This window comes from Salvia splendens, chromosome 15 (assembly GCF_004379255.2).
Source record: "Salvia splendens isolate huo1 chromosome 15, SspV2, whole genome shotgun sequence".
Classification (NCBI taxonomy): Eukaryota; Viridiplantae; Streptophyta; class Magnoliopsida; order Lamiales; family Lamiaceae; genus Salvia; species Salvia splendens.
Genome location: NC_056046.1, coordinates 6,027,599 through 6,269,391, shown reverse-complemented (window position 1 = coordinate 6,269,391; position 241,793 = coordinate 6,027,599). Strand labels below are relative to the sequence as shown.

The following is a 241,793-nucleotide window of genomic DNA, read 5'->3' as shown; positions in this document are numbered from 1 at the left end:
AATTATTCATCATGTGGGATACTGGGATGCAATAGCTTATGCAACATTTTTAACACGTGCTATAATTTAGGAAATTGCATGCGTTATAAATGATCCTATAAATGGCGGCTGCGGTCCCGCCGTTTATTTATACTTGTATGACTTCTTCTGTACTTTCCTTGGACCACTATTCTGCATTCTAATTTCTTTCTTTATTAGATTTGCTGAAAAGTAAAACTCCTAGTAGTTTGCTGAAAATAATATTAATAAATATACTACTAGTACTATATGTATTTTAATAAATAATTAAAATAACATCATCCCATTATAGTAGAAGACGTTTCGTTTCGGCATGGAATTTAAGAAAGTAAGTTAAAAGTGAGTTAAATGAAATAAGAATAAAGTAGGAAAGGTTGAAAGGATAAAAAATATAGAGATGAAGAGAAAATATAGAATAATAAAGTAAGAGAGCAGTAATAAATTATTTTTTGCAAAAAAAAAAGGCTCAGTAGGACAATTCAAAGAAGAATACGATGCAACTACATAGGGAAATAAGGGTATTAAATACTAGAATCCCAAAAATTTTCAAAAAAATATAACAAGCACGTGAATTTAAAATTTTGGTACTACTAGATTGCTTTGAGAGAGTAGAATCCTTCCTACCAAACAAATAAACCCTTAGGATTTGATCGACACTAAATATGTAGGATTACGACCAATGTTGAAAACATTGAGGTCAAAAAATTAATTGAACCCAACAGAAAATAGACCAACCTCTAGAATTTGGCCTGATAAAGACATTGTATCTCATTTAAAAATACAAATATAGACAACATTATCCAACTGGGTAGCGTCATTATCCAACTGGGTAGCGTCGAATCTACCAAATTCTAACAACGAAGCCATGCAATAAGGCAGTAGGATGATAATGGACAAAGGAGTTCACATATATATACACCTATGGAATCTGGAATATTTAGATATACGTCTTCATGAAGTCGTCCAGATTCATACCCACGCCAAAGTAACTCCAGATAATAGAACATTCTATCTGCAAAACGGATATAGACATATAGTATCACACTCAACGAGCAGCAGCAAGATGCACCTTCTTACAGTTCCGAACGCAGTCCCGATACCGAAGAATCACTGCTAAAGATCTTCAAGCTTGGTGAAGTGCTTTCGGATTCCTCAACTATTCTTGAAAAGATGAGGCGTGCTATGTTCTCAGCTGCAACGGCGCTTGTTTCCATGGTGCTAGCTGCATTCTCAAACGCGTTGACATAGTATAGATGTTTACCATCTAAAATGAAGGGAGCGTAGGTCTCTGGAGTATGGAAATGAGGATAAGCAGCCCAGTCGATTCTGACCGTCTCCACTCTCACACTGTAATTCAAAGCGCAACACCAACATTTAGGAAATAAGAAAAACACACGCAACGTAAGTGTGATGTTTAATGATGGAGAAACCTAAGTTAGTTCATGACGATTTTATGCCATTGTTACATGCTCCAAGATATTCGTCAATTGACATTCTCTGTTCTATTTGACATACACAGGTGCTGATATAGTAAACAATGTGATCAAACTTAGTGGGGTGAAGTAACTTTGGGACTTAGTTCACAAGAGAAATCATTAAATGGCTCCTGCAACCGTTTTCACGAATGATCCTACCACAACGAACCCATTATTATATCTCTACAACATTCGAGCATAAAAAAATGAAAGAGAAAAGGTGAAGGCCCAACTAAGTGATAGTAAGTTTAAGATTCTACCATCTGAAGATTAGAAAAATGTTTGTATTATCATTTCATTCAGGATCTATACCTTGTTCTATTTCAACAATCAAGTTAATCAGATTCATCATCTAAGTGATCACAACCTAATGCTGTTTTCAAATGTTAGGGATCAGATAATTGGAATCTACCCTCTACTTCACAGCTATGACCTTGCTTTCAGAAGTTTGGCATATTGATTCGTACGATACAGTAGAACAAATCAGTAAATCTATTTTCTATACTTAAATAGTTCCCATAAGTTAATTATGTTGATTCAAAAAGAATTTTATTAATGACTTCTGCGTGATTAATAAAGTTATACTATATGGCAACAAATTACATGTTTTTATGACAAGACAGACACTTAAAGCTACATCAAATTATCAAATAAAAATATTCTACTATGTTTAATACAAATGTATTATTAGAAGAATTAAAATTAGAATTTATAAAGCTTTTAGAAGAACTTCAAGGATAAGGGTTAATAAATTAATTAAACAGACTGTTGAAATATAGCCAATCAATTAAATTGTATATCATGACAAGAGTCAACTAATTACCTAAAAAAGAAAGGCAATTCAATTATTTAAATCAGACACCTTTGAAAGCCCTTGGCAGAGCTGGCGTGGATCTTAAAGAAGACAGCACGCTTCTGGTATTGCATAGTAACAAATTAAATCGGATGCCTTTTGATTTATGAGCAATTAGAAGTTACCTGAACATCTTATCCAGTAAGGCATCTGCCATTGCTTAAGAACGCTTATGCATGTAAATGGTAAATCACGTCACCAGACTCAATGGTACCAATCAGTTCTGGGATATCGGATACCAGGTCTAGCCCGAAATATGCCTGATCAGAGCAAATCATCAATCTAGAAATATGGTTTACGTCTTTAACACAAATTTAGGACTTGAAGATGGCATATAAGATATACTCACAAGATTTAAGAGGCCCCTAACAAAAGTTGAATGAGTGTGCTGTAATTTTCTTGGAGGTATTGATATTGCTGGATTAAAAAGAATATTCACTTCATCCAAAGGCGTGGCCACCACTGTGACTTGACAGTTGTAACTCTTTCCTTTTGTAGAGTTCAGCTGATAAGCATCTCCAAGGTAATAGACAGATTCTATTTCTTCATTAAGGTGCAACTCAACACCCGAACGGTTGATTAATCCAGCAGCCATCTGCCAGCCCTCCTTCAACGGCCCATAAACCACCACCAGATCCAGCCAATGAAACTCCACCAGCAAGCCCACTGATGTTCACACTTTGCCCATAATTTATTCTGGTGATCACCTGCAAAAAAAAAAGAGAGGGTTTTGCATTTAGTTGAAAACATACCATAAAATACTTTTGGATCTCTCTCTCTCTCTTAGCTGCATGAAGCATTGCAGGTTTTATGGTATGTGGTGACATTCTATGAAGATATGTGATCATTTTATGGCAGTGTGGCAGCATATGATTATATCAGATGTGCTAGATAACATAAACTAAAAGCTGAGGTAGAGCAACCAAATTATAAGTTAGCACACTAGAGACATACTCCCTCCGTTCCATCACAAACAGTGTTAGGGGCGTAGGGTACTCCGGGGTGATTCTATAAAATCTGGGGCGCGGCCGAGAGACCCACGTATCGGGCGGCCGATACTTAAAAATAGAATTAGTACCTATGCATTATTTTTAATATATATTTTATATAGATATATAGGTGTTTGCTGTTTCTTATACTAATTTGTAGTGCATTCAACTGAGTTTTTGTATAAATTTCTTAGAAGCATAAGTGTATAAGTATAACAGTATGTGCCTTCAGGCCTTAAGTAAGAGAGAAATACCTGTACGAAATTTCCTAGAAGCATAATAGTATAAATAAATACTTATATTATACCTATAAATAAACAGTAGTACACTATATAATATTATCAGTAGGCACCTATAAGAAGAGAGATGTCTTTACTAAATGCTTTCTTTAAGAGAGAGAAACAGAGAGATGACTTATTTTATTTATTTAATAGACCTAAAAAGCTGCAACGCTGCCACTAATTGTTTTCTTCAAGACACCTAAAAACTGTGCTTAAATTATAACGTTAAAATATGAGTAACCCCTTCATCTTCCTCATCCCTTCTTCCCTCTTTATTAAACACGCCGGAATTCTGAGCATGAAACAGCCAACGCCCCACCGTCGCCCCGCGTGCACTTCAGTCACCCCAACCGCCCCGGTCTCGCCCCAGCCCGCCCCATAAATATCATTCGGCCCAGGGTGGCTGGGGCGACTACAGCCTCGCCCTGACCAACCCACACCCCAAGCGCGCCCCGAACGCGATTTTCACAACAATGCCACAAATGATCAATTTTCTTTTTTAACTAAAAACAAAACTTCAACCCTCTCTTACATTATTCACTCTCTTACTGTATTCACTATTTCTTATTTTATTCTCTCTTTATCTTTCTTACCTTTTCCTCTCTCATAGAGTACTTTACTCTATCTACTTTAACTCCTATGTCCAAAAGAAGTTCATCACTTATAGTGGGACGGAGGGAGTATTAATAATAAAACAAAAGCCTATATACACAAGGGCAGGAGCGGATCACAAGCATTTCAAAGTCCGAATGAGCGAATTAGTTGTTCATCATTTGTCTACAACTGACAGAAAGAAAACTATTTTCAGCAAAAAGAAGAAGCTGGAAATTAGTACTGTACTTACAGTCACAAGCTCTTCAACAAGTATAGGAGATAATCCAACTTCCTCCAATTTCTCTCCTAAAGTGATTGTTGTCAGATTGAATAGTCCAGCCCATTTCAGCATCGCTTCGACGCTCTCAAACACTGATCGAGATTCTAAACCATCATAATACCTCAAAAATTTATTGACTGACCTACAAGCCATAATACCATACATCTTTATATCAAACTAAAACATAAAATAACGATAGAGCAGCACAACAGCAGCATATTCTGGAGGCACAATAGCAAACAACATGATGGAACATCATCATGCAGATGAGATATTATCGTATTAGGGGGCATCTACTTTTGAGGATTAACCTGGATAGATAAAATAGTCCATTGTTTACTAATATAGTCTGGAATTTTGTGATATCTGCCCTTTCTATCATTTTAGCTAATTTGTCTTTCATGGGAAGGTTGGGATTGGAGAAAATCCAAAAACTAGGATAGAATTTTTTAATCATGAATAATAAATGCCCCTAAGAATTTGCATAGTTCCATGTTCCAGAACATAAATTATGTTATAAAGGCCCATATAATCCTAATTTCACCGGAGCACTGTCCATATTTCAAAGGATGAATAGATGCAGCTACAAACAGTATGATTCCTCTGGTCCATTTAAATATTGCTAATTCAGGTTAATATGAACTTTAATCCTATCATCCAACAATATATACGTAGATAAAACTCCAAAAAAGATGAACAGAAGCACGCAATATGAACTAGGTACCTCGATGAAGCTATTCATCCGGAAGAGCGAAACGACGCCGTACCTCAACGCCATGATGATCGAATTAGCAATCGAGACAAGGCGTTGGACAATTGGCAGCTTGGAGTTGCAATTGAGCGTCTTGTAGACGAACTCATGGCCGTTCCATATGCCGAGGGAGAGGGAATCGTCGGAGTGGCTAGGCACCTCGGGTGGTAGGCCGAGAAGCAGGGTGTAATTCCAGGCGTAGTAGTTTTTAGGGTGGATGATGGATCCAAGTCTCGCCGGCGATGGTGACGGTTGCCAGCCGGCCCCCGACGACGCCATGGCGCTCGAAGAGTGTGATCTGGGAGATGGCGTCGGGCGGGGAGTAGTGGCGGCGGAGGAAATGGGCGACGGAGGCCGATGATGCAGACGGTGTGGGAGTGGGCGAGAGGGATTGTGAGAGAAGGATGGTGCAGAGTAGGGAGGGCTGTGATTTGGGGATTCATCAGTGCAATTATTTGTTTGGTTGTTTAGCTCCGCGGTTGTTAATGCCTAAGCTGTTGAAGGTTTTACACTTTTACTACAAAGTACAAACAGTAGCTAAACCATAGTCGACTAATTCTAATTTACTTATTTTGACAATATTTGAATACTACTCCGTATATTATATTATCACTATAATTTTTAAATTAACTACACACAATTCAATTAGGCCGAACCGAATATCTAAGAGCATCTCCAATGGTCGGCGTCACCACCGGAGCGCCGATTTTTCGCCCACGCCGGTTTGACGCCGAACCATTGGAACCGGCGTGGGCGAAATCGGCGTCAAAATCGGCGTCGCCATGCCGATTCCCGCGCTGACGCCGGTTCCCACGCCGATCCTCACGGGCGCCATTGTGGCTCCCGGATCGGCGCCAAACCGGCGTCGGATTTAAATATTTTTTTTTTTTTTCGCAAAACACAATATATACGCGCGTTGAACCTCATTTTCATTCGCACCACTTGTTTTAACGAGTACTCTCTCTCTACCTTACTTTCTGTACAAGATCAATAACGAGCAATGGAGAACAACTACGAAGGTACTCCAGTTAATCCCGGGGGATGGTCTCAGACTCCCCCGGCTCCCGGTGTAGGGTCTCAGACGCCCCCGACTCCCGGGGCAGGGTCCCATACTTCCCCGGCTCCTGGGGGAGGTGGTTGGCCTCCAATGAGCGGGTACTACAACGTGTACCCGTGGCAGCAGATGATTCCGGGGTGGGCACCCGGCATGCAGCCCCCTATGCAGATGATGCCGGGGTGGGCACCCGGCATGCAGCCACCGGCGCAGCAGATGATGCCACCGGCGCAACATATGATTCCACAGTCGCAGGCGACGCACGGGGGGGACAACGCCTATCGGCCGACTTTTGATTTTTCCACCGGTTCTTCGCACACATCGACCCCAACGGATGCACAGTATTCGGAGACCTTCTCCTTAGCGGACTTGGGTTTTGATATTAACGACGTTTCTGAAACTCTCATTCAAAGCCAGGGAGTAGGGCGGGGTAAGAAGAAGGGCAAGGCGAAGAAGGTCGGCGAGTCGTCGCAGCCCCGCGCCGAAATCCGGGGCCGGAGGAAGTGGACGGACGCGGAGAACGTTGCGGTTGCCAAGGCGTGGGTGAGTGTTTGCGACGATCCTCTCGTTTCAAACAACCAGAGGATCGTCAACTTGTGGGCGAAGATAGCTGCAGCCTACAGGGCATTTTGCCCTGAAGGGAGACCGTGCACCGGGGAGGAGGTCCGGAAGTGCTGGGACCGAATCAGGGCTGGCGTCTCTCGATTTTCGGGTTTGTACGCCAACGCCCTCCGCATGCAGACCAGTGGCCAAACAGAGGAAGACTGCAGGAGGATTGCGGAAAGAGCCTACCCCGATCCGGATAAGAAGTACTATGAGTTCACCTACTGGAACTGCTACGTTGTGCTCAACGAGTCGGAGAAATTCCGGGCAGGCGTCGACGCTGGCTGGCCGAAGAGGCAGAGACTGAACTATACCGGAGATTATAGCGGCAGCAGCGGTGGTTCGTCAGACCTCCCCGAGACGGCCCAGGAGGTCCCGACTCCTCGGTCGTTCGGTCGCCGACCTCGCCCGGTTGGGCAAAGGCGGGCGCAGCAGGTTGCGAGGGGGGGCACACCGAGTTCCCAGGATGTCCATTCGGCATCCCCCCTCGGCAGGTCTACCGAGGAGCTCAAATTCTTCGCGCGCCAACAAACGCGCGCTCAAATGGTGAAGACCTTAGCCGACTTCCAAGCGGCGGTGGACCCCGAGGTGAAGGATTTTCTTCGCGTATTGCTCCAGAGCCAGCGTGAAGAACTGGAGGCGATGAGGAGGGACACCGGCGGGAATAGCCGCGGCGTAGGTGGCGACGGAGGCGGCGGCGACGGCAGTGAAGAAGCGTTGGGCGACGACGGAGACGAGGACGGCGGCGATGAGTGATTTTGTTTTACTTTTTTAAATTAATGTACTTTTTACTTTTTGTAATTTTTTTAAATTGTTGTACTTTTTTTAAAAAGTAATGTACTTTTTAAATTTTAATATTATTATTCGAATTTTCCGTATTTGTCTCGTAAATTAAATTATGTATGTTGATACAATTGTAAATTAAATTATATAATTGTTATTAGTGATGTGGATAGGTAGTGTGAAGGCTATTTGATGGCTATTTGATGTCCAGTTGATGTGGCAAGCTGATGTGGCAGGAGAATTGTAGTGCTGATGATGTGGCAGTGTGAAGGCTATTTGACGGCTATTTGACGTCCGTCAGCATTGGAGATGCTCTAATGGCTCCCAATAAGAAATCTAAAGCGAAGGGCGGCGTCACCGCCGGCCCGCCTCAGCCCGCTGCCGAATATCCGGCGTGTCTACGGTCTATACCGCCCTCTTCCGTTGCTATCTCTGTCCATGCGAAGCCCGGGTCTAGACTTGCCACCATCACAGGTACGAACCATAATTCTCTCCTTGTGTTTTACTCACTTTTTATTCTCATTTTTTATTTGTTTTTTGGAGGGGGGAGTTCAATTCAATTAATTAATCCATCATGATCACTTCTGAGCTTCTGATTCGTTACTGCGTTTTGAATTTTGATTTGATGAAAACCTTAGATATGAACGACGATGCGGTAGGAGTCCAGATTGATGCTCCCGCTAAAGACGGCGAAGCTAATGCGGCTCTTCTCGATTACATTAGCTCTGTAATTCTCTTTTCCCGTTTTAGAATTTCTAGTATATTCATTAATCAAATTAATTTTTTTCCAGTTCGCGATTTGATTTAGTTAGGTTTTCTGACTGAACTAAATATGTCGCATTTTATTGAACTTAGAGCTTGGTATATAGGATAGGAGGTTGCTATCTATCAGTCTATTTGAAAATAGCACTTTCATATAGCTTCTCGTTCATTTCTGCCGCGAAAAAGTAACATAGCCGCCATAATAAGAGCGGGCAAAGCAGCTAGAGAACTAGCTTTCCTGTGTTCTCCAACTTGGTATGGATGAGAGGAGTATATACCTTTGATCATAGGGATCAATTGAGAAACAAAGTGTGCATAGCTAGTTCTCTATTGCTTGTGCGGATTAAAGGACTATATAACTTCGATCATAGGGATCAATTGAGAAACAAAGAGTGGTTAGCTAGTGTTATTGCATGGTGCATGTTATTAGTATTGTAAACTTCGTCTATGATTGATGACCATACTATAAGATTGCTGCTTTTTGATGATTCAGCAGGAGTGAGTAGTATGATACCAGATTTTGTTACTCAAAGGATGTTCACGTATAGATTAAGTTTATCTATCACGTCAATCTACCTAGTGCTTTGTTACTTTCTGTAATTCAATGTGAACCTTGAAATCTTCAGGTTCATCTTTCCTTTCCATTTTCTTTGTCTTTCTTTTCTTCTCCAGATCACTTCAGATTTTTGCTTTTTTTTGGGGAAATGTTGATATAAACAACACTAGTCAAAGCCCCAAATGTATATGAGCTGAAATTCTGAATTGCTGTTTTGATATACAAATAAAGATGATGCCACTTCTTTCTTGAAGCTTAGTGTTTACTTTTCTTTTGGACATAAAGCCGTGTTTTTTTGGACATTACTTATAATTCCACCATCTTGTAAGCAGGTTATTGGGGTGAAAAAAAGGCAAGTTTCATTAGGTTCTGGCTCGAAGTCGAGGGATAAGATAGTGATAGTGGAGGAGGTAACTTTGCAGACTGTATTTGACGCCCTAAATAGAGCTCTAATGAGCCAGTGATGTACTTTGCAGACGGTTTTGTATGACATATGAGGCACGGCTCAATGAGTTACTGTATTTCTGTCAAACTTAATAAATAAGGCTCTGGGTTTTTTCTTTTTTTGTTCTAGACCACGATTGTCATTCCTCGAGGGTACTGGACTTTTTTTTGTTCCGGCTTTGGGAGAGACGCATGACCCTCATGCGTCACCTTTTAATAAAACGCATGACGATTATGCGTCTTTGTGCAAATCACTCGGTCGGGTGTTTTGCCACTGCAATCTCACAATTCGAAAAAAATGAGAGACGCATGTCCCTCATGCATCTCTCACAAAGACGCATAATCATCATGCGTTTCATTAAAAAGGAGACGCATGAGGGTCATGCATCTCTCCCAAAGCCGGAACAAAAAAAAATCCAGTACACTAGAGGAATGACAATTGTGTTCTAGAACAAAAAAAGAAAAAACCCATAAGGCTCTTTGCTCTATCCAGTTATCTCTGTGTACAGAATCATAAAATAAAGTAGTAGTAAACGCTACTATTCTCCCCATGATTAAGTTAGTAGTAATTAAGCAGAATGGGGGGCAATATATTGTATTTAGTCATCAAGCCTTGTCAACCCTTGAATCTTTATTGGTAGCAAAATCAGATCAAATCAATAGTTTGGTAATTTATACCAAGTATGCAAAATCATAATTTAGCTAAAGTTATGAATTTACTGGCAAATACTAAGAAATAGGAGATAGGAAATGTAGGTGACTAGTATAGTGCTCAAGAAACTAGTGTTCAAATTTTCAATAGTTATAGGTAGTCTGGAATAGCACGCAATGTGTAGTGCTCAAAATTCAAAAATAAAATAATTAATGGCATGACATGAACGATAGGAAAGAGAGTTCGAAATAGAGGATCCGGCCAAATACCATTATTATGACAAAAGCTAAACAATAGTTGAAAACTTGAAAGACCAACATTAGGTAAAGAAGAATAACAGAGTAAAATTCAATATCTGCATCTGAGCATAGACAATGGGTAAGCAACTACTGTAGTTAACTAAGCAGAGACAAGAAGAAGCTGGAAGCTGTTTCAGATGTCAAGCCAATAATCTTGTGGAGATGGAACTTAAGCCCATCGTTTCCAGCTTCTCTTTGCTCTTTCTCTATCTCTTCCGCAGACTTCATCAATGTCTCCTGGCAGTACCCTTTGATCTCAACCACCTCCAGCGTGTCTATTTCTCCCACCGCCGCCGGAATCTCTTGCAAATGCTGGCAGTCATCCAAAACCAACCACCGCAGCCTCGGGAAATGATCGCTGCTCTCAACCTTCCACTCTCTCAGATCATACACTGTCTTGAGCACCAGCACTCTGAGCAGCTGGAACTCCCCCCCTCTCGTCTCCCACACCTCGCCGTCAAAGGCGCCAAACAACAGCTTCAGGTTTTGAAGGTTTTGCAGTCTTCCAATCACTGAGATCTTCTCCCATGGCAAGTACAATCCGGACAGAGTGAGCTCCTTCACATTCAAGGGAAGGCTAATATCCGCGATTGTGTTGATGAAGCTGCCTTCCAACTGTAGCAACTCGAGCTGAGTAAAGAAGCTGAAATCAGGATAACGGAGCTTCCCCGTCTCTTCCTTCATAAGCAGAAAGCACTTGCATTTGAGTTCCCGGAGATTAGGCGAACATTTCAGCATGTTTTCATCGTTTAGGTCCCGGATGGTAACCTTGGAGAGGAACTCAAGGTTATTGGGTTGGGAGCTGCTTTCTTCGCCGAAATATACTTGGGTGTTTACATTGATGTATCTCAACCTCTTCATTCTGGCCATTGCTGAGGGTATGCATACCAAGTAGAATTGAGACATCACTTGGAGAAATTCTAGGTTGACAAGGCTGCTAAGAAAGGCTAGTGTGAGTGCCTCTAGTTGTGGTGACGACGAACCATATCCTATTGCCAAGCATCTCAGGTTATATAGATGTTTGATTTCATTCAAGCTCTCATAAGAGACTAGTCCCTGTAAAAGGAGGACTCTCAGTAGTTTCATGTTGAGGAAACCGGATGTTGGGAAACAGCCGAGAATCGAGCGGACATGCAGCCCAAACAGAGGTGATCTTGGAGACCTTGCAAAATCACGGATGCACAGGCGCTGGTGCTTCTTGTTTATGGAGTAGTTTCTGTTAGAAGACAGAAGAAAACAAGAATCAATCCTGTGCTTGCAGAATATAAAAATTGAGTTAAAGAGGGTTACTTGTCCACCAATGTATGTAAGTTTTCTTCCTCGCATCTTTTCAAGCAGAACTCGTGCAATAGATCATGAACAGCACAATCTTTAACTCCACCATCTAATCTACTTCTTGCAACAGTTACAAGGCTCCTATCAATCAGCTCCATTAAGTATTTTTCTGCTACACTCTCTGGCCTCCTTGTCTCTTCTTTGCGTATGAAACCTTCAGCAATCCAAAGCCTCAACAGCTCCATGACAAGGATTTGCTCGCCTTGTGGAAACACTCCAAAATAAAGAAAGCATGGCTTCAGGTGATCTGCTAGATTAGCATAACTAAGTTCCACAATTTGCATCACATTGTCTCCACCAACATGCATATATTTTGCTAAATTTTCTTCCACTTTTCTCCATGTACTCTCTTGCTTGTTCACACTAGAAAGAATACCAGCTACAACAACAACTGCAAGTGGCAGCCCTCGACACTTTCTTGCGATTCTCTTCGCTGTCTTTTTCAGATTTGGAGGGAAAGGTTGGTCTTGGAACACCTTCTTCCTTAGTAGTTTCCAGCAATGTTTATTTGACATAAGGGGAAGCTCACATATTATGCTGTCAGGTGGAGCCACTTTCCTGTTCCTGCTTGTCAACAATATTCGGCTCCCGTTTTTGTTATCCGGGAAGCATGCTTGTAAATCATCCCATACCTCCGAACCCCACACATCATCCATCACAATTAGGTATCTTCTTTTATATAAAATTTGGTGAATCACTACTTTTAAGCTCTCTTCGCCGGTATTGAGCATGTCTTCCTTCTCCAACACCACTTTTAAATTAACAAGAATGTCAATCAACAGATTTTTCATTTGGTATTTTTGGGAAACTACACACCAGGAGCATACATCAAACTTATGCATAAAAGAGGGATGATGATACATTTTCTTGGCTAAAGTTGTCTTACCAACACCAGGCATCCCGCATATGGCTATGATTTGCAAATTCTCCGATCCACCATCGAGATACTGTAGAATTTCCAATTCCTTGTCCTCAAAGCCAACCACATCTTCAACATTACCACTGCTCTTGTTTTGTATCGATAGTTGTTCAAATTTTGAGGTAATGATGTCAAGACTCTTTTCACTTCCTTGGATCCCTGACTCGATAGACTTAATTTTGTGGATGACATGAGATAGGTTGATGGAGAAATACCTGCAAGAAGCATCTCCAACCAAGAAAGAGTTGATTAAATACTCTGCTTCATAGGCCACATCTCTAAGTCGGATCACATATTCGTCTATCTCCGGAAGTCGAGAAGCCTTGATCAAAGAGTTGGAAATGCTTAGCTCCTGTTGCAGCATTTTGACTTGATCCTTGACATGAGCATTCACATCATCCTCCCTGCTCAATAGATCTTCGAGATCATCAAGTAAACAATTGACGATAAAGAGAGAATCCCCAGCAGGTGTCTTTGGAGTTGCATTCGGTTCAGTAATAGCTTGCTCGATGATTTTGGATTTCAAGTCATCCATGCATTGTAGAAGAGCTCCTAAGCTCTCTTTAACATCTTTGGATATTGAATCAGTTGAGAAAATGATGAGATGAACCAAAGTCCCAGCTTTATTTGCCACATTCTCGAATTCTGTCAAGAAGAGATGATGAATTTGTTGATCATGGCCAAGAACAGCGAGAAGAAATGTCATCAGCTTTTGAAGAGAGTTGATTCTATCCTCAATTGGATTCACAGAACCAGGTCTGTTATGCAGCAAGCGCAGAAGCATATCCATGAAGGCTGCGATTATTCCTTTTTTATCAACAGAACCCTCATCGAACAAGTGGTGTTTCTGTGGCACGACGAAGACTTGCTGAAGCTCGCGTGTGAGAAACTCCACCATGTGGTCGTATTCAGTGCTTTCAGGCATGAGGTTAGATAATTCAGGGTTGAGTAGCTTGGCCCCGCTCAGCAGGTCGGAATCGGAGGTGAGGTTTAGTTTTAAGACATAACCGTGAACTACAGAGAGATGAAACTGAGACCACCTAAATTCGAATAGATCTCTCTTTTTGGTCTTTCTCATCTTCCTCCAATTATCTAAATGTTCAAACATTTCTGAGAGTGTTTGTCGAGAGGAAGAGTCCATATTCCTTAGAATGAAGATGTGCTTTGCAGCTGCTGCAATTTGGAGACTGCTACTCAACTTGTAACCAAATAAGAGGTGTGAAAATTGTGATCATCGAAGGTTGACTTCAACTTATTAAATATAATTAAATTAGCAATTATTTTAAGTAGACCTTGTTTCATGCCAGTTTATTTAAGAATTTTAACAACTCAGCATTCACATCGAAGGTGCTAACTTTACGCCCGTTGATACCTATGCATTGGAAGCTTCGACTTGGACCAATGAAGTTGGTCCGTGAACGAATAAATGGTGTAGCAAACTTGATGGAGACACGACACTGGAAATATGGATAGGTCTTTGTATTCTTATTCACAGTGCAGACGCGAGGGGTGGCATCGCGTTTGCACTGGATCGACGCACCTTCAATTTAATGGCTCCGTCAAATTTTGGCAAAAAAACAGTGTTCTTGACCATTTGTTTATAGTGAAAAATGGACTTTAGTCTAATACGATTTCAAGCAGCGATTGCCAAAACAGATATTTTACTGCGTCGGACCAGATCAGAGGCCGGTTCGACTGGACCAATCTAGTGTAACAAAGTTCAAGTACGTATACAAGCTAATACTGTACGAACGATCACACAAGAATCTCAACAAAGAATACTATTACAATTCCTAAAGTAAATACGCTTCTTTCATTTTTACAAAAACGATCAATCACCCATGCAAAAGTGCATCTTCATCTGGCAAAATCACGGCCAACAGAGAGTACTTCACTCGCAGCGATATTTTACCCTTTTCAACAACAAGCCTGGCACCCGACACCACCCAGTACCCAGGCGTGTCCTGAGGTCCCCTCATCATCTCCATCGTGTCAACAAACTTGAGAAGTTTAGCGGTTTGTGTAGACATTGGAGGGCCATCGGGGTATAGAGCTGAATTGATGTTAACATCCGATGGCTTCGGTGCAGCTTTCTGTGCACTGGAGAAGTGGCTGCTAATTAAAGTTGATATAATTCCCGACTTTTGAGCCAGTACAGGGGAGCCATCCCACTCTGGTTTCTTCACCACTGTTGCGCTGCTAACTCTGGAGAAGTGGAGGCGTAGGAATAGGACGTTTCTCAAGCCGGATTCCTTCACTTCAAATTCTGCTCCAGTCACTATGGCAAGGTCGTCGTCTGACTCCACGGGTGCACTGCATACATGTGAGAAACTTTTCCACTGGACCTTCTCGTAATACCTGCGATCCACAGAGTTACTATTCCTTCCACCCGACTCATTATGAAGTTGGAAGCTTTTTGGCAAGGATGAGAGGTGTTGCAAATGGATTGCTAAGCAATTACTTCTTTTTCCTTCTAAATAGAGTCGCAACCCGGTTACTGGTTTATTTCCCACATCCACCTATTCAGAATAATTTAGAGGCAGAATATTAGCAATTAACGTTAACTTTATTGACATTGATCAGAAAAGGACAAGGAAAAGGAAAATGATAAGATATATGAACAATCAGCTCCTATGCAATCAATTATATATCACTTGAGCTTAGTTGTATTGACTGTTATGCAACAATATAAGACAAAGACTTCAGTTCTAAAAAAATCTTAGAATATGTTCGTTGTGTGAACTCTGGTTGAACAGCAGTATCTTATTCAGTGATTGATTCCTCAAAGTAAAACAAATCTTTTTAAGACATCGAGCAGGGACAGGACTTAGAGCATCCACAATGGCGGATGTCCCGGCGGACGTCGGACCGGCGTGCCGGACGTCCGCCATTAGGCAGCATGCATACGGATACGGATGTCCGCTGCGGACACCAGAGTTCCGCGGCTTTCCGGGACGTCCGTCGGGACGTCCGCCATTGTGTTGACACGGCGGACGTCCTGATTTTTTTTATTGTTTTTTGTGGATGTCCGTCGGGATGTCCTTGGGGATGTCCGCCATTATGTAGTGGGATGTCCTTATGACGTGGCAGTGCAGTGGGATGTCCTTATGACGTGGCAGTGCAGTGGGATGTCCTTATGACGTGGCAGGAGGTGTTTTTGGGAAGTCCGTCGGGATGTCCGCCGGGACATCCGTCCCATTGTGAATGCCCTTATAGCAAGTGAAATAACAAACTCGACACCTAAATCTGTTTTCGAGGGGAGTGATTTTATCTGTAACTACATGCATGATCGGCAGATTGTACCCACATAGATAATTAGAGTGTTTCATAGTCTTTACCTCATCAGTGTTGACATAAAGCTTGGGACCCATCAAACTGAATTGCAAAGAAGCAGCGCCGTGCTGCTTTCTATCAGGGCCAAGGGGTACATCACCAAATACAGGTGCCCATTGCCTTGGGAGCTGGAATTCCAAGAACTGATATAATTCTTCAATAGGTGGCTTGTCTGCAGACAGTAAAAACTTTCTAATAAGATGGCGAAAAGATGCTACAGAGATAGAGAGATTGAGTTTTTATGATGGCAGCTATATTATTACGTCATGATAGCAGATTTCAATCACAACAATGAATACTATAGCGATACTATACTAATAATAGCTGAGTTGAGACATATTTATTTATAGTACTAAAATTGTTCTCTGGAGCATCAGATATTTTGAAAATAAATTCATGACATACCCCTAAAGGTGCCATTTTATGTTTGCATAGTTGGAGGAAAAATGGTATCTAGAAGTACATTATTGAAAATAGAGACACATTACCAAGAGTAAATTGGTTTTTATTTTTTGAAGCGAACATGAGCAATTGATCTACTGCAATGGAACTTTTGCTTACATCGCAAGTATAGATTGATAGCATGACCAAGGAATCCACTCCCATCAATTCCACTCAAGAGTGATGCAATTGGAATAAAAGACATAGATATCACTTCAGGCTCAAGCTGAACCGTCTGACACCACTTGTTATGAGGCATATTTCTTTCACTGCTTCCACCTCTCCTTCTCCAGAAAAAAGTTATTTCCTGGAATTATCACAATAAATATGAACATATGTAAACACGTGTCAAGTTAATATTTTTATCTTAGAAACAGTACATAAAGGTAGTGTCATAGAGTAGTAGAAAAGTCCCCTTTCAAGAACCTCTGTACTAATCTACCATTCATCAATTTATATTGCGAAAAGCCGGAAAAAATTACCTCTTGGTTAGACTGGAAACTTGGTGTACTGGGATCCAAGAATGCAATTCCTCTTTCATTAGTCTCACGCTGATAATAAATAAATAAAAGTATTAAAACATCACAGCAATCTTGTGCTTCAGGATATAATGTTACATAAGATTTAGGGGTGGGAGCATAGCTAGGAACTGAAAATGAAGCCCTGGCATGGTCATGTCTTCATGTTGCCACCCTCATATATACCTTGGTGAACTGTAATTGCTCATACATAGCTTGCAAGACTAACCACACACCTTTTGGTGTTACCACCCACCTCCCCACACCCGCCCCCCATAAAAAATCCCACAATAACCAAAGCAACCTAGCTTCCTTTGACAGCAACCTTATGAGTTTAGAAGTAGATTGCCATCTCAAAAGTTAGACAATCATTCGTAATATGGACTAGGTTCAGGCTTGAATATTTTATGACAACTGTGAGTTCTGATTTGTAGTTAATGAAGGAGGCCATAAATGCAATCAACAGAACATACCATTTCCCTGCCATAAGCTTTCTCAGGATTCACACTAGATTCTCCACTAGCATCAGCAAACCTCTTGTCTGCCACATCCTTCAATCTTTTCTGTACGTCAGCAGGTTGAAGAGGCGATGAGTATTGCTGCTTCAAATATACAACATCCTTCCCCCCCATCTTCACACCAACAATGATATGGGTCCCGAACTTCTCAATGAACCTGTGTATGCCATTAATTATTATTAAGATCTATAACTTCCTACGTAGTAGTATGCAGTTAAAAAAGGATTGAGATGGGTGCCCACAAACCATCGTTCATTAAGCGATAACCAGAAAAGAATATGTGGCATTAAAAAAATGAAAACAGTGCGGAATCACAATCTTCTGATCCTTAGTGATCAAATTCTTATTTCAGATGAGCAAGCTACGGTTTTCCAGAGAAAAGATAATGAAGTGTTAAGAGGATAGATACGATCAGTCACCCAAAGTTCAGCGAGTTAACTCAAATCATGCGGTGAAGTACAATAAAAAAAATTAGACCAGAAAGCAATCAAATTACAGAAAAGCAGGAGCAGTTAAGTAGAGTGAGTATGAACATTCCAGAAAAAGTAAACAATGCTCCTTGCTCACCTTGCTAGAGCAGCAGGATCCCAAGACGATGGCACTGCTTGTTTAACATGATCTCGGAGTGCTACTTGGGTCTTTTCTAATGCAATGCTATAGAGGCTAATAAACACCCCATCAAATGCAAGAGATTTCGTGAAGGCAGCATCTTTCTGCCAACAACCAGTGAACTCAAAGGCCGCATTGAAATGGCCGGTCGGAATTTTACCTGAAAGTGATAATTCCTGGTTGAACTGTTCCGACATCTAGAAAACAGCAAGGAAAATTCGTTACCACTTTACTCATAATCCATCCACTTCTCCTCCCTACTAATCCCCCAATTCACTACATTACAATTGATAACCCTAAACATTGAACCACACCAAATCACATATTCACAACTGCACAAACACAATCCAGCTTTCTGACATACACAAATGATCAAATTTCAACATTCGAAGAAGCACATGATCACAATTACCTGCTGGAACGAAAAAACATCGGGGCTGAATCGCACACGGTCGCCCTTATCACAATTGATCGACTTAGGCACATTCTGCACCAAGGTGCCGCCGGGGATGGCGATGTCTCTGACCTGACCGTCGTCGATGGCGATCAGCCGCTGCTGCTTCTTACAGTACTTCAATCGGAGGTCTAGAGTCAAGTCGTATCCCAAGCCAATACACTGCACCGCCTCCTCCGCCGCCGCCCGCAGCCTCGTTGCTATTTCCTTCCTATTACTGCTGCTGCTGCTCCCACCTCCGCCATTACTAGCCATGGTGGCACAACCAATTCCTGAAAATGGTGATCGGAAGCAGAATTATGGAGGAATTGGGAAAGTCGTCGGTGTGTGAATTGAATTGGTGTGGGCGTTGAAAGAAATGAGAAGATGAATTGGAGACTAGTAGATTTTTTAATTGAGGAATAATTGGGGGTATCAAAGTGGTGAGATGGTTTGGAGCTTCTTCATTTATTAATTTATTTATACTTTAAAATATGATTGGGCAGATGATCAGCGACTGTTCGCAGGAACGCGGCGGCTGTTGGAAGTCAAAATCAGCCTGCTTCTCTCAAATTCTAATTTCTATATTACTAAAATATTTAAAATTTTTAATGAAAAAATCATTTTAGAGTTAATAATTCAAGGGAATGTCCATTTTATAAAATGATCCTTTATTGGTTTTAATTCTTTTAGACAATGTTTCGAACAACAGTCACAGATCGTTTTCCGAAACAAAATTTGGCGATTTTATTTGAAATTCAAGAGATTCTTGAAAAATAATTTCATCTCCAAAGCTAGATATACTATACTACTTTCTGTATTCTATTTAAGACATTTCTTTTATACATGGAATATAAGAAAATATTCATATGTCCGATACTGGTAGATAGATCCTTAATAATAGGACTTTGTCCATTTGTTGTCTTAAAATTAAAGGTGCTACTATTAAATTTGACAGTGAAGGCAATTTTGACTCAATTAGTAAATTAAAATATTATCAATTAAACACTATATTAAGGTTTTTTTCTGAACATATAAAAGTTTTATGCTTTTGTCCTAAAGATATACTAATATTTTTCAATTTTGGTTCACAATATTATGAATATGTTTAATTGGCTCTGTGCGCTACATGTGCACGTGGTGTGCGACCCGCCAGTTTTCCCATCCTAGCTAACTATAACGTCCCGCTACCCCCACAATGCGGCACGTTGTTGATGCTTAAGAAAGATACATTGACATTCTAATTTGTGTGAAAATGTTATGTTGGTGAAGAATTGCAAGCTATTTAAAAGCAAAATAGGCTACTGACTTAGGAGCTAGTCCAAACAACATTAAATTTTAGTTCTAGTTTGCTAATATTCTTTATTTTTTACTCCCTTCATCTGCCAAAATCTGACACGTTTTGCCGTTTTGGGTTGATCAACATTTAAAAACACATTTACTTTATTTTCGCTTTGTAGTAAGTGGACCTCATACTAATTTACTCCCTCCATTTCACAGTAGTATCGGCATTTCTTCCGATATTGAGATTAAGAAATATGTGTGTAATGTATTGAATAAAAAGATAATAGAATAGAAGAGATGAAAAAGTAGAGAGAATAAAATAAGAGAGAGAGAAAAGTAAGAGTGAGAAAATGTATTATTTTTTGCTAAAAAGAGAAATGATTCAACTACTATGAAACATCTAAAATGGAAAAATAACTTTACTGCTACGAAAAGAAGGAAGTATTAATAAAATATATCCCGTTAGTAAGAATATTAGGCTTGTAAGATACAACAAAAAAATTGGGCTGTTAATAGCCCGTACAAACTCATAAAAGGAATTCTTGAAAGAAAAATAGTATGGCCCATCTATAAAATTTTATTTATTTAAATAGGCCCATTTTAATTATGCTGTTCAATTAAAAACTCTTGTGTATTTCTTATAAGATGTAAATAAGCTACTTTATCTGAATTTGGGTTGAACGATATGGTCCAATAACTTCTTAATTCAACCGGGCTCGTAATAACTTCATTTAGTCACATACCTCTAATATTTAAGGCATAAAAAATAAATACTTGGATCGATTTTTTTCATAAACTTTAGTAAATATTTTTGTTGGGATTAGCATATGTTTCAAGTTTACTGTAAATTTCAAGTAATTTTGTAACAAGATTCGTTTGATTGAGACATATTTTATCGTTCATGTCAAGATTGGAGATTTTGACGTAATAATCATCGATTATTTTTTAGGAATGGGAACGAATTTTATACTAAACATAGTAAAAATAAAATAATGGATGAGAGAAACATCATATGGCTAAAAAATGTAAAACTTTGAATTAGTTGCCACACTCTATAAAATATACAGCAAGCATGGGAATTGTATCATTGTTTTATTCAATAACCAGTACTCCCTACTATTTGATTAATATTTTAGTCAAAGCTAATAAATCCCATTAATTGAATGAAGAAATATTGTTAGGATCCCTACAAAAATAATTATGGTCTATCCTACTTACATAATTAAATATACACACTTAATTTTTTATCTTCTTCTTTTATCCAAGCCCACCATTACACATTCCTTTCAAATTTCAAATATATGTTCTTAATCTTTTTTTTAACTATTAGTTTTGTTTTCTTCTTAACCATGCAGTCATTGTACATCCCACAAATTTCAAATATTTGTCGTAATTTTTTAAAATTCAATTTTGAAAATTGAAAACTATGCCTTAATTCCGGGATGGGTCCTCATAATTCAACAGATCGGAACACATTTAATGAAAATACGTGATAGTAATAGTTTCCAATTGAATTATTTATTCTTGTTCAATATCAAAATTTAAATTCCAGTGAGAAACGTGAAACAATGTGGTACTACTATTTATTATACACTATTAAATGTGACACCTACAAGCCTAAATATTTTACCAGACCATTAATTTCTGAAAATAACGTGTACGTATCTTGAAAAGAAAATTATGTGTCTGGTACCAGCTACCATACATATCTATAATTATGTGTTATATAAAGTTTTGGTTTTATAGTTATACGTGACAAGAATTCCCCAATTTTGACTTAAATTTTGTTTTATACGTAGCATAGTTTTAACAATGATATCTTGATATCATTTTTCAGTGTATAGTAAAATAGAAACATTCAATTTTTCAACATAAGATGTCCGTAATTTCTCAAACAGAATTACTATCAACACTTTGTATCGAAAATTTTGTGAATTTTTATAAATTTTAATCCTAATCTTTTTGTTATGAAAACTTACTATACAATTATTGTAATATTCACACCACATGAATAATATAGATAAAAAAGAGTGTTATGCTTTGTACTTGAAAATTTATTTGTCAAATCTAAAACAAACTATCCATTTGACATATTAAAGTAGTCCACTTAATTATTTACAATGCTCCAAATGTAGACTCGGCCTAATTATTCGGTAACCTACTTCTAACCTTGACACATTTACACATAGTACTATCGTTTTTTTCAATATCAGTCATGAATGCCATTTGCTGAGGATTCACCTAAAAACACTTAATTTACTTGAATGTGTTGAACATTTCTAGTTGTTAATAATATTTGAGTTTTTGTACTAACTCATTAACTATTTCATGACTAATGTGGTAATACAAGTTTCATTTTCTTTTGTAAATTAACCAGATTCATATGACCCCCCCAAAAAAAACTAGCTAAAAAGTTTTATGTCTTTGCTACCATTTTGGAGTAGTAGAAAACAGCGGTATCGCTTGCATATAACATAATGCAAAAAACACGAAAAAAATAGACAAATCTTATAGATTTAATGATTCAAATTTGGATGTTTGAATTTGAGTGGACAGTAAATAGTGATCAATACATTGTATAATACATTTTCTGATACACCACTACAAACTTGACATGTGGATCTCATGTTTTGGAAAGAAAAGCTATTATACAATGTAATAGATGATCCGTTCTGTAAAAGCAATAACAATAATAAGACAATAACGATTAACAACTTGTCAAAGCAATAAACTGAACGTACAAAATGAAATTAAAGATTTGAAAATGATTTATGAGCAAACCCCAAATATTATTAGTATAAAATTAGATGTGAAGTACTCCATCCGTCCCCGATTAAGAGTCACACTTTGACTAGGCACGAGTTTTAAGAAATGCAAAGAAAAATTGGTTGAAAAAGTTAGTGTAATGTGGAACCCATTTTTTTATATTGGTTTTATAATAAAATGTGAGTGAAGTGAGTTAGTGGAATGTGCGACCTACTTACCATTTATGGTAAAAATGAAGTGTGATTCTTAATTGGGGACAGACCGAAATGGAAAAGTGTGACTATTAATTGGGGACGGAGGGAGTAATACGTTTTCCTTATGTTTCGTGACTTTATTCACGAGTTAATAAACGCTCGAAGAGTCACAACTTAATAAAAGTTTGTTTGAACTAATTATTTAGTGAAGCACTTCGTATATAGCTCATGAAATGAGATAATTTTGTACAGTTAATTAATAAGATGAGCGGTTAGTCTCTGGTAAGGAGTATTTTATAATGAAGAATATATCACTAATAAAAAATTAAATAAATGTTGACAATGTGAGTATATACAGATATGATAAAAAAAAGAAGCCATATAGATATGAAAATATTTAGTAAAAATATCATCACATTACATCCTGAACTATTTCCATTTTCACAAAATTGTGTTATGGATAACTACCACATAATTATCGCGGTCACATTTGATGTATTTAATCGACCATAATTTGTTTTAAATTACAAATCTGCCATTCAATCAATTTAATTGATTTATGAATTTTCTTAATAATCGTAATACACAAATCAAATCTGACTCAACTCAGTAATATTAAACCGCGTGTATGCTTTTAACAAACTCATAGGGTCAAAAAATAATTTAATTGAAATCAATTCAAGATCTCTGACAAACAAAGCATTCGTATAAACTAAAGTAACATAATTTTTTATTGCATAAAAGACGACATGATAATCAACTTTCACAAAAACTTTTCCCAATACCTTATTGATTTTAAGATTATTATGATGATCATTACTCATTCCAACATGTAAAATTAGTCCTAAGAGCTCATGCCTCGGATACTTTTTAGTGATGAAAGCAATTTACATTAATTACAGTGTTCAATATAAGTTACCATAATAATAATAATGGACTACATGTAATAGGATTATAGGATATGTAAATAAATTTAAATATTAAAGTGATTTAGTATAATAAGATAGTTACTACTCTATAAATAAAATCGAATCATATTTTTTTATAGACGTTCAAAAAGAAAAGAAATGTCATGAAAAGTGAGAAAATACAAAGCCCATAATCCGCAGCTTGTCTCATTCATCAGCTGCGATGCGTAGCAATGCCTCCTCCATAAATCCCAAATCCCAAATCTAAGGAAAAAATAGTTAAATATGAATCCATGATTGAGATACAAGGATAGGAACTTCAATCAATCGCAGTCACAAATTTACAGATTTTTAATTATTGCTAGAATTTTTCATTTTTGGGTGAATTTAATAAAGAAGAAGAAGAAGAAATGGAAATAAATTTAACCACGCGGCACTGTTGTTACCTCGTAAACGTGGAACCAAAATTCAAAACTCTTCGCTTCTTCTCTCTCTGTTAGCAGCGGCAGCACTTTCTCCTTCACTCAATCCATCTTTCTCCTCTTTACACCTGATTTGAAATCTTTTTTTTATAGCTGTGGATCAGTGATTTTAGGCGGGAAATCTGATAAAGTCATGATTGAATCGTCGCCGCCGGCGCCGTCTTCGTCGGCGGAATCGAGCTTCCGGGAGTTGGATGAAGTCTTTTTGCAGGTCATCCATTGCATCTCAAAACTCGTTCATTGCTGTTATTTGATTCTTCGGAATTGTTCAATTTGATGGGAAGTTTAATAAGTGATTGTTGGATTGGTGCAGACTCAAACACGGATATGGCTGGGGGAGCTTCTGCATACGAGATTGGATGAGGATTTGGCTCTCCCTGATTTGCTTCAAGATGGAGAAATACTGTTAGTCCTAGTGTTTTAATATTGAAATTGGGAGGATTCATTGTTGTTTTTGCTTACTAGTTCACTGTATTCGTTGGCTGTTGGGGATCTTGATTGTTGGTGTTTGGGTTCTGATTATCTTTCTAAATTTTATCTGCTTCCTGATGTTTGTTTAAGTGAGTTTAAAATCTGAATCGATCTTCCCATGTATTTGGATCCCAAAAGGTTGACATGGATGTTAACATATTTGTATATATATACCGTTATTAAGTGCTAACTTTGTAACTGAACTTTTAATGCATTAGTCCAGGATTCAGTTTATTTATGATAAAAATAAGATGTGATTTTGAATTAAATGTTCATATCTATTGTCCTTGTTTAACTTAATGGATTTCATGATCAATTGGGTTAAGGAATCTATGCGCTTTATTTGAATCAGATGTTCCTCTGTTTCTCAATGTGCTTGATTGGTTCTTGAATCAGTGTGCTCTATTGCAATAGAAATGTACTGCTGTTGTTGAAAATAAGAATTTTTGGTTTCCTAAACTCAGTGGAATTTAGCCTGAGAAGCATTTGTATTGCATTTGCTAATAAGCCCTTGAGTACATTCTCCTTTATCTCTGGGAAACATTTCTATAATTCATTGATAATATTTTTCTGTCCCTTCAGGTTTCAAGTTTCTAGAGTAGTGTGGGACTTTTTGATGACCAAATGTATGGAGCTCAGGCATTTGAAACATAAATATGGTCCATTTGCTTCTAAGAAGAGCAGTGGGAGGTACAGGCCTTACTCCAATGTTGATTTCTTTCTAAAGGTAATGCATCATTTCTGGGTGTGCCCTTATTAAATTTTACACTGTTATGCTTTCACTTTATTTTCAGATATTTAGATGCGAATGCTATTGACATATGTGTTTCATGCCTCTTGTGACTGCCCTTGTCTGTGATGGTTTGTTAGTACCTTCCATCTAACTATTTTTCTTTCAGGTATGCAAAATTCTGGGATTGAATGGCATCGACCTTTTTTCACCAACTGATGTTGTGGAGAAAAGAAATATTCGAAAAGTATGCATTTGTATAAGAGCCCTTTCAAAAAAAGCAAGGTCTAAGCAACTAAGTGTAAGATATCTCTTATTACAATACAGTTCCTGTTATTTTCTGTGATTTCAGCAACACAGACTCTTCCAAAGCGTTACAGTCAGGCTCTTATTTTTGCTATTTTCTTTCAATCAGGTCCCAGACTTCGACATGGTTACTCACTCAGTAACCATGCCAACTGATATGGTAGGGGTGATAAGAAGGAGCTTAGAGTCACCACAGTGCACCTTTTCGAGTTCATCCAGTTATGGTTCACATAAGGGCTCAATTACGAAGCTGAAAAAGGTAAGCAATTACTTATTCTTCTAAATATAAGTGACAATTAGTTGTTATAGCCAAAATTTGTGATAGATGCTACCAGAAAGTTGCTGATTGATGTTTTCTTGACTTTATATAGAGCAACTTATTTTCACCGGACATCAGAGATGGTGATTCAAGTAGCTCAGATGAGTCAGATGAAGCAGAAAGCCGATACATGGGTGAAAATTCCTTTTCATCTCCAACCAATTTTGATGATGCCAATGGAGTGAATTCCTACCTAGAAGATTCACATGAAAATAGCTATGTATCTGGACAATATAGGACGAAAAATTTGGTGGAATCAGATGTCAAATGCAAATCTGACATCGACAAAGATATTTCTTGTTGCAGTGTTTCTAAGAAGATATCATATGATGGTAGTTCAAATGTAAATGGTGAAGAGAGACAAACCTACAACAATGGTAATGCGGATGTTTCAAGTGTGAACTTGACCCCTGAGAATGACGATCCTTACATGGGAGATTCTTCATGCATTGAGGTGGGAGAAAATAATTACATTGCCAATTATTTGGCATTTTCAGATTTAATGGTTCATGCAAATGATAGTAACTCTGTTGTTGGTGATGGAGAGAACAATATGTTTGATTTTTTTCTAAATGTCGAACCCCAAGGAGCTACTACGGGTGAGAGGAGTTTCCACAATGGATCACAAAGAGTGTATTCTGATGATGAAGATATGGAGGTTTCTTCCACAACTAGTATGACCTCTGTGTTGGGCCGGTTGCTCAACTTGGAGTTTGACAATCAATATGATGTGGAAGATTCATTGAGTTCGAATGTTAAATCTTCTGCATCCAAGGAACTTGAGTCTAGGAAACTCTATAAAGATGCACCTGTATTATCGGAAGAAGTCGAATCGCCCATTTCGGAGCACTCAAAAGATGACAACGCTGCTGAGAATAATGTCCTTAGGGATGTGATCATTGCAAATGAGGATACCGAGAGACCTCTTTTTGGTGAAGATAATAATAAAGAGACTAACGGGGCTATCATCCTTGGTTCAGATGAAGATACAGTAGAGCATGGAGGATCGGTCTGTTTAGAATTCTCAAACAAGAGTAAACTAGTTGAGGACATAGCTTTTCAATCTATAAACATCCAAGATGCTCCACCTCAGATTGTTTCTGGTGACACCAACACACATAGCTCTGTACTTGAAACTGTTTCAGCCCGTGTCCAAGTTGATGACAGGAACACAGCACAGGACTCGAGTGCCCAAAATAATATTTCTCCAACTGATGAAAACGGTGATCAGGTGATTATTTTCTACTACAAATTATCATGCAACAGATTATGTATTGAAAAATATTTAAGCCGCCTGCAATATTTAATCATTTTTCTTATCTCAGGGCAAAAGAGAAAAGGTTGAAAGTGATTCTCAACGGCCTCCGACGAAGCATAAGGGAAACCCATTGCTGAAAACAGTTGTGAAAGGCACAGCAGTTGCTGGTGTCATATTTCTCTTGCTACACATCAGGTATGGATGTTATGATATGTTGCTACACATCAGGTGTGGTCTCAATCTCAAATCTCTTATTGATGTAAAATGCCTTGCACTGCAGAAAAACCAATGCGAACAGTGCACAAGAACGTCGACAGAATCCTCAGACGCTGAAGCATAACGGACAGAAGCCCTCATCCGGGAAGCAACAAACAAGAAGTGTAGGGAAAGGGGTATATCCAACAGAGAAGCTCAAGCTATGAAATTAGCGTACATAAAGGCATGGTATTATCCGAGAAACTGAGGAAATGTAACGGCTAGATGGACGTGGGAGATTGCCCGAGAACATTGCTGCATGGCTTCTGCCATATCCGATTTTGATACAGAGATATAGGTCTAAGTTAAACAAACTCTTTATTTATGAATTTATTTTATTGATTATATAAAAAATTTATGTCACATTTCATTCCTTTTGTGCTTGATAGTATTAGAACCGAGATAAGCATCCCTTTACAACCTTATAAGTGGGGAGAGAGAATAGTCTAATTAAAGCTAGCTAACTTGATCAGTTATTTATCTTGCAACACAGTTGGTAAAAGTGTGAAATGAGACCATGATCAATTTACAATTTTCATCTTTTTATTCTTGTTTATAAAAGAATAGTACGACATGAAAGAACTTAAAATACTTCTATGAAATCATCTACTACCAAGTTATAAGGAGTAGTTCACTACATAAATCATCATACTATACACTGCTCTTTTCGTTCGAGGAAGTTGCTGTACAGACCTCGTTGTTACAAATCGGGCAAATCTGCGAAAATAAACAAATTAGTAGAAGCCTTATGGATAAATGAGTGAGATACATAAATTATCACATGATTATAGATTAACTTTTTATTTAGAGATTAAGGTATTCCCAATTTGTGTTACCTTGTTAATTTGAAGCCATTTGGATATACATTCACTGTGGTAGAGATGATCACACTGTAGGCTAACTAGATTCTCTCCCACTTCATACTCCACTTGACATATTACGCACCTATATATAATTTAGTTTGTGAATTTCAATGAATTGATGAATAATATTTGTGGAAATTATTAGGAAAGTGGGATTTATTACCTGTCAATAATTAAATTGGAGGTAGAGTTGCATGTAAGTGGACGTAAATATTTAGTAATTTCATCTTCTGATAATCCTTTGTTCTCTACTCCCACCATCTCTCCAAGGGCAATCAGCTCCTGCTTTCATTCAAATAAATTCCATTTATTATAGTAGTAGTAGTAGTAAATATTTATCAAATACAGCAGAAAAAATGCAATAACTAACACTTGATGAAATAGAAAAGAAAATGAATAAAGAAAAAAAAAAGAATAAAGAGAAGAGAGAAAGAGAGATAATTTGCCCTGTGCTTGTACCTCATAAGATAATTGGTCAGGATCAACATCATCTTCTTCAATTTCCTGATCAAAATACAATAAATTTTAGAAAATACTATAAAAATTGTTTAAAATAAAAACCAATTTTAGTCAGCTTTATTAAGGCACCAAAGCTTCTCTTGCAATAGGTCATTGGTTTAAAGTTTCCATTTTTATTTAGACATTATTTGTTGATCTAGGTTTAGTTATTGGTTAGGGACATGCTCTATTACTAGCTAAATTGCTCATTCTTTGTAATACTACTATATTGATCAATTGTACAATCAAATTAATGAGTCAAATATAAATAAGCTCGAGTTATGCTTTCTTACTGGACCTTCCTGTTTAATTTTGTCAAATGCCTGATAATTAATTTCTTAGTAATTAAAACTAGAGGTTTGTAGTTATACATACCCCATCTGAATAATAACTATCATCCTCCCAGTAATCTACTCCAGCTGCAATATAATACAAGAAAAATAAAATTAATTCTCATCAATAAATAGCTAGAGTTTAAATATGTATACCAAAAATCTAGTGCGAGTACTCATATAAACTTACAATTTATGGAGCCATATAAAAAATCATCATCGCTATATTCAAACTCTTCACCAGAGCTAGAAGAACACGTCTCGGCGGCTTCTTCATCGCCCGCGCTTTCTATAGTTTCCAGCACTGCCGGGAAAACTCTTCCCTAATTAAAAAATAAATAAATTAAACAACATTATTCTGCCCCATTGCATCGTAGTATTAAACTATGGAACTCATGCATTGCCCTATAATTATTAATTATTGCATGTAAAAAAAGTGAATGAAATTGGAAAATTATAAACCTCTTCAAGTTGATCCAATGTAGTTCTCTTGGTTCTTTTCCTTCTTTCCTCGTCCATCACGCTGTTGAAGAAATTAAACCTGTGATTATTGTGGTGTAATTAAAGAGAATATAAAAGAATACAGAAAGTGAGACATAAATTTAAGTATATATATAATGTGTATAAATTTGTTGAGTGCAAGCAAAGTTTGTGATGAGCGAGAAAGCAATCCATTAACCATTTCTTCCCATTCTTGTTTTCCAGATTCCGATATTACTTTCTCTGCTATTAATTGTTTGCCGTGTTTGAACTGCATTGCGGATTTAATTTATACACAAAAAACATAGATACTACAAAATATTCGATATCATTTGAGAATATTATTTTAGTACTACATAGTTTTAGTAATTTGTAGATTTATTAAGATTAAATCTTATTATACTCGACGTTAGATGAGGAGGCAACCCCCTATCGATGTATAGTAGCAATATGCATATAGTAATAGAATATTCAATAGTGTATAGATTGGATAAAAATATGGACATTTAGCCATTTTTTGCTAAAATATGGAGTAGACAATTACATAATTTTTTAAAAATTCTCTTCAATTTTTCGAAAAGCTAGAGCATAGATCTTCTTAGTTTTATGTAATTAAAAAATATAAAACGAGCAGAAATAATGTATGCATATTTATTAGTATTTCTTTGGAAAAAGAAAATGAACGCCGTTGCCGGGGATCGAACCCGGGTCACCCGCGTGACAGGCGGGAATACTTACCACTATACTACAACGACTTGATGTTCTCTTAGAAAGGTATAGTATTATTTATTTAACATTATTGCATTTATATTTAGGGTGAATTGGACATTAAAGTCACCTATTGTTAGTGAATTTTAAATTTTCTTATAATTTTAAAAATTGGTGTTTAACTAAATACATAAAGTTTCGCATATTCTGAAATTTTCTACTATTAATTTAAATTTCAGCCAAATCAAGATTGATAATTGATATGATGATATAAGAAAATTGACAGTGTGGGCCGTGTGGCATAAGCGTAGATGATAGATAGAAACATGAGGAGAAAAAATATTTTGTTTTTGTTTCTTTGTTAATTTGATAGCGACACATAATAGAGCAAAATAAGAGGTGAAGGGGTGATTTGAAAATAATAAAAAATATACTCTATGTTTACTATTCAAATATGAGAATAAATGAATAATGCCATTTGTTAAGTTTGTATGCATAATTGGTTTTGTGTATGTCGCTACGTGGTACACATTGACATCGCATAAAATGTAAAGATTGAGGCGTCCCAACAAAAAGAATGTTTTTCAAACTCATAATTGATCTTTTTCAGACTTTTCTTTGTATTAGCACTACTACTGTAGTTGAAAAAGTGGGTTTAAGTGGTGATGAATCCGCGAATTATTGATGATGATAAATGCTCGTAAAAATAAATTACGACACAAAGAATTTACGTGGTTCGATTTACTGAAGTAAATCTACGTCCACGGGAAGAAGGGAGGGCAAGATTGTATTGCTTGATCTGGGATTACAGCTTACAACACAGACTTGCTATATGCTATTTTATCTCTAGAGAGCTTAACCCTTTTCTATCTGATCTAAGTTCTATTTATACATTGAACTAAGGTCGTGGTTTGCAGCCCCACTAACAAGATCGTGGGTGAGCAATAACTGCTCAATAACTGCTTCGTACCACTAAATAGATCGTGGGTATAGCGGAGGTCGTGGAGGCCTTTCATGAGTCCACTAACTCCTAGTTCGGTCGAATGCCGAGACCGAACTGCTGGACTTTACCGATCAGCTCTTGCCGATCTGAGAGGAGAGCTTGACTGGTCGGCTTTTACCGAGCTGTAGGCTGAGTCCGAACTCTTTGGTCGTGCCGAACTCTTTGGTGCCGAACAGATACTCTTTCTTGGGCTCTGGGCTGATGGGCCGTCACTGTTATTGGGCTTGCCATTAGGGTTTAGTTCGTACCCCATCACTACCCCCCCCGAAAAGCGAAGTGAATCACTTCGGCGAAGCGAGTCACTTCGGCATTCTGGAAAAGGGTACGGGGGAGGCTGACATCAGGGGACGTGCCTTGCGCGTGCCTGCATTAAATGCGACAGTAAAATCCGGCCGTTGAATCCTGAAAAGGTGGGATTCGAAACGGCGCAACGATCTCGAAATCTTTCCCGTATCTAATAAATATGCTTTTTCTTCCTCATTTGAACACCTTTGCTGTTGCGTCTTCTATACTCTCTCTTTCTCGAGAAATTTTCTTCCGCTTTCAAGAGCTTCTTCAGACTTTCTTCACCTTCAAAAAGTAAGAAAAATGTCTTCTTCTTCTTCGGAGTCGGGTAGCGGTAGGAAAGGGGATAAGGGGTCTTCTGGCCGGAAAGAGTCCGGGGAGAAGACCGTAGAGTATTTCCATAGTATTTTGAGTAAGGATACTGTGATATCCCTACCCGAAAAATACTTTTTTCCTGGGGGGAAGGCGGTGGTACCTGACGGTGATCATAGGGCTGACTCCCCGCCGGAGGGGTACGCCACCGTGTACGAGGCCTGCTTAGAATGCGGGCTTCGTTTCCCCCTCCCTTCTGCCTTTATAGATTTACTAGATTTTTTTCAGCTTCCTTTAGGCCAAGTGACTCCGAACTCTTGGAGGCACTTGTCGGCCTTCGCTGCCGAACTCCGTGGGTTAGGAAGGGATTTGTCTTTGAAGGCGATCCTTAAATTCTTTCAATTTAAGAGGAAGGGGTCTTGGTTTTACTTGATCCCTTTACAGCCCTTTAGAGCCTTTTGTAAAACGAAGTGGCCGAAGTGGCAAAATCGCTTCTTCTACTATGATAGGACTGCGGCTCCTAGTTTTCCCTGGAGAGGGCCGGAGTCCGTTATCCGTCACCCTCGGCCTGAACCGTTGGACGCGCTCGATGGCGAGCTCAACAAGATTCCCATAGTTAGGAAACAATACACGGAGTCTGAGCTCGTCAAGGGCGACGTCGTGTTCGACATCTCGTCTTCGGACGAAGAGGCCGAGGGTGAGGATTTCTCTTTATCTTTATGCTCTACTGCTTTAACGAAGAAAATCTGACTTTGCTTTCTTGCTTTTTGGCAGTGTACATGCTGAGTAAGGCTAGCCGCAAATCTTCGGAGTCCAAGGAGCCGGAGAGGCCGAAAACCACCAGCTCGGCGTCTGATGCCGAGAGGACTCCGAAAAGGCAAAAAACCTCTTCGGATCCGAAGAAGCCGGAGTCGACTTCGGCAAGTAGGAAGGGGAAGGCCCAGAAGCCCCCGAGAGCGCCAGAGAAAGACGTGGTCTTGGCGCCTCCTTCGGAACATATCTGTGAGCCGTTTTTATGGCCCACGGACTTCGCCGAGGTGAATTCTCTTCTTGATTTTCTGGCCTTGCTTTTTTCCTGTATTTTTTGTGGCCCCTTTGTTGACTTTTTTCTTTATTCATTTTCAGAGGAACGATATGCTCTCCAAGCTCGTCGCCGTCGAACTCTCCAAAGCGTCCAATGACTATGCCGAGATGCAGAGGAAGTTGGCGGCTGCTTGTCATCGGGCCGAACAGGCTGAGGCTAACTTTGAGAAGGCCAGAGCTGCTAGGATTTCGGCCCAGGATGAAGCTCAGTTTACCAAAAACCAGCTCGTCATCCAGCGAGAGCAGACGAAGCGGAGCGATGCTGCTGCCGTGGTTGCCCAAGGGGAGGCTCTCCGTGTTTACACGGAGAAACTCTTTTTGAGCAGCCAGTTCTCGGCCTTTGTCGGTAGCCTGGTAAGGCTAATTGCCGATAAGGGCGAGCAGGGGGCCGACGTCGTGCTGCCTCTGTACAGCCGAGAAATAGCAGCTCGGCTTCAGAATCTGCCGCTCCTTGAGGAGCTCGCTTCATCTTCGGTCCTGCTTTCTGCAGACCGAGTCCGGAGTTGCCGAGCTGATCGGGACGAGAACCTGGAGGCTATCTTTGCCTCCGTGGGACCCGTTTCACCCGCTTCGACTTACAACGGAGAGGGTGAGGCCGAGCCGCCGGAGCTGGAGGCCGAAGTCGAGCGGGCCGGGCATCCGGAGAAGGAGGCCGATCAGGAGGCGGAGGCGAGGCCGGCAGGAGGCGAGGCGGAGGCTGAGGTAGTTCAGGAGAAAGAAGCTGAACCAGACCAAGGAGCCGGAGACGAAGCTGGCGGAGTATGATTTCGTCTCCCTTCTCTTAGTCTAGTTTCTTCCTTGTAAAATGGCCTTGAAGCCCTCCTAGTGTAAAAAATTTTCCTTGTGAATGAAAAAATTCTCTACACTTGTCTTCGTATAGCTTTTCGTACTCGCCTTTATTCCTGTTGTATTTTACTATCTGCTCGGTACAGCTGCCGAACTAATATAGCTGCTTTGTACTCAAGGAGATGGAGATACTTCACTGGAAACGGCTGTACTCTTCGGCTTTAGACGAAGCTGAGAAAAGAGCTATAACCGATCAGACGAAGAATGACGAGCTTCTGGCTCGTTTAGTGAAGCTGGAGGCCGATAATAAGGACTTAGAGTCCGATAAGAAGGATCTGGAGGCCGAGCTGAATACGACCGTTGCTGAGAGGACTGCGTACGAGGATTACATCCGTGTGCGCGGGGGATTGACCATATCAGATGTTCAGAGTCGAGTTGACGAACTGTGGGAGGAATATCATGTACTCCGGAGGAACAATGCGCTGGAGAGCTCGGCTTGCCAACAAGTTGTGAAATCATTACGGCGCTGGGCTTCTCGGTACGACATTGTTCTTTCTCGGCGCCCCTCCATAGAAAGATTCCTTCGGCATGTCGTGCCAACAGATGCTCGCACTCCAGATCAAGCCTCTGGTTCCCTTGTTCAAAATCATACTTCCAGTCAACAACGAACTCCGGAACAGCCGGAAACGTCAAGACGAGAACGGGCTCAGGAGCAACCGGAATCGTCAAGACACGGACGGACTGAAATTCGCCGAGGAGTTGTGACTATGAGCGAGCAAGATCAGCAGATGATTATTGCAGAGACTCTTCATCGCCGAGGTGTTAGGACTTCTCGGGCTCGGGGAAGAGGCGTTGGGTCGAGGATAGCATCTCGTCGACCTGCTTATTCTTCATCTGCTCGGAACAACCGAACTCGGCTTCCAGAGGATTTTGCAGATAGGTGGCTTAACTTCAGCAACCCTGGACAGTAGAATAGTCCTTTGTAATAGCGTAACGCCATTTTGTAGGGTAGCTGAGTTGTATGCCGAACAAGATTTGAAAAATGAAATTTTGTTTTCGCTTCTAACACTGTATTTACAGCTTAGCGAAAAAATTTCATCGTACTTGTCCTCGGTCTTATGTAGTAAACTTCTTTGACCGGACTTGGTCCTTGGTCTTATGAAGTAAACTTCTTTGACCGGACTCGTCTTTGGTCTGATGAAATAAACATCTTTGACCGGACTCGTCTTTGGTCTGATGAAATAAACATCTTTGACCGGACTCGTCTTTGGTCTGATGAAATAAACATCTTTGACCGGACTCGTCTTTGGTCTGATGAAATAAACATCTTTGACCGGACTCGTCTTTGGTCTGATGAAATAAACATCTTTGACCGGACTCGTCTTTGGTCTGATGAAATAAACATCTTTGACCGGACTCGTCTTTGGTCTGATGAAATAAACATCTTTGACCAGACTTGGTTTGTGTTCTAATTTGGCGATTTTTGTCGCTGGGATCGAACTTTCCCTTGTCCTAATTCGGCGAGTTTTATCGCGTGGATCGGACTTTCCCAGTTAACCGAAGTGGTCTTATGCAGTAAACCTCTTTGACCAGACATGGTCGTCCCCGGTCTTATGAGGTAAACTTTTTTGACCGAACTTGGTCGTCCTAATTCGGCGAGGTTTATCGCGTGGATCGGACTTTCCCTTATGGCAGTTCGTTTCAGACGAAGTGCTTGTTAAGCTGAATTGCGGTCTTGTATCCTCCTTGGAAGCTTGGACTCACAATCGTTGGCTTATTGCAGTTCGTTTCAGACGGACTGCTTGTTAAGCTGACTTGTGGTCTTATATCCTCCTTAGAAGCTTGGACTCACAATAGTCTTTAATAATCGATCTAAAAAGGGGATCAGTCTTTAAAGAACGATATACCTTGGTACCATTTGTAAGAGACGACAAGCACATAGAGACAAAACACATAGAGAAAAAATGAAAAAGACGAAAGAAAAAACTTTAAACTTTTTATAAAACGACAAGTAAAAAGTACAAGTAAAAACAAACAAATAAAAACATGTACCCCTATGACCGAACTAGACACAAGACAGACTGACCGGACTTTGTCTCTTACAAGTGGAACTTCTTGAGGTTGGAGACGTGCCATGTTCGGGGTACTTGTTCTCCTGACATGTGAGTCAATTTATAAGACCCTTTGCCGAGGACTTCTGACACCCGATACGGACCCTCCCATGTGGGTTCGAGTTTGCCCAGCTTTTCTGCTCGGCTTACTTCGTTGTTTCTCAAGACGAGATCTCCCACTTGAAATTGAAGCTTTTTCACCCTTTGGTTATAATACCGGGCTACTTGCTCCTTATACTTGGCTGCTTTTATGCACGCCAATTCTCTTCTTTCTTCGGCGAGATCTAGTTCGGCTCTCAGTCCGTCGTCATTCATTTCTGAGGAGAAATTTAGAGTTCGGGGACTGGGTACGCCGATCTCCACCGGAATTACGGCTTCAGTGCCGTACACCAGACTATACGGGGTTTCACCGTTGGAGGTTTTGGGTGTAGTTCGGTAGGACCACAGGACTTGAGGGAGATTTTCTACCCATTGTCCTTTGGCTTGTTCTAACCGAGCTTTTAACCCTTTCACCAGAATCCGGTTCGTTACTTCCGTTTGTCCGTTTGCTTGGGGATGGGAGACCGAAGTGAACCGCTGTTGAATGTTCAGCTCTTGGCACCAATTCTTGAACGTCTTGTCGGTGAACTGAGTCCCATTATCCGAGATGAGGATGTGGGGTATGCCAAATCGGCACACTATGTTCTTCCAGACGAAGTCCAATGCCTTTGAGCTCGTTATCGTAGCTAATGGTTCAGCCTCCACCCACTTCGTGAAGTAGTCCACGGCAACGATAAGGAATTTCATTTGCCGAGGAGCTTGTGGAAGTGGTCCCACTATGTCTATGCCCCATTGCATGAAAGGCCAAGGGCTTTGCATAGTGTATAGATCGGTCTGCGGCATCCTTGGGACATTTGCATGAATTTGGCACTTCGTACACTTCTTGACGAGCTGCACTGCCTCTTGTACCATGGTTGGCCAATAATATCCCCATCTCAGAACTTTCTTAGCTAAAGCTCTGGCTCCGATGTGGCTACCGCACGATCCTTCATGAACTTCTCTGAGGATGTAGTCCGTCTCTTCTGGTCCTACGCACCGCAATAATGGCTGGAGGTAAGACTTTCTAAAGAGGACTCCTTCATGAAGTTCGTACCGAAGTGCTCGGCACGTGATCTTCCGAGCTTCTCTCTTATCCTCGGGCAATTGTCCTTGATCCAGATACTGCAAGATCGGCGTCATCCAGTTCGGCGAGCTAGATACTGAATGTACCTCGGCTTCATCAATGCTTCGATGCATTAATTCTTCCGCCTTTGAGCTCGGATCTGAGGCCAACTTACTTAAGGTATCTGCTCGGCTATTTTCCGCTCTGGGAATGCGGATTATCCGAAAATAGGAGAAACTTCGGCTGATGCTTTGCGCTTTGTCCAAATACTTCTTCATTCTCTCGTCACGAGCTTCACTTGTACCCAACATGTGATTTACTATGACTTGTGAATCACAATGGACTTTGAGAGATTTGACGAGCAGACTTTGCGCTAACTGGAGTCCGGCCAGGAGGGCTTCGTACTCGGCTTCATTATTAGTAGTGGGGAATAGGAACCGAAGTGAGTAGGTTACCTCGTGTCCGTCGGGAGCGATAAGTAAAATACCAGCTCCACTTCCCATCTTGTTTGAAGCTCCATCTACGAATCCGCTCCAGCAGTCCGGCGGCTCTACTTCGGATTCCAAGGGCTGTGCTAGTTCGGCATTGGCAGAATCCTTCTGTTCGGCAATAACAGGAATTGCTTGATCGAACTTTGCTTCTGCAAGAAAATCTGCCAAGGCTTGTCCCTTGATGGCTTTCCGAGGTAGATATTCAATTGTGTGCTCTCCCAACTCTATAGCCCACTTGGCGATTCTGCCTGATGCTTCTGGTTTGGTCAACACTTGCCGAAGTGGCAGATCAGTTAAGACGCATACCTTGTGAGCATAGAAGTATGGCCGCAGTCTCCTTGCTGCATTTACTAATGCCAGAGCAATTTTTTCCAGAGGTTGATACCTTGTTTCTGGACCTCTTAATGCTCGGCTTGTAAAGTAGATGGGAAGCTGCTTTAGGCCTTCTTCTCGTACAAGCACCGCGCTGATGGTTTGATCCGATGCCGCTAAGTATAAGAATATTACTTCGGCTTCGGTTGGAGCAGAGAGAATAGGAAGCTCGGCTAGGTAACTTTTGAGCTCGTCAAAGGCCTTTTTCTGCTCGGCTCCCCACTCGAACTTTGGTGCCTTTTTCAACACCTTGAAGAACGGCAGTTGCTTTTCGGCTGCTTGGGAAAGGAATCGATTCAGTGCGGCTAGACATCCGGTTAGCCTTTGCACGTCATGTATGGACTTCGGCATTGCCATGTTCTGAACGATTTGAACTTTTGAGGGGTTTGCCTTGAGTCCGTCCTTTGAAACCCAACAACCCAGAAACTTTCCCGAATCTACCAAAAAGGTACACTTTTGGGGATTAAGTTTGAGGTTGGCTTTCTTGAGCACGTTGAGAGTGGACTTGAGGTTGTGCTCGTACTCCGAGGTGCTTTTGCTTTTGACGACTATATCGTCAACATACACTTCGACCTCCTTTCCAATCAGGTGCCGAAAAAGCTTGTCTACCATCCTTTGATAAGTGGCTCCGGCATTCTTTAAACCGAATGGCATCTTTTTATAAGCGAAAATGCCGAAATCAGTAATGAAGGCCGTTTTTGAAGCGTCAATCTCATCCATTAAAACTTGATGGTATCCTTTGTACAGATCAAGAAAACAAAAAATTTCAAAGCCTACCAAAGCTTCTACTTTTTTATCTATGTTCGGAAGGGGATAGCAATCTTTGGGACAGTGCTTATTTAGATCGGTGAAATCTATGCACATCCGCCATCCTCCTTCCTTTTTCTTGATCATGACAGGATTGGCCACCCACGAAGGATACTTCACTTCGAATAACACATCCGCCTTCAATAATTGACGGACTTCGTCATGGATGACTTGACTTCGTTCTGCCGCAAAGAGTCTTTGCTTCTGTTTTATCGGCCGGACTGAAGGATCAATATTTAACCGATGAGTGATTACCTCGGGGGGCACTCCGGTCATGTCCAACGGAGACCATGCAAAGACGTCTTTATACTCCTTGAGGAGCTGGATGGTTTTTTCCCGAAGTAGGGGCGTTCCCGCGAAGCCGATCTTAACCGTTCTGGATGGATCGTCTTCGTACAGCTGAACTGTCATCGAGTTCGGCTCCGGTATGACTTCGGTCATCGCCTCTGACTCCGGCTGCTGTGATTGCTATGCTTGGTGGTGCCGATCTGACTGCTCGGCACTTCTAAGCGCAATTTGCAGACATTCCTTTGCTCTCTTTTGGTCACCTCGGATGACCGCTATCCCTCCTTTAGTAGGGATCTTGATGGTGAGGTGATAGGTAGAGCAAACGGCCCGAACTGTGTTGAGCCAGTCTCTTCCCAGGATGACGTTGTACGGGGACCGAGCTTTCACCACGAAAAACTCAATCATCGTACTGGAGCTAGTAGGCACTTTCCCCACCGTGATCGGAAGGCTGATAATACCTTCAGGGCGGGTGTCCTCCTGAGTGAAGCTCTTCAGGGGAAGCGGAGCCGGACTGAGCCGAGCTGGGTCCACTTCTAGTTTGTCGAAGCACTCTTTAAAAAGAATGCTAACCGACGCTCCTGTATCCACAAACACCCTGTGGATCAGTTTGTTTGCCACTCCGGCTTGGATGACAATGGCGTCTTGGTGAGGAGAGATGGCCGGGACGGGATCAGCAGCCGAGAACGTAATCACTTCGTCCTGCTTCAGCCTTTTATGCGTTGGCTCCTCTCGATTGGAGCCTCTGCGTTCTGACTTTAGGGACGACTTGGTCTTCCCGGCAGGGAGCGCGTCAATAGTCTGGATTACTCCATCATATTGCGGCTCGTCATCGTCTTCGGGATCCGGCTGCCTTTTCGGATCCTGAGGGGCGCAGTTCGCACCACTCTGCTTTTTATTCTTCTTTGGCTGCTTACTTCGGTATTTTTTCAATGTCCCTGCCTTCACAAGAACATCGATACCTGCAGCCAAGTTTCTGCACTCCTCAGTATCGTGACCGTGGTCTTGATGGTAGGAGCAGTAGTTATCCTGTGGTCGGCGCGCGGCTGATTTCGTCATCCGCTTTGGCTTTTCGAATAGGTCAGAGTGCAGTTCGAAAATTTCCGCTCTCGGCTTGTTCAGCGGTACGAACTGAGCGGGCGGCTTCTCGGGATTGAGACGAGGTCCCAATCTGTCTTGCACCGGAGCCCTTTGAATTCTTTCAAATGGAGTCCGGCGAGGATGCCCCTGATCGCTATGATCGGGCTTCCTTCTGTCTCCTCGGGACGATGAGCTGTCTAACGACCGTTTGCGACGGTCTGCCTCATCGGCCCGGGAGTACTGGTCCGCAATGTCCCACATTTCCTGAGCTGTCTGCGGACCGCACTCAACGAGCTTCCTGTAGAGAGCTCCGGGCAGGATTCCATTTTGGAATGCCGAGATGACAAGCAGATCGTTGAGATCGTCTACTTGCAGGCATTCCTTGTGGAATCTTGTCATAAAGTCGCTAATTTTTTCGTCGCGACCTTGACGAATGGAAAGCAGCTGAGCCGAAGTGATTCGGGCTTCCGCTTTCTGAAAGAACCTCCTGTGGAAGGCATCCATTAGATCTCGGTAAGATCTGATGCTGCCCTGGGGGAGGCTATCGAACCACCTTCTCGCGTTCCCGATGAGCAGCTCGGGAAACAGCTTGCACATGTGGACCTCGTTGAGACCCTGGTTCGCCATGTTATATTGATAGCGCCCCAAGAAATCGTGAGGGTCCACGAGCCCGTCGTAAGTCATCGACGGAGTTCGGTAGTTCTGTGGTAGGGGAGTTCGGGTGATGTCGTCCGAGAACGGAGTCTTCAGTGCTCCGTACACGGCGAATCCGATATCTCGTCGGTATGGAGGAGATTGAGTTCTCCTGTGATTCCGGTACCGAGGAGGAACAGGAATATGTCGGGGTTGAGGATTCTTTCTCCTGGGAGATGCGACACTACTGCGGTAGTGACTTTCTTGTGCAGAGGGAGAAGGAGAATCCGTCGTTTTCGTCTCCGGCTGCTTTTGGCTTTTTCGCAGGAAGGTTAAGAATTCCTCCTGCTTTTCAGCCAAAAACTGCTTGACAGCCTCATTCAAATCGGGCTGCTGGGAAGACTCAGTGGGACGATTTTTGGAGCGGCTTGTTCCTTCGCCATGAGAACTGGTGGTGGATTTATCCCTAGGCTGTTTTCCCGACCTATGGGATGGATTGGCTTCCTCCTGGTTCTCACGGGCTGGAATACGGGTATTCTGCGATCTGGTATGCATTTTTTGGGTGGAAAAAATGGATCAAAAATTCGCTTTATCACAAATTTTGTTCTCTGCTTCCCACAGACGGCGCCAGTGATGAATCCGCGAATTATTGATGATGATAAATGCTCGTAAAAATAAATTACGACACAAAGAATTTACGTGGTTCGATTTACTGAAGTAAATCTACGTCCACGGGAAGAAGGGAGGGCAAGATTGTATTGCTTGATCTGGGATTACAGCTTACAACACAGACTTGCTATATGCTATTTTATCTCTAGAGAGCTTAACCCTTTTCTATCTGATCTAAGTTCTATTTATACATTGAACTAAGGTCGTGGTTTGCAGCCCCACTAACAAGATCGTGGGTGAGCAATAACTGCTCAATAACTGCTTCGTACCACTAAATAGATCGTGGGTATAGCGGAGGTCGTGGAGGCCTTTCATGAGTCCACTAACTCCTAGTTCGGTCGAATGCCGAGACCGAACTGCTGGACTTTACCGATCAGCTCTTGCCGATCTGAGAGGAGAGCTTGACTGGTCGGCTTTTACCGAGCTGTAGGCTGAGTCCGAACTCTTTGGTCGTGCCGAACTCTTTGGTGCCGAACAGATACTCTTTCTTGGGCTCTGGGCTGATGGGCCGTCACTGTTATTGGGCTTGCCATTAGGGTTTAGTTCGTACCCCATCAAGTGGAAAATGGCAGTAAACCATCGGTTGCAATGTTCCTAATTTTAAATATAATCGACCTTGAAAACTAATTACATTAGGGGAACAGAACAATTAATGAATCGTATTATATACAATGTCAAGTTTTACAAGCTACCTATTTTGATGATTTCAACAAACACATTTGTAACCTGCTTTCTTTGATAATAACCTAATCACCTTTTCCCAAGCAATGAATCGAGAAGAGCAGCTTCTTCTTCCTGCAGATATGAGAATGGAAACATAGTAAGGTTTAATAACAAGATTCAATCAGTAAGATTTCATACATACCACTAAAGCATTGAATTCCGTCTCCTCGTCTATGGCGCTAATAATAGCAGGATCAGAGTTCCTGTTTATGCAAAGGCAGGCCCCGGTCGTGACTCAAAATTTTGAAAACATAAAGGAATGCACAGAAAGCAAACATAACAATGTGATAGTAATTTTTTTAACTTCGTAACATTCACATCGAAAATTTTGGCAGCCAGATTTCAAACCACAATAAGCAAGATGTAACTATTACTTACGTCATCAGCTATTTGTAGTACACCACCTTTGTCCTGCAACAATAAAGAGACATAGAAAGTTGCTTGTAAGTAGATGTCACTATATTTAAATCAAACTTACGTCAGTACATAGACTTCAGTTGAAAGAACTAAATACTTTACCTTCACTGCAACAAACAGAAGTGGGTCGGAAGGTGTATAAATCATATAGTGAGAACCATCCTGCATGAAGAAGAATATATAGAAGAATTATTCAAGGATGGTAATATTTTTAAGAACAGAGTTATTTGTAAATCTCCCAGTGCAGTGTTTCTATTTTAGTGTCCATTGAAATCATTCTTTGCTTCTTTGACTTTTTAACGTTCCTAGTTTCTCCTTCCTTGTAACTGTTAGGATAAAAGAGAATGTCTTCCCAATCATCAATTATGATATCAGTTAGGCTCTGTTTATAAAGACAGATTTAGGCCTGATCTTATTTTGGATACCAAAGATAACATTTGTTAAGATTTACACATCCTGTAGTCTTCAGATGGTGACTCGCAAAAGAATCTTTCACCCATGAAAACCTTAATACTTTTTGAAAGATATGGTTATGTTATAAATGTTTAACTGTAGCATGATCAATGTCGTACCAGATGGAAACATGCAATCTCAACGCCTTCAGTTGGTAAACCGTCCACATCTTCACCATTGTCTGCATAAAACCCAAAGTTTCTCAAATTCAAGTTAATGTTTCATCACACATGGTGAGAAGTTAACTATAAAAAAAAACTTATCATTTTTATATCCTAGTGAATTCATTTCATAACCAAGTTCTAAAATAGCACAAAATTACAAGCATTAGAAATAACTGGAAAATTCAACTGTTTTGTGGTGAAATTAAGATGAACAAAGTATTACAGCTAGACACGGATCAACTGAAGTTTCATAAAAAAGATGTACCTATATGAAATTCAAATATGTCTTCTTCTGTGTAGCAAAAACCGCCTCGTGCTGTATAACAGAATCTGATGCAGCAGATAAGTCATAGCATAGAAACAGTTAGCTAAAGATAGAATATCTCATAGTATGCAACTATGCATATGCACCATAGTCATAATATATTACTCCCTCCGCCCCACAAGAATATGCCATCTTTTCCTTTTAGTCCGTCCCACAAGAATATGCACTTTCTAATTTTGGAAAGTCTCTTCTCTCTAATGAGGTGAGACCCATTCTCTACTAACAATACTTTACTTATTTTTTCTCTCTACATCTCTCTTACTTTACCAATTTTACATTAAAACCCGTGCCGTCCCCAAAGTGCATATTCTTTGGGTACGGAGGGAGTAATATGTATCAGAATATAACAACTGTTAGTCATAGTCATAGTCGTAAGTAGTATGTAACAAAGAGAAATTAGAAACTAAAACTGTACTGAAAAAATGACTTTATGTACATCTTACCCACTGTGTACAAGATGCATATGTATTTTGGCAAGGGCATAAGCGGCGGTGGGGAGGATAGCCTCAACTTCTTCATCACTAACCTATAGAGCACATGAGTTGAAAGATATCAATATGACATGACAAATAAAACAAGACAAATGAGGGATTCCATTGATAGATTGGAAAATACTATTATACCATGATACCACAAAATAGTACTCCCTCCGTCCCATAATAGATGGCAGACTTGGGGAATGGCACGAGATTTTAGGAGAAGTTGTTTTGTGTGTTAAGTGGAGAGAGAGAATAATATATTTATATTAATGTGAGAGAGAACTTTTTCCAAAAAAGGAAATGTGACATCTTTTATGGGACAAACTAAAAAGGAAAGTGTGACATCTATTATGGGACGGAGGGAGTAGTACATTTTCGAATTCTTAGGTGCAAGAAAGTTCTAAAGCTACTATGTTGCAATCTAAATCCCCGGCAGATAGATATCTCATCAACTGTACTGCCAATTTTAAGTGAAAAGTTATTCTAGACCAAGAGGTACTTCAGAGGCAGTGACCAGTTTTGGTTTTTTATATGTTTGCTTACAGGAATGGACACATAGCTGCTCTGATTCAAATATATTCATCTGATCTCTCTCCACAATTTCACCCAACTCTCTCGTTTTCAAGCTTTATAAACATGTTGGAAAAATTGATCTTTGCAGTGTTTCCACTATCGCCTATCGAAAGAATCAGTGCCCTCTACTAATGCAGGATTGAAGTTGCACAGTGGCGTCAGGAAACAACCACAGAATTTATGCATGACTAACAGCTGAATTAGGGTTTATTCATCCAAAATTAAGGTTTCGTAACCCAAAAATTGGGGTTCAGTAATCCACATTTAGGGATTAGCAGTTATATGACAAAACTTCGTGAAAAAATAGCTAAGACATTTCTTTTTAAAGTTAGTGCCGCTCTAAACATAACATAGATAGGTCACAAATGAAAATTACATTTAGCTTAGTGCCTTAGTAAATGAATGCAGAAAGCCAGAAACAAAGGAATCTCAGTGAGTTGATGACTTACAGCAGACCACCCTTCAACATTGACACTCTTCAAAATCTGAACAGGCCTGCAAAGAGTTCAACAATTTATTTTATAAGGGTGAAGCAGATCACACAACAGCACACACAGCATGACTTACGTATCAACTGGGCATAGTAGCATGCATTCATCTCCTCGTGAATTTCTAAATACTCTCCGTATAACACACTCCAGGGGGAAGTTATTGGTAGAATCAACCTGTCAATGATTTCTTAGTTGTTAAAATCATAAAAGAATAGATAATGAAAATGACACAACTTCCTCAGAGGTTAACATAAAGCACACAGAGAATGCATAAGTAACAAGGAAAAGGGCTTCAGCAATCTTAATTAGAAAGAACTACCTACTCATTTGCACCTACTCAACAACCACATTCCGATATGCACTTTGTTTAAACCAATACCATATAGTAGTAGAGTTTTGAATAACATATTAAAATGAGCATTTGCCCAAACGAAAAACAGGGTAGTCCAGTTTTGATTGACCATAGGCAGGTCATACATTCTGAAACTATTCACAAACTAAGCTGACTCGCACATTGACAAAAGAATGAAAATCTTAATTAAATTCACAGCAAATAAACAATAACAGAAGAAACTGAAATTTGAAATTAAATCTTACGATAGTAGCGATGCGTTTGTTGGAAGCCATTAGAACTCTCCCTTGCTCATCCAACACAAATCCGGCCGGCGGATTCGGCAGAGGCAGCGCCGAGTACGGCGACTGAGCTGATTCTGACGGTGACTCCATCACCTCCACTCCACCGCCACTCTTCTCAATCTCAAAGTCATCTCCAACTACCTTCTTACTACCACTCTTGCTACTCGGTTTCCTTTTCTTCTTTGTCGTTGTTGTTGGCGGCGCACCGCCGCTCTTCTGCTGCTTCGCCGCTGCGTAGCAACGTAGCAAACCGTATCTGCTACGGAAATTGGCGGTTGTTGTGCTAAATTGGGGGAAAAAGACGGAGAGCTGGGGAAAACTGGAGGAAACTCTCAACGTATTTGGAGAAATGGTAGCGAAGGCGGGGAATTTGGGGATGGAGAAGTTCATTGTTTCACGTGAGAGGTTTGTGCGTCAGTTACACAGTACTAATTGGAGTCCAGATTTTTATCCTCTGCTCTCATTTCATCTTTTAATTATTCATTTTCAGGTCCTTTGTAATTTGAATAATTATATTTTGGTGTCAACGATAATCAGATCAAATGCCAAAAGGCCCAAAGCATTTTCCTATCTTCATTTCAGTGTCTTTGTTTAATTTAGATCTGTTGTATTCTTTGTTCATGAACAATTCTTAAACTAAATAGTACTATTAATTAAGAATATGCCCATGCTATAAATAAAATTTATGTTCGATATCTTCAGTGTGAGAATTTGACAACTCAAATTGGAGTAGGCCAACTCAAATTGGAGTATTGCTGTATTGGTATGATGTTAATTGATGGATTTATTCCTTTTATTTCATATCTGCATTGGATCATCTCGTTAGCCTATGAAAAAATTACTAGTGTAGGCAATCAACTTGAGTTATCATGATTATTAAGATTAATTTTTTTGATAAAATTTGAACAAATTATAATTAATTTTTATTTTTAAAATGGCAAATTATATTGATTTTAATATTTTTCTTTATTAATTCATGGTGAATAATTACGAAATATTGTGTGTTTCAATTTATTAACACAATATGTACAATCTATACATGCAAACATAAAGACCTGAGTAAAAGTTTCTTAAAAAATGTCGTGTAAAGTAGTTGAATGTTTTATCTATATAGTAGTATTATTTTTTGTTCGTCATATCATAACATAATTTTGACAATTTGCCATATTTTTAAATTGAATAAATTATGGGCAACGGACCAAAAATAAATTACGCCTGGGAGGCGATACCGGTAATTTCCGAAAGTTTGGGGAGCTAAGTGAAATATGATTGAGATTTAAGGGTCAAAGTAAGGTTCAGCACAACCCCAATCTTCACTACCAAAATCTCCTTAGTCCAATTCCATGCGATTTCTCCAAGGAGTTGTTTGATTTACTCAAGAAATTAGAGCAATAAGCCATGGGAAGGCATCTCTCCACCTTTCTGCTGCTTCTCCTCTTCGCAAATTCAGTTTTTTCATGGAAAAAGGACGAGTTCAGAAACTGCAATCAAACCCCATTCTGCAAGCGTGCCCGCACCCGGAAACCGGGCTCCTGCTCCTTGATCGCATCCGATGTCTCGATCTCCGACGGCGATCTAGTCGCCAAGCTCATCGCCAAGCAGTCTAGTCAAGACGTTTCCGAGGATCAACAGAGGCCCACAAAACCCTTGGTTCTCACAATTTCAGCGTATCAGGATGGCGTGATGCGGATGAAGATTGACGAGGACCAAAGCCTTTCCCCCCGCAAGAAGAGATTCGAGGTACCCGATGTGATTGAGCCCGGGTTCTATATTAAGAAGCTATGGCTGCAGAGGTTGAAGGAGGATAAGGACGGGAATGGTCCGATATCTGTCGTTTATCTCTCGGAAGAGTATGAAGCTGTGATTAGGCACGATCCCTTTGAGGTTTTTGTGAGGGAGAGTGGCGAGAATGGGAAAAAGGTGCTTTCTTTGAACTCACACGGGTTGTTTGATTTCGAACAGTTGAGGGAGAAAGAGGAGGGTGAGGAATGGGGGGAGAATTTTAGGAGCCATACTGATAAGAGGCCTTATGGATCGCAGAGTATTAGCTTTGATGTGTCGTTTTATGAGGCTGATTTTGTGTATGGGATTCCTGAACATGCCACTAGTTTAGCCTTAAACCCTACTAGAGGGCCTGGGATTGAATTCTCTGAGCCATATAGGCTGTTTAATCTCGATGTTTTTGAATACGTGCATGATTCGCCTTTTGGGCTCTATGGAAGCATTCCTTTCATGATATCACATGGTAAGTCGAGAGGTAGTTCAGGTTTCTTCTGGCTCAATGCTGCTGAGATGCAGATTGATGTTTTGGGGACTGGATGGAATGATGAGAACTCATCGGTGTTAATGCTGCCTTCTGATCAGAAGAGGGTTGATACATTGTGGATGAGTGAGGCTGGTGTGGTGGATGCGTTCTTCTTTGTTGGTCCATGGCCTAAAGATGTCGTTAGGCAGTATACTAGTGTGACAGGAGCACCGGCAATGCCTCAGTTGTTTGCCACTGCCTACCATCAGTGTAGATGGAACTACAGGGATGAGGAGGATGTTTTCAATGTTGATGCCAAGTTTGACGAGCATGACATTCCCTATGATGTTTTGTGGCTTGATATTGAACACACAGATGGAAAGAAGTATTTTACATGGGATAGGATGCTATTCCCTAATCCAGAAGAGATGCAGAAGAAGCTAGCTGGTAAAGGTAGGCGTATGGTAACTATTGTGGATCCTCACATCAAGAGGGACGACTCGTATTATATACATAAGGAGGCATCTGAGAAGGGATATTATGTAAGGGACTCGACTGGGAAGGATTTTGATGGATGGTGCTGGCCTGGCTCCTCTTCTTACCTGGATATGTTGAATCCAGAGATCAGGTCCTGGTGGGCTGAAAAATTCTCATACGAGAATTATGTTGGCTCAACTCCTTCGCTATACATCTGGAATGACATGAATGAACCTTCTGTCTTCAATGGTCCAGAGGTAAGCTTTATTTCTTTCTCAATCCCTTACTCTTGCAGATTTTACTATTGGTTTCCTTTGTGTTTAATCTATTTGATATATTGGCTAACTTGTCAAATGATTTTGGTCTATTCAATTCTTAAAATTCATACAAGTTTGTTGCTAAATTCACACATGTTTGAAGTATTGGAGAACCGCTTGTAGTGCTAATGCATTTTTGGTGTTCAGAACCTATTTGCTTGCTGCTTATTAACTTCTAGATTTAAAGCACACTTACAAGATGTATTGTTGAGTAGGAGGGGGAGGGAAAGTGGATTTGATTTTAGTCTACCTAGTTGCTTCCTTGACTGAAAGAAGTAACACTGTCTTCTAAGTTAATCCACACCATTTTTGGGATTTTAACCATTACTAATTTGGCATTTTCACTGACACATAATTGAAGGAAAATGAATTTCATCGGCTGCATATGAAATTTATTTACTTTGTGCTTTTGAGTAACAGTCCTCTATTACTTGGTGGTATTCTACCTACATTCTCACTGAACCCTCCTATATCCCACTTTACTGCTCATATTTCTTTTTCGGTCATCTCAAAGTGAGCTATCTTTTCTTGAATGAGAATTATGAGATATATTTGCCAAAAGTATTCTTTTAGATATTGATGTGGTGCCAAATACTATCAGTGACAACTGACAATATTTGAAGCATAAAATGGCTGAAAGATAAGATTACGTACAAGTAACATTTTCAGCTGTCATCCAGAAAAATACATAAGGCATCCTGTTAAATAAATAAATGTAGCAGTTTTGGCTGAAAGATAAGATTACGTACAAGTAACATTTTCAGCTGTCATCCAGAAAAATACATAAGGCATCCTGTTAAATAAATAAATGTAGCAGTTTTTGCCATTCGAGCTCGAACTGGTTTTTGCATTGTCAAATCACTTTTTTCCTGCCTACATTCTTGGTCCAAAGTGGTTAACATCATTTTGCTAAGACTATTGAATCTGAGTTCAAAGTCAGAAGTTAGAACAACTTAACATTTGTCAAATATCCTCATTTCATCCATGAATTCTTTTCAGAAACTAATAAACTGATTGACCATCATACGCAGTTCTAGGTTATTCATTTTGTTATGTTAATATTTAATGATCTCCATTTCATGCATTCATATTGATATTACAAGACCAAGTTCTGATAACACATTTTTAGTGAGTGGCTGGCTTACACCTGAGAAGCTAACTTCCAGCATTCAAGATTCGCGCTGCAATAATTGAAAGTTCCCAAAGCTGTAAAGAAATATCAATAATATAAAAAACTATTTTTCATAAAGGAGCATGTTCGGGTGCATCTGCCCTGACTAAATCCTAGATGTGATTAATAAACTTGTTAGAGCACTGATTAGGGATCAATAATCAAGATACACCCTAGTTTTTATGGTCCCTAAATTGGAACTTTCAGACTTCCAAGTCCCCCAGTGACATGAAAGCTTTGTTTTTCATCAGGTTACAATGCCCAGAGATGCATTGCATTACGGAGATGCGGAGCACAGGGAGTTGCATAATGCCTATGGTTACTACTTTCACATGGCTACAGCAAATGGGCTTGTTAAGCGTAGTGATGGAAAAGACAGACCTTTTGTTTTGTCAAGAGCCTTTTTCCCTGGAAGTCAAAGATACGGCGCAGTTTGGACAGGGGATAACACAGCTGACTGGGATCAGTTGCGGGTTTCAGTTCCGATGCTTTTGACTCTGGGTCTTACTGGAATCTCATTCTCTGGTTAGTAAATATCCCCATTACCACAACTTTTAGTGCTTGAACTCTTACTTCGCCACTGATTATGCGTGCTTCACAGGTGCTGACGTCGGAGGATTTTTTGGTAATCCTGATACTGAATTGTTGGTTCGTTGGTATCAGCTGGGTGCCTATTATCCCTTCTTCAGAGCACATGCTCATCACGACACAAAAAGACGCGAGCCTTGGCTATTTGGGTAAGATCCTGCTTTACCTGCAAACTAGTTTCTGCTTGAAACATAAATTGTAACAGTCTTTGGCACATCACATGTGCTGACTCTAAAGTAGTGTTTGATTAGAAACTTGTAAATAATTGATAATTTTGTCATGTTAGTTTGTGTTAAAATGTTGCATCTACAATTGTACAACCTGTGGAATATTCTTTCTATGCTTCTCTGAGTTACTTCAGTGAATATGATGGTTTCAGGGAACGAAATACCGAAATCATTAAGGAATCCATACGCGTACGCTACATGTTGCTCCCATACTACTACACATTGTTTAGACAGGCAAATGTCAGTGGTGTTCCTGTTATCCGCCCTCTTTGGATGGAATTTCCCTCCGATGAGAAGACGTTCAGCAACGATGAGGCTTTTATGGTTGGAAACAGTATATTGGTGCAAGGAATATTCACTGAGGTCACATTCTTACAAGACCATTCAACCTCTTACCCTTGTACTGCTGTTCTCTTGCTCCGGTATCAGTATTCGTATTCTATGCTCTTAATGTGTTTGGAAATTTTCTGCAGCGAGCCAAGCACGTTGATGTGTATCTTCCTGGGGACGAGCTGTGGTATGATATGAAAACTGGAGCTGCTTACAAGGGAGGAGTAACTCATAAGCTGGAAGCTTTAGAAGAGAGCATACCCTCTTTCCAGCGGGCTGGTACTATCATTCCAAGAAAAGACAGAACCCGTCGAAGCTCCACACAAATGGAGAATGATCCTTACACTCTGGTATGTCTTCGAATTCAGTTACACAAACATACTATATGAACTTGCATGATTCCGAATTTGCCCTCAAATAGAGTCCAATAAGTTTCTCCAATGGAAGATTATGTTTGAGGTTTCACTGCAAGATTCTGGATATTTTCACTCCCAACGTTAATCACGCGTGAGCGGGCCATCTCGCTCTATCGAGTGAAAGTTCTAAAAATAGAGTCTTTGTTGCTTCATTCCCTTCCCGAAACTAAATGGTTTCTGATATGTGTGGATGGCAGGTCATCGCGCTCAATAGTTCCAAAGCTGCTGAAGGAGAGCTTTATGTTGACGACGGGAAGAGCTTCGAGTTCCAGCAAGGCGCCTACATACACCTTCGTTTCACATTTTCAAACGGGAAGCTTACTTCTACAAATATGGCCTCTGCTACAGCTGGCAGCCGCAAATTTGCCTCGCGCTGCACCATCGAAAGAATCATAGTCGTAGGTCTGTCTCCCGACCCCAAAACCGCACTTGTTGAGCCAGGGAACCATAAGGCAGACGTCGAACGCGGCCCGCTCCTGCTTCGAGGAGGGCCTGCCCGGTCGTCCGTCCTAACTATCCGCAAGCCTAATGTGAACATTGCAGATGATTGGACGATTGCAATTTTGTAAACAGCTGCATAGAGGATCATGCAGTTGATTCGATATTAGAACTATAGATTTATTAACAGTTTCTTTTTTCTTTTATCTTCACGGATTCATAACCAATATAAATGCAAAATTTATGTTAAATTGAAACATTTCTTTGAATGAAACAAATCTAATATACTTAATGAAAGACATGATAGCTTATTAGCCAACTATTAATGGCTCTTATAAGTTATCATCACTAATTAATCAAGATAATATAAACTAGTGCTCTATATACCAATATGATTGTTTTACACAAAAGAAATAGCGCAATAACCTTAGGCCTTAGCCATTCAGTGGATCTTTTTCTGCTGCTGCTCATGATTGATTGCTAACTTTATGTATTTCTGCATATGAATGACAAAGTTAAATAATAAGTAATGAAAATACTAATAGTAGTAGTAAACATTTAACAATGAGCATTACCTTTTATTTTGTAATTATTTAATTAGTTATGTTTCATGTGAAGAGGCACCTAGTGTGGACGAGGATGATGATGCTTAATTGCTTATAAGTTGCTAGCATGCTTTTATTGGCCGACTTCTCCAAAAAAAATGCTTACCACAATATAGACTTTATTAATTGAAACAAACATAAAATGTGGGCGAAATTGGTCCTACATTTTGGTATATTTAGATGCAGCACGATGTAACAAGGACTATGGTTTCTATGTTTCACAATCTCAGGATTATTTGAAAATATTCAAGTGTTCTAAAATAATACTAATATTTACCAAATAATAATGAAGATGTCCCTTTATTATTATTTTCTACCTCTAAAAAAAAGAGGTCAAATGCATGCACTAGCTACCTGATAAAAATTGTGCTGGTGAACTGCAAGTATTTGAAGCAAATGGGAGCAATATTTACTTATGAAATTTGCCTACATGAGCATGATTTAATTTTAAAAATGTTGGTGTAAGTGTTTTGATGTAGTATTGAGTCATATTACACGTACGAGAGTACTATAAACTTGGTATTAATTTAACAAGATATATATATATAATCTAATTAAGTTGAAATTAGAGTAGTTGAGGTGCAAGCAAGCCTATGTCCCTGGACCAACATGAAGGAGCCACCATTGATAGTGGGATTCTAATTTGACTTTGTACTTGATTTTGTGTGGTGATGCATTGTCATTCTCAAATCTCATTCACTCTTTGGACCTAATTTAAATTCCATGTGGAATAGTTGAGCACATTCAAACTGAATGCATGTTAACCTCTAATCAGCCAACTTACAACCATCAACAATTGGTTACATCATGCAATATGTAACCCATTGTCCCATCCCAACCCATCAGAATCAAACCGGACCCTCTCCTAACTATACATGCAAATGGACGAATCAACCAATCCAACTTTTATTTTTATACTACTACATTAATAATATCAAAGATCATTTTTACATTAGTAGAATCAAAACAATCAATACCAATGTGAACTAATGAAAGCCTAGTTCACGTAAAATATAGTACTACTACTGTATATCATATCATTTCTCCATATATATAAAATACACAAGAATAATATAGCTAGAACATAAAAACTTAAGATCATACATATATATAATTATAGTACTCCATTATTTAGTTTTATTTTATAAACTAGACCCCTTTAATTTTATAATACTATGTAAAATATTGATCTAACCTAACTTTATTCTCCACTTGGTATTATACACTATAGAAGCATAGCTCACTAACATGTATCCATAGAAAACGTTATGATTTCAGTAAATAAAATTTATTTCTTCCCCTTTAGTTATGCAAATGAATTGCTTATATCGGCACACTCCAAAAACAGTTCAAATGAACTTAATAATGCTGATTTTCAAGAATTTCTATTTCTATGTGTTTAATAGTAAATCAATGTAGTGTTCTAAAGACTAAATTAAAGTAGTATTTGGCGCCAAGTCATTAATATTCCTGACCAATAACAATCCATTTTCCGGATTCTTGTTAGAGTCTAAATAAATAATGGAAATAATTGCACCACTAATTCCAAATCAACTTTGGTCCATCAATAATGCTAATCCCTTTTAATTATTACTATCAAATTTGTTCCTCTTGTTGACTGAACCTAATTTTTCTCCCCAAAGATTGCACTATAACACATTATTAATCAAGAAAACAAAACAGGAAGCATCAATTCCATCTCTGCATTGATGGCAGGAAAGCATACACGTTAGAATGATGTACAAAAGCAACCTTTTCTCCCAAGATATAATTAGATATTGATGTTATTATATGCACAAGAATTGATACCTACCTTATTTTAAATCACTAATTACCAAAAAATTTCCTCTATATAAGCTTGCACTACCACATCACAGAGAGTGTGCAGCAGTTGCTTTCCCATCATATTTTGTCAAATAAATTCCCTCTTTGTATATAGTTTTTGTTCTTCTCTTTGAGGAAGCTAGAGGACTTCCCAACAATAATCAAGGTAACAACACACACATAATTGAACATTTATCATTTGTTGCTAAAAATATTGAGTATTTTTTGGTGATTTTATTCAAGATGGGAGAGAGAACTGCCACCAACAACCACCACCAGCACCACCACAACGCCCAAGTGTTCGACGTCTCAGTCAATATGGCCCCACATTGCGGCTCCAAAGCTGTGGATGACGACGGCCGCCCCCAGAGAACTGGTACCTTCGCGTCCCTAACTATTTCCACACTATCAATTATATTACTAAGGCCTATAAATTTTGTTTAGGGAGTGTTTGGACAGCAAGTGCACACATTATAACCGCGGTGATTGGATCTGGAGTTTTGTCGTTGGCATGGGCGATAGGCCAGCTGGGATGGATCGCTGGACCGACTGTGATGCTGCTATTCTCCTTCGTCATCTACTACACCTCCACTCTCCTAGCTGACTGCTATCGCTCTGGAGATCCTTTGTTCGGGAAGAGAAACTATACTTACATGGATGCGGTTCGATCCAACCTTGGTATGTATATCAAATTTTTAACACTAATAAGTTATCACAAGAAGAAATTATTTTGCTAATGTAGTGGTTTCTTGATTTATGATAGGTGGATCTAAGGTGAAATTGTGTGGGATGATTCAATATATGAATATCTTTGGAGTAGCTGTTGGGTACACAATTGCCTCCTCCATAAGCATGATGTGAGTACACTTCATTCATGCATGCTAAGGGGCCGTTTGGTTGGGGAGATAGAAGAGTTATCTACCCTAGCAAACAGACCTTATTTATTCAAATTTTGTGTGGGAATGATGATTAATTTGGATGATGTGAACAGGGCTATCAAAAGATCAAACTGTTTCCACAAGAGTGATGGGAAGGATCCATGTCACATGTCTAGCAATCCATACATGATAGCCTTTGGTGTTACACAGATATTTTTTTCTCAGATTCCAGATTTCGATCAGATATGGTGGCTCTCGATCGTCGCCGCCGTTATGTCCTTCACTTACTCGTCTATCGGCCTAGGCCTCGGCATTGCTCAGACTGCAGGTAACTAATTCCTCTGTCCACGAAAAATAGTCCCTTTTTTTTCATTTTAGGTTGTCCACCAAAATTAGTCTATTTTTCCATTTTAGTCTGTTTACAAAAATTAGTCCAATTTTATTTTTTTATATAGTATATCATTTTATTTACAACTTATATCATTATGACCCGCTACTGAGCAGCTAACGGAGCCCTAAAGGGCAGCCTGACCGGAATAAGCATCGGAGCCGTGACTGAAACCCAAAAGATATGGAGGAGTTTCCAAGCGCTCGGCGACATCGCCTTCGCCTACTCGTTCTCGATCATCCTCATCGAAATCCAAGACACGGTGAAGTCCCCTCCGTCGGAGTCGAAAACAATGAAAAAAGCCAGCCTCATCAGCACCGCTGTCACCACCGTCTTCTACATGCTGTGCGGCTGCATGGGCTACGCCGCCTTCGGCGACCTCGCACCCGGCAACCTCCTCACCGGCTTTGGCTTCTACAACCCCTTTTGGCTCCTCGACATCGCCAACGCCGCCATCGTCATCCACCTCGTCGGCGCCTACCAGGTCTATTGCCAGCCCCTCTTCGCCTTCGTCGAGAAATATGCCGCCGCCAAATGGCCCGACAGCGCCTTCGTCAACCGGGACATCAATATCAAGGGTTTCAACGTCAACATGTTCAGGTATATTCCCTTCGTCCTATAAAAATATTTTTTTTATTATTAGTAGGATGGAGAAAATATTTTATATATTATAATATTTTTATATTTTGTAGGACCTTTTTAGTCTTTAAAACTAATTTTCTGCGTGCGCCCCTGGTTATGCAGGTTGGTGTGGAGGAGCGTGTTTGTAATGATCACGACGCTGATTTCGATGCTGCTGCCATTTTTCAATGATGTGGTGGGGATTCTAGGGGCGTTCGGGTTTTGGCCGCTGACGGTTTATTTCCCGGTGGAGATGTACATTGCGCAGAAGAAGATAAGGCGGTGGAGCACGAGGTGGGTGTGTCTGCAGATGCTGAGCTTCGCGTGCCTCGTTATATCAGTTGCTGCAGCGGCTGGGTCGGTGGCCGGAGTTGTGCTTGATCTCAAGGTTTATAGACCATTCAAGACTAGCTATTGAGAGGCAGAGTTTTGTTTTGTACATCAGATTAATTGGTGGCTGGTGTTGATTAGCTATTGTTGTGTTTAATTTGCTATGTTAATTGTCATGTGCTATCTTTTTTTTTAGCCTTGTGAATGTAAAGAAGGCATCATGTAATTTTAGTTCACTGCAATCCAGTTAATGTTGGAATGTCTGGAAGATGTTGTGTTCAATAAAAATTGGTATGTTAATTGTAACTTTTTCTTCGATTTATCATCACCGGCGGGAAATAATTATTTAACCTTTACTTGAAATAAAACTAGTACTCCTAAATTATAAGAGCATCTCCAGTGGGCGGATGTCCCACTAGGACATCCGCTAGGACTTCCCAAAAACACCTCATGTCACGTCACTAGGACTTCCCATTCCACTGCCTAGGAATGTCAATCGGGCCAACCCGTTCGGGTTCGGGCCAACTCGTTCGGGTTGTCGGGCCATTCGGGTACGGGCTATTCGGGTTATAATTTTTTCGGGTTATAAAAGTTCGACCCTAACCCTAATCCTTAGGGTTTCGGGCTAACCCACCGGGTTATTCGGGCCAATGAGTATTTTTAATTCTTTTAATATTTTCAAAAAAATAATACGTATTTTAAATTTTCTTTAATTATATACATATTTTTAATTAATCATTCAACAATGAAATACATATTTTTAATTTTCTTTAATATTTTTAAAAGAGATTAAGTTATTTAAATTTAAATAACTTATTTATTACATAATTATTTACAAAATATCTATCAATAGTATGTTTATGTTTATGTATTTAAAACATAAATCAATACTTTGTTTCAAAATTCAAACATAAATCAATTCGTAGAAAATTAAATAAAATTTTCATAACGTGAGAGGTGCATCGTAGATGTAACAAAAATATTTTGAATTGTTAAAGAGTGAATTATCAAGATGCTAGCTAATTGGAGTAACTCTAAGTTTTCTTGAATTATGATTGGTCAAATTTAATTTATTCCAGCTGTAACTAAGTCAAATAATAATTTATCTTTGTTTTAAGAATCATCAAAGTACGCATAATTCAATGACGAAGCGGCGTCAAAACACTTTGCACTATTATATTGGAAATATACTAAAAGAAAGCTTTTATATACGAGTATTTATGAATCCATGAACCACATGGTGATTTTTTTCGTGATCTTATATAGTCAGTTGACGTATTTGGATTTTGCATAGTTTTAGAGGGTTGTCTTGGATGATTTTGATTATATTTCTAAATTTTGGTATGTTTACATGTTTGTTGAGAAATGATAGAAAATTGATTAGAAAATGTACACAAAATAAGTGGATGTGCAGCAGCCTTGTTTGAGTCAATGTTTCTCGCGATTTTGAAGTCTTATAAACCTCTAATACATATCATTCTCTTCGTCTTCGAAAGAGCTTCGCGTGGATATATTGCACGCCTCAATCGGAGCTTTGTAGAGAAAGTTATGACCGGTACAAAAACTGCGCGTGGTGCAGAAGCCTTCAACCCGACGGGCCGACCCGTAACCCGAACGGGTCAGCCCGCCTAACCCGACAACCCGAACGGGTCAGCCCGAATGGCCCGATTTTAAATTCGGGCTGCGAAATTACAGCCCTAACCCTATATTTTTAACGGGTTATTCGGGCCGGCCCGCGGGTTCGGGTTATATTGACATCCCTGCCACTGCCACGTCACTAGGACATCTCCTTCACAATCCGCCCTTCCCATCGCCCTTCCCACTATGACTTCTCGCAATAAAAAAATCACAAATTCGCAAATAAAGCAATTTACGTTTACGGAAATAAAATTTCAACACGAATACGAACGGGAAAAATTAACAACTTCATTTAAAAAAAACTTACATGATTTGAAAAAAAATTTACATAGTAATAAAACAAAAAAAAGTACTAACATCAACGTCAACCCTTCCGCGTCCAAACCTCTTCGATAATATCGTTCTGAAGTCGAACATGGGCATCTGTTTGCCGCATGTCGGCAAATGCACGCATCCGCTCGACCTCTCCATGAGGTACCCCCCATATTCACATTCGCGGTGGCCACGCCGTGACTTGGACCTGCACCCGTATCATCTTCATTGGTCTACTGAGTCAGTTCCGCAGCTTCATTTTCGACAATCATGTTGTGCATTATGATACATGCGTACATGACATCGCCGATGTTGGGAATATACCACTGCCGTGCAAGACCCTTGACTACCGCCCATCGACTCTGTAGCACACCAAATGCCTGCTCCACATCCTTGCGCGCTGCTTCCTGACGGCTCGCAAAGTATGACTTCTTTTGTCCGAGCGGATGCTTGATTGTCTTCACAAAGACGAGCCAGTTTGGGTATATCCCATCTGCCAAATAGTATCCCATATTGTGCTGGTTGCCGTTGGCGACGAAACTGATGGCGGGACCAACGCCATTGCACTGAGCATTGAACAGGGGCGACGACTGGAGAACGTTGATGTCGTTGTTCGACCCGACGACTCCAAAATAAGAATGCCATATCCACAGCCGGTAGTCAGCTACAGCTTCAAGGATCATCGTGGGATGCTTGGCTTTGAAGCCAGTAGTGTACATCCCCTTCCAAGCGGCGGGACAGTTCTTCCATTCCCAATGCATACAATCTATGCTGCCCAACCTCCCACGGAACCCGTGCACCGACCCATGCATATCTATCAGACTCTGGCAGTCTTCGGGGCTCGAACTCCGAAGATACCGCTCACCGAATATCGCTCTCACGCCCGCGCAAAAATTCTGTAGACACTCGACGGCTGTCGACTCGCCAATGTGGAGGTACTCGTCGAACATGTCGGCCGCGCCTCCGTACGCCAGTTGTCTGATTACGACAGTGCACTTCTGTAAGGGCGTGAGTCCGGGTTTGCTAGCTGCATCCTCCCTGATCCTAAAATACAGGTATCTTCTCTCTAAAGCACCCACGATATGCATAAACAGCGGACGATGCATCCTAAAACGTCGCCGGAATAAGGCATCCCCAAAACGCGGCTGCGGAGCGAAGTAGTCCTGATACAACCGAATATGTGCAGCAATGTGGTCACGGGGTATTATAGTTCGACGACGGATCGGCCGATGTACCGCCGCCTGCTGCCGCCGCTGCTCCCTCTGGTGTAGCAGCCTATCTATCGCACCTTCCACAACGACCTCCAATTCATCCTCGCTATCACTGTCACTAGCCATTGTAGATATACTTGAAAATAGAGATGTAGAGAGAGAAACTTGTTAACACAAGTGGTGCGAATGAAATGAAGTTCAACGAGCCGTATATATAGAGTTTTAAACAAAATAATAATATACCGGACGTCCGACCCACGCCACAATGGCGGACGTCCGCCCGCCCGTCCCCCGCACGTCCGAGGACATCCGACGTCCTTATGGGACGTCCGTATCCGAGTTGAAACGCCACAATGGCGGACGTCCCGGTCGCCCGTCGCGGATGTCCGACCGGACGTCCGCCATTGGAGATGCTCTAACTTGGGAAATAATTATGTAACCTTTATTATAATAGGCTAGACCTTATTAAGAAGTAATGTAATTCCAGTGTGTACAAAATATGAGTTGGACATAGTGTATTAAATAGTAGGTGGAACTCATAATTTTAGTTATTTTGATATATTAATTTATAGTACTCCATGATATATCTAATCTCAGTGGTGGATGGATAAGACATTATACCTACCAATTAGCAACACATTTAATATGTCTTGGCCTTTCAACCAAGCACTCTTTAATTTGTCAAACCAATTATGCGTATAATATAGAATTATAGACTTTGATTGACATATTAATATGTCGATCAGACAAATAGCCTTTTAATATGCATTATATGTCGAACTGTAATTTATTTTTCCTTTTAAGAATTCCTTCATCATTTAGGCATTGTTAGTACATACTGCTACTATGTACTTAATAAATAAACACAAGATGCTTTCTCAGTCTTGATTTATGTGGGCACTATAGAGTAAGTACTATAGATTTATTCTAATTTAATACTAATATAAAATATAAGGACAATGTGTACATGTACAATAAAATTACTTTCTTAAAAGAGATTGGTCATTGGTCCATAAAACTCAAACATGTTCATTTTACTATTGTAAGAAGACAAAAATATTTAGGTCACACATCACATGGGTGATTCATGATTGCGTACGTTCTCAGGCATTAATATAGGCGCGACCTCGCCTCATGAATTTATCAACTTTTCATTTACACTTTTTAGATGAATTATTCATTTATATTTATTCTACTAGTATATTAATCCAACCACCATCTGAAAAGTCTCAAGAATCAAGATTGTAGAATTAATATGACACTGATGTTCTAGAATTGAAATCTGAGATATATTCTATTATATTCTATACTATTCAGATCAAATTTAATAAACAATGCAAGATAGATTTTCTCTATTAAATAGAATTATTTTTATTCTTTTCCCACAAATTTTCTCTCAGGTAGTAGTGAAAAAAAACAATGAGGAGATAAATGTGTCAATTGTGGCGGGTCCAAATATTCACGGACGGAACCAGAACTTAAAATGAGTCGGTACTGAAATTTTACAACAAATATGGCAGGACGCGTGATGCTCCTAGAATCTCCAGTAGCGGCTTGCCTTCACTAATACTCCCTCATTCTAATAGTAGTGAATGCATTTCGTCCGGCACGATGATTAAGAAAAAAAATGTATATTAAATAAAATAATAATAAAGTAGGAAAGATTGAAAAGTAAGAGTTAGAAAATATGTTATCTTTAACTAAAAAAATGACTTTATGAGAGGGAAAAACAAAGTAAAAGTGATAAAAATATGTAATGAAATAGACAAAAAAATTAATAAATAAATTGATATGTAAATTTTTTGAATAATACGAGTAGTAATTGATTCTTAAAACATTTTTAAAAAATAGAAGAACAAGATGGTAATCACAATAAATAAGAAATGAAATAATCAACTACTCCTAATCACACAAAACAAAAAGAGTGAATTACAAAAATGGTCTCTGGACTATGAGTTTATCTCGCCCATAATCCCTGGACTTTAAAAATATCGCCAGACATCCTTGGACTAAGGGTTTATCTCGAAAATAGTCTTTTTTCACTATTTTTGGTCGAAAATACCCTTTTGGGGGGTTTGGGCAATTTAGTTTTTTTACACTTTTAACATTTTAAACTTGATATTATTTCAGTTATGTACTAAATCTGATATTATTTCAAAATTATCATTCTTCTTCACTTTTGTCATCCTTCACTTTGTTTCTCTATTTCAATATTAGATTTAATTTTTTAAAATTAATTTTTAAATTTCAATTTTTAAAAATCAATAAAATTTTTAAAACACTATAAATAATGATTAAAACTATTAATTTTTATTATTTAATATAATATTCAGCTGAATTGAAGAATTACAGAAAAATAAGAGCTATTCTATTTAGCCTTCGTTCGGTTGTTATAATTGCTTGTGATTGAATATTATGAAGTTGACTAAATATTTGTTCCTACTAAAAATTTTATATAGGAGTATTTTTGTTGAAATTTTCTAGTAAATTTTGATTGTTTTCAAATTAATAAACGAAAAATTATATTAGTCTTACATTAGATGCATATTTATTTTAGAATAAATCGTGTTATATGATCTATTTATAATTAAAGCTATTAAATATTGATTAAAACTAAGGTGTTGTCATACCTTATTGATTAAATATTAGACACTATCAAATATTGATTATGACTATTAATTTTTGTTATTTAATAATTTTTATAATTAAAAAAATTTATTCATATTTAAAAATTGAAATTTAAAATTTAATTTTGTAAAATTAAATCTAATATTGAAATAAAGAAACAAAGTGAAGGATGACAAAAGGGAAGAAGAATGATAATTTTGAAATAATATCAGATTTAGTAAATAACTGAAATAATATCAGATTTAAAATGTTAAAAGTGTAAAAAACCAAATTGCCCAAACTCTCCAAAACCTCTCAAAAGGGTATTTTCGACCGAAAACAGTGAAAAAGACCATTTTCGAGATAAACCCTTAGTACAAGGATGTCTAACGATATTTTTAAAGTCCATGGACTATGGACGAGATAAACCCATAGTCCAGGGACCATTTTTGTAGTTCACTCAAACAAAAAAGGGATATAAACGAGTGTTATGTTCCCTAGGTCGTAATTATACTCCTCCTCTATTCCTTTTTTCCCCTTTCTTTCGTCTGCATCTTCTTTCTCCAGTCCATCTCTTTTTATAATCAAAATCCAAAAACAGTATAGGTGAATTAAGGAAGACGCCTGGCCAAGCCCCCGCTGAAGCAGCGGCTTGGCATATGCTATCTCCGTCCCTGCAAATATTTACTAATGTACTACTAAAATTTTACTGTATTTTTTTAAGATGCAAAAAGAAAGCGTTTCTAAATTAATGATAAATTACTTAATCATTTTTTTTCCTCTAATTTTAGTCGAAACACGAATAATAAGGACACTCACGTGAGAGAAATTTTTTCTCCTCGTGTGAGCATCTGCAATAAAAAAAATTATCTAAAATCTAAAATAAAACTAAAATATACCGTTAGCTTAGTTAATATTTTCACCCACACGCTTATAAAAGTCGATATAGCCAGTATGAGTAGAGTAATTACAGTGCACAGTAAATAATTAAATATACATGCATGAAATTCCCAGCTAGCCAGCAGCAGCACATGCTCTCCATCACTATCACTATAAATACGCTGAGCCCCTCTTTTGCCCCTCACCGCCCCTTCTCAAAACTTGATAACTAGATACTTCTAAAATATCTCTCATTTTCACTCTCTCTTCAATTTCCTTAAATTATTTCCTCAAAAACACCAAACCAGAGACACAGAGCGAGAGAGGTGGCCATGGCGGACCAGGGGAAAATTCAGAGCACCAACACTAGTAGTACTGAAGCAGTTACCGGTCCGATTCGGAGAGTGATCGTCATATCTGCCGGCGCCAGCCACTCCGTCGCTCTGCTCTGTAAATTCTAAATTTCCTTGCTATAATTGTGCCTACACTGTATCTACTATGTGTTTCTACGCTTGTCAATGCCTTTGAATCTCGACGAATGTACGATTTTTTTTTCATTTAGTGTTTTGTGTGTCTTTGATGCTGAAAACTGTAGGTTTTCCAAATTTTACTGTGTGAAAATTGGCGGTGCAGTTTTTTAGGAATTTTTGCATGGACTAGAATGCTCCACGTCTAGTTTGAAAACATTTTCTCAATAATAATTGAAGAAGTTAAGTCAACTATTTTTTGTCACTATTAACAATAGTATTTTCGATTTCTATTTGATTTTTTTTTGTTTTTTCATATATATCGGCTGTTTGGTAGGACTTGCAAAAAAAGTGTAGTGTTGTTGACTCAAGTATCGAGTTAATCGTCGGAATTACTTTGCCATTGCAGTTGATTTTGGTTGAGCTTTTCGTGGTAAATCTGACAAGACATTGCAAATAACATTTGGCGATAGAAAATTTGGTTTAAAATACAATGCATGAACATGAAAATTTTTTAAAAATGAATTTACAACCAAATCTGTGTTAAGAATGTTATATTTTATTTTAGCTTGATATCTACTTACAACATGATTCCCTACTTCCTAATGTTGTTAACTTATTCTGTTTCTTCGTATAGTTAGTGTTAGGCAGCAGTTGGCTACGAGCAATTGCATTTGTTGACGTATAACCTGGGGTTTATGGAAGATATTTTAGTCATATTCTAAAGCTCAAATCAGCCTTGTTCGTTGATATTTTGTTTGGTTAAATATTCTTGAAATCTTTATTACAACTTCAAACTTTTCCCATAATTGAGGGTAGCGTTGAATATGAATCATACTATGCAGCTGGGAATGTTGTTTGCTCTTGGGGAAGGGGAGAAGACGGGCAATTAGGCCATGGAGATGCTGAAGATCGGTTCTCTCCTACACAGTTAAGTGTATTGGATGATCAAGAAATAGTTTCTGTTACTTGTGGAGCTGATCATACAACTGCGTACTCCAAATCACAAGTTCAAGTATACAGCTGGGGATGGTAAGTTTCTGGATGGCTAATGTTCATTGTATTATATAGTATTATTATTTAACCTTGTGATATTAAACTTCTGTATCTATATATCCCAAGCAGAATTTTTTTTTCAACTGTCATTTATATTAGTACCTCAGTGTTACTCCTTGTTTCCGTGGCCGCCATTTCAGCCTTAGACCCATTGTTTAGTAATTCATTGGATTTGATGGGCTAATATGTGAGCCAAGTTCTTATGTTTGCTTGGTATTTCAAACATTTTGTAGGGGTGATTTTGGGAGGTTAGGCCATGGAAATTCTAGTGACTTGTTTTCTCCTCAACCAATCAAAGCTTTACAAGGCCTGCAGATAAAGCAAATTGCTTGTGGAGACAGCCATTGTTTGGCAGTGACTATGGAAGGCGAAGTCCAAAGGTTGGTCATGTTTCCCTTTTTCTCGTAAGTTAGCAAGTAACCTGGTGTAACTTGAAAGGTGCATTGCAAATAGCCAATCAACTCCAGGATAGGTTGTTATGTATCCTATGCATATCCGGATACATATAGTCTGATTCTGACATTGCCAAGACGGCTAGAAAGACATGAAGCTGAGTACTCCCCTGAGATCTTTGTTCAGATGGGCATAGAAAGCTCTTGTCTGCTGACATTTGATGTAGATGTTTTGTCCAACTTTGTTAACCTAGTAATGTTTCCCTTGGCTTCCGCTTTGGTATTTTTTGAGTTCTCCTATTAAAATATAAAAACAGCCCCGGTACTCAGCTGCATATTTATTTTCAAGTTCTTGCTCATTGGTAGGTAAAGCAGCCACTACAAAAAAATATCTTGATATGCCCTCACATGGAACCATTTTGTTCTTCATTTCTTTTTCTTACTCTACTAATTTCTTTTCTGATTATGCACAGTATAATTACTTAGTCCTGAAAGTCATTTTTATGAAAATCTGACAATCTTAACTTACATCTGTTCAAATGAAGTTGGGGACGGAATCAAAATGGTCAACTAGGACTTGGTACCACTGAGGATTCTCTTGTACCCCGAAAGATTGAAGCTTTCGAGGTATGTACTATGAAGTTTATCAATACACATCGATATCTATTTTCTTTCTGCTTGATATGGATAATACTCTATGAATGTTTAGTTTCAAGACAAAAATAATAGGCATGCTCTGTGAATCTGTTAAAACATGTCTGTGTATTCTTCTTTTTTAAAATGCTTTTCCCTGTATTTTACATCGTGCAATCACAAGCCAATAAAAACGATTGCATCGTCTAGTATACTAGAATATACTAACGGTAACTAATGCCATAACATTATTTTACTACCTAAACCCTACTAGAATATACTAACGGTAACTAATGCCATAACATTATTTTACTACCTAAAAACTAGATGAGTTTATCTTTATAAGCACTTTGACAATTCATCTTGAGATGTCTTTAAGACGCCTGTATGTTTTGTAGGGGATATTAGTCAAAATGGTAGCCGCTGGTGCTGAACATACAGCTGCTGTAACAGAAGGCGGTGAACTTTACGGTTGGGGCTGGGGTAGATATGGTAATTTAGGTTTAGGTGATCGAGATGACCGCCTACTTCCAGCAAAAGTTGCAACTGTTGAGGTAAGCCCAAATTCATTGCACATTGGAAAATTATCTTGGTAGTCCTGTCTTAAACAGTAATATTCAAAATAAATGTTCTGTATGCTAAAGATGCACAGTAGTCAATAAATTTAACTGAAAGGCTACCTAAGTAGTCTTAAAGAATCAGTTTTGGTAGTAATTTAGATGTCTAAGTTTCTGTATCACAAAATTCTAGCCATAATCTTCATATTTTGTAGTATGATTTTAAGTTAAGTACATTATATTAATGAAATTAGGATTATCACAAGTTAAGATTGCAAAAAGCTTGTTTTAGAAGATGATTTTCTTATCAATGTGAATGAGCCTTGTGTTTGTAAAATAAATCCTACCTGGCTGGACGTTATAAGAGAATGTTCAAACACATTACTTTACTTTTAACCTAACTGCAAACCGATTCACACTGAGTGTACGAGAGAGAGGATGTTCTAGGGGTTTCATGTGTTATATTCATCATTAATCCCTGGATGTTCTTCGTTCCACTCTAATTCCACTAAATCATAATTAAAGAAATTGTCACAGCTGGAATGAAAATGATGTATGCATTTAGTTTCTTTAACTTTTCGTTGTACCTTTGTACTGCTGATAATCGTTGTTGCAGGGAGAAACAATGGTCCTGGTAGCTTGTGGATGGCGACATACAATATCTATTTCCTCCTCAGGGAGTTTGTTCACATATGGATGGAGCAAATATGGCCAGCTTGGGCATGGGGATTTTGAGGACCATCTAATCCCTCATAAGCTGGAAGTTTTACGTGATCATCATATATCTCAAGTAATTGTTGCTTCTCATACAGAGATGTCTATGTTTCTTTACCTATCAATAAGTAGAAAACTCATGTCCCCCTAAATCTTTCATTCTTTTACAATAAAACTGAGCTATTTTGGAAGTCTTTTGCAACTCAATTTTTCTGCTTGGATATTTTAATATATCATTTATACTAATAGAATGTCGTTGTGATTGCTGCAGATTTCAGGTGGTTGGAGACATACAATGGCTGCGACAACTGATGGAAAACTATATGGCTGGGGCTGGAATAAGGTCTATTACAAACTTCTTTCCACATAATTTATCACAATCATGAAATTTGACTAGTCTGCGTGTTTTACCATTGTGCTTCTCATATTATATTTACGCTTTGCCCGTTTTTTAAAGATTTATCATATCATTTTGAAGTAGTTTGTATGTTATGCCTCTTATGGTTAGTACAACTGATCTGTATGTCAACTGAATCAGTTTGGACAAGTTGGTGTTGGCAACAATACAGATCATTGCTCCCCTGTGCAAGTCAATTTTCCACTTAATCAGGTGCCTTTTTTTTCTCTCTCCTTACTGGTGAACTAACATTAATAGGCAACACTAGTCTAATTTTGCATGGTTCTTTCACCCTTTGGTTACAATGATTAGGGGTGGCTCTAGTTTGCTAATTCTCTTTCCTTTTGATTTGTTTTTTCGAATTGGGTTTTTGCATGCAGAAAGTAGTGAATATCTCATGTGGGTGGAGGCATACCCTTGCTGTGACAGACAGACAAAATGTCTTCTCATGGGGAAGGGGTACCAACGGCCAGCTAGGGCATGGCGACGCTGTTGACAGGTAGCATTTTACTGACTAACTCCTTTCAGAAGAAATTGAACCTTTCGTTCAACTATTCTCCTCTGTCAGTGTCAACCACAAAACATAAGTGAAGACGTATTTCACGTGTATGTCTATGATAAAAAAATATGTTAGTGTTTGGACTGTTGATAATCTGAAATGCTGTTGTAGAAATGTTCCAAAGATCATAGAGGCATTAAGCATGGATGGATCAAGCGGACAGCATATAGAGGCCTCCAAAGTTGACGTCTCATCAGGTTCTTCGTTGTGTCTACCTGCTCTTTTCAACGTTGTGTCTACCTGCTCTTTTTCTCACACTGTATCTGGGTTTCCATGGCCAGAAAAAAGTTGGGTGTCTCCGACTCAGAGATATGCAGTCGTTCCAAATGAGAATGTATGTCGCGCATTTCTGCTACTTCTAAATTCATCGGTAGCAAATATTACTCCTATATTTGTGCAGTTGTGCTTAAGCCGAAACAATCAGCAAAAATGAAAACTACTAATGGTACCGGCTTTTGCGCAGGCTCAAGAACCGTCGATCGGCAACAGAAACGACGCGAGTGTCCCTGAGAGCGACGTAAAAAGGATGAGGATTTGAGTGGTTGTGCAACATCTATGTATGTATTGATGCCTTGGTTTCAAGGTTTAAAATCAATACTGTGTTGTATAAGCACAACTGTTTGGTCGTGTATTGGTTAAAATCAAAGATAAACATCGCAGTTGGATTAGAATGAGGGAAACTAACATTTGCAGCATTGAAGTTTCTACCTGTTTATTTTGGCATTTTGAGCACTAAGCTTGACTTCTTTTTGTCATTTGCAACTTAATATTCTTAGTAAGGTTAAAATAGTACTAATAGACTCTATTTTAATTTTGTAACGGTACTTTTTGGTGTTTGCTATCTCAACTTGAATATTTATTTATGATTATTAGCTCATGAGTCGCTAATTGAATGTGATTTGTTGCCAATACAATGCGTGCACGGTTTGCCTTAAGATATCTTAATAAAGTCAATCATGATTTTTGTGATGGCTATTTTTCTTCTTTCATTTTATGTTTTCTTGTTAGGCTTGATTTAAAGAGTTAGAGAGAAATTAAAGAATGACACTGACCCAATTTCTGATTAACCTATTGAAAATGAAGAATCTTGATAATAATAAGTTTTCTAAGAGTACAAATTAAAGTTTCGCCTCTCAAGAAGAGTATGATTAAATTGTATAAGCAAAATCCAATAATGTTGATATCACAAAAGATGAATTTTCCTACCAACCCTTAATTTCAGTATAATATATGTGTTATTTTGTTTCATAATATACTATCACGGTTAAAATGACTCGAATATCATGATTTCAAATGCTAATAAAAAAAATATTTGAATAGTTCGAATCGAATAATTGTCGAATATAAATGTCAAAATTTATCGTATTTCATAGTAGTATTACTTAATCTCAAGGGCGGAGCTAGGAACATAAATGGAAGGGGGTAATATTATATATAAGGAAATTTTGAGAATTCAAGATGGGGCAAATATAGAGAAATTTAGAAAATTTTGCAGAAAATAAAATACTAGAAGTATAAGTACATCAATATAATTGAGGAGGGGCATTTGCCCTACCTAGTAATATATTGGCTTTGTCTTTGCTTAATCCCTCGTCTCAAATTACTTAAATCGTATTTTATTTTAAATTATCCCAAATTTATGAGTCATTTAATTATATGACAAAAAAAACATTTAATCATTTACTCTATTATATGTTATACTTACTCTTTACTTATTTTATTTGCTCTTTTATTTTACTTTATATTAAGATTCAATCCGTGAAAAATAACTTTCTTAAATTTTGTACTCCCTCGTCCCACAAGAACATGTATTTTTTCCTTTTTAGTCTGTCCCATAAGAATATGTAATTTCTAATTTTGGAAAGTTTTTTCCCTCTAATGAGGTGAGATCCATTCTTCATTAACAATATTTTAATTACTTTTTCTCTCTACCTTTCTCTTACTTTACCAAAGTGTATATTGTTTGAGGATATTAAAAAAGCACATCAAATAATGAAGTACTATTTGATTACCATTAAATAGTTGGGTGTGGCTTGTGAAAGAGGAGAGGGTGAATGACTTAAAGTCTGAAATGTTAGTTTTAAAATTTTATAAAAGTCCACTTTTTTTAAAAGAATCTCCCATTATACATAAATATTTGCATTTTCCTTATGTAAAATTGTCAATTACTCCCTATACAACAATGACATATCTTTCATATAGATGGAGATATTTAATTATCTTTTCTTTTTATATTCTTATTTTTAGGTCGTTCGTGATTTGTATAAAGGCGCGTGTACGGTTGCCCCGCGTGTTGGGTCAAAGTAAAAGTCAATGACGACTATCATGGGACCCACCACTTTTATTTTGTGCAATTATTCATACATGTATGATGTGACAATAATCATTCTAGATGCAGTTTTAATCCATTTAATCTAATCCTGCTGCTTAGGGACAAAAGGTGATTCGCTCACCCCAGGCGCCCCCATAACCCGGCCCGACATCGCTATGGAGGGGTTCAAACACGGTACCTCAGCGGCCCATTAGGTGGGAGGAACTTACACTGGTAACCAGCACACAAGGAGCCACCACAGTGGTGAAACTCCCACACTGCGGCTGCCAGCATTCGATCCTGTCTGCTTAGGGACAATCTACCACCCAGGAACCAACTGAGTTCTAATCCTGCTAGATATATGTCTCGGGATTTTATTTGAAGAAAGTGAGATGTATATAGTGAACTAATTATTATCTTGTGCCAAAGAATTTGAGTTGGTTTTAGGAATAAACGTCGTATGTATTCCGTCACTATGAGTTAAGTATTTAACAGCAGTAATTCTCTACAGTTCCATCATGCAGCCCTTATTTTGGATATATAGTTTAAGTTTATTTATGTAAGAAATTGACGTAATAATGTTGGAAAGAGGAGAATATATGTGACTTAAGAAAATAGATTACAATCAGAGTTTATTGAGATAGAAAGAAATCAAGTTAAATTAATCAAAGATAATCGAATCATTGGATATATAGTTTATTTATGTAAGAAATTGACATAATAATGTTGGAAAGAAGAGAATATATGTGATTTAAAAAAATAATCAAGCTTACAATCAGAGTTTATTGAGATAGAAAGAAATCAATTTAAATTAATAAAAAATAATCGAATCATAAATAATTATTTACTTTCCTTCTTAATGCACAATTGATCTCTATATAAAGCAGTGGCGGATCTAGGGGGGAGGAGGTCCGTGCGACTATTTTCCCCTTATCGGGATGTAAAATTACCATGTCCGCCCCCTCCGTTTGCCTCCGGCGTCGCCCCGAACAACGAAAAGAATAGCCATGTCTGCACTAAATCAAACTAATACTATATATTCCGCCCCCTCCGATTCTGGATCCTGGATCCGTCACTATAAAGAGTTGGATGCGTTAGAGTTGATTAACGAAGAGAAAATACAATTAGAGTTTATTAACGAAGAGAAAATACAATGTAGTTATTAAGATACTTTCAGTCTTTTATTTTCTGTATTAGTTTTTTTATTTTTTATTTTGCAATTCTATTTTCCATCAGGGTATTGCAAAGTGGACTCTTTGACACGAGTCAAATTTGTCAATAATGAAAAGTGAAGCACTCCTAGATATGAGTAAAAACTGTCTCCCGAAAACTAACAAGCTCCTTGATATGAACCTAAACTATCAATGGATTTGCGGAAGCTCCTTGATATGAGCCTAAACTATCAACGGAATTGCAAAATTTCCTTGAAATGAGCCTAAGCTTTCAAGAAAGATTGAAGAAGCTCCATGATACGAGCATAAACTATCAATGAAAATTGAAGAACTCCTAAATATGAGTATAAACTATTTATCAAACTGAAGATCGTTATGAGTTAGATATCAAAAGAATTAATATTCAACTTGAGAGGGAGAATGATGAGATGAAGAAAATAGGAGTGATTGAAGGAAATAATCAAAGCTACAATTAGAGTCTTTTTCAATAAAGAAATAAATTATTTTGATCCATCAAAGATCGTGTCATAAATAGATTGTTTAATTTTCTCTTGTTAATGTAATGTGTTGGACGTATTAGAGTTGATTAACAAGAATAGAATCTTTAATCTGTATGGTTCTCCAAGTTTTTATTTTCTATATTTGCCTTTTATTTTTTGTATTCTTATTATATTTAATTAAATCTAATTTGGTCAAGTTTATTCATCCCCTCTTCTTTTGTTGAACTAAAAATTACTACTCTGTCTCCTAATAAAAGTCATATATTGTCATTTTGATCTCTCACACAATAAGAGTTATCTTTCATTTTTACCATAAATGGTAAGTAGGTATTGCATTCTAATAACCTATTTCACTCACATTTTATTACTATAAAACTAACATGTATAAGTGGGACTCATAGTCCACTAACTTATTTTATTCACTTTTCTTTACATTACTTAGGCCATCCACAACGCTGTTCCTATACCGTTCCTAAACCGTTCCTTAAACCACTATTTGAGGGCCCCACTGTACTTTTTTACTCCATTCCTTAACTAAGGAACGGAACCTGCAACCCTCGTTCCTTAACCGTTCCTTAACCGTTCCTTAAATTACTATTCATTCAATTTCATTTTTTTTTAATTTCAACTCAATTCAATTAAAAAAACAAACACATTTTATTAAAAAACACACAACATTAAAACAAAGTTACAACTTAAACTTAAAAAAATAAAAAGCACACAATTAAAATCATAAAAAAATAAAAGTACACAATTTTAATAATTTCATCCGCCAAAGTTTGCCCAAATGTGCTCAATTAGATCATGTTGGAGTTGGGTGTGGGCGCTAGAGTCGCGTGTCCTTGCACGAATAGATAACCGTTCTTGTATAGACGGATGCGCTCCACTTCGAGGCGGACTACTTGCGGTTGAGCTTCCGGGGGATTCGGGGTCGAACCAATTTCCCGCCTCGGGTCCTTCGTCTTGGACAATCATGTTGTGCAAGATTATGCACGTATACATGATGTCGACCATGTTCTCCATGAACCACGTACGAGCCGGGGCTTTGATGATGTTGAAGCGCGCTTGGAGAACCCCGAACGCCCTCTCCACATCCTTGCGAGCAGCCTCCTGCTTCTGCGCAAAAAGAGCCTGCTTTGGGTTCGCAGACCCACTGCACGTCTTCACGAAGGTAGGCCACTTCGGGTAGATGCCATCGGCGAGATAGTACCCCATTTTATAAAGCCGATTGTTGGCGACGAAGTTGATGGCCGGCGCTTTACCATCCAAAACTTCGGTCAAGAGGTCGGACTGGTTGAGCACGTTTACGTCGTTGTTCGACCCGGGGACCCCGAAGTACGCGTGCCAGATCCAAAGGCGGTAGTCGGCAACGGCCTCGAGTATAACGGTTGGGTGGGTACCTTTGTGGCCGCTCGTGTAGGACCCCTTCCACGCCACCGGGCAATTCTTCCATTGCCAGTGCATGCAATCGACGCTGCCGAGCATCCCTGGGAATCCGTGCACTGTTTCGTGAAGGTCGAGAAGGAACTGACAATCGGCCGTGCTTGGCCTCCGGAGAAATTCGTCGGTGAAGGCTGCCCGGATGCCTTTGCAGAATTTGAGCAAGCACATTCGCCCAGTGCTATCTCCGATGTGGAGGTATTCGTCGAACATGTCGGCCGTTTGTCCAGTCGCAAGCTGGCGGATTGCTGCAGTACATTTCTGCAGCGTCGTGTGGCTGGGACGTCCGACCGCGTCGAACCCTTCCTGGAAGAACTCTTCCCGGGCTGCCAAAGTATTCGCGATGTGGAGAAATAACGGTTTCCCCATGCGGAAACGGCGACGGAAGTACGTATCTCCCCAAACCGGGTTATCGCAGAAGTAGTCGCGTACTAACCTTGCGGCGGCTTCCTCCCGGTTACGATGGATGTACGTACGGGAGCGACGTTGGGGCGGAGCGGCTTCTTCCGCCTCCCGTCGTCGATCTTCTTCAAGTGATTGTTCCAATATTTGACGCATTTGTTCATAAGGATCCATTAGTTTGATTAAATTTGGGAGAAGGAAAATAGAGTTGATTTGAGATGAAAATTGGGGTGGAAATAGAGAGAAATAGATGTGTGTTTGTGATTGAAATGAGTATGAAATAGGAGTATTTATAGAGTAAATAAATAAATTAAAAAAAAAACGGCTATAAAATTAACGGTCTCATTACCGTTAATAAAAAAAAAATTTTTTTTTTATTAAATTCGAATTTTTTTTTAAAAAAAATGAATTATTGCGTCATCGGGACGAAGCCCACTCGCGGGGCAGCGAGTGGGCTTCACGCGTCGAATGGGAGTCCGCCACGTCGCCTCGGCGCGTGGCGGAACGTTTCGTTCCGCGTTCCGGAGGAACGAAACGCGGCACGGCATGGGAACGGTGGCGGCACGGAATGGCGACGGAACGCACGCTGCAACGCGTGCCGCCGCGAAACCGTTCCTCCGGAACGGCATAGGAACGGCGACGGCACCGCGTTGCGGATGCTCTTAAAACTTATATTCATCAAATGTGACTTTTATTGTGAACGAATGTAGTACATTTCAGGAAAAAAAAAGAACAAAAAGTTATGCGCTCACTGACAATGACTAATGATAATAAAAGACTAATTTAATCTTCGTTTTTTTCAAACCACCTAAGATAATAAGTTGATAATAATCTAAATATTCGGAGTAGATTATGCTCAGTTCTCGATAGTATTTGAAGCTCAAATTTTTAAAAAGGCTTGACTTATAATTAGGGATATCTATCACCTATTTATACGAATTTCTCTTTCGATATATCTTGAGGGATTGTTAATTAACTAGCTTAAAAATAAGATTTAATACTACAAAAATACTTCAACTTTAAATCCTCTTTGTTTAAAACTATAAAGATCAAATCACTAATTTCGACTCGGATGGACATTTTTAATTATCATTGGAGCCATTCTTTTTTGCTTTTCTCTTTCTTGCAAAATTATCAAAATGTATTGATACTAAAGGTGAATTGTGGTGCACAAATCCCTCCAATCAAATTGAAGCACTAAAAATGATTTTCTATATTTACCAATTAAGTTAATATAAACAAAAACACAACCTTCTCGAACAATTTCGTCCGTGCCCTTGCTAATTGTAAATTATAGTACTTCTATTTGTGATTATAATATAGCAAAATATTTGTCAAATTAAAAAGATTCAGTGACTACTGATAATGATTAATTTTGAATGGTTTTAGACCCTAATTTCACGTAGTGGGGCACAATTATGTATGTGTATCTCAAAACATAATCTTTTATTGAAATTAGAAGAATGGGTTGTTGAGTCAAATGTCAACAGAATAAAAATCTATTCACATGTAACCATAAAACAAGTGTGTGTGATAAACGTACATAAAACTAAATGAATATAATTTGATTTTTAAGTTTTTTATATTTAAAATTGAATCATATGTACTAATTAATTTAGAACGAATTAATATACTACTCTTTTTGTGCAATAATTTGAAGAAACAACCTTTGGAAGTTGAATATACACAGATGAAAAAATAACTTTTCAGTCTGTCTACTATTCTAGATGATCATCTACAAATGATATTTCTTAATATATAATACCAACAATTTAATAAATAAATAATAGTACTATAATTAATAAGATCGATGTAATTTGAATTAAAATCTATAGGAAATTAATATTCGATCCTTTCCTTCATAGTCAAGTCGTTTTTTCATTTCGAGAAGTTTCTTTATAGTTGAGTGACAGAGTCATTTTCATATATGATAGTAATTCACTTTTCTTTCCTACTTCGTTCTTTCTCTTACTTTATTCTCATTACTTTGTTTCTCTCTCTTACTTTATATACTTTATTACCTATCAACTTAACATACTCCCTCCTTATCCCCAATATGCGTCCCACTTTGATCGGAGGTTTTAAGAAATGTAGTACAGTAATAAACAGTGGGTTGAAAAAATTAGTGGATTGCGGATACTACTTTTATATATTAGTTTTATAATAAAATGTGAGTGAACATGAGTTACTCGAATATAAGGTCTATTACCAACATATGTAAAAATGAAGTGGGACATTTAATATGAGACGAACTAAAATAGAAAACGAGGACATATAATGGGGGACTGAGGGAGTACTAAACATTCATTTCTTAAACTATGTGCTAGAAAGAAGTGCATCAGCTCTAAATGAACGAAGTGAATAAAAATTCACCCACGATCGATTGAACTACTATGCTCAGAGAATCGACCAACCAACATAGAAACCCACCCGAAAATTGACTCGAGTCATGGTGCGCCAACAACCACAGTGTGTTGGGGTCGCGGAGTGAAAAAAAATACTACTATGTCCCTAAAAAAATACTACTCCTATAAGTTTTCTTTTGCCATTCAGGTTCGGCTAAAAAAAATTAATCTACTTTTTATCTTTAGAAACATATTCACCACACATTATACTACTACTAATTAGGTAGGTCACTCCTACTAACATCACTTCAATTCTCTTTTTCTTCCATACTTTACTAGTTTAACACCTTCCTTCCCACTAAATTTGAAACATTTAATGTTATTTTGTAAATTAAATAAAGATAGAATAAAATAAAAGATATAAGTAAAGATAATGTTATTTCCATTTTAAGAAAATATATAGTTTTAATCGAAAAGTAAATCGTTTTAATAAAGATAGAAGAAGAATTAAATTCCATTTCATCCTTAAAACAACAAGATTATGTTATTGCTCGGGCATAGACGGAGATAACCTTATCTCGTACTACTAGTAATAAGACCTAATAGAAAGAAATGGGTAGACAAAATGGCTTATTAAGGCATTTCCTCTCTCAATCAAAGGGACCCTCCCTACCCTACTGTAAACAAGCAATCCGTACGCGCACTCACGCAGTGTAGTGCAGTGCAATATACTAAATTACTTGTGATAAAAAGGTGGAATTGAAGAAACTGGTCTTACTTCCCTTCCATATACCACCCCAAAGGAAACAGAAACAAGAAGAAGAAGAAGAAAAAAAAAAGGAAACTCCAATGGAACCCGAAACTTCGCAGTAAGTCGATCAAAAATTCGAGAAACCAGAATTTTCCACTCCACACACAATTTGACTTTGAATTATCTACTCGATTAATCAATCATTTCTTCTTCTTATTATTATTATTATTTCCAGATTCGAGTCCAGCGAGATGCTGGCGACGTATCTGGCGTCCACGCCTCTGCTCGAGGACTCGTGGCGCCTCTGCAGCCGCGCCAACGCTGAGGCGCCGCAGAGCTTCCTCGTCCACTGCGCCGGCAAGGTCGGATACCTGGCGTTTTCCGGCGTGCAGCTGGTGGATTGCACGGAGGAATCGTGCAGGAAGCTGGTGGAGGTCGAGGTTTACGCTAAGGGACTGTTTGGTGGATTTTGCGCTGGCGGAGATGCCGATCGGGAGCCGATTATGGTGCATGGTGGCCTTCTCCAGCTCTTCATGATGTTTTTGAACACTCAGAATTTCCTTAGCAAGGTAGCTTTTCAGTTTTCTCTTTCTGAATTCATGCTTTTGTTTTGGGTAAATTGAATTTCCAGTGCAATTTGATGAGATCTGATTAAAGGTGAGGAAATTTGACAATTTCCGTATTGTTCTGTTTTGATTTGTGGATTGGATTTTACTCCATTTCAACTTGAAAATGCGATATGCTAACTGATTTTGATTTTTTACTGCAAAATTGTGTAATTGTGATTGTTTGCTACACTTTCTTTTTCATCTCATTTTAAAATTTCTGACTATCAGAAGCATGAAATTCGATCGTAAAGATTGATCACAAAAACCTTATCTCAGGAAAGCGGGTAGTAAATGGTAAAACGTCGTCGTTTGTCAAAGAAATCAACAAGTTTGTCAAAGTAATAAGAAAGATCTTTTTCAACTTTTCACTTTACCTTACTCCGCTTCACACGTTTTCTGTTAAACTCTTGTTTTATTGTTTTCTATTTTACTTAGCTTCTGTTCCATTTTCAATTTCGTCATTTTTATAACTATATTCTTTATGATAGTTATTTCAGAAAGTGAAAGGTGTAATTATATATATGTGTCTTGACCTAAACCTTTATTGATTATTCTGTAGTATATGCCACACATAGATATATAAGCACACTAAAATATTAATTTCACATTTATCCTACTTTTGCAATGTATTCAATGAATCTGTCCCATCAGTGTCCCTAGCTAGTAGTATGAACCTTCATTAAATATTTTCTTTTCAATAGAACTTGCTCAATTTGTGAAAATACTTTGTTTTCGAAATGAGTTTTGATATTTTGCTGAATTAAGTTTGATTAATAAGATGTTTTTTTAGTGTAGTATACAATCAAGCAACGGCAACCTTCCAATGGTGATAATATATTATATAGATGTCATGCATTACATATGCTATGTGTGTCAGCAGCCTCAAAAGTAGGTTGTTTTTTCTTTATTTATAAAATTAATGTGATTGCGATCACTTCTTAAGCTTTGTCTGGCGTAAATGCAGATGGCCCACCAAGAATGATGTGGTTGAAATAGGAATGAAACTCGATGGCTAAGGGGTACTCTAATATCAAGATTAGTTATTTTATTAAGAAGAAGAAACAACTAAAAAGTCTTGAATGTCTTTTTCACAAGCACATATATTTGTGAACAGGATCAAGACGTGTGTGAACACAATTGTTGAATTCATACTTCACATCATGCACATGGAGTTATGGACCCCCAAACATGCTAAAGCCTTTTTCTATATTGACTCTCTTCTTTTGGCTATGATAATGGTTGAAGGGTCTTGATTTATTTCATCAATTTTGAGCAATTCTACCAAAGTAGATTATGGAAAAACTATATCTTATTGCATGGATACTGTCTCTAGAATCAAGAACATCAGTTTAATATCTGACATATAAAAGTAACTACTTATACAAACGATTAAAAAATATATCACGAATCACCCTAGATTATAAGTAAATTAATACTGATTTATCTCAGTTTTATTTTTTCACTTACATGGAATCAATCTTGATCGCTAAAGTATGCTTTTATTTACTTCTAATTTTATAGTAAAGATGAATTGTTATGATGCAGATTGATGAACTACTACTGAAAGGATGCAAATCAATTGTTTGCACTGGTCATTCACTAGGAGGAGCCCTTGCATCCCTTTCAGCCCTTTGGCTCCTCTCCACTGTTCAGACAAACTCACCTTCCATTCAAGTGTTGTGCATCACATTTGGTTCACCGATGCTCGGAAACGAATCATTCTCTCAAGCAATCCTCCAAGAGCGATGGTGTGGCAACTTCTGCCACGTTGTGGGCCAGCATGACATCGTACCACGAATGCTCTTTGCTCCAGCGACTCCGATCATGAAGGAGCTCGTCATTCTGTTCCATTTCTGGCAGTTATCAATGGCTTCGCCGTGTCTTGGGCAGCTTGCGTCCCAGTTGTCCTATGAGGACATAGTTGAGGTGTTCAGGTTGGTGCTGACTTGTGCTGAGAAGAGATGTGGAGAAGCCAAAGACCAAGAAGGAAGCGTGTTCTGGCCGTTTGGAGGCTACTTGTTCTGTACTGATAATGGCGCGGTTTGCTTGGATAACAGAGTAGCTATTGTCAAGTTGCTATACTTGACGATGTCGAAGGGCTCTGCTGTGTCCTATATAGAGGATCATCTCAAATACGAGAGCTACGTTGGACGAATTTGTCTGCACTATCTACGGAGAAGGAGCTTGACAGATGTCTCATTTTCTGAGTCGAGCAGTGAAGCTGGGATTGCATTTGCGTTGCGTTCATCAGGAATTGAGTTTCAGGTGATCATATCTTGATCATATAAAAGATTATTTTAAAACCTATTTATTTCTGCTTAAAAGTTTCTCTGATTAATTTTTACAGGAAGCGATCTATGGTACTGCCAAGAACTGCCTAGCTATGGCGCGACATATTGGATGCAGGCGCAACATCAACAATGCTAAGATGGCTGTTTCATTGGCCAAAGTCAATCCTCTGAGGGCTCAGATAGAGTGGTACAAGAAATTTTGTGACCAGTCTGATGATCAGATGGGTTATTACGACGCTTTTAAGCACAGAAACACAAGGAGAGGGTCGAAAGTGAACATGAACCGTCTTAAGCTTGAAATTTTTTGGGATGATGTGATCAATCAGTTGGAGACAAATCAACTCACTCATGATTTTCACAAGCTGTTAAAGTATGTCAACGCAGCTCATACCTATACACTCCTTGTTGAACCTCTGGATATTGCGGAGTATTATAGAACATGTATGCACAAGAGCAACGGCCACTACATTGAACACGGCAGGAAGAAGAGATTCAAGATTTTCGATAAGTGGTGGAGGGACAGAAAAGTTGGAGATGAGGAAAGCAACCCGAGAAGCAGGTTCGCTAGTTTGACTCAAGACTCGTGCTTCTGGGCCCAGGTAGAGGAAGCAAGAGAGTGCGTGCTCCACCTCACCGGTGAGAGGGATTCAGGGAGGCAGTCGGTTTCGTTGGACAAGATTGTGAAGTTCGAACAATATGCACAAGACATGATTGCAAGGAAGGAGGTGTCTGTAGATGTCTTTGCAAAGAACTCAAGCTACAGCATGTTTAAAGAGGAATGGGAAGTGCTGAAATCTCAGCTGCAACTGCTGCCTCCTCGGTTTCCTGTTTCTCAAGAATCAACAGTGCAGGATATGTGCATCGAAACTGAGAATACTTATATTGTGAGGCTCTCATGATGGGAGATCTGTTCTATCTTCTATTAGTCAAGAAACCTGCAGCATTCTCTTCTAGTCTACCTGTGTTGCTGTGTGTGCCTACTGTTTAAGGGATATACTTTCCCTTTATAGTTAGTTTATCATTATAATCTCCTCAACTTTAGTTGAATATGGAGTAACACAGGTGTATCTATCTAGTCTATTTGAGAAAAATAAAATGCAATAAATTTGTGTATATAGTTTTCTGGAAGTAAAACCATTGTCAAACCTTTCTATTGGTCATGTCTCTGTTTTTGCAAATAGGCAAAAACCCTGAAAACTGCATCATGCTTACATAGTTTCTTAAATGTACAAGCTGAAGGATGACACGAGATCCGATACTCGTTTATGACGAAGGAACGACATCAAATGAATGCAGAACTTGTTCGAGTACGTTTCTTGTATCCGTATCCAAAGGGCTTTCTGCGCTATCAGAATGAGTGATATTCAAAAGGTAGAGTCGCTTAGATGCCACCACTGCAGCAGAAAAGACCCTCTTCATGCCCCCTCTGGTGCTATCCAACTTATATTCAAACTCATACACTTGAGCCCCACTTTCGCCCGATCTTTCCGACACAGAAATCACTTCAGCTTCCTTAGTACTTTCCTACATAACATATTCAGTATGTCCAGTTATAATGTGACTTCAAGCAAAATTGGAGTTAAGACCATCTATCTTCAGTCATACCAAGAAGTAAGCAAGCTCCATGAATAAGAAAAACCGAAGAGTTGAAAAGAACGGAGCAGATCTAGTAGAAGACAGTATATGTGTTCAATTCGAGCTAAACCACCAATTTCAGGAACTTAATACCACTATATACAGAGTTGAAGTTTCACTAAACACATTTTTACCAACTTCTGCATTTGAAGAATGGAGTTGTAAGTACTCCAAAGCAATACTTCACAAGAAACTTCCCTCATTTCATACTTGAACTAAACCCTCTGCAAATTCGCAACTCAATACTCATCACAAAGTCAATTTCTCGGCAGGGCTATGCATTTCATAAAGCAGAATCAATAGTTGAAGAACTATGCAGAAAATATGAGTCATACTCATCACAAAGTCAATTTCTCGGCAGGGCTATGCATTTCATAAAGCAGAATCAATAGTTGAAGAACTATGCAGAAAATATGAGAGTATCTTATAAACCTACCATCAACCACTCCTAAAATCATAAGATGCTTCTTTTTCCAGTTGTATTTTTTGGATGAATCAATGAAGTTTAAAGTTTTCTTTATGTCATTCCATGGAATTAGCACCACATTCTGGTTCATTACCACATCTACTGACATCAAAGAACTGCACAAATATGATAACCAACAACCAAAAAACAAGTTCAATATAGGCAAACCTTTCTCCTCTCAGCCTGGATAAGCTTATCCACCACAAACTGAGGGGTCCCAAATTCACCAAGACTAGAAATTCGAGTTGGAGCCACCACCGCACCTACATTGTTAGCCTTCTTGTTTGCATCCTCGAACAAAACAGTTGCCCCTGCTTTATCAACCTTATCATGTCCAATTCCACAATGTTAGCAAAAAAAAGCTGATGAAATGGGAGAAAACTCCCAAAAAATAGAACTTTCTGAAGTGCAAACCTTGACATAGGAAGAGGGTACAAGGAGAGTGAAGCCCTCTTTGGGATCAGTGTATCTATAGAGCTCCAAGGCGGGCTCAGCCATGGCTTCAGACAAGGACAACAATCTTGAAACCCCAAATCCTAGAAATGAGATGGTAATCACTCTCCGCCCCACAGTAGATGGCAGACATTCCCTCCATTTAACATTGCTAGAACAAGAGATTGAGAGAGGAGGAAGATGTGGTGATGGTTTTCTTGATGAGGAAAATGGGCTAAGATGTGGAAGAAGGAGGGAAGGGGAATAATGGTGATTTGAAGAGGGAATACAAACTCCATGGAAATCCATTGCCTTCTGCAAATAAATGGTAAGAAGATGGAATTTTAATGGATATGCTGATTCTTGTAAGCTCAGCGCCATCATGAGAAGGCAAAAAACAAGAATCGGTTTTAAATTTTGATATAAGTATTTCATAAGCATGGATAATTAGAATATATATCCAAAATTTTATTAAGATATTCTTAATGTTACAAATTTATTAAGATAGGTTTTCGGTAAATTATTTTACAAGATAAATTAATAATTATATTTATAAAATTTCTGCCCAATAAGACATATTAGGCCCAATAAAATTGGAAGATAGCCCACAAGAAAGCAAGTCGGTACTTTTTTTTTATCCTTATTGATGTGGGGTCCACCTTAAATTACTTGACAGTGGTAATTTATAGTGTTAGTCTATTATTAAATAAACAAAATAGTGTGTGCATTATCAGATTGTTTTACTGGACAAATCGAGAATTATCTAAAAAAAGTCACACCATAAATTAAATTCTATCATAAGTTACAAGTCAAAACAAATGTAGAATATTCCAAAGCATCCTAGCATCAATTGAGAAATTATCATTTCACCCCTACTTATTAACAACCACAAATATCCCTCCTACTATCTCAATCTTGACTCGAGTTTTGTCAGCTATTATATGAATGAAGCTTAACACGATTAAATGGAATTTTCTAAGCATGATCGTTAAAGATAGACCTATCATTAATGTAGTTTATCCCTAATGTGTGGAGGTTTATGAGTTAGGCATGTAAGCTTAAATTCATTGATCGAATGCTAACTATTGACACCATGGAATTAAATTGATTAAGATTGAAATCGAGCCCCAATGCCTAATCCTAGTCTTTGTCGAACATGAGCAATTAATGGAGACTAAATTTGAATTTCGTTGATTGGCTTGATCTTGAAATCATGTTCTAAATATAAGTTCATATATTGCATAGGCGTTTTTCTTGATGTAATGATCGATATGTTTCATTTAATTATAAAGTGCTGTTTGAGTATAGACTATGGGCTTGATGAGAAAACTCTAGTAATCTCTTAATTGTTAATCATAACATTGATTGGTTATATAGGTTGGATAGATATGAAGGTGATACCCAAGTTTAATTAGTTACTACTTTAAATGTTTGTCATGTTAATTGAGAATTTTCTCACAAGTAATTGTTAAATTAATACATATATAAATTGTGATTTGTGGGCCGTATCATCAATCACAAATCATAATATGGATGAACGTTAGAAGATCTTGCCTTAAGTTTGTTGGTTAATTTCTTAAAAAGACTCTATAAAGAGAATTTAGTTTAGAAAGAAAATAATATGTTTTCACTTATTTATTATGTTGTTTAAAAGTATATAATACTATTAATCTCTGCATAACTCGCTAGAACTCTTGAGGTATATATATATAGGTTTGTGATCAAATACTAACTTCTTATAGTAATAACTAATAACTAAACATCAATATTGTATATTAAAAATATCAACACAAAGATATAAATTTATCAATTTTTCTTGTGTTGATAAATTATGTCTTTGTATTAATATTTAAATTTTTATGTTGTATTGATATAATTATGTCTTTGTGTTGATAATTTTAATACATAGTATTGATAGGTATTAGTTATTACTATAAATAGTTATTACACTAGTCCAACCCTATATATATATATATATATATATATATATATATATATATATATTGTTAGATTTTCAATTGTACATTAATGTAATATTTTATCTGTTTTGACTTTTGAGTTAAGCTCGTACAAGTATATTTTTAGGTTACTCTTTCCGTTTCAAAATAAGGATATTTTGGGACAACACGATTTCAATACATAATTGGTAATGTAAAATAGAATAATTGGTAAAGTAAAAGAGATCCGTATGATCCACCAGTGTGCCCGGGATTGCACATATAATGGTTTAGAAAATATTGTGGCTCCTCAACACTCCACATTTAGGAGTACTACTCAACTAGCATATAAAAAAGTATGCACCGATCAAAAGCGCAGAATATTTCATTTGAGAAATAGTATGTGACAAAAATTATGTCCCTTGTTATTAAATTAAGTATATTTGTTACTATTACGTGCGTATAAAGTTATGGGATTTACAAAACGAAGTTTCGAGGAAATTAGCTTAATATGGTTAATGACTAGGGGTGTGTTTGATTGGATGAGTAAAGTAGGAAAAGGATGGAAAATGATGACTTAGAGTAGCCTACCCATTGTTTGTTTGTATGAGTTGTTTTTCATCAAGCCCTATGAAAAAAGCAGGCCCACTTGAAATAAATGGTACCTAACCCAATTGAATGGGTAACGCCAACCCCCCCAAAAAGATGGTTTAGTGAGACACAGTTTCATTGTTTGAGCAGACCAACACCGCCTCTTCCCTTTTTACCCTCCCTCTCCATCCCCTTCGTTGCTCGAATCGCACAAAACAAATCTGCCGTCGCCGCACCAAATCTGCTCGAAGCTCATTGCTCGCACTCCATAACCAAATCTGCTCGAAGCTCATTGCTCGCACTCCATAAAGGTCTGTAATTCCAAACATTTTGGTTGTTCCGTAGACTTTCGATTTGCCAATCATGCTCTGTTATTGTCGTAGATCTAGTGTTTCGCTTTCATTTTTGTGTCGGCAGTTAACTGTTTTTGATGATGAATGTGCTGCCATACCTCTTTGTTTACTGAATCGAAGAATTTCATTAGAAGTGTGATGGCGGAGATAAATATTTCTACTGTATTGTGAGTTAGATTCAGATCTTGTTAGTTATTGAGAGAATGCGAGGAGCTGTGTTTTTTTCTGAATCGAAGAATTTCATTAGAAGTGTGATGGCGGATATTAATATTTGTATTGTATTTATTGTAAGCTAGATTCAGATCTTGTTAATTATTGAGAAAATGCCGTGATTATAAGGTGAGGATCTGTGTTTTTTTACCGTGCACAATTCGATAATTGTTTTTTCTTCCATAACTCCGCGATAATTTTCAGCGTGACAGTATTTAATCAGAACCATCTAGATCTACTGCATCTGTCTGTACATTGATTAGTTTGTGCCGATAACTTTGGAGTTGCACGAAATATATGCGTTGATTCTACTATAGCTACTTTGCTGTTTATCCATTTTGTGCTGGAGAATGCGGGAGTTTCAATTTGGGGCAAATAGAAAATGTATATGCTTATTTTGGTTAAAGGGCAAATTCGGAGTTAATGTAATTTGTTAAGGACAAATATGTCATATAACCCAATAAACCCTACTTCCAACTAATGCAGACAAACACTGATGTAAGCCACATGTTCTAACACAACTAAAGGAACCAAACACCATTTCAGAGAATATACTCTACAACAAACTTGAAGGTAGCAACCCAAACTTTCAAAAAAAATTTAAGTCTACTCATCTAATCAAACGAACCCTTAGTGTGGTGTTTAGTCTCATCCGGGTAGTCGGAAACATGATGGAAGCCATAGCTGCAGTAGGAGAGAGAGAGGTTTTGGATTTTAATGTGTTCAAGTAAAAGTAAACAAGGTTGGGTAATTTTATTTTCATATTCTATTGTTAATTAAATACTATAACTGTAAAAAAATGAATTCCATTTTTTTCTGAATATAATTATTGTGGTTAGAGATTTTACAGTCTGTAGGTTTTTATAGAAAGAAAGAAAATGGTGTCGAGAGCTTAAAAACTCGTATGTTTCTACTTTCTAGCTCAAGGCTGTGAGAAATCGCCCATTTTTTATTCAGCGCAGTGGTGGAAGAACGTATGAGAAAATGCAAGCTATTGGATTGTTAACGCGTAGGTCGGCTAGGGTTTTCAGAAACCCTCCGCCGAGTTTGTTCAACCTAGTGTCCATGGACTCGTGTTGTGAGTTCAGCTCACTGCGCCGCGGCTTTCACTCCGCTGCGTTTTTCTCAGGTATGATTTCTCCACAATTAATTAGTCTTAGAATATCAAAGTGTGAACTTCGAATTTCTGTAAATGAAGACTGGAGCTGAATAATGCAAAATAATATAGGCATTGGAAGCATTAATGTTAAACATTTGTTAGGAAAGGTGTTCTTTTTCCTCGAAAGAGAAACAACCAAGATTGTTTTTGTCCCACATCGAAGTGAAACATAAAACATTCAAGGATGTCTCTCTATAACAGAGAAACAACCAAGAATGTTTTTATCCCACATCGAAAGTGAAACATAAAACATTCAAGGGTGTCTCTCTCAGAGGCAGAGCAGATCTCTTGAATGATGCGAAGAGGGTGTTCGACGAAATGCCTAGAGTATATTCTCTGAAATGGTGTTTGTTCCTTTAGTTGTGTTAGAACATGTGGCTTACATCAGTGTTTGTCTGCATTAGTTGGAAGTAGGGTTTATTGGGTTATATGACATATTTGTCCTTAACAAATTACATTAACTCCGAATTTGCCCTTTAACCAAAATAAGCATATACATTTTCTATTTGCCCCAAATTGAAACTCCCGCATTCTCCAGCACAAAATGGATAAACAACAAAGTAGCTATAGTAGAATCAACGCATATATTTTGTGCAACTCCAAAGTTATCGGCACAAACTAATCAATGTACAGACAGATGCAATAGATCTAGATGGTTCTGATTAAATACTGTCACGCTGAAAATTATCGCAGAGTTATGGAAGAAAAAACAATTATCGAATTGTGCACGGTAAAAAAACACAGATCCTCACCTTATAATCACAGCATTTTCTCAATAATTAACAAGATCTGAATCTAGCTTACAATAAATACAATACAAATATTAATATCCGCCATCACACTTCTAATGAAATTCTTTGATTCAGAAAAAAACACAGCTCCTCGCATTATCTCAATAACTAACAAGATCTGAATCTAACTCACAATACAGTAGAAATATTTATCTCCGCCATCACACTTCTAATGAAATTCTTCGATTCAGTAAACAAAGAGGTATGGCAGCACATTCATCATAAAAAATAGTTAACTGCCGACACAAAAATGAAAGCGAAACACTAGATCTACGACAATAACAGAGCATGATTGGCAAATCGAAAGTCTACGGAACAACCAAAATGGTTGGAATTACCGACCTTTATGGAGTGCGAGCAATGAGCTTCGAGCAGATTTGGTGCGGCAACGGCAGATTTGTTGTGTGCGATTCGAGCAACGAAGGGGATGGAGCGGGAGGGTAAAAAGGGAAGAGGAGGTGTTGGTCTGCTCAAACAATGAAACTGTGTCTCACTAAACCATCTTTTTTGGTGGTGCGGCAACGGCAGATTTGTTGTGGCTTGATGAAAAACAACTCATGCAGACAAACAATGGGTAGGCTACTCCACGTCATCATTTTCCATCCTTTTCCTACTCTAGTCATTCAATCAAACACACCCTAGAAAGTTTGAGAGCAGCTGAGCAGTCTCTCAAAGTTGACCACTTTTCAACTTTGAAATCGACTCTTTTCATCTACCTTCACTCAATCTATAATTTTACTTTTCTTAATTATATCAGTCAAACGTGAAATTGTCACCTAATCACACTTTTAATTATAATTAATATTGTTTGCTCTTTTCAATGAAGATTACATAGCATTATAAGATCCCCCTCAAATTTCAAGTCCCATCTAAAATTTATTGACAATGAAAAAAGTCACAATCTTCGATTTGTATAATGGGTCTAAATATGGCTAAATTATCTACATTCATATTTACTTTGTCATACAACTATATAGTAGTAGTACTACTTACTCCCTCTGTCCCGCTTTAGGAGTCCCGATTGAGTCGGACATATGTTTTAAGAAGGTGTTTAAGTGAGTAATAAATAAATATTGTAATTGATGTTGGGTCCACTTTTAGTTGAGTATGTAATAAATAAATGTTGCAGTGGATATTGCGACCCACTTTTAATACTTTCTTTACTTACTTTATATGCCCTTTTTATTAGTTTATCATAACCTGGACTCCTAAAGCGGGACGTCCGAAATTGATCAACCGGGACTCCTAAAGCGAGACGGAGGGAGTATGTACTATTATGGGTTACATTGAACAAACTAATGAACCATCATATGCTATTACGCCTTTCAACTTTTGAAATAATATGGATTTTATGATAAAGTAAGAAAAAAGAAATAGAAAAAGAGATTTATCCAATTTCTAAATGCATATTTGATATTCCTAGTTAGGACATTTATTAGAAATAGAAAATTCGAATTTAAAATTCGAAAAAGAATCTTGTAAAAATACTTGGTGATCGGTCCAACGATTTGTCACCAAAATGCAACACAAAATCAGCGATAGAATCATTAAAGTATTTCACATTCATCTCACTTGGTCCATTCTGAAACCATCTCGATGTATTCACTAATCACATATAATTAAATAATAAGGTATGGAAAAATGAAATTGATGTCATTTGAAAGTGGCGAAGAAAAAGTGCTTGATCAAAATTAAATAAATTAAGATGAGATAGATAGATAGATACAAGATTCTGCCATAATGGGATCCACATGTATTAGGGATTAATTGCTTCAATCTAGACATGCTGGCTGATGGTGAGGAGGCGCTGAAAATCTATGCAATTTAATTTTCATTGTTTGCTTTTAGCTCGTTAGACTATTCTGAAACCTGAACATTTATGGTTGAAGTTGAAATTTATGACTTACAAACTATAGTCATATCGTTAGACTATTCTGAAACCTGAACATTTATGGTTGAAGTTGAAATTTATGGCTTACAAACTATAGTCATATTAGCTCGTAATTCGAATAGGACTGATCTAAAATTTGATGGATTGACCCAATTGACATCCCTAATGCTGGCTACAAAATAAAATAATTAGGATTTAGAATATTAGATAAATGAATTAAAAGGGGAAAGTGACACATATAGATTTATATGTAAATTTCAACGGTGAGAGAGTAGTGGTATTTGGGGATGAAGTCTCGTGGTAGCTTCGTGGTTTTGAATAGAAATAGGATAACATCGTTTTCTTTGTTAAGGTCATGCAGCACGTCATCCAAACATTTTTTAATACCAATTTTTAGTGTGTTGAATTTTATTTTTCTTGCGATGAAAACAATGAATCTTGACTCTTTTGTCTTTAATTTCCTCTCCTTTTTGCATAGTTTGTTATAGGATTGGAGTGGGTTATATATATAGTAGATTTACATTTTTAACAATGGCCAAAATGTGATTTTTATCATGTTAGACTAACAATTTGAATAGATGGTATGGGGAGGTTTGATTTGAAAGTATATGAAGTATTATTTGGTATGTAAATTAATTTAACGAGTATGATCATTGGCTTTCGACATAGTAGGCCGGAGTTACTAATTGATATATTATTTTTTGAATTAATTTGAATAAATAAGGGAGTGAGAAAAATAAATATAATTAATTTTATTGCTAAAATGGAAAATGATTTAAATGAAAAAATAAACTAATATATGATATACTACAATCCATTATAAATTAAAATTACAAAAAAAATATATACAAATTCGTGTGACTATGCAAGCGATTTCAAAGGTTTTATAAACTAAAAAATATATATACAAATTCGTTTGACTATGCAGGCGACTTTCCAAATTGCTGCCTCGACACTCTTCATATCTTCTTTAGCTTAAATTCAGAGTCGTGTATCAAATAAAAGGTACTTACTCTATCTGATTATTATTGAGGCTTTTTTATGAGTAAATATAAGAATTGAGTATTTAGCTAATTAAGTGAAGATAAAATAAAATATTAAAATGCTTAATAGAACAGATAAGTGAAATAGTAAATGAAGAGAATAAAAAATAAAGTAGATAAACCGAAATAAAATAAAATAAGAGAAATAAAATATTCTTATTTTTGTCCAATAATTCATTAATAATAAAGACAGAAAGAGGAATACGACTCAAAGTTCGAAAATTAGAATTTTAGTTCAAGTTAAATTTCAAAAATTCAGTTTATATATATAGGAATGTATTAATTTCCTTTTCCTATATTTTCTCCTTTTTCCTTCTTAATCTCAGCCCACGATTTTGTCATCCGACGGTTAGATTGGTGCCACGTGTCATTTAATAATGCAGATTTTCCATTGAATAATGCACACCGACTAATAATACACCATTATAGTGTAATAATGCAGATTTTCAGTTGAATAATGCACACCGACTAATAATGCAACATTATAGTGTAATAATGCAGATCATCTGGACCGTTGATGAATGAGATCTAACGGCTCATATTAAGAAGAATAAAGGATCTAAGGGATGAATAGGAGAATAACGCTCCCCTATATATATATATATATATATATATATAGGGTAGTGATCAATATATAACTAATCTTAAGTGTATAACTAGAGAACAAATCTCAGCCACACATCTTAAATGAACAAATATTATTTATTATAATAATTCAAAATTGGCCAAGGGTATATTTGGCAATAATCAAACATCTCCGCCATGATTGGGTGGTGGCTCAGCTCCACCGAGTTCCACGGAGCGCCATCGCCAACTCGGATGACGGCGATGACGCACTCGTCAGTCGCTCGCAGGTAATACTCGTAGAGCAGCGAAAGAGAAGGAACCGATGTTGATCGTCTAATGGAGGGCCTGCCGCAACTGGATAGATTTTACAGAAGTCACAATGTCTTCGATCCACCCCATCTTTTTTTCTTCAGAGATTCTTTGCTTTTCAAGTTGAAAATCTTGCAAATTTTCTACATTTACGGAGAATCAAGTATGTTAGTGTTTATGTTGGAAGTGTGACAGCAGCGGCGAATTTTGATTGGTTGCTTAATACACGTATGACTCACACGGTTGAGGTTTGGTTACTGATGTGGCATGCATTAGTGAAATTGTTAAACTGAGTTCTATTTTAATCTAAAAGGAGTATTAGTAATAATTTTTTGACATATGTTTAAAGTTAACAGTATGTAGTCTCCAACAAAGAGAAATGACGTTTGTTTTGTTTTATAGTAATATAAATATTTGACTCATTTTGTTATTTACTACTACTTAAACAAGAGAATTAAATATGGTAAAAAAATTATTTTTTTATTCTGATTTTACTTCACTCTTGTTCACAAAACACATCACTCTTAATCTGATTTTACTTCACTCTTGTTCACAAAATGCATCACTCTTACTCTGATTTTACTTTACTCTTGTTCACAAAGCACATCACTCTTACTCTGATTTTACTTCACTCTTGTTCACAAAACACATCACTCTTACTCTGATTTTACTTCACTCTTGTTCACAAAACACATCACTCTTAGCATGATCGTACTTCACTGTTGTTTACAAAACACATCACTCTTATCATTATTTTACTTGACTCTTGTTCACAAAACACATCACTCTTATTATGATTTTACTTCACTTTTGTTCACAAAACACATCACTCTTAGCATGATCGTACTTCACTGTTGTTTACAAAACACATCACTCTTATCATTATTTTACTTCACTCTTGTTCACAAAACATATCACTCTTATTATGATTTTACTTCACTCTTGTTTACAAAACACATCACTCTTAACATGATTTTACTTCACTCTTGTTTACAAAACACATCACTCTTAGCATGATTTTACTTCACTCTTGTTTACAAAACACATCACTCTTAGCATGATTTTACTTCACTCTTATTTACAAAACACATCACTCTTAACATGATTTTACTTCACTCTTGTTTACAAAACACATCACTCTTAGCATGATTTTACTTCACTCTTGTTTACTTGATTTTCACACATGATAAGCAGTGCTTTGCAATGGAATCACTCAGTAAAAGGAGGAAAGGAATTAAAAAGGCACACTCCACAAACAGAAAGGTAAAAGACCTTTACTGCCAAAAATCTAAAAGCAAAAAATAAACAAGGATGTGACAGAGAAAATATAAAAACCTACTTGTCCTTACACTTAGCCAAACAAGTTGAATTTTCACCGAAAATGAATAGAAAAGAAAGTAGATCTTCACAATTTCTACAATATATTGCCACATTCAATAAATGATTGAAGATGCAGAATCAATCAATAACCAACTTGTATCCTAAATAGTATTTGAAACAAGTTACATAGTTGATAAAGCAACAGAGTAACATGAGGCTATTTGCATCAATTCACTCGAGCAAATAAGTAACTTGTTTCCACAAAAATGCAAAGGTCAACGTTTCACGATGCACAATTTTACCACTTCCAACTTGTTAGGAGAAACAAGCTCGAGCAAAATCCACAAAAATGCAAAGGTCAACTTGTTTACAAAACTTCACTCTTATCATGTCGTCCAGTTGAACATATAAAATTATGTAACGTAAATACATTCAAAACTCAATCCAGTTGACACAGCGACTTCGATTCCCCGCTTCGCCACCCCTCTCTCGCCGCCGGCCACACCTTCGGCACGGCCTTCTCCGTCTCAATCCTCACCTTGCCGTCCAATCTGGAATAGATTTGCACCAGCAACGGCGCCTGCTTTAGGTTCCTAACAATGTCCGGCACCAAATCCTGCAGCCACAAATCGATTTTCTCCAGAGGATCGCCGCCTCTGGTGCGCGAATTGATCGATTCCTCGCTTCCGTGATTCCGGGGCCGTTGCGGCGGCGACGGAGAAAAAGACGCGGTTTCAAATGAATTCAATTTTTGCAACGTGATTTTGGAGTTAATTCAATATGCCATGCAATTACTAGAATACCCCTATCTTGTTATTATGGAGTAAATTTGTGATTGAGGGAACTAATATCTCATTAAATTCAAAAATTAATACCAGCCCTTGATTTTTTTGATCTTGTGGCTATGATTTGTTCTCTAGTTATTTGGTTAAGGGGTGTTAGCCATAGATCACTACCCTATATATATATATATATGATAGCCCTTAAATCACATAATAACCCTATAACTAAATCTGAACCACACATATTTCTAATCTTGTGGTTGAGATTCAAACTTAGATTTATTTAATAAAAAAAGGCGCAGAGGGTAAATATGTCATTTCCCTCATTTAATTTCTGAATTTCGCTCCATTTTTTCCCTCTTTCTCAGTTCGATTATTTCCTTTTCTCCGCGATTTTATTTCCATATTTCTCGCCTATTTTATTTCCATCGGCTCCAGATTTTCTTCCTATTTTAGACTAGGGTGCTAACTATTTACAGTGATAACTAATATCTATCAATGCTATGTATTAAAATTATCAACACAAAGATATAATTATATCAATACAACATGTAAATTTAAATATCAATACAAAGACATAATTTATCAACACAAGAAAGATTGACAAATTTATATCTTTTTATTGATATTTTTAACATTCAATATTGATATCTAGTTAACAGTTATTACTATAAAAAATTAGTATTTGATCACAAACATATATATTATATATTATGACCAAATTTTTTACTCCATATGATTAGAAATCAAAATTCGACCATACCATTTGTATTTATCTGCAACTAACTAATCCCTTCGATGTTGAATTTAAAAGCACAATAACTGAATCTTCAAGTAATCGATCATCAACTAGGAGTCGACTTATTCACATTCTTAAACACGTGACGCTCAGTAGCAATTATATGGAGTATATAAGACCCGAAATATGATAGAAAAGTATTATAGTATAATAAAATCTCATGTTGGATTTATATCATGAGAGTCTCACCTCCCTCTCGAAGTAAAATTCGTGAATCGAAAATTCAAATATACATATGATAATTGAGAAATATCAAGGAAATTATTAAGAACATTAATTGAAAGGGATTGGGATGACATGTGGGATGAGCTAATTTTTCATATGTCATAACATGATGACTTATCAACAAACACAGTCTCGTGTTGCCACATACACAAAAAATGCCCATCTATACTATATTTAATATACTCATACTACTAGTATTTATTTACTAATTTATTTTATATTTCCTTGACAAGCATACCTTTAATTTTATTTGTACGTGCACGAATAAAATAAGAGCATCTAAACGGTTCTAACTTAAATTTAAGAAATTTGATACATATATGATCAATGGTTATTTTTCTTTAATTCTCACATCATAAATTTTTCCATTAAGCATTCGTAAGTATCAAAATACAGCGTAATCTTATAAATATATCAATTACTATTGCTATAAAACAAGCTCGTATTTTATCTTTGTTGCCCTTTCTTAATAATGAGAAACAATTTAAAAGAATTGAGTTGACTACTAGAACTACCGGTCTTAGAACCAGAAATAAATAGGCTATTCAATAATGAAAATTTTTCAAAAGTAGGAAGTCAGAGTTTTGTGAGGACATGTAGACATTTAAAGTCTATTATAGGCTATTCAATAATGAAAATTTTTCAAAAGTAGGAAGTCAGAGTTTTGTGAGGACATGTAGACATTTAAAGTCTATTAATCTCAATTACTATGTTTTATAAGTATCTAAACTAATTAGGGTCTATTGCATTAATCTTAATTGGGTACGGCCGCACACATCCTTGTTATATGAGGTCGCGTTCACATTAGCCTAAGTGCAGTAACTAATAATACTACGTTGTTCCATTATAGTCGAGAAAAAAATATAATACTACTAATATTTAGTAAGTTAAGTGAAAGAGAGAATTAAGAAGGAGATACAAGAAATAATATTCGCTCCATCCAAACTAAGTTAAGTTGTGTTCATTTTCAGGATATTTCAACTAAATTGTGTTGTTTTTTAATTTGAAAAAAATAAAACATCTAATCACTCTTACTTTATTTCCTTACTCTCTCTTATCTCTATAACTGTATTCTCTCTCCTATTTTATTTTATATACATTAAACATAATTTATTAATCTTCGTACCTAAAAGAATCACTTCAACTTAATTAAGACGGAAAAAGTACGTACAATATAAGTGAAAATAAAATAATAAAATTAAATGAGTTAAAAAAATCACTACGACTTATTACTGTACAATAGAAGGAGTGAGTAACATTTATGCTTAATCAGTATGTTCAACTTTTATTTTAAAGTTCTAACATAAGATATTTTTGGTTAACACCCAAAAACCCAAAACTCTCCCTTTTTTTGCTCCATATTGGAATCCATTATTGGTTTTGAGTTACAATTGAGGCTCCTATAATTACACACGATGCATGATTCACTCAATGTAATCAGGTGTGGATGGGGAAATTTATTGGGAGTCAATGTTGATCCCATAACTCACTGAGATTCAATTCTTCTTATCCATTTTCCACTTAGTGTAGGGTTTTTAAATTTCTAGTATTACCTTTTTTTCCACGCATGACCGACACCATTAACTTAATTAATGACATTTATCTTCAATTAATTTCGAACATCTACATAAAAATAACAACAGAGTAATTTATTTTATTTTATAACTTAAATTACCGTAGTGGAAACTGAGATGCATTAGAGCATCCGCAGCGGTGGCGGTTGGCGCCACCGCCGTCCGTGCCAGCGGCAAGGCGAAGGACCGCCACCGCTGCAACCGCGCCGCTGGCACGGCGCTGCTCGATGTATCGAGCACGTCCGTGCCAGCGGACGCACACGTGGCGGTCTCCCATTCGCCAACGGCATAGCCGTTGGTTTCAAACATTTTTTTATTTTTTATTTTTTAAAATCGGATTTTTATTAAAAAAATCGATAAAAAAAAAAAAAAAAAAATTCACTTCCCCAAAAAATTATATCCGTTTATAACCGTTTTTCCCCACTTTTTAATTTTTTTTTTAATTTTTTTTACCCCAAAAATACACACTTTCATCTATAAATACCCCCAATTTCACTCCAAAAAATTCACACTTTCACTACACAATTCTCATCATCAATCTCTCATATCCATTTTCATCTTCCTCTCACACCCTACAACACCACTATGTCCGGTAACGACGACAACCCAAGCGGCTCTCACGGTTGGAACCCCGAATGGTTCGGTTCGCAACCGTTTCATAGTCCGGAAACGGAATATTCGGCCCCTCCTCTCACCCAAGATTCGGGCGTTCCGAGTGGCTACCGGCCATACCCAATCGACGATCAAGGTGCCTCCGATGGGCGCTACGGGTGGACACCGGAGCCTAGGCCTCGCGCCCCTTCCCAAATGCCGAATCCTCCATCTCGCGCCGGTGTCCGCACACCGTACTCACCGGCGGAGATGGAAAGATTGTTCAAGGCGTACTTGGAAATCTCCGAAGATGCGGTGGTTGGAACGAACCAATCCGGCGATCACTTTTGGTGGCGCGTCTCTAGCCGGTACAATGCACACCGGCCGCCGGGAACGATCGAGCGCAACGAGAGTATGGTGCGCAACTGCATCGGCCGAGCCAACGAAGAAATTGGCAAGTTCAACGGCTATTTCATCCAGGAGTCCCGGAATGCCGGGAGCGGCCGAAGCGAGGTCGACATCATCACCGCCTCGCTGAGCACCTACCAATCCATGAACGGTAAGTCGTTCAAATATCTTAACGTTTGGCAGGAGACGCGGACGCACCCGAAGTATAAGGGAGGCATAACATCCTCCTCTAGCGGCTCCTCCAAACGCTCACGGTCGGCATCCCTATCCGACGCCGGCGAAGAAGTGGCTAGCCAACTCGCCGAAGCTAACTTGGGTAGCCCCGATGCCCAACCAAGCGGTTCCCGACGCCGACCGCAAGGTAGGAAGAAGGCGGCGGCCGAACGACGTCGCGCCGCGACTCCATCTGCCCCTGCTCCCGAACCCGCACCCTATGTTCCACCTCCACCCCCGAACAACTCGTTGTGGGCCCTTTTGGCCCAACTCAATATGGCCGATAGGTCAACTATGACCCCCACGCAACTTCAAACGCACGAGTCCATGATATTGGGTCTCCAAAAACAATTGGGGTTGGTGCCGCCGGATGCGTAGTCTTCCTCGGGTTATATTAGCCAATAATTATGTAATTTTTAATTTTTAGGAGTTTAATTATGTAATTTTTAATTTTTAGTATTTTAATTATGTAATTTTTAATTTTTAGGATTTTAATTATGTCTTTTTATTTTATTTGTAATTTGTTATTTTTATTGTGGTTTTTTTAATGAATTTTAGTATTATGGAAATGTTTTTGTGTAATTGAATTTTATATTAATTGTGCCCGTCCTTGCGGAAGAGCACAGTTGTGGGTGTTGTGCTCTTGCCAGAGAGCAGGCATGAATAGTACCGCCCGGGTCCACAACCGTGCCGCTGGCAAGAGCACGGTTGTGGATGCTCTTATCCTCATGAAATTATGAAAAAATATTCATTTATTGATCATATTTATCTAAAACTTTTTTTTTCTGGTAAGAATTAGTTGGTCAATGGTTGACTGGATGTGCTCAGAAAATTATGTCGAACGAAAGGGAAAGAGCGGTGACGAAGGCAATGACGTATTACCCACACGTGGGGCACAATCTTCCACGTGGCACCTGATGATTAGACCATGGAGTCCATACTTCCTTGGCGGCGGTCAGCCCATCCACAACCTTTCGCCCCAAGCAAACGCCTTCTCACAAGTTGCATCCAACCAATATCGACATGTACTCTATTAAAATATAAAATCATAAGAAATAATACTAATATTGTATACCAGTGAGTAAAATTACAGTTTAGGAATATTAAAAATAACCTTTAATTAGTAAATTTACTAATAAAATTTCACCTGAAAGAATTTACTGGGTTGCAGCGTGGGTCCCGCACCACATGCACACAGACGGCCGCCAACATTCACACACGTGTATAGAGAGAGGAGAGAGAAAGGTAGGACCAGTAAAGCACGTTTTAAGATTAAAATAATAGTAGAACAGGTACAATGACCCACGTGAGTAATACTTACACACAATACCTCTGTGAGCTGTGTATATATATCTATATATACGCGCTCCATCCTTCCATTTCTCGTTTGCAAAGCGAAGCAGTTTCACCAAAGCCATAGTCGAAGAAAAGTCTACTCAGCCAGCAGCAAGCGTTGATTTTTGGATAAGCTTTTACTCAATTTGGAAAGTGAATGAAGGGCGGTGAGCAGCAGCAGTTGAATTTGCCGGCGGGATTCAGGTTCCATCCCACCGACGACGAGCTCGTCGTTCACTACCTCTGCCGGAAGTGCGCCGGCCAGCCGATTTCCGTCCCCATCGTCGCAGAGATCGATCTCTACAAATTCGATCCATGGCAGCTTCCTGGTATGATTAATTTCTTCTTTCAATTTTCTCAATTTCGGAAAAAATTGTTTCTAGGTTTTCGGAAATCGATTATTGTGAAATTTCCCCTAAAATGAAATGAATTGATTAGTGATGCGATGGTTAATTGATGAACAGAAATGGCGCTGTACGGTGAAAAGGAGTGGTATTTCTTCTCTCCAAGGGACCGGAAGTATCCAAACGGGTCGCGGCCGAACCGGGCGGCGGGAACCGGTTACTGGAAGGCGACCGGCGCTGATAAGCCGGTGGGGAAGCCGAAGACTCTGGGAATTAAAAAAGCTCTGGTTTTTTACGCCGGAAAAGCTCCAAAAGGAGTCAAAACCAATTGGATTATGCACGAGTACCGTCTTGCAAATGTCGATCGCTCCGCCGGAAAGCGCAGTAATTTGAGGGTAATAATCTACTTCCATTAACTCTCTCTTTAATTTTTCGAAACGATTAATGAAATCATGGCTTAATATGTAATTTTGCGATGATGCAGCTTGACGATTGGGTGTTGTGCCGAATATACAACAAGAAGAGGACTCTTGAGAAGCACTACAATGTGGATGAGAAGGAAGTGCAGTTCTCGGACAGCGAGGATCAGAAGCCGAATGTGATGGCGGATCCGATGATGAATGGGTATATTATGCAGCAACAGCAGCAGCAACAGCAGCATTTCGATTCGTCTGAGTCGATGCCAAAGGGGAATGCTACGGACTCCAGCAGCTCGGAGCATGTGCTTTCGTCTTCCCCTGAGTTTAAGGAGGTGGAGAGCCAGCCCAAGTGGAGTGAGTTGGAGACATTTCTCGATACGCAGCTCAACTTCATGGATACTGGATTTCAAGATAACATGTTCAATCCCCAAATGCAGTATAATGACCAGTTCCCATTCTTCTCGGACATGTATGCTTTCATGCAGAAGCCCTTCTAGACTACCTACTTGTTGTATACTGATTCATTTGGCTCAACCTGAAAAGGAAAAATGCCCTACAAAGTATCTATGCACATTGAAGAACCTCGATGATGAGATCTGAAACTCGCCCGTGGAGTGGAGAGTTGGCTGCGGGTCGGGTTGAAGGTGGAGTTTGGGTTATGGTACAAGTAGGGATATTCTTGTATGGTTTGAAGTAGACCATTTGAATATGTTAGCTCATATATTCATTTTTTCCTTTTTTTGTTTTAGAATGTAGCATTCATGCAATGAGTCACAAGATACAATAATATCTGGTTTAGTACAAGTAAATCCCTCTGTACATATTCTTGTGTAAATTCTTAGTACTACTATTTATGAGCATAAGCTTTGTCTTAAAGTAGCACTGTAGCATTAACATGTGTAATACAGTTCATCTAATTTTTTTGCCTCCGCCTATTTTGAAATCTATATGTACACATGAATCAAAGATAGTATACTATCTATATGGAACTCGACCTTGGGTACTGCTCACAGTTGGCAGCAGCCCAGCCTATCGATTGCTTCTCGTTGTCGTAGACCAACAATTTATCCTGCATTGAGATGTCTGCACCAGAAAAATGAAGGGTGTATGATTCATTATAATGGTGCTGAACTTATGCTAGAGTTGTTATGTCCTTACCTCCAATCATGTTGACATTGTTCAAACCCACATCAGTACCATTTAGAATTCCCAAGCACGCGTTGCCCTTTGACTGCATGTTCAGGTTTCGATAAGATATCAAAAAACATGTGGCTGCAAGAATGAAGTAGGAGATCATACGGAGATTATGAGGTACCCCTCTGGGGGGATCTCGAACTGAGATTTGCTTCGCCAGCCGCTGGAAAAGCTAAATGCTAGAGACTTGAAGTACTTCCTTACGTCTCGCGTGCTCTTGAAAGGCTTCTTGCCTCTCCAGCAGAATGGGAGGGTGTGGTCATCAGTTGCTTCTTTCAGAGACTTCCAGCTTAATTCTTTGTGTATCTGCAAAGCCAAGACGATACACCATTCTCATAACAACGTTGTGCTAGAAATCATTAAGTGAGGTTTTAGCTTTCTTGATACCGACCAGAGTGAGAAGTGCATGGTAAATCTGAGAAGTGAAGTAGGTGTAGGAGCTCCCGCTGTCGAAAATCACATCTAGGTTCTTGAATCCTGTGCTTCTCCCACCAAAACGAAGCTCGGCCGATCCAGCTGCATAGTGCTTTCTTCTCTCAATCATCAATCAAGAAAGAAACTATGAGTTGAAGCAATTTCTGGTGCAAACACTAATAAGCCCCCCAAAAACAGTGTTGATTCAAGTACTACTTACGTGTGATCACGGGACATCGGTGTCCATGTGATGCGCGAAGGATCGTAAACATCTTCTCCCAAGAAGAGAAAGCCTCCTTGCCCACCTATGCAGTGGCCGATGATGTTCTTTACAACTCCCTGATCGCGAAGCTGCGACACAATGCTGGATTTCCCTCTCCCTAGGCCGAAAACTCCATCCAAGGGGTGGTCAGACGCCCCGGGTAGCTGATCGTACCCACATCTGCTCAAAATAACACAAGCTAATAATGTTACTAAGCAAACACATCCTACCATCAACAAGAAATCACATCAAATCTTGAATCTTACAAATCATACTTATCATAATTAGATGAGACAGATGACTGACCCAATGGTCAAACGAGGACTCATCCGAACTCCAGTGGTGAGATTGAGAGTGAAGAAATCATTGACAAGAACTCCCAGAGACGAACCTCCATCCGCGTACTCAACTTCATAGTCACATTGTTCTGGAGTCTCACATTTATAATCGCTGGAGTGAAGAGAGGCACAAAGGGGATCTCTACAGACAACGAGATCATTGCTTGGTCGATAAAGTGGGTGAAACCCCTAAAAACATTTGAAATCACACAACAAGATCATACTCTGAATCAAATAAACATTGAAGAAAACTGAATGCAAAGAAGCAGAGCTAAACTTGACGAAGTATAGATATTAGACATGAGATATTGTAACAAACAAAATTAGGAGTCAGGTATGCTGTCTACAATATTCTCTTCACATAAACCAATTGTTCCAAATTCTAAATTTGATCACCAATTTCTCTTAAATGATCATGAACCTTAAAAACTAAAAGGCCTCATTACCAAAAAGCCATTTTCCACCAAATTCAGATTCAAGAATCACTCAGCAAAACTGATACAAAATATGTCCTTAAATCTACAAATAATAGGAACAAACTGCAATAACTCAGGAAGAAATCACTTTATTTCCTCGTTTCATTCTCTAGAAACTTTACCACTGTCCTGAAACTGCTAACATGCTGCAAAACTATAGGAACGGAACTCACCGTGGTGCAACGAACACAGGGGGCATCGCATTGAAGCCACGTTAGATCACTTCCTGTATCAGGATCAAGAAAGTAGGGCATTGGAGGATATCCCAGATACACTTGAACAAAATAAAACCTGCAACAAATCAACACTCTGCTCACTCAAAATATCAAAAAGTCCCCCCAAGTTCTACTTCCTTGATTTCAGCCACCACTCAACAGTCAATACACATTTAGTCATCCATCACTGTCCATGTTTCTCAGTAAACAAAATTCTCAATCATCTATAGCATTTGCAATTGCAACACAAAATAAACAAATTTTAGAATGACAAGAGGATAAAAATCTGGTTACCCATTGGGATAAACGTTGCCGTATAATGGGAAAATGATTGATTGGCCAAATTTCTTGATTGATGATGATGACGATGATGGGCTGCTACAAGAAGGTCCCCATCTCCTCCACTTTAATTGCTGATCATCACACCCTACACATGATGCAACCAACACCACAAATACTATAAAAAATATCGACTTTTTCCCTCTCTCCATATCTTTTTTTGGCTCCCCTTTCGTGCTGTGGGTTTCGATCTACCAAAACGAGAACTTTTTAACGAAATGCAGTTGTATGGATGTGGATGGTTTTGATTGGAAGTAATAGTGGAATCTTTTAAAATGTAAATATATTACTTGAGATTCAAGGCTGGAACAGTAATGTAATGCCATAGTTAAACTGATTCTTGACTTTTCTTGCATGGGATCTAAGGCATCATTGTGGAGCAAAATTTTGGCTGGTTAATTCCTTGCTTTCGTCTGTCTGAGAATTTTATACCTTTTCAATCTCAAGAGTCTAGACAGATGGAATTTGATACAATGATTTCTATTATGTCTTCTTCTTGGGAATAATCTTGTTTGCAAGTCAAATCAAAATGAAGTCTTTGTTTAGCGTTAGTTGAAGTGGAATTTTCAATTATTTTAAATACCATATGTAATAGAAGTGAATCATGATTCTTATTAGCAGATGACCAAATTGGGAAACCGAGACTCTTAATATCAGATGCAGGAAGTACTATTTATTGTAAAATTAAAAATGTTAAAAGTATTTATCTTATACTTTATTAAGTTTATAATTATAATTCATAACTACGAGTTTATGAGACTGCATTGTTAAATTTCATAATCTAATTAATTTCCTATTTGCACTAATTTCTGAATTCACATTGGTGTCACACAATGTTAGACAACTTCAGATAGACAATGCAATTAACACTAAAATTAGAGCTGGCTAATTCTCAATGTGAAAAGAAGCTCTCCTTGTACTCAACAAACACGTGTTCCACGATGAATTTTCTTGCACGATAATCATACACTATATGGCCACACAGTCCATCAGAAACAAACACATAAGAAGCTCTCAAAGGAGGGACACGATAGATGGAGATTAGTTCCACATGCGTTATATAAATCCAACTCAATCCGCGCCCTCCATCTTGAGTCTTGTCGGCCATATAACCTCATATACAACAATGTTGAGAAAAGAGTGCTATCTTGTACAAAAATATGATTAAAATCTACATGGTCACATTCCGACAATATGATTCTCCGAAACACTTCATTCTTCATGTCAAAGCATAGTATAATCTTCTCACCAAAAACATGTGCATAATGGGAGCTCCAATAAGCAATGTGGTCATTCTTGCACTGCGATATTAGGGGTAAAACGCAGTAGAGTCGCAGATCACTGATAAATCATCGGCCAATTGCTCCCAAGTATTCACCATTTTCCTATACATTTGGGCATGATGCAACTTTCTGCATATCGCACGAATACAGTTGCATCACTTTTAATTATTATTTATTGAAATTTCTAAGATTTAATCTCACATATTTTTAAAAATTAATAATATAAAATTAATCTTAGTTGTAAATTAGATGCTACATACATTTTAATACGACTCTTTACTTTAATACGACTCTAGTAAGACATACTGTATTTATTAGCTATCAATTAGCCATCAATTAAAAATATTATTTATGAAAATTGATCGTTTCCTATTTAATCATTAATCAATTAACCACTTTGATTAATTAGACATAATATATTGCCTTAAATTAACTTGTCAACTAGTCATTAATTATCTAACTAATAAATACTCCTCCATCCATGAAATAATGTTCATATTTGTCATTTCTGTCTGTCCATAAAATAATGTCCACATTTGTTGTTTTTTTTTCATTTTTGGTAAGAAGATCACATTTTCCACTAATTTATTACACAAACTTTTTTAACTTATTTTTTTCATATTACATAATACCGGCAATAAGTCAAAGTGAGACTTTAAATCATGGATGAAGAAATAAGTAGTACTACATTCTTATTTCCTAAACTAATAAATCAATTAGTACGACTTTTGTTTGCTTATTCTCTAAACTAATTAATCAATTAGCCACCAATCAGCAATTAGCAAACTAAAAGCAGACCAGATTAATACTCCCCCTCCCATAAAAATATAGGTATTGGATATGACACGAGAATTAAGATAAAATTGGTAAAGTAAGAGAAGTGATGAAAATGGTATGGTAAAGTGATGATCTATATCCAATAAAATAATTAACACATAGTAATTCTTTATATAAATAGCTCATAGTTTTTTTTTTCAAAAAGTCCATATCAAAATAGGTTAGGATCATATTATTCGTGTGAAAATAAGTGTGCACAAAACAGTCATCTATATCCAATAAAATAATTAACGCATATTAATTCTTTATATAAATAGCTCATAGTTTTTTCCAAAAAGTCAATAGCAAAATAAGATAGGATCATATTACTCGTGTGAAAATAAGTGTGTACAAAAGAGTCATCTATATCCAATAAAATAATTAACGCATATTAATTGTAAAATTAAAAGAACGACTTCAATTAATATAGCAATATATAAATACAAGATTCATAAATTTATTACGGAGTACTTTTTAATATCATTAAAATTTACAGAAATATTAATCTATAGCTAATCATATTACGGGTGCACAACATAGCTTTATTTACAATTTTGAAATCACAGGAATAAACAAAGAAGTTGGGACATTGCATGCGACTATAGGATTTTGATTTTCATCGGTCGATTAAGTGAACTAATCCACCTATATACACCTTAAATGAGGGAACAATTGACTCAAAAATTTAAGGCTATCCCATAATAAGAATTGTCACATGCATTTCAGCATTTAACACTAAGCAATATGTGAATAAGAAAAAGAGAAATATTTAGAACAATGAGATAAGAAATAAGCAATGCTACTAAAATACAAAGACCTCCAAACTACATTCCAATATGCGAATAAGAATAAATAAATAAAATACACAATAAAACCACGTAGACATTTTCATCATCCAACGAGAATATTTGGTAGTACTATTTTTCCGCCAAACTTCATAAAATGATATCATTATCTTATTACATCACTTTTGAGCATACTATTGTCATCTATGTCAAATCAATATTACTAAACTATAACATGGGATAATACATTGAGTACAAAGTTGTCACTGATTACATATTGGATAATAGTGATAATATAATTATGGTAAAAGTGAAACATGACTCTTATTGTGGAATAAACTGAGATGACAAAATATGACTCTTATTGGGATGGATAAAGTATATTTTAGGCATAGATCCTTAGGGTTACAAATTCGTTCTACAAGAAATAATGAAATTTTTTGACAAATTGTGTAGATTGATCAGAATTCCAAATACTTCATATGAATATGAATATGAAATCGAAATCGAAATCGAAATCAAATTGAAAGAATGAAGTACAAAAATTGTTGCATGGTGAGGAGAGGGTCTGGGTCTATGGGAGGCGCTTTTTTCACCGTAACCCTAGAAAGAGATAAATAAAAAAATGTTTTTATTTATGTTAAAAAATCTCATTAAACTTTTACATATTAATGTTTCTGTTTAAGTAATGTTTCTGTTTAAGTGAAGGGAAAAATGAAGGCAGTGTACTTTTTTTCCCTTTGCTTCTCAACAAATTTTATACAAATAATATATTGGTCCACAAAACTTGATTGAAATTACATGGAGTAAGTAATTCCTTTCTAAACTAATCTAAGACTAAATTAAAGAGTAAATAATAATATTAATTTAAAATTAAGTCTACAAAATAGATATTTTTTTTTGTTGGTCTGTTTCATAAAAACAGAAAATTTCCATTCTAGAAAATGGACTACACAATTTACTAATAATAATTTTACTATTTTTTTCTTTTCATCTATCTTACTTTATTCATTTTTTTCTCTTCCTTTTACTTTATCAATTTTACATTAATACCCGTGCGGTTTCCAAAGTTTCTATTCCCTCCGTTCCACATTAATAGATGCATTTCATTTTCTGCACTCGTTTTGAAAAAATGATATTAAATAGTTAAAGTAAGAGAGAGAATAATGTAGAGAAGAGTCTTATCTACAATATTCTCTCTCTTAATTTACTTTTTTTCCACTTTAACTATTTATAATTATGTTTTCAAAATGAGTGTGCAAAATGAAATGCCTCTATTACTGTGGAACGGAGGGAGTATTTGATTTGACACGGATTTAATGTTATAACTGATAAAATGAGAGAGATAAAGAATAATGTAAGTAATGTTAGTGGGGAGTGAGCTCCACATCATGTAGTGTAATGATATAAGTTGTAAATAAAATAATGTGTATGAATAATGCGTTGTTATTTACCTATTTCAAAATTAGAAGTTCATACTTTTCAGGGACAGACTAATAAGAAAATGCTCCATCCGTCCATAAAAAATAATCTCATTTTACTATTTTGGGACGTCCACAAAAAAAGTCTCATTTCAAAAATGAAAACTTCCTTTTATAGTTTACCCATTTATTCTCCTCGCACTCTTACTTTTTTCTCTTTTCCCTCCTATTTTATTACTTTTTCTCCCTCTTTTACTTTATCAATTTCTCATGAAAACTCGTATCATTCATAAATGAGATTAATTTTTATAGACGGAGGGAGCACTAGTATGTACGTATAATCCATAATTTGATAGTAACACTTGGTAGTACGATGGATTAGAGCCATGCTATATCCTTAACGGGCCAAAAGTCAGTAGGAAGGCCCAATGAATGAATCACACAACTCAAGTTCCCAAGGCCCAGATAAAAGAGCTGATTAACAAAGACGAGTCTGGTAATAAATATAGATGTGGTGTGCATTAATGATTCTTCAATTTATATGTTCAAAATTCAACAATTGCTGAAAATATAGTCAAACTTATTTCTGTATAAAATTTAATAATTGTAAATTAATTTGTCTTTCGATGAAAATGAAGCGCACGGGACGTGGTGCTCTGGACACCGACTGGTTGCTTTGCAATTTGCAAATCCAATTGCAAACCATCGATGGATTTCATCTTTTCTCTGTAACCATAATTCAATGGCACCTCTGTACCTTCCCTTCTTTCCTGTAAGTATCTCTCTCTTTCACTCCGATCAAGTGATTCCGCTTTGCTGTTTTTTCTTTTAATTTACTCGGTTATTAGCAATATGAATGTGCCATTATAAATCTTCCGCGTTGTTTGCTTTTGTGTCAACAGTCCTACTTCAAACGATCGTTTCAATTCTCGAGGGAAATCTCACTATAATTTTCCATTTCTCTTAACTTCTTAGCTGCTAGTTAGTTCTACACACATCGAAAACGAAATAGGTCAAGTTCTTTCAAATGATTTCCCCCCTTTCAGTCTGGATTTCTAGTTGCAACAATATGCTAGTAATATATTGGCAAGTTAGCGCAATACTTCATTGTGAGTCGTTTAAATTGTGAAATGCCTCAAATCGTGTCACGATTTGGGATGGGAATTTTACACCATTTGCAGCTCATTGCCGAGTCAAAGTTTATTGTTAAAATTTTATCATCGTTCCACGTCTAGAGATGTCCATCACTTCTATTGATTGCAAGCATCAAGAAGTAGAGAACATGTTTCCATGTGTATATGAATTACTAAGAAGATATAGATTGCATTAGAAAATTAGATGCCTGTTAACTCTTGTTGATATTCTAGTAAGTTGTCTACTTGGACTATGCAGAAAATTGGTGGCACAAGAGAATCTCTGAGGACATTATTAGCTGGCAAGTCTTCCCTGCACTCTGTTATTCTTGTTCTCCAGCTCACGAGTTATTCTCTGATACTATCATTTACTTATGGCAGAAACCATTCGATCAATTAGTGTGAACAAAGAAACCTTTTGGAAGCCGAGAATGATATCTTTTCGGGGATCTCTCAGTTTTGTGCGTACTTATCGCATCACACCTACTGGAGCCGCAATGGAGAATAAAGAATTACCTTCAAATTACTTGAAAGACAAAATGATGGTTCCCAATGCAAATCCACCTGGAGACGAAGATGTCAATCTTCTATCTCTCTGTTCTTCGAGAGAAGGTAGAAATGGTGTCGAGTAAGGTCTAGTGAAGTACTCAAGTTACATGAAACCTCTTGCAGATTAATATTATTCGAACAACCTTTCATAAATTTGTTAAATGAATACTCTGATTTATTTCAAGTTGGTAGCAATAGATAATTTTCTAGTAATTCTTTTACTTGAAACTCAGTTTAGAAATTTAATCAACTTTGTGTGATCTAATGCAAAGAAACCCAATGAACAATGAATTATTTGGTTTAATTAGTCTCCAACTGAATCACTGTTTGGATCTTACCTTAATAATGAATGAGAAGCATATGCGCACTTTGGTTCTGTCATCTTCTTATGCATGTGTATGACTATATCTGTACATCAAGTTTTAGCTTGTTAGAGTTATTTTTTTGAATCTTGTCTAACTGGTTATTCCTGTTCAGCTTGGTATGAGGTTTATTATGTTTGCCAGTGCTGTTTCTTCAGAAAACCGCTTTTCTATTTTTGGATGTATTATATGTTCTTATGTTGTGGTGGGTTCATGACTTCATATCTCAGACTAGGTTGTATTCTTGACTGGCTGAGTGAACGGAAGTGTTTGCAGAAATACATTGCATTATGTTAGCACCTCTTAATCAAATTAAATGCTTTTAAGTCAATGTCTTAAGATATTTAAATTGTTTTGCAGTTCAAAGCTTGTTGTATTGACTGGAGCTGGGATAAGCACAGAAAGTGGGATTCCTGATTACAGAAGGTTAAGTTACAACCTCGTATAGGTGTTTCTTGCTGATATATAAATATCTGCGATGACCCTTCATAAAGATTCTTCTGTCGCTTAAGTCCCATTTTTTTCTGAAATAGATGACACTTTAAATTAAAATCTCCCTATGTCAGGAATGACACTGTAAGGATAGAGACTGCTGAATATGCTGTTTGGTGATTCCCGTCATCTGGAAATGTGCTCTTTCGGATATGTTTTCATCAAATTATTTTATGCTGTATTAGTATAAAACACTTAAGAATATAAAATGTTCTTTATTTAAATTTATATGTAAATTGTTCTTACTTTGCTCATCCTTTCAAACTGATATCTGTTGATGTTATTCTGATATACTCTGATTAGTAATTTTTATTTTAATTCCATGCAGTCCAAACGGAGCTTATAGTACTGGTTTCCGGCCAATCACTCACCAGGTGATTGATATACAGCATGTCCTGCAAATTTTCTTATTTCGTTGTATTATTTTTTTTAAAATTAATGTTTTTTCCAACCTCTCCCTGCATTTGGGGGTGGAGTGGGGTGTTGTTAAGTAAGGTGTGTGAGTAGACTGCCAGTTGACCCATATGACGGTTGTTCTATTTCATGATATGCAAGCATGGAACTAACTAACATCATTATCTCTCTGCTGTCTATATAGGCTTGATTAGCCTTTCTTATGCGATAAGTTCTGAAACACAGTTATATGCAGATATGTTTGAGCATTCTGGCCTGTCTTTTGTCACTAGAGCAGGCTGAGAGTTACTTTATACATACTCCCTCTGTCCCATTATCAGTGGCGTAGACTAGACGAAGTGGGCATGTAGAATAAGAAAGTTGTGTTTTGTGTGTGAAGTGGTAGGGTCCACTAAAGTCGACTAACTTGTGTGTAAAATGTTCCCTTTTTTAGGACTAGGCCATTTATAGTGGACAGCCTAATAAGGTATCCATGCCACTTATAGCTGGACAGAGGCAGTATTATTTTGTAAATAAAAACTAGCTTTTGAGATTTCACTTTTACCTTTTCCTTTATCTCTTCATTTTGGCCTAAAGACAACTAGTTTGATGTGCTGTTGTTGGTCTGCACATCAACTTGAAAATGAGTGTTTGATCTGTTATTCTGATATTGCGCTGGCAACCTGTGTTTCTATGTGTCAATTTACATAGATCGTACTAGATTTTTAGAAATCTATTACTTCCCCATATAATAATCATAATACTTATTCCTCTTTTCCTTGACTTGATAAAAGCTCTTTTATTGTGAGCATTTGATGTGCGTGCAGTCATACACATATTTTTGGGTTGATAATTCAGATATTAAAGTTTTTATATGAACTATTTCAAGTTTAGGAATTTATGCGGTCCAGTCGTGCCAGAAGACGGTATTGGGCTAGGAGTTATGCTGGATGGAGAAAATTTACAACTGCTCAACCAGGGCCTGCACATATTGCATTAGCTTCTCTCGAGAAAGCAGGGCGTGTAAAATTTATGATGACTCAAAATGTAGACCGGTAATGGCTATTGACTCAAGGTATCTAGTTTTAAAATGTTAGTAAGGCTGTTATAACTTTGTTAGACATTAGTTATGGGAATGAAGTTCAGACATATAAATTTTTAAGGAAGTATGTTAGAAATCTGCCTCACCCTGCAACGTGACTTCACATACATGTAGAAGATATAAATACTTGTATTGACACAACTAAGAACAGCAGCATAATGGAATGTGCTTTCTTATATTCTTGATGTATGTTATGAATACTGTACCTTTTAAATCCAGAAAACTCTGGATAAATGCTTCTTTTTTATCAGGTAATAACCACATGCTCTGTTCTTTCCATTTATGCAACCTTTTCTTTCGGTCTTTCCTCATCTAAAGACCTTGCCACGGTGGACTTGAATCTAAGACCTTTGGCCCCAGATGTTAACCACTCTACCGCTAGCTCAACACACGAACACTTACTTTTTTCTCTATTTTACTTAATACTTCCTCCGCCCCATAAGAATATGCACTCTTTCCTTTTTAGTCCGTCCCACAAGAATATGCACTTTCCAATTTTGAAAACTCTTTTCTCTCTAATGAGGTGGGACCCATATTCCACGAACAATACTTTAATTATTTTTTCTCTCTACCTCTCTTACTTTACCAATTTTGCATTAAAATCCGTGCCGAACCCAAAGTGTATTATATACTTGAGCAGTTGACTATAACTCGTAAAAGCCAAGGGCTAAATATAACATGACTGACATAACTGAGTAACATAATATGTACAAATATTTTTTGACTGGTTTACTATTTGGTATTGTTCTATGCAAGGGTTTGGTCTATATTTGTACTACCTGGCTACTCCGTATTAACATACATGTCATCAGGTGATAGCAATACTTTTATTTCTATATCACAGGTTGCACCATCGAGCTGGAAGCAATCCTCTAGAGTTGCATGGGACAGTATATGTTGTTGCTTGTACGAATTGTGGTTTCTCTCTTTCTCGTAGCTCATTTCAGGATCAAGTGAAGGCTCTAAACCCAAAGGTTGCTTTTGACTGACAATCCAACTTATTTTTTTGGGTTTTTTGTTTAGCAAAGAAACTTAGATATTGCTTTTCAATTTACAAATTGGGCCCTGAACTAGTTTAGCCTTGATCTTCCTCAATAATATATCTTGATAGTTTGAAGTGAATCTTTTCTAAAAAAACCTAACATTGCCACAACTTCAGTTAAATCATTTTTTTTTCTTTTATAAATGGAACTTTAGCCTAGTCTTGCCTGACTATATTTCTGGAGCATTGGTCGAACTAAAGAAGTCTTGCTTGATCCATCAGCAGGTTTTTGGTGACTTCTGTTTGTCACAATATGTACACCTCATCTGCTTAATTGCATTATCAATATACAAGGAAAACTCACGATTGAGAAAAAAACTTGTATCTTCTATCTTCTCTGTTCCTTATAAGCTTCCTCTTCATGTATCTTTTCATGGAAGGCCACAAACTGAAGCTGACAACTTTTAAGTTCCTTGTAGATCTCCTTCTTTTTGTTTTACTTTGTGCAGACTTATTCATTAATTCACTCTAGTCTATTGCAAACTCATGCTACAACATTTAGTGCCATTACAGTGGGCAGAAGCAATCGAAAGTTTAGAATATGACAGCCGTTCGGACAAGAGCTTTGGAATGAAGCAAAGACCTGATGGTGATTGATGAAAAGTTCTGGGAGGAGGAATTCCATATACCAAATTGTGAGAAATGTGATGGTATACTGAAACCTGATGTAAGTATTTGGTTCCTAACCTGAGCATCATTTCTTTGTTATGTGCGGCAGAAAATAAATTTTGTATTCCCTGAGCTAGTAATTGTTACATGTTACTTTTGTGAGGGTACTGGTGTGGTCTTTGGACAAGTAATAACCGTATCTTCATATCATTCAATTTAACAACTTATCAAACAAATGTTTTATTTAACAAATAAATAAATTACAAATGGTGAAAGGACATACATAACCTAAATTTATTAAATGAAACATTCAATGATCAAAGAGGTGAATAATTTTGTTTTAATAAACATCAGTAAGTGTTTAAATCTTTAAAAAGAACACCCTTGTTTGTGTGGATGGTATCTTGATCCAATAGATGTACATTTTTCAGGTTGTCTTTTTTGGTGATAACGTCCCAAAGGGTAGATCAGATAGAGCATTAGCAGCTGCGAAAGAATGTGATGCTTTCCTTGTACTTGGTTCTTCATTGATGACCATGTCTGCTTTTCGACTCATTAGGTAACAATTGTACTGGTCTTTTGATGCGAAGCTTATTTCCTATTCTTTACCCCGGATTTCATGTTAATTATAACTCACCAAGTCGTGCTTTGAGTGTAGTTTCGGGTGTTAGAAGCTGGAAGTTCGTCGGAAATGCATAGCTGAGATTCCAGAGAGTTCGCCCGGTCGGGCGTTTTGATGTCGCTAAACGCCCGGTCGGGCGTTTCCATATTGTGCATGCGGAGTCCAGAAAGTTCGCCCGGTCGGGCGTTCTGATTTCAACTAAACGCCCGGTCGGGCGTTTCCCGCGAGGCCATGCAGTAGCCTTTCGCCCGGTCGGGCGTTTTAGTCGCGTAACTGCGATTTTGCAGTTGACCCAGCGGTTGATGGATTAAAAAGGCTGGGAAAATGAATTGGAGAGGAAAAAACGAGACAGAGAAAAGGACAGAGGGAGAGAAAGGAGGAGAGGAAGAAGAGAAGGAAGGCATTCCGGCCATTATTCCGACCATCCATTCCCGAATCCCGACTCCACTCGACGAGAGCATCACACCTATGGTTTTATTTCTACATTCTACCATGTGTATAGGCTAGGCTCTCTTTGTTGCTCCGAGTTGTAATCTAGGCTTGTGTATTTGTTTTAACACCTTGAATCGTATGTTTGATACCAACAATGTGTTTGATAATTAAAATGCTACGTTTTTGGCTAATGATGTAGTGTTGTTAAATCTTAACTATTGTCTCTTTAACATAGCTTAGGATTGATCGTTTGTTGGTATGCTTTCGATTTAGAACTGTTCAGGGGATAAATTGATAGTGGATTAGGTAAGTGATTATAGTAGACGACATTTATTCCCGCGCATCCGCATGAATTAAATGTCGTTGAAAGTTGGTTCATGGAACAAGTGTTCAGCTGACTGTGAACTATACGTCGTAGACATGTTCAGTGCACGCGATTAGGTTGATAATTATAATCCCGTCGTATGTTTCGTTGTAAATGGTGTAAAACAACGCAAGCTTAGTGAGCAACTTGGAGTGACCTGTCTTTCTCGTGTCAAAAATCTCATTTCAGTAGCTTAAGTTAGTTAACCATCTCAAAATCAAAACAAGATCTTTTGATACTTTGTGTAGTCATATTAAGTGTAAGCAATCTCGCCTCCCTGTGGATCGACACTTGAAATACTACTACGATACTGTATTCTTGCAGTAGTGTAGTATTATTAGAGTTAAAATAATTGAACTTGATAATCTTTTTACATTGATTAAGAACTCTAAAATATCACATCAAGTTTTGGCGCCGTTGCCGGGGAGGCAATAGCTTGTTTATGCTTAAGTGTTTTAGTTTTTATTTCGTTTTGTTTGATTTTTCTTTTTGAGTTTTTTAGGTACATTGTTCGTGTTCTACGGTGTGATAGCCATCTACCACGTCCGGACTTGAAGACGAAGGAGTGTATTATTTTAGGTAATTTTTTTTAGCTAACTCTTAGTTTAGTTTTAGGTAGTTTTGTTTGCACACTAGCACACACGTTTTATAGGACTTACCCCGAAGTTGTCGAGAGGTCTCGCTTTCGGTAATTAGGAAATATTTTATGCTTGTGCTTGGTGTATTTTCTGTTGTGTAGGTACTAATAATAAAAAAAAAAAAAAAAAGTCGTGAATGCACACGAGATCTCAGGGTACACCGCCTTTCGGATTACTCTGTTATCAAAGAAGGAAAGGGTCTGGAAGTTCAACCGGGTTTGAAATTCAACAGGATTCGCCGAGTCCAATCAGAGATAACCCATTGTTTGAGAATAGTGACAGTGATCTGGAAGCTGAGTCGATGGCCGACAATAATAACAACAACGCTGTCCCACCACCCGTTGTGAGGTTTGGCGACACTCTTAGATCGGGAATTGAGTACCCCGGAGAGTTTGCTTATGCGAACAACAACATCAACATTCCACCTCACTACATTAGTTTGGTGAATGGGGGGAATCTTTTCCATGGACGGGATGATGAAGACCCGATGAGCCACCTCAATGCCTTCTACGAGTTGACGAACTCTCACAGACCCCCGAATGTGGAACACAATCTGATCAAGAGGGTCTTATTCCCATTCTCTCTGAGGGAGAAAGCAAGAGCTTGGTATGACTCTATACCGGGCTACAACATTGAAACATTCCAAGAGTTGAAGACGTTGTTCCTCTTAGAATATAATTCCCCGATGAAGATCGAGAAATTGAGAGAAGAGATCACTTCTTTCCAACAAAAGTATGATGAGTCCTTTGCAGAAGCTTGGAAGAGATTCACAGACTTGATAAGGAAATGCCCGAGCCATGGTCTAGCTCCGGGGCATGACCTTTTGAAATTCTACAAGGGACTCAACAATGAAGGCACGGGACTAGTTACTGCAGGCTCTAATGGAAACCTGGATGACTTAACGCATGAGGAGGTGAGAGCCTTATTCCAAAGGTTGGCTAACAATCAACGGAACTGGCACAACCCAAGGAGAGCAGCAGAGAAAGGAGGAGACACATTCGGTGCTACAAAGGATGCAGAGAGAGTATCTGCAATTGAAGCTCAATTGGCAGATATAAGCACCCAGATGTCGTCGATGACAAAGGCAGTGAAATCGCTGCAACTGACTCCTCAACCCAAAGCAGTGGCAGTGATGAGATGTGGATTGTGTCAAAGAGGGCATCATACTGATCAATGTTCTAGTCTTCAAGGACCACCAATCGAGGATGTGAACTACATTGGCAACAATGGCCAAGGGTTTAACCAAGGCAACCAATACAGCAATCAGCAGAATTGGAGGCCTCAGCAATCGAACTGGAATCAAAGTGGTCCTAGCAACAACTCGGGGAACCAATGGAGGACAAACACTCAACCCCCGGGTTATGAGAAGAAGCCATCGGTAGAAGATCAATTGGGACAGATACTCTCCTTCATGACCAAGAGTCAAAAGGAGAATGAGAGCTTCAAAGAAAGGACGGTAGAGAAGTTTGGTCAGATGGAGGCTACATTGAGGAATCTCGAGACTCAAATTGGGCAGATTGCTACAGCATCTCACACAAGAATTCCTAATGCTATCCCGAGTGATACGGTGCCCAATCCTAAAGGTTTTGAACAGTGCAAGGCAGTTAAGTTAAGAAGTGGAAAGGATCTTAAGTCTCCAATCATGCTAGATGCACAAAATGGCTCGAACATCTTGCACGCAGGGGCGGACAAGTTGTTTGGCTCACAAACCTCGCACGCAGGGGCGGACGAGGGGATTGAGTGGGCTACTACCGAAGCTAGGGAATGTCAACAAGAAAAAGAAGAGTCAACCATGAGTGATATCCACAAGAAGAATCCACTAAGTCCGGCAATGGACCCGAAGTGTCCATTTAATTTTCCAGATTTTATCCCGCCACCACCTTTCCCAGTCGAGAATAAGAAGAAGGGTAGGAAAATAATTCAAGAGAAAGGACTCGATTGGATGATGAACATTATCAGGAAAGTTAATGTAGATGTGTCCCTGGTGGATTTGTTCCTACACTTTCCTAAATTCTCCAAGTTTTTTAAGGATCTTATTGCGAAAAAGGAGAAGATACAAGACGATGGTGTGGTGATATTGAGCGCATTTTGCTCACAATTTGTGAAGGGAAAGATGCCGGCAAAGAGAAGAGACCCTGGAAGCTGTGTGATCCCATGTGAGATGGGAGATAAGGAGTTCCCAAAGTGCCTACTTGATCAAGGCTCGGGAATATCATTGATGGCTCTGAAAACCGCACGGTCAATCGGTCTAGAAGCGAGGATTGAACCAATCGACATTGACCTACAATTGGCGAATCATTCAATTGTGAAACCAAAAGGTATCATCGAGGATGTCTTGGTGAAGGTTGATAGATTTGTACTCCCGGTTGACTTCATTGTCCTAGAGATGGAAGAGGACAAGGATATGCCTATCCTATTTGGTAGGCCATTTTTAGCAACCGGTGATGTTGTGATAGAGACCAAGACAAATACGGTCATGTTTCGAGTAGATGGAGAGAATGTGGTGATCAAGCAAGAGAAGGCGGGGAAGCGCCTATTGGAGCCTGGATAGAGGTAGACAAGGATGAAGAAGGTCGAGCCAACGACTATAAACAAAGGCGCTGATTGGGAGGCAACCCAAGTTTTTTTTTTGTTTTTATTTTTGATTTCATATGTTGGAGGTTTTGTTTGCTCAATTCTTTCCTCTAACATTTATTTTGAATTGAGTGTTTCTTTTTGTAGTTTTTGTTCTTTTTGTAGGAGCAACTGGGAGTTAGGATTGGAGCTTAGGAGGAAGCACACCTGCAAAGGATTTTTACACCCACCCTCCCACCCGAATGCACTATGGACGTCATGCCAAGTTTGGGGGAGTTTCCTTTCCCTTTACTTTATTTGTCTTCTTTGCATGCATTGAGGACAATGATGCATTCAAGTTTGGGGGGGTTATGAATGATTTGTGATGTATGTTTTTTGGGTGTTTTGCGTGATAAAGATGTTTTGAATCTATGTAGTTGACGGGTGCATGCTTTATCTTCGGCTTTCTGGTTAGGAAATCTTACTTGATCTTACTTGATCTTTGAAGCTTAGGATGAATGGAATGGGTGCATGAATTTATTTGAAAGAGCATGTTGTGATTACATCCGATTTCTTAAGTTGAGGAGAGTATGAAAATCGCATGACTTGTGGAAATTATGTTGGATTGATTTGCTTTATCGAGTGAAGTGCTTGCGTTCATTTGTGTCAACGATATGGGAGGATAAGGCACTAGGATGAACTCTATGGCCAAATGATCACATGCCTAGTCCTACACATGATCCCCTAGAAGCCACCTTGAGCTTAATTACCTATTCTTTGTGTAAACACTTAGCCAAACACTTAGCTACTTAAATAAGCCTAATTTTAGCCTCATCAATTGACCTTGCTACTATTTGAGTGCTAAATACAAGTTGAGCTTGGTGTTTTGAGTTGTGAGTGTGGGGGTGGTGAACTGTAAAGAGTAGACTTTTCTAGACTTGATATAATGTGAAAAGAATGAAGTTCTAAGAAAAAAAAAAAAAAACAAGAAAAAGAAAAAGACGACCTCCAAATTCACAAAAGTCGAGGTCTTTACAAAAACAAAAAAAAAGAAAAAAAAAAGAAATAAGTTGATGAAATAAAGATAGAGCTTCTATGTTTGCTTGTGTAATCTCGTCTGGAATAGATCTCAAGTTTGGGGGAGTGTGGGTTTGGTTGTAATTTTTCGTTGGTTAATCTTTGGAAAGAAGTTGTAGGAGGGAAGATTTTGGCACTCAAATGTGTAGCCTTTGAGCTCACTATCCATACTTATCCTACCTCGTCCTTAGCCCCATTACAACCTTGAAATAAGACCTTGGACCTTATCGTTGATGCTTGTGGATGTTGTGTAAAGAACTTGGTAGAGTTAAAGAGGTTCGATTTGAAATCTGTGAGTCTATGTGGTTAGTATTGCTGAATGAGTCAATGATGATGGTTTGAGTTGTTTGATCGCATGCTTGGACTTATTTTGAAGTGCACCTTAACTTGACGTTCTAGGGGGATGAGTGATTGTTCTTGAGAGTGGGAAATCTCGATTGGAAATGTTGGGGGTTTAGATTTTGTCACTCACGTCCCTACATGATTCTTTGTGATGAAAATTTCTCTGCGGGGTAGACTTGCGTTGAGTTTTTGTGCTAAAAAATGTACCTTGCTCGGGGCGAGCAAGAGCTTAAGTTTGGGGGTATTTGATGCGAAGCTTATTTCCTATTCTTTACCCCGGATTTCATGTTAATTATAACTCACCAAGTCGTGCTTTGAGTGTAGTTTCGGGTGTTAGAAGCTGGAAGTTCGTCGGAAATGCATAGCTGAGATTCCAGAGAGTTCGCCCGGTCGGGCGTTTTGATGTCGCTAAACGCCCGGTCGGGCGTTTCCATATTGTGCATGCGGAGTCCAGAAAGTTCGCCCGGTCGGGCGTTCTGATTTCAACTAAACGCCCGGTCGGGCGTTTCCCGCGAGGCCATGCAGTAGCCTTTCGCCCGGTCGGGCGATTACCTCCTTTGAATTCGCCCGGTCGGGCGTTTTAGTCGCGTAACTGCGATTTTGCAGTTGACCCAGCGGTTGATGGATTAAAAAGGCTGGGAAAATGAATTGGAGAGGAAAAAACGAGACAGAGAAAAGGACAGAGGGAGAGAAAGGAGGAGAGGAAGAAGAGAAGGAAGGCATTCCGGCCATTATTCCGACCATCCATTCTCGAATCCCGACTCCACTCGACGAGAGCATCACACCTATGGTTTTATTTCTACATTCTACCATGTGTATAGGCTAGGCTCTCTTTGTTGCTCCGAGTTGTAATCTAGGCTTGTGTATTTGTTTTAACACCTTGAATCGTATGTTTGATACCAACAATGTGTTTGATAATTAAAATGCTACGTTTTTGGCTAATGATGTAGTGTTGTTAAATCTTAACTATTGTCTCTTTAACATAGCTTAGGATTGATCGTTTGTTGGTATGCTTTCGATTTAGAACTGTTCAGGGGATAAATTGATAGTGGATTAGGTAAGTGATTATAGTAGACGACATTTATTCCCGCGCATCCGCAGGAATTAAATGTCGTTGAAAGTTGGTTCATGGAACAAGTGTTCAGCTGACTGTGAACTATACGTCGTAGACATGTTCAGTGCACGCGATTAGGTTGATAATTATAATCCCGTCGTATGTTTCGTTGTAAATGGTGTAAAACAACGCAAGCTTAGTGAGCAACTTGGAGTGACCTGTCTTTCTCGTGTCAAAAATCTCATTTCAGTAGCTTAAGTTAGTTAACCATCTCAAAATCAAAACAAGATCTTTTGATACTTTGTGTAGTCATATTAAGTGTAAGCAATCTCGCCTCCCTGTGGATCGACACTTAAAATACTACTACGATACTGTATTCTTGCAGTAGTGTAGTATTATTAGAGTTAAAATAATTGAACTTGATAATCTTTTTACATTGATTAAGAACTCTAAAATATCACATCATCTATCTTTTATATTCATATAAATTTAGTTATGCATTTTTCATTGTCTATTTTAACATTGTGGAGATTTCAGTTTAAATAGTGAAGTGCAGCAGTATACAATCTTGACTGTAATATCTAGAATGGACTATAACCTTCTAATCTGTTGTAAATCTATATTATATCAGTTCACGTGGGGATCATTTACTTGGACAGATAAAAATAATCCGAGCTAATCCACTATTTACTTTGATGGATTGATTAAGATTAGAATTTGTTTCACTGATCATCTCATCCTTCAAATTCTTAATTCTATATTTTATCAATCTATCACATCACTCAAAGTAAACATCCCCTTAACGAATAGTGCTTTCCAAGGTTTAAGTATTGTCTAGAATACTTCTGGTAAGCATGCATGCATTACTTCAAATTGATTCATGTAAAAGTGTAAAAGAGAATCTGTGATCATAAATAAAATAGTCAGTCGATATCTATAGTAAAATAAGGTTTAATTGTCTGTAAATGCACGAAAGTTTACACCAATTTGGGTTTTATACCCAAACTAGTGGTATTTGGTAAAAGGGTACGCATCCTTCTCCAAATTGCACATTCTATTTGGAAAGAATTTACATCACGTCTGTGTGCCTAACCTTGTTACTTTCCTCAATCATAAAGTGAAACCAAACATCATCTCAATGCTTCCATATATTTGTGCAGAGCTGCTCACGAAGCGGGTGCTGCCACAGCTATTGTAAATATTGGCGTGACCAGAGCTGACGATTTCGTTCCTTTGAAAATTAATTCCAGACTCGGAGAGGTATGCATTTTATGCTCTTACTTGTGTGACGGAATTACTAATCTTTCATCAAATGATGGCACAGATATTACCAAGATTGCTCTTGATGGATTACGTACTAAACAAGCCCAACAGCAGTAAAGCCCAAGACAGAGTATCAGTTCGGCATGACTAAAGAGTATCAGTCCGGCGTGACTAAAGAGTTCAGTTCGGCACAACCAAAGAGTTCGGCCCCAGCCTACAGCTCGGTGAAAGCCAACTCATCAAGCTCTGCTCTTAGGTCGGCATCAAGCTCTACTCTCAGATCGGCAAAAGCTGCTCGGCAATAATTCAGCAGTTCGGTCTCAGTATTCGACCGAACTAGGAGATAGTGGACTCATGCAAGATTTCCACCTCCACTACACCGACGATCTATTTAGTGGTGTCAAGCAGTCATTAACTCATGCAGGATAGTGGACCCATGCAAGGTCGCCACGATCTCCACGACATCCACTACCTAATAAATGCTGCATGCCACGATCTTGGTTCGCTGTATAAATAGAACCTAGGTCAGATAGATAAGGTCTTCTTCTTCTGTTAAATTCTAGAAAAGCTCTCTAGAGAGAATATCATAAAGCAGGCTAGTGTTGTAAGCTGTAATTCGCAGATCAAGCAATACAAACCTGCCCCCATTTCTCCCCGTGGACGTAGATTTACCTCAGTAAATCGAACCACGTAAAATCTCTGGGTTGATCTTCATTTATTTTCTGCATTTACAAACATCAAAAATTCGCGGACTCATCACTGGCGCCGTCTGTGGGAAGCAGAGAACCAAATTTGTGATAAAGCGAGTTTTTTGATCCTCTTCTACCAAAAAAATGCATACCAGATCACATAACACCCGTGCCTCCGTCCGTGATAACCATGAGGAAGCTAATCCAGCAGCCCATAGGCCTGGAAAGCAGCCTCGTGAAAAATCTACTTCCAGTTCTCACGGAGAAGGAGCAAGCCGCTCAAAAGGTCCACACACCGAGTCTTCCCAGCAGCCTGATTTGAACGAGGCTGTCAAGCTGTTCTTGGCCGAGAAGCAGGAGGAGTTCTTAACCTTCCTGCAGAAGAGCCAACAGTCGGAGAAGACAACGGCGGATTCTCCCTCCTCATCCAGACATGAAAGTCACTACCGCAGTAGTGACGTGTCTTCCAGGAGAAAGAATCCTCAACCCCGACATGTTCCTCCTCGGCACCGGAACCACAGGAGAACTCCATCTCCTCCGTACCGAAGAGATGTCGGGTTCGCCATGTACGGAGCATTAAAGACTCCGTTCTCGGACGACATCACCCGAACTCCTTTGCCGCGAAACTACCGGACACCGTCAATGACTTATGACGGGCTAGAGGATCCTCATGACTTCTTGGGACGCTATCAATATAATATGGCGAACCAGGGTCTCAATGAGGTCCACATGTGCAAGCTGTTCCCCGAGCTGCTCATCGGGAATGCCAGAAGGTGGTTCGACAGCCTTCCTCAAGGCAGCATCAGATCCTACCGAGATCTCATGGATGCTTTCCACAGGAGGTTCTTTCAGAAAGCGGAAGCTCGAATCACTTCGGCTCAGCTGCTTTCTATACGTCAAGGTCGCGACGAAAAGATCAGCGACTTCCTGACGAGATTCCATAAGGAATGCCTACAAGTAGATAATCTCAATGATCTACTTGTCATCTCGGCATTCCAAAATGGAATCCTGCCCGGAGCTCTCTACAGAAAGCTCGTGGAGTGCGGTCCGCAAACAGCTCAAGAAATGTGGGACATTGCGGACCAGTTTTCTCGTGCGGATGAGGCAGACCGTCGAAAACGGTCGTTAGACAGCTCATCCCAAGGAGACAAAAGGAAGCCCGATCAAAGCGACCAGGTGCTTCCTCGCCGAACTCCTTTTGAAAGAATTCAAAGGGCACCGGTACAAGGCAGATTGGGGCCACGTCTCAATCCTGAGAAGCCGCCCGCTCAGTTCGTACCATTAAACAAGTCAAGAGCGGAAATTTTCGAACTACATTCCGATATGTTCGAAAAACCAAAGCGGATAACGAAATCAGCCGCACGGCGACTTCAGGATCAATATTGCTCCTTCCATCAAACCCACGGTCACGATACCGAGGAGTGCCGAGATTTGGCTGCAGGTATTGATGTTCTTGTGAAAACAGGAACGTTAAAAAAATACCAAAGCAAGCAGCCGAAAAAGAACAAAAGGCAGAGAAGTGCGAACTGCAATCCTCAGGATCCGAAAAGGCATGAGGATCCCGAAGACGACGACGAGCCGCAATACGATGGAGTAATCCTGACTATTGATGCTCTCCCAGCCGGGAAGACTAAGTCGTCCCTAAAAGCAGAACGCAGAGGTTCCAATCAAGAGGAACCAACACATAAAAGGCTGAAGAAAGACGAAGTGATTACATTTTCAGATGCCGATCCCGTCCCAGCCATCTCTCCTCACCAAGACGCTATTGTCATTCAAGCCGGGGTGGCAAACAAACTGGTCCACAGAGTATTTGTGGATACAGGAGCGTCAGTCAGCATTCTTTTTAAAGAATGTTTCGATAAAATGGAAGTGGATCCAGCTCGGCTCAGTCCGGCTCCACTTCCTCTGAAAAGTTTCGCCCAGGAGGACACCCGCCCTGAAGGTATTATCAGCCTTCCGATCACGGTGGGAAAAGCGCCTACAAGCTCCAATACGATGATCGAGTTCTTTGTGGTGAAAGCCCGGTCTCCGTACAACGTCATCCTGGGGAGGGACTGGCTCAACACAGTTCGGGCCGTTTGCTCTACTTATCACCTCACCATCAAGATCCCCACTAAAGGTGGGATAGCGGTCATCCGAGGTGATCAAAAGAGAGCAAAAGAATGTCTGCAGATTGCGCTTAAAAGTGCCGAGCAATCAGTTCGGCACCATCAAGCATAGCAATCACAGCAACCGGAGTCGGAGGCAAGCGAGATGACCGAAGTCACTTCAGAGCCGAACTCAATGACCGTTCAGTTATACGAAGATGATCCATCCAGAACGGTCAACGTCGGCTTCGCAGGAACGCCTCTACTCCGGGAAAAGACCATTCAGCTCCTCAAGGAATACAAAGATGTCTTTGCATGGTCTCCGTTGGACATGACCGGAGTGCCCCCCGAGGTAATCACTCATCGGTTAAATATTGATCCTTCAATCCGGCCAGTAAAACAGAAGCAAAGACTCTTTGCGGCAGAAAGAAGCCAAGTCATCCATGACGAAGTCCGCCAATTACTAAAAGCGGATGTACTATTCGAGCTGAAATATCCTTCTTGGGTAGCCAATCCTGTGATGATCAAGAAAAAAGGAGGAGGATGGCGGATGTGCATAGATTTTACCGATCTAAACAAGCACTGTCCAAAAGATTGCTATCCCCTTCCGAATATAGATAAAAAAGTAGAAGCTTTGATCGGCTTCGAAATTTTCTGTTTTCTTGATTTATACAAAGGATATCACCAAGTGTTGATGGATGAGAGTGACGCTCCGAAAACAGCTTTCATTACCGATTTCGGCATTTTCGCTTATAAAAAGATGCCATTCGGTTTAAAGAATGCCGGAGCCACTTATCAAAGGATGGTAGACAAGCTTTTTCGGCACCTAATCGGGAAACAGGTTGAAGTGTATGTCGACGACATAGTTGTCAAAAGCAAAAGCACTTCGGAGTACGAAGACAACCTCAAATCCACTCTCAACGTGCTCCGAAAAGCCAACCTCAAACTCAACCCCCAAAAATGTACCTTTTTGGTAGATTCGGGAAAGTTTCTGGGTTGTTGGGTTTCAAAGGACGGACTCAAGGCAAATCCCTCAAAAGTTCAAGTCGTTCAGCACATGGCAATGCCGAAGTCCATACATGACGTGCAAAGGCTAACCGGATGTCTAGCCGCACTGAATCGATTCCTTTCCCAAGCAGCCGAAAAGCAACTGCCATTCTTCAAGGTGTTGAAAAAGGCACCAAAGTTCGAGTGGGGAGCCGAGCAGAAAAAGGCCTTTGACGAGCTCAAAAGTTATCTAGCCGAGCTTCCTATTCTCTCTGCTCCAACCAAAGCCGAAGTAATATTCTTATACTTAGCGGCATCAGATCAAACCATCAGCGCGGTGCTTGTACGAGAAGAAGGCCTAAAGCAGCTTCCCATCTACTTTACAAGCCGAGCATTAAGAGGTCCAGAAACAAGGTATCAACCTCTGGAAAAAATTGCTCTGGCGTTAGTAAATGCAGCAAGGAGACTGCGGCCATACTTCTATGCTCACAAGGTATGCGTCTTAACCGATCTGCCTCTTCGGCAAGTTTTGACCAAGCCAGAAGCATCAGGCAGAATCGCCAAATGGGCCATAGAGCTGGGAGAACACTCAATCGAGTACCTACCTCGGAAAGCCATCAAGGGACAAGCCTTGGCAGATTTTCTTGCAGAGGCCAAGTTCGATCAAGCAATCCCTGTCATTGCCGAACAGAAAAAGTCTGCCAATGCCGAACTAGCACAGCCCTTGGAATCCGAAGTAGAGCCGCCAGACTGCTGGAGCGGATTCGTAGATGGAGCTTCAAACAAGATGGGAAGTGGAGCTGGTATTTTACTCGTCGCTCCCGACGGACACGAGGTAACCTACTCACTTCGGTTCCTATTCCCCACTACTAATAATGAAGCCGAGTACGAAGCCCTCCTTGCCGGACTTCAGTTAGCGCAAAGTCTGCTCGTCAAATCTCTCAAAGTCCATTGTGATTCACAAGTCATAGTAAATCACATGTTGGGTACCAGTGAAGCCCGTGACGAGAGAATGAAGAAGTATTTGGACAAAGCGCAAAGCATCAGCCGAAGTTTCTCCTATTTTCGGATAATCCGCGTTCCCAGAGCGGAAAATAGCCGAGCAGATACTTTAAGTAAGTTGGCCTCAGATCCGAGCTCAAAGGCGGAAGAATTAATGCATCGAAGCATTGATGAAGCCGAGGTACATTCAATATCCAGCTCGCCGAACTGGATGACGCCGATCTTGCAGTATCTGGATCAAGGACAATTGCCCGAAGATAAGAGAGAAGCTCGGAAGATCACGTGCCGAGCACTTCGGTACGAACTTCATGAAGGAGTCCTCTTTAGAAAGTCTTACCTCCAGCCGTTATTGCGGTGCGTAGGACCAGAAGAGACGGACTACATCCTCAGAGAAGTTCATGAAGGATCGTGCGGCAGCCACATCGGAGCTAGAGCTTTAGCTAAAAAAGTTCTAAGATGGGGATATTATTGGCCAACCTTGGTACAAGAAGCAGTGCAGCTCGTCAAGACATGCCCGAAGTGCCAAATCCATGCAAATATCCCAAGGATGCCGCAGACCGATCTATCCACTATGCAAAGCCCTTGGCCTTTCATGCAATGGGGCATAGACATAGTGGGACCACTTCCTCAAGCTCCTCGGCAAATGAAATTCCTAATCGTTGCCGTGGACTACTTTACAAAGTGGGTGGAAGCTGAACCATTAGCTACGATAACGAGCTCGAAGGCATTGGATTTCGTCTGGAAGAACATAGTGTGCCGATTTGGCATACCCCACATCCTCATCTCGGATAACGGGACTCAGTTCACCGACAAGACGTTCAAGAATTGGTGCCAAGAGCTGAATATTCAACAGCGGTTCACTTCGGTCTCTCATCCACAAGCAAACGGACAAACGGAGGTAACAAATCGTATCCTGGTGAAAGGGTTAAAAGCTCGGTTAGAACAAGCCAAAGGACAATGGGTAGAAAATCTCCCTCAAGTCCTATGGTCCTACCGAACTACACCCACAACCTCCAATGGTGAAACTCCGTACAGTCTGGTGTACGGCACTGAAGCCGTAATTCCGGTGGAGATCGGCGTACCCAGTCCCCGAACTCTAAAATTCTCCTCAGAAATGAACGACGACGGACTGAGAGCCGAGCTAGATCTTGCCGAAGAAAGAAGAGAATTGGCATGCATAAAAGCAGCCAAGTACAAGGAGCAAGTAGCCCGGTATTACAACCAAAGGGTGAAGAAGCTGCAATTTCAAGTGGGAGATCTCGTCCTGAGAAACAACGAAGTAAGCCGAGCAGAAAAGCTGGGCAAGCTCGAACCCACATGGGAAGGTCCGTATCGGGTATCAGAAGTCCTCGGCAAAGGGTCTTACAAATTGGCTCACATGTCAGGAGAACAGGTACCCCGAACATGGCACATTTCCAACCTCAAAAAGTTCCATTTGTAAGAGACAGTCCGATCAGTCAGTCTTGAGTCCTGTTTGCTCAATGTGCTTTATTTGGTTTACTTGGTCTTTATTTGTCTCTGTGCGTTTTGTTTGTGTGTTTTGTCTGTCTCTGTGCGTGTCGTCTCTTACAAATGTTACTGAGGTATCTTGTTCTTCGAAGGCTGATCCCCTTCTTAGAACATATACAAGCTAAACAATTGTGCGTCAAAGCTTCTACAGAAGATACAAGACCACAATTCAGCTTAAACAAGCAGTTCGTCTGAAACGAGCTGCAACAAGCCCACGATTGTGCGTCAAAGCTTCTAAAGAGGATACAAGACCACAATTCCGCTTAAACAAGCACTTCGTCTGAAACGAACTGCAACAAAAGTCTGATTCTCGCGATAAAACTTGCCTGAATTACGACAAGGGAAAGTCCGATCCACGCGATAAAACTCGCCGAATTAGGACAAGGGAAAGTCCGATCCCGAAATTAGGACAACGGAAAGTCCGATCCGAGCGATAAAACTCGCCAAATTAGGACACAAACCAAGTCCGGTCAAAGAAGAGTTCACTTACCCCATACTTTTATCCAGAATGCCGAAGTGGTTCACTTCGCTTTTCGGGGGGGGTAGTGATGGAGTACGTACTAAACAAGCCCAACAGCAGTAAAGCCCAAGACAGAGTATCAGTTCGGCATGACTAAAGAGTATCAGTCCGGCGTGACTAAAGAGTTCAGTTCGGCACAACCAAAGAGTTCGGCCCCAGCCTACAGCTCGGTGAAAGCCAACTCATCAAGCTCTGCTCTTAGGTCGGCATCAAGCTCTACTCTCAGATCGGCAAAAGCTGCTCGGCAATAATTCAGCAGTTCGGTCTCAGTATTCGACCGAACTAGGAGATAGTGGACTCATGCAAGATTTCCACCTCCACTACACCGACGATCTATTTAGTGGTGTCAAGCAGTCATTAACTCATGCAGGATAGTGGACCCATGCAAGGTCGCCACGATCTCCACGACATCCACTACCTAATAAATGCTGCATGCCACGATCTTGGTTCGCTGTATAAATAGAACCTAGGTCAGATAGATAAGGTCTTCTTCTTCTGTTAAATTCTAGAAAAGCTCTCTAGAGAGAATATCATAAAGCAGGCTAGTGTTGTAAGCTGTAATTCGCAGATCAAGCAATACAAACCTGCCCCCATTTCTCCCCGTGGACGTAGATTTACCTCAGTAAATCGAACCACGTAAAATCTCTGGGTTGATCTTCATTTATTTTCTGCATTTACAAACATCAAAAATTCGCGGACTCATCAGCTCTCAGTTGGATCCCTTGGCGTTCCTGTTGTCTAGAGCACGCGGCAAAACCAAGTAAGATCGACTTGCTGGGCAGACGCTCCTTGTATTTGAAATCTAAATATAGCTCATGTTTCTTTTAAAATTCAAAATTAAAATTAAAATTTTCAGTGTAACTCATTGTGTCAATTGGATAATGACTTATTGTACGGTTTCCTTGGAATGAAGTGTTGATTTTTAGGCTGGCCCAGAACCTTCTGTATCCCTATTGATTGCTCCAAACACAAATTTTAACTATATCCAAGACTCAATAGTTTATGTGATCAAGTTGATGATCGAGCGACGTCATCATGATTGTACAAATTATGTACAATAGGTAGCAAAAACTGTACAACACGAGTGATGTGAAGTGGGATTATATAAAGTCAATAATTGAGATGATAACTACTTGCCGTACCGACAAAATTACCTGCACAATATAGCAGTTGGGAGAAATCTATAGGATCAATAATTGTAGCACAAAACCTTTTTTTGGTTAATTGGTTAAATTTTCATCACGTTCAATTAAATTGTGATTTTACTATTGCTACAATTTCTAAAAGTAGTTAAGAAGCAAAATTTGACAAAAATTGGTGAATAATGAAGCAATTAGCCATTTTATTTAAAATCCTCTCAACCAAAAAGCAAGACAAAACTTGGAAGTGGGAAATACTCCTTCCGTCCCATAGAAATAGACCATTTGGAATCGGCGCGAGTTTTAATGCATAATTAGTAAAGTAAGAGAGAATGTGGAAAAGTAGTTAGAATTGTGTAGTAGATAGTGAGACCCATAAATAATAAAGTAAAAAGAAGGAGAAAATGGTTGTCATTAATGGAGTAAAAATATTATGTGGGAAGAAGTAGTTATCATATACACAACCACGCAACTAATATCGTGGGTCGACATCCAACCAAGATTAAGAAAGCATGAAGACAACATACTCATCACACTCCCTACTCACAATATTGTATATAAATTAAATCAAGCAAGATAATTAAATCGTGGCATAATATATGGGAGTGAAAGGCAGCACCCTGAGAAGGCCAGCGGTGATATTTGGCAGCAGGAGGCCTCGAGGGTACATTCCGGTGGCGGTGGGAGTGGACGAGGAGACGAAGAGGTTCATGGTCCACACAAGAGCTTTGTCGAATGCGGAGTTCTTGCAGTTTCTGCGCATGTCGGCGGAGGAATATGGATTCTGCAACCAAGGTATTCTGAGGATTCAGTATGATGCCAAAGCCTTTGAAGAATGGCTCACAACAACTGCCAAACATAGGGATTTTAGGATTCAGCCCACCATCACCTAGCTAATGGAGTACTATTATCTTGTATATATATATATATGTATACTTGTTCTTGTTGTGTATTGATTGTTTATTGAAAATTGAAAGAAGATGCAAGAAACTCATTTGTTGATCTTGGTTTAGAGTCAATTTTGTTTGTTAGTAAAACAAAGAGTTCCTCTAACTGTGTTGAGTTGGAATGTTTGAGTGAGGCTAACACCAAAGGTTGTTTTTTGTGGCAGCTGAAGGAAGGATTGTTGATTTAGTTTAATTACAAAATTTGGCACCTGATTTCTTGAAAGAATGTTTTGGACAGAGAGCAATCATGCTGCAATTTTATCACTCGACAGGGAGATCAGGCTGTGGTGGCATGTTGCTTTTTTAGATGGGCAAGAAATGAAGAAAAAAATGAGTGGTGCATCATTGATAATATCAAGTTTAGCAGCCTGGTTACAGCAGGGAAATAGGGAATCTTGCAGAAAGTTTGATTCTTTTTTATGTTCATATGGTCAGAAATTTCCCATGATTAAGATGGAGATGGGAAAATCTTTTCACACGTAAACCACCATTACATATAGAGCTGGCAAAAAAATGAACCCGACACAGGTCCAACAAGTAAGATTTTCTAGGACGGCTTAGCCCACCTAGGACAAGGAAGTTAAGCCAGGTATGGTGTTATCAAAATACTCCACAATAAAGGAGTACTCCATGAATTTAGGGGCTATTGCTTAAAACAAGGTAAAAACAAATAAACTCTAATCTTGTGGTCATGTCGAAATATGAAGTAACCAGTAAAATCCAAGTGACTTTATCAATAAAAGATGGAAGTGATAAGTCCATGTATCACAAAAGTTATAATGTTGTATGTCGTTCAAGACACCAACCACCTACCTATCCCAAAAGATGAAGCATACAACTACCAGTCCATTGCATCTCCTCCGCCTTCACGTCCTCTCATTCCATTGATCATTGCGCCTAACGGAATTTTCCCGCAAGAATTCTCTTGAGTTCACTAACCTAAATCGTGGCAGCTTGCTCTTTCGATTTATAAACTTCCGGCAGAGAAAATCAAGACTTATACATCAGTTTCATAGAATTGTAGAAGACAACCAACACCTATAACTTTTTCTCAGTTGGACACTTCCATTTCATTCTAATCAAAAAATTCAAAATATATATCTCAAATAGCTTAGTATCCCAATTTTGAGAATCAAGCTAATCGAGATATTTATTTCAAATTTTCAAGAACGAAATACGACATCGTTTCAGTGGTCCGACGCTCATCCCCACGGCGTGCCAAGTCAGATTATTCTCCCAATTTTAGGCAAATGGATTTTTAAATCTAGAAAGCCACACTTGGACATAGTGTGAATGACACATTCTTAAATCTTAATTAACCGAAATATTAGCCCAAAATTTCCCACAAAAAGATTTTTTTTTTAAAAAGACAAAAAAGGTTTGGTGGAAGAACGCATCATATACAATCGACAATCAGAATCCAACCTCACTTCCTGTCCCTCCCTCTCTGTCTCTCACTACAACGCCATGTTACCACTCAAGCTCGTCCGCTCCCTAGTCTCCGGCGATGACGTCACCGCCAATCCCCTCTTCCTCTGCAATCTCGAGCAAGAGAGCGACGATCCCACCTCCACAAGAAAGAAAACCCCACTAATGCTCTTCCTCCCCAATCAAGAATTGATTAGAGACACATACCGATTGGCCTCCATCGCCAGAGCCCTCGGAATGGATCTCCAACCCAACCCCTCCCTCTCCCACATCATCTTCTCATGGCCGCCACCACCGCCTCAATCATCCACGCCCTCTTCATCTTCCTCGTCCAATTCGCCTCACTCATGGGCTTCCGCCTCGTCTCCGCTGTCGTATTCGTGGTCGCTGCCGGACGGCGGGGTGCCGCTGCCCTTCCCCTCCTTCGCCACCGCGTCCCTCTCCCACCTCCGCCTCTTCGTCGGCCTCTCCAGGGGCTACTTCAAGCTGGCCTTCTTAAAGAGCGGCTGCGCCCCTCTTGAAAAAATCGAGTCTTTGAGCAATAACAACTGGCATTGCACCTCGCTCTCGCTCTTCGCGTCGGGCACGGGGGAGCGAGTGGAGTCCATGGAGGGATTTTCGAGGGCGTTGCTTGGGAAGGGGTGGGCCCTTTTCAAGACTAATTGCGGCGGGGAGAGGGATTTCCGGGATTCTGTGGAGAGGGAATTGTATTTGTATAGGAAGTCGGATGCGAGTAGGATCTGTGGGAATGGGGATTTGAGGGAATGCAGTAGGGCTAGGGAGCTGAGGCTGCCGGCATTGGATTTCAGCAATGCGCCGTTGAGGGTTTTGCAGTACATTCTTCTCATCACTGATGATGTCTTCTACCTTGCCTAGCTATTCAAGTGAGAATCCATTTTTCCATTTCATGCCTATTCTTGTTCAGTTTGTGTTATCTCTATATGTTTCCTAGTATTGGGGATTAACCTAGATACATTAAAATAGATCTATTGTTTGATTAGTATCGGAAGGCAGGATTATAGAAGTATATCCAATCATGAATATTGTCAATCTTGTATAGTAAAAAAGTCCCCCTTAGTGGTGTGTGATGTCTTTCTTGATTCTTATTGGTATGGTAAAAATTTAGGTTGTTGCAACTAAATAGGCTTTAAGCCTTGAATTCAGATGGACGTGTGCCTTAATAGGCATTTGCGAGTTACTACGACGCTGACAATGCATTCAAAGGTACTAATAATTGGATTGTTGCAGCAGAGGGTGCTTAAATGAGCCTTATATTGAGGTGATATAGGATTTGATTAATTTAGGGATCCTTGAATATGGATATGCTCGTAGATATTAGGTTCTAGGTATTTATTCTAGTAGTAGTGGAAGGACATGAATGCACGATAGGTTGGTGATAGGATTGGATCTGCATTTAACAAAGTCATAAATTCTGTTTAATGATTCTATCAGTAAGTATTAGTGATGGATCTACTAATTATAGCTCAATTGATGTGTCGTTGTAATGGCTACCACATTTTAGGGGTGGTTGTACACTTAGTAGAAAATCATATCCTTGTAATGCTCTCCTTTGCAAACCCAGTCAAGATATTGTTATCAGTTTGGAACTTTGCCAATGGAATAAACATACAGAGAGTGCAAGCAAGCTGCAGTTCTGTCTGATCAATCCATTCATGCCAAATATATTTAGAGAAACATCTTGATTGTGTTAACTATCTTTAAAAAACGTACTAGTAGTTATAGCTCTATCATGAGCACTAAGTATCTTAAATAAACTAGTATAAAGATTTTAATGTATATCGGTATTATCATGTAAGGTTCTGGTTGCACTGAAGTTTGTTGATGTTAATTAACTTTTGATGCTGCCCAACTCTAGAGCTTCTGTTTTGGTGGTTACATGGTTGTCCGAGTAACTTAAGCGCGTATGAAGTAATCGGTCCCTAATATTCATTTTCTTTCTTCTTGGCAACATACCAGTTGTTTATTGATGGTCTTCCATTTACCTCGGCATGGTAATGACAAGCAAACCAACATGGCCGATCATTCTGAAGTGACGACTCATGATTCGAAGGCAAAGAGTTAATAGCATCATGTACGGGAAAGATATGCGCTCTTTCAAGCTGTTTCTACTGCACACTGTAAATACTGGTATAACAGGTATGGCGATATATAACCTGTGTAATGGAATTTGAGGGTATAGTTATCACTTAAAGTCATATTTTAATCAAGTTGTATACTTGGGTAAAGCTTTATATTATGCTGTAACATCCGATAATAAGTTGTTTATATATATATATATTTCATTGTTATCTTACTTCATTCTACTTATAAGCTAGCACATTGTTTCATTTATTTTTGGTTTGATTACATCTAATGCAAATATGCAATTGATCATTATACATTATTTAGTTCATAGTTTATGGGGGTGTGATCAATTGCTAACTCATCCCTTAATTGCTAACTACAACTAATTTAACACTATAAGATTTGAAAGACTTAATGGTCTATAAATTGCCACATGTGAATTCGTTTTTTTATTTTTTTAATATTAAAAATTCTAAATTTAGGATTTCAGATCAAAATGTCAACACATTGAATTGAATATATCAACACCATATTTTGAATATGTCAACACAGTTTCATATTGACATTTTGCATGTATTAAGTTGACATATTTTGTTAATTATATTGAGATTATCTGCGTGACAAAAAATACGAAAAATTCATAAAAAAAATCGGATTTTGATCTCGAAACATATGCAATTGAGATCTCGTTGGAATCCTTATTAAATTATCTTTAATTTGATATATGTTGTGTGTAAAAATAATTTAAATTAAGATAGTTATAATCATTTAAAGTTTAGAGATATTTTTCAAAAGATAGTTACAACTAATTTGTTGTAAATTGACCTTAATACTTTTATTGACGTTTTTTATTGATAATATTGACATTCCGAGTTGATGATGTAAGCCCTTGATTTTAATATCTAATGACTATTATTAAATTTTAGTTAGCAATTAAATATTAAGTTAGCAATATAACACATATCACTCGCCTTATGTCTTATGGAGTAGTTCAAAAACTAAAACTACATGTAAAGTGCATGTAATTAGAAAACAATTTTATTAGTACAATGTTGTTCCAACTGACTAGACGCACCAACTTTGTATGAATATATAGATCAATTTTTTGTACCGAGATTAAAATTCATGGTCTAAGTTGTAATTGTAAACCAAATATATAATGAACACCTTATCTCTTTCCTCAGATTGCCCTGTTGTACAAAGGAAAGGATTACAAAAAAAGGATCACAAATCAACAAACTTTTTAACAAAATCTTCATAAAAAACATGGTTTTACTGTAAATTACTATTGCATCCTCAAATGATTTTGGGGAAGCAAACAAATTACAATAGAAGAATCATAATAACAGATTGCAGTAGCTACATAAGATGAAAATAGACAAAAAACATATATTCACCAGTGAAGCAAAGCCTCATGTGGCATGAGAGCCATGTGTTCGTGATGCCCATATCCCAAACACGAGAAACCAGAATACAAACAAGATTGCCCAGTAACGAGCAGGCCCGTACTTGATTCTTGTTAGAACAAACTGCAAACACAGGGGGATACATTCATCAGCCCAGATATCAAATCAAACACAGACAGGTGGAGTTGATTGTTTCCCCACTACACTTACAAGGTGGGGTGTTTTGTTAAAATGTTGAAGTTCAGGAATTTGTTGCTACTTTTGCCTTTAAATATCCAGTGTTAGGTGAACAAATGTTCTAATTACATATCACGATTCAATTTATCCTATGAAAACTCCTAGCTTTTATCACAAATAAGATAAGGGTAATCTTGTATCTAAGATTGCTTAAAATTATGATAATGTTTATCTATTTCTGATAGAAATATCAACTAAAAAGGAACTGAACTTACAAATCGGAAGAAAACTACAACAGTCAATGCACAGACTCCTCCAAGAAGAATATGCAGGCCACTTTTGGCAGTTTTCTGCAGTAGAAGGCACAAATTTCAATTAATTCCATGCAAGAATATAAAAGTAACTAATTTATAAAAAAACATTATCCACAATGCTCAATCCAAAAAGTGGCAAGATCAATAGCTCGGCCGCATGCTTAAACTTGTCACGGCAATTAAGAAAAAAAAATACTCCCTCCGTCCCGCACTACTCGCACTTATTTCCTTTTTGGGCGTCCCAAGTTACTTGCACTCTTTCCATTTTTAGTAAAAAATTTCACCTACAGCCGTCATTTTTGACTTTCCTATACACTCATTCCTTAATCTCCGAGCCGAAAAGGAAATGAGCGAGTAGCCCGGGACGGAGGGAGTAGTATACATGAGATAAAGCATGAGCATATCTGGTCAACGAGAATTATCTAGTAGTCCTTTTATATAGTTTGGTGTAACGATACTTTTTAGCCATTAACTATGGTCCCTGGCTCTGTTGGCCTGCTTTCCCATTCTTCAGTCCAAAAGGTCAGGGTAGCACATACGAGATGGATGTGCAGAGGAAGAGATCTGGAATGCGGTCACCGAATCTTAAACTTAAGAAGATAAATCAAACTAGCAGATAAATATTGAACTCCAAGCATTCGTCCGAAAAGGGAACATAGATTAGAATAGGTCTTGTGCTTTATGGGGAAAGCTCTATTGAACAACTTGTGAATGCAAGTCATATGTTGGTTATCTATCCTGGTAAACTGACTCGAGGTGTAATCAATTCACTCAGTACATGGTGGAATATAAGGAGTTCTTCTTAGCATGGGGAACAGGACCAGCCTAGGCTGGTTGGCTACAGTGAACTCAAAGTTGTTATTGAGGTTTGAGTCATAACGGCTACAGTAAACTCACAGTTGTTATCAATAAGAAACAAGCCTAGGCTGGTTGGCTACAGTGAACTCAAAGTTGTTATTGAGGCTTGAGTCATAACGGCTACAGTGAACTCACAGTTGTTATCAATAAGAAACAAATACAGGACTTATGTCGAACCATTGTACTCCAACATTCCAATAATTTGCAAGGGAAAATGAAAATAAAAGGTAAGACTACTGGGACTGGGCTAGGCATGCACACGGTTCAAAAACCGCCGGTTCCGGTTCGGAACAGACGGTTCACGGTTCAAAAAAATCATGAACCTGAACCGGCCCGCCAAGGGTTTAGGCGGTTCCGGTTCAAAAAACTGCCTGTTTCCTACCAAAACCACCGGTTCCGGGCCGGTTCGGCGGTTCAGTTTTGTTTTTTTTTTTGCATTTTCTTCTTTATTTATCTATGGAATGTGCGTAAATAAAATTCAAAAAACCACGAAGAAAATTATTTTATTGATATAAATTTAAACGAGGCTACAAGTTACAACAACTACAAATCACTAAAGACTTGAAGTCTTAAACAATAAATTTAAATATTGGTTACTTTTTTAATCGTCTATTTTTATCATTCTTATACAAATTATATTAATTGTTTCTTTTTTACACATTTTAATCAATACATTGAGAAAAATGAGTAACATACCTACATTTAAATCCAATTATTTGAACATGTCCACATTCTATAAATATATAAATTATGAGCAACATGCCACATTCAAATTTAATTACACTATTATAACTAAACTATTCTAGTTGATGCTATTATTAACTATAAATTTGTTTTAGAAAAGGAATTATGACAAAAATAAATATAAAAATAGTAAATAATAAAATGTAAAAAATAAAGAAAGTTTTGTCTTCTACATTGGAAAAAGATTAATGAATGATCTAAACATATAGTTATAAAAGAAAATACTTCAACATATTCTGTCATACATCGAAAGTGAAACATAAAATATTCAAGGATGTCTTTATAAAAGAGAAACAACCAAGAATGGTTTCTTAGAATTCAGAGGCCCAACAAATAAATATGAGATATTATGAAATTTTTGTATTTATTTTTTTTGTGAAAATTAAATTTTAAATATAAAAATTAATTTTTATAAATAATAAATAATTTTTTATTTTTATTTGAAATTTTTATAAATAATAAATAATTTTTCATTTTTATTTGAACCGGCGGTTCCGGTGTCTGAAAATCGTGAACCTGAACCAAACCGTCCGAACTGCCGAACCGTCCGGCGGTTCGAACCGCCGCCGCCGGTTCTGGTTCCGGATTATGAACCGGTTCGGTTCGATTTGTGCATGCCTAGACTGGGCTATTCTAATCTCTATTTTCTAACAGAAATAAACTATCATGAGTCCAGAAGCAGAAAAAGCTTTTCCCTTTTCGTAAAAAGAACAAAGAAGAAAGAAGCTTTCCCTTAGCATCAAAATCAGTCATAAGCTCCTTTCTGCTTCTCGTAATTGTAAGATGTACCCGTGTCACGATCAAAAACTATCTGAGTTCTATGCTACTACACATGTCACGTGCTTAAACTCAAGATTTATCAAGCACTATCTAAATTATAATGCTACGACAAGCAGAATAAAATTCCATACCAAGGCAAACTAAAAGTATACTATTGAAAAGGAAAGGGGAAAAGGTGTGTGCAGCCAGGAAAATGTATGGTCCAATACCTTTCCCACATGCGGGGCGAGAAGCCAAGCAAGAGTAACAGTCAGCAGACCTGTAGCGAGCAGGATCCCAGTACTCTCTACAGCCCATTTTGTAGCAGTATTTTCGACAGGGGGAACCTCTTCCAAGACAGTATTTGAAGCTGAAGGTTGCTCACTGACCACATGAGAAACAGTGATTGAGTTGTTGTTATGTGGATTAAACCACAATGAAATTTCACTTAACCTCTGCCTTCGAATTGCAGCAACAGCATCAGGATCCACACCATAATTTGTTTGGGGTGTTGCAGGATTAGGTTCTCCATTGACAGTTCTTTCTCTCAACGATTCATACTCTTTTAAAGAACCTAATATCCTTTTGTAATCTTCAGGTCTAATATTCTTCGTAATAGATCCACATATTTCACAAACAGTTGATCCATGGCTGATAAACCACTTAAGGGCACAAGCATAATGTGCTAATGCAAGATCGTTTTTGCAAGCACAGCCAAGCTCGAATAACCTGTCCTGGCTGTCATCAAGACCTAGCTCTACATCAGCTGTACAGAGAAAAACCTCCCCAGTTGGACTAATAAACTCAACTACCTCAGATCTTTTAAATACTGAATTATTTTCAATATTCCCTGAGATGACTTTCAAATTAGACTTAACCTCCTCTTTCCCATTTGTAAGATCACATACTGGTGGAGAAATACCCAAGAATCCCAGGGCAATATTCCCCATTCTATCCGGTTCCAAGCATTGACAAACACGACAAGTTGCTGAGCCAGCTTCCTTGTCTACATTAAGACATGGTCCATCAGTTTTTGGTTCTTCATCCTCGGTAGATGAGAGAATGTTTTTACTTACTATACCCGTTTGATTGGACCTTTCTTTCTCCATATATTTGCACAAAAATACACTGTGTTTTTGATGATAGTGTATCAGTGCTATCTTTCAACCAAAAATATCCATCAGTTAACTCCTTCGTCAGATATATCTTTCAAATGGTGAGCACGATTCTGGCAGAACAAAGTTCCAAAGGAATCTCATAACCATACAGCTAATATCACTTCCTAAAAGACAGCTAAATGAGCTACACAAAGATGGAAAAAAAGGACTAAATGAGTTAAGGTAAATAATATGCAGTTTAAAAAAACGAGAATAAATCAGTTCTTCGCTTATTGGATTCATCCATATTCAATATGTATATTATAATTCCTAGAATTTATGAAGACCAAGAATTTATTGATGCCAGCTAAACTTCCTTTTAAAGCGGCTGATTGAGCTCTTGAAAGCAAATCAAATGTTTCCTAAACAAATATAGTGATTTTAATTCCACACTAGAAAACGAAAAAAAAAAGATGAAAAACAAAATTGTTGGGGCAATATAATGTACTTGTGCGTCGTTTCAATTTCCCAATCCATCATGATTAGTGTAACAATTCCTCACATAGAGAGAATTATTTATACAAATAACTGAAAATTATGTAAAATCTCAACATCAATGGGAAAAAAGGAGATGCCCACTAGAGTTTCGGGGTGAGATGAACTTTACTGATAGATACAAATTTATACAAATTTAACAGTCGATAAGGCGAGAAGAGTAGCACAATTTACAGTGGTAAAGCCCTCCAAATCAAATGCAGCAAAGCAAAGAGCATACATCGGAAACAAGATAAAATCTTGTACTAGAAATCATAATGAAGCAGAGCACATGATGCTCTATCTGTTCAAGTAAAACAGTTTAAAGCAAATTAAACGACGACGATTGAAATCAAAGATTGGAAGAGAATAGGAAACAAACCTCCGGTAATTAGGAAAGCGAATTGTGTGAATATAATTTGGTGGGTGGCCAACAATATCGCTCTCTCACTCTCTATTTCTACAGTAACAATAGTAAGAACTGATGAGAGAAATGCCTTTTTAGTAGTTGTTGGTTATTGCATCCACATCCTTCACCTTTTGTGCTCTTTTGTTTAGGCCCCTTATAATTTTCAATATAATTTCGTTTTATCTTCGATTGCTTTATTTACCAGCTTCTTTTAATTACTTGTCCTTTAATCATAAGATTTTTTTTTAATTTATATTTTTAACTTTTTTTGCTTTAGTCTATGAGCTTATCCTGTTTAGTTGGCCTACATAAAGATTCTTCTACGCATTTTTTCAGCATAAAATCATCGAAAAATGTACTCCTACCTTTTTATCTGTGTAGAAGTAGTAGAAGTATTTATTAGAGCATTAGCACTGGTGCGGATGTCCCGGCAGACATCCCGCGGACATCCCAAAAACACCTTCTGCCACGTCATACGCACATTCCACTGCGGATGCTACGTCATACGAATATCCCACTGCACAGTGGCGGACATCCCCAAGGACATCCCGACGGACTTCCCATAATAAAAAAAAATTAATGCAATAATTGAGACGGACGTCCGTGGGAGTCAACGCAATGGCGGACGTCCGCACGGACGTCGCTACGGATATCCGCGGAACGCCGCGGAACTCCGGTGTCCGCAGCGGATGTCCGTATCCGTGCCTCCCTTGCACAATGGAGGACGTCCCGCTCGGACTTTGGCACGCCAGTCGGAATTCCGCCAGGACGGGCGCCATTGCTGATGCGCTTAGGATGTACACAACACTTTTTATATGGAAGTGCAAACCACTTGGAGTGGTGCACTATCTGATACGAGGCTTGGAGAGGGGTATGCGTGCTTAGGAGAGGGTCGGATTGGTGGGGTTGACGAAATGATTTTCTTTTTTAATTTAATTATTGAACTTTATAAGCACAATCACACCTAGATAGAAGTTATTTTTAATATTCAGACGTTATTCTTGAACTTTATAAGCACAATCACACCTAGATAGAAGTTATTTTTAATATTCAGAAAATTAAAATTTTGATTAGGACTTGTTATTTTCATAACTATTAATGAAGTAATGTTGTTATTTAATTTTTGCAAAGTGGATGATAATTTCAAAAAATTTAAAATTTAAAAAAAATTGTGGAGTAGAGGTATGTGGAGCGGTATGAGATTGAATAAACAACATAACATTATGGAACTATCACACTTCTAAATTAAAGAAAAACATAATAGTAGGCTAACTTAGAACTATCACAATTCTGTGTCTGCACATACAGCAACATTAGGAGGCGCAGCTCTTTTCTCGCTACGCTCGTATTCAGCGTCTGCTTCAAAATTCAATCCTGCTATGGTCATGCGGCCGATGTTGACTGCATTCGAGGTTTTCATGTTAGTTGTTACGAAGAGTGAAGAAAGATGCACAAGATCAGAAAAAAAAAAGAAAAACATGATGCATTTGAACAAAAACATGAGTGACACAGTGGGCTATTGTCCATGAATGTAAACAGATTAATGATTACCTTACATGCTCAATTTTGCAATATGAAATAAATGGATATAACCAATGAGCTCTCAAGATAAAACATAAGTATAGTAGTAGTAATTACCAACAGCATCCATCCCAACTAACTTGGGCATGAATTTTCTGAGATGGTCCTCAGCTGCTTCATCAGATTTCAACGTTTCGCATTCAAAATGCACTGTAATTTTGTGCTTCGCGTGCTTCTCTTCAACCATACCCACCACATCCTTCTGCCACCTATTACCGTGCCACAAATTCTTTAAGGCAATCTGAAAAGGCCGATAATGCAAATAACCATATTTTGCAGAAGCTTAGAATGCATCCATGTAACGAGGAGAGCACAAGGACGTGCATAACATCTGCATATCTTATGTTAACATGTTCGTTTACAAATAATATCCACAGTTTGGTTTGGCGAGCCAATAAAGGCGTTACTGACAGGAAAAAGGCAATCATCGGACCTCAGGGCAACAACTACTTGGAACATTTACTACTTTGGGAAGAATTCAGATTTGTCTAAGGCGTACCCGTGAGCATGATCCGGGGTACATATCTTGGCAGCATCATGTCCTCTGCACTCCACTACGAGAGTTCTTTCTTTCTTACTCTAGTTATAGAGTTACACCGATAGATAACAATTAGACCATGAGTTACTTCAGTCGAGTCATGTCAGCAAAAACGAGATATGAAGAAGTCGAGGGAGGGAAACAACAAAAGTAAACAAGAGACAATAAAATGGCACTAACATCAAAATCTGTTACAGTCAGCTTGATCAAGCGGTAATCCTCACCCCGGCTGCACTCTCTTTCACACTCCAGTTCTAGAAACAAGATAAGTTATAACCAAGCAATACATATTCCATTTGCAATAAAATTGGGTAATAAACCAATACAAAATTTGAAATAAACCAATACAAAATTTGAAATGATGTGTTGCTATCAAAGGTAAATTCTGCACAAGTTCAAAATTGACACAGAACTATCAGTCTCTTTCTTCACTGCATACCTTTCAAGTACCAGAATTACAAATTAGGTCTTCTGCACAAGTTCAAGAACACAAATCCAAGACCTAATTTGCTAAAACCAGAATTACATGAATAATTACAAATCAAAGCAAGCTAGAAAGAAGACAATCATAATTGTGGAAATGCAATAGATTGCGATGCTTGCATTGAAGAGTAGAAGTTACCAATTCCGTGGAGACCATAGCAAATGGATTTTGGGAGCTGAATAAAATGGCCAGAAATAGAGCCACTCGGCAAAAGGGCTAATGATGCAACTCCCTCCATAACCTTTTCATCCTTCTTTTCTCCTCTTTCTGCACCAACACCAGATTAGGTTTCGATTAATGAATCATCAAAAGATCGCATGTTTCCCCTTTAGAATTCTCCAGAAATTGCACAGGGACGTACCCATTTCTCTAGTTTCTGCTCTCCTGATTCTGGGCTTCTGTCACCAAATTCTGAGGGTTTCAATTTTCATAATGTTTTGGGTGCTTATTATTGAATCTTTTTATTCTTTGAGTGATATAAAATATATTTAATGCCTAATTAGTTTTTTATAAAATATATTACTCCCTCCGTCCCACAAAGTTAGTCTCATTTTACTATTTTCGTCCGTCTTATAAAGTTGGTCCCACTTAAAATCTTACTAATAATAGACATTAATTACATTCCTCAATCTCCTCAATGTAGGACTCTTATTTCACTACACACCTCCATTTAATATAAAGTTAAATAATTTCTTATAATCCACACCTGGTCAAACTGGGACAAACTTTGTGGGATGAAGGGAGTACCGACACAAATTGGATCCACTCTAATTCGCATGTTTTTTCAACGAGAATTAAGGATTCATGTTTTTAATTATTAAGTATATGTCTAGAAAAATTGTGACCTTGACCAACAAAGAATTTATAAATAATTTAAAACAAGATTGAATTCAATAGATGTTTGTGCTTTGCATAATTTACTTTGATATTGATTTTACGTGAAATTTGAAAGTGATGACACTGAAATATTATATACTTTAGAAATTAACTTTTTTTAAATACAGAGTATTGCCGATTTATTGGGCCAATTAGAATGGCTAGGATTTTAAATAATTTGGGCCGAAATCGCTATAAATTTTCAGGAGCCCAAAACATCGAGCTGATTAATAATAATCACAAATTAATTAATCTTAAGCGAGCGTAATCCTGTTTGTTCACTGTTTTCACTACGGCTGCCGTTTTTCTTTGAAGCAATGCTACTGATTTCTCTGGAGCAAATTCATGGCAGACTATCTCCTTATAATCAATCACACTATATTCCATTAGCTAAAATAGATAGCTTGATTGTTCAATTATAGATTTTGGAACTGTTTTCCGCCTTATGTGGTGTTTGTAACCGTTTTTAAACCTTCTGCCCCAGCTTCTGGCGGTGCGCCACCGCGAGGATGGGAAGAAGATATGGTGATTGCCTCCCAAATCAGCCGCCTCTTAATCCTCCGCCGTTTCGACGCCCTCAAAAGCCTCTCTTTCACTTTCTCCGACCACCTCGTCAACGCAGTCCTAAAAAGTCTCAAGCTTCATCCAGTGTCGGCGCTTCACTTCTTCGACTTAGCCTCCAAACAGAATCACTTCAGACCTCATTTCAAATCCTATGTGAAGATCGTGCATATCTTGTCAAACGCTCGAATGTTTGATGAAACGAGGCTGTATCTACGTGGCCTCGTGGAGCTGGCGGAGAGAGACCAGATTCCGGTTTCTTTGATTTATGCTGAATTGGTGGCTGTTTTTAGGGAATTTAGGTTTTCCGGAACCGTTTTTGATATGATGATGAAACCTTATGTGGAGAGGAGGCTGGTGAAGAATGCCTTGTACATGTTTGATAATATGCCTAAATGTGGTCGTGTGCCGAGCTTGCGATCGTGTAATGGTTTGCTGAGTTGTTTGGTTAGATTCAAGGATTTTCATGTTGTTTATTGTGTTTATGATCAGATGATAAAAGTTGGGGTTGCTCCGGATGTGTATACTTGTGCTATAATGGTGGATGCTTACTGTAAAGATGGAAAAGTTGCTAGAGCACTGGAGTTTGTGCTAGGCATACTGAAAATGAATATTTTTGGTTATAATAGCTTGATCAATGGGTATGTGGAGAAGAAGGATATGCAGGGGTGTGGAGAAAGTGCTGGAGTTAATACGTCAGCAAGGAATTTCCATGAATTTGGTAACGTATACGCTGTTGATTAAGGGCTATTGTAAAACTGGGAACCTTGATCAAGCAGATAGAGTATTTAGACAGATGAAGGAGGGCACTGGACTCGAATTAGTTTTGGATGAAAAGGTCTATGGCGTATTAATTGATGGATATTGTCGTAACGGGAGACTGGATGATGCTGAGAGAGTTAAGAATGAGATGTTGAGTTTGGGATTGGGAATGAATATGTTCATCTTCAATTCTTTTATCAATGGATACTGCAAACTTGGTAAACTTCGTGAAGCGGAGCTTGTTATAGTGAGTATGGTTGGAGCTAATTTGAAACAAGATGGTTATAGCTACAATACGTTATTGGATGGATACTGTAAAAGAGGAATGATTGATGAAGCACTTAAGCTTTGCCATAAAATGACTAGGGATGGTGTATATCCGACAAATATAAGTTACAATACTATCTTAAAAGGTTTATGCGAACATGGTGATATGAACGATGCATTGTCGCTGTGGGAAATGATGCTCAAAAGAGGTTTGATTCCTGATGAGGTTGGATTTAGTACACTTCTCCATGGACTTTTTAGCAAGGGAAACTATAAAAAAGCTTTCACATTGTGGAAACATGTTTTAGCTAGAGGCTATGCAAGAAGTACTGTTCTGTGCAATGCAGTGCTCAATGGGCTTTGTAAAATGGGAAAGATGATTGAAGCAGAGCAAATTCTTGAAAAGATGATCGGAATGGGTTGTTTACCCGATGGAGTGACCAATAGAACCTCGATTGATGGATATTGCAGAGCTGGGGATATTCAAAGAGCTTTTCAAATTAAAGAGGCCATGGATGCGGAGGGAATTCCTGCTTCCCTTGAAATGTATAATTCTCTGATTCAAGGATTATTTCAAGCTCAGAAATCAAATGAAGTATCCCATATGCTCTCTGAGGTCCATGCAAAAGCACTGTGCCCTAATATCATTACTTATGGAGCACTAATAAGTGGTTGGTTTAAAGAGGGAAACCTGAAGAAAGCTTTTGATGCATATTTTGAGAAGAGAGGCAAAGGTATCTCCCCGAATGTATATATATGCAGCACAATCATCAGTGGGTTAAACAGGCTTGGTCGGACGGATGAAGCAAATATGTTGGTAAAGAAAATGGTAGATTTAGGCGTTGTCCCAGACCTTAAACAGTTTTACCAGTCTTTTAACTTCAACGCGCTTCAGATAGAAGCACAGAAAGTGGCAAACTCCCTTAATAAAAGTGCTCAAATGTGTATTCCAAACAACACTCTATATATAATGTAGTTATATCTTGCTTATGCACAAGTAAATCAAATAACTCTAAAATTACAACCTTTCTGCTAGAGTACAAATGTAGTTGTAGTAAAAGAGTGTCGAGCCACATGGAGACGTATGATTATTTAATTTGAGATTGATAAAATAAAAATTAATAAAGAGATGATAAAACACACAAAGATAAACAAAACACAAACTTTAGAAAATAGGATAAGAAGAAAGCATTGCTCCTATATGTCTCGGGCATATGAATTGGGATACTTCGATGGACTACTACGATCAAGACTATGCTTAAGAGGATTAAGTTTGTTTTACACTACCTATCTGTTGAACACTTCAAGGGAATTGTATATCTAGGATAGGCTGAACACGTCTCCCAAGTTCTACTCACTAACCTATCACCACTACTAGGTCGTGTAGCAAGCTTTAGATTAGTTTCTTCAATTGTCAAACACGATAATTAAATCATATTAACTTAATGCCCACATGGAAGCACAACAGACACCAAACCAAATTTACATATAAAGACTATCGATCCACTCGAGACTATCTCTCTGAACAAGTATCCAATCTCGAGTTCCTTGCATAGGAGTAATGACCAAAATCTATGCTAAAGAGGCAATAGAATAATGACTACAAAATACCTATCTAGACGTCTAAGATTAGTAGAATAATTAAACAATTCATAAACAAGAATCACACATAAATTAAACCATAAAAGTCATCAAAATATCCAACAATTCACCCTACAACATATTCGGAGCAACAAAGAAGATCTAACACAACATACTAAAATGAATTACACCAAAAGAACCGTGAACCGTGAACTCCATGATGTTCTCCAACTCTAGATGATGGACGATCTCCGGAGTAAAGGGTTTTGATCGTTCCTTCCTCTTCTCTTTTCTTTCTTCTTTCTCCAATTTCTTGTCTCTGTTCTTTTCCGCCAAAACGTGCCTTCTCCCTCAAAACGTGCCTTCCCTCATTTGTATACAAATTTTGCACTTCAACTGTGGGAAAGGAAACCGCCGCAAGAAACTGCTGATTTGCAGTTAGAGTTCCTACGCCCGACCGGGCGAAATACTTCTGGACTTTCAATGCATTCTGTAACTGACCCGGGCGGGTGTTCAAACGGTGCTGGATTGACCCGGACGGGTATAATACGCTAGAATCTCCACACCTTGAAGAAGTGTCCCGAGCGGGCAGTGCGATGGCTGCTGCTGTGCTGAATTTGGAACTATTACGCAGTGCACGCCAACTGTTTGGTGAAGTGTTTGATGGAATGTTTGAGCTCCAGTAAGTTTCTTACATCCTAATTTCGATGGAAACAATAATTTGATGAGTCATAATCTACATAAAAATGTGTAGCACTTAGGGGAAAAATATAGAAAATATGCTTCGCATCAATTGACGATGCAAAAAGAGCTATTGGTGATCTGTTGCAAAGAGGCTTCACTCCAGATGAGTTTACATACTCAACCCTTATCCACACCGCTTCCATTTCGGGTGATATTGATGAAGCCTTTCTTTTACGGGATGAGATGATAAAAAAGGGTATTTCTCCTAATGTAGTAATATATAATGCTCTTATAGATGGCTTATGTAAATCAGGAAACCTTGACCGTGCATTGAGGCTTTTCCATAAACTTTATATCAAAGGTTTAGTTCCGAACCTCATCACCTATAATATATTATTAATGGATGTTGCAAGAGTGGTAGCACAAGTGATGCCTTTAAACTTCTAGGGAGAATGATAAAGGAAGGGGTTGCTCCTTCAGTTCAAACATATTGTGCATTTCTCAGTAGTTTTTTACGGCGAGGTAATGAGAAAGAATATGTGAAACTTTTAGATGAAATGCAAAAGGATGGCCTTGCCACGGATTCTATTAGGCATTGCAGATCATTTGAAGGTAATATATATTTTCCAATTTCGATACTATGTACTGGCTTTCTCGTATTTAAGATACCCCTTTGCTCCTGCATGCTTACTGTGTATTACTATTATGCTTTAAAACGCTTGAAATTACTCCAATTTTTTATGAAGATGTTGCTGTTGCTGCTGAAGCACTGAGCTGAGCATATGACTGATACTACAAGATAATGTCGTTCATTAACCAGTCTCTCTTGAAAGAGAAGGTAAGTATGGAACCCTTTTGGTGGGGAAACAGCCAAAATGTGGCAGCTCTTGGCTTATATATATGCATGCAAATCAGTATGTATATACATATATTTCGCTCCTGCCAATGTATCTCTATAAGATATGCTCCATAACAATATCAAATTATTTTACTTCTAGAAGAGAATGCAGGCTCAGCATTTTTCATTTCGTCCAATAAATTGTTACTATTATATTAACCATCTATACAACCCATACGAGTAGAGCCCGTAACACCAGCCATAGCTACTGAATCAATCCCCATTATCATTGGGTATACATATGTTGTGTTTTTTTATTTAAGTAAATTATTACCAAGTTCAGAAGAATACTTTTGCTAGGTTGCAGAATTTTGTCTTCAGCAATACAGATTTAGTGTAGTGAAGAGAAGTTTTGCAAAGTTTTATTTTACACAAGCTGTCCTGGATTAAGTGATTATATATAAAGATAAGGTAACATGGAAAACAAACAGCAGTCTGACCAACCCTGAAGTTGTGGTAATGGGCTAGGGTTGTTGGGATTCGGTGGTGAAAACGCACAACAAGAAAAGAACTTGAAACAAGAATATGATCGACGCGCAATATACGTGGTTCGGTGATAAAACACCTACGTCCACGGAGGAAGAAGAAATGGTGTATATTGATCTTGCTTTTACAAAGTGTATCTCTCTATGTTGAACTCTCAAACTACTCTCAAGATGAGATTTCCTCAACAATGGATCCTCACAAGAATGCTAGCTAACTCTCTCTGCAAAATGTGTGTGTGTGTGTTATATACAATATGTGTGAAGAAGTAGAAAAGAAAAATCGGTTGAAACCGTTCCCAACGGCTAGTTCCTTTTCTCAGCTCCTCACTTGCTCACACACACGCCTCTTGCACAAGTGTTGACACGCACGGCTTTAGCAACGCATTAACTCAGCCCAGTTTCACCGAGCTTACTTGATCAGTCCAGCAGCTCCACCGAGCTCACTTGATCAGTCCAGCAGCTTGTGATTTGCTTGGACACAGAACCAACAAGGGTGATGGTGTCAACGAAGTTCATTACTTTTAAATGGAAAGCAAAAATATAAGTAGAGGGTCGAGTCAGAATTGTAGTAATTGCCAACATTGATAGTTGTGTTTCTTTCTTCTTTGTTTGTATATGCCATCTTTCTTCTCTGCTTCCTGGTGGCATAGTTCATTGCTTTGTATTCTTCTAGAACTTTATCCAACTTTTTGATGGCAGGTTAAGGCTTTGTGGTTTTGCAAAATTTTCAAAGGTTCAATGTGATTGGATATATGGAGCTGAAGCCATGGATAATAATCCATCTACTTCATGGGTAAACACTATTACATGCTCCCTTTATCACTTTGTCATGAAGGTTATAATTTCATCACACGTTTATGAAATTTCTTTCTTTTGCTTTTTCCAGTATGTCTTGATTGTTGATTCTCAAGTTTATCATGTACGAGAATGTTCTGTCTCCATGTTTTTGGGCACTAGTCATGCTCTAAGCTCTACAGTTCAATTATGCAACAACAGAATGAGTTAGGTTGTATTGACTTGACTGAATTAGGGTGCCGTATCCGAGAATATAATCTCTCAGTCTCTAGCACTGTAACGCTATGTCCACCAATTTGTGATCTGGGAGATTTGAAATTTTATTTCACGGTTTATGTATGTCCAATCCAATAAAAAAGGCTGCAAGTTGAAGTTTTTTTTTCTATCACAAATCGCTGATATCTTTTCAGAATACTACACTGTCCTTGGTGGTGGTTGCATGAATTAGATCTACAAAAACAAAAGGAAAAAAGAAAGAAAAAGAGAAAACGTATAATTGTATTCTCTTACACATTAAATCCTTAGGAGAAAACCTAATTTATAAAGAAAAAATGGTGCAGGACTCATGGTCAGAGATGGAAGACATAAACCATGAAATTGCTTTATATCTTTCAGAAGATGATCAGAGAGGAGCTACTGCTATTGGTAAGTGCTTTGAAATTTGTGATCTCTATATGATTTTGGTTTAGTTACAAACACTTAGTTCTGGATATGGATCTCCACGCCCAAGGACAGGAGGAACCGCATGCTTACTGAGCCTAATAAATTATGAAGAAATAGCTATCCTTATTTTATATTGCCCTCCAAGCTTTTTGATTTATTTTTTATTTTGAGCACATCAAAGTTCTACTTTAGTTTTGAATTTGATATTTAAATTTGAACTTCAAAATGCATTCAGGTTACTCACTGGATCAACTTTTATCTCATAGTTTTTCTAGAAAGTGTATAGTACTTGGTAACTTGAAAGCAGTTCCGAAGTTTTAGTGGAATACAGCATGCCATCTGAGTTTTCTGGCATTCTTTAATTGTTTTTTTGTTTCATCAGTATCTCAAACTTCAATTGGTTTGTGTGTTTAATAATGTCTTTGTTTTGTGTAAGGCTATCGAACTTGAAGAAGATATCAACATCATCTATCTTCCTCATCAAGCCAGGGAGCAAGATCTCCATTCGAGAAGATTGCAACAGATGCATCTGTGGTATACGGAAATGGGTATAGAGCTGGTAACCAGGCAATGCTCAAATACGGCTTACAGAGGACCCTGAATCTCATCTGAGAGACAGGAAACTTTCCTTACTGAGTCTGGTCCTAACATGGAAAAACCATTCTTCTTTCTTTCATTTATTTCCTAGTGAATTGTTGTTTTGGCATTTCCATGTTTTAGCAGTAAGGCCTCCCCGTAGGACATACATATCAGTAAAGGGGGTCCAGTTACTCCGAAGATGAAGCATATATGCCTTTGGAGTAGTACTGCTGGAGCCGACCACGGATGAATTCCCAGTTTTTGAGCAGGACTGCAGGATGGGAGAGGAAGACATGGTTCAACAACGATAGCTGCTCGGATGCAGAAACTGAAGTATGCCATCTCATTACCTCTGGTCTCGCTTAAAAACTGTTTGTCACATACCCTCAGATCAACCATCAAGGTTGTATTGATTCTTCTGAAAATGCAATCTAAGGAGTCAGCAAACTGATTCCCCCTTCATTGATGTTCATATTAATCACTCATACATGAATTCAGACAGTTATAAGCAAGTTTTGGTCACTGAGAAGAAAGTGAATTTCATGTACTTGTAGTAAATGTAAACATTTTAAGATATACAAGACACCCTAATTTGAAACTGCACCATTATATTCACAAGCTTACACTACATTTTATGCTTCAAGTTGTAACAAAAAAATTATTTCTTGCAAACCGTTACAAATCTCTAATTGAAACCCACAATATTCCGAATGGTCAAATTATCGTAAGATAGTTAATTTTCAATCAAATAATGAATTCTTAAATTGAAGGATCACATATATTATATGTTTGTCGCCTCTTTACCATTTGTGAGGTGTTTTCACAAATGAGTTGGCATGTTCTACACTCATTTTCATAATTATGTTATTCAAAACGTGAAAAATTTCTTCCCGTTATTTAAAAATTCCCTCTGTAATTTTGGATTAGTTAAAGTAAATAATTAACTAGTAAGGTGATATAAAGTGATTTTACTTTTTCTTATAGAGTAGAACAGTTATGATAAGTATAATCCTGATACTAGAGAAAAGGTATAGCTTACTTCATCCATGAATTTGACTTTGTTTGCATCTTTTTATAGTTAAATATTGACAGGTATCATAAAGAGACTTTATCTTATTATCAGGGCATTGTAATGAAGGAAAATAAAGTCGTATAAACGGCAAACCGTATTTAATCAATTCTTATCTCGTTCAATTTTGGTAACAATAATAGTCCTTTAAATTCTCATTTTTTTTTTTAGTTATTCCACTAAAATTAGTTTTACTTATCTTATTTTTCCCTAATAATATTTCAGTCATTTTTCTCTTTTTCTTTTTTTATTTTATCAATTTTATATTAAAATTCGTATCATTTTATTATATGCAAAATATGAATTATTTTACAGACCGGTAGTATTGGTACCAAACCACAGCGACCTAGTAACATATATTATCATGGAAATTTCATTGAATTCTCTGCAAGAGAACTTATTTATGGCAACATTCCAAAATATTAATTGGATGATTCTGACCACTCACCTCAATTACATGACCAAACCATCTGTTTTTATTTTATTTTTCCTTAATACTAATAATTAAAAATTTTAATAATAATAATGTGGGGAGAATTTCCTCGAATTTTATTACTAGACTCCAGAAGAGTGAGACAGAATCAACCATTTTATAATATGAGTAGTAATTTAATCCAAAAATCTCTCTGAATATCTATAAAATCTTTGCCTGTGAATAAATAGGACTATTTTGAAGTCATTGGGGAGTAGTAATACATTTTTCTAACGTTTTAGCCCTTAATGGTTAAAGGTATTGAACTGTCGCAATAATATCTTTTGACTCAATTAAAGAAAAAGTCATCTCATAATATCAAGATTTAATACAATAATCCAAGATTATAAATTCCACCCTCAAAATATCTCCCTATTACATCGACGGCGTCCCTTCAACCAATCTTGACCTGCCATGTCACCTACTCTACCATCGTGGCACTTATTCCGCAAACACTATATAAGTGAGCCTCCCTCCCTCCTTCCTCACTCCATCTCAGCTCACCCCCCTCACATGCAAAAACTGTTTGCAGAATTGGGGAAATTAGATTTGAAATTTTCGAAACAGAGGAATGATGTCTAGGGTTTGGTGTCTACTTCTGCTGGCTTCGGTGGTGCTTTTGGCGTCTCCGGCGACGGCGACCGAGGAGGTTGAAAAGGTGTTGACTTTGGACCGCTCGAACTTCACCGATGTGGTGTCCAAGCACGATTTCATCGTCGTTGAGTTCTACGCTCCTTGGTAAATTCGTTGTTACTTTGATTTACTATCTAAGTTGATCTGATCTTCTCTTGCTTTGGTTTTTAAATGTGCCGTGTTTGAGATCGGTTTGACTTTTGAGTAAGCGCGAGGTTTGATAATTGATCTGTTTTTTTTTGTGCATTAACGCTTTCCTTTTTTTTTGATTTTACGTTTTGCTTCACTAGCGCGTTAGTTGTATCGATTAGCAATTGTGTTGTGATGATCTGAATGATTAATCTGTTAGTGTCTTCCATTTCCTATGTATTTGAGGAGTGAATCCGAATGTAAAGAGAGGGAAAACTAGGTATCGTCATTTCGTTTAAATAATCTCTCTTTTATGGACATATTCTGAAATTTCTCCTCTTTTATGTTGGGATCTGCCAATTTTTTCCTCCATTTTTTCGTTTTCAATTGAAAATTCTAATATCTTTGAATTCTTGGAGCGGAACAAAAGAAAGTTGAGCAGAACGAATATCTTTGTGCTTTAGATTACTGTTTAAAAAGCTATGTGGATTCAGAGTCTTTGAAAAATAAGGCAAACATACTAATTAGCTTTTCATGTGAATTTGAGACTAAATGCTATGCATGAACTAATTATCTTTTTGCAAAAGAAATTGTTCAACATTTAATAGTATACGAAACTGTGGCCACCTTCAGTACATAACTGAATTTTATTTATTTTAAGTTTTTCTAATCCATATTTCCTTGCTTGTTTGTGTTAACAGGTGTGGACACTGCAAGTCTCTGGCTCCAGAGGTGACCATCCTCCCCTTGCTGTTTGACGATTCAAGCAAACACTTAATTTCACTCCTTTCTTTCTTTTTGCTTTTTTCCTTGACAGTAGGTTTTCAATATATAAGCAACTCCTCTAACCATTCTCTTGTTTATGAATTTTCTTAGTATGAAAAAGCTGCATCAGTACTGAGTACCCATGAACCCGCCATTGTCTTGGCTAAAGTTGATGCAAATGAAGAAGCAAATAAGGAGCTAGCTACCGAGTATCAAATCCAGGGTTTTCCTACCCTTAAAATCATAAGAAATGGTGGAAAAAACATCCAGGATTACAATGGTCCTCGTGAGGCTGATGGCATTGTCGAGTACTTAAAAAAGCAAGCTGGTCCTGCATCAACTGAAATTAAATCAACAGAAGATGCCAGCAGTGTTATTGATGAGAAAAAGATTTTTATTGTAAGTTATTTTTTTATCCAACTAAACCTGTCTTCTTTCATATGTTAATCCTGAGCCGCTGATGAATTTAGTATTAAACCACTAGGTTGGAGTGTTTCCAAAGTTCTCTGGGGAGGAATATGAGAACTTTAAGGCTCTTGCTGAGAAGTTGCGCGGTGACTATGACTTTGGTCATACCCTTGATGCTAAACTCATTTCTCGTGGTGAATCAGTCAGTAAGCCCACCCTTCGTTTACTCAAGCCTTTTGATGAACTTGTTGTCGATTCCCAGGTATTTCTTGATCAAGAAGCATATTCCCTTTTGTTTTGTTTAAACCTTTCTTTTATGCTTCTTTAGAAAACTTGGTTCATAAGAAGCTATTCCACTTTCATTTGTTTGCGTTAATAAAACTGTGAGAATAATATGTTATTTCAGGACTTCAATATCGAAGCATTGGAGAAATTTATTGCGGCATCTACTGTTCCAACTGTTACAGTCTGGAACAATGACCCTGCTAATCATCCATATATTAACAAATTCTTTGAGGGTAGTAGCTCTAAGGTATCATTTATTGTCGTTTCATTTTCTATTTCAGTTTTATAACTTGCAGTGGTATAGTTTCTTATATATCTGTTGATTTCGACAGGCCATGCTGTTTGTTGACTTCAGCAAAGACCAAGATGCTTTTGAGGCAAAGTATAAGAATGTGGCAACCCATTACAAGGGGAAGGGCATCAGTTTCCTGTTGGGCGATGTTGACTCTGCTCAAAATGCATTCCAGGTAGACATTTTCTCTGTATGCATGTATGAATGTTTTACTTCTGTGCATTTGAATTGATCTGTTTTGACACAATGGTATTTCTATGTTATGCATGGCAGTACTTTGGACTTAAGACGGAACAGGCACCTGTGCTCATCGTACAGCAAAATGATGGACAGAAGTATCTCGCAGCAAACGTGGAGCCTGATCAGATTGAGTCGTGGGTGAAAGATTATTCGGTACTGAACGTGTTTTTAGTAATTACAATTTCTTGGGGTTGATTCATATAGCTTTAACTTTCTTTGCATGTCATATTGGGAAATGTTTAGAAGTATGGGTTGCATCTTATCTGATTCTTCATGCAATTGATAACAGGAAGGGCTTGTGAAGCCATTCATAAGATCAGAACCTATTCCTGAAGTGAATGATGAACCTGTCAAAGTGATTGTTCGTCACAGCCTTCAGGATGTTGTTTTCAACTCTGGAAAGAATGGTTTGTGCTCAAGGCTTTTTTTTTTGCATTCTCTTGTGGATTTCTCACTGTTTATGCTTGTACATTATTATTACTATTACAAAAGTGTCTTCATATCTTAGAAAATTTACATTTTAATTAATTTCTTATTAATGTTGGTAGCGCTATGGTAGAGCATCCTGTTAATAACAATATCTTCATCTTACAGTTCTACTAGAGTTTTATGCACCTTGGTGTGGACACTGCAAGAGCCTTGCCCCAATCTTGGATGAAGTTGCCATCTCCTTCCAGAATGATCCTGATGTTCTGATTGCGAAATTTGTAAGATTTTCTTCCAGTGTCTTGATTTGTAGTATTGAAAACTTGTTATGGTACACTTGCTAAAATTACCTTCAAACTTCTTAAGTCGTTCCCTCCATTTGCCTAATGTGATATATACTATAGTTTGCAGAAACAGTTCCATTTCTTGTATAACTCTTTGTTCGATCGATTGTATATGAACTGATTCTCATAACTAAACCAAACCTTCTCATTCCTAGAATTACTTGTAATATATCTGTTATTTCAGGATGCAACTGCCAACGATGTTCCAAAAGACAAATTCGAAGTTCAAGGTTTCCCAACACTGTACTTCAGATCTGCAAATGGTAACTTGTCGCAGTACGAGGGAGATAGAACGAAGGAGGACATCATCAATTTCATCAACAGCAACCGCGATGATAAGTCTGCCAAGTCATCCTCCTCAGTTGAACCTGAATCAGAAGCAGTAGATTCTGCTAAGGATGAGCTATAAAGAGGTATGTACATTAAAACATCACTTCAAATTCTCGTAGTCGATTACTCTTGGCTACTTCAATTGACAGCAGCTATTTTCCTGTGCAGGCTAGTGTCGAACGAGAGAACTTCTGCAGTGGATTTTGTTCAATACCAGTTCTTGTTTTCTTCTACTTTCTAGCTCAAATAAAATCTGGTCTTGTTCCAGTTCCAATAGTAGGATTACAGTAGTAGAAAGATCCGAGGCATGTAGTTGACATCAATTATCATTATCTATATTTGAGGTTTGAATTATTCTCCCATCTTGTTATCCTCAAATATACATATTTGCTTTAAAATAAAATTAAGTATATTATAGATAAGAAACATAACCAGAGCAGAACAACAGCAAGAACCCTCTCTCTCCCCTCTCTCTATAATCATATACTATATGTAATACCTATTTTAGGCAGAATCATCATCAATGTTGTGTGTTGTACGATCATTTTGAGCCAACCTAGCATCTCTCTTCTTCCCCCATTCATGGATCCTCAAATGCAGAGCAGCAGCAGCAATGAGGTAATGCACAGCCTGCATCGGTGTGAGAATATCGATCACCTTCTTGAGCGTGTCGAGCCTCAGCTCATCCGCCATGCGCAGTATCTCTGCCAACCCATCCTGCTTGGGGGCAAGGGCTGCGTCGACCCGGCTCTGCCCCTCGTCCCCGCCCACGCCCTCTGTCATCGCATGCGCCAGCTCCACCATGGACGCATCCGCTACTGTCTCCTGCTGCTCCGCCAGCTTCTCTGTGATCTCCTGCTCCTTCCGTATGGTCTCCTTCTGCAGCGCGTCCACCTGCTGCAGCTGAGCCGCGGACAGGTCGCTCAGGTCGCCCGACCTGAGCCCCTGCATGAGCTCGTGGAGCCTGGCCTCGAGCTGCAAGCCCGACTTGGAGTAGAGCAGGTGGAAGGCCATGCTCGGGCGCCAGCCCCCAATCCAGAGGAAGGTGTCCTCGAGGCTGCTCCGCCACGAGGGGCTCAGCATGGCGAGAATGTCCGCCTGGCCCCACCTCGCCTTGGCCACGTAGTAGTGCTCGTAATGCTGGACGACACGCTTCACCAGGGGCCGCAGTGCCTCTTGGTCGGCCGCGCCCACCTCCTTGGAGGCGGACATGAGCTCGTCGAGATGCTGGTTCTGTTCAACGAGCCAGCACTCGAAGAACCTTTCGAAGGAGTCGCCCTCATTGATTGCATGTGTCAAGCGTGTGGACGTCGACATTGGATTTGAGAAAGTGAGGATTGAGGATTGAGGATGTTTTTATAGTAAAAGTTTTGAAGCTGTAGATGGTTGTAATAATACTAGTATTGTTATGGAATTTTAATGAACATTGTGTGGGAATCCGTGTGTAGGAGTTGAGTTCAGTGTATCTTGACATGTGAGGAGTGAATCTAGGTACAAATAGCCGTAGTTTTTGGGTTTTGGTTTTGGGGATTATTTATTGTTTATTGATGTCATGTTGTTGATTTTGTTAACCAATGAATGAGCACTACAACTTGCAATCTCGTGCTGTCTTTAGGTCGGCTTGGATTCTCTTTAATTTGTCTGCTTGTGCATTTCAAATCTAACACTAAATCTCCAGATTTGGTAGTCTTTGAGTTTGGGAAACACAGCTTTAAGCGAGTTTAGAAAACTAGAGACTGCCAAATCTGGAAGGAAAAAAAACCCTCTTATTTTGAGAGCTAAATCTTATATTTACTGAAAAAAAAATCCCACTAACAGTTAACATTATTAGTACTATTTGCGATCATAAAAAAAACTAGAGACTGCCAAATCTGGAAGGAAAAAAAAAACCTCTTATTTTGAGAGCTAAATCTTATATAAAATAAAATCCCACTAACAGTTAACATTATTAGTACTATTTGCGATCATAAAAAAAACTAGAGACTGCCAAATCTGGAAGGAAAAAAAAACCTCTTATTTTGAGAGCTAAATCTTATATAAAATAAAATCCCACTAACAGTTAACATTATTAGTACTATTTGCTATCATAAAAAATAGTTATGATAGTTGAAGATACATGTTTTAATGGAACATTAGTAAAGTAATAGAAAAAAAAAAGTGATTGAAGTATTATTCACGAGAAATGACATATCCTAATAGACAGAGAAATTTACTACAAATAGATAGATAGACTATCTAAAATGTAAAAATGGCTATTTTTTATAGAAGAATATAGTATATTTTTATAAGAAAAACGCTATCTGGTATAATGAAGAATTGTATTGGATGGATCTAAGAGCATCTCCAGTGGGCGGACATCCCACTAGGACATCCCAAAAACACCTCCTGCCACGTCACTAGGACTTCCCATCCCACTGCCACGTCACTAGGACTTCCCATCCCACTGCCACGTCACTAGGACATCCCCTCCTATGTCCGCCCTTCCCACTAGGACATCCCGCAATAAAAAAAAATCACACATTCACAAATAAAACAATTTACATTTACGGAAATAAAATTTGACCGAGAATACGAACGGGAAAAATTAACAACTTCATCGGAAAAAACATACATGATTCGAAAAAAAAAATTACATACTAATAAAAAAAACTTCATACATTATCACGTCAACCCCTCCGAGTCCAAACCTCTTCGATGATATCCTGCTGAAGTCGAACATGGGCATCTGTTTGCCGCATGTCGGCAAATGCACGCAGCCGCGCGACCTCTCCATGAGGTACCCCCATATTCACATTCGCGGTGGCCACGCCGTGACTTGGACCTGCACCCGTATCATCTTCATTGGTCCACTGAGTCAGTTCCGCAGCTTCATTTTCGACAATCATGTTGTGCATTATGATACATGCGTACATGATATCGCCGATGTTGGGAATATACCACTGCCGTGCAGGACCCTTCACAACCGCCCACCGACTCTGGAGCACACCAAATGCCCGCTCCACATCCTTGCGCGCTGCTTCCTGACGGCTCGCAAAGTATGTCTTCTTTTGTCCGAGCGGATGCTTGATTGACTTCACAAAGACGGGCCAGTTTGGGTATATTCCATCCGCCAAATAGTACCCCATATTATGCTGGTTGCCGTTGGCGACGAAACTGATGGCGGGACCAACGCCATTGCACTGAGCGTTGAACAGGGGCGACGACTGGAGAACGTTGATGTCGTTGTTGGACCCGGCGACTCCAAAATAAGCATGCCATATCCACAGCCGGTAGTCAGCTACAGCTTCAAGGATCATCGTGGGATGCTTGGCTTTGAAGCCGGTAGTGTACATCCCCTTCCAGGCGGCGGGGCAGTTCTTCCACTCCCAATGCATACAATCTATGCTGCCCAACATCCCAGGGAACCCGTGCACCGACCCATGCATATCTATCAGCATCTGGCAGTCTTCGGGGCTCGGACTCCGAAGATACCGCTCCCCGAATATTGCTCTCACGCCCGCGCAAAAATTCTGCAGACACTCGACGGCTGTCGACTCGCCAATGTGGAGGTACTCGTCGAACATGTCGGCCGCGCCTCCATACGCTAGTTGTCTGATTGCGACAGTGCACTTCTGCAAGGGCGTGAGTCCGGGTTTGCCAGCTGCATCCTCTCTGATCCTAAAATACAGGTATCTTCTCTCTAAAGCACCCACGATGTGCAGAAACAGCGGACGATGCATCCTAAAGCGTCGCCGGAATAAGGCTTCCCCAAAACGCGGTTGCGGAGCGAAGTAGTCCGCATACAACCGAATATGTGCAGCAATGTGGTCACGGGGTACTTGAGTTCGACGATGGATCGGCCGAGGTACCGCCGCCTGCTGCTGCCGCTGCAACCTCTGTTGTAGCAGCCTCTCTATCGCACCTTCAACAGCGACCTCCAACTCATTCTCGCTATCACTTTCACTAGACATTCTAGATATACTTGAAATTAGAGATGTAGAGAGAGAAACTTGTTAACACAAGTGGTGCGAATGAAATAAAATTCAACGAGCCGTATATATAGAGTTTTAAAAAAAAAATTAAAAAACGGGACGTCCGACCGGACGTCCGACTGGACGCCACAATGGCGGACGTCCGCCCGCCCGTCGCCGGGACGTCCGAGGACACCCGACGTCCTCACGGGACGTCCGTATCCGACCCTAAACGCCACAATGGCGGACGTCCCGGTCGCCCGTCGCGACGTCCGACCGGATGTCCGACCGGACGTCCGCCATTGGAGATGCTCTAATATTCGAACCTAAAAGAGAGAGTGTTTGACACAATCGATTTTGCTGCAAGTCTACAATTTTGTCTTTTTTTCTCACATTATTCTTTTTCTGCGGCTCTATATATAGGTAATGACATTTTCATCTATATATATATATATATATATTTGATTAAATGTCAACTTGGCCGCGGCGCATATGGGATTACATAACCACTTTTTTTTAAACTATAAGCAATCTGACAGAATATCACATTTTACAAACATTTTTTGTTCCCTAAAATAGATACTTCGATGCTACGCAATGTTGTATACATGAATCTTGAATAAAAAATAAACATATCACCTCATTCACAACCCAACAGTGGACAAATTTCCTACCCGTTGCATTTTCGAATTTTAACAAATATTTGTGATACATAAATATAAAGAGTAAATGACTGTATTATTGATTTAGGAACTTATTATTGTTTTTTATTTTGTCATTTTTGGAGAGAAGCAAGAAAAGATAAAGATTCTCTCACACAATCCCAAAAGAAGAGGTAACCCATATGTAATTGTAAGCTTATCTTCTGACCTGCCCGCACGGGCTTAACTCAGTTGGTTCCTGGGTGGTAGATTGTCCCTAAGCTTATCTTCTGACGCGCTTTACTTGGTTACAAAGGCAGAATCAGTACATAAATATCTAAACAAAACTATCAACTTAAATTGAAGAAACTATACAAATAAGTAGATATGAAGTTTCTAGCAGCATTCACCACCTCTTCATCTTCATCCCTTTGTGATGTATTAATATGAATTAGTTTGAAGCTCCTGATATTCATCTTGTACTTCGTTAGTGATCGTGTCACATCTGCTGCGTAGATATGGAACCCTCGCTGGTTTCTGCACGTAGAATGAACAACGTTAGAATTAGAGCAGATGGCTAAATCGAAAGTGCTTAAATAGACGTTGTCTAAACTTTACAGGTACATGTCTGAAAAAAACAATACATGAACAATTACCACACGATCAAACTCGATAGACAAGTAGAACCGTGAAATGGACAAATAGATCAAGCTTAACCTCGCTCTCTCCATAATAAGTTGCAATGTACGACTTGGTGATTAAACAAAGCTCAAGATTAACAGTTGTAAAATGAATGAGCAAATAAAAGTGTTCTCCACTTCTTGAAAACTACTACGTATTACCTAAGAATTTCACAATGCTAAATTATTTATCTAACTTCTTCGAAAGTAATTGTTACCAAATATGCCATATGTAATGAATCTTGGAAACCATTCTAGTCAAAACATCAAAATCAGCTACGAAGACTACACATTGCAATGCCTCCACTTTTCCAAGTGGATTTCGGAGAGAAAAAATATCTAGAATTAAACTTAAAAGCTACCAAGAGTATTACCTCAGAAGCGCTTATTTTTCTGCTGCGGAGGGTATCCTGTCATTCCCATTCCAGGATCTTTCCTTCTCAACTATTATAAGAGAAAATAGATACTGTTTAGGAAGAAGGAACATAAACTATCATAAACGTTCCACACTATTATTGCCTGAACACCACAAACCTGCTGCTGTTGGTGAGCCTGGGCAGAAACACCCCGCTGCATAGGCATACCACCTGGATTGACTCCACCTCCCATACCTGCCTGTGAAGCAAGATTGTAAGCAGGGATTCCTGGAGGTTGCATCCGCTGCATGCCTACCATGGGCATCGGCCGAGGTATTGATCTATTTTGTATTGCATGGGCACCAGACATTGACCCAGACATAGTATTTCCAGAAGATACCTAATAAAAGAAAACGCAAAAAGCCTCTATGAGATGGAAATTATCAAGATAAAAGCAGATCTGCTACATGGTTAATATAACCAAAAGCATTTATGCTTACATATAACAAGCTTACTAGGCTTGCCCTATTTATGGCAGGGGTGGTAAGTTGAATTTGTATTGTAGGGAAATTGGTGGTGGCCCACTGGGAAGGAGGAAAAGCTAGTGTCTAAGAGGATGGCAGGGGAGTTTAAGGGGCTTCTTCCTCCGTATAGGAAGCAATGGAAGTGACTGTTCTAGGTGGTGGGACGAGGTGCGGACATAGTGGGTGGGGACAGAGGGTGAAAGAGACCGAACCTTTTTCTTGTATCTTATTATTGCTATTCAGTTACTATTTTATGTTTAGTTAGTTAGGTAGTTAGTTAATTGGGCCTTGGCTTTGTGTTGGGATTGACTACGCTCTGTTTAGACTCAATTTAGAATAAATATGGCTTTGATCCTTGCAATTATAAACATTTAGCAAATATTGGGTGAAACTGCGCTTGGGAGCAGGAAGGTTCTTCCCTCTGGGGATTTACTCTAAGTCTCTAACATCAGATTTGGAGTCGTTTCTAAGTACAGTATAATAAATTCACCACTATTACCTGGATAGATTATTAAGATTTTCAAATGACAATGAGAATACAATTTTTTCCCATATTTGTAACATAATTTTCCATGAGATACTTTCAGTTATTAAAATATCATGAAAAGTATGAACTTTCTAATTTTGGAATAGTTAAACAACAATTATTACCCCTACACATCATTTCATTTACAACTTATACCATTACACAACACTAAGGAGCTCACTATCCACTAACACTACTTACACTACCCTTTATCTCTCTCTCTTACTTTACCAATTATACATTTAAACCTGTGCCGAACCAAATGTCCATACTTTTCAGCGACGGAGACAGAGGGAGTATGTATTTTATTTATGTTTTGTTGACAATAACATGGGGTAAATAAAACAATTCTAGACATGTGATTAGCATTTAGCTTGCAAATGATTCATATAATAAGTCTAAGCTCTGCAGCAGGTCTATTGCAAAGACATTATTAAGGCTCATTCAACTTAGCACAAATTGGAAACCATTTAGTACTCAGCGAGATTAGTAACAATTTTGAAGAAACATCGAATACATGTGTGAAGAAGCCAAGCATTTGGTAAACTTACCGGTTGTGAGGGTTGGAGACTGATAGTTCCCTCAATATCAGTGCCTGTGTCCACAGGACGAGTTGGGTAATTAACAACTTTATCTCCTGGTTGTGGAGGTACCAAAGCACTGGCACAATTCAGATATCAACATTTACGTTAGTGCATAAATATATCGTAAGACATAAAGTGCTTAGAAAGATAACTAGAAGGTCATCCAAAATTCTAGGAGTACAGCCACATACTTGCAACCCGGAAAAGGTTCCATGCGAAAATATCTGCAGACCAGGAAAACAAGAAAACTAATTAGACTACCAGGTCTGTGAAATTGGTGACACTTCAAAACTACCGAGACATCACTGTATGAATAAAGCAGAATACATCCTGGTATAAATAAACGAAGAGGTTTACAGAAAAGAAAAAGTGAAAGATAGAAGGGATGAAAAGTGAAGGGGAGTATGAGAAACTACTGGAATATCCATGAAGCTTTAGACAGTAATATCTAAAAAACTTGATTCTTATGATGAATCCCACAAATGCCCATAATTTTAGGCACATCACTTATTTACCAATTCCCACTGTACACTTGATGGGGGATTTTTTTCTCTGTTAACCTGCTGCTTGTGAAACATATTAAGGCTTTGTTTGGTAGAGTAGATGAGTCCAAGATAGAAAAGTTATATAGGCTCAACAGCCATTTGGCAGCACAATTAAGTTAGCATGGTGGCCCTAACAGCCATTTTTTACATTAACAAACTAAATCCAGATGAGTTATTATGTATCAATTTAACACATCTTACTTATCGAACAGGTCCTAAGTGTTAAATGCAATAGTGTTGGTTAGACTCTATAGTTAAGTTAGTGAGTTGCTAATGTTGGGCAGTAGCGAACGTGTACTATATTTAATGATGTGTAATTTTCTGAAACTCCTTAAAAGATTGATCATCATGCTAACAGTGCCACAATTAACAACTAGTTAATGGGAAGGACTAAGCTTCTAAGCTGGGAGATGGAATTCTAAAATTTCTAGTCTATCAGGTAAACATGAGAAGGGCATGAGGCAAAGGAATAATTTTTTTTTCTCTGACACTGGATCATTTAGCAGGCTTGTGGTCATCAATCAAGACTGGTTGAATTAAGCGATCAACTTGCATTATAGGCTGGGCAACCCAAGATAGCATGAGAAAAAATGGATGACAACACAAGTCTTTCAAGAACCGGAAAAGTATAAATCCATCAAGAATGGATGCATGAAGGAAACAGATCAGCAAGCAATAACTGCTGTTCAACAAATTGGGAAATAAATTAGTAAATACTACCTCCGTCCCACAATAAGTGTCACATTTTTCCATTTCGGTCTGTCCCACAATAAGAGCCACATTTCACTTTTACCATAAATGGTAAGTAGATCCCACATTCCACCAACCAATTCTACTCACATTTTATTATAAAACTAATATATATAAGTGAGACCCATAATCCACTAACTTATTCAACTCACTTTTCTGTACATTTTTTAAAACCCGTGCCCACACTAAATATGACAATGCGGGGACGGAGGTAGTACATCATAAAGAAACCACAAATAAAGAGTATATGCAAGTGAATGTAAAATCCAAGGAAGGGGCCATATCAGTAGAGAAAAGTCAGTTACATACTCATGCTCAAGAGCTTGTGTAGCTGTTATTCTTTTTCTAGGATCATACCTGTAAATAATCAAACATGGATGGCATCTGAGTCGTAAAACTAAACAATAACTGCACTAGTTACTTAAGAAACTAAGAGGTTTTAATCAATATATAGATCAGACAATTCAAATACAACAAAGGGCAAAACATCCACCCAAGCAAAGAAGATAATCCATTCTGAAAGTCTAACCCCCGATCTCTAAAATAATGCCTCTCACAAGGAAACTTTAAACTCTCCTTTCTTGAAAGATTACACTGCACATTGCTACATTTCAACCTCTCCATGGATCGTCCAATTATTACTCAAAATCTTCCGAAATTGTCTTATTTCATTCAAACTAAATGGATTAGCAGAGTACACAGGCCATTACCCTCATATTAAATGCCTTCTTTTGCTCACAAGCACTTGATTTTATAACTGTATATGGTACAATTAATTGTCAATCATTGCTCAACAGCAAGTCAATGATTAATTCTATTTAATCAATGAGTAAAGAAGCATAAGACTATATGGAAGCAAGAAATCCCAGTAGAATCTTTTCTTTTAACGCACTAAGCACATGCATAGTTGGAAAAGGTACTGAAACCAATATGTGCATGAATTTAACTACAATCACATACTCGAGCATCTTTGACAAAAGGTCATATGCTGGATTTTTTGGAGGTAGATGAACTACATTGTAAAGTCCAGCATTATTGCTGCACAGGTAAAAATAAGTAAATTAAGTTAATCACATACAGTAAAAACTAGAGGCCCTCCAGAACATCAATAACAGTTGGCAGACAATCTATGAATATAGAAAAACCAGAGCAAAGAAAACTGACTATGTACGCCCTTGAATGTGTTGCAAATCAGCCTGCCAATGTGGAAGATTTACAAGTGTTGGCCACTTTTCTTGTGTGGGATGGCCTAAACCCAAAAGCATTTGTCAGCAATTATACACATAAAAATTACAAAAAGTTGAATCATTAAAAGGCATTCTCACCTAGAACCTTAAATATTCTATCAAGTTGGTCAAGCTGCATCATCAGAACAAATTTCAGAACACATAGCCAGAAAAAACACAAAGATGAATACTGAGACAAGTCACATACCTGGTACAACACATAGCCAGAAAACACTACAGAAAAGATAAAAATCACACCTGAAATGGGTTTGGTGTTCCTTTGACTTCTTGCCCTTGAAATAGAGGCTTCAGAGTTAAAAGCTCCGCAAAGATGCACCCGACAGCCCACATATCTTCCACATAAATCAGAAAGGCCACAAATAAGCAAATGTAATAACTATTGGTATGGATTTTGTTTCATTAAGGGTTTATAGAATGGAAATATGTCTAAGATAATTTGACTTAAAAGGCCTGCGCATTAATATATATATATATATATATATATATATATATAGAGAGAGAGAGAGAGAGATGATATCTGAATGGATATTACCTACAGCACTCGTATAGTGCTTAGCTCCAAGGAGTAACTCAGGCGCACGATACCAAATGGTAACTACAACCTACAGTTCATAAATTAAAAGATAAAATGATCAATATAGGAACTCAGGCACGTACATGAACTTGGGACTAAAAGAGGGTTTCATCCAAAAATGGCACATTTCATATTTTTCCATTTTTGCCATATTTTTATCATCAAAGTGTGATGTATTACATAAAGTTCACCATCCATGTTGCTTAAAAATTCTACAAAACATGTGGAGAATGACTTAAAGTAGGACAGTCTGCAAACTGCAATAACAAATAATGCCAGAAGAGGACATGGGGTTGGGAAGCATGCCTAATACCGAAATTGGGGAGGAAGACATTCTCTTACCCCATTTTCAGATAGTGGCTTTAAGGGTGCTTGGTAAATTCTTGCAAGGCCAAAATCAGCAATTTTTACAACTCCATGTTCTTCCCCATCACCCATTACCTGGTTAGCAGGAATTGAAGAAAAATCGAAAGGAAGAGCTTGTGTCAGTATCAGTAGGAAATTGCACCATTATTAGGGCACATAAGGAAATTAGAATTATATATGAACATAACAAGAAGAAAATGGCAACAAAAACTAATAAACGCTGCTTACCAAGATATTTGATGGCTTTAGATCCCGGTGAACAATCCAATTACTGCACAGATTTTTTATTGCAAGCGTTAACTGAGGTCTGTTTCAAACTTTGAATTGACAAGAAATACTGAGAAGAAAATAAACCTAACAAGATTATAACTTTGCAAAAACAAAGGGATCACATGTCATCACTATCGTACTAATTATGCAAAAGATATGAAATAACATATGCAACACCTGTGGAGATAGTTTAGACCATTAAGAAGCTGCCACAAAATTGACTTAATGGTGTATTGGTTGATTGATTGGTTGACCTTGTCCCTGTGATGTCTGATGATTTCCTGCCGTGTTCCAAACGATGTCAATCATTTATGCAGCAGTCAGATTGACGGAACATAATTAAGTTCATAAATGAGTTTGTCATTTTTATATTTCTTTCTTTGGGCGGCTGATGCTACTATTTCCCAAGTTCAGACATAGAGCTCTATCTCAGTTCGAAGTAATACATGAGTAAGACAGCATGAGTGCTCACAAAAGTTATAATCGAGAAATTTACTCACATAAAGGTCGTGCTCAGCATAGTCGAAAGCCAGATAAAGTGACATATCTGCATGATTGATGTGCACATTTGCAAGCTTTACCACATTCTCGTGAGAAATCTCCCTAAGCAACTGAAGAAAAGCACAATAACACAAACCTCAACCAGTTGGGCAATGGTGAGAGTTATAATCAAGATTCTAGAATAGGTAAAGTCTTGATAAATGTAAAAGTAATGCATAAATAAAAAATTCATATCCTTGAAATTGAACACAGAAAAATGACAAAATAAGTTCGGAAAGTGAACACGTGAATTATTGAAATAATTTCCCATTTCATGTTTCTTTGTCACTCATAAAAAAATTGGCCAAACTACAGAATCTCAACATGATACATAAAGATACGTAGAGAAAGAATAACAAAAAAACAAACATCAAACTTTTAATTTCTTCATTCTACACACACCCAACCAGAAAACCAAAAGAAAACGAAAACGATCACCCTCATTCAATTGAACCCAAGAAGGAAAACAGAAACCCCTCCAACCAACACCGCAGTAAATAGAAACACACGTGAGTGGCAATTAAGGGCATAAACACACGAAAAGAAGGCAAGAAAGATTGAATTTTGACCATGATTTCTCGAATTGCGGTGGGAGAGACGCCATCTCCATCCTTGGACTGCTTGAACTTCTTGATGGCTATGGATTTGGAACGGTTGGACTTTATCTTGGCCAAGAACACGAGTCCATAGGTCCCTTCCCCGATTTTACCGATCACGTCGTACTGCTCCAGCCACTCCGGCTTGCTACTGCTGTTGCTTCCCGAATTGCTCAGCCTTCCGTCCCCCATTCGATTAATTTTCCGAATTTTGTTGCGATGTGCTTCACCACCTCAAATTGAAACTAGGGGGAAAAAATCATCTCCGATCGAAGCTTTCACAATGGCCGGAAAATCAGAGAGTGTTGTTACTACGGTTGAACCCATTTCTCATTCTATATTACCACTTCATTTTATCCCAAAAGAGATGGGCTATACTGAGTTACGGCCCAACAACAAGAAGGCCCAAAACACAAATTAAAAAATCTGCAAATATATATCCAAGAGAATCTATATTACGGGATTATAGATACATTCTTTTAGGTATGAAATTAAGAAATTGTAGTATTAAATAAATTAGATAAATTATAAAATAAATAAACATTTTTACTTGAAATATACGATCCAAGAAATTAGCCTCGAGTGTATACAACTAATAAGAATTTTTGAAATAAATTTATGAAAATTAAGTGTTGTTCGGTTTGTAAGATTATATCTCGGGATTAAATATGTATTGTGTTTTGTTTATGAGACTAAATCTTACAATTCAATCTGAGATGGATAATCATGTAATAATTAGTCTAATCACTCCCTCCTATTAAAATAATCTTACAACTCAATCTTGGACTACATCTTATGATTATACTATTGTCTAACAAATCGAACGGTCACAAAGTAAATTGATTTATACAAACAATTTCAGAAAATGACTTTATAGTTTGGATTTTTAATTGATGTGGTGAGGGTTAATAGTCTAATACTCCCTCCTTCTCAGAGTCCGAGAATAAGAGTCTCCTTTTTCAATTTCATTATTTTCATTAATAAAAATCTCATTTTATTTTTATTATACTTCTAAATGATAAGTAGATTCACTTCACTCACATTCGTTACAAAATTAATACTCCATAAAAAAATTAAAACTCACATAATATTATTTTTTCAGTTACTTTTTTTTTTATTTTTCTTAATTTGAACTCAACTGGGATTTCAAATCGTGGACAAATGGATTTAGTGTATAACGAAAGAAAGTAAAAGTAAAAAAAAAAAAAAGGTGGTCAGCGTAGGTGCAACTTCTCCTCTTCGTTCTCAATCAATCTTCCATTTTCTTTAGATGTTGATGTCAAGGCAGAATCTACCCCACCTTCTAACTTCTAGATTAATTGATTTTTTATGTCAAGATTAATTAAATTCAAATTACAAAGTTATAGTACTATGCTTTACAATAAGCATGAGGAGAGTAATTTTATTTGCTGAGAAATTAGTAGCACATAACATACAACAGTTGAAACTTGAAAGCATTGATTGGCCAATTCCGGTATTGTGTACTATTATCACAAATCACAGTCACTAAATTTATTTTGATAAATTTATTTCATGTCTTTCTACTTTTAATTTTTGTTTTATTAGAATTCACACAATTTTTTCATTGTACAAGTCATATTTAATGAAAAGATTAGTTTTAATCTTATGGTGCTTCCTCTTTTCTTCTCGGGTTGTTCGAGTAGTTTTTTATCCTGTTTTCTCGACCTCGAGTGATTGTGTTGTTGTTTTATGTTCGAAGTTACTTGTTGAATATTATAGCTTTAGGTGTTGCATTGATTGTAGGTAGCTAGCTGGTGGCTTATGATTTTTAGAGATCAGTTGTTTGTTGTTTTGCTTTTGTAAATAGACTCAATAGAGTATATTGTTTTTGGATTTTTTTCTAGCTTGCTTCTTGTAGCCGGAGTCTTTTCTTTTTACTCCAAAAAAAAGACTACTTGCTTTTTTGCTTTTAAAAACAAATAAGGTGTTTCCTCAAAGGTATTGATAAAATGCAAACTCATATATTGTACAAACTCCAAACTTTTCAATACAGTGTCAACGCAACGTCAACACAATATCAACATAGTGTAAAATTTCAAGATTTTGATGTCAATATAATATCAATACAATGTCAACACAATATCAACACAATGTCAACACGGTGTCAACCGTTGACACTGTGTTGATATTCGGACCACTGAAAAATGTCAACATATTACAAAATAATAGCAACAGAAAATGTCAACACGGTGTCAACCGTTGACACTGTGTTGATATTTTCTGTTGATATTATTTTATAATATGTTGACATTTTTCAGTGGTCCGGATCATATTTTCATTTAGAGTTTGCATTTGATTACCTTCCGTTTGCTCAAAATATTAGATCCGCGTGAAAAGCATTTGGATCGTCCAAATATATCAATTATTAAATAGGTAATTGTTACTAAATTACGAAGTATATATATTCAAATTCTATTATGTTACAAATCTTTTAAAATTTAAATAAAAAATAATAAAGTTTTAATTTTTCTAAAGTGTATTATAGAGGCAAAGTTGAAAATGACGTAGTCAAAAATAAATTTTATGCTACATAAGACATGTAATATAAAATTAATTAACATAGGTTTACACTTTATTTTGCGCAACTAATTGACATTTGAGATAGTCAAAGGTTAATGAATGAAGTACTAACATCACTAAGTACGCTAGCTAGCATTAATCAACATAGATTTACATAATTAATCTACAATCACAATGGTCACTAATCTCTGTGCTAAAACTACTTTCTAGCAAGACTCTAGTATGAAAAAAAAAGTTTAAAGTTATCGTCTTTGACACTAAAGCAACTATATAAGCAAATATTTTTGTTGGTTAATTAATGATTACTGATGTATGAACTTTAACTTAAGATAAAAACTAAAGCAATAATTTTTTTTCATTCATCACGGTATATAGAAAATCAAACTCAAACTTTTCAGTAGCCCCCTCAAAAAATACTATAGTTTATTCAAATAATCAATGCATTAATAAGTGCTAAAGAAAAAATGGCTTTACCCCAATCTACGTTTCATAATTATTCACCAACACACACAGAAACAACTAAAACGGAACCGGGAAAAGTGTGCAACTTAATCACCTTCACTTGAAAAGGCTAATCTATTTTTATATACATCTCAAATCAAAGAATAGTAACAAATAATAATTCTATCAAATAAATAATGAATAGATAAATGCGACCAATTTCACTTTACCTTTTCCTACTTTCGCCTAATTGTCTTTATGCTCCTTCATTTTTAATGTTTTTCGTTTCTAGCCGTGGATGATGAAAAGCATTTAATTAGGTGTTGCCAAATTTTTTTGAAGTAGATGAGTTTTAATTTTTACCCAAAAAGGAGGTGAGCGGTGGAATTTGTAGCTGGGTAAATGTGAGAAGGTTGAATGTCAAAGTAGAATCTAGTATCATAATTGTAGTATTCAATAGATTATTCATATTGCTAGGTAATGTATTGATACTTATATTTAAAACGATATGGGCAACACCTTCTCAACCAAAACAACTCCACCAATTCACAATGAATTCATAAACATCATTAATGAGATCATGGAGAAATCAAATTTCCATGTCGTCTATGTCACAATATATATTTTCCATGTCACTATTAATTTATTATTTCAACTATATAGTAAGCTTTTATTACTAATAAAAATGCAAGTCTAAATTTTTTAGAGCCATAAATTATGAATTTATCGACTCTTGGACACTGTACACTTATAAATGCGTACTCACTCGAGATGACTCCAAACCTGAACTTATTAGTTAGAACAGAATTGTCTTATTAACGTCACTTAGCATAATATATGTTGAAGTTAGGTAGAATCGTGATTTCTAGAGAGAGGGGATAACTACTTGACTTAAATTTTTGTACCTTAAACATGAATTTAGTATATTTGATGGTGTTGTTTTTTTCTCAACACCCTCACACACATTAATATGCATGTGCCACACTTTACCTCCAACTTCTTATTCTTCATTTCATTGCCATCTCCGCCTCTCTCTATTTCTCTCTCTCCTTGATGTATCTATATTTATCTATTTATTTATTTATATAGTATATATATACCAACTGCAGCATCTTTTCCATCAAAACACACTATAGCTCTTGTTCTTGACAAACATTTTCATTATTTATACACTCACTTACAAAATCAATAGAGTAACTAAGGATATATGGGTATTTTCAAGGATAACGGCGTCGTTTACAAGGCTGCCGACGACATCGATCTCGGCCCCGACAGTGATGAGTTTTATCTCCGAGCCAATGTCAAAGGTTAGCTAAGTTTCAATTCAAACTATTGTGTGTGTGAAGTAGACAAGCTTAATTAGGGAATTTATGTAATAGTAACATAGTCAATTTTATGTGAAAAAAGACATATCTATATTATCAAGAATTATTATTTATCAATATTTACTTCATGCATGTTTACATGCATTGATCTCAAAGAGTAGGAAAATCAGTATATGGTTCATATTTTCATTTTTTTTCTCTTGAATTTAAGTTATTGATGGATGTACATACATATATGCATATAGCTCCTCGCATGGCTGGTCTCTTGGTGAAAGTGTTTGCTTGGTTGTTGGAGTCTCCAATTTTGGGAGGCATGTTACTCTACTTTCTCAAGAAGAACAATCTAATTCACAAGGTAATTCAATTTCTTGATTTCCTTATTGACTTTTTTGTTAGCTTATTTTTTAGACAAAGTCACCATAAAAATCATAAAATTTTGTCAAATTTTGGTCAATCCCACAAGTTTAAAAAATCGATGATATCATAATTTTAATATTTTCAGAATTGTCCCATTAATTTAGATTGGGGAGGGGAATTTGTATGATTTGGAAATTAAAATATTTTAGCTTTATTTTCATCCTAAAATCAATTATTTTTAGGAGTGATATACAAATTTGCAAAAAAAAACATGGATTTTAGAAGTTGAAACAAACTTAATTGAAAAGATATATAAATGACGTCTTTTTTAAAGTTGCAGGATTAACCACCCTTTGTAATTTTCCGACAATTTACCCTATTTTTTATGTAATTAATTATAGTATTACTAATTGTAAAATCCGATGTATGGAGGTGAAAAGGGCGTTTAACTTATTTTGTAGAAAAAGGGGATACCTATAACTATAAGCCGTATAAAAGCAAGGTCCCTTTCTAGAAGTCTCTATTACATTGGTTAGTTTGGAATGATAAAATTGGTATATACAATCATTAATTGAGTTGAAACAAACAATATTTTTTCATATATATAGTTAAAGTCACTTAATGGGTGAGTTTGTTGAAACCTAACAAGAAAAATGGTATCGAAATATTTGGTCCCTTCGATTGGTACTTGAATTGAAATTCTCAAATCAAAATTATTTCCGTTTGGTTTTTATATGAGCCATCAAGTTTAATTGTATAATACAGTAAGATTTTTTTTTATATAATTAGTTCTTCAATTCTCAATACTATTCGAATGCCAATCCATATATCTTCAATAATTCAAATTCTAAAAAGCATAACTCATGTTTCTTCTGGTACGAAATACTACATGATCTCCATTTGTTCCTAAATATACTAAATATTCCACTTTAATTCAACACGAATTTTAAGAAATACTCCGTATAAAAAAAAATATAAGGATAAAAATAATAAAAGTGAAATGTGGCATTTAATAGTAAGCATCCAAAAATAATAATATGGAATATTTAATAGTGGAATGAAATTTAATAGCGAAATAGAATTTTTAGCAAAGATATGGAATATAATAATGGGACGAAATAGTGTCTTCTTTTTAGGGAAATTAATAAATCCATATTTATCACTATATCACAAATGGGATTGTTGTACCACCCTTGTTTCGCTTAAGTGTGGGCCTACCACTATCAGTCATTTAATTTTATGGCGTATAGAAAGTTAAATTAAATTGCTGGAGTGTGAAAGCTAAAAATTTCCGTGCATCACGTAATTAAATACAAATAGATTTAATTAATATATATTAACTCTCAATTAATACTATTAACTATTCAAAATCCCTATAGGCTACAATGGAGTATAAAATTAAGAGAAATTGACAGCTTGTATTAAATGAATATAAAGTATCTACTTCATTTAAGTGCTCTTATATTAGTGGTAATGAAGTGAATCTCAATTTTTATTTCGTAACTATTAAACAAAAGTATTATAGGAGTATTTAATAATACAATGAATGTAATATTATTAATTTCTGGTCAATTTGATATGTTAATCTTGATAGATATCATATATGTTCACAATATAATTATTGGAATTTGTAACATATGTCTCAATATTATGGCTGCATTTCGCAGCTGGTCTCGTTTGCAGAGTTACAAGAAGAGCCACTTTTTGTTCCTTTGCATCCCCATCAAGGTTAGATGTACACTCACTTTTCCAAATTAAGATGACATAGAAAATGATTGGTTTGCCTGATATCATAAGGTTAATTATGCTTCGATTTTGAATGTATTTTGATTTTGCACACAAAATTAAATTCATTTAATTAGATGGCAACAACTCTTATAAAGATGAGAATTTAAATAGTCATATAAACAGGAGATGAGGAAAAGGAAACAATATACATACACCCCAATGCACCACCTCAAGAAAAAATTGAAGAAGCTGCAAAGTGTCTTGGATCATTCGAAAACGAACAAGAACCTAGGATTCCACAACCTAGTTTCCATCGTTGGACGCTTCTTGACTATGCCACGTCATACAAATCCGGGGAGACAACTCCTACAAAGGTTGCGGAGAGATTCATAGCTTGTGCTAAGGAATCATCGGATATGTCCTTCTTCATCAACTACTGCATCGACGACATTCTTAGTCAGGCTGCAGAATCAACTCTTCGCCATCAACGAGGTTATGAATTCATGCACAAGTAATTGATAATGAGTATATGAAAACATTTCTAGTTTTGCTTAATAGTATAGGATCTGCAGGAGAGGCGATATCCGTGTTAGATGGAGTTCCAGTAGCTGTTAAAGACGAGATCGATTGTATGCCATATCCAACTACAGGTTATTAACTAATTAGGCACTTTTTTTTAATTATGTCCATTTTTTGAAGTGCGAACAAAAATACATAGGAGGTACAAAATGGATGCAGAAAGTGAGGGAATGTAGAAACGACGCGTACTGCGTAAAGTGTCTCCGATCATGTGGTGCCATAATAGTTGGCAAAACAAATATGCATGAGCTTGGAGCTGGAATTAGTGGCATCAATCCTCATTATGGGTATATATATATATATGATACTGCATTTTCTCTTCCAATTAACTCTAATAAAAATACATGATATATAAGTGGTTGTGATTGATTACAGGGCTGCTAGAAACCCTTATAACAGAAGCAAGATTACTGGAGGATCTTCGAGTGGATCGGCTGCAGTGGTAGCAGCCGGATTATGCCCTCTCGCACTTGGTGTTGATGGAGGAGGTACCATTTTTCATATAAAGTGACTAAAATTTCAAGAATTTTCTATAATACACTTAGTTGTTTGGTAGGATCTGTAAGGCTTCCTGCAGCTCTTTGTGGCGTGGTTGGCTTCAAACCGACTTTTTCTCGTGTGCCTCATCAAGGGTAACAACGCACCGTGCCTATTTTTATTTTAGCTAGTTAAAGTTAGTGGTTCAAGTTAATAAATAAGGGTGTAGGATTGGAGAAATCCTAGTAATAAGGATAAAAATAGTGAAAAAGTTCTTTTGTATGATTTGCAGAGTTCTTCCCATAAACTACACAATAGGGATGGTTGGGATTCTTGCAGCAACAGTTGAAGATGCACTCATCGCGTAAGTTATTCGCATTTCTGCTGTCATTTTTATCTGGAAAACATTGACAGATGTTTAGCCTACAGTTATGCAGCCATTGCTGGAGCAGACGAGTCCGCCACTATTGCAGTGGTTAGTCCCTTTCGCATCTATTCTGCTTCCTTCTCCCATCTCTTCGTTCATGAAATCACTCCATCATGTGCAGCCCAGAGTAGGCCTGCCCTTGCTCAAATCTGCAAACTATATGTCTGATCACATCAAGATTGCAAGATATGGAAAGGTTTGTCACAATACAATATTTATTTTTATCTGTGGATGAAAACAGAGCTTATATATGGTTATTTTAGTGGTTCGATGACTGCACCGATGATATCAAAGCATGTTGCTCCAACGCTGTTGCTAAATTATCCGACAAATATGGATGGAAGGTAACTAACTATGAGTATATATGATCTCTATTATTTCATCATCTTTTTTTTAGACTAACTTCGATGGAGTTGGCTGCGTTAAGACTGTAGAGGTGACGATACCAGAAATAGAGGTGATGCGGTTATCGCATTACACAACAATCGGATCAGAATGTAGTAACTCAATCAAGAGCTACCTACAAAATGTGTGAGTATTTTTACTTAATTGTTGATAATCAAACTATATACTATGTAGATAGTAAAATAGAGACTATTTCATTGGAACAGGAACAAGGAAGAGATCGGGTGGGATGTGCGTGTAGGCCTTGCTGTATACGACTCCTTCGACAGCAATGAGTATCTAAATGCACAGAAAATGCGGTAACATCTTATCATATGTAACTTCCTCTAAAGATTCGTTTGACTGATGTTTGAGTTTTATCGATCATGTCAAGCTGACGATTCTAACATACTAGTTCATACATTGTATAACCACGCAGGAGACGTCAGCTGCAATTCCACGAGAAAATATTTTCTGTAGCAGATGTGATTGTTACTCCAACTGTAGGGTACGAAATTCATTCTCTCTTAGTTTATCTCTCTCGTGTCAAAGTAAACATAACATTTTGGTTACAGTGTGACTGCTTACACGATAAAGGATGACGCCATGAATACCGGTGAACTAGACTACATAAATGGAGGTATCAAATCTTATACACTATTTTGTTAAATTAGTAGTGAAAGAAGGTTATTAATTATGGATCATGGAATATTTGCAGCTGCATTAGTACGATATCAGATAGCTGGAAACTTTTTGGGACTACCTGCTGTCACTGTTCCTGTACTCATCAAATTTCTCACCTTTCTAATTAATTTGCCCAAATTTCATTCAGAATTAATGAATTTTTGTGACATTTATATTTTGACGGCAGGTTGGTTATGATAGCAATGGGTTGCCAATAGGGCTGCAGTTTATAGGGAAGCCATGGTCTGAGTCTTTGTTGATTTACATTGCATCTGCTATGCAAGTAAGTGTTTTTACACCAATTGTTACTCCCTCCGTCCACGAAAAATAATCTCATTTTGCCATTTTGGAATATGCACAAAAAATAGTCTCATTTCTAAAGATAGAAAGTTTTTCTCTCATACTTAACCACTTTTTCTCCTATCTCTCATGCTTTACTTACTTTTTCTCCATACCTCTACCTTTACCTAGTTTTTCTTCCTTCTCTCTTACTTTATCAATTTCTCATTAAAACTCGTGTCATCTACAAATGAGACTATTTTTTGTGGGCGGAGGGAGTTTATGTAAAGGGTAGCAGTTAAAAAACATAGGTTTAAATTTGTATATTTGTAAAAATTGGGTCTTTGATTCTGTGCAGGCACTATGTATATCAGGATGTAAGAAGCCAGAGGTGTTTTATGACATGCTGGCTAAGGAGTAAACTGTCTAAGTTTGTGCAACAAACGACAATGTAGTAACTGTTATGAACAATAAACATGATGCAATAATACCATCTCAGTAGAAGCTTCTCGCACTTGTCGAAGTGTTGGAGAGAAAATTGTCATATGGATTCATAGTATTTACTAGTGGCACAATAACCTCAGCCTATAAACAGTACAGTTTATCTGTAGAATTTTCAATGACATTGCCTAATGTGATCACATATGTATACCAAATATAGGAAACTGAGGAATACACAGTAGTAGAAATAGACCTACCTGAATGAGTAAACACTTCCGAGTGTCCCAATATGAGCAGCCTCCATTGCAGTTTTACGCTGAAGTCGGAATAATTAACTTGGATCTGAGCAAAGGCCAGATAAAAGGCCGTGGAGGCGATCCTTCATCAAAATAACATGCCATATGTTATCAATAGGATGGTTTGTCCTACTATTCCCTGTCGCGATACCCAGAGCCTTATTTGAGAAAGTCTCATATGCTAGAACACTATTGCTTGTTATGAACAATCAAACTCTATCTAAATCAGGAACTTTGCAACAAAAGCCTACCCACACATCTGAGATTTGATAGATTTGACCATGAAAACAGGACATGAACACTATTGCTTGTTATGAACAATCAAACTCTATCTAAATCAGGAACTTTGCAACAAAAGCCTGCCCACACATCTGAGATTTGATAGATTTGACCATGAAAACAGGACATGAACACTATTGCTTGTTATGAACAATCGAACTCTATCTAAATCAGGAACTTTGCAACAAAAGCCTACCCACACATCTGAGATTTGATAGATTTGACCATGAAAACAGGACATGCTTGTTTGAGATCACCGCCAACAGCTCCCTATGATCTGTTCTGCTGACTTGTTGGTTATCTTCAGCAGACCATCTTGAGGCCAACTCCTTACAAAACAAGTGACACACAGTTCAGTGCAAGTCAGAGCAGGGTTGTGCAGTAAAAAGTGCAATGTTGTGCAGTGCAAACATTCTCACATTTATCACAATAAGTGGTTTTATTTGAATCTATACCTATATAGATATATTCTTGTAGATATAATAGTACTACTCTATAATAGGGAATCTATATTTTGTAAACAAGACAAATTTTACACCAACATATAACCACAACAGTTGTAGTAGTCTTCTTCAATGGCGGCCTACCCTTTATTGTCGACCACCATTGCTGACAACTGCTCCTCGAATTGATCCTCCTTCAATTTGATGTTCAAGTGGAACCATCTCATTGTTGGAAATCAATTTCTCTGGTTTTTGGTGTGGAATCGATTTCTTCGTCTCCGCCCTTCTTCTTCTTTGCTTTATCTAGATAGCACGCATCACCATTCCATCAACAACAAACTCATTCAAACACTCGTCCACAATACTACCACCATTGCCTCCACCCCTATTCTTCAATACTTCTATTCTCCATTCTCCAGCAATTCCATGGCACCTTTGAAAATAATGAATTCTTGCTTTGAAGACTAGATGTTTACACATAATGTTCAAATAAAAATGTTTTAAAAATAAGAATGGTAGAACTGATTGCACACTGCGCTTATATGCACTAAAGTGTAAAGTATATGCGCTGATATGCACTAAATGGATAAATATATAAACTAATATGCATTAAATGTGTAAAAAATTTGCACTAACTAATCTTCAAAATGAAAACATGATAATCAGCTTTAAAAGGAATAATATTGATAATAGGTTATAAGAAGATATTATATGAAATCAAACAAAGTTCTGCTCCAAATAAACTCATTTATATAATTCAATTTTCTATTTAAAGCTAACCTCACCGTTGTCATGGCGCTCGTGTTGGCTTCCCCATCCTCTTCGTTTAAATCCAGATTCAGATCAATTTCTCTGGTTTTTGGTGTGGAATCGATTTCATCGTCTCCTCCCCCTCATGCCTACATCCGCCATGAATGCCTCTGATTCAACCACGTTAACCACTTTGTGTAAGACTGTGTACAATCTTTGGGCAAGTGAAGTGCATTAATAGAACTCCTAGTTGTTCATGCTCTTAGACAACACAATCTTGAATGGCATTGCATAATAGTACAATCATGCAGTCGTCATCCTCTTCTTCATTGATGTCCTTCCCCTTGTCGTTAACCACCATCCCTGACAACTGCTCCTCGAATTGATCCTCCTTCAATTCGATGTTCAAATCGAACCATCTCATTGTTTCAAATCAATTTCTCTGGTTTTTGGTGTGGAATCGATTTCTTCGTCTCCAACCTTCTGCTTTGCTTTATCCAGATAGCACTCATCACCATTCCCATCAACTACAAACTCATTCAAACACTCCACCATACTACCACCAACCCTTCTTGTTCAAATAAAAATGTTTTAAAAATAAGAATGGTAGAACTGATTGCTCACTGCACTTATATGCACTAAGGTGTAAAGTATATGCGCTGATATGCACTAAATGGATAAATATATAAACTAATATGCACTGAATGTTTGAATGTACAAAAAATTTGCACCAACTAAACTTCAAAATAAAAGCATGATAATGTGCTCTGAAAGGAATAATATTGATGGATGGTTTCTAAGAAGACATATATGAAATCAAACAAAGTTCTCGCTCCAATTAAACTACTTTATTTACTTCAATTTTCTATTTAAAGCTAAAACTCATTTACACCTAAAGCCAAAAGTCTTTTAGTTTTATATCTCCAAACGAACGCAGTTTAGCCATTGCGCTTACCAGGCCACAAAAATCCAATCCTCGTTGCAATGCCAACTCTTTAAGAGCACAAACTTCAATGGCATTGCCTAATGTGATTTTTTTCATAACAAAATAGGAAATTGATGAATACACAGTACATGAACTATACCAACTTTAATGGCATTGCCTAATGTGATTTTTTGCATGACAAAATAGGAAATTGATGACTACACAGTAAAGGAACTAGACCAACCTGAGCGCAAAATGGATATCAGCGAACATGGAGTCATGGAAGAAGGGGGGGGGAAGCTTCTCGAATCGATCCTCCTTTACATCGAACCATCGCATAGTTTTTGTGGCGCTCGTGCTGGCTTCCTCGGCCTCTTCGTTTAAATTCAAATCAATTTCTCAGGTTTTTGGTGTGGAATCGATTTCTTCATCTCCGCCCCCTCTTGTCCACCTCCACCTTGAACGCCTCTGCTTCAACCACCTTAACCACTGTGTAAGACACCACTCTTTGTAATAGTGTGTGCAATCTTTGTGCAAGTGAAGTTCACTACTACTACTAGTACTCCTAGTTGCTCATGCTCTTAGACCGCACATTTTGAATGGCATCGCCTAATAGTACAACCTCCAACGGCCTCTGCCTAGAAAATCTTTAATTGCACAATATTGATTGGCATTGCCCAATGTGATTATATGTATACTACATATAGGAAATTGATGAATACACAGTGAAGGAAATAGACCAACGTGAAGGAGCAAATACTTCAATTTTCCAATGTGAGCAGCCTCAATTGGAGTTTCATGCTATTAAAAGACTTGGAAATGACGCCTTTTATTGGTCCTCTTGGCGTATTCTGTGCTGTCCGGGTAATTCACCCTTCAATCTTCTTATAACAACATGCTACACCTCAAGTTTGAAGTTATGACACAAGTGCGCAACCAAGCTAGCAAACTGAAAGACACTGAGTAGGAGAAGCTCTAGACGTTCTCTGGCGGCATTAGAAGACAGGGCAGAAGCAAGACCTTCCTTCCAATAGAAGAGCTTGCGTGAAGCCCTTCCGCCTCTCCACCATGACAAACTCTCCCATTGCTCCTCCTTTGGAGTTGGGGCAATTTCGTTTGCGTTTGCCCCTTCTACCTTTGGGTATTTGCGGCACTCGCTGTGGCCTGTGTACATCTTCTCACAATGTGAGAAGCTGAGCCAATCGTCGCTGCAGAATCGACACTCTTTGTCCCTTCCGCATACTTTGCATGGCGGTGTAGATTCGACTCCATCTGATTGATGCCAAAAAAACCATAGCTAATTAGACAGACATTACAAAGTTATGGTTTGATGCAAATTTTTAAGAAAATCCAAATCATGTCCACACTCATTGAGTTATGATACTAAAACAAGATCTACTAACATAAAATTACAATCTCAGTTTTATTTCTAGACACTAATTAACCAGAAATTATTGAATTCTATTGTTTTGGAAACTGGCATTGCTACTTTAATCTTGATATCTTTCACCTACTTTCTCTAGCAATTCCATGACATCTTTGAGAATGATCTGGTTTCTCACTTTGGAGACATGATTTATTGATTATAAAATAATTATATATGCACTAAATTGTAAAATATAAGGACTGATATGCACTAAATGGATAAATATATGCACTGATATGCGCTGAATGTAAACGGTATTGTTTTGGTCTTAGGTTTTAAAAAGATAAAAAAGCTTGGGCAGAGTTGAAATGCTAATAAAGTAAAAAGGACACTCACAAAATGGTGTGAATTGAAAAGTGATTGCTCAAACACGCTAAAACACACACCCTCTTTTTATGTTATTTTCTGAGCTATCAGTCTCTCTATCTCTCCAAAGAATCTCCCTGAATATGAGAAGAAACGGCGTCTCGCTTTTCAAGTGTGATGGCGTAATTTACATCGCACCACTAACCAAATGTGAGTTATGATACTATTACAAGATCTACTAACATTAAATTCCAATCTCGGTCTTATTTCTAGACACTAATTAACATAGAAAGTATTAAATTCTACGATTGTTTTAGAAACTGGCATTGCTACTTTAATCTTGAAATCATTCACCTACTCTCTCCGGAAATTCCATGACATCTTTGAGAATAATATGATTTTTCGATCTGAAGACATTATTTATTGATTATTAAATAATTTCATATGCACTAAAGTGTAAAATATATGCAACGAGATGCGCTGAACATATAAAATATCTGCACAAATCGATCTTAAGAAAGATGATAATGTGCTTTGAAAGGAATATTATTGAATGAATAGAGTTCTCACTCAAACAAATTCAATTTTTTGGAGTACGCGTTAGGCTATCGGCGAACTGCTAGGAGAAGCCTACAAATTCAATATTTTAAGGTTATTTAATTAAAGGTAAAGAGATGGAGTTTAATTATTAGAGAGCTTTCTAGTCTTGAGTTTTCTTCCAATTACAAAGTTTTAGGTTTTAGTTCCATATTTGGTACAAAAGCGTATATGTTTCGATGAAAGGAATTAACGACAGAGTTTTGAGGCCTTCTGATATTAAAAAATATATAAAGGCCCAAGCGGTGGGTGGCTATTTTGATGACATATAAAAAATAATAATATCGTTTTGTCCTTATGTTTTAATAGAGTATAAAAGGCTGGTAAAGCCGTTTGCAATTATCTAAAAATAAAAAAGAGAAAATGAAAACAGAAAACTTTGTCATTTTGGCTTTAGGTTTAAATAGAAATATAGAGGAGAGGCTACATTTTATCGCCATTTTGATGATATAGCAAAATAGGAAAAGATTTAAAGACCAAACGACGTCGTTTTACCTTATGTTTTAAAAAATAAAAAAAAAAGGCTCGGGCAGCACTACAAGGCGCTTCCCGATCCATACAGATCCAACTATAGTAAGATTGCAACTAATGACATCTGCCTAGAAACTATTTTTCATCACAATATTCACTGGCATTGCTTAATGTGATCATGTGTACCAAATATAGGAAATTGAAGAATACACACTAAAGGAATAGACCAACCTGAACGAGCAAGTAATTCAAGTTTCCAACATGAGCAGCCTACATCGCAGTTTCACGACAACAGCAGGCGTAACTTGGATATGACCAGAGGCAAGATAAAAGGCGGTGGAGGATGATAACCACGTGAAATTCTTTGTGGACTCCAAAGTGAGTAGCAAGAGATCCCATTACTCCAGGAGCAATACTCTGTATAAGCCTATCCAACGATTACAATTATATCTCTAATATGAGTATATAAGATGACACATTTCAATTCTAAAAATTTATCAAATAAACCATAGAAGATGAAAGCAACAACCAAACGACACTACACTAAGTATTTGGATTCTAAAAGCAACAACCCAACTAATTTGATTTAGAGAAATCAAAATAACTTGTACTATTACCCTAAATATGTTGGATTTGCATGCGTGTCTTAATTGTGTCAATCGCCCCACATAAAAACTCCATCCACACTACAAAAGTTTAATGTTGGCAATTAATCAAACAACTCTTGCGATATTTCAAAATAGTAGGAGTAGTATAATTCGTTCATCAAACAATCACTTTCATCTGAAAATAATCTTACCAAAGAATTGATTGTGGTTGATTCGGCTGAGCGTGAGTGGTTTTCCGATTTCGCAGATGGTGGAGTGGTCGGCCGTGGAAGCTCACTAGGGCTTATCCTTCTTATTTTTTCTTAAGAGTAAAGGCCAAAATTGGTCCTGAACATATAACCATTTTACGATTTTGGTCCTAAACATTATCTTTTGAATTTTTTGGTCCTGCACATATGGACATTTGATCATTTTGGTCCTCCGTCAATATTTCCGTTAAAAACTAACGGTCAACATTATCTTTTGGATTTTTTGGTCCTGAACATATGGACATTTGATCATTTTGGTCCTGCACATATGGAATTTTGATCATTTTGGTCCTCCGTCAACATTTTCGTTAAAAACTAACGGTCAACGGCCGATTTTTGACTAAAACAATGGGTTGGGTCGGGTCGTGTTTGGGTCGGGTTGGGTTACACGTTAAGAAAAAAATAATATTTTCTTAAAATCTAAGCATAATATTTTCGTTAAAATCTAAGGATAATATTCTTAAAAAATTAATTAATATTTTTTAATTAATAAAATTAAAGTATAGTATTTTTTAATTAATTTTTTCTTGAATTTGAAGAAAATATTATGCTTAGATTTTATTAAAAATAATTTTTTAATTATTTAATTTTATTATATAGATTTAATATTGATATACTTTAATTTTATTATTTTGATTAAAAAATGATTATTTTAATTTGGTAATTTTTTATTTTATTGTGTAATATCATGTTTAAATCGTATAATAAGATCATGTTTTAGTCGTTATAATATTTTTAATCAACAAAAATAACTAAAAATTACACTTTTATAATTTTTTAATTAATAAAAAATAATTATTTTTTTTCTTAACGTGTAACCCAAACCCGACCCAAACACGACCCGACCCAACCCATTGTTTTAGCCAAAAATCGGCCGTTGACCGTTAGTTTTTAACGAAAATGTTGACGGAGGACCAAAATGATCAAAATTCCATATGTGCAGGACCAAAATGATCAAATATCCATATGTGCAGGACCAAAAAATCCAAAAGATAATGTTGACCGTTAGTTTTTAACGAAAATGTTGACGGGGGACCAAAATGATCAAATTTCCATATGTGCAGGACCAAAATGATCAAATGTCCATATGTGCAGGACCAAAAAATCCAAAAGATAATGTTTATGACCAAAATCGTAAAATGGCTATATGTTCAGGACCAATTTTGGCCTTTACTCTTTTCTTAATTTAATTTAATATGCTCCAACATAAAGATTGATATTGGAGTATAATTTAGATAATTAAATTAATTTAAATTTCTTATTTTAAGAGGTGAGGATATTTCGGTGATTTGTAAATAGAGAAAAAAAAAACAACGTCGCCTGAGTGATTCGAACACTCGCGGGGAAACCCCATGTACTTAGCAGGCACACGCCTTAACCACTCGGCCAAAGCGACGATTTGTTCTGTCATGCTCTATAAATTTAATATAACTAGAGTGTCTAGGATTCTGATTCTTCATCATGCATGCTCGTGAAGGTAAAGTTAAGATATTATAAGTGCAAACTCATATCATGTGCCAAAACAAGACAAGTTTGAAAAATTGTGTTACGTCATGGAAGCCTCAATGCGCATATATGATTTTGTAAAAATGATAATTTGGGTAAAATATTGCCCACTTTACATTGCAAAGAGTGCATGTGTAGAGTGATGTATTGCATATGGATTGGATAAAAGTTTTGTAGCATCTATTCCAACTTGGAATTTGCAGCACAACATGGTTCTTCAAGTCAAGCTTCCTCTTCTTTAGGACCCAGCGGTGGTCGACGTCGACGTTATCGTCTTCTGGCGGCGAGGAGACTGATGATTTGGCGAATTTTTGATGGGAATAAATGCAAGTAATAAATGAAGATCACAACACTGAAAATTACGTGGTTCGATTTACTGAGGTAAATCTACGTCCACGGGAAGAATAGAGAGCAAATTTGTATTGCTTGATCTCTTACAGATTACAATGCTGATTTGCTATATGAGATTCAGGATCTAGAGAACTTAACCCTGGTCTATCTGATCTAAGTTCTATTTATACATTCGAACTAAGATCGTGGTTTGCAGCCCTGGTAGGGGGGTTGATAACTGCTTAATACCACTAAATAGATCGTGGGTGTAATGGAGGTCGTGGAGATCCTGCATGGGTCCACTATCTCCTTGTTCGGTCGAATACTGAGACCGAACTGCTGAACTTTGCCGATCAGCTTTTGCCGATCTGAGAGTTGAGCTCGATTGGTCGGCTTTTACCGAGCTATAGGCTGTGACCGAACTCTTTGGTTGTGCCGAACTGATACTACCGAGCTATAGGCTGTGACCGAACTCTTTGGTTGTGCCGAACTGATACTCTTTCTTGGGTTTTGGGCTGATGGGCCGTCACTGCTATCGGGCTCGCAATTATTGTTTAGTTGTTTAGTTCGTATCCCATCACCACCCCCCCGAAAAGCGAAGTGAATCACTTCGGCATTTTGGATAAGTGTAAGGGGGAGGCTGACGTCAGGGGACGTGCTCTGCACGTGTCTGCATTAAATGTGACAGCAAATCCGGCCAGAGAACCCAGAAAAAGTGGGATTTGAAACGGTGCGACGAATTTGAAACGCCTCTGCGAATCTGATAAATATTTTCTTTCTTCATCATTGGAAAACTTTTGCGATTATTTCTTCTGCATTCTCTCTCTTTTTCGTAAAATTTTCTTCCGCTTCTTCAAGAATTTCTTCAGAGACTTTCGACCATCAAAGAGTAAGAATCATGTCTTCTTCTTCTGAAACTGTTTCTGAATCAGGTAGTGGTAGGAAGGAGGGTAAGGGATCTTCTGGCCGGAAAAAGTCCGGGGAGAAGACGGTAGAATATTTTCACAGCATTTTGAGTAAGGATACTGTGATATCCTTACACAGAAAATATTTTCTTCCTGGGGGGTTAGTGGTGATTCCCGACGACACTCATAGGGCTAACTCGCCGCCGGAGGGTTATGCCACCGTTTACGAAGCCTGCTTAGAATGCGGGCTTCGTTTCCCTCTTCCCCCTGCCTTTGTAGAGCTTCTTGATTTTTTTCAACTTCCTTTAGGTCAGGTGACTCCAAATTCTTGGAGGCACTTATCGGCCTTTGCTGCCGAGCTGCGTAGACTAGAAAAGGATCTGTCTCTGAGGGCAATCCTTAATTTCTTTCAGTTTAAGAGAAAGGGATCCTGGTTTTACTTGATCCCTTTACAGCCCTTCAGAGCATTCTGTAAAACCAAATGGCCGAAGTGGCAAAATCGTTTCTTTTTTTACAATAGGACAGCGACTCCGGACTTTTCCTGGAGAGGGCCGAAGTCCGTAATTCCTCATCCTCGGGTAGAACCGTTGGACGAGCTCGAGGGCGAGCTCAATAAGATTCCCATGATTAGGAAACAGTATTTGGAATCTGAGCTCGTCAAGGGTGACTTCGTGTTCGACTCCTCGTCTTCGGACGAAGAGACTGAGGGTGAGGATTTCTTTTTTATGCTTTACTGCTTTAGCGGCGAAAACTAACTTTGTTTTCTTGCTTTTTGGCAGTGAACATGCTAAGCAGGCTTGGTCGCAAATCCTCCGAATCAAAGGAGCCGGAGAAACAGAAAACCACCAGCTCGGCGTCTGATGCCGAGAAGAATCCGAAGAGGCAGAAGACCTCTTCGAGTCAGTCTTCGGATCCAAAAAAGCCGGGATCGACCTCGGCAAGGGGGAAGGCGAAGACTCAGAAACCCCCAAAAGCGCCAGAGAGAGACATTGTCCAGGGGGATGTTGGATCAGGAGTGGTTACGGCCACTTCGGAACATATCTCTGAGCCCTTTTTATGGCCAAAGGACTTTGTAGAGGTGAATTTTCTTCTTGATTTTCTGGCTTTGCTTCTTTCCTATATTTTTTTTGTGGCCCCTCTGTTGACTTTTTCCTTTTTCCATTTTCAGAGGAACAATATGCTCTGCAAACTCGTCACAGTTGAACTCTCTAAAGCGTCCAGCGATTATGATGAGATGCAGAGGAATTTGAATGCTGCTCGTCACCAAGCCGAACAGGCTCGGGCAGACTTTGAGAGGGCAAGGGCCGCTATGATCTCGGCTCAGGATGAAGCCCAGCGTGCCAAAGACCAGCTCATCATCCAGAGAGAGCGGTCGAAACAGAGGGAGGCGGCTGCCGTGGTTGCTCAGGGGGAGGCTCTCCGTGTTTACACGGAGAAACTCTTTTTGAGCAATCAATTTTCGGCCCTTATCGGTGATCTGCTGAAATTGATGACCGATAATGCTGAGCAGGAACCCGAAGTCGTCTTGCCGCTGTATGGCCGAGAGATTGCAGCGCGTCTCCAGAGTCTGCCGCTCCTTGAGGAGCTTGCGTCTTCATCGGTCCTGCCTTCTGCTGAACGAGTCCGTAATTGCCGTGCTGACCGTGACGAGAACATGGAGGCCATCTTTGCCTCCTTGGGGCCTGTTTCACCCGCTTCAATTTTCAAAGAAGAGGGTGAGCAGGAAAATGAGGCCGGCAAGGAGACCGAGCAGAAGGATCAGCAGACCGGCGACGGGCACGCCGAGCAAGAGGTGCAGCAGATCGGCGATGGGGGCGCCGAGCAGGAGGGAGGGAGGAGGGAGGCCGAGGCTGAGACCGAGGTCGACAAGGAGAAAGAAGCTGAAACCCACAGGGAAGCCGGAGACGAAACTGGCGAAGTATGATTTCGTCTCCCTTCTCTTAGTTTAGTTTCTTTCTTTCTATTTGTAAAATGGCCTTGAAGCCCTCCTTGTGTAAATTTTTTCTTGTGAATGAAAAAAATTCTTCTTTCTACACTCGTGTCTTCCTTATAGCTCTTCTTAATCTCTTTTACTCCTATTGTGGTTTACTGCCTGCTCGGTAAACTGAAATGCCGAACTGACATAGCTGCTTCGTATTCTTAACTCTAAGGAGCTGGAGGTACTTCACTGGAAGCGGCTATACTCTTTGGCTTTAAATGAAGCTGAGAAAAAAGCTATAGATGACCAGATGAAGTATGATGAACTCTTGGCTCGTTTAGTGGAGCTGGAGTCCAATAATAAGGACTTAGAGTCCATAAAGAAAGATCTGGAGGCCGAGCTGAATACTGTCATCGCTGAGAGGACTGCATATGAAGATTTCATCTGCGGGCGCGGGGGAATGACTATATCTGAAGTTCAGAATCAAGTTGACGAACTGTGGGAGGAGCTTCATGTACTCCGGAAGAACAATGTGCTGGAGAGCTCGGCTTGCCAACAAGTTGTGAAATCATTGCGGCGCTTGGCTTCTCTGTACGACATCATTCTTTCCCGGCGTCCCTCAATCGAGAGATTCCTTAGCCGTTTCCCGCTAACAGATGCTCACACTCCAACTCAAACCTCTAATCCACTTACTCAAAATTCTACTCCAAATCAGCAACGGACTCAGGAGCAACCGGAAACGTCAAGACAAGAACGCCCTGAAGTTCGTAGAGGAGTTGTGAATATGAGTGAGCAAGATCAGCGAATGCTTCGTGAAGAGACTCTTCGGCGCCGAGGTGCTAGAACTTCCCGGACTCAGGGAAGAGGCGGTAGGTCGATCAGAGCATCTCGTCCACCTACTTATTCTTCAACTGCTCGGAACGCCCGAACTCAGCATCATGAGGATTTTTCGGATAGGTGGCTCAACTTTAGCAATCGTAGACAGTAGAATAGTCCTTTGTAATAGTGTAACGCATTCTCGTAGGGCAGCGGAATTGTATGCCCAACAAGACTTAGTAAATGAAATTTTTTCATTTCGCTTCTATCACTGCGTATTTACAGTTCAGCGATTTTTTATTTCATTTATTGTACTCGTCCTCGGTCTTATGAAGTAAACTCTTCTTTGACCGGACTGAGTTAGTGTCCTTATTTGGCGAGTTTTATCGCTTGGATTGGACTTTCCCTGTACTCGTCCTCGGTCTTATGAAGTAAACTCTTCTTTGACCGGACTTAGTTAGTGTCCTTATTTGGCGAGTTTTATCGCTTGGATTGGACTTTCCCTAGTTAACCGGAGTGGTTTTCGGCTTATTGCAGTTCGTTTCAGACGAATTGCTTGTTTCTTAAGCTGAATTGTGGAATCTTGTATCTTCCTTAGAAGCTTGGACTCACAATTGTCTTTAGTACATGCTCTAAAAAAAGGGGATCAGCCTTTAAGGAGCAATATACCTCAGTAACATTTATAAGAGACAAAACGCACATAGAGAGACAAATAAAAAGGACGAAAAAGATTTTAACCTTTTAAAAAACGAACAACAACCCTAGGACCGAACTAGACACAATAAAAATATGAAAGCACATAACCCTAGGACCGAACTAGACACAAGACTGACCGGACCTTGTCTCTTACAAATAGAACTTCTTGAGGTTGGAAATATGCCATGTTCGGGGTACTTGTTCTCCTGACATGTGGGTTAATTTATAAGACCCTTTTCCCAGGACTTCTGACACCCGATACGGACCTTCCCAAGTGGGTTCAAGTTTGCCCAGCTTTTCTGCTCGGCTTACTTCATTGTTTCTCAATACGAGATCTCCCACTTGAAACTGCAGCTTTTTCACCCTTTGGTTATAATACCGGGTTACTTGCTCCTTGTACTTGGCTTCTTTTATGAAGGCCAATTCTCTTCTTTCTTCGGCAAGATCTAGTTCGGCTCTCAGTCCGTCGTCATTCAGTTCTGTTGAGAAACTAAGAGTTCGGGGGCTGGGTATGCCGATCTCAACCGGAATTACGGCTTCAGTGCCGTACACTAGACTGTACGGAGTTTCACCGTTGGAGGTTTTTGGTGTAGTTCGGTAAGACCATAGGACTTGAGGAAGATTTTCTACCCATTGTCCTTTGGCTTGTTCTAACCGAGTTTTTAATCCTTTCACCAAAGTACGGTTTGTTACTTCCGTTTGTCCGTTTGCTTGTGGGTGAGAGACCGAAGTGAACCGCTGTTGAATATTCAACTCTTGGCACCAATTCTTGAATGTTTTGTCAGTAAACTGAGTCCCATTATCTGAAATGAGGATATGGGGTATGCCAAATCGGCAAACTATGTTCTTCCAGACAAAATCTAATGCCTTTGAGCTTGTTATCGTAGCTAATGGTTCAGCCTCCACCCACTTTGTGAAGTAATCCACGGCAACGATCAAGAATTTCATTTGCCGGGGAGCTTGTGGTAGTGGTCCTACTATGTCTATGCCCCATTGCATAAAAGGCCAAGGGCTTTGCATAGCACATAGATCAGTCTGCGGCGTCCTTGGGATATTTGCATGGATTTGGCATTTCGTACATTTCTTAACTAGCTGTACTGCTTCTTGTACCAAAGTTGGCCAATAATATCCCCATCTCAGAACTTTTTTAGCTAATGCTCTAGCTCCGATGTGGCTACCGCAAGATCCTTCATGAACTTCTCTAAGGATGTAATCCGTCTCTTCTGGTCCTACACATCGCAATAACGGTTGAAGGTAGGACTTTCTATATAGGACTCCTTCATGAAGTTCATACCGACGTGCTCGGCATGTGATTTTCCTTGCTTCTCTCTTATCCTCGGGCAGTTGTCCTTGATCTAGATACTTTAATATTGGCGTCATCCAGTTTGGTGAACTGGTTACTGAGTGTACTTCAGCTTCATCAATGCTTCTGTGCGGTAATTCCTCCACCTTTGAGCTCGGATATGAGGCCAACTTACTTAAAGTATCTGCTCGGCTATTTCCCGCTCTGGGAATGTGGATTATCCGAAAATAAGAGAAATTTCGGCTAATACTTTGCGCTTTGTCCAAGTATTTTTTCATCCTTTCACCACGGGCTTCACTTGTACCCAGCATGTGATTCACTATGACTTGTGAATCACAATGAATTTTGAGAGATTTGACAAGTAGACGTTGCGCTAACTGAAGTCCGGCAAGAAGGGCTTCGTATTCGGCTTCGTTATTAGTGGTTGGGAATAAGAACCGAAGTGAATAAGTTACTTCGTGTCCGTCGGGAGCGATAAGTAGAATACCAGCTCCACTTCCTGTCTTATTCGAAGCTCCATCCACGAATCCAATCCAACAGTCCGGCGGCTCTACTTCGGGTTTCTGGGGCAGTGTTAGTTCATCATTGGTAGGATTTTTCTGTTCGGCAATAGTAGGGATTGCCTGATCGAACTTTACCTCTACAAGAAAATCTGCCAAGGCTTGTCCCTTGATGGCTTTCCGAGGTAGATATTCTATTGAATGTTCTCCCAACTCTATGGCCCACTTGGCAATTCTGCCCGATGCTTCGGGCTTAGTCAAAACTTGCCGAAGTGGAAGATCGGTTAAGACGCACACTTTGTGAGCATAGAAATATGGCCGCAGTCTCCTTGCTGCATTTACTAATGCCAGAGCAATTTTTTCCAGAGGTTGATACCTTGTTTCGGGACCTCTTAATGCTCGGCTTGTAAAGTAGATAGGACGCTGTTTTAGGCCTTCTTCTCGTACAAGCACCGCGCTAATGGTTTGATCTGATGCTGCTAAATATAAGAATATCACTTCGGCATCTGTTGGAGCATAGAGAATAGGAAGTTCGGTTAAATAACATTTGAGTTCGTCAAAAGCCTTCTTCTGTTCGGCTCCCCACTCAAACTTTGGTGCCTTCTTCAAAACATTGAAGAACGGCATTTGCTTCTCGGCTGCTTGGGAAAGGAATCTATTCAGTGCGGCTAGACATCCAGTTAGCCTTTGCACATCATGTATTGACTTCAGCATTACCATGTTCTGAACAACTTGAACCTTTAGGGGATTTGCCTTGAGTCCTTCCTTTGAAACCCAACAACCCAGAAATTTTCCCGAATCTACCAAAAAGGTACATTTTTGGGGATTGAGTTTGAGGTTGGCTTTTTTGAGCACGTCGAGAGTGGATTTGAGATTGTTTTCGTACTCCGAAGTGCTTCTGCTTTTAACAACTATGTCGTCAACATATACTTCAACCTCTTTTCCGATCAGGTGCCGAAATAGCTTATCTACCATCCTTTGATATGTGGCTCCGGCATTCTTTAAACCAAATGGCATCTTTTTATAAGCAAAAATACCGAAGTCAGTAATGAAAGCCGTTTTTGAAGCATCATTCTCATCCATTAAAACTTGGTGGTATCCTTTATACAAATCAAGAAAACAGAAAATTTCGAAGCCTATCAAAGCTTCTACTTTTTTATCTATGTTGGGAAGGGGGTAGCAATCTTTAGGACAGTGCTTATTTAGATCTGTAAAATCTATGCACATCCGCCATCCTCCTTCTTTTTTCTTGATCATCACAGGATTGGCCACCCAAGAAGGATATTTTACTTCAAATAATACATCCGCTTTCAGTAATTGGCGGACTTCGTCATGGATGACTTGATTTCTTTCTGCCGCAAAGAGTCTTTGCTTCTGTTTTATAGGCCGGACTGAAGGATCAATATTTAACCGATGTGTAATTACCTCGGGAGACACTCCAGTCATGTCCAACGGAGACCACGCAAAGACATCTTTGTACTCTTTGAGGAGCTGGATGGTCTTTTCCCGGAGTAGAGGTGTTCCCGCGAAACCGATCTTGACCGTTCTGGATGGATCGTCTTCGTATAACTGAACTGGTCGTGAGTTCGGCTCCGGTGTGACTTCGTTCATTTCGCCTGCCTCTGACTCCGGCTGCTGTGATTGCTATGCTTGATGGTGCCGATCTGATTGTTCGGCACTTTTAAGCGCAATCTGCAGACATTCTTTTGCTCTCTTTTGATCACCTCGGATGACTGCTATCCCTCCTTTAGTGGGGATCTTGATCGTGAGGTGATAAGTAGAGCAAATGGCCCGAACTGTGTTGAGCCAGTCTCTTCCCAGTATAATGTTATACGGGGATCGAGCTTTTACCACAAAAAACTCGATCATCGTACTGGAGCTAGTAGGCGCTCTTCCTACCGTAATCGGAAGGCTGATAATACCTTCAGGGCGGGTGTCCTCCTGGGCGAAACTTTTCAGAGGAAGTGGGGCCGGACTGAGCCGAGCTGGATCCACTTCCAGTTTATCAAAACATTCTTTAAAAAGAATGCTAACCGACGCTCCTGTATCCACAAACACTCTGTGGATCAGTTTGTTTGCCACTCCAGCTTGAATGACAATAGCGTCTTGATGAGGAGAAATGGCCGGGACGGGATCTGCATCTGAAAATTTAATTACTTCCTCCTTCTTCAGCCTTTTATGTGTTGGCTCCTCTCGATTGAAGCCTCTGCGCTCTGATTTTAGTGACGATTTAGTCTTCCCGGCTGGGAGAGCGTCAATAGTCTGGATTACTCCATCATATTGCGGCTCGTCATCGTCTTCGGGATCCTGTTGCCTTTTAGGATCCTGAGGAGCGCAGTTCGCACTTCTCTGTTTCTTATTCTTTTTCGGCGGCTTGCTTTGGTATTTTTTTAACGTCCCTGCTTTCACAAGAACATCAATATCTGCTGCCAAATTTCGGCACTCCTCGGTATCGTGACCGTGGTCTTGATGGAAGGAGCAATATTTATCCTGACTTCGGCGCGTGGCCGATTTCGTCATCGACTTTGGTTTTTCGAACATATCAGAATGCAGTTCGAAAATTTCCGCTCTCGACTTGTTCAATGGTACGAACTGAGCGGGTGGTTTCTCAGGATTGAGACGTGGTCCCAATCTGTCTTGTACCGGTGCCCTTTGAATTCTTTCAAAAGGAGTTCGGCGAGGATGTCCCTGATCGCTATGATCGGGCTTCCTCTTGTCTCCTCTGGAAGAGCTGTCTAAAGACCGTTTTCGACGGTCTGCCTCATCAGCACGAGAAAACTGGTCCGCAATGTCCCACATCTCTTGAGCTGTTTGCGGACTGCATTCAACGAGCTTTCTGTAGAGAGCTCCTGGCAGAATTCCATTTTGGAATGCCGAAATGACAAGTAGATCATTGAGATCATCTACTTGTAGGCATTCCTTGTGGAATCTTGTCATGAAGTCGCTAATCTTTTCATCGCGACCTTGACGTATAGAAAGCAGCTGAGCCGAAGTGACTCGGGTTTCAGCTTTCTGGAAGAACCTCCTATGAAAAGCATCCATTAGATCTCTGTAAGATCTAATGCTGCCTTGAGGGAGGCTATCAAACCACCTTCTTGCGTTCCCGATGAGCAGCTCGGGAAACAGCTTACACATATGAACCTCATTGAGACCTTGGTTCGCCATATTATACTGATAGCGTCCCAGGAAATCATGAGGATCCACTAACCCGTCATAAGTCACTGACGGAGTTCGGTAATTCTGTGGCAACGGAGTTCTGGTGATATCATCCGAAAATGGAGTCTTCAGCGCTCCATACATAGCGAATCCGACATCTCTTCGGTATGGTGGAGATGGAGTTCTCCTGTGATTTCGGTAACAAGGAGGAGAAGGAACATATCGGTGGTGAGGATTCTTTCTCCTGGAAGATACGACACTACTGCGGTAGTGACTTTCATGTCTGGAGGGGGAGGGAGAATCCGCCGTTTTCTTCTCCGGCTTCTGGCTCTTTTGCAGGAATGTTAAGAACTCATCCTGTTTCTCAGCCAAGAACAACTTGACAGCCTCATTCAAATCGTGCTGCTGGGGAGGCTCGGTGCGATGACTTTTTGAGTGGTTTGTTCTTTCACCGTGAGAACTGGAGGCAGATTTCTCCCGAGGCTGTTTTCCAGACCTACGGGCTGGACTAGCTTCCTCACGTTCATCACGGACGGAAGTATGGGTATTATGTGATCTGGTACGCATTTTTTGGTGGAAGAGGATCAAAAACTCGCTTTTATCACAGTTTTGGTTTTCTGTTTTCCCACAGACGGCGCCAGTGATGATTTGGCGAATTTTTGATGGGAATAAATGCAAGTAATAAATGAAGATCACAACACTGAAAATTACGTGGTTCGATTTACTGAGGTAAATCTACGTCCACGGGAAGAATAGAGAGCAAATTTGTATTGCTTGATCTCTTACAGATTACAATGCTGATTTGCTATATGAGATTCAGGATCTAGAGAACTTAACCCTGGTCTATCTGATCTAAGTTCTATTTATACATTCGAACTAAGATCGTGGTTTGCAGCCCTGGTAGGGGGGTTGATAACTGCTTAATACCACTAAATAGATCGTGGGTGTAATGGAGGTCGTGGAGATCCTGCATGGGTCCACTATCTCCTTGTTCGGTCGAATACTGAGACCGAACTGCTGAACTTTGCCGATCAGCTTTTGCCAATCTGAGAGTTGAGCTCGATTGGTCGGCTTTTACCGAGCTATAGGCTGTGACCGAACTCTTTGGTTGTGCCGAACTGATACTACCGAGCTATAGGTTGTGACCGAACTCTTTGGTTGTGCCGAACTGATACTCTTTCTTGGGTTTTGGGCTGATGGGCCGTCACTGCTATCGGGCTCGCAATTATTGTTTAGTTGTTTAGTTCGTATCCCATCAGAGACAACCTTTGACTTGCAAGTGATATCCTCCGCCGACCAAAGTAAGTTCAGATTTAGTTGTGTCAATTTTGTTCAGTGCTTTTATTATGAAAATTTTTAGGTATTTAAGTTAGAGTTGAAATGTGGTTACATAAGTTGTGCTTTGTGTTGATTGTATGGGCTATTTAGTTGGTGGACTTTTATTTGTTGGACTTGGAATTTGGCCCATTAGGTAAGTTGGGCTGTTGCTTTGCCCTAGCCCATTCCCGGATTGATATACCCCCACTCCCTATCCACCGCCTCAGATTTATTCTTCACTCTCTCCTTCTCTCACTTTTCTCTCTCGAGTCTTTTTTGAGTTTCTGTTGGGTTTTCTTCTCTGATGATTCTCTGGTGGTTCCCTGGTATTTGTCACTGGTATTTGTGTGATTAAACGGTTGTGTGGGTTTGAGATAAGCAACTATTTCAGTTGCTTGGGTTCCAGAGGAGTTAGGGTTCCTTGTTGAGAGGTTTCTGTTGTTGTGAGCTTTGAGAGTGGACAGATCCGGTGTAGTGGAGTGTTTTGGGGTTGTAATCCGGGGTGTGTGAAGAGTTTCACGGTTGGATTCAACGTTGCTCTCTTGAATTATTGTTTTGGTGAATAGATCTGTACTATTAGCGGGTGGCTGAGCCATAGCTTGAAGATCTATGCGATTCCTTTGTTATCTCTCTTGCTACTGCATATTTTGTTCAGATCCGAGAGGATCCTTTGTTTTCTACTAACAAGTCTTGCAGTGTGTAGGTTCTTTGGTGGATCTTGGAGCTTCTGGTTCAGGAAGACATTGATTTAGTGTATAGCTATTTACTGTGTGTAATAGCTTGTAATTGCTTGTATAAATCAGTCGCTTGGTAGGTGGTTTGACTGAGCCATCTTATAAATAAGACTAAAGAGGTCTCGGTAATTAGTGAACCGGATAGTCTGATCCCTACACTTTGGAATTTGAATTTATTTATCCTGATTCGTGCATCCTGTATTCATTTCATATTATGAAAAGATTATATAAAATGTTTATAACATTCACCATAAAAAAGTTGCTACATTTTTTGGGATCTTCCGGTCATCATTTTAAGAAAATGCTCGGTGTTTATTATTGTAGAATTTAGAAATAAGAAAGAATATTAGTATTATACAGAATTTTAAATCACAAATATATAACGCCAAATTTTGATAAAATTAGGTCATATTGAAATTAACTAAAGTTGGGACTTACCAAATTACGAGCTTGTTATAATTTTATCCCAAAGAATATAATACATTTATAATATTAATAATAATATCGATAAATATGTGTAAGTATAAAATAAAAATTAATAAATTTAGTAAGTTTGAAAAAACTCAATGCACATATCAATGTTTTAATAAATTTTATCAAAATTCAAATTAAATTATTTATATTGATTATATATATTTGATACTTTTAACATCAACAAAATAACATGGTTGATCAAGGAAGAGAGATTGTCGACACGTAATTTACACTGACACCCAGAATCTTCGATTCTTCCCATGTTTTTTAAATTATGAAAAATAAATTACGAAGCATGAAATATTTCCAATTATCATATCCTTTTCCCATAAGACACATACTTGTATTTGAGCATTATCTTTTGACAAAATATTTTGAAGGGAAAGAAATATGAATGACAAGAAAATATATGTTCTAAAAAGTTGTTAAAAGAGGTCATACCCGGGAGTCGAACCCAGGTCGCTGGATTCAAAGTCCAGAGTGCTAATCATTTGTTACTAGAATTTAGACTAAACATAATGTAGATACGGAAAAAATACATTTGCAACTTTTTTATTTAACTAATGTGATAAGACTATATGATCGAAATGAGAAATGGTTTGTATTGAGTTATTGAGTACCAATCAAAATTGGATTTCGGCAAGTGAGAAATGATGTGTACGAGTTATGCATGTAGATACGTGAATATAAGATATCTTTTTCAACATTATATCACATTGATTTTGTAACGATCATATGATCATAATTCATATCAATGGTTTCAGGAAAGTGTATAAAAATATGATTTATATTCGCACAAAATACATAGTAAATATATTTACATCTGCCCATTAATTGTATATCTTTGATTTTAAACATGGATAAAATAATAAATGCAATATTCAGAAGAAAAAAAAATCAGTGGGTAAGAAATGATTTCAGAGGAATTATTCATCAGCTTTCACCAAAACGAAGGGTGATCTAAGAGAATGGAGAGGTTATCGAGAGATTCTGCATTCATGATAATGAATTTTACATTTTATCGTAGAAATTATGTTTAGATTGATATAGATTGGACAAAATTAAACAAAGCAATGGAAAAGTCCGGCGGGTCGCCGGCGCCTCTGCCGAGGCGCAACAGCATGACTATGCCGCCGTCGCAGAAGCGCGGCGCTCCCCCCACCATGAAGAGGTCATCGTCGGGTCCTCTTTCCGATAGCGGCTCCGCCGGCGCCAAACCCTCCTCCCCAAATTCGTAAGATTAATTAATCAGAAAAAAGGAAAATGAGATTTTACGTTAGTGCAAATGTTGTTTCCACAATCCTTTTATGTTTGAGTTTGTTGATGTGTTGGAACGTAAATTAATCGAATATAAGCTGTGATCACAATATTTTTGTTGACGGATTATGAGAAGCTGGTGAGTTTTTTTTTTACATGATAAGTGATACGGATATTTAGTGATGCAATGTGTAAATTAGTCGTTAAATATGGATTAATTTGGATTTTGATCCTAATTTAACTAGCTGAAAAGTATAGGGTCCCTCCAAATTTCTTTATGCAGACCATAACAGAAATGCTTTCTTATATTGAGATGACCAAATTGTCCTCAATTAGAAATTGAGCCTGAGTTATGCTTCTGGTCTTGTCTGGTGTTGTAAATTTTGAGAAACAAGGTGTAGCCAAAGTGTTTACTGACCACTACTAGTATTTAGCTTGCATTTTTCCAATATAATATTAAGGTTTAGAGCTTTGGCATTATTTCTGTTTATCATTAAATATGTTTGTGAATCTTCGCTTCTGTTGAGTCTACCTTTGATTATAGTATTATATCATTTGGTTTAACTTTTATCTTATATGTTTGGTTTCGTGCTATATGCAGTTCTATTGTTTGGGAGAGGACAGTGAAGAAACTAAGGCTATCTAAGGCACTTACGATTCCAGATGGAACCACTGTCTCAGAAGCCTGCAGGAGGATGGCATCAAGGCGTGTTGATGCTGTTCTGCTGACTGATGCTAATGTCTTGCTCTCAGGAATTGTCACTGATAAGGTGCTTATATGTTGGCATTATGTGCATAATGCCTTTTCTTTTGCATTTTCCCTCTCTTGTTGGACCCTTCTTAAGAGAAAGAAAGAAGGTAGTATTCATAGGTAGCATTGCAGGCTCAGAAACTTACCCTTTTTTTTTTATTATTGCTGTTGGATGTGGCATTGTCATTATAAGTTTCTTGAATATACTGACATTCTGATTATGCTTTGGGTGTAGGACATAACAACCAGAGTTATAGCTGAGGACCTGAAACCAGAGCACACAGTAATTTCAAAAGTTATGACAAGAAATCCAATTTTTGTGAACTCAGATTCTTTGGCTATTGAAGCTTTGCAAAAGATGGTCCAAGGTAGAATTGTGTGCTTTGTTTTCTTATGGTCATTTGATGCTTAATGCTGAAGAACTTGTTATTAGTACTTGGATTCCAGTTTCCATCAGGCTACTTATGCCTTGACCTGTTTGCTGCTAATGCTATGATCAACCATTTACTTACATATTTCTGCTACTTATGCTTGCAATTAATCTGCTATGTTTTTTGGGTTTGATAGGAAAATTTAGGCACCTCCCTGTTGTTGAGAATGGTGAAGTCATTGCACTCTTAGATATCACAAAATGCCTTTATGATGCAATATCAAGAATGGAGAAGGCTGCAGAGCAGGGGAGTGCTATTGCTGCGGCAGTTGAAGGTGTTGAACGTCAATTTGGAAGCAGTCTCTCAGGTTAGTTATGCACTTACACTTCAGTATTCCCATCAAGAACATCGAACTAAAGCAATTTATGTTTCTTTTGGTCCAATAAAGCCCCTTCTTTTATTTGCTACTACAACATAACTCTTAACACATCAGAAATTTCATAAGAATGGATTTTCTACTGTGTTGTTTACTGTTTAGTGCGGGCATCTGTGAACCTTAAGGTCATCTAAATACTTTATATGTGTAACATGAAAATCCGGGTGAACTGCTGCAGAGAATTGATTTAGATAAAATATTTGACCGTAAGTGCTCAATCCATAATGTTCCTTGTAAATTTTGATGTTTTCAAGTACTTGCTCTCACTATTCTGCTAGTTCTTTTGACGTTATAGCTCTTTCATAGCAATGCATTTTTCTCTATACACAAGTGCATCTAATCTTGATAAATTATCTTCTTTCTTTTGCTGTCTTCTATATTTCAGCATCATTGGGTTTTATAGAAACACTCAGGGAACGTGTGTTCAAGCCTTCTCTGTCCACCATCATATCTGAAAATTCTAGGTAAATGGCATTTACTGATGGTCTGATGAGATGTGATTTGCAGTGCATGATATAAGAAACCTGTGATATTGTTATGTCTTCAGAGTTGCTGTTGTTGCACCTTCTGATCATGTTCAAATTGCTGCTAAAAAGATGCGTGAGCTAAAGGTCAATTCAGCTCTTGTTATGACAGGGAACAGCATCCAGGGAATACTCACGTATGATATTTTGATCACAGAATTATACCTCTACTACTGTATATGAGTGTGAAGATTCGTTAACCATTTTTATTTTCTAATGATGAGTCAGCTCACTGTTGATGTCTTGTGCTTTAATGTCAGTTCAAGAGATATACTGTACCGAGTTGTGGCCCAAAACCTCTCTCCGGATCTGACTCTAACGGAAAAGGTTTAACTTCCAGTTTGCAAACCATGCAGTCTATTCTATTTCCACTGAGCTATTTGAGTACCTTGCAATGAGGGTGTATATAGACTCTTATCTTACCGATGATTTGTATCCGAATGCTTTAAAATATTCATAATTCTCTCCAAAGTTTCTCTATTTTGAATAAATTATCCCTGGGTTATCCTTTCAAATCGTAATTGATAGTATCTTGGTTACCCTTTGAACTTCAAAATTTTAGTCCTATTGGTTGTGCTTCCTTTAATTGCATGATATGTATTGTTTGGTCTAGGATGTTACCGTTCACTTATCATGGATCCATGCTTTGCTTACTCAAGGTAATGACGCCGAATCCAGAATGTGCGACCTTAGAGACAACTATTCTTGACGCATTGCATATAATGCACGATAGGAAGTTCTTACACATTCCCGTTCTTGATAAAGGTGACTGGTGCTTTTCTCTGGGTTTTTCCACTGAAAAAAGAAAAACAGAAGAGATTAACTTATCTATCTTGCAGATGGATGTGTTGCTGCATGTCTAGATGTTCTGCAGATAAGTCATGCGGCAATCTCCATGGTAAGATAATTAGAATCAGTGTCATGTTCTTTTTTCATGGTAAAGACCTGAGAGTAAATTGTCATGCTTGTTACTGAATCAGCTGGTTTTGTGCTTTTTATTCTATGCCAGAGAAGTGTTGCTATAGTTGTACATTTACATCATGAAATTTTTTCAAAATATAGGTATCTTTCGTAGTGGCAACAACGTAGATTCTGAGAACATGGCACTGTAGTATTTTATTTCTAAAAGGAGGAAATTAACTTCTTTTTTTGAAAAGGTTGAGACCAGCTCTGGCTCTGTTAATGATGGCTCAAATACAGTGATGCAGAATTTCTGGGATTCAGCTCTGAATATGGACCCCCCTGAGGATTATGATACCACTAGGTCTTTCTGTGTCTTTTTATTCCAAACATTTTTATACCGGAGCTGCTTGCGCACTAATATTGCTTCCCTGTTGCAGTGAGGTGTCTACGTCTCAATATGTGGCATCGGAGGCTATAGATCATCAGAAGTCCACATACACATCAGCTGGTCCTGGGAATTCATATTGTTTCAAATTTGAGGACCTTGAAGGGCATGTCCACCGATTTAATTGTGGTATGTGTAGCGCGCTCTAGTGTAAAACCCTCGTCTCTTAATAAAGTACTTGAATGAGTCCTGGTTATGTTTGCCTCATCATATTTACTTTACAAATTAAACTTGACATTGTCTTATCAGGCACAGAGCATCTAGCTGAACTTGTTTCTGCTGTCGTGCAACGGGCAGGTGCATCCACTCGTCAGACTCGCCCCCGACTTCTGGTGGGTCTATGATCATAAAACCCATTCTTTCGATATTGGTTCTTATCAATAAACTCACTGATGCTTTTATTCTCTGTCAGTATGAAGATGACGAGGGTGATAAAGTTCTGCTCACAACAGATGGAGATCTTGCCAATGCTGTAAGCTGTGCACGGGCAGCTGGCCTAAAGGTCAGAATGATTGTTTACTCATACATCTTTGCAGAATAGCTGCACGTATCTGGAACATGGTTAAAATTTCCCTGGTTCCATTTGTTGCCCTTTATCAGGTTGTGAGGTTGCACGTGGACTATATTCGTCCGAAACAAGAAATAAGAAAGGTGACAAGTGATATTGTGCGGCAAGAAGAAGCTAATTGGACTCAACTCCACTATGGAATTCTCGGAGGAGCAGCTGTCCTTGCAAGCATTGGTGTTTTGGTCTGCTTGAAGCGCTCGAAAACATGATATACAACACGGTACATCGTTAGATTGTAGCAAGCATTTTCAAATTCTCATGGCCTGCTGTGTTACGAGAAATGATAAACTGCGAGGTAGAGGAACACGAGAGATGGAAGGTGGAACGAATAACACGAGATTGAAGCTTAACGATTGTTTTTCTTAGGTATGATTAGTTTTTGGTGCAGACATTCTTGGACTCTTGTCCTTGGATAGAAATATAGAGTTACTACATTTGATTGGTCTCTTTTGATATTAACATTGATATTCATAGGACCCCTATTTTATTAGATTGGACGAGTTCTGCATAATTCCCATAGAGATGAAATGTAATCACCATTTTTTCTATCTTTATATACTAACACAGAATAATCCATTTCATACTTGTCGTTATGCTCGATTATTTATATACTACTAATACAGAATACTCCATTTCATAAGTGTAATATTGTATGACTAACATATAAATTTTGCAATTACCTAAATTTTTGTACGTCTAACATATAAATTTTTTATCGAATCAAATCTGACAATTAAATAGAGGTCGATGTGGTCAAGCAATCCGGCATCTTGGATTCGAAGGTGAAAATGCTCATAGCATAAAACGTTACGTTTTCTGTTCACCATATATTTATCACCTTTGCTCTACGCGAGTTTATTTGATTGATTTACCTCTTCTTTCTTTTTTTTTGCAATCAATTTATATTACACTCAAAATAATAAATTTTGGGTAAATTTATTACTGTATACAAATATACACAGTTTTTTGAAGTTTTTTAATGGATGATTGAAATTCATAGTAGGAGTACAAAATTTTTGTTCTTCTATTCTTGATTGACGTGATTCAACTGCATCCGATCTGAATTGGGATTTGCAGCAGATGCAATCATGCAAGGCTCCGCCGCGGAGCTGGCAAGCCTCATAAGCCGAACTCTGCTCGTAGCGTCGAGCCGCGCATGGACGCCGTCACACGAGAAGACGCTACACCAACTCGGCTGCCGCCACTCACTGAGCCCCACCGTCGTCGCCCGAGTCATCGACCCCTTCCTCCTCAACCAACACTCTCTCGCTTCCGGATTCTTCAATTGGGCGTCCCAGCAGCCAGGCTTCTCCCACTCCTCCGACACCTACCAATCCCTCCTCAAATCCCTAGCCATTTCCCGCCAATTCAACTCTATCGATAAGCTTCTAAAGCAAATCAGAGCGCAGAGGGTTTCCTTGCACCCCCGCGTTTATCGCTCCGTCATTGCTTCTCTTGTCGCTGGGAGGAGAACTCACACGGCCTTCTCTCTCTTTCGCGACGTTGCCTCCATCGCGCCGGAGATAGGGCCTGAAGCTTGCAATTCGCTTCTGGCCGCGCTGGCTTCTGATGGGAATGTGAAGAGTGCCCGCAATGTGTTCGGTGAAATGCTTAACAGAGGTGTTCGTCTCAGTACTATTGGTTTTGGGGTTTTTGTGTGGAGGATTTGCGGAAAGATGGAACTGGTTGAGATTCTGGGTTTGATTGATGATGTAAAAAAGGTTGATTTTTCGGGGGTTAATGGGTCGGTTGTTGCGCTGCTGGTGGTTCATGGTTTATGCACAGAGCTTCGGGCGAATGATGCGATGCTTGCATTGGAGGAGTTGAGGAAAAGAGAATGTAAGCCTGACTTTATGGCGTATAGAGTTGTGGCTGAGACGTTGCGCCAGATGGGATGCGTGGTTGATGTGAACATGGTTTTGAAGAGGAAACGTAAGTTAGGGGTGGCGCCAAGGGCCAGTGATTATCGGGAGCTTATTCTTCAGTTTGTCACAGAGAGACACTTGTGTGAAGCAAAAAACTTGGGCGATGTGATAGTGAGTGGAGATTTTACGATTGACGATGATGTTCTGAATGTCTTGATAGGATCTGTTTCGTCTTCTGATCCCGCACGTGCAATCTCATTTTTAAGGTTTATGCTCGAGAAAGAGAGATCACCAACTCTGCTGACAGTGATCAACTTGAGTGAAAACCTTTGTAAGCATGGAAAGGGAGAAGAGTTGGTTGAAGTATTCCAGCTCTTGTCCATGAAGGAGTACTTCAGGGACTCGGAGAGTTACAATGTGATGGTTTCCTACCTTTGTAAGGCGGGAAGAGTTAAAGAAGCTTATCGGGTGCTTCAAGAGATGAAGAAAAAAGGTTTAGGACTCGACGTGTCATCTTACAATTATCTTCTCGAAGCTTGCTGCAGGGAGGATCTTGTGCGCCCTGCAAAACGGCTGTGGGATGAGATGTTTGCAATTGGTTGTTGTGGTAATTTGGAAAGTTTCAATATCCTTATCAACAAATTTTGTGAAGTAGATCTGGTCGAAGATGCTTGCCACCTGTTTAACCAGATGACCATGAAAGGATTGGAACCCAATGAGTCAACATACAAATCCCTCCTTCAGGGCATCTGCCGGGCGAAAAATGTTGAGTTAGCTCTTGAAATATTCAACAAGGCTGTTGAACAGGACGAAGGACTTGCCAAGGCCTTACTGAATGCCTTTGTTCTTTGCCTCTGCAAAGAAGGTAAGATGATACTCGATCATTTGTTACCTTCTCGGCTTTATATACATTTTATGCTTGTGTGTAAGTTATACTAGTGCTGAAAAAAAGGTGCTGAACTACTTTTCTTGGTAGGGTTTCTCCTTCCGGTTTCTCAATTGTTGCGTGAACTCACTTGTCGCATGGGATGTGCAAAATCCCATTTGACTTTTTTGAGATACTTAGCTGATGCTGGACAGCATTCCTTGGCCTGCAAGCACTTACAATGGATTGCAGATGAATCACCTGAAATGCTACATACTATTCCCTCTGAATTTGCTGCATCACTCTCATCCTCATGATTCAGATTATCAACGGTAATTGCATTACGAGCAGTTAAGCTGATGGCTCTATAATCACTGTCATGTAGCCAAAACTAGGGTTATCTATATCACAACAAACCACAGTGACAGTCTATAAGTTTTTAACTGTGAAATTTGCAATATACGTTTTCATGAAATGATTTCTTTTATCATTCACCTCTGTCAAAATATTATCAGCTTACACTAGACTTATTCAAGGGATTATACACTAAAATGCCAGTTTTGGTTTTGGATTTGTGGTGTTTCATCGAAACATCCTATTTACACTCTTTTGAACAACGGGCTAATTTGTAATTTTGGTGCTAAGTTTTAACTGATTGAAAAGTCTAGTGTGGCATCAAATTTCTTCTTTATTAGTACATAGCTATGACCTATATCCTCTTGCTTGCTTCTTTGAAGAGAGTTTAAACGTGATCATGGGGGATTTAAGGGTGAGCTCTACCCCATTGCAGACCTCCAAGAAAACTGTAAGTTTTTATCTGAGTGCTAGTATTATCTTTTCATGTTTGTGTGCTCTAATTTGTACTGACACCTCCTCTGAATATACTGTCTTTTGGAAGTGTGGATTTATGGTACAATTAACTGGTTACCTCTTTTTTTTGCAAACACTTTTCACCACATTAGCATGCTTATTATGTTGATCCTTCCAAAGTTGTCAGAACTAGGATGCTCCACCACGGTTATAACACCCCTTTTTTTATTATTTATAGGGCATCCTACCGGCAGTCTATGTTAGATGTAGCAAATGGGTAACTCACACTTCAAGTGAATGATGAGGGCCACACTTGTCCATTTATCAATCTATATGATTCCATGAAGATGAATATTCCAAGAACCATGATGAAGGTATGGTTTTGAATGGGGGCTCCTCCAATGTTATGGGAGATTGCTACACTTGGAAGGAAATGCTGGCGTCTCGTTGCGTCGATAATGGTCGTATTGGACTTTTCAGATTACTGCGTTTAAGAAGATGCATCACAAATTGTATACTACTATAATCTTAGTCCACCCTGTTTGTGCTTAAAAATGTAGTGAGAAATGGACATGTTAGTTTGGATGATCAAGAACCATGTGAGATCTTGATGTAAGAAATATATGCAGGAGATAAATACTTCCTCCACTCCTAATTAAGTATTTGCATTGAGGACAAGGGTAGATCTGAAATGTTGACACCAGTTTCCCTTTAATTCTGACGCATGACATCAGTCATCAGATTTTATTCGTGAATGGAGGAAATACATATTCAATAAATCAATATGCAAAATAGAGCTCCACATGTAGCATTGAAAGTTATCATCCACCAACTTTACTGAAAATTTTTTAACATGTAATCTCGAGTAATGCTTCATTAGTCTATATCGAACAGTAGTGTAGCAAAAACTAGAATTCCATGCCACCAATCAAGAGTGTCACTAAACATGTTTCACTTGGTTCTAAAAAATGGCATGACATGATGTGAGACAAAAAACTTTCACAGTTAACAGCTGCACCAAACAAGCAAGGGACAAAACTGGGAAACATCAAATGTCAATCTCATAAATCTGCGCCAGCTTTCTAAGTTTTCCTTCATCAGAAATACTCTCAATCAGCTTAAGTTTATTGTGGTGAGCATTCAGAGTGTGACTCTGCATTTTCGCAAGTTGTTCCTCCTCTTTCACTTGTTCCTGCAATAAGAGAGTTAATAGTTAATAGTACTAATAACAACCTACTTCAAAATAGTTGAAATAGCCAAAAAGAAGGCTTGTTACGTTGAGCAAGAATGCAACTTCTTCAGCATGTTTCTTCACCAGTTTCTGGGCTTTCATAGCCACATCATACTGGGGGTCCCTGTTGGTCACCCATCTGCACTGTATACGACGTCCTGGTTTTCTGGGACGATCAGCAAACATCTCGATACGGGCAGCCTGGGCCCGGACAGGCCTAGGCATTCCACCAATCATGAATGGAACACTCTCCAGCTCATTGATGAGAGTTTCTGCCTGATTTCTGTTTTCCACCTCCACTAGGGCAGCATGGATGCCATTTGGTTGCAGGTAGGCATGTATGAACTGAACCGTGATTACTTTGGCGAACTGATCAATAGCAGCTTTCAAGACAGGTTCAGTCACGGCAGGTGAGATGTTGTCCAGATATATAGTCCTCTCCACTTTCTTTAGAAATTCATCATACTCCTCGGTTGATTCCATCTAATGCTGCAAATGCTCCTATGATAGCGAAATAGATGCATCTCAAATCATCTACATAACTACATATCAGAATCTTCGTGTGCCATAATCAAAACGATAAAGAAAGTGGCCATTCGCACCCCTGACCCCCCGAACAAACAAACAAACGAAAAACAACCTCTCACTGCTATACTACATCTGCTAGTAACTATTCACACCTAAATGTCACTTCAAGAACACTCAAACAACAACACATGTAAGCAAGGAAGAACACAAAGTCTTCCCCAACAACAGGGGGTTCCAATGAGCACAAAACATTAGTTACACCGATGCAACAGATCAAACAAAATAATAATTCCAAGAGATCAGATGAAACACCAACATACTAATGTCATCAGGAACTCCAACAAACACTAGACATCAAAACATAATATTAACTCCCAACAAGAACTGATCACATTTAGTCTCTGCACCTCCCGAGTACTACCAATGCTACGAGTGAACATATTCCCCACTTCATTTAGTACAGATCAGCAAATGCAAATCATAGTTATTCTAGCAGTAGACACAATAATTCACTGTTCAACTCTTGATTTGGGAATGCTCAAACCAAGTGATCACTACTCTCACAATGCAGGTCGAAAAAACCAATAATTTTTAAATCATAACAAACCGTTTAACAGGAAGCACTTCCTCCATCCTAGATCATTATAGTGCTCAAAATAACAGGGTACAATCAAGAAAATTTATCAGAAGCAACACAATTCTTTCAATTTTTTCAATTTAATTAAATTCTTCGCCACCTCATTGTGGCATTCACGATCCATCCAGCAAACTCTCTTCCCCACAGCAAAACAAAATTAATCAGTTCAAATCACGAGGGAATTTTCAAATTTAAAAGAAAAGCATCCAAGTTCACATTTAAATAAATCAACAGGAACATCATCAAATCGAATTCAAACAACAACAATATCACAACTCTAGAAAACAAAATTAATACATAGATTTTCATCAATCCACGCATGCGTGAACACGAATCATGCAGTATAAATGCGAAATCGATTCACTAGGAGTATTAAAAATCTACACGTCATCGAATAACACCTTTAACAATCAATCAAGTTGAAAATCGTTTTCCCCCTATCTATATCAGGTACCTGATTCTTAATAGCTTTGGTTTTCTGATGAAATCAACCGTTTCCTACTTTTCTCCCTTTTCGTTTTTGCGGGAAGTCGGCATAGTAATATAGGTGGTCTCCACTTAGATTGCCTATTTTAACCCTATCGGCGTTCAAAAGTTTTCGTCTGACACTAAATGAGACGGGGCTAAACCCGTCAATGGACTATTTATTACTATTTCGAATATCATACTACTAATTTTCAATCTATTTTGTCTTTTTCATCGAATTTAATTTTGTCTCTTCATAGGTTTGGTTTAGATTGTGTAATTATGTAACCAATATATGAAAAAAAAACTATCGTGCCACTCTTGTGCAATATCTATCATCTATCATCTATCATAATCTAATGGGTAAGTTGTGAAAGTACTTTTATACACTTTTTGGAGGGAAATGTCAACTGACTTGTGTAATTATTTTTTATTTCTTTTACAAATTTATAGTCCTAATTTGAAGGGCAAAAATTATTAGGGAAAAAATGGTACACTAAAATTATAGCTTCTCCCCTATTAATTGAGTATGTTATCAAACCAAAGCTAATGAGAGACGAGAGAGAAAGGTGAGAAGACAAAAAAAGAGCAGAGGAAGGAGAATGAGAGAAATGTCACCGGTTAGGCGGCTGTGCAGACCCACCAAAATCCTCCGGAGCACACAAAATCAATACTTGAATGCCGGAGCACACTGCAGCGACGCCGGAGGGCCAGGTTCTTGCGGGCGGCGAAGCAGGACAGAGGAATTGGCGAGGCAGAGCGGTTGATCGGCGAAGCTGTGCAGAAGAAGTGTCGGCGATTCAGAAGGGAGGCCAGCGGCAGCATGTGCAGGCGGGCAGCGAAGAAGGGCGATTGAGCGACGAGACTGTTCGAAGAAGACGGAGAGACGAGAGATATGCAGAAAAGGAAAAAATGGGGAAGAAGAATAAGATGAAGAAGACGACAGCTTATTTTCTCATTAGGTTTTAAATGGACTTAATTTAAGTGGACTTAAAAGTTGGGCTTTTGGGCTATCCAATTAAATATATGTATTTAGTTAACTTTTAAAGATTAATTCATCTTAGTAAATTTTAATTTAAATGGGCATATTCAACTTTAAATTAAAGATGGTTTTAAATCTTAATCTCCCCCAAAAAAATGTTATCTTGAAGTGCATGAACTTAATTCAATGATCACACACGATATATTTACTTTAAATTGAAGATGGTTTCAATTTTTTAATTTGAACATATTAATTTTTATTTATAATTTATTATTAATTATTTTGCAATAAAATTTATATAAGATTCATTTTATCTTAATAGATTATTATTATTAATTATTTATTTTGTATAATATATTTATTATATATATATTTTTTATTGAATGTATAATATTTTAATATATATAAACATATCAATATGAACAATTGTATTAACTTATTTAATTATGTTTGAAAAATTATTGATAAATTATTATGGGGTTTATGTGTAATTTAAATAAATATATAGGTAAGAATGAAAAGGTGAAAAAAAGTAGATAAATATGAAATATTTTTGTAAGTTTAAGTTTGGTGTAAATGGCTGGAGTAGAATAACATGTGACAAAACTGAAAAAATTCTAAAGTGCAAGTTGGCTTAAAAGACTTTGATACCCTTTTTGGAGGGGAAATTGAAAGGAGTGTCTTTTATTTCTTTACTTTATTTTGAGTCTTCCAATATATGTTCAACATGAAATTAATCAATTAATTAATATTTTAAGGCAAAAACAATTGGACAAATAAGTTAGCTTCTTGAAGAAGTTTTGAAATACATTTAAAAATAGTGCACTACCATCAAATTTTTTTATAATTAAGTTATTAAATTTATATATTAATTAGCTTTTTATTTGGGTTAAAATTGGAATTGTGCTAGAGATTTTAGTTTGCCTTTCATTTATTTAGATTAAAATTGAGATTTAATCCTTTACTGCAATACTTTTTCTGCGAATTAATTCACAAGCTAAAGGGCAACACAAATATACAGTGTTTACAATTTTCATCCTATATTTATTCAATTAAAGTTTTTAATTCTTATACTTTAATTCGCCTCTAATTAATTAAACAATACTACTAAGTTTATAAAATAAATGACGGAATAAGATGAAATTATACATATTTAAAATTAAATATAACTTATAAAGTTTGTATAACTTCTTAATATAAAGAGTAGAGTAAATTGTCATATTATTCAAAACAAACAAGATGCATAAAATATTATCGTTATTTTAAGTGATAATTTACTTTTTATAGGTATATGTGGCGGGAAGTAAGAAATTTATTCTTTTCAATATTAAAAATTCATTTAGTCTTTGGTCATGTATAGCAAGTTATGCTATGGTCTGAAATTACACGGAAGAAATAAATAGTCAACTAAAATGTGATTATAGGATGATACAAATTTTGCTAACTTGACTTCTCAAAGAAGTTTTAAATTTTTATGATTTAAATTATTCATATATTTAATGTGGATATGTTTAATATTCCATATATATTTTTCAAATTAATTTTTTTTAATTGAGCTATTAAATTTATAATTTACCTTTTATTTGAACGAATGACTTGCATAGCATTGTTAAAAAACATCTCTCACACATATTTTCTTTATTTGTACATCTTATTATAATTAACTCATACTCTTTGATCATTAGTCACACATCTTATTTTCGTCATTTATTTTATTGTTTTTACTCCACTTAGATTATAAATCAAAATTGTATAAATGTTTCATTCATTAGGGAGTACTATTAAGTTCTTCATTTAGAGTGAGACAAGATAAGTACATTTATATTTTTTTAAATCTTCATGTTGCTTTGAATTCTTATTTTCTATATATTTATTATATTTTGTATTTATTATTTGAAACTCTTATGTTATGTGCATAGCACGGGTGTTAATACTAGTATATGAAATACTCCACTTAGTAAATAATATATTCTAAAAATATTCAAATTTAACTTTTATAACTTATAAACTATTCAAATATTTTCATATTTCTTAAATATAAAAGTATATTTTTCTTTAATAGATGAATAAATAAATTAAATATTTTCGAGGCCGAACAAAATTGTACTTCTCAAAATTCATGCACCAACTAAGATCCTCGATGATGCATCAACCACGAGCTGGCGATGCACTTTCGATGGAACATGATTGTGAATTCAATACTATATAGTACTTACTATATTAGTTTGTTCTTAGAATATATGTTAGTAAGCAAACAACTCTTAGCTAGTTCAATCTAATATCATAAATATACAAAAATTGCAGATAAGTAGACTCAATCATCATGGCGCGCCATCGTGGACTTTAAAGAACGATGTCTTTTTGTCGTGACTTTTCAAAAAAGTTTTATGATACCTTTGATGATTTACAATAATGTTTATGGTACTTAGACATACGTAACATCTCTTACATGAAAATTGAATACAATAACTCTATTTTTTTTTTGATAATTTGTGAAGAAAAAGAAGGGTGAATGTATTTTTAAAAGCTAAAAATGAAAATATCAAAAGAAGCTTATAAAAGAAACCACTTTATATAGAAGAAGCTTATCACCTTGTATAGTTATAAGAGTGACATTTGTATATGTTGACACAGCGATAGAGTGATAATGCCCCTTTGAATTTAAGTTTTTTATGGCGATTTTTAAATTTATTTCATTTGTCATGTAACACTAAAGAGTGACATTTTTACCGTATTTTCACTAACTTTATTGTTAATAAAAAGTTAGTGAAAATAAATTTCACGCAACTTCTTTTTTCTTTTGACCAATAATTTCACGCGTTAGAATAAACGCATTAAAATACATATTTAGTTTATTTTATTTGAAGGGAAGTAGTTGGAATTTTAATAAATCTATGGTTTCACTATAACTTATGACAAACAAAATTACCACTAAATCAATATATTTAGCTAAACAAGCAGTAGTATATTTTCCCTTAACACGATCATTTGATGGTATTTTTAAGTGAACACTAATTTAATAATATGGCATTTATATATAATGTAGACACTAGACATCTAGATATGTTAAAATATTGAAACCATAGAGATCTGACTTTGACCATATAAATAATTAAGAGAGTTGGAAATGTTGACTTCAACTAGACAATTTGACATCTACTTATAAGATAATAGTGATTTGCTGTCATGACATTCCAAGTCAAAACTATTGCATCCATATATATCCAAACTACTTAATCAATTACTAGTATAAATAAAAAGCTACATCTATCCATTTCTTCAAACACAATCAATGGCTACTCCTACCCTTTCCATCTTCATACTTTCTTCTTTGCTCATTTTATCTTCCTTCTCAAATGCTCAAACCCAACCAAAAGCCTTCACCTTCCCAATTACAAAAGATGACCCAACCAACCAATACTACACCACAATCCAAATAGGCTCCAAAGCCACCACACTCAACGTCGGGATCGATCTCGGCGGCAATTTCCTATGGTTCAACTCTCAAGAATACTTCGCTGCAGCCGACTCGTACCGCCCGATCCTATGTGGGACCAAGCAGTGCCAGATCGCAAACGGAATCGGTTGCATCTTCTGCTTCCTGTCACCACCAGTGCCAGGATGCACTAACAACACATGCTCTGACTACTCCCTGAATCCCTTCACTGGGACCCAGGGCTACAGTGGCCTAGGCCAGGACGTCCTGCGGGTAGTCTCTACCCGCGGGGCCCAGTATAAGGTGAACAATTTCCCCTTCCAATACTCAGACCCTGTCTTGAGGGAAGCCCTAGCCACCCCCACGGCGGGGCTCATCGCCCTGGGCAGAACTAGGGTTTCCCTTCCAGCACAACTTTCATCAGCTTTCAAAATCCGCGAGAAGTTCGCGCTATGCATCCCGTCTTCGGGAAGCAAAGGGAGCATGATCATCGGCGAGACAGCTTATACAAAACCCTTCCAACAGACCTCGGAATCAGCCTTGACCACACCTCTGCTCAGAAACCCTGTGAGCATAAACGGCAACGAAGTCATCGGAAACCTCACCATCCAGTATTTCATTGGCGTCAAGTCCATCAGAGTTGGCGAGACGCCTCTCGTGCTAAACGAAACCCTGCTTTCTATCAACAAGAGGACCGGAGAAGGAGGGACGAGCATACGGACGGTGAGGGCGTACACGAGCCTCCACAAGTCGATCTACGCAGCTCTGGTCGACGAGTTTGTGAAGGCGGCTGCAGCGAAGAACATCAAGAGAGTGGCGTCCGTGGCTCCATTCGGTGCTTGTTTCGATTCGAAGACGATTTCCAGCACCGAGGCTGGGCCGGATGTGCCGGTTATCGATTTGGTGCTGCAGAGTAAGAGCGTTTACTGGCGATTTTACGGGTGGAACACGATGGTGAGAGCTGGAGAGGGGGTGATTTGCCTTGCGTTTGTGGAGGGGCAGCCGAATTTGTCGGGGCCGACGACGTCGATCGTTGTGGGGGGTTACCAGATGGAGAATCATCTGCTGGAGTTTGATGTGGCGGCGGAGAAGCTAGGGTTTAGCAGGTCGCTTCTGCTGCGTGACACGAGCTGCGACAAGTTTGGAGCTGCCTAGAGTGGATTTCATGTGTGCTTATATATGTGATCGATTAATAATATTGTTATGAGTTTGATTAGTAAACCTTGGTACTTGGCTTGTTGTATGGACTATGGAGTGATTGAGCATCACTTGTATTATGAATAAATGTTATTCTGTTGACCGATTGTAATTTATCCCACTAATTAATTATAATACTTCCTTCTTTCTTTGCCATTTTTGTCCATTTCATAATAAAATTTTACTTTTACTTTTATTGTTATTATAAGTACGTCTCATATTTCAGTATTGCGCATGAATGTTTTCCTTAATGATAAATAAGCTCTATCTCAACGTTGATAATAATTATATCCTCGTAATATATCATGATATGCTACCTCACCAGCTGAGATTATCAAGAATAATGCAATTAACAAATAATAAAAATAAATATTGAGAGTTTTATGTCATACCTATAGCGATTGTGGGCTATAGTTAATGAACAGTTCTTAATGGTGCAGCCAGTGGTGGATCTATAGGGGCAGCTGGGGGCGCGACCGTCCTCTCCGTGCCACTAATTTCCCCTTATTCAGACGTAAAATTGTCATGTCCGCCCCTCCATTTATGAATCCTGGATTTACCACTCGGTGCACCAGCGACCATAGTTGGCAACTGGAACACAATTGGATTATAGTATATCCGTTTGCCCTCAAACTATACTCCTTCCTTCCACGATAATTGACACTAATTTCTTGTTTCCTCCCGTCCACAGTTAATCGTCATTCTTACTTTTTAATACTTTTGGTAATGAATCTCACATTCTACAAATTTATCACACTCACATTTTATTAAGTATAAAACTAATACTAGGATCCACATTCCACTAACTGTTTCAATTAATCGTGGACGGATGGAGTATTACTAATCAAACAATTATCATATAATCATGTTCAGTTTTTGTGTTCTTTAGCAAGGTAATTTAGTTTACTACCATATTTTATCTCAATTCATTTTAAGCAAATTTCGTTCCAAAAGTAGCAACTACATATACCATGAGTGAAGTAGTTATATGATTTGAAGTATTTATTGTGCAAGCTTGTTATTTACTCTTGTTGGTACTTTTTCTATCATGGATATGATTGTTAGGGTTGTTTTAGGGATTTATTTTGATTGTTGTTATTGCGTGAACATTGTTTGACTTATGAATCATGTTCAGTTTTTTGTTCTTGTTTAGCAAGGTAATTTAGTTTGCTTATTGTAAGTTTATTTTAAATACTACTAATTGTGTCAAAATTGCTTAGAGATACTATCACGTTTAGGACAAAAATGCCCAACTATAATGTTAAAGACTTGAAGTTATAATGATGCGAGCCTCGTTGGCTCGCCACGCTCTCGCGACACCTCTCTGAATGAATTAGCCTCTCGTCGACTATATGGCCTGCGATATCGGTCGTAAAAGGGTTCCAACATAGCACCACACGACTTGTAACATCTATAACACAAACATGCTTCGGAATATGGATGAAAGTTGCAAAAATTCGTTGTGGCCATAACATTCCTACAACTTTAAGTACGGACATACATTTGGGAAGATAATTCTTAAATACGATGGATGAGTTCGACGTGAAATATGAAGGTGAGGGTGGAGTGAGTGACGCCACAATCGAATATGGACGTTCGATTATAAGTCGATAACCTATTAAAAAACGAACACTTTGCTACAAGGATTCGAATAGGAAAAACAAGAGTAAAAACTCAAGAAATAAACTAAACTGTTATTCATCAATCTTCTCCCCTTTTCTTCCATAAATAACACGCCTTTTATAGGCAAAATTCCTAACTAATTCCTAGCTAATTCTCCTCATGGAGATAACCTTGAATCAAATCTCATGAAGCAACACAAATCCTAAAGCTAACTTAACTCATAAACTAATTAAATAACTCTACTAGTTTAAAATAATCTAAAACTTAACTCATGGCTAATCCTAACTATTTTCATGTATGCATATTTTAAATTAAATACTATTAAATATAATCTACAATGATAAAATGTCAATATATCAAAACACAGCTCTCGGCCCTTCTTTAACCAACTTAAGGCTTCGGTCCACTCCATTCAGGCTATTTTCGAACGTTTCTTTGTGCTCGAGACGATGATCACATCATATTATTAATAACATTTTGAACCAAAATAACAAAATAATTATATGTTTAGAAGGTAGAACTAAAATTTTAGAGCATAAACTAAATGGACTCATTCTCGCTGTTAAGAACGCAACTTCCTTTCTTTTCTTTATTTTTCCCTTTTTTGTGGTCCGCGATTTTGACCAATAGGTTCACGCGGAAGAATATTAGCATATGCAATCAGTTTATTTTATGTGATAGGGGAGTTGTTGTAACTTTTAATGAAAATAGTATATGAACACAAGTGGCTGGTCGCCCAATTTTACGAGCAGATTTGTTTTCTGACTAAATTAAATTTTATTAAATTTGAATATCATGCCAAACCCGTGAACTCCATGTTCGGTTTGTTGACAATCACCATTCACAACCAACTTAATTATATCTTCATTAATGAGTAAATACAAATTAAAATAAGAAAACTTACACTTGTTTACTCTCATTAATTGACTTTGCAGCTGAAATTTCAGTTTATATATATATATATATATATATATATATATATATATATAGACAATATAGTAGTAATTCAAACTTTGCCTATAACTTGATATATAGTGCCAATTTTAGACCTTTAACAATCTCCGGCGGCAAAAAATCCGATTCGAAGCGGAATTTTACGTGTATAGACAATATAGTACTAGTATCAAATTAAAATTTGAACATAAAAAAGAGCACACATACCAATATGCCATTTTGATATTGTGGATGATTGAATCCGATGAGGAAATATATTCAACTGGTCAATTTTGTTTAATAATCTGAGCTCTTCAATGAAATATTACAAACTCGGGGTCGAGCTCATCCTCATCCGAGACACGACTCTAACGATGACAACTTACTATGTCTTGTACATCAATCACTATTGTCCAGCATAACAATGTATAAAGTTACAAAAAATACATGCACATTCAATTCTCTATACATTATTAGATCATTCAGCTCGCATTTTTTTCATTTCATTTGTTTTGCTTTGACTATGAAACTCAGATACATAATGCAACTTAGTTATATGAAAAGATACATCTAGTGGGCTTAAGGGTAATTAATTGATGAAAAATTACCACTAAATCAATTTATGTATCTAAACAAGTGCATTTTCCTTTATAATTAAGTTCATTTGATAGCATCCAATTAAACACTAATATTGAAATATGACGTACATTATATTTATATATCCTTTAATTAGTAGTTCACTAGAGTATGTTAATACATTAAAGATATATATATATATATATATAGTAGTGATCTATGGCAAACACCTCTTAACCATATAACTAGAGAACAAATAATAGCCACAAGATCAAAAAAATCAAGGGCTAATATTAATTTTCGAATTTAATGAGATATTAGCTCCCTCAATCACAAATTTACTCCATAATAACAAGTCATGGGTATTATTGTCATTGCACAAAAAAATTAGATTATGTAAATTTTTACTTCATTTGAAGGTTAACTTCACGGACATGAAGCGAGTGGATCTGATCAAGGAGATCGCGGCGGAGTTCGAGCTGATCGCGAACCGGATGTCGGAGACGGAGGTGGCGACAGTGGCGTCGGTGGTGGAGCTGGAGCGGCAGCATCTGGCGGAGATCGCGAAGCGCGCGCAGAAGCTAACCGGGCCGAAGAATGTGAAGCTGAAGACGGTGATCGACAAGTCGCTGCTCGCCGGAATCATCATCCGGTATGGGAATTCCAGCTCGAAATTGAGTTTAATTACTCTTAGGTTGCTGAATGTTGTATGTGAATTCAAGAATTATTGAAGAATTCAGAGCTCTGTTCATCAAAGCTAGAATATGCCCGAGCAAAGGCGGCGATCGGTTTCAGCTATAAATACGGCGAATTGAGCTACGGAAATTCTTGTAATAATAGTAATTGAAGTTCATCCTCTTCTAATTCGGCTAAATTTTCATTCTTAATTATTTATTTGATCAGAGAGAAATTTGTAAATGCTGATGCTAGAAGGTGTTTGATCAATCTGATTTTACTTCACTCTTGTTTAGAAAACGCTTCACTCTTGTTCACAAAACACATCACTCTTATTCTGATTTTACTTCACTCTTGTTCACAAAACACATCACTCTTATTCTGATTTTACTTCACTCTTGTTCACAAAACACTTCACTCTTGTTCAGAAAACACTTCACTCTTGTTCACAAAACACATCACTCTTATTCTGATTTTACTTCACTCTTGTTCACAAAACACATCACTCTTATTCTGATTTTACTTCACTCTTGTTCAGAAAACGCTTCACTCCTGTTCACAAAACGCATCACTCTTACCATGATTTTACTTCACTCTTGTTTACAAAACGCATCACTCTTATTATGATTTTACTTCACTCTTGTTCACAAAACACTTCACTCTTGTTCACAGAACACATTACTCTTATTATGATTTTACTTCACTCTTGTTTACAAAACACATCACTCTTGTTTACAAAACGCATCACTCTTAGCATGATTTTACTTCACTCTTGTTTACAAAACACATCACTCTTACCATGATTTTACTTCACTCTTGTTTACAAAACGCATCACTCTTATTATGATTTTACTTCACTCTTGTTCACAAAACACTTCACTCTTGTTCACAGAACACATCACTCTTATTATGATTTTACTTCACTCTTGTTTACAAAACACATCACTCTTGTTCTGATTTTACTTAGACATGTAATGGGGCATGCATCCTATCTAATGACATGAGCAATGAACGAATCCAACTCAATCCTCGAAACGTCGCCCGCCTCCGTCGCCTCCCTCACGGCGGCGCCCAGCTTCTCCGCCGTCTCCTTAATCCGACACCCTTCTTCCGACGCCATGAATCTCCTCACGACACTCTCAATCAACGACGCCTTCACTACTCCCGCCCTATCCTTCCACTCCCTCACCACAATCTCCGTCTTCAAAACATCTGAAACCAGCGCGGCGTTGCTCGGCTGGTCGGAATGCATAGGCCACGCCGCGATCGCCACCCCGCCGTCATGCTCTCCACGCACGAATTCCATCCCCGCGATCGCGGAAGCAAGGCGAGCATTGCGGCTACGCCAGCAGCTGCGCCTACGCAGATTTGGAAGGAAATCAATGGATATTTGATCGCAGATTTGAAGGAGAAAGAAAGGAAACCTACGCAGATTTAAATTTCATATTGTAATTTCCAAAATACCTTTGGCCTATTTTATATAATTAAAATAAATAATATTTGTTCCATTAAGATGTGTGGCTGAGATTTGTTCTCTAGTTATACACTTAAGATTAGTTATATCTTGATTACTACCCTCTATATATATATATATATATATATATATATATATATATATATATATATATATATTCTTATAAAATAGAAAACAAATATGATTGGATCTGAAGTGTATAGGTTTGACTTTGACCATAATCAATGAGTTGGAAATGTTGACTTGGCTGTCATGCAATTCAAAGTCAAAACTATAGTGACTCAAGATCTATCCAAATTTCTTAAACAATTACAAATTTTTCTAGTATAAATAAAAAAGAGACACCCATCCATTTCTTCAAACACAATCAATGGCTTCTTATCCTACTCTTTCCATCTTCATAGCTTCATCTTTGCTCATTTTATCTTCCTTCTCAAATGGTAAAACCCCACCGAAACCTAAAGCATTCACCTTCCCAATTTGGAAAGATGACACAACAAACCAATACTACACCACAATCCAATTTGGTTCCAACGCCACCACACTCAACGTTGGGGTCGATCTTGGCGGCAAGTTGCTATGGTTCAACTCCCCCGAATACTTCTCTGCGGCCGACTCATTCCGCCCAACCCGATGTGGCACCAAGCAGTGCAAGATAGCAGACGGAATCGGTTGTGTCTTCTGTTTCCTGTCACCACCGGCTCCAAGATGCACGAACAACACATGCTCTGACTACGCCCTCAATCCCTTCACTGGGAACGAGGACTATAGTGGCATAGGCACTGACGTCCTGCGTGTAGGCTCTACACGCAGGGCCCAATATAAGGTCAATAACTTTCCCTTTAAATACGCCCACGACGCCTTGTTGGAAGGCCTAGCTACCAACCTGGTTGGGCTCATTGGCCTGGCCAGAACTAGGGTTTCGCTTCCAGCACACCTATCATCTGCTTTTAAAATCCGCGAGAAGTTCACGCTATGCCTCCCTTCTTCGGGCGCCAATGGGAGCATGATCATCGGTGAGACGGCTTATATAAAACCCTTCCAGCAGATTTCGAAATCAATCCGGACGACACCTCTGCTCAGAAACCCTGTGAGCATAAACGGCAACGAAGTCATCGGAAATCTCACCATCCAGTATTTCATCGGCGTCAAGTCCATCAGAGTCGGCGAGACGCCTCTCGTGCTAAACCAAACTCTCCTTTCGATCAACAAGAGGACCGGAGAAGGAGGCACGAGCATACGAACCGTGAGGGCATACACGAGCCTGCACAAGTCGATCTACGCAGCTCTGGTTAACGAGTTTGTGAAGGCTGCAGCAGCAAAGAACATCAAGAGAGTGGCGTCCGTGGCTCCATTCGGTGCTTGTTTCGATTCGAAGACGATTTCCAGCACCAAGGCTGGGCCGGATGTGCCTACCGTGGATTTCGTACTGCAAAGTAAGAGCGTTTACTGGCGGTTTTACGGGTGGAACACGATGGTGAGAGCTGGAGATGGGGTGATGTGCCTTGCGTTTGTGGAGGGGCAACCGAATTTGTCGGGGCCGACGACGTCAATATTTGTGGGGGGTTACCAGATGGAGAATCATCTGCTGGAGTTTGATATGGCGGCGGAGAAGCTAGGTTTTAGCTCGTCGCTTCTACTGCGTGATACCAGCTGCAACCAGTTTAGAGCTGCCTAGATTATTGGATTCATGGGTGTTTATGATGATGAGAATAAATGTGGAAGATGATGTTTGTTTACTTTTATTATCCAATAAAAATTTGTTATTGCATCACGATTAATATTATTTGTAATTGTAGTACTACTACCTACCTAAGGAATGATATTTACCATAATCCGATCTACTTTTGGTTTAAAGAAAATATTTCTAATGATTGATTATTTCTTTGAATTATTTTACATAATATGATATCTGAAGATGGAGTAGATTACAAACAGACCAATCAAATATAAATTGAAGGGAAATAAATAACCATACATGAGAGGGCCGGATTCAATACAAGACATAAGAAACTTCGATCTGATTTGTTTGAACATGTGTGGGCCCAATTCGACCATGATTAGTGACTGAAAATTATTTTTACGTATATTTTTGTTTTATAGGAGTATTAAAATGATCATGTTGCGTGTATTTTCAATATTTTAAATTTTAGTGATGGGTCGTAACAATATCACTATGTCCCACTATGCAAACAGCAAAAGCACCTTCAAGGTCTCGAATTTTGCCAACCCATCATCTTGTAATAGTTATAAAGTTATTTTCACAAACTTTTTATCAATAAAAAGCAAACACTAAAACAACCAAAATTCTAAACTCAAAACTTTTTTTAATATCTACGAATTAAAACGCTTTATTCAGTCAACACTTTAGTTGCTTCAATGCATCAGCTAATCAGAAATCACACTCATGTGTGCAAGTTCCCTATTCAAATGTTTTAAATTTTGAATTTAAGTGTTTTGCCTTTCATCTCTGTTTTCAATACAACTACCAAAAGCAAGGGAAGTAAATGAAAATGATGTACTAGTTGAACATGTAAGTTGAATTGAATTGTATGGATGGAGTAGTTTTGCCACAATTATACGCCTATATAGAAAGAATAAAATAAATTATTATGGATGTAGTCGATTTGACACAGTTGTGACATAACAGGTGTCGAATAAATTTGTGTGGTGTCTAGTTCGTAAATAACAATTCGAGAGAGAGAGAGAGAGATCGAGAGAGAGGGGGTGGTTTAATAAGGCAAGCCCAAATTGTGGAGGCCGTAACACCTCCTCAATCCATTAAAAAAATTATCGATTTCTGCAAAATAAGATTTGGGTCTTTTGAATTCACGAGGAAATAGCATATTGTTACATAATTCTTAGCAAATTCAAATTATTTATATAAATAGAAAGGAAAACAAAAAAAAAGGGGGAGAAAAATGAGTGGTGTGGTTGGCCCGACGGCGGCAGCGAGACGCAACAGTGTGGCCCAGAAGCGCACCTCCTCCTCCGTGAAGAGGGGGCCTTCGTCGGAGAACGGCTCCGCCGCTAATGGGACCAACGCTAAGCCCTCTTCCCCACCTCACTTGTAAGTTCTCTTTCTCCGGCGACCGCAATTTTTTTTAATTTTAATTTTTTTTTTTGCAATTTTTTTTAATTTGATGGAGTGGATTTGAGCTAGGTTATTGTTATATTGATGCGCGAACAACTACTTGAAGGTGAATGCTAGGTCTTCGAATTGGATTTTTTTTTTGTCAAAACTGCGTTGAAATAGCTGGTGTTGTATGTATAAAAGCCGTTGACATATGAAAGGGAAGTGATTTGGTTCAGATAACTACCTATTGGATTGTTATAGTAGCTGGGAAGATATCTGAGTATGAAGTGATGAGAATATGAAGTGATGAGAATATGAAGTGATGAGGTTTCGAGCCTTGATACACAGTTTTTCTATCACAATCTGCTGGAAATTTTGGGTGTTTATGGTGGATGGGGGGATGGGGGGGTAACGGCATTTCAAATTGTCAGTTTTTATTCTAGATAGTGTTATATCTTTTCATGTGTGTGGACTTATGGTACAATTAACTGGTTACCTCTTTTATTCAAACATTATTGCATTGTTTGTGTTCTTTTGATTTTATAATTGAATTGTGGTTGCATGTTTGTCCACTTGGTATACTACAAAATGAATCCTAAAGTGTGAATGTGATACGTAGTAGTAATTCCTTTTCTTTTGCTTGGTCAATGATTCGACATGATTGAGTTATATATGTACATGCAGGTCTACTGCTGGCGAGAGAACAGTGAAGAAGCTTCGGTTATCCAAGGCACTAACAATTCCCGAGGGGACCACTGTATCAGATGCCTGTAGAAGGATGTTGGCCAGGCGTGTTGACGCTGTTCTGCTGACTGATGCAAATGCTTTGCTTTCAGGAATTGTCACTGATAAGGTAATAGTTTATGAGCTTTGTAGCCATTATACTGGTTCTTCACTCTTTCTTTTGTCTGTTTACTTTTAATCTTTTATGCATTGCATAATGCAAGTATGAAAGGAAGTATCTGACCATAGTTCACAGCATAAGATGTATGCGTGTATATGTATGTATAAAAGTTGGAACTGAGTCTCTACCCTGAAATCAATTGGAATACATTATGCATCAGTATCTCTTTAAATGTTGTGTTTGTTAGTTATTGGTTCATCTATGATGTACAGGACATAGCGACCAGGGTTATAGCTGAGGAGTTGAGACCCGAGCAGACATTGATTTCAAAAATTATGACAAGAAACCCAACTTTTGTGAGCTCAGATTCTCTGGCTATTGATGCTTTGCAGAAGATGGTCCAAGGTTACCTTTTTTATTTGCTTGTTTCTTGCTAAGAATTGCTATGCGTAGGTAAAGTGCTGGAACTTAGTTTGTGCTCGAGATTACTGTAAAATTGATTATGAAACTATAAATACTTAAAATATTGCGGAAAGAATTTAGCAGAGTAATTATGTTGTCTTCCCTGAGGTATTCCTAAAAAGTATTTCACTTCATCTCTGTATGAAATTACCAGCATTCCCAAAAGGTATTTACTTCACAAAGAAACACAATATTCCATTGTCTGGTACCCTCAACATCTCCACCTAAAGTTATAGTTTTCCTGTTTAACAGGGAAATTTAGGCATCTTCCGGTTGTTGAGAATGGTGAAGTTATAGCAATTTTGGATATCACTAAATGCCTTTATGATGCCATATCAAGAATGGAGAAAGCTGCAGAGCAGGGAAGTGCTATTGCAGCTGCAGTTGAAGGCGTTGAACGCCAATTTGGAAACAATTTCTCTGGTTAGTTTATTCTTCTTGCCAGAGTTTATTTGCTGCAAATATTGGTTTCATTCCTTCGTCCCTATTATGAAGGCTTATTTCCTTTCTCATATGTCCCAAATATATAGGCTTGTTTCCATAAAAAAAGTCATTTACTTATATTCTCTTATTTAACTCTAGCAAATTGGCAATACAATAAATATGGGTATATGAGGAAATTGATTGTATCTTTTCCAATGAGTTTCTTAATCTTTGTGAAAATTCCAATTAGCTTTTGTAATTGGGATGGAGGGAGTATCAGGGAGATCAATTTCAGGTATTCTATTAAAGAAAACATCTCCTTAGTGTTAGAGAACTCATTGTCAATGTATATCTACTGCAAATTTTCGAGTCATATACTCATATTAGGAAGATCATTATTTGGATTATCCAAATAAAGTAAAGATTAGAGAACACATTGTTACTAGCATGTGCTCACTAGGCCATTACATGTCCTAAAGGAACATTCCATGCAATAGATATGCATGGTTTCCCTATGTGTTGCATCTAGTCCTTGCAATAGTAGCTATGAACTTGAGAGATATAAACTCGGATAAAGTTACATATCATACAACTTGCCTTACTTGTTAATTAGATGCACCCTTTCAAATTTCCTTAATTGGGTTGACTAGCTAAGATGTCGTAGGACACTATGTTTGGGCAGTAGTGGATCCAAAGTTCAAATTAGTTCAGCTTCAATCTTATTTAGATTCAAGGACCTAAATGTTTGCTTTTTTAAGACTGCCATGTGGGTTATTTTAAATATTTTTAAGGAATGGTAAACATTATCATTTGGTGTGTTTTGGCAGGCTTCTTATGTTCACTTGATTGGTCTGCTATCTATTTTTCTTACAAATGTCTGTAGTTTAGCCCTGAGATTCTGTTTCTGTTGCGTTTGTGTTTCAGCATCATCAGCTCTCATAGAAACACTTCGCGAACGCATGTTCAAACCTTCTCTGTCTACTATAATTTCTCAGACTTCTAGGTAAGCTATACTTTCTGAGATTTATTCTTTGCATGAGATGGGACGATAATTTTCTCAGTGCTGCTTATGATCTATCTATATCATTTTTCAGAGTTGCAACTGCATCACCTTCAGACCCAGTTTATGTTGCTGCTAAAAGAATGCGGGAATCACGGGTCAATTCAGTTCTTGTTATGACAGGAAACAGTATTCAGGGGATACTCACGTACAATCTTTGATCTCAAGCCCCATCTTCTTTTTACATGCTTTAGGATTGTAAAATAATGTCTTAATTGACTGATAGTTATCTTTCTCAAAATTGATTTATGGAGTAATATTTTGTTCATTTTTATGTTATTTTTTAATTTTAACCTTTTATGTTAATGCTTATTTTCATTGTTTTTTGGTTATTGGTTTTCAGTTCAAAAGATATTCTTATGCGAGTCGTCGCCCAAAACCTCTCTCCTGAGCTTACTCTAGTGGAGAAGGTTTGACTACTTATTTCATTAGTACTCCAGCTTGTAGATCATATGCTGAATTTTCAGAATGCAGCGTCAATATTTGATCTCTGTCACTACGATTTCTGATATCATTCATGAAGCTGCCTTTGCACCTTAATGTAATTCAGATTATATGTATTTCTGCTATGACCCCTTGAGGTTTGAAGTGAAAGTGATACTTTTTGTCCCTTGTTAGTTTCAGTTTCATTGGTGGTGGGGCATGCATCCCTAACTTTCTTCTTATAATCATTGTTTGGCATGTTGCTTTTGACTTATTGTTCTTTTGTGGTAATTGGATCACTAGGTAATGACACCCGACCCTGAATGTACAACAGTAGATACAACTATTCTTGAAGCACTGCACATAATGCGTGATGGGAAATTCTTACATCTTCCCGTTGTTGACAAAGGTCAGTACTACATTTCTATCTCTGCATGTAGGCACTGTTTATTACTTCCTCCGTCCCAAGATATTAGACTCGTATACCATTTTGGGGTGTCCCAACATACTCGAGCCATTTCTATTTATGGTAAAAATTTACTTTATTACCAACTCCACTTACACCACTAAACAACACCTCCTAAATTCTTGTGCCAAAAGAAATGAGTCTAATATCTTGGGACGGAGGGAGTTGACAAAAAATGAAAAGAAATTAGTTTTACAAAAAAAGTTGACATTTTTCTTTGTAGAGGGAAGTGTTGCAGCTTGTGTGGATGTTTTGCAGATAACTCATGCAGCAATTTCTATGGTAAGTTCCTTACATGTCATTGTATATCAACCGTATCTGCATTTTTGTATCTTGTAGTGTTTCTTAATGGCGTGATTTTATTGATTTCTTTTGTTTTTAGTGAGCCAACTGTTATAATTACAGAGATCTGCTATTTTAAAAATTGAATGTCTTAGTAGTGTAAAGATATGTTATTTCTCAGATCAAAGATTTACATGCCTTCCATTTTCTCTCTAGCTTGAAAATAGCTCTGGAACAGTTAACGATACTGCAAATTCGGTTATGCAAAATTTTTGGGATTCAGCACTTAACTTGGACCCCGCTGATGACTGTGACACTCAGAGGTCTTACTTACCCTTGTTCAGTTATTATTGATTGAGAAGCATATCTACTAATCATTTGCTTGCTCTTCTTTTATACAGTGAGATGTCAATGTCCCAGTATGTCCCATCAGATGCTGCAGAACATTCGAAGCCTTCCTACCCAGTTGGAAATTCATTTTCTTTTAAACTCAAGGACCATAAAGACCGTGTGCACAGGTTTAATTTGGGTGAGTAGAGCTTATATTACTACCTTTCGCTTTCTCTTGATCTTTGCCTCTTGCTGATTTGTGGGATCTCTTAGTATTATTTGGACTTTTCTTTTATCAACTCATCAGGTGCTGTCATATTAAATAAAAAGCAATTAACTTCTAGCTTAATTGTACATCTTTTGTATAGAGACCAACTATCCTTTGTGAATGGTGCTTTCGAGAGAATACACTTTGAAGATAATTAAATGTATTTTCTCTAACAAATGCTATCCATGTTTTTAAATGTGAAGGGTTCATGATCTTTCATTTACTTATGAATATTGATGTATGTTAAGGCCTCTTTTCAAATTAGCATCGTACAGTATCCAGCTTATTTAGTCAATATCTTGAGAGAGCTTTTATTTATTCCGACATATCTGTCTCTTTCTCTTCCTAACCAGGCACAGAAAGTTTAGCTGAACTTGTTACCTCTGTTATGCAACGGGTGGGTGTATCTGATGATCAAAAGCGCCCTCAACTTTTGGTGGGTACCTTTCATAGTAGAATGCTTTTCCTGTATTTTTATGGTAAGCTTGTTAATGCTTGAAAACCTTGTTATCTTTTAGTATGAAGATGATGAAGGTGACAAAGTTATGCTCACCACAGATGGAGATTTGATTGGTGCTGTTGCCCACGCAAAATCTGTGGGACAGAAGGTAAGCGTATTTGTTCTCCCCTATAATTTGCTTTGCATTGCATGCTATAACAAACTGTGAAGTCTAAATCTACTGATCCTTAACTTGAGAAGAAGTTTATTTTCATTTGATGTCATGTCTTTAACTTCCCAGGTTTTGAGAATCCATTTGGAATACTATGATTCGAGTCAAGAAACAAGGGAGCTGTCATCTGCCACAGTGACTACCAAAGAGCGCAGATCAAGCTCCCTCGGGTTAGGGATATTTGCGGGAGCAGTAGCTGTGACCAGCATCGGTGTACTGGTGTACTTGAAGCGCTCCAAAGCATGATCGATGCTCGAATGGATTATGTAGTGTTTATAATAAAGTGATAGGCAAATTTAAAGAAACAAGCAAGCCTGTTGAAGGAAAAGTCGCTCATTTTGTAGGCACTAGGAGAAAAATGCAGCAATGCAAGGCCGCATAAAAGCTGGCAAAAGTTTAATTATTTTGTGTGATACACATATGTAAATGGAATTGCAACTCCAGAAAAAGAAAAATGCTACGTACATTTCAGTGGCTATATGAACTACATTTTGGTTGACTGGATGAAGGAAAAGAACGTCCCAAGGTCAACATTAGTTTGATCCATCTCTCTCTCTCTCTCATCATTCATTTGTTCTTTCGCATGTACAATAAAGACTAAAGTCCAAAATTGGTCGATCTACATTTGCCCAAAATTGATAAGTTTTAAGGATGTTTTAGTAATTTTATTTTAATTATATTGAATTGGAGGTTTGAAAATTGTGTCCTGTATATTTTTAAACACATAAGTTATTCTCGGTGTTGAACTTATTTTGGGCAACTCTCATGGCCAATAACTCGGTTCTCTTGAGTTTGATGTAAAATTTAAAGAGAGTTTTCGATGATAGCTTTCTCATAGTTCATGTAATGTTGCGTTTTGGTCACCTAATCTACTCTAAAATGAATTGGAAGTTTTTGCCAGAAAACTTGGGATTTGAAATTATATACGATTGGACAATCGAATTTTGTATCAAACTCTGAAAAATAGACATTGGACAATAAAATTTGAACTTGTGCCAAATTTTAAAAGATGAGTACCCAAATTTTTGATATACTTTTTCAGTGAAGAAAAAAAATCATAGATATATGAACATATTTTAATAAAATGTGTATTTTTAGTGGCTTACAGTCATATGTTGAATCCTAATATTTATTCAGAAACATGAAAAGCTATAAATATATGTTCGGGACTATTAATCAAATTTAATTAGACATTTTTTTCTCTTCTTATATATATAGATAACCTCGATAGGGAGTGATCAATTGCTAACTAATTAACAATCACAAATTAAGACCAAATCGTAGTCATTAGATTATGAGATCTAGTAATTGAAATAATGCATTATATTTTAAATTAAAAAAATTATTAAATAAACTTAAAGGGTATTAACGTCAATTCTCTCACATCAAAATTATCTTAAAACTCTAAATTTACGTAACTCTCTCGATTTAAATTATTTTTTCGTAAAAAATATATCAAATTAAAGATAATTTTAGATTATGGTGTTATAAGCATTAGAAGGGGACCTGGGACCGTCCTCGATAAACATTATTACTCAAGACATAGTTTACATGTTTAACAAACTTTTGGCTGATTGTCTCATTTCCCAAGAAATAAATGTCAGTTTTGCATTAGCTTCATAATTCTCTCTCCTCAATAACTCATATGTTGGCTCAAACCTATATCCATCCATTACCCAATTCATTTGCTTCATTTTCTTCTTCCTTTCCTTCTCTCTTGAAACTGAGTAAACTTAATTGAGCCTTTCACACTGTATTAAATCTACAGTTGCCATCCTTGGAAAATATATACATTTCCGATATCACTAAATTAATACTATATCTCTTTCTTTCTCTCTCTATACGTGTGGTCAGACACAAGGAAACATGTTTGCAAAGGGTAAAACAAAATGATGCAGGATCTAAGTTTCCGACTACCCTAAATTTTTCTTTTCTTGTTAAGAGTTGGCATCACATAGCTAGAGCTGCTAGCTTACTACATTTACCAACACATGTCCAATTTTGTCTACATTCTATCTACACATCATACATCATCTTTTTTAAATTATGTAATTATTTACTTGAAGAGATGTCAGTTCTCTTTGCAAAGAAGTGGCAATCAGATAGAGACATTAGATTGGATATCTACACATTATCACCACTGCTCATTCTTTCACACTTTGGTGAAAGATTTCTGCCCTTTTTTGTTCAAGATTTTCATCAGTTGAGTGTAAATGTGAATTTACTTAGTGAAAATTTTGAGGGTTAAAAATGTTGGAAACAATCATGCACATAAATGTTCATCTAAAATCACACGAAATCTAACTATAATAAAACAAAATTACAAGATTTTATAATATTCTATGTATGTATCTTTTAGCATTGATCTCCTCTCCACCATCAAATATATATATATATATAAAAGAAGTAATAAAATCAAAATCTTCTCTCTCTGCAAGGAAAGGAAAGTATCATATAGTAACACTCTTTTTTTTGTCAAAAATAAAAAATTTCAAGAATCATCAGTTACCTGATGTTGAAGCAGCAAATGATGGTTGGGGGGAATGAAGCCTGGTCCGAAGCCGTTCATTCATAGCTACCGTAAAGCCTAGCTCCATGATCGGCTTCGAGCCAGACAACACTCCACTCAACCGCAACACTCACGACAACGAAAAATCAATGCGATGACACGTTTGAGGGGAATGAAGCCTGGTCCGGAGCTTGCTTCGGAGAGCCAAACCTCTCCAAAAGAAGGCTTCGAGCCAGCCAACGATTCCCCTCAACACAACACTCTTGAAACTGTGAGAAACCCTACCTTCAACACTCATGTATTTATATAAATATGAGAGTGCCTGAGGCTTTAAAGAGGTGTCTTTACTTGCACTCAGAAGAGAGACACACATACCAACACCTACTGACTTCAAACCCTTTTTTATTAGTACTTTTTTTTTTCTTGCTTGTGAATAAGATGTTGATCCCAAATTAATCCCCGCAAAATTGCATATAAAAAAATAAGTTTACCCCTTCATCACATTCCATGCAGTGTAGAAACAAGAAAATGGAAAAAAATTCTCCAGAAATTTACCCCTTTATACCTGAAAACTTACCTAATTTCACTTTTATATGCATGTCTTTCATTTCCAATGCTATGACTTCTTGACTCATCCAAACACCCCTATTTTTGTGAATATTTCATTCATTTTTGTTGATTTTATTCTGTGTAATTAAAGAGTAAAGAAATTGATTAATTTGTCTCCAGTCAACTCAACATATAATTAAATCGGTTCCTCTCTTTTTCTCTTTCTCTAGCTAGATATATAGACTATAGTTATATGATAAAGTAGTATGCATATATATCGAGATTTAATTTAATAAAATGTTATGGCAGTCAAACGAAAGAGCAAGACAAAAAAGTGAAACATTTCAAAAAAGCACTTTACACGAGAAACAGAAGAGTGATTCAGACAGAACAACCCTCCAATCTCATAAATGCTTTGATGATCATCATCAATCACTATTTTATTTTTCCATCATTACCTTATTATTTTTAGCTTCCTCTCTACACCTACTTTACAACTCCCGCATCAAATGCGTCATGTATCTCCCATCAATTCAATCTCACTCGTCTCACTCGTCTTTTCCTTTTACTACATGAATCACACTTTTTTTTAAATGTTTGTTAAAGAAAAAATTAGAGTTCTCAAATTGGGATTTTTTTTTCGATTAATTATGTTGTCTCGTGCATGAAAAGACATCCACTTCTTGCATATCATGCTAAACCCCCACTAAAAAGTGCAAAACTATATCTACTTAATTTAATCATGGGAATTCTTAATTATTTTCAAGACATGCAAAATCTAATTATTTTTGTGAATTCCAACTCGGATCGTATTTGACGCAAACGAGTATATTGTTATAAACTAACTAAATTTTTTTTATAACTAACTAAAAATCTAATATAACTGAAATAATTGTTTATGGTATTTAATTTTATAGAAACATGTTCTCCATTCATCGATGTTTACCAAATAAATTGACGACCACTGATAAAATAAGAATAAGAGAGAGATAAATTAAAAGCCCTCATAAAGTGAAGAACTGGCAATGGACATGTGATAACAATTTTAAGGGGATTGCTTCGTCAAATTAATATAGTGTATATTTCTAGTGATTATATTATTTTGAAAACATAGCGCTGTCGTAAATTGATACCTCCTTTATTATGATTGTAAATAAAAAAAATTGTAAAGCGGAATTTGACTTTGAGGCAACAAAATATTACTAGTAAACAACAACATTAAGGTTTGAATACTTAATTTGGGTTCTTGATTTCCAAATCTGATCCCGTGGATATATTACTTTTGAAGAGTTTGAAATTGAATTGTCTTTGATCATATAAAACTATTTTAATATCATGAGCATTAGGGTCAAATTGTATTCCTTCGTGTTTATACGGAATAGAAAAAATTTGGACTTCACCTTTTCGTCTTATTTGATTCACAAGGTGGGACAAAAATGCATAAAAATATAAATGATCATTAAACTTGGATCTTATTGACATTATGGGCTTTCATCATGTGATGTGTACTACAAAAAAATTACACATCCAAGTAAATTATAAATGCCTTCAAGAATAAGAGGAAAGTGATTAAAAAGTCAAATTAAATATATGTAAATGCCTTTAATTTTCTTTTGTAAGATTAATTAGTGCTACCTTTGAACACATAATGTTAAACGAAGGTAAAAATTTATACGAAGTCAAATCATTTTTAAATTTAATAGTACTACCACCATTCTCAAAAGTAAATAAAAGAGAAAGTAGATTGACCAATAACATAACACGATTTAACCTGAATGGTTATTTGAGGGCTGCTGTGAGTAAACAGTAGGCTTCCGCAAAACACGTCTTCTAGAAAGACGGTGATTTTGGAATGGAAAATCTGGACGGTTCATCTAATCAATCCAACGGCCACCGATGCTTTGAAATGACAGTCTGAATGTCGGTGTCAGCGCAAGCCAAGGCCGGCGTGCCTACCGAGGGAATTGCAATTTCAAATCCAAAAATTAAATCAGTTAATTAAGATGTTGAATAGACAATAGAGTATGTAAATTTGGTGGTCTCATTCTCAATTTGATTTCGTCTTTTGTTCTTTGCTACTCAAGTAGAGTATGGATCAATTCATACATATAAGATAGTAATAAGGTTAGTTTTTTAGTTAATTCATAAGGTTTGAATATAAGCATTTAATAGAGGTAAATAGTAATTAAACGCCATAATCTATAATAATACCCAGTCTGACAGAAACTGAGTGTGTAGGTGTGGAGTAGTAAATATGTGAGTGTTTTTTGGATTAATTATTTTATCCTTGCTCATTTGAATATGGATCAAGGTCTATATAATTAATTGGCATCCATTTTTTTTATATAGTAATATGCTTGTAAATACAAAAAAAATGGAACATTTCTTGAATTGTGACATTTTTTTACTTATTCATCCAAGTATAACATGACAATCAGATCAAGGTTTACTTATCATTTTTTTTTACTTAAGACCTCCTCTGGTCTTCAAATTATGTTAGAAACCTTAGTCTTAATTCTCCCACATTATAACTAGTGATGATTTTCTAATTAACCATGTTGATTGCTCATATCTTAACTCCTGCATGCAGCGAGGTCATGATTCAGCCCATTGAAATGTTATAAAATCATAGGGAAATGATTCAAATGAAGCATAGGTTGGTGAACTGGGCTATATAGTCCAAGTTTTTTGCAGTCTTGCTAGGCTAAATAGTGCCTAGCTGTTTAGTTGTATTAACAAGAGTTGATTTTTTACACAGCATTTAGAAAATGAGGGGCAAAAAAAAATAAATGGGGAATTTCAAGGAAGAGAATTTTCTTATCCCTCATTTTTAATGATAAAGTCACAACTAAAAAAGTGCATCTTTAAAATGTAAGCATGAGTCACATACAAAAGAGAAAGATAGTCTAGCAGTTGGAATGGAATACTAATGGTAGAAAGTAGAAAGTAGAAAGTGCCCACCTTTCATCAAAAGGAAAAATAATACCCACACCTATAGTTAAGCAAAATTTGCATCAATGAACATGCAACCATGAAACTAGATGTAGCTCTTATTGAGGAACAAAGAATCTCTAATTTTCACTATCTTAATAGAATCTAAATGGCCATAACATCTATATAGCTATATGTTGTTGTTGGTCTTAAGAATGTCTTGCTATTATCTTGTTGTTTGCTAGAGCGGTTTATGCTTAATCGAAAAAAGTACAACTATAGTATATACAAATGTCTATTTATTTATATATTTCCTTATTTTCTACTGTGTGAAGTATATAGTTGCATTGGAGTTGTCGCCACTCATATCAATGTGGTAAGTGGTAACCAATTACTATGTGCTTTTATTCAATTTATTATGTTATTATGTTTATTTTCTAGGTAGAACGAAAATACTCTATACACCAAAATGTTGTCGTAATGTGGGAATATCATGCTCCAAAGATTCTAAATTTGGCTGGAACAAAAGCTTGGTACTCCCTTTAGCTGGATCTTGAAACTTTTTATACACACAAGGTAGTGTACACTTCCAAGGCTAATACTAAATCAAGTTTTATGCCTATATATATAAATAAAACTTGTACTCGACCAAAGAAAAACAATCACGTTATTTTATTTGATCAAGAAAAATGAAGATGAAGATGAAGATGAAAACGAAGACGAAGAAAGGGTTTGTGACAGTGCAAGTTGGAGAGGAAAGTGAAGATTTGGAGAGATTCATCATTCCAATCTCTTACTTATGCAATCCTCTATTTGAAAACCTTCTTAATAAAGCTTCACAAATGTATGATTACAGGATTGAAGGTCCTTTAATACTGCCTTGCTCTGTCCAGGAATTTCTTCATCTCAAGTGGAGGATACAAAATCTAAATACCTAATTCTTTATGTACCCTAACAATAATTATTTCTAACCTTTTCCTTCTCTTGTGTAGGATATAATCTTTATTAATGTTTGTGTAGAATGTTTTGTAATTTTTGTAAGAGTAAGCAATGTTTTTGCTTCATGTGTTTAAGACTTTTAGTTAAGTTCTAATTTTGATGTTTCATCCTTGAAATAGAGTAGTTAGGAGTAATAACAAGCCCATGCTCCATTTTGGATATTTGGGCAAGTAGATATGGGGCCCATATCATTTTATAGTCCACTAATAAAGTATATTCGAGTTCTATTAAATTGTTTTAATGTGGTAGGAGTGAAGATTGTTAAAGGAATATAAATTTTTATAGTTTAGTTATTTTTTTATTAATTAGGTGCTAGATTATTTGTTCAAAGTTCAATGAGATATTTGTACTTTGTGAATTGTAACTGTTAAGTGTTCGGGTTGACCCGATCTTTTGCTTGCATGCAAGTCATATTTTACATTAGATATTTAGATTCTAATCATAATTCTAGACTCTTATCATTCTTAAATCATATACTAATTTTTATCACCATCTTCTCATATAGTCTCTCTTATTTTCATTTCATTTTTAATTACTACTATTTAATATCAAAACTCACAAGAATATGCACTTAAACCACATTACCAAACACTGAAATATTGATAGGGCTTGGAATTTTTGTTGGGATTGAGTGTATTAATTAGGGATATAAATGTTAGAAATAGTTATAGCTCAAGACGTGGCAGAAAGATTTCCTTTTTCTCTTGGCATCATTGACCGAGAATAATGAATAGGTCAATAATAGGAGGAAGGTATCGATGATTTTGTTCTTATTAATGTCTCCAATTTTCCCCATCATTCTCAGCAACAAGAATCATATTTTTGACAAGATCAAATTAAATTTTGTACATTAATAAAAACAATGTTGCAAAATTTCACACATGTATACCTCAACTGATCGGTCCAATTTCTTTGTTGTATTTTCATACAGTATTATACATTGTAGTATTACTGTTGAATAATACTAGTATACATCACATTTAGGACGTTTAATAGAGCAGTGGATGACTTTGAACAACCCACACAGAAATCTATTCTTAGCTAGGATACATTTACTACGGAATAATTACAACCTCCAAACCTACTAATATACATAGTAGTATTATGTAGGAATCTTTAATTATATGAATCTCGTATCTGGCATTGAAGACGAAGAAAATCCTCTACCGAGCATGGCAGTGTTAGGGGGCCAGTAGTTCGGTAGTCGTATAACTCGGAAGCTTTATCAAGAAGGCTTTGAATTTGAGGATTGTATAAATATGAAATCGGAATAACAAATTTTTGAAAAGTAGAATAATCTTGATTTTGATCGCCTACTTGCACTGCCACCCACCCTTTCTTCACCTTCATCTTCTCTCCTCTTTGGACCTTCATGTTTGAAGAAAACATTATGCTATTTTTTGAGGTTGAGGCTAGAATTTGTTGATCAGTTTAGATGGATTAAGGTAGATAATAAACATTATGGAAATATTGGAACTATTTATAGCTTAAGATTTCCTCTCATTGGGCCTCCTAGAAGGTATCGAGTATTTTGTTTCTTATTACTAATACTTCTCATATTCCTTTCGATAATTAATTACAAGATTTATTAGCAACAAGAGTAATCATTGGCAGATGCATGCTACGTACCAATTTTATATTTTTGTCAAGATTCACATAGTTTTTCAATTATTCTTATGTAGTCGATTTCGAAAATAATTTGATTAATTAATTTCATGTTTTGATCTGACAACTACTATGTCATTGTGTGTGGATTTGACATATTCAATTAAAATACCCTTTTCACAATGTCCTCGTAAAGTACCGAATGAGAAGGGTATATATATTGTTTTCTCCAGTGATGTAATCAACATTTTTAATACACTTGATAATTACAAATGATACATGCTTTACAAAATATAATTAAATCAGATATTTTTCCATACTCCACAGCCTTCTTGCCACATGTAACATGTTAACTAACATTGAGTTTTAATAATTTGAATGTCTTAGTTGCTAGGATGTATTGTAAGTGTAATAAGAGATCCATTTCATATTGAGTTTAAATATTGTTATAAATGAATGAAGAAATGGAATTAATACGACTTACTTAATTAACATTAATCACAATTTGTAGGTGTCAGTATGGTTTAGACGTTTAGTTAAAGATGTCCTCTCTCTCTTCGGTATCATTGACTGAGAATGAAGAATAGTATTACTTAGAAGCAGTGGCGGACGCTAAATTTTCATGATGGGGTTCCAAATCGGTGTTTTTAGTACTATGGTATTTTTTAGCGCCAATGAATAAGAGAATCAATTATAAATGTTAGAGGTCCCCATGGCTCAGAATAGGTCCGCCACTACTTAGAAGATTATCAATCAATATGTTTTGTAATAGTGGTTCTAATATATGTTCCTCTCGTAATCAAGAATTCTTAGTAACAAGAATCATTAGCTAGTAGATGTCACTTACTTTATTTTTTTATGTAAATATAATGATTCCCTCTTTGCATATAGTATATGAGATATGATTTGATTTTGTCTCGGTGTCAACTCAATATAGTAAGTATTAATTAAATATATAGAAAATCATTTATTTGCTGTTATCTATGGTTGTCACTGTGTTTCCTGACACCATATTAGTACTAATAATCATTTTGAAGTTCGGTTAATGTACATATATATATGTAGCTATATAGGTAGGATACATTTATACTTGTGGAATGTGAAGATTTGCAATAGGCCTCCAATAAGATTCTAGTAACTAGAGGCTAGCTAAATAAGAGATGAAATGTAAAGACGGAGTAAATAATCAATTCAATCTAGTTTCTACTACTCTATGTGACAACGACTATATATGTGAAGCTGATGTCATGGCTGTTTTGATAAATTCGACGACATTATTTTACAATGAAGTCGTCAATTCAGTTTCCAGATATTTGTCAGGTGTGTAAAAGCCAAATATTTAAACACCCTAGTTTTCAAACAATGGCCAGCAATGTACACAAAAATCATTTATTTGAGATACGTATATAAGAGGCATCCGCAATGGAGGACTTCCCGCCGGACGTCGGATCAGCGTGCCAGATGGCTGTCGGCGCGAGACGTCCGCTATTGGGTCGGGAGAGGCGGACGTCCGTCGTGACGTCCGCTGTTGCGGTGCCACGACGGAGGTCCCGGCGGACGTCCCGATTTTCAATTTTTTAAAAAATTCTATATATACGATTTTTTTAAAAAACTCTAACTCATGTATTATCGTTGACAATGAAGCCGTGCGGCTAGAGGCAAACTATATAGATTCAACACATAACATGTACTTTGTTTGAATCGTTTTTTGGTTTGAGATAGTTTTTTTTGGGTCAACTATATATATTTTTTAATTTAAATATGTATGCTTTTTTTTGAAATAAAATTGCTGCATTTTTCTCGTATTCGTGTCGAAATTTTAATTCCGTAATTATTAATTGGAGAATTTGTGAATTTTTATTATTGTTCTTATCCGCCAGGATATCCTTGGGGATGTCCGATATTGTGCAGTGGGATGCCCTTATGACATGACAGAGCAGTGAGATGTCCTTATGACGTGGCATGAGGTGTTTTTTGGTGTCCGCCGGGACATCTGTCCCAATTGCGGATGCTCTAAGTAGTAGTGCTATATTGGATCAGCATTTGTCGTAAGCTAAGGAATTATATTTCCATATTTCGTAAAGCAAAAAAATTCCCAATTCATGGGCCCAATTTAACTATGGGCTACTGTAAAATTTTGCTTTACTAAAATTTAAGCCGGTTTCGGTGAATCAAAAATTTATAAAAATATCTATATTTACACATTTAAATACGTTTTATAAAAAAATTAAAATTTAGGCTGCGAAATGCGTGGCCATCAACACAGTTGTGCGTCACTGATGCATGGGCGGACCCATGTGTATGGAGGGAGGGGCTTAAGCCCTCAATGAATATTTTTATAAAGTTTTTTTCTACTAATTATTTTTAAAATTTCTTCAAATTTAGTGTAAATTATAACATAAAAGCCTCTACAAATTATCTAAATTACTTTAAAAATATTTAGAAATCTCAGCCTCTATCGATAAATATTTCTGGATTGCATCTCGTGCTTGATTTGGCATTGCACAATACTACTGTCCACACCGTGGCCGCTTCATGGCACACAATGCAGCAGCCGCTCGCTACTAGGGAGCACTTCACTTACACAATTTATTTTTAATATATATTTTCTAAAAAGAATTACAACTAAAAGAGTCTCAATTTTGCTCAGAGACTATGCAAAACCGACATTTCTTTTTCTTTCCATCCTCCTCCATATCAAACAAGTCTCTTCACCTTATTCATTACTAATATTTTGTTCACATATATTCAACAAAATTACATTTAAGATAAATATGTATATTGGAAAATAACCCACAAATATGAGAAACATTTTTTCGACTACCATACGTACTAGAGATAATTGGATATCGTAAAGCAAAAAGTAACAAAATCTCAACCAATTAAGAGGAGCTAAACAAGGTAAACTGGGATATCTTTATCCATCTGATTAATAAGAAACACTAGTAGTACTATACATTTACAATAGAACAATATTGAAGATTTGTAATCCCCAAACATACATTTACAATGGAACAATGAAGATATGCAAGCTCCAAACTGTCAAAGACTTCTACTTGTATAAGAGAAGAAAAAAAAACGTTTAAATATCTAAATTTTGTATCTGGCATTGAAGACGAAGAAAATCCTCTACCGAGCATGGCAGTGTTAGGGGGCCAGTAGTTCGGTAGTCGTATAACTCGGAAGCTTTATGAAGAAGGCTTTGAATGTGAGGATTGTATAAATAGGAAATTGGAATAACAAATTTTTGAAATGTAGAATAATCTTGATCTTGATCCCCCACTTGCACTGCAACCCAACCTTTCTTCACCTTCATTTTCTCCCCTCTTTGTATCTTCATATTTGAAGAAAACGTTTTCTAAGCTTCAGGCTCGAATTTGTTGTTCAGTTTCAGTGTATTAAGATGGATGATCAAGCTTAGGAGAAATATTGCAAGTATTTATAGTTCCACATTTGATATTTCCTCTCTCTTTTGGCATATATCTCTTCATTTTATTCATGTTCATAGTTATAATATTCCTCTCGTTAAAAACAATACTTTGCAACAAGAATATATTCTAGTCACCAACTTTAAGCTTTTGGCTAGACTCACTTAGTCTTTCAATTTTGTTACCACCAAAATAACATATATTTCAATTTATATATAGTTAGAAATATTTATGAAGAGTTTCAAAGAAAGGATTGACTAATTAAGGGATTGGGAACACAAATTCTTGAAATGTCAGTACAGCAATCTTGATTTTGAATCAATTGTAATTTGGTGATTTCACTTGGGCAGCCAACAACCTTAATGTTTATTCCTCTTTGCATCTTCATGCTTTGAGCAAACATTATGGTATGTTGGTCTTTAGTAGCTGTGGTTCAGTTTTTTCTTGTATAGTTTTTGTTTATTGGGTCTGAAAAATCTAGAAAAGTAGTAGTATTTGAAATACCACTTCTGTATTTATCAGTGCTTCCAATCTGATATACTACTAGCAAGTATATATATTAAAGTAAAGAATGAATTCAAATACAAATTGATTCTTGAAATGTACAAGAATCCTAAGACTCAATCAAGTTTTCAATTTCGTTACCAGCAAAGGACAATAACGAATATTGTAATTAAATATTTTTGTATTCTTGTAGTTGTGGGGGATATCATGAGTTTGTTTTTTCATGCATATTCTCATTGCTATCGCCGAAGTTGAATCTCTAAACATCTTTACCTTCAATATTTTTAGCAGATATATCTGTCAGTGCAATTATTCAATAGTAATTTATCATGTTCCTCTATATATTCTTGTAACTAGCTATAAGTTTTCTTGATTTTCGTGGAAAGGAATATTTGTAAATATTAAAATCGATACCTACTAGAGTCGTACTTTATTCCCAATTGGCAGGCAGCATTGATAATACAAATTAGAGCCAAATGAAGCATACAATTAATTTTCAAACTATAAATATTTCCAGTATTTCCTTTAGATTTTCCAAACCAAATTACACAAAAACTCGAAGAAAAACATATCACTATGTTTTGTCCGAACATGAAGATGCAGAGAGGCAAAAGCATGAAGGTGAAGAAAGGGTGTTTGGCGGTCCAAGTTGGATTACCAAATGATGATCAAAATGAAGACCGATGTACATTTCAAAAGTTTGTGATCCCAATTTCATACTTGTACAATCCCCTCTTTCAAACTCTTCTTCATAAATCTTCTCAACTATATGACTACCAAACCGATGGCCCCGTCACGCTACCATGCTCTGTTGAGGAATTTCTTCGTCTTCAGTCGCGAATACAAAATTAGTACAGTAATTACTTCTCTAAATTAGTATGTATAGTAGTTTCTGGGGGTGTTTTCATTCATGATAATGCATCAACCCTTTGGCAGTGTAATATTGTATGCCTTTCTAGCAGTGAAAAATTCTCAACCATTAGTTGCAAGTGAATGTATAATTGTACAACTCTTTTCCAATGC

General features: G+C 37.8%; 26 protein-coding genes, 2 long non-coding RNA genes, 3 other non-coding genes and 3 pseudogenes across 50 annotated transcripts; 18 read left to right on the top strand and 16 right to left on the bottom strand.

Annotated features, from left to right (window-relative positions):
- Window positions 1-681: 681 nt before the first annotated feature.
- On the bottom strand, window positions 682-5,731 carry LOC121767825 (annotated as a pseudogene).
- A 2,267-nt stretch (window positions 5,732-7,998) lies between these two features.
- LOC121768783 (UPF0235 protein C15orf40 homolog) lies at window positions 7,999-9,561 on the top strand. Its single transcript, XM_042165332.1, has 3 exons — window positions 7,999-8,155; window positions 8,320-8,408; window positions 9,332-9,561. Exons 1-3 carry the CDS (start codon window positions 7,999-8,001, stop codon window positions 9,461-9,463), a joined length of 378 nt encoding a protein of 125 aa, XP_042021266.1. The 3' UTR covers window positions 9,464-9,561.
- Window positions 9,562-9,711: 150 nt separating this feature from the next.
- Window positions 9,712-13,950, bottom strand: LOC121768781 (putative late blight resistance protein homolog R1A-3). Its single transcript, XM_042165331.1, has 2 exons — window positions 11,685-13,950; window positions 9,712-11,610 (listed from the first exon to the last, which is right to left on the bottom strand). Exons 1-2 carry the CDS (start codon window positions 13,787-13,789, stop codon window positions 10,491-10,493), a joined length of 3,225 nt encoding a protein of 1,074 aa, XP_042021265.1. The 5' UTR covers window positions 13,790-13,950; the 3' UTR covers window positions 9,712-10,490.
- A 342-nt stretch (window positions 13,951-14,292) lies between these two features.
- LOC121766517 (MACPF domain-containing protein At4g24290-like) lies at window positions 14,293-18,955 on the bottom strand. The gene is made up of 7 exons (XM_042162772.1): window positions 18,480-18,955; window positions 18,026-18,264; window positions 17,414-17,615; window positions 16,905-16,973; window positions 16,543-16,729; window positions 15,987-16,153; window positions 14,293-15,167 (listed from the first exon to the last, which is right to left on the bottom strand). Exons 1-7 carry the CDS (start codon window positions 18,774-18,776, stop codon window positions 14,484-14,486), a joined length of 1,845 nt encoding a protein of 614 aa, XP_042018706.1. The 5' UTR covers window positions 18,777-18,955; the 3' UTR covers window positions 14,293-14,483.
- Window positions 18,956-23,819: 4,864 nt separating this feature from the next.
- LOC121767586 (protein OPAQUE10-like) lies at window positions 23,820-27,843 on the top strand. Its single transcript, XM_042163888.1, has 8 exons — window positions 23,820-24,345; window positions 24,448-24,539; window positions 25,188-25,332; window positions 25,505-25,636; window positions 25,751-25,900; window positions 26,013-27,191; window positions 27,286-27,413; window positions 27,499-27,843. The coding sequence occupies exons 1-8, from the start codon at window positions 24,268-24,270 to the stop codon at window positions 27,638-27,640; spliced, it is 2,046 nt and encodes a 681-aa protein (XP_042019822.1). The 5' UTR covers window positions 23,820-24,267; the 3' UTR covers window positions 27,641-27,843.
- Window positions 27,844-27,998: 155 nt separating this feature from the next.
- On the bottom strand, window positions 27,999-29,727 carry LOC121767587 (E3 ubiquitin ligase BIG BROTHER-related-like). Its single transcript, XM_042163889.1, has 7 exons — window positions 29,629-29,727; window positions 29,357-29,489; window positions 29,210-29,253; window positions 28,796-28,840; window positions 28,500-28,618; window positions 28,310-28,418; window positions 27,999-28,190 (listed from the first exon to the last, which is right to left on the bottom strand). Exons 1-7 carry the CDS (start codon window positions 29,683-29,685, stop codon window positions 28,125-28,127), a joined length of 573 nt encoding a protein of 190 aa, XP_042019823.1. The 5' UTR covers window positions 29,686-29,727; the 3' UTR covers window positions 27,999-28,124.
- Window positions 29,728-30,329: 602 nt separating this feature from the next.
- On the bottom strand, window positions 30,330-30,401 carry TRNAD-GUC. The gene has a single exon. It is a non-coding gene; the product is annotated as a tRNA-Asp (tRNA).
- An 11,609-nt stretch (window positions 30,402-42,010) lies between these two features.
- Window positions 42,011-46,089, bottom strand: LOC121768108. 2 transcript variants are annotated; one of them, XR_006043283.1, is made up of 10 exons: window positions 45,635-46,089; window positions 45,114-45,211; window positions 44,996-45,041; window positions 43,938-44,020; window positions 43,435-43,499; window positions 43,125-43,186; window positions 42,655-42,714; window positions 42,514-42,546; window positions 42,278-42,338; window positions 42,011-42,207 (listed from the first exon to the last, which is right to left on the bottom strand). XR_006043283.1 is itself a non-coding variant. In XM_042164477.1 (10 exons), the coding sequence occupies exons 1-10, from the start codon at window positions 46,061-46,063 to the stop codon at window positions 42,163-42,165; spliced, it is 1,002 nt and encodes a 333-aa protein (XP_042020411.1). In that variant the 5' UTR covers window positions 46,064-46,089; the 3' UTR covers window positions 42,011-42,162. The 2 variants fall into 2 exon arrangements, 1 of the variants encoding a protein (XP_042020411.1); XM_042164477.1 differs by having other exon boundaries at window positions 42,278-42,334; window positions 42,490-42,546.
- Window positions 46,090-46,977: 888 nt separating this feature from the next.
- On the top strand, window positions 46,978-52,139 carry LOC121768107 (probable glucan 1,3-alpha-glucosidase). Its single transcript, XM_042164476.1, has 6 exons — window positions 46,978-48,652; window positions 50,135-50,408; window positions 50,485-50,620; window positions 50,851-51,061; window positions 51,172-51,378; window positions 51,642-52,139. Exons 1-6 carry the CDS (start codon window positions 47,072-47,074, stop codon window positions 52,011-52,013), a joined length of 2,781 nt encoding a protein of 926 aa, XP_042020410.1. The 5' UTR covers window positions 46,978-47,071; the 3' UTR covers window positions 52,014-52,139.
- Window positions 52,140-54,320: 2,181 nt separating this feature from the next.
- On the top strand, window positions 54,321-56,834 carry LOC121766591 (amino acid permease 3-like). The gene is made up of 7 exons (XM_042162871.1): window positions 54,321-54,477; window positions 54,555-54,687; window positions 54,756-54,989; window positions 55,075-55,168; window positions 55,303-55,517; window positions 55,694-56,177; window positions 56,322-56,834. The coding sequence occupies exons 2-7, from the start codon at window positions 54,555-54,557 to the stop codon at window positions 56,614-56,616; spliced, it is 1,455 nt and encodes a 484-aa protein (XP_042018805.1). The 5' UTR covers window positions 54,321-54,477; the 3' UTR covers window positions 56,617-56,834.
- A 6,541-nt stretch (window positions 56,835-63,375) lies between these two features.
- LOC121769386 (ultraviolet-B receptor UVR8-like) lies at window positions 63,376-68,819 on the top strand. 2 transcript variants are annotated; one of them, XM_042166183.1, is made up of 12 exons: window positions 63,376-63,625; window positions 64,488-64,674; window positions 64,932-65,078; window positions 65,636-65,717; window positions 66,122-66,277; window positions 66,897-67,070; window positions 67,266-67,337; window positions 67,533-67,604; window positions 67,772-67,890; window positions 68,062-68,147; window positions 68,232-68,320; window positions 68,414-68,819. In XM_042166183.1, exons 1-12 carry the CDS (start codon window positions 63,508-63,510, stop codon window positions 68,486-68,488), a joined length of 1,377 nt encoding a protein of 458 aa, XP_042022117.1. In that variant the 5' UTR covers window positions 63,376-63,507; the 3' UTR covers window positions 68,489-68,819. The 2 variants fall into 2 exon arrangements, with proteins under 2 accessions (XP_042022117.1, XP_042022118.1); XM_042166184.1 differs by having other exon boundaries at window positions 63,377-63,625; window positions 68,232-68,284.
- Window positions 68,820-76,831: 8,012 nt separating this feature from the next.
- LOC121768357 (lipase-like PAD4) lies at window positions 76,832-80,883 on the top strand. Its single transcript, XM_042164834.1, has 4 exons — window positions 76,832-76,989; window positions 77,107-77,440; window positions 79,025-79,744; window positions 79,827-80,883. Exons 1-4 carry the CDS (start codon window positions 76,970-76,972, stop codon window positions 80,667-80,669), a joined length of 1,917 nt encoding a protein of 638 aa, XP_042020768.1. The 5' UTR covers window positions 76,832-76,969; the 3' UTR covers window positions 80,670-80,883.
- Window positions 77,449-78,709, top strand: LOC121768359. Its single transcript, XR_006043356.1, has 2 exons — window positions 77,449-78,498; window positions 78,594-78,709. It is a non-coding gene; the product is annotated as an uncharacterized LOC121768359 (long non-coding RNA).
- Window positions 80,851-82,711, bottom strand: LOC121768358 (psbP domain-containing protein 2, chloroplastic-like). Its single transcript, XM_042164835.1, has 3 exons — window positions 82,286-82,711; window positions 82,040-82,195; window positions 80,851-81,294 (listed from the first exon to the last, which is right to left on the bottom strand). Exons 1-3 carry the CDS (start codon window positions 82,685-82,687, stop codon window positions 81,034-81,036), a joined length of 819 nt encoding a protein of 272 aa, XP_042020769.1. The 5' UTR covers window positions 82,688-82,711; the 3' UTR covers window positions 80,851-81,033.
- Window positions 82,712-98,441: 15,730 nt separating this feature from the next.
- On the top strand, window positions 98,442-99,973 carry LOC121769321 (protein ATAF2-like). The gene is made up of 3 exons (XM_042166090.1): window positions 98,442-98,730; window positions 98,866-99,140; window positions 99,230-99,973. The coding sequence occupies exons 1-3, from the start codon at window positions 98,559-98,561 to the stop codon at window positions 99,659-99,661; spliced, it is 879 nt and encodes a 292-aa protein (XP_042022024.1). The 5' UTR covers window positions 98,442-98,558; the 3' UTR covers window positions 99,662-99,973.
- LOC121769320 (aspartic proteinase Asp1-like) lies at window positions 99,923-102,808 on the bottom strand. Its single transcript, XM_042166089.1, has 8 exons — window positions 102,358-102,808; window positions 102,022-102,139; window positions 101,341-101,561; window positions 100,993-101,214; window positions 100,750-100,888; window positions 100,464-100,664; window positions 100,323-100,395; window positions 99,923-100,247 (listed from the first exon to the last, which is right to left on the bottom strand). The coding sequence occupies exons 1-8, from the start codon at window positions 102,552-102,554 to the stop codon at window positions 100,144-100,146; spliced, it is 1,275 nt and encodes a 424-aa protein (XP_042022023.1). The 5' UTR covers window positions 102,555-102,808; the 3' UTR covers window positions 99,923-100,143.
- A 4,481-nt stretch (window positions 102,809-107,289) lies between these two features.
- LOC121766624 lies at window positions 107,290-128,447 on the top strand (annotated as a pseudogene).
- Window positions 115,143-115,249, bottom strand: LOC121769628. The gene has a single exon (XR_006043648.1). It is a non-coding gene; the product is annotated as a small nucleolar RNA R71 (small nucleolar RNA).
- A 2,556-nt stretch (window positions 128,448-131,003) lies between the features above and the next one.
- On the top strand, window positions 131,004-133,356 carry LOC121769524. The gene is made up of 2 exons (XM_042166358.1): window positions 131,004-131,926; window positions 133,020-133,356. Exon 1 carries the CDS (start codon window positions 131,082-131,084, stop codon window positions 131,916-131,918), a length of 837 nt encoding a protein of 278 aa, XP_042022292.1. The 5' UTR covers window positions 131,004-131,081; the 3' UTR covers window positions 131,919-131,926; window positions 133,020-133,356.
- A 1,011-nt stretch (window positions 133,357-134,367) lies between these two features.
- Window positions 134,368-139,530, bottom strand: LOC121767171. Of its 5 annotated transcripts, XM_042163379.1 has the most exons (5): window positions 139,399-139,415; window positions 139,212-139,320; window positions 137,616-138,687; window positions 134,986-135,060; window positions 134,368-134,656 (listed from the first exon to the last, which is right to left on the bottom strand). In XM_042163379.1, exons 3-5 carry the CDS (start codon window positions 138,492-138,494, stop codon window positions 134,540-134,542), a joined length of 1,071 nt encoding a protein of 356 aa, XP_042019313.1. In that variant the 5' UTR covers window positions 138,495-138,687; window positions 139,212-139,320; window positions 139,399-139,415; the 3' UTR covers window positions 134,368-134,539. The 5 variants fall into 5 exon arrangements, with proteins under 5 accessions (XP_042019313.1, XP_042019312.1, XP_042019315.1 ...); XM_042163378.1 differs by lacking the exon at window positions 139,212-139,320 and having other exon boundaries at window positions 139,399-139,530; XM_042163381.1 differs by lacking the exon at window positions 139,212-139,320 and having other exon boundaries at window positions 137,616-138,613; window positions 139,399-139,520.
- Window positions 139,531-140,602: 1,072 nt separating this feature from the next.
- LOC121769466 lies at window positions 140,603-142,490 on the bottom strand. Its single transcript, XM_042166275.1, has 6 exons — window positions 142,390-142,490; window positions 142,167-142,295; window positions 141,725-141,798; window positions 141,506-141,585; window positions 141,064-141,215; window positions 140,603-140,826 (listed from the first exon to the last, which is right to left on the bottom strand). The coding sequence occupies exons 1-6, from the start codon at window positions 142,391-142,393 to the stop codon at window positions 140,708-140,710; spliced, it is 558 nt and encodes a 185-aa protein (XP_042022209.1). The 5' UTR covers window positions 142,394-142,490; the 3' UTR covers window positions 140,603-140,707.
- Window positions 142,491-143,186: 696 nt separating this feature from the next.
- On the top strand, window positions 143,187-150,782 carry LOC121768541 (annotated as a pseudogene).
- A 1,419-nt stretch (window positions 150,783-152,201) lies between these two features.
- Window positions 152,202-155,926, top strand: LOC121767576 (protein disulfide-isomerase-like). The gene is made up of 11 exons (XM_042163878.1): window positions 152,202-152,458; window positions 153,184-153,214; window positions 153,359-153,646; window positions 153,732-153,917; window positions 154,062-154,187; window positions 154,273-154,407; window positions 154,506-154,625; window positions 154,762-154,879; window positions 155,067-155,179; window positions 155,427-155,655; window positions 155,741-155,926. Exons 1-10 carry the CDS (start codon window positions 152,292-152,294, stop codon window positions 155,649-155,651), a joined length of 1,509 nt encoding a protein of 502 aa, XP_042019812.1. The 5' UTR covers window positions 152,202-152,291; the 3' UTR covers window positions 155,652-155,655; window positions 155,741-155,926.
- A 32-nt stretch (window positions 155,927-155,958) lies between these two features.
- On the bottom strand, window positions 155,959-157,155 carry LOC121767578 (protein DOG1-like 3). Its single transcript, XM_042163880.1, has one exon. It carries the CDS (start codon window positions 156,887-156,889, stop codon window positions 156,077-156,079), a length of 813 nt encoding a protein of 270 aa, XP_042019814.1. The 5' UTR covers window positions 156,890-157,155; the 3' UTR covers window positions 155,959-156,076.
- Window positions 157,156-160,318: 3,163 nt separating this feature from the next.
- LOC121767577 (cyclin-dependent kinase E-1-like) lies at window positions 160,319-168,052 on the bottom strand. Of its 2 annotated transcripts, XR_006043140.1 has the most exons (17): window positions 167,695-168,052; window positions 167,086-167,196; window positions 166,763-166,866; window positions 166,544-166,586; window positions 166,292-166,390; window positions 165,908-165,977; window positions 165,613-165,707; window positions 165,454-165,487; window positions 165,293-165,377; window positions 165,089-165,166; window positions 164,438-164,485; window positions 163,025-163,057; window positions 162,801-162,909; window positions 161,378-161,599; window positions 161,218-161,287; window positions 160,459-160,700; window positions 160,319-160,392 (listed from the first exon to the last, which is right to left on the bottom strand). XR_006043140.1 is itself a non-coding variant. In XM_042163879.1 (16 exons), exons 1-15 carry the CDS (start codon window positions 167,911-167,913, stop codon window positions 161,219-161,221), a joined length of 1,419 nt encoding a protein of 472 aa, XP_042019813.1. In that variant the 5' UTR covers window positions 167,914-168,052; the 3' UTR covers window positions 160,319-160,700; window position 161,218. The 2 variants fall into 2 exon arrangements, 1 of the variants encoding a protein (XP_042019813.1); XM_042163879.1 differs by having other exon boundaries at window positions 160,319-160,700.
- A 3,621-nt stretch (window positions 168,053-171,673) lies between these two features.
- Window positions 171,674-177,563, top strand: LOC121766520 (fatty acid amide hydrolase-like). The gene is made up of 19 exons (XM_042162778.1): window positions 171,674-172,010; window positions 172,274-172,383; window positions 174,053-174,113; window positions 174,297-174,605; window positions 174,686-174,763; window positions 174,832-174,979; window positions 175,068-175,180; window positions 175,249-175,324; window positions 175,462-175,533; window positions 175,599-175,644; window positions 175,718-175,792; window positions 175,860-175,940; window positions 176,024-176,127; window positions 176,208-176,300; window positions 176,420-176,488; window positions 176,556-176,620; window positions 176,699-176,760; window positions 176,852-176,947; window positions 177,302-177,563. Exons 1-19 carry the CDS (start codon window positions 171,911-171,913, stop codon window positions 177,362-177,364), a joined length of 1,821 nt encoding a protein of 606 aa, XP_042018712.1. The 5' UTR covers window positions 171,674-171,910; the 3' UTR covers window positions 177,365-177,563.
- A 365-nt stretch (window positions 177,564-177,928) lies between these two features.
- Window positions 177,929-183,783, bottom strand: LOC121766521. Of its 6 annotated transcripts, none has more exons than XR_006043022.1 (7): window positions 183,677-183,772; window positions 183,495-183,563; window positions 183,109-183,304; window positions 180,322-181,349; window positions 179,188-179,723; window positions 178,547-178,835; window positions 177,929-178,288 (listed from the first exon to the last, which is right to left on the bottom strand). It is a non-coding gene; the product is annotated as an uncharacterized LOC121766521 (long non-coding RNA). The 6 variants fall into 6 exon arrangements; XR_006043023.1 differs by having other exon boundaries at window positions 179,183-179,720; XR_006043018.1 differs by having other exon boundaries at window positions 179,188-179,720.
- A 1,264-nt stretch (window positions 183,784-185,047) lies between these two features.
- On the bottom strand, window positions 185,048-185,129 carry TRNAS-GCU. The gene has a single exon. It is a non-coding gene; the product is annotated as a tRNA-Ser (tRNA).
- Window positions 185,130-198,339: 13,210 nt separating this feature from the next.
- LOC121768292 (CBS domain-containing protein CBSCBSPB3-like) lies at window positions 198,340-203,146 on the top strand. Its single transcript, XM_042164742.1, has 14 exons — window positions 198,340-198,622; window positions 199,247-199,415; window positions 199,632-199,764; window positions 199,964-200,134; window positions 200,589-200,667; window positions 200,751-200,864; window positions 200,988-201,054; window positions 201,387-201,492; window positions 201,567-201,625; window positions 201,885-201,991; window positions 202,068-202,204; window positions 202,325-202,407; window positions 202,488-202,577; window positions 202,676-203,146. Exons 1-14 carry the CDS (start codon window positions 198,462-198,464, stop codon window positions 202,850-202,852), a joined length of 1,653 nt encoding a protein of 550 aa, XP_042020676.1. The 5' UTR covers window positions 198,340-198,461; the 3' UTR covers window positions 202,853-203,146.
- Window positions 203,147-203,521: 375 nt separating this feature from the next.
- Window positions 203,522-206,838, top strand: LOC121768287 (pentatricopeptide repeat-containing protein At5g14080-like). 3 transcript variants are annotated; one of them, XM_042164730.1, is made up of 4 exons: window positions 203,522-205,373; window positions 205,485-205,705; window positions 206,164-206,178; window positions 206,422-206,838. In XM_042164730.1, the coding sequence occupies exons 1-2, from the start codon at window positions 203,732-203,734 to the stop codon at window positions 205,688-205,690; spliced, it is 1,848 nt and encodes a 615-aa protein (XP_042020664.1). In that variant the 5' UTR covers window positions 203,522-203,731; the 3' UTR covers window positions 205,691-205,705; window positions 206,164-206,178; window positions 206,422-206,838. The 3 variants fall into 3 exon arrangements, 2 of the variants coding, with proteins under 2 accessions (XP_042020664.1, XP_042020665.1); XR_006043338.1 differs by having other exon boundaries at window positions 203,523-205,373; window positions 206,111-206,178; XM_042164731.1 differs by lacking the exon at window positions 206,164-206,178.
- A 151-nt stretch (window positions 206,839-206,989) lies between these two features.
- Window positions 206,990-210,008, bottom strand: LOC121768291. Of its 5 annotated transcripts, none has more exons than XM_042164740.1 (3): window positions 209,663-210,008; window positions 207,460-207,948; window positions 206,990-207,375 (listed from the first exon to the last, which is right to left on the bottom strand). In XM_042164740.1, exons 2-3 carry the CDS (start codon window positions 207,895-207,897, stop codon window positions 207,232-207,234), a joined length of 582 nt encoding a protein of 193 aa, XP_042020674.1. In that variant the 5' UTR covers window positions 207,898-207,948; window positions 209,663-210,008; the 3' UTR covers window positions 206,990-207,231. The 5 variants fall into 5 exon arrangements, with proteins under 5 accessions (XP_042020674.1, XP_042020671.1, XP_042020673.1 ...); XM_042164737.1 differs by having other exon boundaries at window positions 207,460-207,915; XM_042164739.1 differs by lacking the exon at window positions 209,663-210,008 and adding an exon at window positions 209,034-209,656.
- Window positions 210,009-213,302: 3,294 nt separating this feature from the next.
- Window positions 213,303-214,815, top strand: LOC121768290 (probable aspartic proteinase GIP2). The gene has a single exon (XM_042164736.1). The coding sequence runs from the start codon at window positions 213,319-213,321 to the stop codon at window positions 214,615-214,617; it is 1,299 nt and encodes a 432-aa protein (XP_042020670.1). The 5' UTR covers window positions 213,303-213,318; the 3' UTR covers window positions 214,618-214,815.
- A 5,495-nt stretch (window positions 214,816-220,310) lies between these two features.
- On the top strand, window positions 220,311-221,752 carry LOC121768289 (probable aspartic proteinase GIP2). Its single transcript, XM_042164735.1, has one exon. The coding sequence runs from the start codon at window positions 220,311-220,313 to the stop codon at window positions 221,616-221,618; it is 1,308 nt and encodes a 435-aa protein (XP_042020669.1). The 3' UTR covers window positions 221,619-221,752.
- Window positions 221,753-222,651: 899 nt separating this feature from the next.
- On the top strand, window positions 222,652-228,791 carry LOC121768288 (CBS domain-containing protein CBSCBSPB3-like). 2 transcript variants are annotated; one of them, XM_042164732.1, is made up of 14 exons: window positions 222,652-223,010; window positions 223,701-223,869; window positions 224,133-224,265; window positions 224,575-224,745; window positions 225,670-225,748; window positions 225,840-225,953; window positions 226,149-226,215; window positions 226,532-226,637; window positions 226,918-226,976; window positions 227,193-227,299; window positions 227,378-227,505; window positions 227,928-228,053; window positions 228,133-228,182; window positions 228,315-228,791. In XM_042164732.1, exons 1-14 carry the CDS (start codon window positions 222,862-222,864, stop codon window positions 228,489-228,491), a joined length of 1,635 nt encoding a protein of 544 aa, XP_042020666.1. In that variant the 5' UTR covers window positions 222,652-222,861; the 3' UTR covers window positions 228,492-228,791. The 2 variants fall into 2 exon arrangements, with proteins under 2 accessions (XP_042020666.1, XP_042020668.1); XM_042164734.1 differs by having other exon boundaries at window positions 222,654-223,010; window positions 227,928-228,010; window positions 228,093-228,182.
- The last annotated feature ends 13,002 nt before the right edge of the window (window positions 228,792-241,793 follow it).

Bases quoted from the DNA above. Each gene is read 5' to 3' on its own strand.
- LOC121769321 (XM_042166090.1), top strand. From the start codon at position 98,559: ATGAAGGGCGGTGAGCAGCAGCAGTTGAATTTGCCGGCGGGATTCAGG. The intron at 98,731-98,865 runs GTATGATTAATT...ATTGATGAACAG, and splicing joins CGATCCATGGCAGCTTCCTG to AAATGGCGCTGTACGGTGAA. The intron at 99,141-99,229 runs GTAATAATCTAC...GCGATGATGCAG, and splicing joins GAAAGCGCAGTAATTTGAGG to CTTGACGATTGGGTGTTGTG.
- LOC121767578 (XM_042163880.1), bottom strand. From the start codon at position 156,889: ATGTCGACGTCCACACGCTTGACACATGCAATCAATGAGGGCGACTCC.
- LOC121768781 (XM_042165331.1), bottom strand. From the start codon at position 13,789: ATGGACTCTTCCTCTCGACAAACACTCTCAGAAATGTTTGAACATTTA. The intron at 11,611-11,684 runs GTAACCCTCTTT...GTCTTCTAACAG, and splicing joins TTACATACATTGGTGGACAA to AAACTACTCCATAAACAAGA.
- LOC121768783 (XM_042165332.1), top strand. From the start codon at position 7,999: ATGGCTCCCAATAAGAAATCTAAAGCGAAGGGCGGCGTCACCGCCGGC. The intron at 8,156-8,319 runs GTACGAACCATA...TGAAAACCTTAG, and splicing joins TAGACTTGCCACCATCACAG to ATATGAACGACGATGCGGTA. The intron at 8,409-9,331 runs GTAATTCTCTTT...TCTTGTAAGCAG, and splicing joins TTCTCGATTACATTAGCTCT to GTTATTGGGGTGAAAAAAAG.
- LOC121768289 (XM_042164735.1), top strand. From the start codon at position 220,311: ATGGCTTCTTATCCTACTCTTTCCATCTTCATAGCTTCATCTTTGCTC.
- LOC121767576 (XM_042163878.1), top strand. From the start codon at position 152,292: ATGATGTCTAGGGTTTGGTGTCTACTTCTGCTGGCTTCGGTGGTGCTT. The intron at 154,188-154,272 runs GTATCATTTATT...TGATTTCGACAG, and splicing joins TTGAGGGTAGTAGCTCTAAG to GCCATGCTGTTTGTTGACTT. The intron at 154,408-154,505 runs GTAGACATTTTC...TATGCATGGCAG, and splicing joins CTGCTCAAAATGCATTCCAG to TACTTTGGACTTAAGACGGA.
- LOC121767171 (XM_042163378.1), bottom strand. From the start codon at position 138,494: ATGGAGAAAGAAAGGTCCAATCAAACGGGTATAGTAAGTAAAAACATT. The intron at 135,061-137,615 runs GTATTGGACCAT...CTTCTACTGCAG, and splicing joins TCGCCCCGCATGTGGGAAAG to AAAACTGCCAAAAGTGGCCT. The intron at 134,657-134,985 runs GTAAGTTCAGTT...CTGTGTTTGCAG, and splicing joins TTGTAGTTTTCTTCCGATTT to TTTGTTCTAACAAGAATCAA.
- LOC121767587 (XM_042163889.1), bottom strand. From the start codon at position 29,685: ATGGACGAGGAAAGAAGGAAAAGAACCAAGAGAACTACATTGGATCAA. The intron at 29,490-29,628 runs GTTTATAATTTT...TTTTTTAATTAG, and splicing joins CATTGGATCAACTTGAAGAG to GGAAGAGTTTTCCCGGCAGT. The intron at 28,191-28,309 runs GTAACACAAATT...TTATTTTCGCAG, and splicing joins AATGGCTTCAAATTAACAAG to ATTTGCCCGATTTGTAACAA.
- LOC121767586 (XM_042163888.1), top strand. From the start codon at position 24,268: ATGATTGAATCGTCGCCGCCGGCGCCGTCTTCGTCGGCGGAATCGAGC. The intron at 25,637-25,750 runs GTAAGATATCTC...TCTTTCAATCAG, and splicing joins CAAGGTCTAAGCAACTAAGT to GTCCCAGACTTCGACATGGT. The intron at 27,192-27,285 runs GTGATTATTTTC...TTCTTATCTCAG, and splicing joins CTGATGAAAACGGTGATCAG to GGCAAAAGAGAAAAGGTTGA.
- LOC121768108 (XM_042164477.1), bottom strand. From the start codon at position 46,063: ATGAACTTCTCCATCCCCAAATTCCCCGCCTTCGCTACCATTTCTCCA. The intron at 45,042-45,113 runs GTAAGTCATGCT...AACTCTTTGCAG, and splicing joins CTACTATGCCCAGTTGATAC to GCCTGTTCAGATTTTGAAGA. The intron at 42,715-43,124 runs GTACGACATTGA...TTCTTCATGCAG, and splicing joins AGATTGCATGTTTCCATCTG to GATGGTTCTCACTATATGAT.
- LOC121766517 (XM_042162772.1), bottom strand. From the start codon at position 18,776: ATGGCTAGTAATGGCGGAGGTGGGAGCAGCAGCAGCAGTAATAGGAAG. The intron at 16,154-16,542 runs GTAAGCAAAAGT...TACTGTCTGCAG, and splicing joins TATCAATCTATACTTGCGAT to ACAAGCCACCTATTGAAGAA. The intron at 15,168-15,986 runs GTAAAGACTATG...TATTCTGAATAG, and splicing joins TTTATGTCAACACTGATGAG to GTGGATGTGGGAAATAAACC.
- LOC121769524 (XM_042166358.1), top strand. From the start codon at position 131,082: ATGTTACCACTCAAGCTCGTCCGCTCCCTAGTCTCCGGCGATGACGTC.
- LOC121768290 (XM_042164736.1), top strand. From the start codon at position 213,319: ATGGCTACTCCTACCCTTTCCATCTTCATACTTTCTTCTTTGCTCATT.
- LOC121766591 (XM_042162871.1), top strand. From the start codon at position 54,555: ATGGGAGAGAGAACTGCCACCAACAACCACCACCAGCACCACCACAAC. The intron at 54,990-55,074 runs GTATGTATATCA...GATTTATGATAG, and splicing joins TGCGGTTCGATCCAACCTTG to GTGGATCTAAGGTGAAATTG. The intron at 56,178-56,321 runs GTATATTCCCTT...CTGGTTATGCAG, and splicing joins TTCAACGTCAACATGTTCAG to GTTGGTGTGGAGGAGCGTGT.
- LOC121769320 (XM_042166089.1), bottom strand. From the start codon at position 102,554: ATGGAGAGAGGGAAAAAGTCGATATTTTTTATAGTATTTGTGGTGTTG. The intron at 100,889-100,992 runs GTAAGTAGTACT...GATTGAGAGAAG, and splicing joins CCGATGTCCCGTGATCACAC to AAAGCACTATGCAGCTGGAT. The intron at 100,248-100,322 runs GTAAGGACATAA...TTTCTGGTGCAG, and splicing joins CAATGTCAACATGATTGGAG to ACATCTCAATGCAGGATAAA.
- LOC121769386 (XM_042166183.1), top strand. From the start codon at position 63,508: ATGGCGGACCAGGGGAAAATTCAGAGCACCAACACTAGTAGTACTGAA. The intron at 67,071-67,265 runs GTAATTGTTGCT...TGATTGCTGCAG, and splicing joins GTGATCATCATATATCTCAA to ATTTCAGGTGGTTGGAGACA. The intron at 68,321-68,413 runs GTAGCAAATATT...GCTTTTGCGCAG, and splicing joins TGCTACTTCTAAATTCATCG to GCTCAAGAACCGTCGATCGG.
- LOC121768291 (XM_042164740.1), bottom strand. From the start codon at position 207,897: ATGGAATCAACCGAGGAGTATGATGAATTTCTAAAGAAAGTGGAGAGG. The intron at 207,376-207,459 runs GTAACAAGCCTT...CTCTTATTGCAG, and splicing joins AAGTTGCATTCTTGCTCAAC to GAACAAGTGAAAGAGGAGGA.
- LOC121768358 (XM_042164835.1), bottom strand. From the start codon at position 82,687: ATGATGGCGCTGAGCTTACAAGAATCAGCATATCCATTAAAATTCCAT. The intron at 82,196-82,285 runs GTTTGCACTTCA...GGACATGATAAG, and splicing joins TACCCTCTTCCTATGTCAAG to GTTGATAAAGCAGGGGCAAC. The intron at 81,295-82,039 runs GTTTGCCTATAT...TATGTTATGTAG, and splicing joins TCCAGGCTGAGAGGAGAAAG to GAAAGTACTAAGGAAGCTGA.
- LOC121769466 (XM_042166275.1), bottom strand. The intron at 141,586-141,724 runs GTTAGTGCCATT...CTCTATAACTAG, and splicing joins TGACTGTAACAGATTTTGAT to AGTAAGAAAGAAAGAACTCT. The intron at 140,827-141,063 runs GTAATTACTACT...CCTCGAATGCAG, and splicing joins AGTTGGGATGGATGCTGTTG to TCAACATCGGCCGCATGACC.
- LOC121768107 (XM_042164476.1), top strand. From the start codon at position 47,072: ATGGGAAGGCATCTCTCCACCTTTCTGCTGCTTCTCCTCTTCGCAAAT. The intron at 48,653-50,134 runs GTAAGCTTTATT...GTTTTTCATCAG, and splicing joins CTGTCTTCAATGGTCCAGAG to GTTACAATGCCCAGAGATGC. The intron at 50,621-50,850 runs GTAAGATCCTGC...TGATGGTTTCAG, and splicing joins CGCGAGCCTTGGCTATTTGG to GGAACGAAATACCGAAATCA.
- LOC121767577 (XM_042163879.1), bottom strand. From the start codon at position 167,913: ATGGGGGACGGAAGGCTGAGCAATTCGGGAAGCAACAGCAGTAGCAAG. The intron at 166,391-166,543 runs GTAAGCAGCGTT...CCTGCTAACCAG, and splicing joins TAAAGCCATCAAATATCTTG to GTAATGGGTGATGGGGAAGA. The intron at 161,288-161,377 runs GTTTGTGGTGTT...CTCTTATAATAG, and splicing joins AGGCTCACCAACAGCAGCAG to TTGAGAAGGAAAGATCCTGG.
- LOC121768287 (XM_042164731.1), top strand. From the start codon at position 203,732: ATGCAAGGCTCCGCCGCGGAGCTGGCAAGCCTCATAAGCCGAACTCTG. The intron at 205,374-205,484 runs GTAAGATGATAC...TTTTCTTGGTAG, and splicing joins TCTTTGCCTCTGCAAAGAAG to GGTTTCTCCTTCCGGTTTCT.
- LOC121766520 (XM_042162778.1), top strand. From the start codon at position 171,911: ATGGGTATTTTCAAGGATAACGGCGTCGTTTACAAGGCTGCCGACGAC. The intron at 174,980-175,067 runs GTATATATATAT...GATTGATTACAG, and splicing joins GGCATCAATCCTCATTATGG to GGCTGCTAGAAACCCTTATA. The intron at 175,645-175,717 runs GTTAGTCCCTTT...CATCATGTGCAG, and splicing joins AGTCCGCCACTATTGCAGTG to CCCAGAGTAGGCCTGCCCTT.
- LOC121768292 (XM_042164742.1), top strand. From the start codon at position 198,462: ATGGAAAAGTCCGGCGGGTCGCCGGCGCCTCTGCCGAGGCGCAACAGC. The intron at 201,055-201,386 runs GTTTAACTTCCA...TGCTTACTCAAG, and splicing joins ATCTGACTCTAACGGAAAAG to GTAATGACGCCGAATCCAGA. The intron at 201,626-201,884 runs GTAAGATAATTA...TTTTTTGAAAAG, and splicing joins GTCATGCGGCAATCTCCATG to GTTGAGACCAGCTCTGGCTC.
- LOC121768357 (XM_042164834.1), top strand. From the start codon at position 76,970: ATGGAACCCGAAACTTCGCA. The intron at 77,441-79,024 runs GTAGCTTTTCAG...GTTATGATGCAG, and splicing joins CTCAGAATTTCCTTAGCAAG to ATTGATGAACTACTACTGAA. The intron at 79,745-79,826 runs GTGATCATATCT...TAATTTTTACAG, and splicing joins CATCAGGAATTGAGTTTCAG to GAAGCGATCTATGGTACTGC.
- LOC121768288 (XM_042164732.1), top strand. From the start codon at position 222,862: ATGAGTGGTGTGGTTGGCCCGACGGCGGCAGCGAGACGCAACAGTGTG. The intron at 226,216-226,531 runs GTTTGACTACTT...TTGGATCACTAG, and splicing joins AGCTTACTCTAGTGGAGAAG to GTAATGACACCCGACCCTGA. The intron at 228,054-228,132 runs GTAAGCTTGTTA...TGCTCACCACAG, and splicing joins GCTTTTCCTGTATTTTTATG to ATGGAGATTTGATTGGTGCT.